Source organism: Anser brachyrhynchus, assembly GCF_964034855.1.
Source record: "Anser brachyrhynchus genome assembly, chromosome: 11".
Taxonomy (NCBI): Eukaryota; Metazoa; Chordata; class Aves; order Anseriformes; family Anatidae; genus Anser; species Anser brachyrhynchus.
The window spans coordinates 22,067,034-22,288,546 of NC_137706.1; the positions used below are offsets into that span (position 1 = coordinate 22,067,034).

At 64.9% G+C, this 221,513-nt stretch overlaps 21 protein-coding genes and 1 long non-coding RNA gene across 47 annotated transcripts; 9 read left to right on the top strand and 13 right to left on the bottom strand.

Moving 5' to 3' along the window:
• Positions 1-3,596: 3,596 nt before the first annotated feature.
• LOC308176208 lies at positions 3,597-50,895 on the bottom strand. Of its 2 annotated transcripts, XR_013938142.1 has the most exons (6): positions 50,329-50,895; positions 49,100-49,309; positions 22,251-48,711; positions 12,171-15,699; positions 8,913-9,050; positions 3,597-8,435 (listed from the first exon to the last, which is right to left on the bottom strand). It is a non-coding gene; the product is annotated as an uncharacterized lncRNA (long non-coding RNA). The 2 variants fall into 2 exon arrangements; XR_013938143.1 differs by having other exon boundaries at positions 3,597-9,050.
• On the top strand, positions 49,974-55,185 carry ANKRD34C (ankyrin repeat domain 34C). 3 transcript variants are annotated; one of them, XM_080551590.1, is made up of 2 exons: positions 49,974-50,376; positions 52,142-55,185. In XM_080551590.1, exon 2 carries the CDS (start codon positions 52,187-52,189, stop codon positions 53,765-53,767), a length of 1,581 nt encoding a protein of 526 aa, XP_080407716.1. In that variant the 5' UTR covers positions 49,974-50,376; positions 52,142-52,186; the 3' UTR covers positions 53,768-55,185. The 3 variants fall into 3 exon arrangements, with proteins under 3 accessions (XP_080407716.1, XP_080407714.1, XP_080407715.1); XM_080551588.1 differs by having other exon boundaries at positions 50,130-50,271; XM_080551589.1 differs by lacking the exon at positions 49,974-50,376 and adding an exon at positions 50,975-51,107.
• A 244-nt stretch (positions 55,186-55,429) lies between these two features.
• TMED3 (transmembrane p24 trafficking protein 3) lies at positions 55,430-58,204 on the top strand. Its single transcript, XM_080551615.1, has 4 exons — positions 55,430-55,457; positions 55,490-55,657; positions 56,161-56,409; positions 56,868-58,204. Exons 2-4 carry the CDS (start codon positions 55,517-55,519, stop codon positions 57,102-57,104), a joined length of 627 nt encoding a protein of 208 aa, XP_080407741.1. The 5' UTR covers positions 55,430-55,457; positions 55,490-55,516; the 3' UTR covers positions 57,105-58,204.
• Positions 58,205-59,384: 1,180 nt separating this feature from the next.
• On the bottom strand, positions 59,385-62,363 carry LOC308176197 (gonadotropin-releasing hormone II receptor-like). Its single transcript, XM_080551602.1, has 4 exons — positions 61,699-62,363; positions 60,745-61,298; positions 60,250-60,454; positions 59,385-60,080 (listed from the first exon to the last, which is right to left on the bottom strand). The coding sequence occupies exons 1-4, from the start codon at positions 61,730-61,732 to the stop codon at positions 59,644-59,646; spliced, it is 1,230 nt and encodes a 409-aa protein (XP_080407728.1). The 5' UTR covers positions 61,733-62,363; the 3' UTR covers positions 59,385-59,643.
• Positions 62,364-62,941: 578 nt separating this feature from the next.
• Positions 62,942-64,474, bottom strand: MESP1 (mesoderm posterior bHLH transcription factor 1). The gene is made up of 2 exons (XM_080551614.1): positions 63,568-64,474; positions 62,942-63,137 (listed from the first exon to the last, which is right to left on the bottom strand). Exons 1-2 carry the CDS (start codon positions 64,471-64,473, stop codon positions 63,075-63,077), a joined length of 969 nt encoding a protein of 322 aa, XP_080407740.1. The 5' UTR covers position 64,474; the 3' UTR covers positions 62,942-63,074.
• Positions 64,475-65,491: 1,017 nt separating this feature from the next.
• LOC308176198 (uncharacterized protein) lies at positions 65,492-70,117 on the top strand. Its single transcript, XM_080551603.1, has 3 exons — positions 65,492-65,625; positions 65,872-68,609; positions 68,980-70,117. Exons 2-3 carry the CDS (start codon positions 67,557-67,559, stop codon positions 69,079-69,081), a joined length of 1,155 nt encoding a protein of 384 aa, XP_080407729.1. The 5' UTR covers positions 65,492-65,625; positions 65,872-67,556; the 3' UTR covers positions 69,082-70,117.
• Positions 69,776-79,054, bottom strand: ANPEP (alanyl aminopeptidase, membrane). Of its 2 annotated transcripts, none has more exons than XM_080551574.1 (21): positions 78,722-79,054; positions 74,852-75,789; positions 74,512-74,654; positions 74,299-74,435; positions 74,095-74,221; positions 73,797-73,951; positions 73,610-73,723; positions 73,303-73,446; positions 73,117-73,182; positions 72,903-72,968; positions 72,525-72,697; positions 72,351-72,427; positions 72,099-72,232; positions 71,945-72,000; positions 71,702-71,849; positions 71,469-71,560; positions 71,176-71,286; positions 70,930-71,097; positions 70,715-70,855; positions 70,486-70,567; positions 69,776-70,223 (listed from the first exon to the last, which is right to left on the bottom strand). In XM_080551574.1, exons 2-21 carry the CDS (start codon positions 75,466-75,468, stop codon positions 70,071-70,073), a joined length of 2,904 nt encoding a protein of 967 aa, XP_080407700.1. In that variant the 5' UTR covers positions 75,469-75,789; positions 78,722-79,054; the 3' UTR covers positions 69,776-70,070. The 2 variants fall into 2 exon arrangements, with proteins under 2 accessions (XP_080407700.1, XP_080407699.1); XM_080551573.1 differs by having other exon boundaries at positions 77,520-79,054.
• Positions 79,055-79,740: 686 nt separating this feature from the next.
• Positions 79,741-86,984, bottom strand: LOC308176204 (AP-3 complex subunit sigma-2). Its single transcript, XM_080551616.1, has 6 exons — positions 86,570-86,984; positions 86,198-86,289; positions 85,999-86,110; positions 84,464-84,535; positions 81,210-81,317; positions 79,741-80,529 (listed from the first exon to the last, which is right to left on the bottom strand). Exons 1-6 carry the CDS (start codon positions 86,636-86,638, stop codon positions 80,401-80,403), a joined length of 582 nt encoding a protein of 193 aa, XP_080407742.1. The 5' UTR covers positions 86,639-86,984; the 3' UTR covers positions 79,741-80,400.
• A 2,129-nt stretch (positions 86,985-89,113) lies between these two features.
• On the top strand, positions 89,114-120,903 carry ZNF710 (zinc finger protein 710). 6 transcript variants are annotated; one of them, XM_080551582.1, is made up of 5 exons: positions 89,114-90,960; positions 116,186-117,640; positions 118,582-118,773; positions 119,296-119,470; positions 119,690-120,903. In XM_080551582.1, exons 2-5 carry the CDS (start codon positions 116,213-116,215, stop codon positions 119,860-119,862), a joined length of 1,968 nt encoding a protein of 655 aa, XP_080407708.1. In that variant the 5' UTR covers positions 89,114-90,960; positions 116,186-116,212; the 3' UTR covers positions 119,863-120,903. The 6 variants fall into 6 exon arrangements, with proteins under 6 accessions (XP_080407708.1, XP_080407710.1, XP_080407705.1 ...); XM_080551584.1 differs by lacking the exon at positions 89,114-90,960 and adding an exon at positions 90,994-91,412; XM_080551579.1 differs by lacking the exon at positions 89,114-90,960 and adding an exon at positions 93,021-93,445.
• A 1,134-nt stretch (positions 120,904-122,037) lies between these two features.
• Positions 122,038-125,791, bottom strand: IDH2 (isocitrate dehydrogenase (NADP(+)) 2). Its single transcript, XM_080551599.1, has 11 exons — positions 125,604-125,791; positions 124,969-125,060; positions 124,483-124,648; positions 124,120-124,280; positions 123,889-124,032; positions 123,600-123,736; positions 123,315-123,466; positions 123,105-123,217; positions 122,933-123,030; positions 122,702-122,794; positions 122,038-122,399 (listed from the first exon to the last, which is right to left on the bottom strand). The coding sequence occupies exons 1-11, from the start codon at positions 125,716-125,718 to the stop codon at positions 122,312-122,314; spliced, it is 1,359 nt and encodes a 452-aa protein (XP_080407725.1). The 5' UTR covers positions 125,719-125,791; the 3' UTR covers positions 122,038-122,311.
• A 2,651-nt stretch (positions 125,792-128,442) lies between these two features.
• SEMA4B (semaphorin 4B) lies at positions 128,443-140,281 on the top strand. The gene is made up of 15 exons (XM_080551619.1): positions 128,443-128,546; positions 132,365-132,539; positions 135,205-135,365; positions 135,688-135,750; positions 135,843-135,941; positions 136,040-136,151; positions 136,270-136,386; positions 136,485-136,642; positions 137,133-137,314; positions 137,440-137,590; positions 137,728-137,938; positions 138,027-138,142; positions 138,376-138,539; positions 138,620-138,714; positions 138,851-140,281. Exons 2-15 carry the CDS (start codon positions 132,437-132,439, stop codon positions 139,624-139,626), a joined length of 2,508 nt encoding a protein of 835 aa, XP_080407745.1. The 5' UTR covers positions 128,443-128,546; positions 132,365-132,436; the 3' UTR covers positions 139,627-140,281.
• A 1,205-nt stretch (positions 140,282-141,486) lies between these two features.
• CIB1 (calcium and integrin binding 1) lies at positions 141,487-144,451 on the bottom strand. Its single transcript, XM_080551635.1, has 7 exons — positions 144,329-144,451; positions 144,018-144,052; positions 143,563-143,665; positions 143,061-143,214; positions 142,672-142,790; positions 142,505-142,593; positions 141,487-142,224 (listed from the first exon to the last, which is right to left on the bottom strand). Exons 1-7 carry the CDS (start codon positions 144,422-144,424, stop codon positions 142,203-142,205), a joined length of 618 nt encoding a protein of 205 aa, XP_080407761.1. The 5' UTR covers positions 144,425-144,451; the 3' UTR covers positions 141,487-142,202.
• On the top strand, positions 144,426-145,825 carry GDPGP1 (GDP-D-glucose phosphorylase 1). Its single transcript, XM_080551630.1, has 2 exons — positions 144,426-144,478; positions 144,626-145,825. The coding sequence occupies exon 2, from the start codon at positions 144,644-144,646 to the stop codon at positions 145,751-145,753; it is 1,110 nt and encodes a 369-aa protein (XP_080407756.1). The 5' UTR covers positions 144,426-144,478; positions 144,626-144,643; the 3' UTR covers positions 145,754-145,825.
• A 2-nt stretch (positions 145,826-145,827) lies between these two features.
• Positions 145,828-158,171, top strand: TTLL13 (tubulin tyrosine ligase like 13). Of its 4 annotated transcripts, none has more exons than XM_080551620.1 (15): positions 145,829-146,046; positions 146,601-146,641; positions 147,782-147,900; positions 148,432-148,562; positions 150,058-150,214; positions 150,495-150,645; positions 151,753-151,840; positions 151,982-152,207; positions 152,821-153,005; positions 153,956-154,144; positions 154,620-154,803; positions 155,155-155,352; positions 157,040-157,409; positions 157,847-157,957; positions 158,025-158,171. In XM_080551620.1, exons 1-14 carry the CDS (start codon positions 145,880-145,882, stop codon positions 157,930-157,932), a joined length of 2,292 nt encoding a protein of 763 aa, XP_080407746.1. In that variant the 5' UTR covers positions 145,829-145,879; the 3' UTR covers positions 157,933-157,957; positions 158,025-158,171. The 4 variants fall into 4 exon arrangements, with proteins under 4 accessions (XP_080407749.1, XP_080407746.1, XP_080407747.1 ...); XM_080551621.1 differs by having other exon boundaries at positions 150,495-150,638; positions 151,755-151,840; XM_080551623.1 differs by lacking the exon at positions 153,956-154,144 and having other exon boundaries at positions 145,828-146,046.
• Positions 158,172-158,382: 211 nt separating this feature from the next.
• Positions 158,383-164,897, top strand: VPS33B (VPS33B late endosome and lysosome associated). 2 transcript variants are annotated; one of them, XM_080551624.1, is made up of 23 exons: positions 158,383-158,855; positions 159,178-159,258; positions 159,332-159,393; positions 159,580-159,629; positions 160,021-160,088; positions 160,275-160,320; positions 160,695-160,789; positions 161,193-161,297; positions 161,456-161,552; positions 161,667-161,744; positions 161,838-161,911; positions 162,067-162,153; positions 162,236-162,326; positions 162,533-162,607; positions 162,918-162,982; positions 163,065-163,119; positions 163,199-163,245; positions 163,517-163,649; positions 163,848-163,921; positions 164,196-164,297; positions 164,420-164,495; positions 164,572-164,685; positions 164,770-164,897. In XM_080551624.1, the coding sequence occupies exons 1-23, from the start codon at positions 158,760-158,762 to the stop codon at positions 164,847-164,849; spliced, it is 1,851 nt and encodes a 616-aa protein (XP_080407750.1). In that variant the 5' UTR covers positions 158,383-158,759; the 3' UTR covers positions 164,850-164,897. The 2 variants fall into 2 exon arrangements, with proteins under 2 accessions (XP_080407750.1, XP_080407751.1); XM_080551625.1 differs by having other exon boundaries at positions 158,608-158,855; positions 159,335-159,393.
• Positions 164,898-164,965: 68 nt separating this feature from the next.
• Positions 164,966-172,305, top strand: PRC1 (protein regulator of cytokinesis 1). Of its 4 annotated transcripts, none has more exons than XM_080551629.1 (14): positions 164,966-165,266; positions 165,467-165,599; positions 165,710-165,832; positions 166,185-166,418; positions 166,499-166,669; positions 166,922-167,071; positions 167,325-167,472; positions 167,606-167,742; positions 167,992-168,087; positions 168,232-168,378; positions 168,819-168,929; positions 169,255-169,365; positions 169,778-169,963; positions 171,221-172,305. In XM_080551629.1, the coding sequence occupies exons 1-14, from the start codon at positions 165,256-165,258 to the stop codon at positions 171,296-171,298; spliced, it is 1,836 nt and encodes a 611-aa protein (XP_080407755.1). In that variant the 5' UTR covers positions 164,966-165,255; the 3' UTR covers positions 171,299-172,305. The 4 variants fall into 4 exon arrangements, with proteins under 4 accessions (XP_080407755.1, XP_080407753.1, XP_080407752.1 ...); XM_080551627.1 differs by having other exon boundaries at positions 164,988-165,266; positions 169,778-169,886; XM_080551626.1 differs by having other exon boundaries at positions 164,988-165,266; positions 168,819-168,920.
• A 192-nt stretch (positions 172,306-172,497) lies between these two features.
• RCCD1 (RCC1 domain containing 1) lies at positions 172,498-176,036 on the bottom strand. 4 transcript variants are annotated; one of them, XM_080551632.1, is made up of 7 exons: positions 175,739-176,036; positions 175,246-175,600; positions 173,687-173,808; positions 173,414-173,518; positions 173,189-173,332; positions 173,078-173,107; positions 172,498-172,901 (listed from the first exon to the last, which is right to left on the bottom strand). In XM_080551632.1, exons 1-7 carry the CDS (start codon positions 175,893-175,895, stop codon positions 172,759-172,761), a joined length of 1,056 nt encoding a protein of 351 aa, XP_080407758.1. In that variant the 5' UTR covers positions 175,896-176,036; the 3' UTR covers positions 172,498-172,758. The 4 variants fall into 4 exon arrangements, with proteins under 4 accessions (XP_080407758.1, XP_080407757.1, XP_080407759.1 ...); XM_080551631.1 differs by having other exon boundaries at positions 172,498-172,937; XM_080551633.1 differs by having other exon boundaries at positions 172,758-172,937; positions 173,189-173,273.
• A 2-nt stretch (positions 176,037-176,038) lies between these two features.
• UNC45A (unc-45 myosin chaperone A) lies at positions 176,039-183,752 on the bottom strand. Its single transcript, XM_080551618.1, has 20 exons — positions 183,648-183,752; positions 182,759-182,917; positions 181,742-181,778; positions 181,465-181,640; positions 181,266-181,358; positions 180,837-181,004; positions 180,396-180,564; positions 179,997-180,167; positions 179,682-179,853; positions 179,134-179,434; positions 178,892-178,986; positions 178,677-178,818; positions 178,384-178,524; positions 178,041-178,168; positions 177,779-177,845; positions 177,568-177,681; positions 177,061-177,176; positions 176,804-176,921; positions 176,572-176,727; positions 176,039-176,440 (listed from the first exon to the last, which is right to left on the bottom strand). Exons 1-20 carry the CDS (start codon positions 183,657-183,659, stop codon positions 176,180-176,182), a joined length of 2,796 nt encoding a protein of 931 aa, XP_080407744.1. The 5' UTR covers positions 183,660-183,752; the 3' UTR covers positions 176,039-176,179.
• Positions 183,753-183,977: 225 nt separating this feature from the next.
• LOC308200951 (uncharacterized protein) lies at positions 183,978-185,746 on the bottom strand (the record flags this gene model as incomplete). The annotated part of the gene is made up of 3 exons (XM_080607569.1): positions 184,911-185,746; positions 184,346-184,559; positions 183,978-184,209 (listed from the first exon to the last, which is right to left on the bottom strand). The coding sequence occupies exons 1-3, from the start codon at positions 185,608-185,610 to the stop codon at positions 183,978-183,980; spliced, it is 1,146 nt and encodes a 381-aa protein (XP_080463695.1). The 5' UTR covers positions 185,611-185,746.
• Positions 185,747-186,378: 632 nt separating this feature from the next.
• Positions 186,379-194,870, bottom strand: MAN2A2 (mannosidase alpha class 2A member 2). Of its 5 annotated transcripts, XM_080607903.1 has the most exons (23): positions 194,594-194,870; positions 194,175-194,429; positions 193,867-194,011; positions 193,602-193,773; positions 193,171-193,298; positions 192,905-193,078; positions 192,427-192,613; positions 192,162-192,339; positions 191,816-192,018; positions 191,092-191,274; positions 190,788-190,902; positions 190,541-190,608; positions 190,160-190,325; positions 189,658-189,894; positions 189,431-189,553; positions 189,217-189,331; positions 188,989-189,122; positions 188,760-188,901; positions 188,533-188,666; positions 188,112-188,189; positions 187,601-187,795; positions 187,385-187,495; positions 186,381-187,024 (listed from the first exon to the last, which is right to left on the bottom strand). In XM_080607903.1, the coding sequence occupies exons 1-23, from the start codon at positions 194,723-194,725 to the stop codon at positions 186,872-186,874; spliced, it is 3,528 nt and encodes a 1,175-aa protein (XP_080464029.1). In that variant the 5' UTR covers positions 194,726-194,870; the 3' UTR covers positions 186,381-186,871. The 5 variants fall into 5 exon arrangements, with proteins under 5 accessions (XP_080464027.1, XP_080464026.1, XP_080464025.1 ...); XM_080607901.1 differs by lacking the exon at positions 188,112-188,189 and having other exon boundaries at positions 186,379-187,024; XM_080607900.1 differs by lacking the exon at positions 188,112-188,189 and having other exon boundaries at positions 186,379-187,024; positions 192,860-193,078.
• Positions 194,871-195,448: 578 nt separating this feature from the next.
• On the bottom strand, positions 195,449-202,144 carry FES (FES proto-oncogene, tyrosine kinase). Its single transcript, XM_080551636.1, has 19 exons — positions 201,479-202,144; positions 200,504-200,754; positions 200,234-200,407; positions 200,055-200,151; positions 199,639-199,822; positions 199,182-199,319; positions 198,960-199,079; positions 198,755-198,877; positions 198,496-198,682; positions 198,312-198,389; positions 197,891-198,100; positions 197,429-197,551; positions 197,206-197,259; positions 196,994-197,112; positions 196,686-196,780; positions 196,444-196,567; positions 196,183-196,340; positions 195,844-195,966; positions 195,449-195,734 (listed from the first exon to the last, which is right to left on the bottom strand). Exons 1-19 carry the CDS (start codon positions 201,603-201,605, stop codon positions 195,592-195,594), a joined length of 2,628 nt encoding a protein of 875 aa, XP_080407762.1. The 5' UTR covers positions 201,606-202,144; the 3' UTR covers positions 195,449-195,591.
• Positions 202,145-203,708: 1,564 nt separating this feature from the next.
• FURIN (furin, paired basic amino acid cleaving enzyme) lies at positions 203,709-220,053 on the bottom strand. Of its 3 annotated transcripts, none has more exons than XM_080551639.1 (16): positions 219,171-220,053; positions 215,737-216,094; positions 211,584-211,682; positions 211,093-211,188; positions 210,461-210,589; positions 210,133-210,209; positions 209,698-209,786; positions 209,317-209,489; positions 208,171-208,383; positions 207,977-208,077; positions 207,772-207,875; positions 207,563-207,680; positions 206,367-206,546; positions 206,164-206,288; positions 205,651-205,767; positions 203,709-205,575 (listed from the first exon to the last, which is right to left on the bottom strand). In XM_080551639.1, exons 2-16 carry the CDS (start codon positions 215,914-215,916, stop codon positions 205,007-205,009), a joined length of 2,370 nt encoding a protein of 789 aa, XP_080407765.1. In that variant the 5' UTR covers positions 215,917-216,094; positions 219,171-220,053; the 3' UTR covers positions 203,709-205,006. The 3 variants fall into 3 exon arrangements, with proteins under 3 accessions (XP_080407765.1, XP_080407764.1, XP_080407763.1); XM_080551638.1 differs by lacking the exon at positions 219,171-220,053 and adding an exon at positions 218,683-219,103; XM_080551637.1 differs by lacking the exon at positions 219,171-220,053 and adding an exon at positions 217,747-217,902.
• Positions 220,054-221,513: the final 1,460 nt, after the last annotated feature.

The window sequence follows — 221,513 nt, forward strand, 5'->3', positions numbered from 1 at the left end:
CCAGGCGTGCAGCAGGGACGCTGGCTTTCAAAGTGCTCGTGTGCGGGTCGGGGAGGTCTGAGCTGCTCCTGCACGGCCGGGCTCGGGGAGCCGATCTGCGGGTGCAAGGGCACGGCGCTTTGGTAGCAGGGAGGCACAGCAAAGCAGCTGGTAGTGTAAAGGCAAGCAAGGCTTTTCTGTTCTTAGCTCAGCCGAAAACTTTGAAGGATAGGAATAGTAACTTCGCATTTACTTCCAAGGCGCCCTGGTAGAGCTGACGGTGTACCGGGGCTTCTGGGGACAGGACAAAGCAACCTGATTCGAAACGCGCCCTCAGCTACAGCTCCTCTCAAGTGTGCCCTTGATTTTTATCCGATTCCCCAGCAAAGCTCGAATGCTCTGTCCTTTGTGTTCTTAAAAATATTGCCAGGGCAATGGCAGGACAGAGAAGAGAGTTTCAAAGTGTCAGCAGATATCTGCTATGTCCAAGCAGAGTGCCAGTGCTGCGGGCTGGTGAGCAATGCCCTCTCTGACACACCGGCATCAGCACGTTATTGCAGACAGTTCTCTGCTAATTGGCCCCATCCAGCGTTTCATTTTGGCAGAGCGGGTGCATGTCGCTGGCATCATGCATTTAACCTTGCCCGACAGAGGTGGCCCCAGGGCAGAGATAAAGCCTGGCTCGTGGGGACGCTGGGGGGGGGGGGGGGGTTCTCCATGCAGCTCCCCCAGGCTGCAGACGAAGCCGTTGCTCCCCAATGGCATTGATCTGCAGGCACGGGCAGACTCCTCGCAAAGAGGCTGGAAGCAAATGCTTGTGGAAATGCCAAAGAGCTGCTTCACGTGTGCCGCCGTTCTGTAAGCCACCCCTCCTCGTTGTACACGTTTTCCTCCTGCTTAGCCACTGTGCTTGCCGTAACCTACTGCGCCTCCAGCTCGCTCCTTCGGGCGGCGGCTGATGGACAGGCTACAGGACAGGGCACCTCCAGTCGCCGTGAAATATCGACTTTCAATCTGTAATACTCCCCACGCCTGGAAATAAACAATAGGAGGAACACAGATTTGCCAAGTGATTTACGTGGGAAAAGCATCTTCTCCTCCGTGTTATAAATCCCTCAGTAGCAACTGGGTTCAAAAGCAAAGGCTTCTGGAAACCTCCCAGGCACTTCATCTGTTTTGAATGGCCAGTGAAACCAGAGAATAAGCGCTGTGGGGAGAGGTTCTCCACAAGCACAATGGAGCTAGTATCAACCTCCTACCTTTCCTGCAAGGCAACTCATAATATTATGTAAAAATGCAAATAATGTCCACGCAAAGCTGTAGAGCCATAAGTGCCCAGAACAGAGCTCCAGTGAGGAATAACCCGTAGCTTCTGGACGTGTGAATCACGGATACAAACAGTTTGGTTTACAAGCATTTACAATGCAATGTGTGTTCAGTGGCCGTAAAGGGCCCTTTACGCCCTGTCTGTGCTGTGCTGTGTTAACAAGCATTTTGCCAGGAGGGCAATCAAGACGAACCTTGGCAATTTCACTCGCTATTTGCGAACATTTAAAGGGTTTGCAAATCTGAGACGTGGGTTAGAGATGCCCGTGGACTCCTTGGCTGAAGAACGCCAGGAGGTATTGGGAAACCATTGCCCTCCTGGGGCACAGGAGGGGCGTGAACTCGGGTACGGCGGTGGAGCGTGTGTTAGTGCTTTGTGTGTGCCGAGGGACGGGGACAGGGACTGGGACGGGGACAGGGACTGGGACAGGGACAGAAAGGTGCTGGGGCAGCAGCACAGAGCCTGGAGCTGGGGACAGCCCTGGCCTGGGCACAGGGCTGGTGCCACGCAGGGCTCCCCAGCTGCACCCCAGTGGTCCCAGTTGCCTGATGGAGTGGGGAGAGGAGGGCAATTTGCCCCAGAAAGCCGTCATCCCGCACCTTCATCAACACCCCTTCCTCATCTTCCCAGGTTCTGCCTTTCTCCTTCCTTCTGCCAGCACCCTGAGCTCAGCCAGCAGAGCTGCAGCCTCCCTGGCCAAATCCTGCCCCCCGCCAGCCTCTCACACCAAAGGAAAGCACAGCTCATGGCCTGCCCGGCACCCGGGGCCGTGCGTGCCTTGGGGACACTCTGCTGTCACCCTGGGAGCGTGCAGGGCTCCCGGGGGACGAGGCAGCAGCACACCCCGCAGCAGCAGCAGCGTGTGCGCAGAGCAGCCCCTGCCCTTTCCCGCTGCACGCCCGCTGCTCCCACGTCCCTGTGATCCGCAGACTTCCCTCTGCCCACACACCAGATCGTTCCCGGTGCCAAGGACCTGCGTGCAGCCGGTGCCTTGGGTGGCATCATTGTCTTGGAAACAGCTCGGCGACACGCACAGCACAGGCTTGGTGTGCACATGGCTCCGAGCGAGCGGCTCTCGGCAGCGAGGAGTCTGAAATAACTCGGTAGAGGAGGAAACGCGAGATGCTCCAAGAGGTGCCGCGGCGTGCCAGGCTGGAACGGTTTCATCACCAAGTGCTCTCCCATCTAGTGGCTAAAATAGAAATTGTTGGTGCAGCCCGGGGCTGGGGTGAGCTGCCTCCCCTCCGGCCGCCCCGACACGCCGCCTCCTGGTCCCGCAGCGCGGGGGCTCGGGTCCTGCCCCCCCCCCCCCGGCACCCACCACCAGCACCCGGCCGAGCAGACGGCAGAGAGACATTTGCGAGAAGTGCTGAGGGGGAGAGGGATGGATAAATCGGGGCTGCTCCCCGCACAAGGATGCTGTGAGTTCATTAGGCTAATTTGTCACTTAGAACTAACCCACGTGCACCGGGTGTCAAAAAGGGGCTGGCTGCACGTGACCCATGGGTGCCAGGGAGTCAGCCACGCTGTGGAAATCATGTGTTTGTTGACGTTTTTTAAATGGAAAGCTTAAGAACTGTTATTATGCTGTGCAAAATTATTTCAGCAGCCCTTTGAACTGCTAAGCTATTCTCTGGGAATCTCAGCGCCGGGGATGACAATGTGGTAATTTATGCCAGCATCTCTCGCTCACTTTCAGAGCACGCAGAGAGGGCTGCTGGCACAGCTCCTCGCTCCTCTTTATGCAGTGCTTGGATGCCAGCTTCTTCACCTGAAATACGGGGGAGAAAAGAGCTGCCTTCCGTATTGCACGGAGTAAAGACCCGCTTGGGGCCCTTCCCCTGCTGAAAGGGAGCGGGGGGCCGAGCAGCAGGGGGCACGGTGTGGGTTTTTGCATCGGGGACCTGCATTTGCAGGGAGCCACCGAGCCCCGCGGGGCCCTGCCAGCACCAAAGCAGATGAAGCAGGCAGCGAGTATAATTACAGAGCCTGGAAAAGACACGGCAGCTTCCCGCGCTGATGGAGCCTTCCCAGCGCCGGCAGGAGCTCCAGGAATTACAGCTCTGCACTAGAAATTGCTGCAGGGTGGGGGCTGGCAGGGCCCAGAGCTCCCCCCGACCACCAGCCCTGCTCGGGCCCTGCTCTCCGCAGGGTGCTGGTGGCAGCTCAGCCCCGCGCCGCCCCGAGCCTCCCAGCAGGGCACGGCAAGGGCAGCGCCAACCAGACCGCGGGGCTGCTTGCCTCCTCTCCTGGCTCAAGCACTCTGGCAGGGATTTGCTGTCTCCACAGATCTTTTTGCTGACCCGGGAAGCTACAGTCTTTTTCGGATAGCTGAGAACCCCCAGCACAGTCCCAGCCGAAGCGTGGCCGGGCAGCACAGCGCCCGCTGTGCCACCATGCCACTGCGATTGTCCCTGCCCCTCTAGTGCTCCGAGGGCTGCAGCACATCGCCCTGCACTGAGTGCTCTGGCCATGACCATCAGCTCGGGGACCCACAGGGCAGTTACTTCCCTGGCGTGCTTTGGGGAGGTCGGTGCGGCCCGTGGCCACTGGCACCCCGGGGACACAGCCTGGGGGGCATCCGGTGCTGTGGAGCTGCTCTGTTCACCCCCCTCCACCCAGCCGTGGACGTCCCCCTGCCACGCTGCACCGCTGGGACGATGGCACAGCACCTACACAGCCCGGCACAGGCACCCGAGGTACGCAGTGCTGGAAACTGGCACCGCCTGCCTGGCAGATGCTCCGAGATGCTGATCGTCAGCCCCTGGCTGTTGCACGCACCAGCGGCTGCTCCTCGCACAGGAGGGTTCACATCGCCCATGGCCCAGGGAATAAATCCCTGGTTTGCAATCAGATAACGCGAACCATCGCTACTCACGGTGAGCCCCCGGGGGAGCAGCAGCCGCAGCCGGGGGGCCGTGTCCCTGGGGGGGCCAGGGCTGGCACTGCCAGCACCACGCCGGCGGGGGCACAAACCCTGCTGCTGCCGAGCTCCCCCAGCTGCCTGGCACGGCTCGCTGCTGCACATACAGCAGTGGTTTGGTAACCGAATGTTATTTTTAGGCATTTCTGAGACAAACCGCAGTGTTTTACAAGCATCTCCGAATGTACCACAGCTAAAATGCATTTTGTATTTTCGTGTGATCCTGTACTTCACCGGCCATGTGGCAATATTCGCCACACGACAGACGCAAGGACACTGAAACCTCCCCTGAAAATCACAGCTGCAGACGTTTAAAGCCACCTCCAGTCCCCACAGGTACGGGGTGTTCTCAGGTGCACCCCCACCCGCCCCGTGTCCGAGTTCAGGACTCGACCCTGGACGGGCACCCTGCGCCCTGCAGCGCTCCCGGCCGCCGTGCCAGCAGAGCAGGAGCCGGGCTGTGCCGCGGTCACCCAGCCCCGCACGGGTCCGTCCCCTGGGCACCCCCAGGGGAGCGCCCGCATGCCTCGGGGAGCCCCTAGGCAGGGCCACGACCCCCCCGGTTTTGGCCGGGGAGGGGGAGGCCTCGTGGCAGACGTTATCCTCCCCCCGGCCCATCCTGGCACAGACGCATTGAGCTGCTGTTGGCAGCGCTGAGCCTCTGTCAAACCTCCCACGGGCACAGGATTGCATTTTACGGAGTTGCCTCATCTGCGGGAGTCTACGGGCTCCGTCGTGTATCAGAGCCCATGAGGACCTGCAGGAGAGGGACGGCTGAGAGGAAAATAGCCAAAACTGTGGGCTGAACCAGGGCGTTTTCCCCATTTGGAGAACAGGCAGAAGAAGTAGAAGTACTTAATAATATTTACTGCTGATTTCCCGGTCCGTTTACTCCCTGCACACTGCACAGACACGGTCAGTACTGGGGGACCGCTGGGCATGTCTGACACTTCCCTGCCTGGGGGGAGGCCTCGGCACCCAACAACCCCGCGGTGGTAAAACCTCTACCGGCCACCCTCGGGTGCGCCGCCAGAGCCAGGCTTCAGCAGGCAGCTTCCCCCCCAGCGCTGCTTGCAAGGCACTGCACCCTGCTAGGGCCGGGTGGAAACAGCCCCACTGACCACGCGCTGGCGATGGCGCGAGCTGCTGATGGCAGCTCTGGGAGCAAACGCGGCTGCGCAGCTCCAGCACCCCGCCGCGTCCCGCCAGGGGCAGCAGCAGCAGCACGAGGGGCATCTTCCCCGGCGCCCAGCACCAGCACTGGGCTCCCCAGCAGCAACGGGATGGGAGCAAGCAGAAATCCCCGTTTCTGCTTCTGTGGGAAGTCTCAGACAGTCTGCAGGAAAACCCGTGGATACTCCCAACGCAGCCGGTGAAGCTTTAGTAACTCTTGGGTACGCGCAGCGAGCAGCGCCACGAAAATCGTGCTTTTGTGGTTCAGCTCTGTCAGTAATAGGATGGAGCGTTCTAGACACTTAGATATTTGCTGCATGAGGAGACAGCTCCAGCAAACAAGCACATAACACTCAGGTTATATCAGTCTCCTGCAGAAACCCGGAGCTTGTCCTCCTTCAAGGCCCCTTCACGCCTCCTTCGTGCCTGCCTGGCTGCCACGGATCTGGCAGCGTGGGAGGCCGTTTCCAGGATTCCCCATCGCCCCCCAGTGCACGCACGGCAGCTCTTCCCATCCTGCAGAACGAGGCTAGAGCTGCCCCTCTGCCTCCTGAGCGCACGGCGCGGTGACATTTGCAGAAGGAATAGCTCCGCGTGTTTTCCTTCATTAGGTTTCAGAGTCAACAGTGCGTGGGGGTGAAGCCACCTATCACAGGGGAAAGAAAATTAAGGCTGAAATGTAAGGTGGACCCGAGCTCCCCCGTTCCCTGACCCTCACACCAGGCCAGTATCAGCACTGGGGCCCGCCGGGTGCCCGGGCCCCCCCGGGGTCTGGGTGCCACGGGAGCGCTGGGCGAGGCGGGAGCACAGCCGAGAAGCGCAGCTTCAAATCCTCCCCTGAACTTTGGTCTCCCAAGAAGGAGTGCGCTACTTTCTGTTCTCTAATTAAACTAATATTGCATCTTACTAGCAAAGGAGTAAACAAACAATTAAAGACTTGATGAGGTGTTAAATGTGGCACTTGCAGGAGCAGGGAAGGAGCTGAACGAGGCAGCACGGCCCCGGCTGCGGCAGGGAGCTCGCTGAGCGCGGGGAGCCCCCGGGAAGTGCCTGGGCAAGGGGCGAGCCCTGGGCAGGGTGCGGGCTGGGGGCTCCCCAGGCCCTGCTTTGGGGGTCCTGCCCCCTCCTCCCGTGGGACTGCTGTGCAGGCACCCAGCACTCTGCCAAAACTGCAGCGCTTGTGCCTGCAGGGCCGTGGTCCTGGGCCCTGCGCTCTGCGGTGGCGTGCTGCAGGTCCCAGAGCTGCTCCCAGCGAAAGCCAGTAAATCAGTGCTCATTTCAGTGGCTAGCAATCCCCAAAATAAGATACATATATATAAGGGCTTTTTTTTTTTTTTCCTTCTTTTTTCCAATTTGCTGCTTTCACGGAAGGATAAAGAGGGCTCCAATCCTTCCATGCTCTGAAGAGCACGCCAGACCTTTATTCAGCAATACTAAAAGCGGATCTGGCAAAGTCTATTTTTGACATCCCCCTGGATGCTTTGGAAAACCAAGCTCTGCTCTCACAGCTGGGAGGAAAGAAAACAGCAAAGCTCTGCCCGGATCTCACCAGGCAGTCCTGGCCTGGAGGGCTCGGGGTGCTCTGGGGCATCGCCTGCCCCCTGCTCGGCCCCCAGACCCAGGACAGGCATTTCTCGAGGCTGCTGCAAAACCTCCGATGCGACCCACTCGCGGGGCAGCCCTGCACGCTCAGCAGGGCAGAACTGCTCTCATGCAGGTATCTGAAAATTAAGACCAGGGTGATTCAGCCCCTGACAAGACGGGGTAACAAGCTGCGCTAGTGCCACAAGAGGTTTTGGCAGCCAGGCACCAAGGAGAGGCCCCGAGGCCAGCAGCTGCTGAGCTCAGGCGCGTTTGCTGGTGGCGGCGCAGGAAGGTGCTGGGCAGCGTCTCTGGATCACCTTGGACAGTCTGTGCCGGGGCTGGACACACCGTGCCTGGGCACATAATCCCCAGGGCCACCAGGATTAGCCCAAGAAGCAAGGACAGCATGCTGCTGCTGCAGGTGCTCCCAGGGACAGAGCTGCCAGCTGGGAGCTTGAGGCCAATGTTACCACACATTGTAGCCCATCTCTAATTAAGAATTTAATAACTGAATCCCAGGAAGCAACTAATTACTTATCATTGTGGAGAAACTGTTTCTCCCTGTCTCTCTACCAGCAGACTTACAAGACGATGAAGCGCTCCTGTACCCGCTAAGAAGTGATGGTGCAAGGTGCAGGAGCCACACGTCTGGGTCTGGGTGGGTGAAACAAGCCCTGTAGCAGGCAAAGCTACGGGCCAGACAGCATGGGCAGCTGTGGGCAGGGCACCGGTGTCGTTCGTTAAACTGGTCAGTCCCCCCCCGGGAGCGCTGGCACCCCCGTCACCGAGCGCTCAGCTCTGCGTGAGCTGCTTACGCAGCGGGGGGATTAGCTGCACCAAGGGCACCCAGGGATGCCCACAGCTGCTGGGCAGCCCTCCTGCATCCTTCAAACACCGCTGCAGCCGGAGTGCTCCACAAACAAAGCCAAAGAGCCCAGATGAAGCCAATTGTCTGCAGACATCTGTTTACCGAGAGGAGAGCCCCACTCCCAGAAGCACAGCTCCGTTGCTTCGCACAAACAGCGCCTGCCAGGACGCTGCTGCACCATCCGTGCTGCACGAGGCTTGTGCACAGCACCCTGCTGTGCCCAGGGCAGGGAGCTGGCCAGCTGAAGGACACCCAGCCGCTGAGGCAGGATGCTGGTGCAGGGCCGAGTGGCCCCGAGAAGGAGACATCCAGCAGCTGGGGCCAGATTCCTGCCAGGAGCCTTGTGCACCCCTGGAGAGCAGCAGCACGTGCTGAGCAGAGCAGCCAGTGGCAGGGGGCAGATCCCGAGGTGAGGATCAATTCCCCGTCCCTTCAGGGCAGCCAGGGAGTGCCCCAGGGTCAGGCAAAGTTGCCCCATCACTGCAGCAAACCAGCGTCCCAGAGCAAACACGTCTCCATCAGCAGGGGGTTGATTAGCTGAGAGGGAGGGCAGAGACCTCCTTGCACCCTCATTCTCCTTCCTGGGAAGGCAGCGCTGCGTCAGCCTCAGCCTCATGAACCACCTCTTGCTATAAAAACGACTTTGGAGCTGCAGCACCTGGCGAGGCCCTGCTGTCCCCAGCTCTTGTCTCCTGCCCGAGGGGTCCCACGCAGCCACCGGCACCGAGAGCCGCGCACAGCGCCCGGCAGGGGCCTGTCCCAGGAGCGTGCCCGCGGCCGTGTGCCTGCACACCCGTGTGCACCCCCAGTGCCCTGCTGACCTGCAGCATCCCCCTCGTGCCGAGCCCAACTCCTGCCGTCCCTTGGTTTAGCAGGGGACAAGTCCCACTTCTCACGGCCCCCAGCAGCTTCGCTGAGGCTGTGCCTGCTCGCCTGTGGGCGCAGTGCAGACACTGCTCCTTTCTGCCTCGTTCTCCATGCAGCGTGTCTTTGCAGGCACACACATCGCCCTCACCGCCCCGGGAAGGTGCACAGGAGCGATCTGCCCAAGGTCACACCTGCAGAGAGAGGCCCCCGGTCTCCTTGTCCTCGCTGGGTGTTATTTTAGCTGTGTCTATAAATGGGCACTAACGAGCGCAGACACATGAGCCACGGAGCTCCTCCTGGGACTTGTGGTGAGCCGGATCAAATCTTGCCTGGAGTTCAACAGGGAGAAAATGCAGAGATTCAGCACACATTGCTCACTTCTATTCTACAATAGGATTTGCTGTAACAGGCTCCCATCAGTCACAGAAGAGTGACAGGTTTATTTTTAATCAGATTAAGCATCTGCTGCTGACAGAGCACATCTTGGGCGCAGCCTGGGCACTTTCCAGCCAGCAGTGCCCACGGGGGGATGCGGCAGGAAAACACCAGGGGAGGCAGCGGCTGAACTCAGCTGGCTCCTGAATGCATTTTGAGATCATTTTAGGTCAGAAGCGAGAGCAACGCAGCAGCAGAGGCCGGCTTTGCCCGCACCCTGCCGCGCTCCAGGCCGGCTGGCACCCGCGCCGATGCAGATGCCGGGCTCTGTAGGATGTTTTCACGTTGGTTGCAGAAACAAATAAAACAAAACATTTGCTAATGCAGGGAGATTCTTCTGGATATGGCAAATTCATCAGATGTGATTCATTCCCGTGCTTTCTCTGCAGGACAGGCTGGGATTCGGGGATCATTGGGCTGGAAGGGAACACCGCTCACGGGGACGGGAGCGGCCCAGCGCTGCCCAAACCCTCGCCTGCTTCGGCTCCAGCAGGAGCGGCTGGGCTGCGGCGTCGGGGTCATCCCGAGCACCACTACCAGCAGAGGATCTCTTACAGCCTCGTTAAGTTGTCCTAATGAATCCGGAATAAAACAGGAAACAATTACTAGCCCATTTGTTACATTTCGGTTTCCAGGCACCGGCCTTCCTATGTCATGCTCCTTAGTCCAAGAGGTGTCTGCTGCCAGCGTTTCCCCTCTGACCGACCTCCAGCCGTCCCTGCGAAGGCAAATGGACCCAAGCCTCTGTCTGCAGGTCTCTGGCTCCTCGCCCACCCGCGCCCTTCTGTGCCCAGCACAAAGACGGGCTACCCGGGGGGAGCCCAGTGACCAAACGCCTGGATCTGTCACGTGCAGATTTGGGTAGGAAAAGAGAAATTTTCCTCTATTACAGCTGTATCCATAGCTCACTAAAAATAAGGATTGCTTTTTTTTTTTTTTTTTTTTTTTTGCAGCGGGCGAAAGCTGATGATAAAAATCTCCATGAATACCTCATCAGGCTGCCTACTTTCCCATAGATTTTCTGTCGCAAAGGAAGTGTTTCCAGCAGCCGGCTGGTGCATTGAAACCAGGACTGTGGGGGAACCCAAATCAATTTCATTTGAAAGAGGGATTTTTCTACTAAATCCTATTATTCCCGATAGCATCATAGAGCCACGAGCCCCACTGGCGGTGGGAGTGATGCTTTTCCCCCAAGACACAGAGCAGGGACGCAGGACCAGGGCAGGATGCGTGCCGGGCATCCCAGCGGGGTCAGAGCACTGCAGCTGGGCAGAAATACAGCAATGAAGGCTCGGCTCCAAAGGTACGGAAAGCAACTGCAAGGATGCCAGAGGCTTCGCGAGCTGGGGCATTGCCGGTGGGACCGGAGAGGGCCCCCTGCCACGAGCTCTTCTCTGATCTGCTGGCTCTGGTGCCATCAGGGGCCACCTCCACCTGCCCAGGGCCAGTTGCTGCCCGGGGCTCTGTAGGGGCAGCCTTGGCACATCCCAGCCCCACGTCCCCGCTGCGGGTCACGGCTCTGCAGCAGCTCCTGATAGAGGGGACCCACCAAGGGGGAAGGAAGAGGTTTTGTTCCTGGAATAAGCCCTGAAGAATGGCATCGTTACTGCCTTGCGTCTGCCTGTGCAGACATTGAATCATAAAGCGAGCTGGCATTTAGAGCAGCTGGGTTCTTCTAAGCCAAAATATTGTTCAGCCCTAGCAGGAGAAGCCCAAAGCTGATTTACGACCCCACGGGAGGGTGTGAAGGAGGCTCTTCCAGAGGCACAGCGGCCACACCAGCACCCCCCATCAGTGAGGCAGAAGCTCTGCGGTGGGGTTGGGGGGGGGGTGGCCCTGGGGGTGCCTCCTTGCCCCGTGTGGCCTGATGGGGGCTGGAGGTGGGTGCAGCCCGGCTGGTGCCCTGCATTAAGAGGGGACCAAGGTGACAACCCTGGCGGTGGCTCCTGGGGGGGCTGTTCTCCTGCCCCACGGTCACACCAGACACCATTTAACATGGGGTGACGCCCCCCCAGCAGTAAGAGCACAGGAGGCCCCTGCCCACAAGAGCTGCGTGGCAGGAGCAGGGACAGAGACGGCACCTCCGGCACGACGGCTCGCACAGGGAACGACCCCATCGCCCCAGCCCAGGGCTGGCAAACCACACTGCCTTCCCCACGTGGGATACGGGTTTCCAGCCCCACTGTTAGGTGCTTTCTGCCTTTCAGTGACCCGCAGAGCTGCCTCCTGCCCTAAGCCCTGTCCCCAGGCTGTCCCTGTGGGCAGGGATACAGCCGCTGCTTCTCCAGCTCCCAGTTGTTCTGCCCAGGCTGAGGCCCTGCTCCGGGGTTTTCTAACTTCAAGAGGTTTTTGTGGGTCTTTCCCAAACCACTTCCCAATCATGGGTATCCTTCCTGAAGCAGAGACGCACAAAATTAGACCTGCTTTCCAATAATAGACTCAACGCCATACCCTCCTCCAGCCTTTTTCATAACACCACTGCTTGCACACGCGGGGCTGCATCAGCTCTTATCAGCGGCGTTACGCAGAGCAACAGAGTTCGCTGCTCCCCACAGCCTCGGGAAGCCTTTAAATGACTGCTTTCCAGAGCGCAGCCCACTATCAGGTCTTCTTTGTTTCCAGGTGCCTGGCTTTATACTCCTCCAAATCAAAACATATGTTCGAGCAGCCCAGCTATTGTGCAACCCAGATCACCCCACCAGCATTTACATAACCTGCAAGCTTCAGTAGCAGTGATTTGTTTCCCTCTAAATTGCTCATAAAAAAAAAATAATAATGAAACATACTGATTGCTGCAAGCAGACACTTCCCCCAGGGCATTGATTCGTCGCTTGCAATTGCTTTAGCAGGTAGCAAATTTTAGCTTGCCCTAATGCAGAAACCTTATGAACCATTAGCATCGCATGCAGACGTAAGAAATGCTGTGATCGCTCAGGTCTGGTGAGGCTATATTGGGATACAGAGAGCAGAAATCACCTCAGACAGAAACCCACTGTTTTTCCTGTTTGCCTTACATATAAAGAGGAACTCCAGGCGACAGATAGGTATCCCCACAGGAAGCACCAGCACTCAGCATCGGCAGTCGCTGAGCAGCCCCACAGACAACACGCAGAGCCCATGAAGACCTGCCCAGCACAAGCCAAGCAGCACTTCTCCCCCTCCTATATTTTTACTTCAGAAAATGACCCAGAAACACCCACACCAGGGCTGCCTGCACTTCCCATTTATGTAGCTCAGTGCACCTGGTAGCTGCTAATGAGGGATAATTAGCCTTCAGCTCCCTCCTGCCGCTTCCCAAGGAGCAGTTCTGCTCCCCCGGCCCCCAGGCTGGCTTTTTCCCTGCCCTGGCCGCTGCTGGGAGCAGGAGCAGTGCTGTGCAGGGTGCCCAGCCGCAGCTGCGCGGGCCGAGGGGCCGTTTGCGGGGCTCCCAGCTGGAAGGGGCAGCCGCGGGCTGTGCTCCTCCAGCACAGCGCTCCTGGCCTCGGGCCTCTCCCCCAGCACCTCCTACCCCTGTCGCAGGGTTTGCTGCCTGCTCCCAGCCCTTGTGAGGGGACGGCCAGGCTGGGACTGGCGTGGGAGCGTCCGTGCCAGCGGTGCCACGCACCCAAACCGGCCTCGTCCCCCTGTGCCAGCACCTCTGCCAGTGTGGGACGAGGGGCTGGGGGCCTGTGCAAGCCCCACTGCTGCACGTCCTGTCTGGGACCGTCCCATCCCTGCAGGACAAGGCTGGGCGCTGGGTGGGAGCAGAGCCCAGCCGGGGGGGTTTGTTGCCAAGCCTTGTCCCCCAGGCTGCTCAGCTTCAGGTGCGAGGGAAGGAAAAATAAAGCCCAGTCCCATTAAATGGAGGGTTTCAAACGTCCCAGCACAACAGGGACCGAAGGGCTGGAGGGGAAGGGACCGAGGGCTGACGAGGGGGTTTGGATAGCAGCAGCACAGCAGCCCGGGAGCATTTGAAGTGCAGCTTCTCCTCGCTCCAGGGGAAATGTTTTACACGGATGCATATTGCAGCACATCAGAGATTATTATTTAGTACATGAATTAATTCTAAAGAAGCTAAACATCAAGCAATCTTTGAAAATTTCACATTTCATGTGTTTTAGGTGTTCAGAATAGTGATATAATGACTGCAAACCCTCCCATTGCTTATGACTATAGGCAAGGAACAAAGCTAACATGTGGGTATCCAAGAGCTCCCTCTGTGCCTGGAACCACACGGACAATCCAGATTTCCGCTATTTCAAAGCCAATTTTGTTATTACAGCATAGATTTTTTTTTAAGCTGGTCTGCTCATAATGGTATGAAACCAGAAAAAGTAGGAATTCCTGCACTGAGAAACAGCAGGAAAAATACAGTATAAAGGCATAAGGTTTTGCCTGGCAGTGAAATAAGTGAGTTTCAAATGTCAAGCCTGCTGAGTTCTGCTGCATACGAAAGAGCCCTTCCAAGCTGTCTGAGATGTCACAAATGTTGGATTTTGTCTCTCTGTTCCAACTGACTTCAGTAAATGGCAAAAATGCCTCTAAAATACAGCAATTGGCAGTATTGGCTGCACAAATAAATAAGCTTGTCATCATTTTATTTTTTTTCCATTTTCTAAGTTAAAAATCTTCTTGCTGCCAAATGCTACCCGTTGGACTGATCTGTGTGTATGCACAATTAGCAGGAACAACGGGACTGGAACAGAACCGGGGGAGGTGTAAATATGACCTCTGCATTTCTGCACCTTGGCTAATTAAAATGCATTAAAAAAAATAACCAAGACATGAGCAAAGCAAATATCTAGAGAGAAACTGGGTCTGGGACAGGGCCCCGCTGCCCATCAGAGTGCATTACCAGCAAGCAGGGGGTGCAGGGACCTCTGGCTGCCCAAATGCCCTGAACTTGCAGGCGCAGCACCAGGCGCGCATGTCCCTGCGTGGAGAGGACAGGTCCCCCAGGGGACACCTCCGCCAGCAGCTCCTCCTCCCGGCTGCGTGCTGGAGGCACTGGCACCCGGGCTGGGGTCCCCACTCATCCCAGGCCACAACTTTCCTTGTGGTCCTGGAAGCGGCCGGACAGACCCAGGGGCTGCGTGGGGCAGGGAGGGGGCTCCGTCACCCGACGGGGTCTGCTCAGCCTTCAGCCCAGCTGCTTCGGAGCCGGGAGCGTGGCAGGGCTGGGGACGGGGGCTGCCAGGGCTGCACGGCCACGCAGGGGCCATGCCAGTGGCTCCCCTGACGGAACAAGAAGAGCAGACAGGGACAAGAGCAACTGCGGGTCATCGTTGTGCTGGGGTCAGGTACGTGGTTGGTTGTAGAGCACCAAAACGGTGCAAATACGCCGTGCAGCTTGCAAAGGCAATAATATATTTAGCTTGTCTCTGCCACAAAAAGACTACCATGGATTCAGGACAGCGTTTTGGATCGCATTTACATTTGCTAATTTAGCAAGGGCCTGTCAAAGCCATTTATCTCAATGTTGACTGTTGTCGTAGAAGCTTGTTAGCAAGTTGTCAGAGCAGATATTGCTGTTGAATCTGAATAACAGATCAGGTGTCAATTGCTGCAGAGCTGTTTGTTTAGGGGCTGGATTTAGAAATTCAGCCGAAAGAGAAGGAGCTGTGTCTGTAATAAGAACGTTATGATGTCCGTACTCCACGAGGTTTTGCAATTACAGCACATAATTTTACAAAGCTGCTGCTTCAGAAGTTACGTGCAACGCTTGCACCAGGACAACGTTACTCCGCAACAGGGGGTTACTCCCAAGTCTGGGGGGGGTGCTCACAGTCAGAAAACAACTGGAAAAGCGTGGGGTGAGAGCCCGTACCCCTGCTCGGTGTGGGCTGCCCAGGACCTGGCAAGGGATGGGGCCAGCACCAGCCGTTGCTGCCAGCACCTGGGGTCCTCTGCCCTCCACAGGGAGCAAGCCAAGCTCCAATGCTCAGCGAAATGCCTCATTTTGCTGCTGGCCCACCCTGAGGGATATTTCTTCCACAGGTACAGCATGGGCTGCATCAGCAGCAGGGCCGGAGCTGGGCAAAACCAGCCAGCGCTTCAGGAACCAACCCAGCGAGGACAGGGGACATGGGGGTGACCAAGGGGAGAGCTGGCTGCAGTACGTACAGCAGGGGCGCACGGGGAAGGGGCTGTCTGGGGGCTCGGAGGGGCGTCCCACCCGCCTGCAGTGCGAGGGCAGGGCACGGTGATGGACAGGGAACACGCAGAAGCGATACGAGGAGAGGCTTCGCCCGCAGGAGGTAAAAATAAAACTGCCCAGCACGGGCACGGAGGAAGGTGAGGGCTGTACGACCAAGGGGACTGGTGTCCCCCAGGCACCCAGCACACCCAGGAGCTCCCCAGCGGGGGTCTGCAGCCTCCCACAGCCCCAGAGCGGATCCAACCCAGCCCCGCTCTCCGCGAGGAGCGGCGCAGCGTCGCAGGGCTTGGCTCCCAGTCAGACGTGATTCAGCGCGGTAACATTTCCCAGGGCCTCGCCGAGATGGGCACGTGGGCGAGGGGCAGCTGGCACCGCCGGCGCTGGGGGAGGCGGGCAGGGAGGACGTGCTGGTGGGAAAAAAGGGACGAGCCTGGCGCAGGTGGCTCCGGCCAGACCAGGAGCCCAGCGGGCTGCAACACCCAGCACGGCTCAGCCCTGCCAGGGCACCAATGCTGCCGGGACGGGCCCTGGCACCCCCTGCTGTTTGGAGGTAGCTGCAGCCATAAAAGAAAAACCCGTAGCAGAAATCCCTGCTGAGACCAGACCGGGCACACGGCCGTCCGTGCCCACCCCTGCACGCTCAGGGCAGCAGCGGCGCAGGGCGCAGAGCGATGCACAGCGCTGGTTCCACCCGCACTGCTGCGGCACTGAGCACACCTGCGTGTGTCCAACAAACCGGGGGCGTTCACTTGGGTCCCAAGCATCAAGAACAGGAACAAGAAATAATGAGGGCTGGAAGTCAGCAATGTGAACATTGAACATGGAACAGCCACTGCACCACTGCCCAGCCCTCACTGTCAGGAGGAGTTTTACATTTAAACCTGTAAAAACGTGGGGCTCTTCTAGGGTTTGTTTCCATTCCATTCTCCCAGGTTTTCTTTAGCCACAGCCCCTCAGCCCCTGGCACTCCCTCTCGCCGGGCTGGGGATGCCCTGTGGCACCCTTCGTCTTCATGTACGTGGGGCCAGGCCCCCTCCCAGGCAGCCGGAGCACGAGCCCAGTGCCCGGCCCTCGGGAAAAGCCCTGGTGAGGCACTGACCCTGAGCCCTGGCCCCACAGGAGGCACTGCCCTGGCCCCCACCGCCCGCGCTCCTCCTTTTTTCCCCTTTTGCAGCTTTGTAATATAAGTGGTGAATGTAAAACAAAAAAAAAATCATGATCTAATTAGCAGCCTTCAGCTACAGCATTGAATTAGCAAAAAATAGTGAAAGTGGGTTTAATTAAAACTGTTGCTGGAAGAGAATTTTGATTAACTGATGTAATGCATTAAAATTGCAAATCCCAGAAGCTTAAGTGACAGATAAAATAGCGCAAATGGTTTACAAATTAATTTACTTTTTTTGAAAACAAGCATGCTGCATATTATTAAAAATTAATTAGTCCTAGAGTGAAGATCTCACAAAGGTTGGAGTAGCAGGGGCTGTGGAGATGATGCACGCGTCCGTTGGGGGTGCTGGGGCCGTAAGCCCCAGGTGGGAGCTGGCGCTGCCGGTGATGCCTGGGTGTGGGAGGAAGAGGAGCAGCGGGCAGGGAGCGCCCCGTGCCCAGCGCCCTGCCCAAGGCTTGCACCCGGACACCGCTGGCCCTTCTGTGTCCCCAGCCCACGTGGCACCACAGGGGGACCTGAAGCTCTCTGTGCCCTCAGCACCACGACCAGCATGGAGGAGACAACCGGGGCTGACCCACTCCACCACCACGGGAGCACCAACACTAAGAAATTGGGAGTTTTAGGGCACTTCTGTCTGCCCTGGGACAGGAGGGGTGCGGGGTGGCCCTGCTGCAGGACCCTAGCACAAAATTCCTGCTCAGGGATTCACAGCAGGTGACAAGGATGTGACTGAGACGCCAAGAGCAGCAACATTAAACTGAAATATTTACTGACACCGTTCTGCGTCTATACCCGTATATTCTTAATTCCCCCCGCTCGACACACTGATGATGCTGCCGTACCCAGTTGCCACTGGGACTCACACTGCCCTCAGTGCTGTCCCAGGGCTTTTCTGCCCGGGTGGGCTCGGGGCAGCCCCAGCAGGGTCTGGCCACACACAGCCCAGCTCGCACCGCGGCTGCTGGCCCCGGCACCAGGAACACCGGCACCAGGAACCATCAGCACAGCTCTGCAGCAGTGCCCCCGGGCCACCTGCACTCACAGGAGCGGTGCTGCCAGCCGCTCTCCCTGCAGCGTTCAGTTTGAGTGACCGTGGCCCCGACCTGCAGCCTTGTTGGGCAGCCAGACAGTTCCTTCGCCCCGGTGACACGGGCTGCAGGCCGAACGCCAGATTCTGCTTCTAGATGCTCACTGTTTTCCACGGTACTTTAAGATTCTAGTGCACAGTTACACCAAAAGCACAGGACCAGCCTGTTTCAGGTGTACCTTACGTGCTGCTTTTTGCCTGGCTCATCACTGGGCTCATGCATGTCCTTGAGGACTTCAAGGAGGCACTGTTTCTGCTGACCAAATTAGCACCAACGAGTAGGACATAAAACAGCATCTAAAGTAAATCCAGTACCTTCCTGTGCTGCAGGAGCCGCAGCTCAGACAGGAATTTAATCGTACCCTTTAGGCTTCTGATAAAGTTTTTAAAAGATACGGCAAAATATAAAGCAATGCAAATTTGCAAAAAGCATTGCATTTCTCATTGAACACGGTGGGGGGTGTGTAGTTAGAAAATGGAATATCCTTAAAGAAATGTGTTAACCCTTCACGGACGGCTGTGCTGCCAAGCTGCAGGCAGCTCTGCCTCCGGCACGGTGGCACCCGCAGCCCCTGGGGACAGCGCGGGTCCCTCCTCAGGCTGCGGGGGCTGGCGGCCGCTCCAGCAATCCCGTGCCCAGCCCCACTTCCCACAGCACCCCGCAGCGCTGCGCCTTCTGTCCCCCGCAGGGAGACGGGCAGATGGACTGCCATTACGCATGCCTCCTTTCCCTAGGAAACCTGGCTAAAAACCCCACAGAACACAAAAATAGGAAAGCGCTCTTCAAGGAAACAGGATCTAGAGCAAAAAACACAGAATGCGTCCAGGTCATCCCCAACCACTTGTCCTACCAAAAACATCCTTACAGCCTGTGTGTTGGCTTTCTATCCAGCTGAGACGGTCCCTTCTTCAAAAAAAATAAAAATTAAATAAAAAACACACAAACCCCACTGACTACAGCCAGAATATGACCAAGTCAGCTGGGACGAAGCCCAGGCCTCAGCGCCAGGTTGAGCCCCGACAAGGCAGCCCCGGTGGAGCCCAGAGGATGCTGGTGGCTGGGGAGCGCAGCCCTGCGGGCAGAGCTGGCCCAAAGCTGGCCCCAGCTGGGACCCCGCAGGCAGCCCCATCTCTGCGCCTCCCTCCCCACCACACAGAAAGCCCCTCCAGTGGGCAGGGCCCCCCGCAACACCTCCGGGTCTCGCCTCTGCAGCAGGGGTAGCCAGACACTTGTGCAGTGCCAGCACGACCCTGCACCTTTCGGCACTACCCACCCGCTTTTGCAGGTCAAAACGAACCAGGAGAAAGGCAGCCTGTAACCCCAGACACACTCGAGGCACATCACTGCGCACTGAGCTCAGGGGCAGAGAGCTCTGCTGCCCGCATCGAGCAGGGAACGCGGGCAGCCCGTTGCTCCTGGTTTAGGAGGGCCAGCTCGGGGCCCTGCATGGGCACGCGGGGCGGCAGCAGCCACAGAGCGCGGCGCGTTCACGCGGGGAGCTGGGGAGGCTCGGCCAGCGTGAGAAATGCGTTCTGATTTAGTGGTAGCTGAGTGGCGATTCCAGCTGGCTGATCTCATTTTATTACAGATTACATAGATGTTCCCAGGAAGATGGGTTGTCAAATCTAATCTCATTATGCATTCCCGGTATGTTTGCCGCACGCCCTGCTGTAGCGGCACACAGAGTGCCAGCGCAACCCAGCCGACAGCCCAGCCCTCGGTGCTAAGGGCAACAACGCCTGTCGTGAAGTGGTCAATATACCCCAGGTGGGGAACGCAGCCCCTGGAAGCCCCCCTGCCCCCTCGGGGTCATACCACCGGCTACCTGGCGGGAGCAGCTACCGCAGACACCTTCTGCCAGGAAGCGCAGACATCGCGGTCATCTGCAGCATCTCGAAGTGACACTGAGCTGCTGCCTCAGCCTGCAGTCAGCTGCAATAAAAGCCTCTGTTTGCAAACCGCCAAGCACTTCTTCCTCCCAGACGCCTGAGCGGGTGTCCCAGCGCCCCGCAGCCAGCACAGCACAGCAAGCAGCGCCGTGCCGCGGGCCGGGGCCGCCCGCTCACAGCCCCACAGGTACCTGGAGAGGGGTCGGCGGCCACGGCTCCTGCTTTGAAGCCCGCCGAGCTCAGCAGCATTATTTCACAAAAAAAAATGGGTCTTAAAAGGAGAGGGAGAAAACATAGCTCGCATATTACATAGACAAGAGGCAGAACATGTCATCTGTCCGGTTGCCACCGCACCCCCAGAGCAGACCAGGCACCTCAGCAGGGATGAACAACCTTTATTAACAGGCATTTGGGAAGTGACAGGGGCACCTAGGACAAAGCTCATGCAGTGCTTTTAAGGCGGCTGGCTAGGAACAGGTCAACATTGCAGCACTGCTTACCCTCCCAAGGGACATCTCTGTGCAAGCCCTTGGATGTGACAGGTATTGCACGAGTGCCCCCGTTCAGGTGTTCAGGCTCGGAGCAGATGGCAGCAGCAGCCCTGCTCTTCCTGGGCACTGCTCAAGGAACCGCATTTGGAAACCCAGCTTATGGTGGGCTCACAAACTGCCCAGCTTCCACCCACCCTCACCTCTCCAGCCTGCCCACACCGTGCTCCATGTGCCCTCCCATGCCATCTCTTTCTACACAAGGAAGGTGTTCTGCTGGTGATCACCATTCTGATGCCCTAGGATGGGACGCTGTGCATAGGGCTGCTTCTGGCCTCCCACACGTGGCTTCCCCACCCTTCACAGCCATGAAGGAGCTCAAACCACGCCACCGGAGCAGCTAAACGTGGGCATCCACCACCCACAAGGCAGCCAGCCCCAACACAGTCAGGCAGCCCCATGCTGCGGCCACAAACTGGTGTCCCCAGGATGCTCCCTGCAGTAGCAGGAGGTGATGCACAGGGAGCAGCTTCTGACAGCCAGCCTCTGAGACAGCCTTCAGGTCTCAGCAGCAGCAAAAAGTGCTCCCAAGGCAGAAGAAAGTGACTATGAAGCCAGGGGAGGCAGCACAGGGCTCTGCTCGGCACAGAACCTGGCCATGAAGAGCCCGCTTGCCTCTCCCCAAACTCCTCGCCCAGCTATTAATAGCTTCTCTATTTGGGGAACATTTTGGCTGGTACACTGCAGCTCCTGCCTGCAGCTCATGAGCAAGCATCGTGCACCAGCTGACAACTGCTGTGGGCACTGGCTCCCTCCGCAGAGCTGGCGGGGCAGGAGGGGCCCACGCTGACCCAGCACCACCAGCGGTGCCCAGCAGCACCTGCACGCCCCCACCTCCACCGCCCGGCCCCAGTGCTCATAGCCAGCCTCTTCGAGGTATTTGTTCTTTGAAATTCAAGCTGTGATCTGGCTTTGGTGGCATCTCATTCCTGCCTAGAAGAGTTTAGTCCTCAGGCTGCAGCGAGGCTGTTTGTCACTCCTGCTCACGTGTGGCTGGAAAGCAGCTGCCGGACACGGGCCTGAGCCCCCCCCCCACGCACCGCCACACTCGCTGCTCACACGCAGAGAAGCCCACGCTCCCCCTGAAGAGGCACAAGGCCGGCTGCTGTTTGCATGGTGGGAGGTTGTCTTGTTTTGCTGTACAGCTGACTCCCATCGGCAGCTTAAAGGCTAAGCAGTTATAATTAACGGAGGCACTGGCATGCACACACAGACGGGGCTCAGACAGAGGTCCCCAGAGGAGCCATCTCAGAGCAGCCCTGCCCTGGGTTGTGCCCATGAGAGCCCCCAGGCAAGGGCTGCATCCTCCCAGCACATCCTCAGTCAGTTGCTGACCATGGGGAACGCTTCTGCCCTTCCCAGCAGAGGGGGAACTGTCAACAACCCCTGCAGGCAGAGCCCAGCCCTGCCCCGGATCCTGCAGCCCCATCCTGCCCCGTCCCAGAGCCCAGACCCTGCCAGGCCCCCCCAGCCCACCCCAGGCACGCACTGTGCCAGCCCCGCGCAGCAGGGAGCGGTGCCACCATCCTGGCCGTGGGGATTTCGGAGGGGCTGTTCTGGCAACACGAGCAGCAGGATGTATTTTAACGCCATTAAAGTTTTGCTAATTGCTGACGCCTATTTTTTGTGCGCCCCAGTCACCCTTCCTTGCTCACTGCATCCATGCTGCAGCAACAGGCTGCGTTTGGGTGGCACTTCCCCAACAGGCTCCGCTCAGCACACCTGCAGCTGGGGCTGGCCTCCACAGCAACCAGGTTAGGGGACAGCTCGCTGGGCACCTGGGCTGGGTCACACCACGCGGGGACACGTGTGTGCACCGGGGCACTTCGGAGGGGAGGGCACCAGAAGCACAGCACGGCGCTTGCTGCTTCGCACAGGCAGCGGGGCAGCACACCGGTGCCGGTCGCACTGGAGACGAGCGCCTGACCCACTTTCCGAGCCTGCCTCAATCCAGCACTGCTCTGCAAGGAGAGCATGTGAGAGTTTAGGAGTGAGAACCAGCTCCTTCTCCTCCAAGCACCTTCTCACTAAGGCTGCGCATTTCACTGCAGAGCAGCAAAGGAGAGCTGCCGGCACCTTGGCACCAGCCCAGCAGGTCTCAGCCTCTCGCCTGCAGGACCGGCACAGAGGGGCACGTGGCAGTAACAGAGCAGCCTGTACCCAGAGCAGGGAACAAACCCACAGGAAAACACCCCAGAGGAAATAACCAGCGACACTTCGCATCCTCCAGGCTGTGCGTTTCACCGACAGCACCCATGGGCTCACCTGGCAAGCACCGACGTGCAGCGCTGGCTCGGGGCGGTGGGAAGCGGAGGGGCACAAGCAGCCGAGCACTGGAGGCCCCCAACAATCAGCTCTGATCAGGAGGATAACTTGGAGAGCCCAAGCCAAATCACTGACTGCTTGGGTGCTGCAGGCAGCGTGCCCTCAGGGAGGCACAGCTCACACCCCTGCCGTACACCGGGGGCTGTGCAGCACCTTATCTCTGCCCCCCAAAAAGCAGGGGGTACTTGGCTGCCTGCAGAGGAGACTCCTCAAGCCCTGGGAACACGGTGCAGCCCCCAGGCTGGTCAACCCCCCAGTGCCATCTGATATATGAAGGCTCTGGGTCGTTAGTGCTGGGCAGCAGCAAGTGTGGGGCCTGCCCAGCTGGTCCCCGTGTGGTGTGAGTGCTGGAGCCGGGGGCCCTGCTCTGCCCCTTCCCTCTGGCACCCTCAGCAGGTTTCTGGGCACCCCTCTGCCTGAGGCTCTGCTGGTGCTGGGCCCGTGGCACCATGGAGGTGGGCGCAGGCAGCACGGGGAAGCAGCCCAACTCCTTCTGTCACCAGCACCACCTGCCCTCGCTTTGGGAACCAGCCCAAAACACCACAAAGGGCCCAAGCTTTCAGGACGAGGTACAGCAGGTACCTCGCCGTATTTCCTACGCCATACGGAAATACCCTGCGTAGTGTGAGAAACTGCCTTGACGCTGCTGGGGCCACGTTTTCCTCGTTACCTGGCTCTGACCACGCGTGGATTTCTGCTACAGCTGGCTCCAGCTCGCACATCTCCAGCACGCCAAGGGAATCTTTTCATCTCTCCTGACTTTGTGGGAAGGGATTCCTTTCCTCCCAAGCAGAGGAGAGATTCAGCACAAGCAAAGTGGAGGCAAACGGGCGGAAAAGCCCTGTGCTCTGCTCCCAGGGTGTTTGCAAAGCGCAATTGTTCTGTGGCCAGTTGTGCTCATGAATAAACACAACCACTAACAGCGTGTTTTGCGTTTGCCCATGGGGAAGCATTTTTGCAATTTCTTGCTCAAAACCCTCTAAATGCATCACTTCCCCGATTCCCCGTGGAGATGTTTCCACAAACAGAAACTGCGATGCTGCTACATGTGAATATAACCTACTGATTTTTTTAAAAATCCCATCTCGCTCACCTTTTCAAGGAGAGTCGCAGTGGGGAGCACTCGGCTCCTTTCACTGAGGCTTCAGCTTTGCCGAAGCCTACGAACCGTTTTGTCTGCTCGCCCTGTCCTGGGAGCACATCGTTGCCTCACACCACAAAGGGAACAGGAGCTGCAGAAACAGCATGAGGGGACCGGCGGCATCGCTTCAGGGCGCACAGGGCAGGAGCCGGCCCCCAGAAGCCACCCCAGGGGGGCAGTGGGACGGGGGCACCGCGGGGCTGGGGTGGGCAGGAGCCATGTGCCCGTCGTGGCCCTCCCGGTTCCGCTGTGCTTCTCCGGCGTTGGCTCCTTAAACAGGCTGCTTCTGAGCTTGGCTCCGGTGCATTAAACAAGCAGCCTGAATTTGAAAATAACCAATCTGTCAGCCTCATTCCTGAGCGTTTTTTGGAAAACCCTGCAGGCAGGTGCAGGTGCCACATCAATATGTCAGCGCTCTAATGACGAGTTCATAATATTTTCTGCTTGCATTCCGCTGTCTCCATGTATTAGCAAACAGGCTACTCCCAAACGCTGCTCTCTGGAGCCAGGGGTTGCAGATTTAATAACAAAATCATCGTTGTAAATCATTAGTTGGTGATTCAGCATGGAAATACCTCATTATCACTTAAGCATGTGCAGTATGTGACTTATGCAAACCTCTGAATTATGACTAATTAAGCGCGGGCCGAAAAATATCCCAGATCAGAACTATAGTCGCCCACTGTGGGGAATTAAATATTTGAGGCCAACAGAACTCCTGGACATCGGGAGGTAAATATACGCATGAGAGTTTTTAATTGAAAATATGTGGAGAGCAGAAGTGTGCTCAGAAAGCTTCTTCCATTCCGAAGCGTTGGGATACTTAGCAACATCAACCTCTAATTAACAGAATTTTTTAAATCTGCAACATGCTAATTAATTTCTGTATTAATCACAAGAACTTTGAAAACTGGCAGATCCCAAACCTCTTTGAAATAAATCCGTTTTGCTTTGCAGCAGCCGCCCCCCGAGCCGTGGGCGCTGCGGTGCAGAGCGGACGGGCGGGAGCCGCGGGGTGGCACGTCACAGCGCGGGGCTGCAGGGCCTGGGGCCGTGCCCACCTCGGCCACGCTCAAACTTTGGGTTTTCAGCAACAAAAAAAAATTCAGTGTGTTGCCAGAGCAGAACCGAGGAGGTTTCCCGGACGTTGCCTGCGTCTCGTGCAGCAGTGCCGCCAGCACGTGCAGGTGGCTCCCCACCTGCGCAGCTCGCCCCCTGCGCACAGCTCACCGGCCGGGGGCTCCTGCGGGCAGTGCCCGGCCCCTCCACCGTGGTGTGGGGCTGTGGGGTGCAGGGCACGGTGGGGAGGTGAAGGGCGAGGCGGGGTCGCAGGGCTGTGAGCAGGGTGGGCCCCGGCCCCTGCGGCTCCTGGTTGCATCCCCAGGTCCGTCTCACGCAGCCAGCAGGAAGCAGGGGGGCCGAGCTGCCTCTGAGTGAGCCTCTCACACTAAGAATGGGCCTAAAAATAAGCTTTTAATACACTCTTGCATCCTGTCAAGGCTTTAAATAGCTGTTTGGAGCTCAAATTTTAAAAACTGTTGAGCTCAAATCATTTATGACAACTTGGGAGCTAAAAATAAATGGGGACGAGGGAAGAGGAGGAGCCGGTCCCCCACCGTAGCTGCAGAGGAGCGTGTGCCGTGGCTCCGCCACCAGCTGCCTCCGGCTGCAGCCGTGCCGTGGGTGGGCACGGGGTGCTGAGGGCGGGCACGGGGTGCTGTGGGTGGGCACGGGGTGCCACAGGACCCCCGGGTGAGCTGCACCGCTGCAACAGGAGCTGCAGCCTCGCCAGCCTGAGCGCGCTCCTTACAAGAGCTGCTCAACACCCCCCCATTGCCTCGCACCGCTTTTGCTCCGTCCAGGAGCCGTGCCACACGAGGTTTATCTGATGCTCCTGCAGACTGAAGGCAGGCAGAGCCCCCCATGGGAAATCACACATGGAGCTGGCGGCGGGCAGCGGTGCCGCCCGGCGCTGCGCACAGCGAGGGGCCGCAGCCTGGGAGATCAGCCGTGTTTACCCTGCAGGGCAGAGGGTGGCAGGAATGCTCCTGACTAGTAAATTAAGTCAAAATGACACGCGAGGCAAGGAAGAAGTATATCCCTGAAATGCTAAGTCACCAGAGGGACAACAAGATTGCGTTGGGCTCTCATAATTGTGATCTATTGCAAAGATGCTCCTCTACCCCATAAAATGTTATCCCCCGCTCTAAAACAGTTTGTAATAAGAAAAGCGCAGGGAACGCTTTCTCGTCTCATTCTCCAAAGAAATAGATCTGTAGAACATCTTATGCATTTCCTATCCTTGTTAAAAATAGGATGAGCTCTCTTGTAAAGAGACAAAAACGAACAGCCCACTATATCCCATTTAAAATAAATTATTGTCTAACATGCTAAGAAGCAGCTTTGACCCAGCGTGCTCGCTGGAAAAAATGTACTGTCTGCCAACCGAGCTGTGGACCGCAGGGAAGATGCGCTTGGGACAGGGGAGGAGAGAGCAGCTGCTGCTGTGCTGCTGCTACAGGGCAAGGGAATTTCCAAATCAGTGCCTCAGGATGGCTGGAGAACGCTGGTTATGAACCAGCCACCCCCGTGCTGGAGCTCAGTGTGCAGGGCCCTCTTCGCCCCGGTGCCGGCACCTGCTCACCTCGCCACAGGGGCTGGGGGGCTCCGGGAGCAGTGCCACCGGTGCGTGCCCACGGTGCCGGGCTGTGCTGCCTGGCTGAGAGGTGAGCACCAGGAACACAGCATCACACAGCCCTGCTTTCATCCCTGTGCCCCTTGCTGGCTGCGGCGCTCCCAGCGCGGGTCCCTGCCTGTACCAGCGAGGGGTCCTGAGTGTGCCACAGCTGCCCCCGCCTCACCCTCTGCTCCCCAGCATCTGCTGGGAGGTGGCTGTGCTTTTAAGGAGATGGATTTTGCCCAGTTCTCGCAGCAATTTCAGGCTCGGTGGTCTCTGGGGAAGCAGCTCAGGCCTGGAGAAATGTCTCTGAGCGAGCTATTTTAAACCAAACTGCAGCTTCCTAGGGCACAGACACATGGGCACCCTGGCTCTGCAGCTCCTGGGGCAAGACCCAGGTGCATCCCCAGTGTTGAGAACACATCCCTGCGTGCCGCTGGACATTCGGGTGCATGAGCCACCCCAGCAGCCCCTTACGGGCATCCACAGCCAGCACAGCCGCCAGAGCCACCTCTGGGGAAAAGGGGAGTCGGGGCCGGGAGCTCATGCCTGGTGGAAAACTCTCTCTGCTGCATTGTGATACCCAGATCGCTCATCGCATCTTGTTTTCTAAAAGATCACCCAGGGGCAGCGATGATTCCTCCGTTACATGACGCAGACCTTCCCCAGCGAGCGTGGTGCCGGTCAGGTTAGGGCCCCGGTTTCCGCAGGGGGCAGGCTGACATCTCCCCTCCCGCCGCCTGCGCCGCCCAGCTGCGCCAGCACCGTGCCGTCGCCCGCGATGCGCGCCGGGCTGGAAGCAATCACTGCTTGCGGGCTTTCCAGAAATATTCTGCTCTCTTGTTCACTGAACTTTGATCTTTTATTCAATTTTCATTCCTCTGGAAAACTTGGAGACAAAAAGGATGCCCCGATGCTTTCAGCCAGGGAGGAGGGCTGCGAACGATGACGGTGCTGGCTGCCTGTAAAAAATCACAAACAAGGCTGAGCAGGGAGGTGTTCCAAGAGCACAAGGCCAATTATTTCATTTTTTTCTGAACTTTGCAGGAACTGACATCTCTGCAGCCGCTGCTCTCTAGATAACAAGGGAAGCGAAATATTTCCCCTCACCCTCTCCCCGCGCTGACGGAGGGCAGCCCTCCTCTCCTGCTCGCTGTCATTAGCGGGAGGAAGCAGCGAGCTGCAGCTCCGCGCTCTCCTCCTAAAACAGCTGAGTAGGAGGTGATGGAAAAAACATGTTTTCCCAAATCCCTGGCACTTTCCGCTGCAGCACTTGGCTCTGGCTCCACCTGCATCTTGCCGCGTGCTTAGTGCGCTCCCTGGCAGCGCGGGGCCAGCCCAGCTCCGTTTTCCATCTCGCGCACGCTCCCCGAGGTTGAATGCAGCCGATGTGCAGGCTCCTGCACTGTTCCTTTGCACCAAGAGCAGGGATTTAAATAACACTGGAAAACCTATTTTTTGTGGGTTTCTCTGTAAAGAGCCCTTGCAAGGGGCTCAGCTGCTCGGCTGTGCAGTGTCCTGCACTGGGGCTGCCAGCTCACCGAAACCTCGGGCTCGCGCCACGCCACAGAAAATCCCCAGCTGCATTTAATCAGCATTTTCCTTGGTCGTACTGGAAACCTTTCAGAAGCACAGCTTTGTTCCTGCTTATTTGTGTTGAATTGCTTTTAGGGGGCTAATTCCCAAACAGATGCCTACGCAGGTGCATGCCAGCAGAGTGTGGGCTTTATGGGAAAAGGCTGGATTTGCAGTCAGGGGAAGGATGCGGTTTGCTGCCTGCTGCAGGAGAGGGCAGTAAGGGAGCTGATGCTGAGAGGGGCACAAGTGGCTTGAGCAACCCAGTCACTCGTAAAAGCCAAGGAGAAGCAGTGGGGTTTGCATCCACTGTCGGGACATGCGATTCTCTGCTCCAGGGAGCGGGCTGGCAGCGGGGGGGCTGCGAGGTGCTGCTGGGCCCCAGGGGAACTCAGTGCACGCAGCAGGGCCAGCACGGGGCAGGGCGCAGCTCGTCTGCCCCCGCCGCAAGAGGGGTCTCTCCCAGCCCTGGGCAGCCCCAGGAGCACACTCGGAGGCTGGGGCAGCCCTGGCAGCATCTGCCCAGCACCCGCAGCGGGTCCTCTCCCTGGGTGCTGCTGCCACTGCGCTGCACCCACAGGTGTGGGTGACCTGCAGGAGCACCAGGGCACAGCAGGGGCCATCCCCATCAGACCCACACCGGGGCGCGCCGGGCTGAATCGTGCTCCAGCACAGAGGAAACGAGCAGCGCAGCTGTGGTCTGGCTGGGCCCTGCACAACTGCCTGCAAAGTTTCACTGCTTCAGGCGAGGTTTATGAGTTACAGAAAGAAGAAGCTGCAGCCCCCAGGAAGGTTTCCCCAGGCGGCACCATGGCACCGGCACGTCTCCTGTGCCGCACAGCCGGTGGCGGGCGCACAGCGGGGTACGCGCAACCGGCGGCCCACGTGCCCTGCACCGACCAGAGGTGCCTTGTGGGCAGCAGCAGGGGGACACGGGAGGGAAGAGCTGTGGGCAGAGGGGCTGCAGGTGTGGGGCTGCGGCAGCGCCTTTCCTGAGAGGCGTCTGCTGAGCACCAGTGCAGTGCCACGTGCCCGGTGCCCCAGCACCTCCCGGCTCCGCGGCGTGGCGCTGGGGGCGAGGATGCATGAGGCTGCTGGGCAGCAGGCCTGCGGACAGCCCTGCTCACGGACCTGCCGTGTGTGAGCTGAGTGCTCCGGGGAAACAACTTCTTAGAAAGCGAAGTGCAAAATCAGCTGTGACTCTGCACCCTCCTCTTCCACTGCTGCCGGGCAGGGGGGGACACTCAGCTCCCCAGAGGATCCGGCCCTTCAGCAGCAGCGGAGCCATGAGCTGCGCTCTGCCACCCAGCCTCTGATTTTGGGTGCTTTACAAAAGCGCCTCCGTGCAGAAGCTACACTGAAAACAATTTTGCATACAGCCCTTTCAATTACTAATCTCAAATATTAAAAGGATGTATCCCACAACAGCAGAACAATGTGGATGTGAAAATGAAACTTAATAATGAATAATTTGCTCTCTAGGGGAAAAAAATGCCAAATGGAAGTACATTGTACTTGCAGTCATGTCATTACAGATGTAGTAATTTTGTAGTTCTTACCAACCTCTCATGAAAACAGCACTCCTGAAGCACCTCAAAGCGAACTCCCGGGAAGGCTTCCCGAGCCCTCCCAGCGCAGCGCCCGCGGTGCCGCAATCGCCTGCTCAGAGTGCTGCCAGAACGGGATCAGGAATCCAGAATGGCAAATCGAATGTAAACGTGTCAACAGGAGCAGAGAGGAAACAATGATCTGGGAGCAGCAGACACAGAGCCAGACCTCGGGAAGGCGAATGTGGAGGTGTCAACGGCAGCTGAAAGGAGGCAGCAACCTGGGAGCAGCACAGCAGAGCAGGCTTTGTGGACTGGTAAGAACTGAACAAATTCTTGTCTTTTGCCTGTTTTTTGTGTGTGTTTTTTTTTCCTTTTCTTTCCTTTTTTTTTTTTTCTTTTTCTTCCCTGCACAGCGGTACTGCGACTCCCTGCACATCCAGCGGGGGAGCAGAGGCAGACCCAGGGGAGCATCCGCAGGGCCCGGGTCCCACGGAGGAGTTCTGGGGGGGGCGCGGCGGTGCTGCGGCGGGGCGGGCGGCAGCCCCCTGGCAGCAGGCGCGGTGCGTGCCAGCCCTGCCTGCGTGCTGCCGCACGGCAGGTGAGCAGGGCGGGTGTTTGCCGTGCCGGGGAACTCCTCCAGGTGGTTTGCACACTGAAAGGAGCACCCAGAGAGCTGGGACACCCACACAGGGACCGAGCATGGGCCTGAGCCAGGAAACCTGTTTTCTTGGGTTATTTTTTTTTTTTAAGGAGAAACGCTGGAACATTTGCGTCCACCCTCAAGGGCCCAGCACCCTCCTGCCCCAGAGGCAAGACGCGGCCTTGTCCCTGCTCATCCTGGTGCAGGAGGCACGGCGAGCCCTGGAGATGCTGTGCAGCCCAGGAGATGCTGTGCAGCCATGGGCTCCAGCCCTGGGCTCCAGCCCTTTCTCGCCCCGTCCGTGGCTCGGCTGTTTGCAGCCCTCTGAACACCACGTCCCAGGGTGGGCACGGGGCAGAGCCACAGCGCTGGGGCCTGGGCTCCCCATTTTGGAGGCCCCCCATTAGCCCAGCCTGGCTCACTCTGCCCGTACCCTCTGGAGGGGGGGGGGGGTGCAGCAGGGGGAACCCCAGGTCCCCGTGTGCCAGGGCTGCGTGCGGGCGGGCCCTGGTGAGCAGCTCCTTGTGCACAGAGTCCTTCTGCCCCCTCAGCATCCCTGCCCTGGCGGCTCAAAGGAGAAGCTGTGTCTGGACGCCAGCCTGCAGCTCCTCCAGCTCCCTGCTGGAGCAGCCCAAGTGCTCTTTGCCCTCCCCGTGGCTGGGACACGCGTGGGCAGCCCGGCGGGCGCTGTGCTGTGCGCTGCAGGACGCAGGGGATGGGGCTGGCGGGGCCCACACCAGCGTGTTTAAATACCGCTGCGATTTTCCTGGTGAATAACCAGCACACACCCTGCTGGCAGCAAGCTGGGCGCAGGCGCTGGGATCCTGGCCGTGGTCGCCTTGGCATGGCTTGCCTGGGCTGCCAGCACCCGCGGCGGTGCCACACCGAGACCCCTGGGTGCCCCCCGCCGGGGGCTGCAGGCACGGAGCTGTGGAGGCGGCACAAGGGGGGTTGCCAGCTGGGCTCCTCGGCGCACACAGGAGCCCTGTCAAACCCGTCAACATCCCGCAGGGGCTGGGGCCGGTGTCCCCCGGGGCAGAGCCGAGGGTCGCGCCCCATCCCGCTGCACATGGAGCCGGCCACAGCTGCTGCTGCAGGTGACATCCAGCGGCCACGGGCTGCTGGTGCAGCTGTTGGTGCAGCCTTCGGTGCAGCCGTCGGTGCAGCCTTCGGTGCAGCCGTCGGTGCAGCCATCGGTGCAGCCGTCGGTGCAGCCGTCAGTACAGCCGTCGGTGCAGCCATCAGTACAGCCGTCGGTGCAGCCGCCGGTGCAGCCGCCGCAGCCCCACACCCCCAGCCCCAGCGCCTTGCAGAGCTCCACGGCTCCCAGCCCTCTGCCACCGGCCCCACTCGGGGTGGAGGACGGCACGGCCGTGGGGCGGGAGGAGCCTCGCAGCACGGAGCTGCCGGGCTCCCAGCATCACTGCGCTGCCCCACAGCTCCGGGGCCTCCATGCTCGCCGCACACGGCCGAGCCCTGAGCCCTGCACGGGGCAGGACGGGGGCTGACGTGTACCAAAGCCGTGGCAGAGCCCAGGCTGCCCCCCAGCCAGCTGCCCCCTGCCTGCTGGCGCCCCGCACACCCCTCCAGCAGGGCCACAGCAGCCACCGGCAGAGCCCGTCCTCCTCCCCTTGGCACCCAGGCAGGACAGGGGGGCTGCTGCTGGGGGGGGGCACAGGGCAAGAGCCCCTGTGTGGCCCCAGCCTCATAGGGTCCCGGGCTGGACGCCCGTCTGTACCTTCGCTCTCCTGGGCCCTGCTCCTTGGACAGGGCCTGGGATCCCCTGCGCGTACAAGTGCCAGCGGGTGCCTTCGATCCAGGGAAAAGTGGGAGGTCCACACCAGGTCAGGCCCAGTGAAAACCAGCTGGGAGGCTGCCCTAAACTGGAGCCTTGGGAAATTGAGTCTGCTGCCAGAGCTGAGTGATGACACATCACCACGAGGTGCCCGCTGGGCACGAGCCTGAAGCAGTCTCCAGAGCGGGCTGCCCATGCGAGGCACCCCCGGGAGCCCAGAGCACACGGCTGTGTTGGAGAAGGGGCACAGCTGGGCTCTGGAGGCACTGGGAGGTATTTGCAATTTCCTCCCCGTCCCAGGGGGATTTTGTCTCCCCTCTCCAGACGGGAGCAGGAGAAAGCTCGCTTTTCTTCTTCCCTCTAAGAGCTACTTTAATAACTGAAGTATGTGGGGAAGGAGGCCAGTAAAACAAATAAATCAGCAAAGTGGAGCGGCTGTGCTGGGGGCCTGCCTTGCACCCAGGACCTTGCCCGGGAGCTCTGCCCCAGCCCCTGCAGCTCCCAGCACCTTGGTCCCACAGCATCTGGGGACACGGCGGGGGCCAGTGGCTCCCTGCTGCCACCTCCCCGGTGCTGCTGGGTGCTGGGGGGCACTTTGTGCCCCTGTATTTGGGGCATCAAACCCACTGCGATCACGTCGGCATTATGAATGAGCAGCTTCTGCAGAGAAGCTCGTTTTGGGAGAGCGCCCTGTTTACTCTGAAACAAATGTTCACATCCCTGGAAGCTACTCAACGAAATAATCACCAAAACCAACACGGGACCCAGGGCTGTTCTTTCTTTTTGTCCTTGCCCACTGGCCGCTCACAGACATGAAAGGCCCGGCTCTGGCCGGCAGCGCCGGTCACGCAGCCTTTGTCTGTCTGAGCCCGTGGAGCTTTCCCACCGCTCCCTGGCAGCGGCGCGCAGCCGGACACCGAGCCCGGGGGCGTGGGGACGCGGGGGGACGTCGGTGTCCTGGCGGCCAGCAGTGCTGCAGGGCTCGGGCACCACTGGAGTGGGGCGTGAGCCTCCTGCTAGCAGGAAAAGCAGCCCACAGGGCGATTGCAAAACTTCTTGAAACCCCTCACAGTTTGGAGGAAAAAGTCCACCGGTGGTTTTCTGCAGTGGGCCAGCCCCAAAGCAGAGACGTGGCCGCACACGGCCCTGAGCCCACAGCCAGGCTCGGCCGTTTTGGGGGAAGGGCTGGCATGGGGACAGACCCGTCTGCCCAATATCTCCCAGAGATTTCCCCAGAGGTGCTGAGAGCTGGGGCCACCAGCCCAGCAGTCGGCGCTCTCAGAAGCCCTCACACTGGCGCACCTGCAGAGCTTCTGCCGACCCAGTTTAACCTGGTCCAGCTTCCCTGGCCCCCAGTCCTGTCCTCCACCGAAACTGCTGAGTGCCGAGCTCCTCAGTCTTTCTACGAAGCATGGGCCTCTTGTGTCAGCAGGCAGGACACGAGCATCGTGCGGGCACGTGCTCGGCCAGAGCTGGGGAGCGCAGAGAGCGCGCCCCCACCCCTGTGCCTCCAGCGGCCACGTGCTGCACCACGACACCGGCTCATTGCAATGCAGGGGAACATCTGTCTGCTTTCCCTCTGCCTTTCCTCCCAGATGTTTCACATGAGGCTGTTTGTCCCTTCCAGCGAATCCAAGGTCAAACACGGCCCCGGTACCGCAGCCCCAGCCAAGGTCCCCGCTGCCTGCCCAGCGCCCCGTGGCACCGCGCTCCCGGCGCAGTGAGGGGCTCCCCGGCGGGCACCGCGTGGCACCGGGCCCCAGCTGGCATTTGGCAGCCCTGGTCGGTGGAAACGTTCCCGACCTGCGCTTGAAATGCAGAGGGAGGTTATAAAGCCGTGGCAGGCTACTGAGTCAGCTGGATGTGCCGTGTTTACTGAGCTGGGCGCTGCTGCAATGGACACCGGGAGCCTGGGGCAAGCTGCAGATGGAGCAGGGCTTAACGAAGCACCGGGCACTTCAGCAGGCGGCATTCCTCAGCAGGAGCTGGGGATGGACAGCACGGCACGGCACAGCACGGCACGGCACAGCACGGCACAGCTGCTGTGGCACACAGAGAGAAAGGGGGGCCACAAGGTGCGGCCCCACCTAGGCGTTACGGGGGTGAATAAGCCTGGATGGAGAAAACAATGAATCAGAGCCGCAGCTGCCCTGCGTTAGCTGTCGCGGAGGCTTGGCGAGCGGCGCTGCAGGGGTGTGCCAAAACTCACACAGCTCCGCGTGCTCCAGCAGGGGAACTGGGGGAAAGTTTTGGGGTTTGGAAAAAAGGCTGTTTGCTCCTAAAAAGTCACACACACACAAACACACGGGGGGGCACGGCGCATCAGTGTCACGGCTGCTGTATTGACTCCACCCTTATCTGCGAGATTTCCTGCTCTCTGCTTTAAAATTCAGCTTGCATTAAAACTGCAAACAACCAGATGTGCTCCGCCAGGGAGGGCAAGGCTACCGTTAACCCTGGGCTGTGCTGTACGGGTTCAGCTTGTTGTTAACGAGCATCCCTCGTTAACCTGATGGATCCTGAGGTGCCAGGCCACCTGGGGAGGGGTAAAATGTCCACATTACCCTGACATGAGACCCCTTCCCTTCCTTTCCCTCCCTTCCCTTCCCTCCATTCCCTTCCCTTGACTGTGCCTGAGGGGCCAGGACCTTTCTAGCTGCAGACCTTGTCACCGACACGGGACAGGTTTTGTGGAGCCTGTGGAGCTTTCCCTGGGACACGGTTCGGTCCCCAGGGCCCCCTACGCAGGAGTCATTAGCAGGATCACGCCGGTCCTTCCACAAGGACGGGTCAGCTGCCGCAGATGCAGTTGTGATGGATTTATGCAGTTCTCCCGGTTCCCAGAGCCCTGGGCCATGCCTGGGTCCGGTGTCAGCAGCGGAGCTGAGGACAGCCGGCTCTGCTCACAGCGGGCCGGAGCTGCCATGCAGGACGAGGTGGCAGCTGCATGACTGCGCTGGGGCCACCGCTGCAAAGCACCTCGCCGTGTGCCAGCCCTGGGCGCTGCTCTCGCCCCGAGCCACCCCGTCACCTCCCCAGCCCAAACCCCGAGGCCCCGCTGATGGTGGCACACAGCGCAGCAGGTCACAGCGGCAGGGCTCCTGCACCTGCAGCTCTGCAGCTCGCGGAGGGAGAGCCCGGCTCCAGAGAGCAGAGCTGAGGCCTTTGGAGCCGGACGGGACACGGTCGGTGTTGCTCCAGCCTCAGCTCAGACAAAAAATACCGTGCTGCGTCCCCGACACCAAGCCCAGCACCGGCTGTGGCCTCGCACTCTGGTGGAAAACCCTCACCGGTTCTCCACCGCCGCTGAACGCCGCTGAGTCCCAGGGCCTGACCCGTGGGGAGCGGGCACCAGCACAGCATCCCCCCACGTCGGGCGCCCTGAGGGCAAGAGGAGCCCTGGGTCGTTCAGCAAAGAGCTGGGCGCTGACCCACCAGAGGCCCCCGAGCCGTTGCCGGGGCTCATTTTGCCAGCACAGCCCAAGCATCACCCAATGCGCGCCGTGCAGGACCGTGCCCGTGAGCTCGCCGATCCCTGCACGCATCGCCCGGCAGCTCGGTGTCAAGCCAGCACAAGCCCAAGCTGGGGAGTGGTGATGGGATTCCTCGGCTCCAGCCTCTGCTGTGAGCAGGGTGCTTGGGGCACGCCAGGGCTGCCCACAAACGTGGCCAAGGCAGCCGGAGGCCAGCGCTCACCTTCCCAGCCCTGGGGGCATGCTGGGGTCTGCTTGCACGTTTTGGGGAGCCGCCCTGGAGCGTGCTGAGGGGCTGGCTGCTGCCTGGGTGGGGAAGTGGGGACCAGGGCAGGGACATGGCGCACAGGAGGAGCTGCCCTGGGGCTCGGGATGGGGCTGGCACCGCGGAGCAGGGCTTGGCTCCGGGGCCTGCAGCTCAAACGGGAGCAACGGCACGCCAGCACGGGCAGGGGAAAAATCGACCCTTCCCAGCCACCGCCATGGGGTTCCTCGCCCTCTGCAAGCGGGGGCTCCCCGAGCCCCAGCCCCAAGCTGGGGGCAGCAGCAGCGGGACGCGGGTGCAGGGCCAGGGCTGCCAGCACCTTTCTGCAGCGTCAGACGAATCCGCCCGTCCGCAGCCCCACAATTTGTACAGCTTAATCCGACGGGCCGGGGCGCCGGCTCAGCCCCGCGGAGCGCACCGAGGGGGGGGAGCGGGGCGTCCAATCCCACCCGCAGGGAGGGGACTGGAGGTTATGAAATTTGTGAATGGGGAGTGTCTGCGGCTGGAGCAGAGCAGCCGCGGCGCGGGCACTGCCGGGGCAGCGGAGCCACGGGCTGCTGGGCTCCCGCACAGCATCGCCCCGCCGGCACAGCCCTGCCTCGCCGCCAGCCTCTGGAAGACGATGCAGACGAGGGCTGGAGAGAGGAGGCAACCGGTGATGTCTTACGATTTATTTCACTTGTTACCAGCTTAGCTTTTTCTTTTTTTTTTTTTTCCTTCATTCTAAAGTTTCAGGGGGGAAGCGTCTTCTGAGGCCATTCTCATCCCCTTATCACTTTTCCAGCCCAGCTTCTCCACTGTAACTGTTGGACGGAGAACTGATAAGGGTATGCGAGTGACACGAGCGACCTCGCCCAGCACCGGCCCCGCACGGCAGCAGCTGGGATGCGCCGGCAGGCGTGCCGTGCCGCGTCTGCCGCAGATGTTGGCTTTAAGTGGAACCGACTGCAAAGCAAACTCGGCGGTTAAAGAAACATTTGGTTTGTGCTGAGAGCCAGCAGGTTGTATTGCTCCCCGCTTTTTATCTTTCAGCATCGACAACAGGTGTCCTGCAGGGAAGTGCATTTTTTTAACGAGGTCTTGAGATACTTTTTGTGCGAGGGGTCACGAAATGCTGATTTAGCAAATTGCAGTTTGTTCGTGTGTTGGTGAAGTTAGCTTGCCATTGAGATTCTTTGGAATCGGTATAAAGAGCAATTACAAAAGTAAGACGTAAGACTTGCACAAGTGTGAAACGCCTGTGTTTTATTTCTGTTTGGAATTGTTTACATTAAAAGTTATTTTTTTCAAATGTGCACATGATTTTAAAGGTGAGTGGTGGCAACACGGCTCTGCCTGCAGCTGATGAAAGGAATGACGGTAACAGAAAGGCAAACATCCCAGTGAGTCATGAGAACAAAACCAGCCAGTTAGGAAAGCAAAATGAAAGCATTAGGTAACGGGGGATATTTGTTTAATGCAAAGGTGTGCCTGCAGCCAGCCTCCCACAGCTGCGCACCCCAGTGCCCGCACCCCGGCGGGACCGCAGCCCGCTGCCGGCCGGGTGCACCCGGTGCCGCTCGCTGAGCCTGGCACCCCGGGGGGCCGGCACCCCCACACCCCGGGGAGATCCCCAGCCCGGCCCCGGGGAGGAAACCTGGCGGGTGGGGGCTCAGGGAGCGTGCCCTGCGTCCTGTTTGGCCACCCTGCTGTTTTCTGAGAACAGACTAGGCTCCGACCCACCTGCTTGGCACCAGCTTCGCAAACATAGATCTCACGATCTAGCAGAAATAGGTCTCACTATTTAGCAAAAATGGGTCTCCTGGTGCCGGGGTGCTGTACCAGGTGCTCTGTCTCCTTCCCAGCACTTGGGGTTGGGGCCCATTCCTGCTTGTATGGGCACAGGCAGCAGCACCACGAGCCCCATCCTGTGCCGCCAGCCCTGGCCCCGCGTGTGCTGCCACGGGCCGGACGGTGCCGGCACGCTCAGCCCCCTGGCTCACAGGCTGCTGGCCCAAGCACCAGGGATCTGCTGCAGATTTCCAGCCTGCAGCTCCCTGCTGCCCTGGGATGGAGGGGAGCCCAAATCCTCCACCTCCTGGGAACCAGGGCCAGGAGCGGCGTGGACGAGGCAGCTCACGGCCAGGCCCCACACTCATCGATCACCCCACACGGGGAGCCCCCACCACAGGGGGATGGGGCATTGCCACGACCGGCTGTGCAGGTGAGATTGCGGTGGCCTCTGGGAGCAGAGGGAAATGTCAATATTTGCAGCAGGCTCCGTCGCTGCCAGCCTGAGTCAGGAGATGAAATCCTTGCTGTGCAAATGCCCTGCTGACTCAGAGTGCTGAGCACAGGCAAAAAGGGGAAGGGTTGGGCCCTCAGAGCAGCAGGGCTTTGAAGAACAGGGGCTGGGTATGCAGGGGGCAGACATCCCAAACAGGCTGGCACCCGGGGGCCCAGGACATCCCCCCAGCTCAGCGGGGAGCAGGAGGAGCGGAGTCCAGCTCCTCTACAAAACACCTCTCTGGCTTTACGCTCGGTACTTCCACGTCTTGGAGGACCACAATTTGCCCCTGGGTATTGCTGCTTGAACGTCTGCCGGGCGCAGCGCCCAGCTGCCAGCAGCCCCCTCGTGCAGCCCATAGGTGCCCCAGGCCAGCCGTGGCAGCAGTGACCAGGCTGTGCCCTGCCCTGCAGCACCTCGCTCACCCCGTGGCTCCCCAGGACTCCTGGGGGCTGCCGGGCAGAGGCTGGGCAGCATCACGGGCAGGGGGTGAGATGAGCCCTGAAAGCCAAGCAGGGGCGAGGAGGTTCCTCCTCCTTTGTGCTCCCCCATGGCCAGGGGACCGGACCGAGGTTGCTCCAGGTGCTCCTTGGTGCGGTGGCGGTGCAGCAGGGCAGCAGAGCGCAGCTCTCACAGCCGGCATCTGCGCGAGGGGTTCAGCCCTGGGACGGGACCTTGCCTGATCCCTCCCCAGATGGGCCCGCCAGCAGACTGTCGGCGTGCATTTAGCCTTCACTCATCGCAGGCGGCGTGATTAAGCCATGAAAAGCGGGCTTAGCGCAAGCTGGAAAACTACTGAGGCAGCCGAATTCCCCGCAGCAGCCCCGGTTCCAGCGCTGGCACAGGGCAGCTGAGCCACGGGGCCGTAGGTGCCCAGCGGAGGCGAAGCCGGGCTGAGCCCCTTCCCTCCCCGAGCACGTAGCCCTTAGATTAAATCCATAAATAGGAAATTCCACTTCTTCAGAAAAAAAACAGAATCCGGATATTTCATAAGTGTCCCAAGGGACATGAAAGCTGAATCAGGAAATTTCACTCGGCAGAGATATTAAAACCACCGCAGCCCTTCAGACAGCCACGGAAAAGCACCTGCGGCCACGCGCCCCAGGCAGGCGCAGCGCGAGGGGACACGCACCATGCGCTGGGTCTGGCCTGCCACCGCCTCCCTGCCAGCACACAGACAGCATTTTGTCTGCAAGAGGCGACCGCCAGGCTCAGGGAGCCAGGCTGCAGCGTGCCGAGCTCCCGCCAGAAAGCAGAGGATTCGGCAGGCAGCTGGAGGGCCAAACGGAGCTGCCAGCGCACGCGTCCCGCACGGCAGCTCGGGTCCCCTGTTGGCCTGGCAGCGGGGGTCCCTGGGGACAGGCAGCGCGCCCAGCCTGCGGAGAGGGGAGCGGGGCAGAAGCGGGTACAGAGGAGGGGGAAGGAAACAGCTCTGAGCCCACCACTGACACCCCCTGGTGCCAGCATCAGGTGCTGGGGCTCAGCTGCAGCCTCACCACCCGGCCCCGGGCATCTGCAGCTGCAACTCCCAGGCCCAGCCCTTTGCAGCCACAGCCCTGGCAGGGCTGGTGCTGCGGGCTGCCTGCACCAGCCATGGCGTGGGCAGCAGGACCCTGCCTGCACACCCCACACATCACTGCCCCCCCCACAGCCCCCCTACCAGAGGAGCAGACCGCGAGTGCGGTGGCCAAAAAATTGGCCAGGAGGCTTTTCCAGGGGCTGCCAACAGCTGCAGAGAAGCAAGCAGAAACGCTGCGTGTTGTTGTGGCACAGGACAGCAGGGCAAGCAGGGGGGAGACCAGGCGTAAGCGGGGTTTTTTCCCCAGAGAACACACTGCTGGCAGAGCACTGCATGCCCGGGGGGGGGAGAGCCGTGCCCCCACAGCCCCCCCGCACAGCCCGCACCCACCCCGCATCGCCAGCTCCACGGCACGGCGCCGTGCTGAGGCGTGCAGAAGTGCCTTCCCTTGCGTGGCTGGACCAAAGCCAGCCTGCAAGCGCACAGATACCCTCGTCTTCCTCCTCTGCTTACACATCACAAGCTTTTCAAAGCAAAGCCAGCCTGCATAATTCGCTTTCTCGCCAGAGAGGCGTTGCAGCATTTTCCCAGCGCTGCGCAGGCAGAGGAGGAGGGACAGATAATCACGCTAAGCTCTCGCACTTCCCGACGTGGCGGCACGTCGGCAGGCAGCCGTGGGAGCCGGGACGCCGCAGCTCTGGGTGAGAGGCTCAGAGCCTGGGGGACCAGACGTGGCAGTAGCAGCAGAGCAGCCCCCCCGCCGCCGCATGTGCCAGGATGGGGCTCTGGCATCAGCCTGGGCCGTGGGGAGCTGCTGCCTCGGGGACCGGTGACGTGGCTGGCAGGAGGTCGGGCTGCTCTGCAAACCGCTCTGTGCTGGTGCCTTTGTGCCCCTCTCCCCCTGCAAGCAGCAGCCGGGTGAGGGAGGGCACCCCCCGAGCACCCCCGAGCCCCCACCGCGCTGTCGGCAGCGCAGCGAAGGGAAGGGAAGGGAAGTGCCAACCTCCCCCGAGCCTCTGCCAGCAAAGAGCCACCCCCATAGGCTGTGCTCGGAGGTAATTGCAGGTTATTACAGCACCGCTGTTGTTAAATACAGATCACTTCTCTTCCGACAAGCATTCTGTGTAATGCAAACTCAAATCATCTCCCTCCTCCACCCGGGCACCTCTCCTCACCTGCCGGCAGCTGTGGCGTGTCACCGCGCTGGCAGAGGACACAGCATGCATCGGACGTAGCACGGGCACCTCCAGCCGCGTGGTTATTTTCCATGCTCAGTGTGTGTTTGTCCACTGGATCAGTTTACGGGTGGCTCTCAGGCAAGCAAAGGACGAGCTATGAACCTCACACCGTGCATTTCTAGCGCATAACTCAGAGAGCAGTTTTAACAAAACTCCCTGCTGCATCACCCCAGCTAAGTGAATAAATTGTTATTTTATCGCGTTCTTGCAGAGTCCCTGCTGCTTTCCACCCGAAGCTGACTCTGAAACGCGATGGCAGCACACACGCAGGGCTCAGCGGAGCCGCCGGGGCCCCGCTTGCAGCCAGGCGAGGCGAGCAGCATCGGCACAGTCTGCTTGCGGGAGCAGGGAGGAGAAATTCCTGCTGACACCTCTCTTGTGTAAGGACCTCAGAACCTGCCGAAATAATTAACTCTGGCTTGCAAGACACCCACAGCCCAGGCACAGACGTGATTGATCTCTTTTGGTGGCTGGGGAGGTGCAGAGGCCCCGGCTCGACAAGTCACAAACTTGAGACAGGAGCACGTGGGTGCCTGTTGCGTGCCCTCCTGCAGCACCGCACCGCTAATAAAATAAGGCTTCAGTCCCATCCTCCCGGCTGCTGCCAGGTTCCCTTGTTCAAACAGTAACGAAAATGAATGTTTCATCGTGCAGAATTTATATGAGGTCAACATAGAATTACTTTCTATATAAACAAGCTTAAATCGAGATGATTTTTAGATGAAGGTCTGTTTGCTGTGCTGGCCTCAGTGCTGCACGCACCAGGCAGGAGCGCCAGCGCAGCTCAGGCGCTATTTACCTAACCTACCTGGAGCACAAAAAAATGCTCGGAATGGGAACCGGGCAGAGGACACAGGCAGATGCAATGCGGGTGCCAGCTCGTGACCTCGGTCACCTTTAGTGCAGAGAGCACGAGCAGGGCGACATCGGGTCGGATCAAACGCGGGTGCTTCGCTCCAAGCAGGGCGCGTGCAGCGCTTGCAGCAGCACCACCATCGCCGCCTGCGGTGTGGGAAAGTCAGAGAGCGGCTGGGGGCAAGGGGCCCTGCTGCATCCTGCTGGGGGCTCCGCACCACTGGTGCTTCATGCGGCCGGGCACGAGCCGTGCAGCAGCAGGAACCCGACCCCTGTGCTCACCCAGCTCCTAGTGCGTGGGGGCTTCAGCCCCCGGGGGCCACAGACCGCGGGCAGCGCCTGCTGCTCAGTCCTGCTGCTGCTGCCCTGCCGCAGGGCCGTGTCTCCGGGGAGAGCCACCCCAGCCCGCTAGAAACGCTTGCTAGGAAGCGTTTTCCTGCGCACTGCAACGGATCAGCCTCTGTCCTGGAGCCCTGCCTCCCTGCCAGCCCCGAGGACGAGGCGCTGACATTCTGCTTTTGTTGTTTCATGCACTATTACATCTGAGGATCCTTGCAGGGTTAGGAGTGAGACGCAACCCAAAAAGCATTGTAATGACTTCTCAGTAGAGAGCTCAAGAGAAAATGAGTTTCTAAAATTAAACTGCCAAAATGAGAGAATGGAATATTTTTGCATTGATTTCATTTCCATGAATATTTATAAAACTTAGTTTAATAATATTAAATTAAAAAAAAAAAGAAGAGTATTGGGTGGGAACTACTGCCTGCCTCTCCCTTTCCCCATCAAATTGTAACGCAAACACGAGAAAACACTTTAACAGCCAGCTCTGAGCTTCAGGGCTTACATGCTCCCTGCAGGAATCAGGGACTCAGCACCCGGCCAGGAGGCAGCGGGGCAGGTAACGCCCCACAGAGGCTCACCAAAACCCCCGGAGGCCCTCGCCCACGGTGCCAACTCCCACCTGACATCGTGGGTGCAGGCAGCGGTGCTGGCCCCGAGCAGGGAGCTGCGAGGCCGGGGTCCCCCAGGTCCCTCCTGCCTCAGAGGCCACCAGCACCCCAGTGTCCCTGCCTAACGCAGGTGGCAGGGGACAGAGCAGGGACCTGAGCTCAGGGCATCGTTACGGACACGCAGGACACCAGAGCCACCAGTCCTTGTGGGCACAGCACGCGCCATCCCTGGGGCACCCAGCATGACCCAGCGCCCCCCGTCCCAGGGCTGCCGGAGGCGATGCTCAGCACCCACATTCACCTACTGCTGGCTCTGCCACCTCCTCGCCTCCCCATCACGGCCCCCACAGCAGCGATCCCCGTGGGACGCGGCTGCCGGCACCGTCCCCATACAGCTCCCCGGGAGCGGTGGCCTCTGACCCGACACCTCCCGCAGCCCCCCGGGGCAGCTCCAGGCGGGCACGGCTGCGGCGCTCCCCGCCTGCGCCCCAGCTTCGCCCCCTGTCTTGCAGCCCCTTCCCTCAGGCCAAGCAGCTTTTTCCGCCCATTCCAGACATTTGCCTGTGCTAATCTTAATTGGCAAATAATCACTACAAATTGAATTGCCATTCAGCTCCTCCTACGCCTGCCTATTAACTACTGGAGTCAGCAGGCTCAAAGAACCCGTGGAAAGCTGCTCTGTTCAAGGTGCTCAGCCTGCCTCCAGGTTCCAGCATTTGGCCCCTTGCACCGGGCTGGCCACGTACGTAAATCGTGTGGCAGGGACCCGCCGGGTGCCCAGCCCCAGGAGGACTCGGGTACTCCCCATCTCTTGGGGCACACAGCGCGGCCCCGGCTGGGACAGCCCAGCCCGAGGGACCCAGGCCCTTGCCGGGAGCACCTAGGCTGCAGCTTGCCGTGCTCAGACAGAGCAGTGCAGCTTCACAGGCTGGGAAACAAAGGTCCTCCTCCTCCTCTGCCAGCTGTAAAAATTCCCTCCTGCTTGGGTCCAAGGTTTTCCAGCCTAGCACTGACTGTATTTCCAGGCCTTTCAATCCAGAGGGCTTCTCTACAGATCCTCTGGAGTACAGCCGAGATTTAAAAAAAAAAAACTGGAGGTGCAAGAATTTATAGATTACAAAGGAAAAAGGACGAAAAAGTGCAAGGAGACAGATACGTTGCCAAGGCAACCACCAACTGCAGGAGTGACAGAGACCAAGGAGAAGAAATGAGAAATAAGGAGAGAGAAAGAAATGATCACAGTTGTGGCATTTGCACACCAACATGCCCAGAAAAGCCGGGCAAGCCGCTGCACCATTAGCCCAGACTCCGAGACAAGGCAGCCCTGCAGTGCTCAGCTCCACAGGGACAGCGGTGGGGTCACAAACGCTTTCGCAGCAGCTTCTAAAACACCCGTGCTAGGAAGGAGAAGGCACGGCCAGGGGTGAGGGTGAGGACCCTGGGCAGCCCCGTGCCCCCCGAGCAGGGACATCGCTGGGGGCCTGGCACCGACCGCAGCATCCCGGCGCCGTGCAGGACACGACCCCCGTGCACCGCGAAGGCAAGGGGCAGAGACTGCAGGGCAGGAAGGTGCAGTCATCTGGGGGGCAGCACACTGGTGTTATTTGTGCAAAATGTCACACAGTAATTAGAAAATGAGCAGCACTCACTGCTCGGTGACACATAGCAGTGCCATTTCTATTTTCAGACCTTAACACGGCTTATTAGAGTCAAAGTCTAATTAACGCACAACACTGTCAAGCCAGCGATGGAGGATGACCCAGATTTCACCCATCCCTAAACGCTACTCACTTTCAGGAAGGTTTTAAACTTTGTTCACGCCTCAGACGTGGATCAGAAGGAGCTGGCTGCTGAGCTCCCTGGAGCAGGGTGCTGGCGCTGCGCGGAGTCACTCGCAGGTCCCACCAGGCCCCACGGGCTGCCCCTCCTGGCTTCGCTTCCAAGTGGAGATGAGAGTAGCGAGGGGCTCAGCCCAGCGGGGTGGAGCTGGCAGAGGGAAGAGCTGCAAAGGCGGGCACGTACATTCCCATGTGGGGCTCAGCCCCTCGGACCCAGGACCCGTACGGACGGATGCTGCACCCATCGGGCACGTGGCACGGGAAGGGGCAGGGCCATGACCCCCAGCCCGTGAGAGCAGCACTCCCAGCCTTCCCCCGTTTCCTGAAGCAACACCACTTGGGTGCCAGCAGAACAACACTGCTCCTCGAATTGGTTTCCTGGCAGGGAAAAGAGCTCAGCGCAGCACGGTCTGTGCCCCAGGGCACCCCACACCAGGTCCCAGCGGTGCAGCCCGAGCCCCAGCCACGCACCCAGCGCAGGAGCAGCGGGGGCTTTGCACAGCCCCGGGGCAGCTCCCTGCACAGGGCAGGACGGAGCCGGGACGGAGCCCCCCAAGAGCGAGCGTCCCACCACAGCAGGGACACGAAGGGGTCGCCGCGGGGAGCAGCCCAGGCTCCGCTCCGCAGGGCTCCCACCCAGGGGCAGGAGGCAGGTCCCGGCCCCAGCGCAGCCCCGTGGGGACGGCGGCTCCCCAGGGACGGGGGACGGAGCGGCGGGGCCCCGGGCACAGGCAGCAGCTCCCCGGAGCACGGCGCAGGCTCGGCCGCCGGCCCCGCTCCGCAGAGCGCCGAGCGAGGAGCTCTCCCTGCCAGGCCCGGCAGCTCCCAAACGCTCCGACACTATTTTTACCCCGCGGTTGCCATGGAAACCCCGGACCCGCTTGCGATGATGCAGCCTCTTTGGGAAGCGCCGTATCACCAGCTGCCTCCTGCCTCCGACTGCTCACCGGGCAGGGGGCCGCTATTCTTGTGCCTCGGCAGAGCCCCCCCAGCGGGAGGTAACGAGCCCTGGGGGTCTGCCCGGCTCGGAAGCAGAGGTGGGGATGGATGGAGGGGGCATTTCAGGGCCCATCCCCTGCCCCCCAGCTGCTGCTCCCCAGCCCGGGGCCACCCGAGGGGACAGCAGCAGCCGCCCTCTGCCCTGTCCTCCCCCCGGCTGCCCCAGGAGCTGCCTCCTCGTTTCTGTGCATCCCTGAGCACCAGCAAGCCCCGGCCCCACCAGGTCTGCAAGGAGAGGAGGCTCGGGCTTCTCCCTGCGCCTGCAGCGGGAGGATTTCTCCAGCAAGTCGCGCTCTGGGCAGACGGACCTGCCAAAGCAGCAGCTGTCAGGGGTTCCCTTCCCCTGGGCAGGAGAGGCTCAGAGCTGGGCTGCTTTGAAGCCACGAAAGGAGATGGCACGGGTTGTCCAGCACAGGACATCCCAGGAGGGCTGGGGCCTAGGAGCTCACAGAGCTGGAGATGAGGAAGCAGCCGAGCGGGATTTGTCCCTTCTGCCAGGCTGTGGCCAGCCGTGCAGTACGCACAGCACTCAGACTCAGAAATTAGCAGGCAGCATTTTTAAAGACAGGAGAGGGCTGCTGGTCCTCGTGAGCACCTCCTCCTGCCCTGGCAATGCTGTGGGATGTGGAAAGGCCCTTAAGGAGCAAACAGCCACCTACCTGCTGCACCATTTCTGGTGCCCCTGGGCTAAGGGCGAGCTGCTGCCCTCCCGAGCCAGGACCAACCGGGCAGTGACCGTGCAATGTCCCCATGGTCCCTGCACCAGAACAGCTCCCCAGAGCCCCCAGACCCCCACATGCCCAAGGCAGCTCCGGGCTCTGTGCCCCACTGAGCCCTGTGGGTCAGGGGACGCATCCTGCGCTGCGGCCATGCCCCAGCAGGGCAGGAGCAGCATTCGGGGCGGAGGTGGTGCTCTGCGAAATGCCAGCACCAAACGCTCCCTCCAGCACCTGCGTCCGTCCCTCCAGGGTGAGCGTGTTTATAAAAAGCTGCCGTGCGTGGATGAGCTGGCAGAAATAGCTGTGCGCAGCCATCTCCGCACGGTGTAAGGGATGATCACCAGCTGTTCTGCAAGAGCACCCAAAATAGAGCCAGCGCCTGCCATCCCCAGGGAGACGGTCTGCATTTAGCCAAGCCTGCCGGCAGAGGCGAGGCTGCTCACCGTGTCCCCACGTCCCCCGGCAGCCCCCACACCCGGGGTGGGCTGCACAGGGCCGGGGAGCTGCTGTGCCAGGAGGAGCCCCTGCAACAGGAGATGGCCCGGGCTCTGACAAGCCACGGGCTGCATTCACTGCAGCTCCTCCCGTGGCCCCAGAAGCACTTGGAGCTGCGGCCACCCCTTGCCACTCACAGCTTTGGCCTCCTGGAGCAGCACTGCAGCCCCTGCACAAACGCACCACAGACCACAGCAGCACCAGACACGCCAGATGTCCCGTCACAGGCCCTAAGCAGCTGACAGCAGGTCCCTCCTCCCAGGCCAGGCTCTAATTATAACTTCCAAAAGCTGTAATAAACTGACCAGAGCTGCTTGTCTGCAGCGAGGTCTCTGGAGCGGCCCAGCGAGCGCTCAGCAGCTCTGCTGTCCTCTGCTGCAGCACAGCGCGTCCCCTGCCGTGCTCCCGGTGACTGCACAGGGTGCCGGTGCCCATCGCAGCAGCATGGGCCAGCCCAGCCCCTCGCCAGAGCATCTTCATGGGCAGCGCTCCGGGCACTGCTGGAGTGCCTGGGGGCAGGATCCTGCTGGGCTTGGCCCTCCCCTCTGCCACCCCCAGCCCAGGCCCCACACCTCCCCCCAGCACTTCCAGCCGAGCCCCCTGCCCCACGCAGCCTGTCCCGGGGCCACATCCAGCCCCTGCACCAGAGTTTCAGCTTCTCCCCCTGCAACCATCACTGACTGCCCCATTGCCATGGCACCCCCAGGATGCTGAAGCCAGGATCCGGCCTCAATCCCCTGTCTGGGAGGACCCAGCCCACCCCCCAGATGGCCACTGGCAGCAGTTCCTGGACAGCCCCGTGCTCGCTGCCAGCAGCACGAAGCTGCAGGATGAGCTGGCCCTGGCAGCACAGGCACAGCTCTGCCCTCACTCCCCTGTCCAGCCCCCTGGGGGCTCTCGGACAGCACTGCCTGCATCTGTGCTAGCAGAGAACCAAGAGCGAGCCACACTGATGCTCCTGCAGCAGAGGTGACTTCAAAATGTTCAGTCCAGAAGGACAGGGAGGGTTAAAGCTGAGATGACAGAGCACTTTCCAGGCATCTCTACGCACCCCTTGGTTCAGCCAAACCCCCTCACATTCATGATAAACCAAGGAAGGAGCAGGAATATTCAGCCCAAATCTGCTTCATAACCAATCACCCGTTTAACCCAAATCTCCTGCTGTAGGCACTTCTGTCTGTATGTTCAAGCAACTGGGCCTCACACTCCCAGCCCGGCGAACTGGCACTGGGCACGCAGTGCTGCTCACCTGGCCGAGGAGCAGAAGCTGGCCCCGAGCCGGGTGGGTGCAGCCGGGAGCCTGCTGCGCCCCTCGCCCCATCACCGGGGAGAGCACTGCAGCCTGAGGAGCTCGGGCATTACTCAGCAAATCGTTATGAATAACTAATAGTGCTGAAAAAATGCAACCTGTGATAATGTGTGAATAGGGAAGGGGTGGCACATCTCCATTAATCACTCATTATGAATTATTCAACAAAACAGGAAGCAGGAGGCAAATGTTTGGTGTGGAAGTGGAGTGGGCTACAACGGACACTCCAGCCCCATCCACGGGGCATCCCCGGTGTGATCTGAGTTGTCCAGCCCATGCAGACAGCCCCGCCAGCGCTACCCACACCCAGCCCCAACCCAAAACGCCCCATGGGCAGCCCTCCAGCAGCTCCTCGGGGCTGGAAACCAACGGGCAGAGGGAGCCGGCATCACCACGCACCGGGGCAGGGCTGGGCAAGGGTCCCGTGCAGGCAGGGGGTGCTGGCTCCTCAGCTCTTGCTGCTGACACTGTCCCCAGCATAGAGGAGCGCTACCAGGAGGAATAATTAGAGCCTGGGGGACGTCACACGTGACTCACCGTGTCTCGGCAGCCCCCTGTACAGCACGGCCAGCTCTCCATGCAGCAGCTGATGCTACATGCTGGAAACGCAGCAGCCCCCTCACTTTAAAGCAGCCCCACCAAACCTCTCAATGGAACCACTGCAGGATGCGACCAGCCCGGGGCACGCCACGCGCCAGGAGCTGGATGAGGCCACCTCCAGCCCAGGCCCCTCCGCAGGGGCACCTTGCCCCAGGGGACAGCCTTGTGCTGTCCTGCGTGGTCCGTCACATTGCCCTGCCCTCGCACAGGCACCCACTCCCATCGCATCTGAGGTCCCAGAACCTCTTTCCCCTGTTGTGGCTGTACCTCGCTGCCCTTAGCTCTGAAATCACCGGGGCAGGTGGGCGCGTTTCCTCTTGATCCAGCCCAAGAACGCCCGCTCCACGCCGGGAGCTGCAGGGCTGCCATCGGGAGCAGAAGGGAGAACAAGCCCACACTCCCGGGGAGGGAGTTCTCATCCTGCCAAGGCAACTTCTGTGATTCTAAATCTGTTCTGCATGTAGAGCTTTGCTACAAATAATCTGCTGTGCATGCATCTGTGAAAATGAATGGACAAACAGTTACATTTTCAGAGCTTATATGGCCAATTTAGCAAGTTAGTGAGAAGTCTTTGCTTTACTTGATTTAATAAAGAAGCTGCCATAAAGTTTTCCTAAATGCTTGCTAACGTAATAAGACCTACTTCATTTTTCTGCTGGCTCTGATTATTATTGTTATTATCATCTTTTACCAAAGAAGGCTACAATTTTAGATTATATTTTAGTAATCACAAGAGAATTTCCCTTAATGTTAATCTAGTTTCAGAGAGAATACTATAATAAGTACCACTACAGGCAGCAGTAGCCTGCTAAATTATAGAATCGTGTGCAACATTGTGTTTATCACACATTTATGACCATTTTTCCCCACCTTGTAGCCAATTACCTGTTTCTGCTGGGACTACTCCTGAAGAACCAATCTTCGCAGCAGAGCAAGACGGGCTGGAGGCTGCAGGAAAGCGGTTCTCTGCCTGGATGGGAGATCCAAGGGCCGGAGACTTCTGCCCCTGTGACAGCAGAAGGTCGTGGTAGCTCCTCGCCGGACACCAAGGGGAGGCTCTGCCCTAGGAAGCAGCACATGGCCTCTGGCTTCCCCCTGCAACAGAGCACTTCTGCAACCCCCGTGTGCACACGCAGAGCTCAGGGTCACATTTTTGTCAGGTGGAGCCCGGGGGTCCCAGCCCAACCCTGCCCCAGGCAGGTCCAGCCGCGGGCTCAGCCCAGTTTGCTCGCGACAGCCCCCAGGGATGGGGGCACCACAGCCCCCCCCCGCCCCGGGGAGCCCGCTCCCTGCTGGGCTGCCCTCAGTGGCACCGTGGCACACGCGGGGCACGGCACAGACCGGGCAGAGCCGCGCACCCCGCACACGGAGCCACGCGGCCACGGGCAGCCGCACGCAGCCCCCCCGTGCCTGCGCACACGCGTGGCGGGACAGAGCCGTGCCCGGGGCACGCGGAGACCCCCGGGGCACCCGCTCACGGCGCTGCCTGCATCGCCCCCCCGGGACGGGGGCACCCGGCGTGCACACGGACACACACACACACGGACACACACGCGGACCTCCGGGGCTCCGCACCCGGCCCCGAGCTCGCACGCTGCACAGCCGGGGGCACGCGGGCACGCGCCCCGCACACGGCCACGCGCGGAGGCGGCCGGCAGGACGCCCGCCCGCTCCCCCCCCCCCCGGCCCCGCCGCTCCCCGCAGCCAGCCGGGGGCGGACGCGCCGCCCCCCGCCTCCTCCCCGCGCAGCCCCGGTGCGGCCGGGCACGGCCGGGAGCAGCGGGCACGGCGGCGGTGCCGCAGCCGCCCGGGGCGCACGGAGCGGGCGGGGGGCACCGGGCGGCGGGGCCGGCCCGTCCCGGGGGCTCTGCCCGGTGCCCGCGGCGCCGAGGGAGCCCCCGCCGCGAGGGGAGGGAGGGGAAGGACCCCCCCCCAAAGCCCCGGTCCGTCCTGCTGGCCCCCGGGACGGCGGGAGGGGCCGAGGCACCGCCACGACCCGGCGCAGGACCGGCACGGGACCCGCCGGCGGCCCCGCGGCCGGGACGAGGGGGATGGAGGTGAGAGCTGCGGGCACCCGGGGAGGGCTGGGGGCGCGGGGGGGGGGCGCCACTTACCGGGCCGGGGCCGCGCGTCCTCCGCTGGGGAGGCTCCGGGGACAGCCGGTGAGCTGCGGGGCGCTGCGGGCTGGCGCTGCCCCCTCGGGGGGGCACGGCGGGAGGGCTGGAAGCTGCTGCCGGCTGCACGGCCGGGGGGGGCAGCGGGAGCGGGGGACGAGCAGGCGGCAGGGTCGCCGTGCCTCCAGCGTGCCCGCGGGGCCGGGCGTTCGCTGCCGCTTCCAGCGGAGCTCCGAGCCGCTGCTTCTGCCTCGTGCACGGAGCCCGGCGGCTCTCAGAGCTGCGGGTGCTGCTCCTCGAGGAGGCAGGCACGGGGCCGGGAGGCGCTCGGATCCTGGGCGGTGGCACTGGGGCAGCACGCGGGAGCCTTGCCCAGCTGGATTTCCTGGAGCCAGCCCGTGGCAGGCAGTCAGGGAGCACTTTCCAGAAGAGACCGTGCCCGTTGAGCCTCTTGAGCCAGTCCTGCCGCGAGTGGAAGCTGCTCTCCGACAGTACTCTCCCGCACAAGCAGCTCACACCACCACGAAGCAGCACAGGGTTACAGACAGCATTTCCCTCAACAGTGAGGAAGCAAAGATCACGGCCTCAGCTCAAGAAGCCGCAGGAGATGCTCACAGGCTCCAGCGGGCTCTGCCTTACAGCCTGAGGGACCTCCGAGACACGGCAGAAACCACACCAGCATCGGGGCCATTCTGATTTCTCTGGCACTCAAGGAAATCAGCTGCATCCAGGCAAACACCAGCATGGCTACTGGAGAAGTAGAGCTGGAAAAGAGTGAGGCAAGATGAGCTGAGAGTTGTATTGCCAGGGGGCAGCAAGAGCAGAGCTGCTCCGCAAGGGGAGGCCGGCCGTAAGCAGCAGGCGACCATCACGCAGGCAGGTGGTGGGACCGCATCAGCAGGGACAAGGTGGTGACAGGTCCCATCCGCAGAGAGCATCCAGCCAAGGCACGGTGACAAATCAGACCACGAGGGAAGTCCAATGAACAACTCCAGTCTGACAGGGCCAGATGCAGCCTTGGGCACCCACACACTCAAACCAGGTCCAGGCCTCTGGGCCTGCATTTAAATAGAGCTCCCAGCCTGGGCAGAGTGGGTGGGGTCCCAGGTGAGGCTGGTCAGGGCAATTGAGGCTGATTGGGGCACTGAGGGCACATGCCTAAAGCAGAGTGAGGCCAGAGACCCTGTGCCTGATGGGGCTTCTTGGAAAAATAAAATACATCCTAAAATTAGATTACTGAGAGTGGACCGATGTCATAAAGTAAAAGCGTTGTAGGGGTGTGAGAAGGCTGGGCCAACGCATCTCCCAGCTGCCACAAAGCTGCTCTTTTGCTCCAGGAGGTCCCAGAAGAGAACAGGCTTTTCCTCCTGCTGCAGTTCCTCTTGCACCCCAGCAACCCCAGCAGGCAGCAGGAGATGCTGTGCATAAGGCCAGAGAATCACAGCACTGGTTGGGTTGGAAGGGACCTTAAAGATCACCCAGTTCCAGCCCCCTGCCATGGGCAGGGACACCTCCCCCCAGCCCAGGCTGCCCAAAGCCCCATCCAGCCTGGCCCCGAACACCTCCAGGGATGGGGTACCCACAGCTCCTCTGGGCAGCCTGTGCCAGTGCCTCAGCGCCCTTGTGGGACAAAATTCCTTTCTCATATCTAACCTAAATCTCTTTTGATCTGGGAAAATGCATGGGGGGGGGGGGCACCCACGGGAGGCAGAGCAGCGCTGGGAGCGCGGCACCCCGGGGAGGGAGGCGGGGACGGGGTGAGGACCGGGGCAGAGGCGCCAGCCTCACCTCTCCATTCCGGTTGCTTTCCCAGCTGCCGGCTGACGCTGCCGTTCCCTGCCAGTGAGCAGCGGGTGCCATGGACGAGGTGACGGTGCTGCAGATGGGGGAGAACTCCCTCCTGAAGGCGGTGTGGCTTGGCCGGCTCCGGCTGACCAGGCTCCTGCTGGAAGGGGGGGCTTACATCAATGAGAGCAACGAGAAAGGGGAGACCGCCCTCATGGTGGCCTGCATCACCAAGCACGTTGACCAGCAGAGCATTAGCAAGGCCAAGATGGTGAAGTACCTGCTGGACAACAGAGCCGACCCCAACATCCAGGACAAGTCTGGGAAAACGGCCCTCATGCACGCCTGCATCCGAGGCGCCGGGGGAGAGGTGGTGTCCCTGCTGCTGGAGAACGGGGCTGACCCCAGCCTGGAGGATCACTCCGGGGCCTCCGCGCTGGTCCATGCCATCAACGCGGACGACAAGGCCGTGCTGCAGCACCTCCTGAACGCCTGCAGAGCGAAGGGGAAGGAGGTGATCATCATCACCATGGACAAGTCAGCCACCGGCACCAAGGCCACCAAGCAGTACCTGAACGTGCCCCCCTCGCTAGACTTCAAGGAGAGAGCCGCCCCCGAGGCGTGCACGGCAGCCCCCAGCCTCAGCCTGACGGCAGCCGTCCCGTCCCCCCCGCCCGCTGAGAAGGAGGACGGTGCCTTTGGGCCGCACGCGGCCCAGCCCGGGGACAGCCCCCCTGCCAGGGCCACCACCGAGCCGCCCTCCCCGGGGTGGAAAAGCGGCGCTGCCAGGAGAACGCGGCTGCCCCAGCTGAAGCGGCTGCAGTCCGAGCCCTGGGGGCTGGTCGCGCCCTCGGTGCTGGCCGCCTCCGCGCACCACGAGGACCAGCGGGTGCGCACGGACGACGAAGTCATCATGGGCATCGGTGAGCTCTCCTTTTCCAAAAAGGCTCCCCTCACCCGGAGCAACAGCAGCAAGAGCAAAGACCCGTCTCTCTTCCCCCTGGTGGACGAGCAGGCTCTGAGGACGCCGTCAGCCTCGGGGCCGGTCTCCAGGAAGGCGGCCTACGAGAAGAGCCCGGCCGGCCCCCAGCGCCTGCCCCGCAGGAGCACGGTGCCCGAGCAGCCGGAGAGCGGCGGCCCCGGCTCCGCGGGCCCGGCGGCGATGGAGGCGCTGCACTGGCGGAGGCTGGGCGCTGAGCACCACGACTGCGACGACGGCACGGGCCTGGCCGAGGTGGGGAAGGTGGCCTCGGAGAGGAGGAAGCTGAACGGGTCCCACCTGGCCCTGCTCAACGGCTCGCGGGAGGCCCTGGACAGCCTCGCCAGCACGTCGCCCGGGGCTGTCCGGCGCCGGCCGCCCAACCTCCTGGAGCGGCGAGGGTCCGGGACCCTGCTGCTAGACCACATCTCTCATACCCGGCCGGGGTACCTGCCCCCTCTGAATGTGAACCCCAACCCCCCCATCCCTGACATTGGCTCCAGCAACAAATCTTCCTCCCTGCTTGCTGCTGGCTTGAAGTCCCTGGTGCCCATCGCTCCCAGCTCACCCAAGCGGGGTGACTTGAGAACCAAAAAGAAGCTTCTCCGGAGACACTCCATGCAGGTGGAGCAGATGAGGCAGCTCTCTGATTTTGAGGAAATAGTGGCCCAGTAGCCGAGTCACAGTCGATTTCCCAGAAGATTTACCAAATACGTGCTCTCTGTAGAAACATAAATGATGGTTCCTGAACAGAGCGGTCGCTGGCTCCGGGCAAGTGCTGGCAGCCCTGGGTGTTCAGCCCCGTGCCCAGGGGCTGAGCGAGGAGGGTCTCGTGCTGCTTCCCAGAGCTGGGGAGAGCCAGGAGTCGCAGGCGGTAAGGAATCGAGCCCATGCATCTGTCATGTACTGATAACTCATTTCTGGACTTTCCCCCAAGAGTAACTATCTGAGAAATCCGATCCCAGAACATCTCAGATACAGAGTCAGGCTTCACACAAAGGCTCCTGGCTGCAGTTTATTTATTCCTAATTATTTACGATCCGTTTTTCTTCCATCCCACTCATTCTAATACAGAAACCGGTCTGGGAGCCCCACGCCAGGGAGCCGGGGGCTGGTGGATTTGTGAAGTGCCTACCAGGAAGGAGCTTACTGCTGCAAGAGGTTGGAAGAGCAGAAATAACCCTCCTTAGCAATTGAATGTATTTATACCCTCACTGTGCTGGAGAAGGGAGAGGATTCCTGCCTCAGAGATTTCCAAGCACTTTGAAACGCCAGAGGCTGAGCTAAATCTCTTGCTGGTGCAACCCAGTGTCTTCAGCGGGCCTGCCACCAGGACGGATTTGCCTCAGCGTCTCGAGAGCCACCAAGGCGCAGGGGCAGTTCCCACCACACTGAGCAACTCCAAGCACTGACGTCCCAGCTTGTCCCTGCGGGAAGCTTCCCCCAGGGGAGCGAGGGTGCCGAGGATGGCACGTGGCGAGCACCGGGGCTTCGTGCCAGCCGCAGGCAGCCGCAGCCAGGACGCTTCCCTCCTGCTGACCCCGCTGCCACCACGGTCCTTTGGGGCGAAGCGGGCGCAGGGACACGGCTGGGGCACGATTGTGTCGCCACCTCCACCCCTCGGCCGTCCCGAACCCGCCCGCGATGAGCTGGTTCCTTACCCAGGGCATTAGTGGTCTTTCTCCGGCTGTTGCAAAACTTTGCACGGGTCCTGCACACAGCAGCGTCGTGTTCTGGTTTTATCTGCACAAGAATGTTCCCTGAAAGTGCATTTTAGATTTAAATATGCTATTTAGAGCAAAGGTGGGCTTACATTTTTACAGCCTTAAAGTTTACACTTCCCGTCTGTCAAACGTCTTATAGATTGAATTTCAGGTGTATTTTACCTCTATCAATGAAGTTTGTCTCATATTTAAGGCTGTGGAATTTTAAATCCCATAGCTCTCGTTTCTAAATGTCCTGATATTTCGTGGTGTGTTTGGGTGTTCTTCAAGTCGTATTTAATGTCATCTGCCAGCGGTCTGAGAAAACCAGGGTGCCTGCAAACCGCAGCTCGCCCGTTACGAGCGCCCTGAGCGCTGGTGCCGGGCGCGTGCCGGGCGCTTCCCCGCGGGCCGCCCCGCACCCCTGCCGTGCCTTTGTCCAGCCGCCTGCGGGCTCGGGGTGTCCGTACCGCGCCCCGCGGCCTCTCCTCGCCCTTCCCCTTCTCTCCCCCCGGGCCCCCCCCCGGGCCCCCCCAGCCCCGCGGAGCCGCCGCCTCCCGCCCGGAAGAGCGGCGGGGCCGGGAGCGGGCCGGGGCCGCTGCCACGTCAGGGCTGGGCGGCCCGCGGGCGGAGCGGGGCCGAGCGGGGCCGGGAGCGGGGCCGGAGCGGTGCGGAGCGGGGCCGAGCGGGGCCGGGAGCGGCGCGGTGCGGAGCGGGCAGGATGCGGGGCTGGGCGCTGGCCCTGCTGCTGGGCGCGCTGCGGGCGGGCGGCACCGAGCTCACCTTCGAGCTGCCCGACAGCGACAAGCAGTGCTTCCACCAGGAGATGGAGCGGGGCCTCAAGTTCACGCTGGACTACCAGGTACTGCCCGGGACCCTGCCCCGGGACCCTGCCCCGGGACCCTGCCCCTTGCCATGTCCCTTCCCGTCTCCCCCCGTCCCTGCCCATGCCCCTGCCCGCATCCCGCCGAGCCCCAGCCAGGGCTGCCCCCGCACCTCTCCCGTGCACTCCCCGCTCCCCCTGCGCTGCTCTGGGGGCCATTCCCTGCCCCGAGCCCTGCCCAGCACTGCCCGCCCTGGAGCTGTTTGGCAGAGCCAGGATGGACCCGCGGGGGCTGCAGCAGCCCCCAGAGCAGCGGCAGGGGCTGTCCCCCTGCCCGAGTGCCCCACCTGAGCCCTGGGCACCATGGGGCAGAACCTCCCCAGGCCTGGGCCCCCTGCCTGCGGTGGGCAGCCATGGGCACGGTGCCCGTGCTGCTGAGAGCATGGCCGTGCTATGGGCACGTGGCAGGACAGCGCCGCTCCGTGCGGGGCGCAGGGATCCTCCGGAGGCTCGGCAGGTGCCACCAGCATCTCCTTGCGCAGGTGATCACCGGAGGGCACTACGATGTAGACTGCTACGTGGAGGACCCCAATGGCAGGACGATCTACAGGGAGACCAAGAAGCAGTATGACAGTTTCCCGCACCACACCGAAGTCAAGGGCATCTACACCTTCTGCTTCAGCAACGAGTTCTCCACCTTCTCCCACAAGACCGTCTACTTCAACCTGCAGGTGGGCGACGAGCCGCCCATCCTGCCCGACATGAGCAGCCGCGTCACCGCCTTGACACAGGTGCGTTGCGCAACGTGGCCGCTTCCCGCGGCAGGAGGACGGTGCTGCTGCAACTCCTGCTGGCGGCCAAACGGCACAGCCCCGCAGGACCAGGCTCGCCCCCTTCCCCTTCGCCAAATGCAGAAGTGCCAACCGCCGGCCAACCGCCCCTGCGGCGTGCCAGCCACGTCCTCCTCCTGCTGGCACGAGCACAGCCGCCGTGCCAGCTGAGCAGGCTGGGACCGAGAGCCCTTCCCTGAGCCCAGACACCTGGGCAGGGCTCTCTGTTGTGCCCTGCAGCTCCAAGCAGGCCCCCTGCTGCTGGAGGCTGCTCTGCCTCGAGCACCACTGCGCTCGGGCAGGGGCTGGCAGAGACCCAGCCGCGCAGGGAACCGCTGCCTGTCCCCGCTGCCTGAGCACGGTCCTCGGGCTGGGCTGTGTGGGGCCCCGCGAGCAACAGCGTGTGCTTGTCCCCCCAGATGGAGTCTGCCTGCGTCACCATCCACGAGGCTCTGAACGCGGTGATAGACTCCCAGACCCACTACCGGCTGCGGGAAGCGCAGGACCGGAGCAGAGCCGAAGACCTCAACGGCCGGGTCTCGTACTGGTCGGTGGGGGAAACCATCATCCTCTTTGTGGTCAGCATTGGGCAAGTGATGCTGCTCAAAAGCTTCTTCACCGAGAAGAGACCAGGCAGCGGCGGAGCTGGCACCTAATGCCGAAGCTGTGCCCACGCCCAAACTGCAGGAGGGGAGGCAGGAGGGAGCGGGCAGACAGCGTTCCCCTGGGTCACACTCGACCTCTGCTTTTCGCAGGGTGCTGCCGTGGGGACATGGCTGGGGACGGAGCAGAGGGTGGCGTGACTGCTGAGCCGGATGGAGGACGGTCACCCGAGCACCAGCCCCCCCACACGAACCCCACCAGCAGCACCTCCCGCTTTGCTGCCACCCCCCCCGCCTGCTGCCCCTCCGTGCCCTGCCCCGCTCCCCGGCTCTCCCAGGGGTTTGGGCTCGCGGGGGCTCAGCACCAACGCTCTGCTCCCGTGTCCGTGCCAGGTGCGACTGCAGGGTGCAGTCACAAGGCCACGGGCACCCAGCAGAGCGCAGGGCAGGGGGCTGTGCCCCCAGCAGAGCCCCCGGCGCCCCCCTCCTGGGTGCTCCCGCAGCCTGCCGTGCTGCCCTGGGGGCTGCAGCATCCATGCGTCCCTGGCCGTGCGAGGCAGGCGGAGCGGCTGTGTGCGCACAGCTCCCCTCTGTGTCCGCAGCGGGCAGGTTGTTCCCTGTTCCCCTGGAGCATGCTGCAGCACCGGCCGAGGCTGGGAGCAGGGTCCCAGGAGGCCCTGGCTGGCTCAAAACACGGAGGTGAGGTTTCAGCAGGGGCTTTTTGCTTGGTTATTTCATGTGCTTTCACACTTCTCATGATGCAGCATTTCCCAGGCCCTTTCCTGCCACAAGCGCGGGCGGTGTGCGCCACAGAAAACATTTTCATCCTTACATGAGTCCATGCCAGGGACTTGTGCTGAGACCCAGACCCCTTCCCTGAGTCCCAGCCACCTCAGCAGAGGCTCTCGGGGGGCAAGTTGGGTGGGTTCATTGCACCGTGTGAGGCAGCAGGGGCGGGCACAGCTCTGCTTTGTCCCAGCCAAGGAAGCCCCCAGGAGCCCCGCTCCCTGCAGTCCCTCGGGACAGAGCCCCCTGCAGCAACGGCTGCAGCACCCAGCCGTCCCCAACCCCTCCAGCAGCTCCTGCCAGACCCATGGGAGGTCAGCACCACTGTCGTTCCCCTTTGCCACTTCATAATAAACCATGCGACTGTGCTTCCTGCTGCTGTTTCTGGGCACCGCTCCCATGTCCTGGTACTCAGGGCCACCGTCGCTGCCTGCAGCGGGTGCTGCCAGCTCCTGCCTCACCGGGCTCGCCCCCAGAGCTCCCCCAATGCCATCAGCACCTGCACACGGCCCCTGCCCCTCCTGGTGGCCCGGTGTGCCCCTGGCCCTGTACGTGGCAGCGCTGCCCTGCGGGGCCGTGCCATGCCGGGCTGTGCCGTGGTGTGGGCATGGGGTTATGTGCTGTCCTTGAGCCCTCACCAGCACCAGGCTGTGGAGATGTGGGGGCTGCAGCTCTGCCCCCGGCTCCCTCCCAGCTCCCTGCAGCGAGTGCGGGGCTCTCCCGGTGCCCCCCAGAGCCCAGCCCACTCTGAGGCTGCGTCCAGCCCTGCAGCAGAAGCCTAGGGCTCGGGGAAGGGTGCCCATGGCTCACTGGGCCCATCCCACCCATCGATGGAGCAGAGACAGGCTCAGCACCTGCTGGAGCGGTGCCAGGCTCCCTGCTGGCCCATGGCAGACCTCTGTACAAGGGGTTCGGTTTTGGCAGGGCCAAAGCCTTCCCCGGCCCCTGCTGCCTGCTTGCAGCCCATGCCAAGCACAGGCAGGCCCAGCAATGGCTCCAGGAACTGGCAAATGTGCTCCCAGCACAGGTCCGGGTGCCAGACCCCGGGGGACCTGCCAGCAGCCCCCCACCCTCGCAGAGGCCCCAGGCACAGCTCGCACCGGGGGCTGTAGCTGCAGCCCCCACCCCACAGGAGCAGGGCGGCACAGCCACACCTCCAGGCATCCGTGGCCCCGGCGGCCGTGCTGGCCTTGGAGCAGCCGCCGCAGAGCCGGGAGCTGCTGGGCTCCCGTGCCTCGCAACGACCTTGGGCAGGAGCCCAGCTCCCGTTCCCAGCAGCGGGCACAAGGCTGGGGCTGTGCCTGGGGCGAGCAGCCCCCAGCAGCTGCTGCAGGGGGAGCAGCACCAGCCCCGTCCCACCCGCGGACATCCCTGAAGCTGCCCCCCTGCAGCAGGGGTGTCCCCAGGGAGTCCCCGCTGTGGGGACAGGAGCAGCTCCAGGCCGGGTGCCCTCGGGGACAGCAGCGGGGGTCCCTGCACAGCCCAGCCCCAGCCCCGTGAGCCGGCAGCCCCAGCACAGCCCAAGCTGGGGATGGATGCAGGCAGCACAGGAGTTGGCCACGGGGTGCTTTATTGCTGCGTCCTGCCCCAGCACAAGGCTTAACGGGCACAGAGAGGGAAGAGGAGACCCGGGGGCACTCGTGCCCACCCGACCACAGGACCAGCTCTGCCCCACTGCTTGCAGAGGTGCTTTGTGGCACGGGAGCAGCGCCGCAGAGCCCCCATCACTTGTGCTCGCTGTTGTGCCATCACGGGTCCCCTGTCCAGAGCCCCCTGGGGATCTGTGCCACGTCGGGCCAGCCCCGGCTCACAGGGTGCTGCTTTGGCAGGAGCCAGCCCCAGCGGGCAGCCCCGGCCCCCCCGCACCCCCAGCACCCCGCCTGGCCCGCAGGGACGAGGCCGAGCAGTGGAAGGAGCCCGTGGCCGGGGAGGGCGGCTCGGGCTCAGGGCCGTGCCCACAGGGGCAGCCGCAGCCCCTCCGGAAGGGGATGGTGAAGAGCCCGTAGGTGATGGGGTCCAGGCAGGCGTTGAAGAGGCCGAAGATGAAGAGGATGTGGGTAAGGGACGGCGAGACCCTCTTCTGCATGGCCCGCGGGCAGAACCAGTACCACAGCCCCAGCAGGTAGTAGGGGGTCCAGCAGAGGATGAAGGAAGAGACGATGACCAGGCTCATCTTCAGCATGCGCAGCCGTGCCCGTGGGATGTTGTTCCCGGAGCACCGCAACGGCACGTCCCTGGAGGAGACTGAAACGCAGCAGGGGACCCCTGAGCGGGGGGCTCAGCCTCCTGGCCAGGGCCAGGGACCTGCACACTGAGCGGGGCCTGGAGGGCCCCACACAGCCCTGGCCTGGGCTTCACCCCTGGGATGCTGCTCGCTGCTCCCCCAGGCAGGGCCCTGCCAGCCCCCACTCACAGAGGCCAGAGCCCATGCGCCGGGAGATCTCCAGGAGGATGCGAGCGTAGCAGCAGACCATGATGAGCAGCGGCAGCAGGAAGAGGCAGGTGAAGCTGAGCATGTTGTAGAGGGTCTCGTGCCAGCGCTGGGGGAAGCTGCCCCGCGTGGTGCACTGGGTGAAGTTGTGCGGGGGCTGGAGGGTGACGGTGTGGAAGAGGAAGAGCTGGAGGCAGAGCAGAGGCGGGATGGTGCCAGCCCCCGTGGGCTGCAGAGGGCACAGAGACCCTGCACCTCCCCGAGGCAGCGCGCGGCGATTCTGGCTGCAGAGCACCAGAGCGGCAGGGTCAGATCCTGCCCGTGCGAGTGGGAGCTGTGCCCGCACCCCTCTGGCCCTTCCCATCTGCCGTGCCAGGGGCTCACGGCATCGCCACCCTGGCACGGCCCCTGGGACCCCCCCGGGAGCCCCAGGAGCGGGGGGTGCATGGGACCGGAGCAGAGCTCCGTGGCGGGCACCTGTGGCAGGGAGAGCGCGGCGCTGAGCAGCCAGGCGGCGCGGAGCATGGCGCGGTTCCTCCTGCGCGCGCGGGCGATGGCCAGCGGGTGCAGGATGGCCGCCTGCCGGTCCAGGCTGATGACGACGGTGACGAAGGCGGAGGCGTACATGGCCAGCAGCCGGAGGTACATGAGGAGGCGGCAGGCCAGGTCGCCCGCCCGCCACTGCAGCGTGATGTTCCAGACGGCGTCCAGCGGCATCACCGCCACTGTCACCAGCAGGTCGGCCGCGGCCAGGTGCCGCAGCAGCAGGCGGATGTGGGAGCGCCGCGCACCCCGCCGGCCCCCCGCCGCCCGCAGCACCGCCAGGTTGCAGCCAGCGGAGAGGGCGAAGAGGGCGAAGGTGACGGCCACGCGGGCCTGGGCAGCCGGGGAGAAGGTGGGCAGCCGCAGGGGCTCCTCGCCGCCCTCGGGGCGGAGGCTCCAGGCGCAGCCCTGCTCCGGGAGGGTCGGGCTGCCGGGGGGCTCCGCGCTGCCGTTCCCCACCGCGGGGCCTGCGTCTGGCCGGTCCCCTCCTGCCACGACAGGCAGACAGGCGGCGGGGCCTGGGGTGGGGGCTCCCGGAGGAGGCAGGTTGCTCTCAGCGCAGGAGGGCCCCGTCCCCTCCAGGACCCCCAGCCCAGCTCAGGGCACTCCTGTCTTCAGCTGCTCCCTGCGGCTGGGGACTCTGGGAAGCCTCCAGAGACCCCCCCGCACCCTGTAGACATCTGGGACCCCCGGCATCAGCAGGCAGGGCAGGAGGAGGCACTCTCAGCTGGCCCCAGTCCCCTGCCCACCCCAAGGCACTCCTGCCACCCCATGCCTCCCCACCCCGCAGCATCCCTCGCGGTCCTGCCCGCAGATGGAGACCTCCCGGCGCAGGCAGCCCAGCGCAGGACCCCCCGGGTGCAGCACCCCGCTCCCCCCGCCCCTCACCTGCAGCCGCAGCGCCCGGCCCCTGCCCGGCCATGTCGGGGCTGCTGCTCACACGCCGCCGGCTCCCTGCTCCACGGGCTCCCGCATGGGCGCTCGGCTCAGCCGCAGCCGGCGGAGAGAAGGGCGCAGGGCAGGCACCGCGGCGCTCCAGCACCCACAGCCACCTCCGCTCCTGCCCCACGCAGCCGGTCGGCGGGACGCCCTTGGCAGCTCGGGTTGCTCCTTGACGTAGCCAGCCCAGGTGGGACGTCTCGGTCCTTCACCCTGAGCCACCCACACAGGCACGGGCGTGCGCAGCCTTCATGCACACACACACACACACAGGGGCTCAAGCGCACACTCACGGAGATGCACGTGCACAGACGTGGCTGTCTGTCCCCACGGCCAGAGCGTGTCCCTGTGGCCACAAAGCCCCCCCGGGGGCTGCAGCCTGGGGGAGGGGAACGTGGCCATTTTGCATCTCAAAGGCTTTGTGCCCCCGGCAGAGGGAATTAGGGTTATTAGCAAGTCATTTCACAGATAAGTGGGGCTCATTATCCCTGCAGACCCCCTGCCCCACAGACCCCGGAGCGCGTTAGCATCTGCCTGCCAGTCCCGGGCAGGGCCCCAACGCCTGCTCCAGACACCCCTGAGCCCGCGTCCCGCCAGGGCTGGGAGGGGGCCAAGCCCCCTGCACCCCCCGGACCCCCCTGCGCCCACCCATGGCCGTGGGGGCCCCCCACCCATGGGGTCTCCTGCCCAATGGTGTGCAGCCCCCCCCCCCCCGCAGCACCCCAGCCCTTTCCTTGCTCCTGCCCCCAGGCACCCACATCTAACCCTGCGGTGTGGGGGCCCCACAAGCTCCAGGCGCGGGGGGTGAGCGATGCTCAGCCCTCACTGAGCCCCGGGGCCGGATCCGGGGGTGCTGGTGCCACCACGCGTGCAGCAGGAGGTGTCTCTCCTGATGCCTCCCAGCAATTGCTTTCCCAGATGCTGCCCGCAGCTGCGTGTCGTGGTCCCCCGGCCCCATGGCGGTGCTCAGAGGTCCTGCCCATGCCCCGAGGCTTGCCCCAGCGCGGAGCAGCAGTTTCACCACGTCAGCCCTTCTCTCCTGGCCCCAAACTCAGCACAGTGGCCCAGGCACATCGCACCCCATCCCTTGCCCAGCAGCTGCTGCAGGAATGGCCTCATGGCGACACACAGGGTGGGCAAAAGGGTTTATTTATGTACAGTCACAGCCAGCCTGGCACAGCCAGCATGGATCCAGGCTCATGAGGCACCTCGTCCTCCCCACCTCCCAGCTGTCCGAGGGGGGGCACGCGTCCCCTGAGCCCTCCAAGTCACAGGCGTCCGGGCGCTGCGTGGCTCCGGCTCCGAGGAGCTGGGGTTTGCCCCGGTCAGTCCTGGGGCTGCGGCGGCAGCAGAGCCTCCAGGAGAGAGACGAGATCTGTGGAGAGGTCCTGCGGGGGAGAGAGTGTGGGTGAGATGGTGACCAGCCAGGGCAGGGCTGCAGGGCAGGGCTGGGATGTCAGGGCAGCAGGGATAGGGGCTGGCAGAGCCCACCCGCCAGGAGGGCACCCGCTCGGGGACCTGCAGGAGCCTGGCCTCAGGTCTCTGGCAGCTGGTGGGAGTCCGACAGACACAAAGGAGGGTGGCACTGGGGAGGACAGGAACAGGGGAAGGCACCGAGCACCCCACATGCACCCACTGCAAGGGAAAGGGGATGAGGTCTCCGTTCCCAATCCCAGACCATGCTGCTGCGACCCCAACACCAGTCCCACACTGCCTCAGGGGTGCTCCAAGCCCAGCAGAGAGGCTGTGCCCTGTCCCGTGCCAGCCCCCTGCCAGGGGCCATCCGGGCTTACCCCAGCCCCGCGACCGGGCACGTACCTGGGTGACTGTCCCTGCATCCGCGACCTCCGGCAGCATCAGCCCTGCGTCCAGGATGGGGTCGCTGGGGGGGTCCGGCGGGGTCCCTGCCCCTGCGCAGTGAGGAAGGGACAGCCAGGAGGACACGCCGGAGACGAGAGCCCCGTGCAGCTCCGGTGGGGTCCACACAGGGGGGCTGTAGGGGGGTGACGGCCAGGCCCCCATCCCCATGTCAGGAACCCCGTGCAGCGCCGGGGGGGTCTCCAATGCCGGGCCATAGGAGGGTGGCCCCCAGGCCCCCGTCCCCATGTCGGGAGCCTCCTGCAGCGCCAGGGGGGTCTCCATCACGGGGGGTGACCCCCAGACCCCCGTGCCGGGGGGCAAAGCGTCCTGCGGGGCCGGTGCCGGGGGGGGCGGCCGAGGGCGCGGGGGCTGGCAGCAGCCCAGGCCCTGGGGGCAGAGGGGGCAGTGCCGGGGGGCCGCCCCCCGCCGCCGGGCCAGCGCCTCCTCGCTGAGCCCCAGCAGGGCCGAGAGGTGGGCGATGTAGCGGATGGCGAGGCGCAGGGTCTCGATCTTGGTGAGGCTCTGCCCGGCGGGCGCCAGCGCGGGCGGCAGGTAGTGCCGCAGCCGGTGCAGCGCCTGCGCCAGCCGCCTCATCCGCAGCTTCTCCCGCTCGCTGGCGCTCTGCCGTGGGCCCCCGGGACCCCCGGCACCCTTCCTGCCCACGGGGCCGCCCCGCGGGCGGGTGGCAGCGGGGCCGCGGCGAAGTCCCCGGGCGGCGGCAGGAGGCGAGAGGCCGCAGGAGTCGGGCGAGGGTGCGGGCGAGCTGCTGCTGTAGCCCTCGGGCTCCGGGGCTGCCGAGCGGCCCCAGTGCTGCAGAGAGGCCGCGGTGGGCACCAGGAGGCCAGGGGCTGCGGGGCGGGCCATGGCTGCGGGGCCGTGTGCCGGCGGCCCCCGGTGCCTCGGCTTTATGCCGAGCCGGAGGTGTGAAGTGGCACCTCCATGGCCGGCGTCGGCAGCACTTCAAAGGCCGGGGGGGGGGGGGGGGGGGGGCAAGCGTAGCCAGCCTTTGAACACAGGGGTGACGAATTTTACCCCAGCGGTGTGAGGCTGCTCTGTGCCGCCCACCCCCCTGACATCCCTCACCCCAGCACCGGCACCAGCACCGGCACCGGCTGGAGGAGTCCTTGTGAGCTTGGGACCCGCACGGGCCCGGCAGCAGGGTCAGCAGCGGTGCTGGCAGCAGCAGAATGTGCGTAGGGGGGTCTGCAGGGGGGGGTCTGCAGGGGGGTGCAGGCTGCAGTCGCACCAGGGCCAGCCCATACCCATGTCCCCAGCACGTCCCTGGGTGGGCAGCATGGTGCGCAGCACAGCACCCCCAGGCGCCGTCCCACCCGCACCCTGCTCCCCTGTGACCGGCCAGGCTGGGGGCCAGGGCCCTGCTCCCCCCCCATGGCCAGCCACGGCAGTGGGCTTTGGCCAGGTCCCCCGCAGCCCTGGCTAATGGCATTTCACATGCTCACACTAATGAGCCCTGACGCCTACAGAGCCGCCCAGCTCCTGCCAGGGCCTGGTGCCCGGCAGTCCCCGGTGCTGTGACTGACAGCGCGGGGCCCCTGTGCTGCCCCCCGCACCCCTCCCTGCTCCCCCAGACTCTGCAGCAGCTCTGAGCCCAGTCTCAGACCGCAATCTCCAGGTGCTGCTCCCCACCTGCCGGGAGCAGCACCCAGGGGTAGCAGCAGTGAGCGCAGCCCCACGGGTCCCTGGCCCTTCCCGGCACATGCAGCCCCATCCGGGCCACTGGCGGGGGCTCCGGGGGCTGGGAGGGGGCCCCCCGCCGCGTTCCCAGGCCCTGTGCAGGGGTCGCTCCCTGCGGGTGTAAAGGTTTCCAGGGAAACCCGGCACTGCCGCGGGAAGGAAAACAGATCAGGGAGAGAGCCCGGGGAAGACAGGGGGGAGAGCTGCATCCCGACGTGGGCTGCAAGCCCCCCGCCACACTGCCCCCGAAGCACAGGCTGCACAGCCAGGCCGTGCACTGGGATGCACAGCACGGGGTACAGCCGTGTGCACAGCCCCCAGGCACCGGGGGTGCACAGCCCCCAGGCACCGGGGGTGCACAACCCCCCCAAACACCTGGGGTGCACAGCCCCCAGACACCGGGGGTGCACAGCCCCCAGGCACCGGGGGTGCACAGCCCCCCCAAACACCCGGGGTGCACAGCCCCCAGACACCGGGGGTGCACAGCCCCCAGGCACCGGGGGTGCACAGCCCCCCCAAACACCCGGGGTGCACAGCCCCCAGACACCGGGGGTGCACAGCCCCCAGACACCGGGGGTGCCAGGCCCCTCTGCAACACCAGGCAGGGGGCACAGTGCCGGGCACAGGGCATGGAGCCAGCAGCGGGGCACGGGGCCGACCCCTCCCCAGGGCAGTGCTGGCGATGGGGCCGGGTGAGGCAGCGCTCTGTCACCAACAGGCTTCTGGTTCCCAACGGTCACATGAAAGTCATGAAATTTTCCTTGGAAAAGCAGCGGCATGGAGGCAATGACAGAAGTCCTGCTTAGTGGTCACCGCTGGCCCCCGCATTTCCTCACTCCTCACCACGATGGCCAGGGCCAGGCCCATGGCTCAGCCCCACGGCAGCTGCAGGGTCTGGGCAGGGGCATCTCCATCCTACACCAGCCACGCCGTGCGGGTCCCACCATGCCCAGGCGCTCGGCGGTGCCAGCAGTGCCAGGACAGGCGCTCCCCCGCCTCCAGCCCCGCTGCACCAAGCTCGCCTCGTGCCCAGCCCCGGTGCCGCTCGGAGCCACGTGCACCCCGGGGCACCCCCGGCAGCCCAGCACCGCAGGGGCACCTCGCTGCAGGGCACCCCGGCACCTGCTGCACCCCGAGCCCCCTCCAGGTGACCACCTCCCATCGCCTGCACCACCCCAGCTTGGCAGCGCCGGCATTAAAAGCGCAGTTATCTCCCTGCAGACACCGCAGGCATAGAAGATAATTGCGGAGGAGTTAATTGTCATTAACCCCTCTGCCCTCGCTGAAGGAAACGCCCTTTTGCTGCCCCGTCCGAGGTCCAAGCATGCCGGGGCACAGCCGACCCGGATGCACGGCACCTCTCCGTGCTCAGCCACCCAGCGCCGCGAAGAGCCTGTCCGCAGGGCTGGGGCTGCGGTGGGGTCTGTGGCATTTGGGGGAGCCAGGGGATCCAGCCCAAGGAGCGCAGAGGGGTGCTCAGTGGAGGGCTCTGCACCCATGGGCACAGCCTGGGGCACGGCCCCTTCCCTGCGCGTCCCTCTGCGCGCCTCTCGCCCCGCTCCCTGCTCCCCTCCCATTCCCAGACCCCCTCCTGTTTCTCATTAGCTGATGAGCTCCTGGGTAATGAGTTCTGCGGCCCCGCTGGGCAGTCACTTCCCACTTCCCTCCGTGTTTAGACAAGTGCTGAAGCGCGGCTGTGCCACGGCAGCGCTGGGCGTGGGGTCAGAGCCCCCCCATGGGGCAGCGCCCACGACCCCTCCCTGGGGGAGCTGGGGTCACCCCCCCAGCCCGTGCTGATGGAGCGCAGCAGGGCAGCCGTGGCGAGGGCACAGGGATGGAGCTTGGCCAGGGCTGGGGGCCAGGAGCCTCGACCAGGAAGGGGGCACAGGGGACTGCCAGACACACCAGCCTGGCTGGGCACCCGCCTAGCTGAGCACCCCTGCGTCCTCCTGCCCATCACGGCAGTCATTCGGGGGTGGAAGCGCACCCAGGACACGCAGACCTCAGAGCTGGGAGCTGTGCAGAGGGGCAGGGGCAGCACCGGGGGTGTCCTGCGGTAGAAGTTCAAGTCCCCGCTGCCCCTTGCAGCACAGCTGGCCGGGCAGAGCTGACACACGGGGCGGTGCGGGCGCTGGCAGGGCTGGTCGGCACGTTAGCATCTCTCACGACCGTGTGAATTGGTCCCTGCACACTTCCCAGCACCGGGCAGTGCCAATTAAGGGCCAGAGGAGTCAGAACTGACACCTCCACAAATGGGTCTGGCTTTCCCAGGCTCCTGGTCCGGCCCCAGCCTGCACTCTGTAGGTTTTGACACCTCCGGGTGGCCACAAAGGTGTCACTTCGCACCCCGGACCCACATAAAGCCGGGGCTGCCGGGGTGCCCCCAGACGCGGGCGACAGAGAGGACCCCAGCCATGGCCGGGTCCCCAGCCCCACTCCTGCCCCAGGGCCTGCAGCCCCCGGCGGGACGTGCCCTGCTCCGGCACCGCCTCGGCGGCCTCGCCACCGCCGCCTCCCCAGCCCTGTCTGCGGAGCCCCCCAGCGCGTCCCCGTGCCCCCTGCGGGGCCAGAGACCGTGCAGCGGGGCCGAGCTGGGGCGGTGGGGGGGCCGCGTGGGCAGGAAGGGTGCCGGGGGTCCCGGGGGCCCACGGCAGAGCGCCAGCGAGCGGGAGAAGCTGCGGATGAGGCGGCTGGCGCAGGCGCTGCACCGGCTGCGGCACTACCTGCCGCCCGCGCTGGCGCCCGCCGGGCAGAGCCTCACCAAGATCGAGACCCTGCGCCTCGCCATCCGCTACATCGCCCACCTCTCGGCCCTGCTGGGGCTCAGCGAGGAGGCGCTGGCCCGGCGGCGGGGGGCGGCCCCCCGGCACTGCCCCCTCTGCCCCCAGGGCCTGGGCTGCTGCCAGCCCCCGCGCCCTCGGCCGCCCCCCCCAGCACCGGCCCCGCAGGACGCTTCGCCCCCCGGCACGGGGGTCTGGGGGTCACCCCCCGTGATGGAGACCCCCCTGGCGCTGCAGGAGGCTCCCGACATGGGGACGGGGGCCTGGTGGCCACCCTCCTATGGCCCGGCGTTGGAGACCCCCCTTCAGCTGCACGGGACCCCTGGCTCAGTCTCAGGGTCCTGGTCATCACCGCTGTGCAGCCTCGGAGCAGTGACCCCGCTGGAGCCACCCTGGAGCTGTGCAGCAGCCACAGGCACCGGGACAGTCCCCTCCTGCTGCTTGGAACCCTCAGCCCCTGCCCAGCCTCCCAGGGCAGAATCGACGGCCACAGAGGTCCCTGCCCCCCCCCCACTTGGCTCCCAGGTACGTATGACTCCCTCCCCACCCGCAGGCTGAGCACCAGCACAGCCCTGCTCCCGCACCACGCCACACGGGGCCAGCAGGCTGGCAGCAGAGCCCAGGATGGGGTGGGGTGGGGTGGAGATGGGATGGGTTGGGATGGGACAGGACAGGACGGGATGGGATGAGGCTCCTGCAGAGTGCAGGCAGAGGTGCACCAGCAATGGTACGTGTGCCATGACTGGGGAGACTGCGTGGGGTGACTGATTTAGGGGGTGGGGGGCAGAAAGAAGTAGAGCCCACTGGAGAGGCAGCCCAGGACGCATGGCACAGGGCATGGGCATGGGGCACAGTGGTGTCGCACACAGCTCCCCTGACAGCTCTTTCTGCACAGCTCGGCAGCCCAGCCCCAGACTTGCTCCTCTCCTCCGACACTCCTGGAGCCCCCATCCTGACTGGCTACGCCCCAGCACGGTGCTGGGGGTGGTGGAGCTGATCCGGTGCCCACGGCTGGCGAGGAAGCGCGGGGGGGACATGGCGCAGCGGTGCCACAGAGCGCCGTGGGGTGCTTGGGAAGGGCTCCTCATTAAAGCTGCTGTTTCTCATTAAAGCTGCTGTGCACCACGGTGCCTTGCCTCGTTACTGTGGGGATCCCACGTGCTGTGCCCCAGCATGGGAAGGAGCTTGGGGCACCCCAGGGTGGGCTGTGGAGGGGCAAAGCTCAGCCATCGCCCTCCCCACACACACTCATGCCCAGTCCCAGCCCACCCCAGAGATGCCCTGGGGTGACGGAGGGGCCCCCCACCCCGGGCTTCCCCAGCCCACCGCCTCCCCCAGCCCCGCTGCCCCCTGTGAGGGCAGTGCCCCCCTGCCCACCACGTCCCACCTCTTCTCTGTGCCTAAGACCCAAGGGAGGGTTTGGGGCTGAGGCTCGCAGGCTGCTGTGTCTGTGCTGCTCCCCCCGGGAGCGCAGCAGGAGAGCTCACACACAGCCGTCAGACGGAGGGGCCGGGCGCTGGCGTCGCAAAGCCCCCAGAGCCACTTAGCACCGGGCTCCTAATGCCCAGGGGCTCTGCCCCCCCACTCCCTCACGCTCTGCAGGGTCCCGGACGTTTCCTGCCTCACCCCCCCTCAGCCCCCCGGGCCAGCCCGTGCCCCCCACGCCCCGCTGCCACAGCCTCTGCCAAAGCTCCCGTGCATCCCTTTATTTACAAGAGCTAAGGCTTGGCACAAGCGCCCGCCCTCACCCGTCCCTGCCCATCATTCAGGTGCTGGGCGCTGCTGGGGCCCATTCCCATCATGAGCAGCAGAGGACGCGGACGGGCTGGCCCCGGGGGCGTGGGCAGAAGCGCTTTGGGGTGGCCGCAGGAGGGGGCCGGAGTGGGCGAGTGTCCAGTGTGGCCGCCGAGAGCAGCGGGTGCAGGAGCGCCGTGCCGAGCCCCCACGCCTGTCCCATGGCAGGAAGGTGTGCGGGGCCAGGTGTGGCTATCTGGAGTTTTCCGTGAACCAGGCCAGCACAGACTCTTTGTTCTCATTCACCCAGTTGATGTTGGTCCTTGTCCTCTCCAGCGCCTGCTCCAGGGCGCGAGTACCCGACCCGAAGCCGACGTCCTGGTTGTCTGCCTTGAACTGCTCCAGCTGCAGGGGGACAGAGGGGCTGGAACTGGTGCAGGGACCCCCGCAGCGAGTGCTCCCCCCCCCGATGGGGCCAGGCAGCTCAGGGCAGGGCAGCAGCTGCCCGGACCCCCAGCCACACGAGGGGCAGGGGCAGCCGTCCCCTCCCTGGGGCTGCCGGCAACGGGCGGGCTGCAAGGTGCGGCAGGATGGAGAGGGACCTAGCCGTGGGGAGCCTGGGTGCCAGCCGCCCACGCCCACAGACCCTGCCAGGGCCCAGCCTCACCTGCTGCAGCTCAAACTCCGTGGAGAACCGCTGGGTCACGGATAGGATCAGACGGGAGAAGGAGAAGGAGCCGCCCCCGTACCTGGGAGAGCAGAGAGGGACGGCTCAGCCGGGGGCTGCCGGCTGCACAAGCAGGGGGAAGGGACGGAGCCCCCACCCCCGGGGGCACAGGCAGCCCACCGATGCTCCCAGCTCCTCTGCCCCCCCCCGGCCCCCATGTGGTGCTCACTGGCCAAAAAGAAGCTTCCAGTTGCTGCGGATGAAGTCCCAGGCCAGGGGCTGCCCCACCACGTTGCTGGCGATGCTGTTGATGGTGGAGGTGGCATCCTGCTTGCGGATCTTGGTGGGGTCGATGGTGTACTGCAGGTACCTGGGGGGGGGGAGCCGCCGGGTGAGGGGCTGTGCAAGCAGGGCCCTGGCCCTCGCCCTGGCCTCTGCACCCACCGCTGGAGGATCCAGGTCTCAGTGCTGCAGGCGAGAGCCGTGCGGATCTTGTCGGCCTCGGACACGATGGTGGCCTCGCGGAACCTGTCCCACATGAAGTCCCAGGCCTCCTGACCGCCCGTGGCCACCGCGCTGCAGTAGATGGCGGAGCGCAGGTTCGGGGTGATGCTGCAGGGGAAAGAGCCGTCTCAGACGGGGAGCCCTCGCCATGCCCAGCCCAGCCGTGGGGGCACCCCAGGGACTCACGGGTTGTTGGTGGAGTTATTCTGCCACTCCTTGAAGAGACTGGTGGCCAGCTCCTGGCACTCAGGGACGCCGTAGGAGCAGGCTGTGCTGATGGCAATGATCTCATTGTACCTGGAAGGAGAGGAGCCCATGGGGCTGGGGACGGGCACGTGGAAGCCAGACACCAACCAGCCAGTGCCAGGCCACGGGCAGGACCCTGCGCCTCCTCCCTGCACACGCTGGGGGTGAGCACCCTGGTGCGCCTGGGGAGATCCCAGGGGCCTGGCCAGGCAGCGGAGCCGTGTGACACTCACTGGTCCATCAGGCCATCGGGGATCTTGGTCCAGTTGCCGGTGACGTTCTTGTAGTATTCGAAGAGGGGCTTCACCTGCTTCTGGATGTATTTCTGCAGGGCAGGCAGGAGGTCAGTGCGGGGCAGCACCAGCAGCATCCCGCACCCCAGCCCCGGGTGCAGACCCAGCCCTCAGTCCCCGTCCCACAGCGCGGGGTCTGCCCTGCGCCCCCCCCGGCGGGCGGCACAGCTCACCTTCATCACCCCGAACACCTCGCTGCGGTCGAACATCAGCTGGAAGTACTGCAGGTTGTTGAGCGCCGCCTGCCAGGGCATGTACGCCGTCTCCTGCCCCAGGAACTGCGTGGTGTTCAAGGCCAGCGTCACGTCGATGTACTTGGCCCTGCAGCAGGGACAGGGCAGCGTGAAGATCCCCAGCCCTGCGCCACGCGGCCCCGCTGCCCGTGCCTCTCATCCCTGCCCTGCCGTGCCGCTCACCTGGCCAGGTTAAAAGCATCGTCGATGATCTGCGCCCGGTTGATCACAGGGATGACCTAGGGGAGAACAGAGCCGGTGTTGCCGGGTAGCCCTGGAACGGGGTGCGTGGAGTGGGCGCCCACCCCCGGCCCATGGCCCAGCCAGTGCCGTGTACCAGGTGGTCACTGGAGAGCTGCAGGAGGAGCTGGTCCCAGTTCTCCTGGTTGTAGTTGACGCGGAAATAGCCGCTGACGTTGAGGTTCAGCAGGAGCCAGTTGGAGCCGTCCACCTTGAAGCTGGAGTTGGTGTCTGGAGGGGGAGAGGAGGGAGGTCAGCTCTCCCCTGTGACCTGGGGAGGCCCCGAAACCCACCAGGGCAGGGGAGGTGGCAGCAAGATCCCCACAGCCAGACCCCACCAGCACCGTACCTGAGACGTCCACCAGCCAGTACCTGCTGCCGCTCGTTGTGGATGTCATCCAGGTGATGGGGACAATCCAGGTGTAGCTGTGCCAGGGAGCAGGAAGACAGCGGGAAATTTCTCACCCTCTGCACCCCCCGGTCCCTCTGTGCCCCCCAGCACTATTGCCGCAGCCCCACTCACTTGAACTCGGAGGGTCTCTCCACCTTGGAGGTGGGGTCCAGAAGGAAGTGGCTCTGCTGGATGCTGCCACTGAGCGTGTTGACAGTCACCACAGGGAAGCCCATCTGCAGAGTCCAGCGGTCCATGATGGTGCTGATATTGCCGGGCAACAAGACGTTGTTCTTATCGACAGCCTGCGGGGAAAAGTTGGCTGTGGGTCCCTGCTGCCACGGGGTCTGGCCCCACACAGGGGCTGGTGGCATGGGGCTCAGCAGGTGCTGCTTCCCTTGCCGAGGGCACAGCAGCTGCGTGCCCAGCACCCCATCCTGCCCAGCCCCGGCAGGGAAGGGGCTGGGGGAGTTTGAGGCGGCAGCTGAGAGCAGCCCACCTCCCTCATACCTGTTGCAAGTGCTCCCACAGGTCTGTGTAGACGGTGTTTCCATAGGAGTAGGTGTGGAGGTAGGACTGCGGGAGAGCACCAGGAGAGACTTGTGGGCAGGGGCAGATGCCGGGTGGAGGCGCCCAGGGAGGCACCAGCTTCCATGAGGCTGCCTGCCAAGCCGCCCACCCCGCACAGGGGCCCGGTGTCCAGCCGGCACCGGCAGATCCTCACCTGCAGCCCCTCCTTGAACACGTCCTCGGTGAGGAAGTCGGAGAGCATCCGCAGCACCGACGCTCCCTGCAGACATGGTGCGTGAGAGCCGGGCGCGCAGCCCTGTGCCTCCTCGCAGCCACTGCCCCGAGCCCCCCCGCTCCCAGCCCCCTGCACCCAGGGCTCGCGCGTGTGCTGAGCACCCACCTTGCTGTAGGCGATGGTGTCGAAGACCTCGCTGATCTGGGCCGGGGTGTTGATCTCATCCTCGCGGAAGGAGAGCGGGTGGGATGTGGTCAGGGCGTCGGTCGCCATCACCGTGTAGACTTCGTTCAGCACCATCAGGTCTTTCTGCAGGGGTCAGCGCCAGCGCCCACATCAGCCCTGCTCAGCCCCAGCAGCCCTCTTGCAGCAGGGCAGCCCCTGGGGCGCTGGGCAGCAAGAGGTGCCCGTGCCTGAGCCCCACGCCCCATACCCGTGTCCCACGCCCGTGCCCGCTGGCCCCAGCACTCACAATGTTCCAGGTGGGCTCCGCTGAGTCGGCACCCAGGTATTCCACGTAGGAGGCAAAGCCCTCGTTCAGCCACAGGTCGTTCCACCACCGCAGCGTCACCAGGTTCCCAAACCACTGCCGGGGAGCAGAGCACTGTGTTGGCCGGGCACCGCCGGCAGTGGGGGCGGACAGGGGGACCGGCGGGTACCTGGTGAGCCAGTTCATGGGCGATGACGGTCACCACCCGCTCCTTGTTGCTAATGGAGGAGTAGGCGTCGTCAAAGAGCAGCGAGTTCTCCCGGTAGGTCACCAGCCCCCAGTTCTCCATTGCGCCCGCGTTGAAGTCGGGGAGGCCGACCTGGTCTGGGGGATGGAGAGGTGCTGTCAGCGCGCTGCTCCAGCAGCACCGGCCACCTGCCCCGCAGCCAGCAGCAGGACCCGGCCGCCCGCACACTGCTGCAGCCCCGCCAGCCTGGTCCCAATGCCCCGGCTGCCCCAGCACCCACCGGACTTGGGCAGCGGGTACGGCGTGTTGTAGTGCTGCTCGAAGAAGCTGAGGATAGGCCCAGTCACCTGGAGCGCGTAGGCACCCTGGTTCTCCTTAATGGCTTCGGGGCGGCCCCAGATGCGGATCTGAGAGGAGAGACGGTGCCGGGCTCAGGCGCTGCCCGGGCTCTGCCCTGGGTGCAGGGTGTCCGTGCCCAGCTTACCAGCACTTTCCCCGAGTCGTTGTACACATAGTCAAACTGGCTGACGATGAAGGCCAGCAGGTAGGTGGACATTTTAGGAGTGGTCAAGAATTTAGTGACGTTCCAGCTCTCGCCTCCTATCTGCACCTGCTGGGTGCCTGCGAGGAGCAGAGGGACGCGTGTCAGCCCGCCCGCCTGCCCGCCCCGGCACCAGGCTCCCCCTGCCCCACTCACTCTCGGTGGGCATGTTGGAAATCGCCTTGTGGTCGGAGGGGTGGATCAGCGTGACTGTGAAGTTGGCTTTCATGGCCGGCTCATCAAAGCAGGGGAAGGCTTTCCGCGCATCGGGTGCCTGCATCTGTGTGGTGGCCACAACCCTGCGAGAAAATCGTGTCAGCACCGCAGCGCCTGGGGTCTCTGGCCCCTCTGCACCCTGCAGGGAGATGGGGTCCCTCCGCTCACCCCACACCCTGCCCGCTCAGGGTGGCGTGCAGAAGCACCCTGCGCCCATGGTGCATGCAGGCATGGGCTCCCCAGCACCCACAGCCACCCCCCTGCCATGCCCCCCACCTACTTGGTGACATTTCCTTCCACATATTCGCTGCGGTAGAAGCCCGCCAGGTCGTCAGCCAGCTCCCCCGTGAAGATGCTGAAGAGCCTGTAGCTCTGGCCCTTCTGCAGTGGGGCGGCCAACTGCACCACCAGGTACTGGGTGGTGGTCTCCAGCCAGGTCTGGGTGATGGCGGGTGCGTTAGAGCCGTTCACCGCCTGCAGCGAGGTGTGGAAATTCCCCTGCAGGGTGTAGTTCAGCTTGTTGCTGTGGATGATGATGAGGTCGGTGGCTTCCTCGCAGAGAAAGGTCACGCTGCTGTTGCCCTTGAAGATGTACATGTTGTTGTTATCGGGCTTCAGGAAGGGCTGCAGGGTCACCTCGTAGAGCTCAGGCTTCAGCGTTGTTGGCAGCCGCCACCGGTTCCAGGGGTTGTTGGGGGCAGCGGTGGTGTTAGGAGCCAAGGAGGTGATGGTGGCAGTGGTGGTGGTGGTGGTGGTGGTGTCACCGCCAGAGCCTGATGTCTTGTTCTTCTCCTGGGCGTACACCACCGACAGCGCGATGATGGTGGCCACAGCCCCCAGGGCCAGCACGATGCCCGCGATGCCCACGGCCTTGCTGATGAAGAAGCCGGCCGCCATGGCGGGGCTGCAGGAGCTGTGCTCACAGAGGAAGCTTTGCCCAGCTGGCACGGCTTTTAGCCTCTCGCTCCCCCGGGGTTTATTAGTCCAAGTTAATGGGTGAAGGATTAAACAACCATGAGGCTCGGGGTGGTGACAAGCCCCTGGGATGAGCTTTCTGCCCGCCCACCTCCCAGCCCTGCAGGAGCGCTAATCCCAAGTGCTGCTGCAGCTGGGGTGAAACGGGGAGCTCAGGATTGCATCAGCAGGGATGGGCAGCACGGGAGGGGGCACAGCTGCAGGCCAGGGCTCCTGGCGTCCCTCCCGGGCACTGGCCTGGCCCTGCAAAAGGAGGACAGAGCTGGGTCACAGCCGGTGGCCACGTCCCCGCCTTGCCACAGGGCAGGGAGCCCCAGTACCAAGCCCAGGCCCTTGCTCAGCATCGCACCGTTCACCCTCAAGTGGCAGGGTCTGCAAGCACAGAGGGGTGGGAGCCGGCATCGGCCCCCCGGCACGGGCACAGCCAGCTGGGGCTCCCCACACCGGCAGGGAGAAGCAGGAGGGCGCAGCGCTGCAGACCGGGGGTCCGCAGTGGTGCGGGACTGGAAGCCCAGGACCGTGCTCAGGAGGAACCCGCCCTGCCTACAGCCCTCTCAAAGTCCAGGTTTGCATTAACTGGTGTGCACTGGGAGTTCAAACTCCAGCACCATGAACCCAGCAGAGGTTGGCACGTGCCCACTGCGGCCGGCTGCAGGGCGCCCAGCATCCTGCGTGCTCTGCGAGCTGGGGGTCCCAACACAGCACACAGCTGGGGGTCCTGGGGGCTCAGCCTCCCCTGCACTCCCCAGCAGGGGCCCTGGCTGGGAGCCAAGCAAAGGCGCCAGGGCTGGACGTGCTGGTGCATGGGGCAGGGGCACACACTTCTCCTGTGCACTGTCCCCCAGGCTCTGCCCTCACAGGGGAGAGCAGCCCCAGGCCCCCAGGCCGTACCCCACTGCCTTCTGCCAGAGGTTTCTGTGGGCACAGCAGAAAGCAAAGGAGTAAAGTCCCCATGTGGGGTGGGGTGGGGAGAGGAAACGCTGTGCTTCTCACGCTGGGAACAGAAACTTCCCAGGGTCTGACTCCTCCAGCGGTGTTGACCTGGGCTGGTTCTGCTGGCAGCAGGCACAACGGGGCAAGGGGCAGACTGGGGAAGAGGGTGAGAGGTGTCCTTGGGGAACTGCGCCCTGTCCCCATCAGCACCCAGATGCACCCAGCATCGCTGCAGCTGGCAGAGCAGCCCTGGGAGGCTGCAGCGTCCCCGGCCATTCCCTGCCCCGCACAGCCCCACTGGCCCCGCAGTCTGGGCAGCCTCCACTGCCTGTAGCACAGCCAGGCCCCTGACCTTGCTTTGGGAACTGGGTTTGGGAGACAACATACCCCAAGCCATGGCTGGGATGGCACCCTGGAGACTGGGGGGGGCCCCGCACGCCCACCGCTGTTCTGTGCCCTTGCAGAGCCGGCTCCCCCACGCAGACCCCAGCGCCCAACCCCACGTACTTCTCACCCACCGACAGCAGCCCCCCCGACACACCGCTCCCAGCCCGGCACAGCCGCCTGCACCGCCCCACACCACCCCCTGCTCCATCTCCCCCACCCCAGCACACGCAGGCTCGCAGCCCCCAGCCTCCCCGCAGAGCCCCCACCTCCACAGGGGTCCCCGCAGACAGCGCACGCCCTCGTCCCGTGCCCGGAGTCCCACCGGCGGGCACCGGCGTCGGGTGCTCCCTGCCCACCACCTCCAGCCCCACGGTGCACACGCAGCTCCCTGCTCCCCGTAGCTCTCCTGAGCCGCACGCTCACTCCATAACCCCTCACACCCCCGGAGCCCCTCCATCACATATGTGCTCCGCAGCCCCCACGCACATGAGCGCCACAGCCCCGAGCACGCCGCCAGACCCCGTCCCACACGCCACGGTCCCGCTGTTGCCCCTGCGTGTGCACAGCCCCTCGTCCCCCAGCACAGCCCACAGATGCCCCAGGCAGGCCCCCAGCCCCAGGAGCAGTGGCTGCGGGGTCTGCCCAGCACCCACCTTCCTGCGCTCAGCCGTGGGGTGCAGCAGGCGCCGGGGCTCCCGCCTGCCCCGTTGCCATCGAGGCGCCCAGCGCTCGGCTCTCTGCTCCGCTAGTTCAGGCGCCAGTAGGAAGGAAAGTTTCCTCCTCATTCTCCAAGGGAAGTAACCTGAACCATTCCTCGGCACCTTAACCCCTGGGCTGCTGGCCGCCCCTACCCGGAGGGCTGGGGGGCCACGGCATGGTGCAGGGGGGCTGCGGCACAGAGCCCAGCCGGGGAGCCAGGGCTGTCCGGCACAGCACCGGCACGGGGACAGGGCGAGGCACCGCTGTCTGGGGAAGGCGCTGCCGGGCCTGGGCAGACCGAGGCCCCCCAGGGCAGACGGGGATGCCACCAAGCTGCAGGCCCCACCTCGGCCACCACTGCCCCATCAGGAAGGCACTGCTTGGAGGAGGCTGCCCACCAGCGGTGCACAGCCTGGGCACCCCAGTGCCCCGCTGCCAGGGACAAAACGCCCCTGTCTGCCCAGCCCCCAGAGCCCCCAGCACCCTGCCGAGTGTCCCCTCCCTCACACCGGCCTTTGCCAGCACACTCGTCCCTGGGGGTAACAAGGAAGGGGACAAGCCACCAGGGGACAAGCCACCACCTGCCAGCAGCGACAGCCTGGCTGTGCACCCCTCGGCACGCAGTGCACCTGGGCACCCCGGGAACATCGTCCCTGCAGGATGGGGGCAGAAGTCTCACCCTGTCCGTGGCAGGGAGAGGTTAAACACTCCTGTCGAGGGTGTGCAGGTGCCTGCGGAAGGGCTGGGCACGTGCCAGGCTCCATCCTGCTGCCCCCCATCGCACTGCCAGGGAGGGAGGCCAGGGCAGGGGGACGTGCTCCCAACAGCAAGCCCCGGCTGAGTTCAGGGGAACCCAGAAACTCGTCAGTGCCAAAGCCTGGCCGGGGACGGGCCAGCCCCCAGCAGCCTCCCAGGGCCAAGGGGCTGGGGGCCAGCCCCGGCTCTCGCCTCGCACTGTGCTGCAGCCCTGCCCCAGGCAGCGGGAGTGAGGTCTCTCCTCTCGCAGGGCCACCCCTGCCCCAACCCAGCCGGGGCTGTCCCCACGCTGCTGGGCTCAGGGCTGCAGCCCTCCTGGGAGGGGGCCGGGGGCTTGGCCCACCCCGTTCTCCCTGCCCAGCCCTGCACGCAACAGGGACAAGGGAGCAGCCGGACTCACCCAGCCGCAGCACCCTCCACGGCCCTCGGCGTCGTGCAGCCCCACGGGGCTGATGCTCTGGTGGGACACAGGAAAGGGTGGCGAGGACGGAGCTGTTACCGGAGGTGCCCGAACGTCTCACCGTCACGTGTGGCCAGGCACGCGCTGCTGACCACCACGGCACCGGGCTGGGGCGCGGGCACGGCCCAGTGCAGCCGGGGCTGCCTGCCCATCGCCCCCTTCCCCCCCTGCCCGGGCTGCCTGGAGCACGGCGGCACCACGCTGAGCCCCTCGCTGCCCTGTCCCAGCCCGCAACACGTCCCACCCCGACACGTCCCGCCGCACCGCTCGTGGCTGCAGCAGCTGCTGGGAGGAGAAGGAGGAGGAGGAGGGCTGGCAGCAGTGAAGAAACAGCTGCCCAGCTCGGTGACCTCGCGAGCTGCTGGGGCGTACGCTGGCCAGCTGGGGAAGGGTTAAGTCGCAGAGAGGGGAGACAGCAGGAAAATTCCTTCCAAGCAGAGTCACCGTTTCCCTGCCAGGGGAAGTGGAGGCAGAGCCCGCAGGAGCGCAGCTGGCCCAGGGCAGGCAGGAGGGAAACAGGACAGGAAGGGGCCCCCGCGCCAGCCCGGATCTTGGTGGCTGGTGGGCCGGGGGGGAGCCGGGGGCACGGGGTACCGCCGAGCAGAGATGTGGCTGCCACCTTCCCTTCCTCGCCAGCACCCAGCCACAGCTGTGGGGTTTGGGGATGGGGATGCTCCGCGGCAAAGAAGGCAGGGAGGCCGGCAGGAGGGCAGCGGGCAGGGCACGGGCTGGGGGCCCAGCTGCCCAAGGCCCCGAGCAGGGGACACCACTGTCCCGGCCCCACGGCGTGGCCATCCCACACCCCCACCTGCTGCGGGGACGCAGCACTCCAGCGGGCAGCACCCCAGGCCCCCATCACGCCGCCAGCAGCCTCTGCCAGCCAGGAGCCCCCCGGGCAGAGCTGCACGGAGCCCCCGGCCCCGCATCCCTGTCCAGCCAGGCCAGCAGCACCCACCAGACACGGGTTCTCACAGTGGTTTATTAGGAGGAAGGACATGCTCTCAGCGCACGCGTGCACGTGTCCTGGGCGCGGCAGGGGCATGCGGACAGGTTCCACCCGGCCCCCCACAGCGTTCGGCAGGGGCCCCGGAGGCAGCGTGCAGCTCCCCAACGCCCTCCGCTCCCGACGCCGTGCCCCTGCCCAGCGGGTGCCTCCGTGCTGCCCCGACCAGGCCACTTGGGGCCTGATCCCACTGAGCTGGCCCAGAGTGGGCACGGAGCCACCAGGCACGGCACGGAGCCATCCAGCCCAGGGAGGGCAGAGAAGCAGGACAACCTACGGCTCCTCCTGGAGCCATCAGCTACAGGGGTGCTTTGGCAAGGAACGATCCCAAGAAGCGCTCGGAGCGGCAGGACTCGGCTCTGCCCAGCACAGAGCGAGGAGAGGCTGCACATCCACCGTGGAGGGGGGACACGGAAGAAGAGCCACCCTTGTTGGGTGACCAGAGGGCACGGCTCAGCTCAGTGCCCAGGGTGACAGACACCGCTCTGCTCTTGTTGGGCCCCAACGCTGCTCTCTGCGCTCTGCCAGCCGCGGGCAGGCACGGGGAGCCCAGCAGACACCGGCTCCCCCCTGCCAGAGCGAGCCCAGGCCGTGGTCCCTCCTCGCCTCGCGCCTCTCACATGAACTGGGACAGGCTGGGCACTTTGATGTTGATGTCTCCGATGTTGATGTTGCGAGGGATCTCTGGCAGGTTGATGTTCTTCACGGCCGAGACGGCACGGGACGGAGCGGCCGAGAGGCCTCCCTGCAGGCGAGAGGGGAGCGGTGAGCGCTCAGCCCCGCTGCCCCCGCAGCGCAGCACACCCAGCCCAGCACACGCAGCCCAACGCCTGCAGCACGGCGCACGCAGCACACGCAGCACACGCAGCCCAACGCCCGCAGCCCTGCCCCGAGCCTGCCGGGAAGGGCTCACGCCCAAGCTGCAGCCCCCCCCGAGGCTCGGACGCCGCTGACAGCAGGCTATCTGCGGAGGCAGGGGCCGCGCAGCTTCTCACTTCCTGCTATCACATCACGGCCACGTCTTCACAATGACAGTGCAAACAGGGGCCATAAACTTTTCACTGCCTCACGTTATTAACCTTGACAGGAGCGGTGATAGCCGTGCTCGGGCTGCTCCCTGCGCTCCCAAACACGGAGCACAGCTCGGGAAGCGGTGCCCGAGCCCTCTCCCCGGGGACGTGCACAGGCAGAGGCTGGGTTCACTGGGGGCACCCCACTCGCGCCAGCCCCTCTCGCCCCACAGAGGCAGCCCCCGCACGCCGCCCACCCACATCGCGGCCTGGAGGACACCAGCCCCTTGCACGGGCACACGTTTTGCCCTCCTGCCACCCCACGCCGACACCGGAGCACATCTCCCCGCGCCCCCAAAGCCCCGGGCTGTCCCTGCCGCAGGCCCCACCAGAGAGCTGCGGCATCGCCACTCACCTCCGCCTTCTCCAGCTTGCTCTGGGCCTCTACCTGCGCCACGATCTCGTTCATGTTGGTCTCCAGGACCATGCCGCCTATCACCACCTCCTGCAGGACGTAGTGAACCTGGAACACAAGAGCAGGCTGCAAACCCAGCCCGTGACTGTGCCAGAGGGGCACAGGGGCAGGCTGGCGTGGAAGCCACGCTGGGGACGACATCGACCTGAGGCAAACCCAGCTCCTTCCTCCTCTCAGCCAGAAAGCACGGGCCTGACAGCCCCGTACACAGAGCTCCGAGGGCAAGAGGGCAGCCCCGTCCTCACAAAGGGGCAGCCTCATCCACCGACAGGCGCCCAGGGCCTCCCCGCAGCCTCCAAGCACACCGCTTCTTCCCAGGACCAGGTCCTTCTACACAGAAAGCCAGGCCAGAGGCAGAGCCCAGCTTCATTGCTTTCTCTTAGAAAAGATGGGGCTGTGGCACGCACACACAAGGCACAAAACTGTTAAGAGAGTCCCCTTCCTTCCCCTGGGTCACCCAGGCCCAAGGACAAGACGGAGCAGTCCCCGAGCTGTGAGCTGCTGCCTCCCGCCAGCCCCAGGACGCCAGCAATGCCCCACAAACACAGCCCTGGACAGGGCCCATCTTGGTTCGCAACCCGAGAAAAAGAAGAAAAAAGGGCCGCAGGTGGGCTGGGACGTGCTGTGCTGCTGCAACACACCTTCGGTTACACCAACCCGCACAGCACCAGCTTTCCTGCTAAGTCAGCAGCTTCCAGCGCCATCCAGCACAGATAACGAGTTTATGGCTCTCTGGTTACTTCCGCAAAATATGCTATTCCTGGAAGATGGTTAAGTTATTACATTGTTTTATGGCTGCACGAGGGCTGATTGCACTTGCGAATATTGTGCGACAAACACTGCCAGAGCAATGCACTGAAAAACAAAACAGTACTGAGAACCCTTCCCCAAGGAGGGGAAAATCCAGCGTTGTGCGAGCCACGGGCCCAGTGCCCCCACAGCCCCTCTGCCGGCTCTGTTGGATCCGACAGCGCCAGGAGCAGCACGGCGAGGGGACCAGGCTGGCAGCAGCACGGTGAGGGCCCGGCACAGCCCAGCCTGCCCGGGACACCCCGGCAGCCCAGCTGCCTCCGTGCACCCCCCTCAGCACCGTCCCGGTTTGTGCCCACCCCCTGCACACACCGACCCGCACGGCGCTGGCAGCTCCCCGCAACCCGAGAGCATCTGGGATGCAGGAAATGTTGTTCCTTCAAGATCTGGCTTCAGTCCAAATTGGAACAAAACCAGCAGGGCAGAAATCCCAACAACCTTTTGTTTTCCAAACTGAACACAGGGCTTCCTGAACAAACCGCGTCCCCCCCGGGAGCTCGCAGCTGCTGGGCGCTGCTCACGTTCTCCTCTGATGCACGAGGCGCAGGGGCTGGGCAGTGAGACCCCCCCATCCCGCAGCCTCCTCGGGGCCTCCCCACGACTTCTGTGCCCGCAGCCTCCCCTTGTGCAGGGCCGGGGGCCACGAACACAGCTCCAACGGCCCAGACCCCGCGCTGCTGCCCCGGGGCATCCGCACCCCAGTCCCAGCCAGAACCCGCTGCATTCAGCACGTTCTCAGCCAAAGTCTCCGCTCAGCAAACCAGCGTTTTCCAGTTGGTGTCAGCCTAATTCCTCACCCCTTCTAGTCAGGGACTCACAAAATTTGTGCTGCATTTGTGCAGCGTGGTGCCCGGCCGCTCCTGCGCAGCCCCTGCCAGGGCAAAGCCCCGGCAGCGGGGGGAACCCGGCCGCACGCAGCCCTGCCCGGGCGTGCGAGGGGCAGCGGGGAGAGCAGCGGGCACGGCCGTGGGCCCCACGTCCCAGCGCTGCGCCGCCACCAGCACTTGGACAGCAGGTGCCCGACCTCCCAGAAACAAACAAATGCCAAACACAGAAAGACAGCAGGGCCAAACAGGAGGGCAGGCCGATAGCGGCCAAGGACCAAAGTCAAGGCTGGGAAACAAAGGGAGCACAGCACCGGATATAAACAGGCCAAACAGGCGAGCCTGGGGAAAGCTGAGCCCAGGACTGTCCCTATCAGAAACCCTCCCTGACTTCTCTCTCCTTTGAACTCTCAGCTTGGCAAAAGGGTTCGGAGGAAGGGCAGTTCGTGCTACTGCTAAGCGCATGAGCAACGGGGCAACCTCTTCTGCCTGCAGGTTGCTGATTCAGTGTAAAGCTGCCAGGTCTCAGCCATGCCACAAAACAAGTCAATGAAAGTGCACCCTACCCAAGATGTGGCCTTAGATTTCAGAGGCTGTCATCACTTCTTCCCTGAATTCCTCTTACAATCTTCCTTACTATCCCTCTTCTTTTGCTTGCTTTGATAAGAGCACTTTTGCTGACAAAATAATCAACCTTGTAACATCTCTAAAAGTTTACAGCCAGTCAAATAAAAAAGTCAAAGTCTTACTTAACCAGTTGCTAGAACATTCAGCTGCTTTAGGTCACCTAAGAACATTTGCTAGTTCTGTTTCTCTGCCAGACAGTTCCTAAGTTAGAATCACCAACAGGAAGGGAACATTTTACAGCCTTATCGATTTTTCACTCCTTTTTTTTTGTTGGCATGTTTTGTCTTCAAGAAAGTAGGAACAGCCTTATCAACAGCAGCACAAGTCCAGCACACGTCAACTAACCCTCCTTCCCCTAAGGACAGACCCTGCTATCTGCAGCTCCATCTAGGAGACGATCAAAGAGAAGACATTTCCGCCCAGAGGCTCTGTCCAGCTAAAGAGGAAACATTAGAGGTTGTGGCTCAAATGAAAGTTTACCAAACACTTTGTATTCCAAATACTTCCATTGTTTCTCCTTTTTTTTCCCCTGCAACTCCCCCGAAACATTAACGAGGCCCCAGATGGCGTCCTGCAGCACAGCAGACAAGGCGAAACGCCCGCACACAGCCAGAGCCGCGCGCAGCTCCGCCAGCGCCGGTCCCTGTGGAAGGTGAGGAGCAAAGCCGCAGCACGGAGCCTGCTGCCCAGGGGCAGCCCCCAGGAGCAGCCCTCAGGCACAAGGCCCTGGCACGCTGCAGCAGAGCACGCGGCCCCAGCAGGGTTTCACTCCGGGCACAGCAGCCCCGAGCTCGCGGCAGCCCCTGCACAGCCCCCGGGCCTGGAGCCAGGCGCTGCACTCGGGGCCGCGGGCACTGCAGCGGGCAGGGCTGCGGAGCAGCGAGGGGCTGGCAAGGGACGCGCTGGTGGAGCAGGCAGAAGCCAGGAACCCACCTTGTCCATGTGGAAGATGAGGTCCAGCTCGCAGACGTTCTCAAAGCACTTGTCCAGCGTCTCCACAAACACCTGAGGGGGGAGGAAAGGGAAGGTCAGCGCAGAGCAGGACCCACAAAGAGCCACGGCCCTGACCAGAATGCATCAGATCGCTCTTGGCAGCCTAACCAGGGCCAAGGCCTGGCAATCCCACCCGCCCCCAACAATCCCACCCGCCCCCAACAATCCCACCCGCCCCCAACAATCCCACCTGCCCAGACCAAGGCTCCCCAGGAGCCGTGCCCCAGGAAAGCTGAAGCACCAGGGACAGCTGTAGGACAGGGGTGGCACAGAGCAGGCTGGGCAGACCTGCGTGGGGTGCAGCCAGACAAGGAAAACGCCTTTTACAGGGGCACTGCCTGATGGTGCTGGGACAACAAAAGGCAGTCTTCCCCCGAAGAGATTTTTGTACCCGGCTGCTATTGTCTTCTGCTGTTCCTGGTACTGCCCCTGGCACCCAGAACATCCAGGTGCAGGGATCTGACCCAGGGCCAAGCTCAAAGGGCCTGGCACAAGGACAACTGCACCGAAATGCAGAACTTGGCCTTTCTGGGGGAGAAACCCAGGTGTTGGTGCCTGGATCCACTGCAGCCACGGGCACCAGCTGGGACAAGGGCTGGTCACCGTGCCCGGGGCAGGCCTGCAGCCGGCTGGAACTGCCTGAAAGGGGCTGAGCTCTGGGAACTGCGCAGCCACAACAGCTGATCCGGGCACGGCACGCATCCTCCCACAGCCTGCTGCGCCAGCACTCTCAGTGTGCCTCTGCTGGATTTAGCAAAGGTCACATTGGAAGTCTACGCAGGTTTTGAACACGATTTAAAAAAAGGAATAATACGTTCATTGAGGTGCACTTCCCCAGTGTTTCCCCACAGGCGAGTTCCAAGCCGTGTGTCAGCCAACACGTGCAGCACCTGGCTGCGTTCACAGAGCAGCTTCTGTCACTTCCATGCACAGACGTGTTTCAGACGTGTAAGTGCCACGGGGATGCTGAGGAGGCCGGGCCGGCCAGCAGGGACTGCACACGGGGGAAGGCACCCCCCTCCGGGCCCAGCAGAGTGCTGGTGCTGCTACAGAGGCACAGGCCGAGGGCACAGACACCCGGTGCTGGTGTCACTGCGCTGGCACCGGGCTCCCTGTGGACCTGGGCACCGCTGTGCTGCCAGCACCAGCACCCCAACTCAGGGTCCAGGGGTGTCCCCAGCACTGCCACAGCTGCACCCCGTGCGGGCACAGCACTGCCCTGGGACGCAGCCTTTGTGCACAGCATCCAGCCCCATCACGCCTGCAGCACCCAGCCCAGGAGGAAGGGTCTGGGCACGACTCATGGCAGGGAACACCATCCCACGCTGTCCCCGCTGCTGGCAGCACCCGCTGCCCATCACAGCATCTCCAGCTGCTCCGGGCGAGGGTCTCTGCCCAGGCACCCGGGGGCTGAGCAGCCGCACCCGCGCTCACGGCGGCCACCCCCTGGCAGCGGGGTCCCCCCGCAGACGGACCTGGATGAGGTCCAGGATGCCCAGCTCGCTCTCGGAGGAGTCCACGCAGAACACGAAGTACAGCGTGGCGTAGTGCCGGTAGATCAACTTGTAGTCGGCGCCGCCGAACAGGCTGCGGAGACACGGGCAAGGGGCTGCAGGTGCGGGGCCGGGGCTGAGCCCCCCAGGGCCGCCCCCTCGCCACGGGGCAGGCGGTTACCTGCCGCACTCGAGGAAGTTGCAGATGTGCTCATCCCGCTTGAGCACGAGGTGGAAGGTCTCCCGGATGAGCTGCTGCTGGACCTCCTCCGCCTGCGGGGAGCCGAGGGCAGGCGGCCATGGAACGGCGGCCCGGGGAGAGGCGGAGCGCCCGCGCTGCTCGGGGCCGGCGGGGCCGGGAGGGCCGGGAGGGCCGGGAGGGCACGGAGCCCGGAGCTCGGAGCCCGGAGCCCGGAGCCCCGCCGCCGCCCGGACCCCCTGCGGGCCCGGGCCCTGCCGTGGGGCTGCGCACCCAGCGCTCCCCGCCCGCCCCCGCTGCCCCGGGCCCCCAGCCCCAGCCGAGCCCCGCTGCCCCCCGCCCCCGGCCCCGCACCAGGTGCTGGTAGAAGCGGACGAGCCGCGGCTTGCCGTGGTTGTTGAACACCAGGACGGCGTTGATCATCCCGGCGGCTGCCCCGGGACGCGCCGGAAGCAGAACGGGGCCGGCGGCGGCCGCGGCCCCCCCGCAGGAAGCCCCCGGAAACGCGGCGGCGGGGCGGCTCCGGGCCCGGCGGTCAGAGCCCCGGGGTCCCCGCGCCCCCGCCCCGGGGGGGCTCAGCGGGAACCCGCGGACCCCCCCGCGGCACGGGCCGCGAGCGCAGCCGCTCCCCCTGGCCGCGAGCTGGGCCCCTGCGGCCGGCCCAGGGCTGGCGCGGCGCGGCCCGGCACGGTCCCACACGGCCCGGCACGAGCCGGTCCGGTACGGCCCGGTACGGCCCGGTACGGCCGCGGGCCCCGCAGCTGCTCCCGTCCGCGCCACCAGGGGGCGCCACCGCCACGGGGCTGCGGCGACCGGGCGGGGCGGGGGCGCCTGGGCGGGGCCGTGCGGCTGGCCACGCCCTTCGGGGGGGGGTCGTGGGCGGGGCCCCGGCTCGCCCCGGCACCCAGGTGCGCGGGAAGGCGGCCGCCGGCTGCGACCCCCCCGTGCTGAGCGACTTTGAGACCGGTGAAGGAACACGGCCCGTCGGGTCACGGGGAGGAACCAGCCCCCGGCAGTGCCAGCTGCCCGAGCGCCTTCCCCACCAGAAAATCAGAGGGAGACAAAGGGCACGGGGCCGGGATTAACAGACAGGGATGGCACGGCGGTCACGGCTGGAGGGACATCAAGGGCTGCGAGAAGGATTCAGTGCACTGTGCGATGGAAGAAAGAGGGAACGTAAAGATCATTGCTTGGTGGGAAAAGGGGAATAAAATAACCTTGGGTACAGAGAAGCCATCTTTGCTACAGCCTTCATACAAAAACCTCGTTTGTGACCAGGATTTAACGCTGCTGATTTGAAGAGGGGCAAGATGGCAAAGATCCAGGAGAAAGGACACCAGGCTCTGCAGGAGGGGCCACCTGCACCCATGGGTGCAGACCTGCCCCAGCACTGTGCCTGTCACCAGGGTGACACCAGAGTGAAACACCGAAACCGCGGCATGCATGCCCCATAGGGCATGGTGGTGAAAGGAACAACCCATGCCCATTTCACCAGAGAAAACCACATCAACGGCCACTGGCTTGTAATGGCTTCAAACTAAAAGAGAGGAGATTTACATTAGATATAGGGAAGAAATTCTTCACTCAGAGGGCGGTGAGGCACAGGCACAGGCTGCCCAGAGGAGCTGTGGGGGCCCCATCCCTGGCAGTGCCCAAGGCCAGACTGGATGGTGCTGGGGGCAGCCTGGGCTGGGGGCAGGGGGCCCTACCCATGGCAGGGGGGTGGAATTAGATATTTTTTTAGGTCCTTTCCAACCCAAACCATTCTGTGATTCCACGATTCTAACACCTTCCTACAAGGATCACATCGGTGAGTGTTGATTGGCTGAGGCTGCTATCGGCAGCCTCACGGGTGGGAGGATACGCGCTGTGATTGGTTGAGGCACAGAGGCTGCCGCAAGCACCGTGTCTGTGAGCTTGGACTGGCTGGTGCGTCAAATGTGATGCAAGGATCATGGCCCTGAGTTGTGACTGCCTGAACCTGCAACACTGCTGAAGAATCAGGTCTGCAAGACACCGCTGGCTGAGGCTGTGAGGCTGCTGCAAGGATCATGTCCACCGGTTTTGATTGGCTGAGGCTTCAAGGCTGCTGAAGAATCGTGTCTGCAGATTTTGAGTGGCTGGGGCTGTGAGGCTGCTGTAAGGATCATGTTCGCACGTTCTGATGGGTTGATGCGGTGGCGGTGCTGTAAGTACCATGTCCATAAGGTGCCATGGTCTGAGGCTGTGAAGAAGCTGCAAGAATCATGTCCACCAGTTCTGACGGCTGCGGCTGTGAGCCTGCTGAAGAACCGTGTCTGTGCTTTTTGACTGGCTGAGCCTGCCAGGCTGCCACAAGCTTCATGTCCACAGGTGTTGGTTGGCCGAGGCTACCAGGCTGCTGCAAGGATCGTGAGCGTGTATTGTGATGATCTGAGGTTAGCATCTTCCTACAAGGATCATATCCGCGGCTTCTGATTGGATGAGGCTGCTATTCCCTACACACGTTGTGTCCTTGAGTTACGATGGGCTGAGGCTGCAGGCCTGCTGAACAACCATACCCACACTTTTTCATCGGCTCGGGCTTTGAGACCGCTGCAGGGATCATGTCTACACAGTTTGGTTGATGTGGAGAGGCTGCTGCAAGCACCATGTCTGCAAGACTACGTTGTCTGAGCATGAGGAGCTGCCGCAGGAATCATGTCCTCAAGTTGTGATTGGCTGAGGCTGCAAGGCTACAGCGAGCATCAGGACTGCAAGTGTTGATTGGCTGAACCTGCAAGGCAGATGACAAGTCGCGTGTGCACATTCGGATTGGCTGAGGCTGCGAGGCTGCTGACAGGATCACGGTAGTGCGTTGTGATTGGCTGAGGCTGCTATCCTCCTTACACAGTTCAAGTCCCTGAGTTCTGATTGGCTGGGGCTGCAAGCCTGCTGAGGAATGTAGCCGTACTTTTTTATTGGCTTAGGTCGCAAGGCCACTGCGTGGATTGTGTCTGCAGATTTTGGTTGGTTGATGCAGGGAGGTCTCTGTAAGCACCATGTCTGCAAGTTTTGACTGACTGAGGCTGTGAAGGTGCTGCAAGCATCATGTCCACTGCTTTTGAATGGATGAAGCTGCTAGGCTGCTGCAAGGATCGTATCTGGGAGTTTTGATCAGCTGAGGCTGTGAGCCTGCAGAAGAATTGTGTCCGCACTTTTCGATTGTCTGAGCCTGTGAGGCTGCTGCAAGCATCATGTGCACCAATTCTTACTGACTGATGCAGTGAACCTGAAACAAGAATCATATCCATGAGTTTTGATTGGCTGAGCTTCCGAGGCTGCTGAAGAATCATGCCCACAAAACACCATGGGCTGAGGCTGTAAGGCTGCTGCAAGGATCATGTCCGCTCGTTGTGATTGGCTGAGGCTGTGAGCCTGCAGAAGAATCACGTTCACGCTTTTTCATTGGCTGAGGCTTCAAGGCTGCTGGAGAATCCCATCTGCACGTTGTGGTCGGCGCAGAATGTCAGGCTGCGGCAAGGATCGTGTCTGCACGTTCTGATTGGTTGAGGCTGCAAGCCTGCTGAAGAGCCGAGTTCGTGCTGTTTGATTGGCTGAGCCTGCCGGGCTGCCGCGAGCATCATGTCCGCAAGCTGTGATTGGCTGAGGCTGCTCTCCTCACCCCCTGGTCATGCCCCCGAGTTCTGATTGGCTGAGCCTGAGAGGCTGCTGAAGAATTGTGTCTGCGGATTTGGATTGGCTGAGGCTGCAAGGGCACTGCAAGCAGCGTGTCCACGCGTTGTGGTTACCTGGGGCTGTGGGTCTGCTGACATCATCGTTTTGTTCGAGACGCCATTATCTGAGGCTGCGGAGGTGCTGCAAGCATCATGTCTGCGGGTTTTGATTGGCTGAGGCTGGGAGGGTTGTGGCTGCTTTCTTCCTCCAGGGGCCATGGCCTTGAGCCGTGGCTGGCTGAGGTGTGAGCCTGCTGGAGAGCCATGTCGACACGTTTGGACTGGCTGAGCCTGGGAGCAAGGCAAGGCTCACGTCTGCACAAGGTGATTGGCTGAGGCTGCTCAGCCACCCCAGGCATTGTGGCAGCCAGCTGTGATTGGCTGACAGCACGAGCCTCCTGTGAGCTTCGTGTCCGCATGCTTTGACTGGCTGTGGCTGCGAGGCTGCCACACGGATAATGGCTGCTAGTTTTGATTGGCTGAGGCTTCTGGGCTGCCCGAAGGATCGTGTCTGCATGTTTTGATTGGCTGAGGCTGCAAAGCTAGTGCAAAGGTCACATCTGCCCGATTTGATTGGCTGAGATGGGCAGGTTGCTGCAAGGATCATAACCGCAAGATTTGATTGGCTGATGCAGAGAGGCTGATACGGGATCATATCCGCACGTTTTGATTGGCTGTGGCTACGGGCCTGATGACGAATCATATCTGCGCGTTTTGATTGGCTGAGGCTGCGAGGCTCCTGCAAGGCTCATGGCTGCGGTTTGCCATTGGCTGAGGCATCGCCGCCGTGCGCTGGGGTGCCAAGGCCAGAGTGCTATGTCCGAGGGACAGCAGGAGTGCCTCCCGCCAGCAGAGCCCAGCAGCTGCCCCCCATGAGGTCAGAGCCAGCTCCAGACAGCTCCAAAGGGGACCCGCTCCTGGCTAGACCTCAGCCAACGAGCGATGCTGCTTGGGCCTCTGTGAGAGTGTGGTTAAGACATGGAGGAGAAGAAAATGCCACACAAGAGCAGCTGGGAGGCAGAAGTGAGAAACAATCCCGCAGACATGAAGGTCAGTGAAAGAGGGCAGGAGGTGCTCCAGGCACCAGAGCAGAAGTTCTCCTGTAGTGGAGGAGCCCCCGGTGGAGTAGGTGGATGTGGCCTGGAGGAGGCTGCAGCCCATGGAGAGCCCCTGCAGGAGCAGGCCCCAGGCCAGAGCTGCAGCCCGTGGAGAGGAGCCCACGCAGGAGCAGGGGGTCTGGGGGGAGCTACTGCCCATGGGGGACCTGTGCTGGAGCAGTTTGCTCCTGACGGATGAATCCTGTGGTACGGAGCCATGTGGGAGTAGTTCTTGAAGAGCTGCTGCCTGTGGGCAGTCCCTGCAGGCTCAGTGTGGGAAGGACGGCATCCTGTGGGAGGGACTCCACATGGAGCAGGGGCAGTGAGGGACCGTGAAGGAGCGGCAGATGAAGTGTTACGGGCTGGCTGTAATCCCCGTTCCCCTGCACTACTCGGGGAGAGGAGGTAGGATGGATGGATGGGGGGGAGTACTTTGCTTTTAGTTTCTCACCACACTCGTCTGTTAGTAATAGGCAATAAATTACAGTAATCTCCCTATGCTGAGTTTGGTTTGCCCGTGACAGTAATTGGTGAGCAATCTCCCTGTCCTTATCTCAACCCTGAAGCCCTTTTCCATCGTACCTTCTCCCCGTTCCTTTGAGGAGGGGCAGTGAGCGAGCGGCTGCGGTGACACCACCGCGGGCCCTACGGCTGCATCGGGGCTGCCAGGGCGCTGGCGGATCGTGTCCGCAAGGCGCCATTGGCTGCCGCTGCCCAGGGGCCCCTGTCCGCGCACGCTGATTGGCCGAGGGGCTGCTCCCCAGCAGGCCGCCTGGCTCCCCAGCCGCTGCCCCTCCTGCCCCAGCGCCCTTCCTGCTCCGCGCCCACCCTTGCCATGTCTGTGCAGCTCGTGCGAGCGTCCCCATCCTTCCCCAGCCACTTCTGCGCCCCCTGTACTGCGCAGGGGGACACCAGTCTGCTTCAGCCCTACTGATGATCTTTTAATATTTGTAAATATTGGCACAGGCAAACTCCATCCTTAACAAAGCCCACGCAGTGAGCAAGGATTGCAGGCACAAGGAGACGAGTGTCAGTGCCATGAATATTAGCATCAGATAGGTCTGGTTTCCTGCAGAGCTTTGAACCAGGCCAGTCAGAGAGCAGATATAACGTTCCAGGGTTGCTGGACCAGCACTCCATATGCACTGTAGATATGTGAAGTGATACCCATGACTGCTGAGAGTTTATACATATTGGCAACATCAGTTTTCACCTAAGAACACAAAAAAAAATAGTGAAAATGAAAAGTCTGTCTGTGAGACAAAGGACTGCATTTTCAAACAAACTCTTCGCTGTGATTAGTCTGTCCGGCTCCCCCTGCTTCCATGGAGATGAGTCTCTGCCTTCACATGCATCAGCTGAATCCCCGCTGCCTTCGCTCCCTCTTCCACCGCTCCCTGCAGGAGAAGACCCTCACCACCTCCTCCTCTCCCATTGCAGCCCCTGTCCCCTGGCAGCAGCCACAAGGGGCCTGGCAGCCATCACCACTCCTTGCCACAACCCTGTGCCCCCTTCGTGCCACCGCAGCCCCCTCCCGCTCCCCAGAGCCCCTCCACCCACCCCTGGAACCTCCAAGGGGCCTGAACAGCAACCCCCAACCACGGCATAGTTTGGGGAACAGGGAAACTTCTGCCCACCGAGGGGCGGCCGGCCTTGCCTTCTGGGGACAGCCGAGCCCCCCGCGGTACACCCCGGCCCGAGGGCCCCACCGTGTGGACGGGACGGCGATGCCCAGCTGCCGCCTGGCGCCAGGGCAGGGCTCCGGGGACGCGCGCCGGGGGCGAGCCCCACGGGCAGCCACGTGCTGTGCTGTGCCCCCCCCGGCCGGTGACCCCGGGAGCGGCCCCCGGAGCGCCGCCGGGCGGGAGGCCCCGCACACGGGGGACGCGTCCCCACGCGGGGCCGGGGCCGGGGCCGCCGCCGGCCGCTCGCTCTCCCGCTGCGCCCCGCGGGCCGGGGCCGCTCCGCCACAGGTGGTCGCGGCCAGCGCCAGCCCGGGCTCGGCGGGGGGGTCCCGGTGGTCGGCGGCCGCCCCCGCTACCGGCAGCGTTGCGGTAGCCCCGGCGGGCGAGCCGCGCCCCGCAGCTTTGTTCCCCGCGGCCGGTGCCGGGGGCGGGCCCGGCTCCGGGCAGAGCCGGCGGCCGGAGCGGGCCGGGCGGGGGGCGCGGGGCCGCTCGGAGCCGCTCGGAGCCCGGGAAACTTGTCCGGGCGCGGCGGGGGGGACGCGGGGGCACGGCGGCGAGATAAAGGGCCCCGCCGCCGCCGCCGCGCTCCTCGCTCCCGGCCGAGTTAGGAGGAGCTGTTTTGCATCCCTTCACGTCAGCCTGCCTCATTCCCTCCTTCCTTCCTTCCTGCGCGCCCAGCGCCGGGCCCACGGGCCCGCAGCCGCCGCCGCCGCCGCCGCCCCGCGCCCTGCGGAGCCGCCGCGGGAGCGCACGGTGAGTCCCCGCCGCCCCGCGCCCCCGGGGCCGCAGGCCCGCGGCCGGGGCCGCCAACATGTCGCCCGCTCGCCCGCTTCCACCTTCCCCGCGCCGAGCCGGGAGCGATGGCGGCGGGAGGGAGGGACCGGGGCGCCGGCGGTGCCCGGTCCGCACGTGGGTCCGCCCGCCCCGCTCCTCGCCCACAAGTTTCCCCGCCGCCGCTCGCAAACTTTCTCCGCGGCCGCGGGGCCGCCAAACTTGCGGCGGGGCGGGGAGCGGGGCCGGGGGCGGCCCGGCACGGCTCGGCCCGGCACGGTGCGGGGCCGCTCACGTACCTGTTGAGGAGGGAGCGGCGCGGGCCGGGCGGGGGGCGGCGGCCCCGCACCGGGACCCCGCACCGGGACCCCGCACCGGGACCCCGCACCGGGACCGGGCGCGGCGGCCGGGGGGGAGCCGGGGGGGAGCCGGGGGGGTGGGGGTGCGGGAGCGGGGGGAGGGGGGGGCGTGCCGGGAACGCGCGTGGCCGGGGCCGCGCGGCGGGGGGGGGAGGCGCTGCCGGGACCCCCCCGCGCCCCGGGGCCGGTCGCGGCTGGCAGCGCGCGCGGCGCTGTCGCGAGTGTCGTCGTCGTCGTCCCCCGGCCCCCCGCCTGTCACCCGCTCGTCCCGCGCCGGTGTCCGGGGGGAGCCGCGGGGCTGCGGCTGCACCGCGCGGCCCCGAGGGGCGAGGAGAGCCGGCAGGTAGGCGCTGCGCGGGGCCGGCCCGGGGCGCCGGGGGGGGGACACGGAGCCGCCTGCCCCCGGCGCGGCCGCCCCGAGTTTGGGAGCGGTCGCGGGGCTGCTGGAGGTGGCGGCCGAGCCGCCGCCGCTGCCCGGGTGGGGACCTGCGGAGCGCCCACCGGCACCTCCGGCGAGAAGGGACGGGCCCCGGGGCCGGGAGGGGCGGCAATAACCGGGGATCCCCGGGGAGCCGTGCCCGGGAGGGAGAGGCCGCCCCCGGGCCGGGCAGACCCCGGGGCTTCGCTCCTTTTGTCCCCCGGCGCCCCGGGGGCTCCGGAGCCGCGGGAGGGGCCGGGCCCGGGGCCCCGGCTCTGTCCGGGCAGCGCCTGCTCGGTCGCGCTTCGGGCCAGGGAAGGCGGCTCTGGGAACTTTGTGCGGCCCCCGATAGCTCCCGAGAATCAGCAGGATGCGGCGGTTGAATTAGTTACAATTAATTAATTAGTCAATCATTAGTAGCTCCTTTGTCAGCACTCCGTGTGGGAAGGGAGGGTGGGATGATGCAAGGGGAAGATGGCATCCGAGGAGCCGAACTTCTCACCGCGCCCAGGGCCCGGCGCAGCGGCCGCACAAACCGTCCCGGGGCTGCAGGCGGGAGGACGCTGCCCCGCGCAGCAGGGACGAGTTCAGCTTGTTCGCTCCTGGGTGGCACTGATGTGGACCAGCCTGAAGAGCTCGTGCGCTCAGCGGTTCCAGTAAGCGCGGTTCCAGTCTGGGTTGTGCGGGCCGTCTGGCCCGGCCATCGCCTGGCTATGAATGAGCCTTAGGTTAGTGGGAGACCCTAAAAGCATGGCGCTCCTAGGGAAGCCTCAGGGAAGTCGCGAGCAGGGGCACTGGTTTCACCGCCTCTGTGCAGCCCTTCGGGGTAACGGCCTTCGGGCGGTAAATTGAGGAACAGCAGCTGTGGCACCGCGTGTCCCTGCCAGCAGAGGAATGGGAGCGCGTTTCCCCACTCGCAGGGAGCAGTCATGGGAGTCTGGCAAGTTCTTGTAACTGAGAGCCACCAGAGATAGGGGCTAAATAAATATGGTGCTGAGGCTGCTTGTCCTGCCAGCAGGCTTAAATGAATGCCCTCTGTGAACACTGGTCACCTTATCTCCCTATAAAGTGGTGCGTTAGATTATAGTAACTTGGGCTCAGATACACACCGAGACGTTCCCAGCCTGAACTTAGGAGGGAACTCAGGGGATCAGAAGTAGATGCCTGTGGTGGATAGAGGGAGAGCCTTCTTCCACGGTGCCCAGGTAATGTGTCTGCTTGTTTCTTCTGACATCACCAGGGTTGGGTTAATCTTTGAGAACGTATTTTTAGTTGGTTTTATTGGACTAAAATGCAAAGAAGGCTTTTTGTTTATAAATTAGCTTAGGAAACAGTGCGGGGAGGGATGAGCACAAATGTTGTCCTGTACTGAACAGCTAGAAATGTTAATGAACAGGCAATACAATGGGTTTGTACCGCAAGGAGCATGCCAGCATACGATCCCAAAGTGAGCGTTACAGGCAAACGTGCCGTGCTGATAAAGGCCGTGTCTCTGTGTGCTTACTGGTGCTGTGAGGTAGGCTCCAATTCAACATCTGCTGAAGCAGTCTTAATTTCAGCCAAAGCAGTCGTGTACTTGGATATTTTGCCAAATCAGGGCCAAAACAGAGAGAAGGGAGGCAGAGTAAGCAGAGCTGTGCATGCTGTTGCTGCCTGGCTGGATCAGTGGGCTTCCTACGGTTTTATGACCATTGCTCCCCTTTCCCTCCACTACCTGCCGTGGGTTTTTGTTTTTCCTTGACCTTTTACATCTCGTCCTGCAAACTGTTAAGCACAGGTAGACAGGAACCACAGCTTTTGTCCTGTGCCCACAGAACCCACCCAGCCTGAGACATGGGTGCTGTGGCCACATGAACACTGATGGCAGCAAATAAAATGTCCCAAAATACCTGCACAGGGCTGGCTTGCCATGGAGACAGCCACAGCTTTGGCTGGAAGAAAGTCGCTGGGTGGCTCAGATGTGCTCAAGGAGCTGCAGTCATCTCCTTTCTGCCTTGCCCGGGGTGGCCGGCAGCCCCCGTCCCCGTGGGACTTTTCCCTTCCAGTGCAGCTGGACCTCGAGACATGGGGCTGGGATCGAGTTGTGAGGGGCTTTTCCCTGTCCTGCCGTTCCGCATTTCCCTCTTCCATCCCTGCGCACTGCTCTCACACACCCCCGGGTCCTTCTCACAACCACGCCGTGCTACCACACGGTGACTTTGGTGCTCGGAGAGGCAGGGCCAACTCAGCCTGCCTGCCTCTAGCTGCGGTTTCCCTACAAAAATAACCTCTTTCAAATGTATACGGCAGTGGAGTGAAATACATGGTGGTGCTCAGTACTCTCTCTGGAGTGAATCGCGGAGGACTTTTTATTTGAGAAATTAAGCGGCCATCACTCTTCTTCCCCTTGATTTTGGTGGAGGCCTGCTTAGAGAGTGAGCAAGTAATGCATTTTCTTTCTCAAACTTTAAATTGAAGGGGACAGAGGGTGATTTTAAATTTTCCCCATGGTGGTCTTTGCTCTCAGCTGTCTGACAGTCATTTGAATGACAATAGAGCATTTTAACAACAGAAATAGAAACAACGTGTAAGCAGCCTGCCTAAAAATTTCTTTGGAAAGTACACAGCTTCCTCGTAGCGCTTGTGATAACGCCGTCCTCCCATTTCCCTCCCCACTTCTGTAATGTTCTTCACAAGATATCAGTCTTTTTAGTAAAGGAGAAGTGAGCGGGAGGGAAGCTTCTCTTTTTTAAACATCAGGTCTTCTGAGTTTCTGTGAATGTTCTCAAGTGGGAAGAAGAAACGTAACTTCCCACTCTCCCTTCCCTCCCAGGCCACCTCTAGTTTCACAGCGGAGAAACTGAGGTAGAAGGGCAGTGTCTGAATTACTCCTCTGTGTGGGGAGAGGAAAAAGCTCGTAGGAAGTTCATCTGAAATTTCGTAAGTCTTGCTTAGTTTGGGAGTAAAACATGAGATAGTTCAGTAACTGGGGGAGCGCAAGAGGCACTGCAGAGGCAAGATGCGAAATTAAACCAAGGTAAATGGAGGTAAAAAAACGAGGTAAATTAAACCAGTGCGGCGAGGGCACGGGCACCGTGGGGCTGCACCGGTCCTGGCACCACTCGGCAGCGTCTGGCTGGTGCGGGCAGGGGATGGCTGGCACATCAGAGAAGCCCTTTCTGCAGTTAAAATCGTTAGTTATGTTCCAGAAGTTACTCGGAACTAGGGAATCCACACCGCATGACGTGGAGTGCAGTGGCAGAAGAAATTCCAAGTCAGTAGCTGAGAAGTAATGTACAAAGGAAGAAAATTTGTAACAATTCGTCACCTTCTGAGGTTAAAAATTAACTAAATTAAACCACAAAACCAGACCTGAGCATTGCTGCTGACAGCTCAGGCAAAGGGCTTCGGCGTGCAGCCACGGCTGGAAGCGCGGGCGGGATGGCAGGAGGGCTGGCAGCGCGGACGGCACCGCGCGGCTGCCGGGCCCCCGTGCCCGGGGCTGCTGCCCCCGGAGAGCCCGAGAGGGCTCCTGCGCAGCGGTGGTTTCGTCTCGGAAATGAGGAGCGCAGGAGGGCAGGACGCCAGCGGTCTGTGAAGTAGGGTCGTGCAGAGCAGGGGATGCGCAGCGCTGCCCCGCTCCTCCTCGCCGTGCAGTGCTGGGGAAGGCAGACGTACAAGGAGACGAGTTTTGGTGGAGAACACTTGCTAACAGGAGTTCCTACAGCTTTGGCACGGCGGTGGTTGAGCAGACGGGCGGGTGGTAGAGGTGAGCAGTGAGCGGAGCAGGCTTGGTCTGCGCTGTCGGGCCAGGAGCCTGGTGCGAGGCGAGGCTGATGAAGAGGAGCTGGGGGCCGGGGCCGGAGGCTGGGGCCATGGCGTAGGGACGGCAGGGAGTGGGGTGGCTGGGGCAGCAGCGGCAGCTCCAAAACCCAGGCTGGTAGGAGTGCCCAGCAGCCAGCACCGTGCTGGCCTGAAAACGGCTTAAAAATGGAACGGCTGGATGTGCTTTGAGGCTTCAGTACTGCAGCAAGAAAAGTGAGTTGCAGGGCAACTGTATTTTAAATTAATTCTGTGACACGGAGCAACTGAAATGAGTAAATTCAGTTAAAATCAAAACTCTATTCTTCATCTTTTTCCGGTGGCTCTTCAGCACGCACCGTGTGCCCCCATGCCACCGCAACCTGCGCACTTCCATGCTGCTTGCGGCCAGGAACAGGGCAGGCACTGGGAGCTTTGACCTAGGGAACGCCAGTACGTGCTCTACAGGTTTTATCTCAGCACGCCAGTTTTGGGGAGGGACGTACATTGACTAGGAAGCAGCGCATGGACATGTTCAGGGCTTTCCTTCCATGGCTTGTCCGTATGAAAGCCTGGTTCCACACCCGCACCGTGCCCCGGACGGTCCCGCTGCGGTACGCGGGGCGGTCTCGGGGCTCCCGGGATGAGGCCGGGAGCAGCTGATGCAAAAGCCAGCAGCTGGCAGGGGCTGAGTGCTGGAGCCCCAGGGTTTGTCCATCCCTGGGGTGCATCCGTCCCCTGGGTTTGGCCGTCCTGTTTGACAGCAGCAGCACTTCCCGGTGCGCCTGCGCCACGGGGCCAGGTCGCTTCTCCCCTGTCTGCCCCTTCTCTCAGCACTGCATCGCTCACCGGTGCTTCCCTGGCATTTATCAAGGTCCCTCCTTTCCCCGCTCTTTTCTCTCCTATGTTCATTTCTCCAGGGGCTCCCCATTTCTTTCCCCTCCTCCTGCCCTCGCTCCCCCCAGCAGAGGGTTGGGGTGCGCGGGGTCCCCGTTGCAGAGCCCCGGCTCCGTCCAGCTGCGGGTTTCGTTCTTGAGCGGTGCCCTCAGCTTGTGTGAGCTCGGCACGAGCAGGGCTGGAAATAAAAGAGAGCTGGAGGACGGTGTTTGGAGGTTTTCCCATGGGGAGGCCTTTGTTTAAAATTTAATATGCTGTTCTCTTTCTCTCAATGAGTAAGAGAAGGATGCCGGCTCTCTGACGTGCTGCCGTTCAGCGCTCCACCCGTTCCTCTCCTTCGCCTCGTCTTCCTGGCACAGTCGCACCGCGGCTCTGTCTCGGCTCTCCCGCTGCTTCCCGCTCGCGGGTGCTGGCCAGGGCTCAGATGTTAGTGCTGGGGACAGAGTCAAATGGAAATTTAGGCCATGGCTTGCTGATAAGAGCCGGGCCCACGCAGGAGGCAGGCAGGTGCCGGCCCTGCCGGTCCGTGGCCTCCTCAGGGTCTGGGTGGGAAGGTGCTGAGCTTTGCCGGGTGTGTCCCAGGCCCGATCCAGGCGGCTGCTGTTGGGAAACACAAATTGTTATTTAAGAATGGATATTGTGGGGAGCTGGCTCCCTTTTCCAGGTAGAACCCAAACAAAGACGGTGAGACTCGTGCTGGTCCCCGACGGAAGCCTTGCCGCCCTCCAGCGCTCGCCCTCCGGCCATCTGCAAAGGGGTCAGCATAAGACTTGAACTTTAATAGCTCCATACGTGGCTGATTGCAATCTCATTTCTCTGCACCACCTGAGAGTTATAATTTTCAGGAATTGATTGACCTGTCCTTCTTTGTTTGCCTCTTGTCAGTCCCCTGTAGGTGTCGGTAACACGTTCCCGTTGGCCGTTGTGCGTTTACGGACAGCCTCGGCCTGCAGCCCGTGCCCGTGCGTAGCCTCCGCGCAGCCCTCCGGCTGCTTCCCCAAGGGCTGAGGGCCTGAACTCGTAGGCACTGCTGCGCTCCAGGGGAAAATTACTGTCCAGAAGACAGAACTGTGGAGCCTTTTTGTCAGTGGTGCCAAGCCGCTTTGTTGAATTTCTTCTTCTTCTCCGTTTTATGCTTTGGCCATTCAGCGTGTGCTTCAGAAGCCCATCAGCGTAATTGCAGAACTCATCTGCAGAGAGTAAGCCTTGATTTATGGGGGGTTTTGAGTGGTTTGGTTTCATTTTATGATTATCAACAAGGGACACATATAAGCAAATTATTTCAACAGTTGAATATTCTGTATATTTATAGGACTTTCTTGCTGTAAGAAGAAAGAGTGCAAAATATAGCAATTATGCATATTGTTTTGATAATGCGGACTGGAGGTAGTTCAAGCAGGCCCTTGCAGTTGCCAAAGCAAGGGGAAAAAGTGTTAGACAAAAGCAGCTTTGTGGCCATGGTATAAAAGGTATAAAATATTTATAAAGACTAGTAAAAAGTACAAACATTTCCAGCCTCCCCCCAGCACGGCCAGCAGCTTATCCGCTGCGTTTTCCATGCCGTTAGCCAGCGAGCTCTGCCTGTGCGGTGCGGGGCTGGCGCTGCCACCCGCTCCCAGCTCAGCTCCCTCTGCTTTGGGCAGTGTGGGGCCGGGCGGGGGGCAACGGGGAGCCGCCAGGGGCACCACCAGCCCCTCGGTGTGGGTGCTGTGGGGCGCAAGTGGCCCCGGAATCGTTAAGGCTGGAAAAGGCCTCCAAGCTCATCTCGTGCAGCCACTCCCTACCACCACTATCATGTCCCCAGGCACCACGTCCAACCTTTCCTTGAACACCCCCAGGGACGGTGACTCCACCACCTCCCTGGGCAACCGGTCCCAATGCCTGACCGCTCTTGCTGAGAAGAAATTTCTCCTAATTTCCAACCTGAACCTCTCCTGGTGCAACCTGAGGCCATTCCCTCTTGTCCTAAATATTCGTTTCACTGTGGACAGATTTTTCTGGGCCTTCCATCCTTTAAGTGCATGGAGCACACAGCTTCGTGCGAGCACAGCGGGTGGCCCTGGTGGCACCCTGAGGCCGTGCCGAGCACCCCCAGCACCCCGTCCCCCTGGCTTGGGCACTGCCAGGCCCGGTGCCGGCGCGGTGCAGCAGGAGCAGCGCGCAGCCGTGGGTGCTGCAGGAGGGGACCCGCACGGGAGCCGTGCGCAGCGCTGCCTCTGGATCCGTGCAAACGCGTAGATAAATGTGCAGCTCTGGTGTGAAATTTCAGCCAACGCGGCAGCTAGGAGGGCTGGTAAGCCCGCAACGTGTCAGCACGCAGAGGAACACAAGGGCAATAGTGCCTGAAAGCGCGTGGGAGCTTCTTTCCGAGCCGGCAGCGAAAGCCCCGCAGAAGGGCGCCGCTAGCAGGAGAACCAGGCCTGGCCCCCCCGCCACGCGCCACAGGGACGGTGTCTGTGCAGGAGGGGCGGCGGGGCACGGGCTGGGGTCTGGCATCGGCGGGTGGCCGGGGCACTGCACCGGGGGGGCTGCAGCGGGGGGTGTCTGGGGCACACGTGGGGAGCTGAGTGCGTGCAGAGCTCCACCAGAGCAGAGATGCAGCTCAGGACAGCTCTCCCCCTCCGCTGTCGGATATTTAAATCTGAGAATCCAATACATTGCAGGAGTCGTGTTTCTGAATCTAAATTCCTGCTCCCCTGAAGTCATCAGAAATGTGAAAGAAGTCAGATGTGGAGCCCTTTATGCCAGTGAGTCTTTATGCAGAGATAACCCGAAAGGTTCCTCACTGATGTATCTGAAGTAGAGGAAAAAGTAGCTCAGCTTAAAAAAAAAAATCCCCCAACTTCATTCCCTCATAGACTCTCAAATAGTCTTAAATTAGATATACAGCCTTTATTTTCTGAAGCATCCTCCATCTGTGTCTGCCATACGTTTATTATCCTTCATTAGGGCAGAAACAATGCCTTCCAGCTTGGGAGAGGTGTTTTCCATATCAGTCACTTTGACTTCAGTGGCTTGAATTTTACCTGTCACTGTTTCGAACTTTTTATCTGTGTTAGGTTAGGCTCCATGCTGGAGGTTTTCTTCTTCCTTTAATGACAAAGTTCAGTATTTTGAAACACACTTGCTTTGTGCTCCCACAGTGCTGCTTCTCTGGGCTAAGAGATTCGAGAAAGAAACCCCAATCTCTGGCCCTGGGCAGAGGCTTAGAGAGGATTTTTTAAAAAGAGGCCCATGTGAGTGCACACACAGGTGCTTGCGAATGTTTGCTGAACTTTGATAAAATAAAAGCAAAACAGTGCATTAGCCACATTCCTTACTGGAACCCCCAACATACACAAACGCAGTTAGGAGGAGCGATCACCCTGCTCGGACCCGGAGTGCCCGTGCAGTTGTGCTCTCGGAGATAACAGCAGGCAGAGCGCTGTTGGCTCTGAGATCCCGTATTTGCCAGGGCAAGGCTTGGTTAACAAAACACTCGCCGTTTGCTGTCGGTGAGCGGGCTCCGTGTCTGGGGCGTCCCTTGGAGCTGCGGAGCAGGGCCTCGTGCTCACCGCTCCGGCAGTCCCTGGGAAGGGCTCTCCAAGCATTGAACGCTCACGTTTCCAAACTGCTCCCCTACTCAGAAAAGGATCTGAAACATTTTTCACCTTGCGGATCTGAAAATAATGTGGCATTTGCAGCTGAGCAATCAGTTTTGCTCCTAAAATGGTGCAACATGTCCAACAACGTTGCTATTAGAGGAATCAGAACCGGGACTTTCCCACAGGGCTGACGCCTTGTGTGAATAGGAAGAAGTCAAGCTGCTCTCGTGTTCCTGCACGCTTGCTGCGAGAAAGCTCTGTGATTTTCCCTCCTCCTTTTATCTATGGGTTACAGAAAAATACACTTGATGTGTTTGTTATTTAACATCTCCAGCCCACGTGACTGGTGGCACCTGTGAGTTCTGTAGGGGAAGATTTTGTGTGCTCGAGATAATTCTTCGAGAAAATGCGCTGGGAAGCCCTGCTTTCCACTGCTGTCGTGGCCACGCTTTGCCTAGCCACGGCTGCCGCGGGATCTGTCTGCCTTGCTGCGATGAACCCCTGGCAGCTGGTGCTGTGCTCGGGGACCCCACGAGGCCACTGCTCCTCTGCGGCCTCCGAGGAGGCACGGGGTGCCGTTCCCTCTCACCTGGGCAGCTCCATTCCCCTGCTCAGGGATGTAGCGCAGGCTCTGGATGAGCCTCCATGCAAGAAAATGAGGGGGCTCCCTTTCTGAACAAGAGTGAATTTCAGAAGTTCTACTTGTGAAGGAACATCCAGGCTGGTATTAACTAGCACCCTCAAATTGAAACCCCCCAGATACTTTACATGTCGTGCAGGCCCCAGCTGTGCTGCGCCTCCCTGCTGCTGCGTGTCCCAGAAACAGACACGAGGTCCCTTGGGATGGAGCCCGTCCATGTTGTCAGCACGGGCAGCTGGGGGCTTCCCAGTCACAATCTGGGCAGGGCTGGCATCCCTGGGGACGGGTGGCATCCCTGGGGACAGGTGGCATCCCTGGGGACGGGTGGCATGGCATCCCCACAGGGACCAGCCGGCCGTGCTCCTGCCGAGGGCCGCCCGTGGCTCTGTAGCCACTGAGAGGAACGTCCCGGCCCCTCGGGGCTTGGGCAGACCCCAGCACCCAAAGCAGTGTCCTGAACACCCAAAGCAGTGGTTTGAAAAGCAGAAGAAAGTTTTACATGGCTGTATTGAATGCTGTGCTGAAGTTCTCGTCCCTCTTCAGTCCTGGGGTCACAGATGGCTCTGGTTCCTTCCCTTAGCAGAAGTAAGAGCAAAAATACCTGGTACTTGCAGCTCGGGGGGATATTTCCTGGCCAGCCATTGTTCGGTGTATGGAAAGACTGGAGTTGTCAGCAAAACCATCTGCGTTCAGTAGCTATCACCTTCCTTCTGGCCCTTGACTACCTGTTTACAACTTCTCCCCTGCTGCTAACGGGTCTGGGCAGCCCCTGTGTCCCCACTGGGCTCGGCTGGGTGCAGGATGCAGCCTGGGGTGGGAGGGGAGCGGCTGGATCCAGCCCCGGCAGCCCCGGCACCGCCGTCCGTGCCTGGGCAAGCTCCACGCGCAGGATACAAAGGCCAAAATTGTTTGCAGGGAAAATGGCAGCAACAGTCTTGAGAGTGACGTCTTCGTGCTGCAGTTGTCTTGTTCGGTCCTCTTCCTCAGTGGGGCTGTGATATCACATCAGGCCCCCGCTGCACTTTTTGCATGGTACACATCCCACATTATAACATTTGGGCTGGTTTTCCCTTTTACAGCCACTTGCCAGACTGTCAGTTCCTTGAACCCAGCGCTCCATCGCCCCTCACCGAGGTCCCTGCCGTCAGTGGGTGCCCTCCCGGAGCCCCAGCACCCTGGTGGGTGCCAGCGGGACGGCTCCGTGCTGCCCCAGAGCTGAGCTCGGCGTGCGCTGCCTATGGCATCGCTGCTGCACCCCGCCTGGCTGCTGTCCCTCCCCATAACGCAGGCATGCTGCTGCTGCTGCTGCTGCTGCTGCTGCTGCTGCTGCTGGGCTTCTCGCCTTCGCTGTGGGGCCGTGCTGCAGGTCCTGCTCCAGCAGACCCGCAGTTTTCTCCTTGCTGACTCCACTTCCATTATTGTCTCCTCACTGCGTTTTTATTCTCCCTTTGTCCTGGCTTACAATGCCTCGCTCCGTACTACGCTTTTCAGTCTGGGAACGTCTCTGCACCCAACAGTCTGTGAGCCCCCCGCCACTGCTGGTGACATCGAACAAAGTGGGACCCAAAGGGGGACCCAAAACGGGACCTGCTGGTGCTGGCAGACGCGCAGCACCAGTCTGCACCTGGCCCGGTGCCGCCAGCCCTTGCCGCGCACTCCACTCCCAGCTGGCCGGGCACCACGGCCGCTCCCCAGCTCCTGCGGACGCGGGGAGCACCAGCCCTGTGCACCCCCCAGCCCCGCAGGGCTGCCCCCACAGAGCAGGGCTCAGGATCAGGCCCCTGGGTTCTGCCTGTCCAGAACATCCCCTCTTGTTCCTTTGCTTCTTGACCCAGATCGGTAATGCTGATTGCCTTCATGGAAGAGTTTGGTTTTGCAGATTTGTCTTCTCTGTTTGCTGTTATTTTCACCAGGGACTGCACGAGTGAGAGTCTTCCTTGCAGAAACTCAGTGCGCAGAATTTCATTTACTGTTTTTTACATATCTGCATGTGTGATTACTAGGAGAAGTATTTTTAAAAGTAGCTCAGCGTTTCTTTCAGGGAGTTAGAAAAGACCAGATTTATTTTCTGCTGTGCTGAGAATTAACTCTCCTTTCTTCCTTTTCCCTCTGCCCCCACTGGAAAGAGAGAGAATGTAAAAAAAGAAGAAAGGATTTACATTGTCGTCGTGATTGGCACAGTCTGTGAATGAGAGGTCATTTCATGTGGCTGTTTCTTTTCAAGCGCTCTTTTTTTCATGCACACTGTATTCAGGCTAGAAGCATTCTTTCTTTTCAAAGCTTCTCTGTCTGTCTCTCTCTTCCCCCTCCTTTATTTTTCATCCCTTTTCTTTACTTTTGCTGTCTTTTCATTCTGTTTTTCTCCTCCCCCTTGGGGCTCCATTTTTTCTTTCCTCTTTCCTCTATTCAGTTCCTTTTTTCTTTTCGCATCTTTTTTGAATAGCTCTTCTATTTTCAGAGAGGAAAGAGTATGTAGAAGAGAAGTCGTTACAGCAAGGAGGAACTTGAAAGTCTCTCTTTCCCTGTTTATTTCACTTAAAAGCAAAAACTGTTTTCCAAAGAACGGGGTGATTTCCATCAGGAGCCTGCTGCAGACAGCCCGGTGCAGCGTGCTGCTGGTGGTCGGGTCGCAGGCACCTCTCTGGTGCTGCGGCACCGGCACGCACCCAGCGCCCAGCGACACTGGGCACTGCGGGCTGCATGGCTGTGCCATCTCCCCGTGCCATCTCCCCGTGCCATCTCCCCATGCCGTCTCCCCGTGCCGTCTCCCCGTGCCGTCTCCCCGTGCCGTCTCCCCGTGCCGTCTCTCCGTGCCGTCTCCCCGTGCCATCTCCCCGTGCCGTCTCCCCGTGCCGTCTCCCCGTGCCGTCTCCCCGTGCCGTCTCCCCGTGCCGTCTCCCCGTGCCGTCTCCCCGTGCCGTCTCCCCGTGCCGTCTCCCCGTGCCGTCTCTCCGTGCCGTCTCCCCGTGCCATCTCCCCGTGCCGTCTCCCCGTGCCGTCTCCCCGTGCCGTCTCCCCGTGCCGTCTCCCCGTGCCGTCTCCCCGTGCCGTCTCCCCGTGCCATCTCCCCGTGCCGTCTCCCCGTGCCGTCTCCCCGTGCCGTCTCCCCGCCCCGCATGCGGGCAGCAAGGCCAGGCTGGACAGGGAGTGGTGCTGCTCCCTTGCCCCGGTGGCACTGCCCTCGCCTCTGCAGCTCCCGGCAGCAGCTCGGTACAATTTGACTGCTGCTGCTGTCGCCGGTGCTGCTGTGCGGGTGAGCGGCAACCGTTTAAAGCATGGCACGGCAATAAGCTCTTGGGATCCCAGGAGAGTTCTGCCTGTTCAGATGGGGGAAGAGACGTATGGGTGGGGATGGGGAGAACGCCTCAGCTTCGTGTGGAAGGGGAGCGTTGGGCGGCCAAAACGCAGTCCTTGGGAACAGCTGGGCTGTGCGGCAGAGCCAGGTCACTGCCGAGGGGCCGTGCCTGGTCCGTGTTTGCCATGGAAAGGCGCCACGCTCAAACCCCGTGGAGATGGGGCTGGTGAGCGTCATGGTGGGGTCCTTTCGGTCTCCTAAGCAAGAGACCAGACCTTGTTCTGCTGGGCAGCGAAACGCCAGAAGTTCATCCAGCAGGTGAACTGCAAAGAGCAAGGAAAATCCCAGCTCTCCCTGTGCGCTACCATTTTCCCCATTAATTATTGTCTCCCTAGTTGCTCTAAAATAAAGCAGAAGTTGAGGAACAATCTAGTGTAGGAGCACAGGTTGGACCGGAGCGGCCAGCTCTCGTTTTGTGCTGGAGGATGGAACTTGAGATGGGCACAGCAGCCGGGCAGCGTGGTCCTGCTGCAGAGAGCAGGGCAAAACCGCAGGGTGTGCGAGCGGCCGTGCTTTTCTCTAGCAAAGCAGAGGTTCTGAGTGAAAAGCGTGTGCAGTGAAAATAAAGCAAAGTGGGGGCTCTTCAAACTGCAGCACTGCAGCAAAACATGGGCAAGTGAACCCTGCAGGCAGTTTGCAAGTTGGCTCTAATTGCCCAATCCTGAACATCTTGTAGCACAAGATTGAAATTCTGCTTTCCCTTTGTTTGAAGGGTTTTGAGGAAGGGCCTTGCCTGCGAGCATGGCACCTCCATGGTTGTTTCCACCGGGCGGGGAGTGCGTTCGGGGACCCGGCCAGGAGCCTCTGGTAGGGGCAGGGGTCCTGAGCAGCGCAGCCGGGCTGCCAGAGGAGCCGGGGCTGGCTGGTGCCACAGCGGTTAATGGAGTGGATTTTTTTTTTTTTTTTGAGTGAGATTCAAATAATTGTAACCCAGAGATAAAGAAGACATTGGAGGAGATGAAAAGCGCGAGAGAAAGCAAGCAAGCAAAGGACAGAGGTTTGGAATACAGAGGGAGATTAGGAGATAGATGAAAGAAAAAGGAGAGAGATAAGAGGGAGGCAGAGGACAGATCCACAGCGCCCAGATAGGGGTTGCCAGGGAAACGGGAAGAATGAGGGAGCGATGGAGGAGTGGGGATGGAGGGTGCTGGGGGCGGGGCGCAGGGGTGGGGGGCTCGGCGATGGGGGCGGGGGGGCCTGGCGGGGGTCCTGCCCTGCTGGCCAGGGCGGTGCGGGAGCGGTCTGGGTCGTGGCCCTGCTCCCCACGGCAAGCTGACGCGGCTCCCAGTGCTCCCAGTGCTGCTGCCGCGGCTCCCAGTGCTGCCCCGGCGCTGCGCCCCCAGCTCCCGGTGCTGGCCCTGCACCAGGTCCTGGCTCCTCAGCCTCATGGGGCGAGAGCCGGCAGCTCTGGGCTGTGCGCGCCTCCCCAGTTCTGTGCAGTTATTTAAAAAACCCTCCTTCTCCCCCTCCAGCCAGAGTGTGCCAGTAATCGGGTGGCTGCGAGCCCGTTAATGTTTACTCTCACCTTTGAGTGTAACCATCGCGGTAAGGATCACCAGCAGAATTACCAAAAGATCGATTAGCGGTGGTTTTTAACGTGATCTGGCAAAGAGATCCACTTCCTTCCTGACGCACTGTCTGTCACGCAGACATACAATCATCTTTTTCCCCAACTTGTTTTTTTCACCTCCTCTTACCAAAAAAGGTGCCTTTGTCATAGTGCGAGTGGTAGGTTGTGTCCTTGTTTCTGAAATGAAAGCCCCCAAAGAGGATAATTCTTCCACGCAGAACGCTCCACATGCTGTCACGTCGGGCTGTCCTCGTCAGAAAGTGTGTCTGCGTGCAGGGAGCGGTTCTGCTTTCTGATCAACGCGCAGTAAGTGGGTGTTATCTCTTTTTCTAGAGAACTGGTTAATGGAAGTTTTCCGTAAAAAACTGAGTTCGGTGATACCTAACTTGGAGACACTGATTGAATGACTTTAGAAATCGTTTTGATTTCTTTAAAAGTGACGAGTTTACTTGGTAGGCAGCAATCCAGCAAAACGCGTCCTCCTTCCCGTTGCTCAGAACTTTGGCTCGTTATTCAGATTAAAGTCTGGTTTATTTGCATTGGATGTCAGTCGTGGGAAGAGGAGCGGTATTTTTAGTTCTGACCCAGATGCAGACAGGAGGGAGGCTCTGGGGCACAGCACTGCAGGGTTTGCCTCCGTGCTCCCGCAGACCGGGCTGCAGGGCCGGGTGCGGGCGGTGGGGAGCTCAGCCCCGGGGGGGCCTGGAGCCGCCCGGCCCCGTGTCGAGCAGCTCGTCCTCTGTGCGCCGGGCTCCGTGTTCGGGAGCTGCCCCCGCCCTGCCACTTTGCTCCGTGCAAACGGCAAGCCCCACGTACACCTTCTCTGGTTCCGTCCGGGATGGTCACGGAAGCTTTAGAAACGAGGTGGACGTTTTGGCTTTGATTTACACCAGGATTTAAGCATGGAAGCAACTTCGCCTTGCCGCGGTGTTAGATTGATTATCCTGCATGGGAACGCTTTTGTGGGCTGGGCAGAGAATAGGAGACCCCAGTCATTCTTTTGTCGCTCAGCCCTCGCTCAGCATGCGGCTGAAACCAAGGTGACCTCATAAATCCCCAGGCCTGGTACAGAACAAGTGTTCTGGGTCAGTTTTATGAATCATTTCAGTCGTTCGTTGTGATTTTCAGGGAAAAAATATGTTTTTCAGCTTAAAATTTTTGTGGGTGCTTTAAGCAGCTTTATGGGAAAACCACACACAGAAAACAAGAAAAGATGAAAGACTGATTTTTCCTTTATCAAACTTGACTGAAAGCTTCTTTTAAAAGACAAAGAAAATAAACTCGGAGCTATTCTCACAGATACTCAAGATCTGCCAATTAGCCATTTGCCGTTAACGATTGCACAGAGCCCTGACGCCCCGGCACGCACAGGGGATGGGGTTTCGGCCGCGGGCAGCCCCAGCAGTGCCGGGGGGTCCCTTCCAGGAGGGGACAGGCCCGCGAGGTGCCCTCGCGCTGGGCACGGGCAGGCGGGCGAGCTGCAGGAGATGTGCTGCTGCTGGGACCGGCCCGCTCCGGTGCCTGCGCTTAGCAGGAGGGGTAACGGGGAGGGCCTGGGGCTCCTCGGCTGCCCAGGGGCCACGAGGTCAACCACGGAGCCTCTGCTCCCCCTGCTCCGCTTGTTGTGTTGGGGAGGCCAGGGGCAGACCGCGTGCGTGTGCCGGTGGGGTTTACACGGGCTGCCCAGGGCTGCTCCACGCAGGATCGCGGGGCGTTTCGGAGCCCCTGAGCTGCCGCCAAGCCCTGGTGCCGGAGCTGCGCGGGACTGCCCAAGGCGCTGGAACAGCTCAGGAGAGGCCGGGGGAAACCAAGCAGGTTAGAGCAGAGAAAGGAAAGCAAAAGAAAAGCGTTCAGCAACAAATGACTCAGTCTGGTGCAGCTCCTGGAAGAGCTGGAATCCAGCAAGAAGTGTACCAGAGGCAAGGAAGGGGCCGTGGTGCAAAGCGCTGCGGGAGGGGAACCGTCAGGTGTAAGGGTCTGCAGGTAAGAGCTAGGTGCTTGAGTGGTTAAACACAAAGGAACAGGGGTAAATAGAAGATAGATGACACAAGGAAGTGGCAGCTCTCTAAAAAACAGTTTTAATCACCTGAGGAGCAGGCAGTCAGTAAGAAATGGCAAGGATCTGAGGAGGATGGGCAGGGGCTGGGGCGAGAGGAGCAGCGAAATGCAGGGGGCAGCTGGATTCCTCCAGCCCGTGCTGATACTGGAGGAGAACAGATCACACCCAGACAAAGCCTCCCAGGAGAGGGAAGAGAGCGCTGAAAGAAAATCTCACAAAACCCAGAAGAACAGGAGTAGGAACTGCTGCCGGCCCCAGGTGCGTCCTTCCCCAGTCCGCCATGGGAAAGAAGAAGCATGACCGTCGGTGGAGGCACGGACGAGAGGGAACAGGGGAACACCAACACTTGTGGTTTTCAGAGGAGACTTCACAAGTGCATTTGTGTAACTTCGGGTGTGGGAAAAGTACAGGCAGGCGAGTGTCTCAATCAGCAAATGAGCTGGAGAGCACGTAAACCCTAACTCGGGGCTTTGATGCAAGCCCAGGCGAGCATTTGGTTCCCAGCTCAGCACGCGGGCAGGAACTGCTGCAGCTGGGCGAGGGCCGGGCCTGCCGGTACCTCCGCGGGAGGGATTTGGAGACTGGAGCCGGGGCTGCGGAGAAGTTGCTCTCGTGTTGCTACTGGGATCAATATTCAGGCACATTTAATCCATTTCCTGTTTTTCTGATCTGGGGGAAGTGGGACAGACGGATGAGCTGAATTCAAGAAGCAATCATCAGGAACGGGGTTAGGGAAGTCAGCGTGGAGACGTGCAGAGGTAGCGGGTGGTAACGCGTTGCACAGCGTCCGTCGGGAGGACCTGCACCCCCCCGGCACAGGCAGCCCCCGCCGCGCTCAGCCCCTACGGGCAGGGGACGAGCTGGTCCCGCTGCCGAGCTCCTACCCACCCGTTAGGGGTGGCACCGAGGCGTGGGGCCCTGTGCGAGGCTCACCTTTTGCACCGACTGGTGGAGTTAAATCGCCCTGCACCAGCCTGGTGCCGTGGCACTGGGTCAGCGCTGGGACTTGTGCCGGCACCGCAAGGCAAGCACCGTCCCCTGCCCTGCCCTGCCGCCTGCGCGTCTCCCCGGCTGCAAGCGGCTCCTGCGCGCCCAGCTGGGGCTCGGCAGCAGCCCAGCTGCTGCTGTGCCGTCGCAGCTGGCAGGGACAACCTATTTCTGCTGATTTTCCTTCCCCTGCCGCCTTCAGTGCAGCTGTGCGGCGGGGGCCGAGCAGTGCGCTGCGGGACGGGGCCCTGGGGCCAGGGCCGGCAGCGGCTCCCCGGGGAGGAGAGGGTCCGGCTGCACCCACGGGGAGCGTCCGAGCATCTCTGGGAGGAGCTGGGAATGCCTGGCCCAGCCTTGCTTGCCAGTATGCCGGGAAACAGCATTTCCAGCCTGCTCTGCAAGGCCTTCGAGAAGGCTCAACAGGGAAGTGAGAGCAAGGAAGTGAAACAAAAGCATTTGTCTGATTCCCCACTTCCCTCTCGGCGCGGTGTGTTTGTGCAGCTGCTTCGGCAGCTCTGCTAACTGTTGCGGCCTTGCTCTCTTTTGAATAGCAAAGCTCACTGTCATATGCACAAGGGCTTGAACGTTTGACAGAGAAAAGTGCAAAGGCTGGCTTGCGTACCACGCAGCTTTTGTTTTTGCCCTGGAACCCCAGAGGAGCAGCGCTCGTCCCCTTCCTCGGAGTGCTGCAGATAGGAATCTATAATTTACTTTCTTCTAAAGGCCTCTGTCTTAGGGTTGTTGTTTTGTTATTTTTTTGGTTTTGGTTTTGCTTTTCAAACACGTGAGTGCTGGTCTCAGGAGCGCGTGCGTGTGCGTCAGCCGCTCAGCCTCTGTGCCTCGTGGTGCTGTACTCGGAGGCAGAGCCGTCCCGGCGCCCGGCGCTGTCCCGGCCCTGTGCCACGCCAGCACGGTGCCTGCACGCCGGCACTGCCGGGGCACCGGGAACCCCCGGTTCCTGCCCTGAGCCGGGCGGCGTGACCACAGCAAGGCTGCAGAACACAGCCAGAGATGTGTGGGCATTCATTGTCCTGAATGATAAATGGCTACAGAGAAATTGCCCCCTGGAGAAAGCAGGATCCTAAGTGGACTGGAAGAGACGTCCAGTCCATGTGGGAAATAGAAATTGCTGCACTGGGCCCCAAAATGAGGAAAAAAACAAAATGGAAAAACAAATCAGAACAGCTTTTCCTGCTTTCCGGTCTCCCTGGCTCCTCTTGCCAGCACTGAGGGAAGGGACCCTGGCTTTCCTGCCCGGTCCAGGGCCCCAGGGAGCTGCCTCTTGTTTTTAGCTTCCTTACTTGGAGCAGGAATTACATTAGCAGGTCTTGAAGCCGGCAGCACTGCGCCCATGTTCCTTCCGGGAAGCCGCTGTCATTCCAAGCCGCGGCTTCGTGCTTCCTGCCGCGGCGCCCTCCGGCCAGCCCTCTGGCCCCGCTCGGCCGCGGCTCGGCAGGGGGCTGGTGAGCACGGTCGTGATCAGGGGAATTGGAGCAGGGAGCGCGGAAGTGAGAGTCCCTCCCGTCCTCGCAAAAATGGCAGGGGACGTTTTTGCAGGGGTGAGTTCTGTTGTGCTGCTTTCTCCGGTAGCCGTGCACCCCACGGAGGCGCTCGCTGTAAGCGAAGCATCCAGCTGAGCTCGGCGGAGGGAGCGTGCGCGTGGGAGACGGGAGCGGCGGGGTGATGAAGGGTTTGGAGACCACTGCACGTCTACAAAAACTCCACCCACGCTGGAGAGTGGAGGCTCATCCGCGCTGCGCATCCTCCAGAGCTGCACTGCAGGCTGGCGCTGAGGGGAGCGCAGGAGGTTTCTGCTGCGATTTCCCCCCACCCCACCCCCTGCTCAGCAGCACAGCCAGCTCCCCGCGCTCCCCCCACGCTGTCTGGGGGGTCGGGGGGCTCCGGGGGCTGGAGAAGCCCGGCCGGTGCTGGGGGCACTGCAGGCAGACGGACGACAGGGAAGGGGTCGAGCTCCCAGCAGAGCTCCCGCGTGCCCACAGGGGAGTCCTGGGGGTGCCGGGGGGGTTCTGGACAGGGCCGCAGTGTCTGCTTCCCGAGCAGCACCGGCCTGTCCTGCTCAATGCTGCGGGGGGGCTCCCACACCCACGCCGTGGGCACTGGCCGAGGGGTGCCTGCTCCCATCCCCGGGCCCAGCAGCACCCGTGCCGAGCACACGGCGAGGCCGTGGCCGTGGTTGGGCCCAGCGAGGCCTCATCTCTCCCCCGGGCTTCCTCTTCCTGCTCTCCAGCCGGTTGTTTTGCCTCCCCCGTCACTTCTCCCTCCCCAGGAGGATGTGTGCTGCGGGCGCAGTGCAGACATGGGGGGACACATGGAGCAGGCAGCTGGTGCCCGGCCCTGCGCCCCAACCAGCCGGCCGGGACAGCGGCCGTGCCGGCTGCCGCAGCGAGGATGATAACCTGATGAAGTGGGGCTTCTCCGTTCCGGGAAGGAGAGCGGTTAGTTAGCCCACAATTGCCGCTTTCAAGTCTTGCAGGTGCTCCTGGGACTGCGACATAATCTGGTTTAGAGTTTATTCCTGTTTTACCTCCCCTGTAGGATTCCTCTTTGTTGTAGCTGCAGAAATAATTATATTTTAGAAGGACATTCTTCACTGCAGGAGGAAGCTGCGGCCTCCTCTGCTTCTCTCAGGGGCAGCTCCCCCAGCGCTGCCCTGCCCGGCCGTACCAGGCACCAAGGGCTGCTCCGGGGGGGCCGCTCCGGGGGGGCCGCTCTGGGCCGTGCCCACAGGGAAGCCCAGCCCAGGGGCGCTGCACGGCTCCCCCCGGCTCTGCTGGGGACGCCGGAGCTGCAGCGGCAGCGTGGCCATGCCCAGCTCTCTCCAAGGCCAGGCACGGGGAGCAGGACTCGAGTGGGCTGCGTGCGCGCGGGCACCTCTCAGGCTTGTTTCAGTCCTCACAAAGCAGAGCGCCCAGGATGCCCCCACGCTAGCGCAGGATGCCCCCAAGCTAAGCGCGTTCGGCAGCTGGCACTTCTGCTTTCCCCGCCCGCTGGCGGGCTGCTCCTGTTCCCAGACCTGCCTGCCTCTTTAAGTGTCTCTCCCACTTCTCTCTCCCACTTTCTCTTTTGCTTTGTCTGAGATCCTCCCTTAGCTGCTTTCCAGCCGCTGCTTCTCCCAGCCGGCATTGCCGACCGACCCGGGGCGCAGCGGGCTGAGCTCTGGGGTCTGAGCGTCCCGCAGGCGATGCCCCGCGCTCCTCCCCTGCCGCCGCTCCCCGGTGCTTTGCTGTCCCAGCCCCGCGGGTGGTTCGTGGCAGCCTGAAACCCCTGCCTGGCTGCCTCCTTAAATCCTGAGGACGAGCAGGTGCTGCCCGCTGCTGGGTGCAGGTTTCTCCTGGTTTTCACCGGGAAGTGCGCACGGTAAGGAGCGGGGGCTCCCCGAGAGGCTCTCTTCCCCCTGCGGGGTGACTCAGCCCTGGCTCGCGCGGTGGAGGTGCGAACGCGCCCCGCTGCTGCGGGCCCCCTGGGACCCGCCGGGCGTGGGGCTGCGTGGGGCCGCGGGTTTGTCCGTGTGGGACCAGGGCTGCACCCCGCAGGCTCTGGGGCCGGGCCCCCGCGGTGGCAGCGCTGCGTGGATGGGGGCTCGCGTGGCCCCGCAGCCCCCCGGTTGGTGGCTACGTCACCTTTTCAGCCTGCGTGTCCCGAACTGGCCAGCGCCGTGTGTGGCACCAGTGCGAACGCCACCGTCTGCCTTTCCTTCCCCTTCGCTCGTCACCAGAATGGTCCGGTGGAGCAAGCAGGAGACTTGAAACCGCTCCTTTGCGTGCTGACCCTGCCCTGTGGCTGCGCGCCTCGTGCAGAGGACAGGCTGCTGCCTGCAGCCTCGACTGCACCGTTTGTCCCTTGCCTTGTGGCCGTGTGTTATTTCTCTCAAAACGACTTGCTCGGAAGGGCTTGTGTTGCCAACAAACCCGAGCAGGCTGTTCCACCAGCAGGTCCCACCGCGGTACACTCCTCCCCGTGTAAGTGAGCAATGCTTTGTGCCATTTGTAAGCGATTATTTGACTTTCTTCCTGGAAATAGATGGAATTATTAATAGCGCTAGAATCCCGCAGGATCCTGTTGCAGGCCCTCCCAGAGGGCAGAGGGGACGGTTCTCTGGACCCAGGTGCATTCACACCAAAGCCCTGGAGATCCATGTTTTCTGCCATGATTTTAACCAACTCTGTAGCCCTCGCTCTGTAAGTGATCTCATAAATCTGCCCTGTAAGCAGGCTCGATAGGCCCAGTGCTACTGCAGGGGGGAGGAAGGCAGGGAAAATGGAAACACATAAAATCTGAGGGAAAGCTGCTGGAACCTGGCGTGCTTACTGCTGGGACAGAACTGCTGGGGAAGGGCATTAATAGAAATGAAAGAAAAGGGGCGAGGAGGTGCTCGAATGGCAACGAAAGGAGGATGGAAGGTTCTTGGGGTGGTGGGGGCACGGCAGAGCTGGGGCAGCCTGTGCCAGGCGAGTGCACCACAAGCACCAGCCCCACGCCGACCTGGAGCCTCTGCCGTGCGTTTCACTCGGGCTCGTGGGCCTGGCAGTTGTCAGCTCGAAATGTTCCCAGGGAGGAGGATTGGGGCCCTGTCTCCCCATGCCCTTCGCTGCCGCATCTTTCCTGCAAAGAACCCAGGAAAGAGGGGCACCTTTGGCTTTCCTGGCCTGTCCCTGAATGGCACAGGAGCCTGTCCATGCGAAATTCTGCTCTGGGGGGCACAGGGAGCCAAGACCTCAAACCACAGGGTTTGTGACCTAGCCAGCAGGGCCAACAGCGGGTCCTGGGCTGCGCTTCCCTGCTGCAGCCTGGTCCCCCGGCCCCTGCTGCAGGTGTTGCAGGTGGGACCCCCGGAGCTGCGCAGTCCCACACGTCCCAGGGCGCACGGAGCCCGGGGACCAGCTCTGGAAATGCCCGTGTTCGGTCTGGGGGGGTTGCTGGGAACGGTGATCAGCAAACAGGTCTGTCCGTGCTGAAACGAGCCTTTTCCAGAGCAGCGTGGCTGTCGGGCCGCGCAGGGTGGGAGGGAGCCACGAGGAAGGCTAACTAACGTCCGTCCCTCTCCTTCCCCAGCCATGACAGCATAGGCAGCGGTGAGAAATGGATCGCTTCACCGAGTGTGGGACCCAGACGGACGCCGTGGTGGTGCTCTCCCTGGCACAGGCGGCGGTGCTGGGCTTGGTGTCCGAGAATGAGCTGCTTGGGGCCACCGTCAGCCCCGCCGGCTTCTTCCCGGGGCTGGGAGGAGAACTGCCGGAGACAGCAGGAGTGGAGCCCGAGGAGCCGGAGGGCGAGTACCGGCTGGAGGGCGACGGGCAGGCACCGGGGGACGGGCAGGAGGAGGAAGCCCTGGAGGCGGAGTCCTCCTTGGAGAAGCATGCCCGGAGGAGGAAGCGGCCTCCCGTGAGGCTGGTGCCCAAGGTCAAGCGCGAGAAGGCCGAGGTGGAGGAAGAGGTGGTGTACGAAGTGTCCGTCCCCGGGGAAGACAAAGGCGAGCTGCAGCACAAGCTCCCGCCCGCCTTCCCGGACCCCAGCCAGGAGAAGACGGTGCAGAGCAGCGCCGTGAAGATGATCGACCTCAGCTCCTTCAGCAGGAAGCCCCGCCGCCTGCGGCACCTGCGCCGGCACACGCGCCAGTCCTCGGAGAGCTACGAGCCGCGCCACAGCGAGCCCGACCCGGCGGGCACGGCAGAGGGCAGCACCGCAGGCACCCCGCAGACCGAGTGCGCCTTCGAGGCGGGCGCCCCATCCCCGGGCGAGGCGGAGGCGCCTGCATCCCCCGAGCAGGTGAAGAACGAGCAGGGCTTCGCGTGGCAGGAGCCCGGGGAGCTCGAGGCGGACGCGGCGGGCGCCAACAGCGAGCGCAACAAGAAGGCGCAGCTGGACCGGCTGGACATCAACGTGCAGATCGACGACTCCTACCTGGTGGAGGCGGGGGACCGCCAGAAGCGCTGGCAGTGCCGCATGTGCGAGAAGTCCTACACCTCCAAGTACAACCTGGTGACCCACATCCTGGGCCACAACGGCATCAAGCCCCACTCCTGCCCGCACTGCAACAAGCTCTTCAAGCAGCCCAGCCACCTGCAGACCCACCTGCTGACCCACCAGGGCACGCGGCCGCACAAGTGTGAGGTGTGCAGCAAGGCGTTCACGCAGACCAGCCACCTGAAGCGGCACATGCTGCTGCACACCGACATCAAGCCCTACAGCTGCCGCTTCTGCGGGAGGGGCTTCGCCTACCCCAGCGAGCTGAAGGCGCACGAGGTGAAGCACGAGAGTGGCCGCTGCCACGTCTGCGTGGAGTGCGGGCTGGACTTCTCCACGCTCACCCAGCTGAAGCGACACCTCGCCACGCACCAGGGCCCCACGCTCTACCAGTGCCTGGAGTGCAGCAAGTCCTTCCACTACCGCAGCCAGCTGCAGAACCACATGCTGAAGCACCAGAACGTCCGGCCCTTCGTCTGCACCGAGTGCGGCATGGAGTTCAGCCAGATCCACCACCTCAAGCAGCACTCGCTCACCCACAAGGTAGGTGCCGGGGCCGGGCGTGCGGCACATCGAGCGCCCCAGGGCTGCTGCTTTTGCTGTGCCCCGGGGAGAGGCGTTGGCCCCGGGGGTGGGTGCTGGTGGGCCAGTTAGCATTCACTACAGCTCCTTAAATAGGAGAGAAATTGCAGTCGTGTAGGCAGGGTGTCCGGGGGGTTCCCATCCCCAGGGAATGGGGCTTTCAAACCTGCTGCAGGGGGGCTGTGCTGGATGCTGGCCAGTGCGCTGAGCCCACAGCGGGTCTGACTGAGGGCTCTGCTCTTTCGCAGGGGCTCTTTCAAGGGGGAGCGATTGCCCGGTCAGCCAGAGGGCAGAGCCGGGCCTGGCAGCTGGGTCTCCTTGCGCCCAGCTCCCCGCAGCCCACCTCCCGCATGCTGGGGGCTCGGGCAGGGCTCTCCGAGGTGCTGCACCGCAGCGTGGGCTGCAGCAGGGCCGTGCTCTCCCAATGGCTCCTTTCTGCCCCTTGGCCGAGCTGCTCTCGGCGTCGCCCCAGCGGCACTTAGTGCCGGGTTTTCCGAGTGCCGCGAATGCTTTCCCAGCGTGGCCAAGAGGTGCTGTGTGGGGCGAGGAGGGGTGCGGGCCGCCCGCTGCACGGCACAGCTGAGCTCCCAGGCAGCGGGAGGGGACGGCCCCAGGCTCCCGGCAGCACCAGCGCTGCTCGCAGAACAGGCAGGGAGAAGGAGGCGGGAAACACTTTGGGAAGGTGCAGGAGGGCTGGCTAGGGAAAATCTCCCATCGCAGCTGGCTCCAGCCAGCAGTCACTGAAGCGCAGCTCCCGTCCCTGTGCCTCAGGAGGCTCTGCTCTGGTTCCCCCCGTGCGCCCCGGCCGGCAGTGTGCAGCCGGAGCTGCCGCAGCAGAGCCCTGCCCGCGCCGCCTCGCCCCGCGCTCGCCCCGCGCTCACCCCGTGCTGCAACCCCTCCAGGGCGTGAAGGAGTTCAAGTGCGAGGTGTGCGGGCGGGAGTTCACCCTGCAGGCCAACATGAAGCGCCACATGCTCATACACACCAGCGTCCGTCCGTACCAGTGCCACATCTGCTTCAAGACGTTTGTGCAGAAGCAGACGCTCAAGACCCACATGATTGTGCACTCACCGGTGAAGCCATTCAAATGCAAGGTACCGCGGGGGGGGCGACATCCGCCCGGGGACGGCGCGGGCCCTGGCGCGCTGCTCTCTGCTCCTGGAGAGGTGCCAGCGGGGACTGGGCTGAGCCCTCAGCCTAACGAATGCAGTTTTGTGATGCCTCCCTCTGTTCGCACGGGCAAACAGCTCGTCCTGCGCTGCCTCTGCTCGAGCTGCGGCGGCAGGCAGCGGCTCCGGACGAGGGCGTGGGCACAGCTGCCGGAGGAGGTCAATTCCTGCCTGGCTCTAAGCGGTGCTAGACGTGCGGGGTTTCACAGAAATACCAGCAGATCGTCCTCGAGGCCTCCCATGAAAGGCAGGGGGAGGGGGGGGGCAGCCCCGTTAGTCTTGGACATCCGTGGAGTCAGTCGGGGACCTGGGAGCAAGGTCAGGTCTGCGAAGCCCACGTCCCCGAGGCAGTGCTGCCCGGCAAGGGCAAGTGCCTGCTGCTCAGCCCTTGCTGGGGGCCGGGGGGCAGCAGGAGAGCCCTCGCTAACCCCGGGCACCTTGTTGTAGGTTTGCGGGAAGTCCTTTAACCGCATGTACAACCTGCTGGGCCACATGCACCTGCACGCTGGGAGCAAGCCCTTCAAGTGTCCCTATTGCTCCAGCAAGTTCAACCTGAAAGGCAACCTGAGCCGGCACATGAAGGTCAAGCACGGGGTGATGGACATCAGCCTGGACAGCCAAGGTAGGTGCAGGCGGTGCTGGAGGCTGTGGCCGGTGGCTGGCCCTGCCCACCGCAGCCAGGCACTGTGGTGTCCCTCGGCTTGCTGCGGGAGCTGGGCTGTGCCACAGCACCTCTGGTGGGCGCCCGTTGGGTGCTGCGGTGGGGAGGGTGCCGCAGGGCCGCGCGTGGAGCACCAGCACCACGGGGCAGGGCTGACACCGTGTGGGTGCTGTCCCCTAGACCCCATGATGGACCTGGCCGGGGCTGAGCACGCCGAGCTGGACGGCCAGCAGGAGATGGAAGACTTCGAGGAGGAGAACTCTTACGGCTACGGAGGGGTCGGCAACCCCCCGGACGAGAGTGCACTGACGGAGCAGGCCATGAAGGAGATGGCGTACTACAACATGTTGTAGCCAAGCGGGAGGGCGGCCGGCCCGCAGCAGGCTGGAGGAGGGCGGCCGCCGGCCTGCGTGGACCTTGCGTGGTAAGAGGAGCTGCTGCTGCCCGCGGGCTCGGCGCCCTGGCAGACCCGCTGGAGAGGGGCAGGCTGCAGCCGGGCGGGCGAAGGAGGAGACGGGGATGTCCTGCGAGCTGTGCTGGGTGGAGGCTGGAGGCGGCGCGGGGCAGCGCTCGCTGCCTGCCTCGGGCACTCGGAGCAGGTATGCCAAGCCAGCGAGGCTCCAGCGCGCTTTGAGAGCTGCAGAAGCCTGGGCAAGCTTTTGCCACCAACGGGGGCTGTTCCTGCTCGGGGCCCCGTCTCCCCCAGCCGCCCCAGAGAAGGAGCACCCGAGCGGCACACAGCTCCCCTGCCCAGCGCCGTCCTGCCCGACCTCCTGCCCTCCCACCTGCCCCGCTGCTGGGTGGGAAGCCAGGACCTCGCCCCAGCCTTCCCCTTGCCTGTAGCCCAGCATCCAGCGTACTCCAAGCTGCGGGCAGGGGAGGGCACATCCCAGAAGACGACGAGCATTATTTGTGATTCTACCTCCTGGGTCCTCCCCGCTCGGCTGGGCTGCAGGCCAGCTGCACCGCCAGCCCAGCGCCCCCACCGCGCGGCCAGCAGCGCAGGAGCCCCTCTGCCTGCAGGAGGCCAAGCAGGAAGGAGGCTGTGCCGCAGCTCCCGCTCAGTCCCCGTCTCCTCGGCGGGCGAGAGCAGTTCTGGTTGCTCTGGCATCAGCTGCGAGCTGGTACAGGCAAAGCTGTGGCAAGCCAAGAGAGGCCACAGGGCACATACAAAACAGAATATTTTCTTACAAACTAATTGCAAAGCTCAGTGGAAGCAGCAGCTCTGAGTATAGAGCAGCTTTAGTGAGCGATGTATTTAAAGGAAGGCAGACCCTGTTCAACTTGAGCAAATGATGGTATTTTGAAAGTAATTTATTTTTTTCAGATGTGCCGCGTGGTTGGATTTATCTTTTCACTGAGTTCAGTTTCCTTCAACCAATGTTCTTTGTAAACCTGTGTAACGTGTGTGATCTGTGAAGCTGCGAGCAGCGCAGGCGGCGGTGGGGCACAGGGCTGCAGGGAGGGCAGAGCACCCAGAGGGGGTCCTGCTGCCCGCGGGAGCCGCCGTGCCGGCCTGCACTAACGCACCGAAGCTGCTGTACACACTGCTGGCGCTCCTCGCCCCTGTGAGCTTCTCCAGACCAGGGCTCAGGAAGGTTTTTGCTCTGGGAGCACAGCCCCGGGATGCTGGTGTGCCTGTCTGGCGCCCAGGTGCTGTGAGGGGGGAACCGAGCCCCAGGCGTGACGGAGGCAGAGGTGGCAGCGGCTGGGATGGGGACGGGGACCCTGCTGCCCGGGGAGGGAGCAGGCAGGGAACAGCTCGCTCCCCAGTGCGTGGCACGGCTCCAGCCAGCCCAGGGAGGCTGCAGCAGCCCCGGGGCACGCAGCGATCGCAACCTCCCCATGGCCACGCTTACCGGTGCGGGGCCAGCGGCTTTCCCTGTGGCTGGGGGGGGAGGTGTGTGTTCCTCCTGCTGCACTAGCGCGGAGGCGCTGCCATCCGCCTGTCTCCAGCAACCTGGTGCCACCACCCAGCCCTGTGCCCCAGCCCCAGCATCACCCCCCAGCCGCAGCCCCCGCCAGATGTGGCGCAGGGTGGAGGTGGCAGCAGCCTCCCCCCAGCCCAGAGCCCCCCACGGCGCAGCCCCCTCCCCACGCCCGCCCCTTGCTCCCGGACAGCGCAGCGCATCCCCCACAAGCTACCTCTGTCCCGGTACCAAAAAGCGCTGGTGCCAGCGGGAGCGGTGCGAGGAGCACCCCCAGGAGCACCCCCAGCCGTGCCGGAGGGGGCGGCGGGGCCGCACGGGGGCTGCACTGCCCGGGCCGTGCCGGTGCCGCTCCGCACAGCCCTGGCGCGCCCGCCTTGTGTCCGCAGAGTGGTTCACCTGCCCCTCGTGCAAAGCCCTACTGTGTTTATTTTTGTTGATCTCTTTGGTTTGAAGAGTTGTTTAGCAATAATTCTAAATAAATGAATATTCTTTAGCTGCTGGCTGCCTCCTGCGCCCGGGCAGGGAGGACGTGGCCGGGCGGCGAGCCCCCGGCGTGCCCGTGCCCCCCCGCGAGCCGTGCCACCACCACGCGCGCCCTGGGCCGGTGACGTGTTTAATAGCTGTTTGGCACCATGAGGTCAGAGGTTACAGAAATTACAGTACGGTGAAGGGCAGCCCCCCCACACACCCCCTTTCTACAAACCCCTGCTAGAAAGGCTTTAAAAACACTCGTAGGAAAACTGCTTATAAAAATTATTCAAATGTTCCTGAGCCGTGTCAGTGAGCTAGAGGCGGCGCTGGCTCGCTATCCTGTTAAAAATGAGGTAAAGGCTGGGCAGCACACGCGGACCCCCGCCCGGGGGAGCCTCTTCTACTTCTTGCCCAGGGCCTTGTCCAAGTTGTTCTTGATGGCGTCCAGGAAGTCGGTGGTGTTCACAAAGTGCTCGTTCAGCTTCACGCTGGGAGAGAAGGGTGCAGGGAAGGGCTGGGGGGGTCCCGCGGGGCGAGGGCCCTGCCCGTCCCTGCCCACGCAGCGAGCAGCGCCAGCTGGCCGCGCTTGGGAAGCAGAGCCCCCGCAGCGGGACGTGGCTCCCTGCCCAGCCACAGCCACCGCCCGACCAGGGCGAGCCGTAAATAGATGCCCGCTGTCCCCAGAGGCCGTCCAGCCCCCAGTGCCCGTCCTGTGGCCGCCCCAGAGGGCGAGCTTGCCTTCGTGGCACACGCTCCCTGTACACCCCTCCGCCCCGTAAGCCACACTTACTTGGCAAGCCCGTGAATGCAGCCGGCCAGATCCTTCGTCATCGTCCCACTCTCCACGGTCTCAACGCAGACCTTCTCCAGCGTCTGAGCAAACCTGGGGGGCAGCGGGGTCACCGGCAGCCACGGCACAGCGTGGGTCCCCGTGTCCCACAGTGTCTGGCACCAGCCGGGCTCAGAGGGGACGGGGCCACCCTGGGAGCACCCCCAAACCACCCCACCCCACCCCGCTCACTTGATCAGCTCTGGATTACTGTCCAACTTGCCCCTGTGCTCCAGCCCACGCGTCCAGGCGAAGATGCTGGCGATGGGGTTGGTGCTGGTGGGTCGTCCCTGCACGCAGAGAGCCCCCGTCAGCGGCCGGGCTGGGACAGCTCGCCCCGGGGCGGCGGGGGCCGCACACCCACCTTCTGGTGCTCCCGGTAGTGGCGCGTGACGGTGCCGTGGGCCGCCTCTGCCTCGATGGTCTTCCCGTCCGGACACACCAGGACGGAGGTCATCAGCCCCAGGGAGCCGAAGCCTGCGGCAGGACAGGGTCAGGGCGGCCCCGGGCGGGTGGCAGCGCCCCCCCAGCCACCCCCTCCCACCGCCCCCCCCCCCAGCAGCCCCGGTGCTACCTTGGGCCAGGATATCCGACTGGACATCCCCGTCGTAGTTCTTGCACGCCCAGACAAAACCGCCGGTGGACTTTAGCACCTGGGCCACCATGTCGTCGATAAGCCGGTGCTCGTACCAGATCTTCAGCTTGTCGAACTCCGTCTTGTAGTGCCTGGGAGCCAGAGCAGCTGTCAGCAGTGCTGCAGTGGGCGTGAGTGCTGCAGGGCACGGGGCCCCCACCCCAGCCCCCGGAGCCCCCCTCAGCTCCACGCAGACCAGCCCCAGCAGCCCGGCCAGGTCCGTACTTATCGAAGATCTCCTGGAAGAGGTCTTTGAAGCGCCCGTCGTAGGCTTTGAGGATGGTGTTCTTTGTGCTCATGTAGAGAGGCCACTTCTTCTGGATGGCGTACTGGAAGCAGCTGTGAGCGAAGCCCGAGATGGACTGCAACGAACGGGTGCAGACGCTGCGGTCAGCAGGGACCCGGGCTCCTCGGCTGCCCCGCAGCGCTGCGGGACCCCCGCCCCGCCGGCCTGGCCATGAACCCACAGCAGGGCCGTGCCAGCCCACGGGACCCCAATGCCCCCCGCCAGTACCTCGTCTGTGTTATACATGCCCATGCCCACGCCGCCGCCGGGGAAGTTGTACACCTCCCACTCCTTCACCCCACTGCCGTCCTTCGGCGTGAAGACCATCTTGAACGTCCCGGACTTGTTCACCACGAAGTCGGTGGCTTTGTACTGCAGGGGCGGCACGGGGTGTCACTGCAGGGCTGGGGGGGACGGCCGGCACCCCTGGGCGCTGCGCTGGCCACCCCGCGGGCTCACCTGGTCGCCGTGGGCATGCCTGCCGATGGTGATGGGCTTGGTCCAGCCGGGCACCAGGCGGGGGATGTTCTTGCAGATGATGGGCTCCCGGAACACCGTCCCGCCCAGGATGTTCCGGATGGTCCCGTTGGGGCTCTTCCACATCTTCTTCAGCTTGAACTCTGGGACGCAAAGAGGTGAGGCGTGGGACACGAGGCACAGCCCGGCACAGCGCACAGCCCCCCAGCGCCACGGGTTCTGCCAGACCCCACCGCCAGCCGGACGGAGGCAGGAGCTGGCGACCCGGGGGGCTCAGCTCCCCGCCGTGCTGCTGCCCCCCCCTCACAGCAGGCGCTCAGCCCCATTCCCTTGCCCCCTGCCCACCTTCCACCCTGGCTTCGTCCGGAGTGATGGTGGCACACTTGACGGCCACGCTGTACTTCTGGGTGGCCAGCGCCGAGTCGATGGTGACCTGGTCGTCCGTCTTGTCCCGGTGCGGCAGGCCCAGGTCGAAATACTTCAGCTGGACGTCCACGTTGGGCAGGATCAGCTGGGGGGGCAGCAGTGTGTCAGAGCCGGGGGAGGCACAGGGGTGCCCGGGAGCAGCAGCAGGCACTGCGGTGTGGCCAGCCCCAGCCCCCTGCCCTGACTGGGCCCCCTCCCCGGGGCCCTCCCCACCCGCCGGAAGGCACACGGGTTGCACCAGCTGCTTCCTGCAGACAGACAGACACACAGACAGACGGAGGGCAGAGGGCAGGGACCACCTGTTCCCTGCACAGCACCCGCCAGCTCCGCGCGTGCAGCGCCCGCCCGTTTCCCGTACAGCAGGGAGGGGCCCGGCCCCGCGCCCCCCCGCCGGGACCCCGCTACCTTCTCCTTGATGAAGGCCCAGATGATCCGCGTCATCTCGTCTCCGTCCATCTCCACCACCGGGTCGGCCACCTTGATCCGCTTGTCGGCATCTGGGCAGCGGGGGCACGGCTCAGGGGCGCACGCCCGGCCCCGGGTGCAGGTCGGGGCACAGAGCCCCGCGTGGGACCGGGGCCGGACAGGATCCGGGTGCAAACCCCACTCAGGGCGGGACCCGGGTGCAACCGAGGGTGCAAAACCCCGCGTGGGACCGGGGCTGGCCCCGTGCAATCCCCCGGGGCCGGCCGCAGTTCCGGGCTCAATCCCCCCCAGCTCCCCTCCCTGAAATCCGGGCCGCAGGGGCGCGGGTCGAACCGTGCTGGGGGTGGGGCCGGCTGCGCACGGCGCCGGGGCCGAGCCGTGCCGTGCCGTGCCGTGCCGAGCCAGCCCGCCTCGAGCCGTGCCAAACCGCGCCGCGTCCCCGGAGCCGAGCCGAGCCGTGGCCCCGCGCCGTGCCCCCGCGCCGAGCCCCCCGCGCCGAGCCCCCCGCGCCGCGCCCCCCGTCCCGGCCGCCCTCTCCGCCCCCAAGGACACCGCCGCGCCCCCCACGCGCGCCCCCCCCGGGCGCCCCCCGGGCCAAGGTCACGCGCACTCACAGTGTCGCCGCGGCCCCGAGGGTCCCAGCGCGGCGGCGGCGGCGGCGGGGGGGCAGCGGGGCAGGCCGGCGGCGCGGCTCAGCGCCGGGACGGCTCGGAGGTAGCGGGCGGCCATGGCGGGGCGCGACGGGGCGGACGCGGCGGGGCGGCGGAGCGGGGCCGGCGGAGCGGGGACGCGGCTCGCCCCGCCCCGGGGAGGTGCGAGAGCGCCTGCGCCCGGCCCCCCCCCCCGGCCGGGCCCGGAGGGGCCCGTGCGGGGTCCGGCGGGGGTCGGGGCGAGCCAGCGGCGCCCCCCAGCCCGCGGCCCCCCCGCACCCACCCGACGGCCCTGTAGGGGTGCGCAGAGAGGAGCCCCCCGGGGAGGCACCGTGGGGACGGGAGGGGGCGCTGGGGGGGGGGGGCTGTTCCCCCCACGCCAGGCGCAACCGGTGCCAAAGCACAAGGTGACCGGCGGGCGGGGATCGGCTTTCACCGGGCAAGGGCTGGCGGGCGGTGCTGGCACGGCCCCCCTCGGCCGGGGCACCCCCCCGGCACACAGCTAGCCCCTCGGCTCCGTGCGTTTCTGGCGGCGCTCGGAGGGGCGCGGCGGAGGTGCCCGTGCTCCCCGCGGGCAGGGGCCGTGGCTCCCGCACGGCCGGGCCAGCAGGGGCCCCGCTGCCGGCTCGGCCCGGGGCTCGGCGCTCCGGCTTTCCCTACATAGCTAGAAGCGAGCGACCCTGCGCGTGCCAGCGCGTGACGCAGGGCGGACGGGCCGAGCGGGACGCGCAGCCGCCGCCACCTCCACCAGCCTGGCCTGGCCTGACCCCGGCACCGGGGGGAGACGCGCCTCGGGGCACCCCCAGAGCGTGCACGGGGGCCGGGAGGGGTGCAGGGGCCCGGAGCGCTGCCGTCCCTCTGCACGGGCCAGGCCGGCGGCTTTTTTTAGCTGCGGGGGCCGGGCAGGTCCCGCTCCGGGAAGGAAGGCAGAACAACAGCCACCAGCCCCGAGCAGAGGGGCTGCGGAGAGGAGGCAGGGCCCGGCGCTGACGTCTGTTGGCTTTAACATTAACCAGAGCCGCAGCCCACGGGGCTGCCGGCTGCGGGGGGCCGCTGCTCCGGGGCAGCGTGTGGGAGCTGGGTCCCACCACCCTCCCACAGCACCCTCCCACAGCACCCTGCCCCGCGCACAGCCCTGCAGCCGCAGGGACAGCGCCGTGGGGCTGCCCCACAGCAGGGGGCCAGCGGCGTCACCCCAGCACAGGGCCTGGGGCTGCCCCACGGCACCGGCTGCAGCCCTGCCAAGCCTGCGGTCGCAGCCTCCCAGTGACCAGGCTCTCGCAGGGACGAGGTCAGGACAGCGCGGCCCTGGGCGTGCAGGCTCCGGCCGTGCTGACGGAGCAGCCATGTGGCACCGGCCCAGGGAAGGGCTGCCTTTGAACAAAGGAGGCATCCCTGGCCGGAGCCCAGCCCACACGCCCCAGGCTGCTGCCAGAGCAGCTCCCCCCGCAGCTGGGTGGCCCCAGGAGGGTCCGTGCGGGCTGGCCGGGCTCGCTGTGGGGGCCGGGGCCATGCTCCAGCCAGCCCTGCGTGGGGAGCAGCGCGTGCAGGCAGGCTGACTCCAGCTTTTTGGGGCACTGAGAGCCCAGCCAGAGGAACAGCAAGGATCCGGGGAGGGAAGGGGGGCTGTCTTTGCCCCCATACAGCAACCCCACACCTCACCCCCGCACCCTAGGGCCCATGGGCTGCACAGAGGCAGCAGCTGCAGGGACCCCATCCCCACTGGGTAGGGGCAGCCAGGGCCACGCGGAGCAGGGCAGCACGGCCACCCCAGGGACGCAGCGTGACATCAGGCAGAGCAGATGGCAGCGCCTGGGGACATGGCGCAGCTGAAAACACAAGTGGAACCTCCACAAAGGAGGACGGGGAGCCTGGAGGTGTAGGGCTGAGGCTGACTGGCCCCGTGTCCCTGCCTGGCCCAGCGCTGGGCAGCAGCTTGGTGCTCGCTCACAGCACCTACTCCCTGCAGGGCTGGTGCTGCTGCCACAGCTCTGCTCGCAGGCTGGGGGGACTCAGCCCACTGGACCCCCGTGCTGGGGCACAGCCACGTGCCCGGCTCCCCTCACCCCTGCGGCTCAGCCCCCTGCCCCGTTCCTCCCTCTGTGCCCAGTGCCCGGCCGCCCCCACCCTGCCTACCCCCGGGCTGGCCAGGGGCCCCCCTCCGGCTGCCTCAAGCACCAGCTCAGGCCCACGAAACCCCATCGGCTCTGCTCACCGATGGCACCCGGCCAGCAGCCTCCAGCCCTGTACCACCGAGCAGACACCTGCAGCCATGTGCTGCTGCAGAACGCCCGGAGCTGCACATCACCGCCGGGGCCTCACGGCAACGCCTGCAGCCACACGCGCTCGTACCTGGTGTCCCTGCACCCACCTCGCAGCACCAACACCCCTGCTGCTGGGGCAGCACTCCCCTCCCCGTACTGGGGACCCCAGGCTCTCGCCCCGGGCAGGGCCCCCCGCAGCAGCCGTGCTGCAGGACCCCGCAGGGCCCCGCTCCCCACCGGCCCCGTGCTCCGCTGGCCGCCGTGCAGCCGGCGCTGCTGGGGCGAGCGGCATCGTGCCAGGGACCCCCCACCCCGGGACCCCCCGCCGCCCCCGAGCAGAGGCGGAGCCCCCCGCTCCCGCCGCCCAGGGCCGGGGCTGCCCCGGCTTCAGCCCCCCGAGGCAGGAACAACGCCCGCCCCCTCCCCGGCCCCCCGCCCCCGAGCCCCGGCGGGGCGGGACGGCGGCAGCGCCGCCGGTGGCGGAGCCGCGGGCGGGGGCGGCCGGGCGGGGCGGCCCTTTGTTGCGAGCGGCGGGCGGAGCAGCCGGAGCCGCCCCGGAGCCGCCCCGCGCCCCGCCGCGGGCGGGGAGCCCCGGAGCCGCCCCGCGCTGCAGGCGGGTCCCGCCGCGCCGCGCCCGGAGCCGGTAAGCGGCGGGGCGCGGGGGGGGGGAGTGTGTGTGAGCGCGTGTGTGTGCGTGTGTGTGCGTGTGTGAGCGCGTGTGTGTGTGAGCGTGCAAGGGGGGGTGCACGGGAGGGGTGTGCGGGGGGAGGTGTGCGCTGCTGGGCGAGCACTTGTGTGCGGGGGGAGCCGTGTGCGTGCACAGGGCGTGCAAGGCGATGTGCGGGCGCTTGCACGGGGCTCCCCACGCGATGTGTGTGTGCAGGGGCGGCCACTGCCCTGGGTTTGCCGGGGCGCGGGGGTGGCAGAGGGCCTGTGTGTGTGCAGCGTGCGTGCAACGTGCGTGGATAGCTGTGCAGCGTGCGTGTGGCTGCGCGTGCAGGGTGCAGGAGCACTCGGGGCTACGTGTGTGGATGGCTGCCCGCCCCAGAGCGTGGGGCTGTGCTCACCGGGGGCGTTCCCAGGTGTGTGTGTTTGCAGGGTGGGGTGTGTGCCTCCCGTAAGCCACCGTGCGTGTGTTTACATGTGTGTCGGGCGCGCGGTACGCGCGGTGCTTGCCCGAGGAAGTGTTCTGGACGGACGTCTGGGTTTCTTGTAAGGAGGCGTGTGCGCTCACTCGGTGTCAGGTATGGGGCACGCGTGTGTGCTGCGTGTGCCACGTGTGTGGATGTGTGCACAGCGCCGGGATGCCTGCAGGCTGCACACGTGCTGCGTGTCCCAGGTGTGCCGGCTGCGCCCGATGGTGTTAGGTACCTCAGCAGCCTCTGGGCTTGGGGGCACAGGTAAAGCGGGGGCCACAGAGGTCATGGAGTCAGGGACCCCCTCTTCCTGCAGGCAGCACCGCAGTGAAGGGTGCTGCTGTGGGGTGGGGGGAGCAGGGCCAAAGAACACCAGCACTGGCCTAAACTCTGTGGGGCCAGGGCTGGCTGGGAAGGGGTCACGTATCCCTGAGCCAGGGCCCCCTGTTTCCTGCACCCTGGGAGCAGAAGTACCTGGGCTCGGAGACCACCACATCCCAGCGCTCCAAGGGGTGCTCGGTGTCTCAGTTTTGCCCTGTGCCAGTGGTGCCCAACAAGCAGCTGGGGCTGAGGGTAGTGTCCCACGTGTCCTGCAGCCTCGCAGGCCAGCAGCATGCACCGGCAGGCACACAGATTGTACAGGAGAATGGGGCAAGGGAGGGGGGATGGCTGCGTTTTGTAGGGTCCAGAGGGCCCCTGCCACAGGGCCAAAGGGGACTCTGCAGGGCAGCGTGGGGCCAGCACCTGGACAAAGAGAAGGGACGTCCAGGTGGTGGGGCCAGAGCTGGCTGGGGAGGTGTGGGGCACAGGGACAGGCAGGTGGGAGCAGGGCTGCAGCCCCTTGGGAGGCCCCCGGCTCGGCAGGGGGCATGGCCGGTGCCTGCAGAACCGGTAAGATGCCCAGGGGCCCTGGGCCTCAGGGTGCCCCTCCTGCACCGCGGCTGGAAGCTGCCGCAGCCCCTGGTCCCGAGCGGGGCCTCTTCCCCGCTGCCTGCCGGCGTGCAGCGAAGCAGAGCAGGCGTGCGTGCTCCGCGCTCCCCCCGCCGCGCTGACCGCGGCTGTGCCTCCCGAGGCAGCCCCGCTCCAGCGGGACACGCGTCCTTCTCTGAGCTGCTGGCACTGAGCAGCTGGGGCTGGGAGCATCTGTGCGTGAATCAGCAGGGCCCGGCAGCGCGCGCGGCTGCAGGTGTGCGTGCGAGCGCGCTCCCGCTCTGCCTGTGTGCGCGGCTGGGGGGAGGAGGGGGTCTTGCGAGGACGGCCTGGTGCTGTCTGGCAGCCTCCAGGAGGGAGCCGAGCTGGGGGCGTGCGCGCCGTCCCCGGGAGATGTGGGTCAGGAGGAAAAGCCTGTGTGTGTAGGCTGTGTGTAAGCGCGGCTGGAGTCTCCAAGCAGGGGATGTGCCTGTGCCGTGCCCGTGCCGGGGCAGGTTGATGAGCAGGGCTTGAGCACGCAGGCGGCAGCAGCGGGGCGGCTCTGGCCCCAGCTCCTCGCAGGCAGCAGCATGGCTCTGCGCTGCCTTCCCAGCCACCTGCAGGAGCAGGGCGGAGGGCTTCAGCGTGGGAATTTGGTTCAAAAACCACCAGCGCGCCTGCCAGTTGACCCTAGGCCACAGGTTTTGGTGCTGCCCGGGCCCGACACCCCGAGCAATTTCCCCATCCCTAACCGCTGTTGCAGGTGGAGGGGCGGGAGGGCTGGCACGGCGGCCGCACATGTGCGTGCAGGTACGGGCAGAGCTGCGCAGGGCACGCAGGCACGCACATGCCCGCCTGGGTGCTGCGCCTGCGCGCCGAGCGAGGGGCACGGTGCTGCAGGGTGCCCCTCGCGCTGCCCCGCGCTGGCAGCCTGCGTGGGCAGGCGGAGGAGATAAATGGGAGTTTGTCGTAAACAGGCCGGGCTGCCAGCAGCGGGCTGGGGAGCTGTTCCAGACGCGCTGCCGGCAGGCGCTTAAAGGCGCAGGCTCCGGACTCGCCCCGCTGCCCTGCTCCTGCCCGGCCAGGCAGCCTGGGCCGGGGCACCCTGCCCGGCCTGTCCTGCCCACCCTGCCCTGCCTGTCCTGCCCGCCTGGCCTGAGAGCGGCCGTCCTCCCCCTGGGGGTTCCCACTGCTGCGTGCCGTCACACCAGGGGGTTGGCACTGCGCTCCCGTGGCCACGCGCAGGCGATGCTCAGGTCCTCAGGGCCCCTGCGGGAACCCCCGGGGTTGCAGCAGGCAGGGGGGGCATCGCTGCAGGGGCGAGCGTCCACTCTCCCACCCCACGCAGGGTGATGCTGCCCAGCCCTGTGACGCAGAGTCACGGCCCTGTCTGTGGCGCTTCCCGGGCAAAGGGTGCTGATAAGGCAGGTGGGGTAGAGCCCCGGCCCGTGCCCAGGAAGGGATGGCGGCCGCAGCGGGAGCGGGGATGGAGCCGAGCCAAGGAGGGAGGCAGGGGCCCCGCTGGTAGCCCCAGTCACTGGGCGCCAGGTTTGGCCCCGGAGCGGGCACCGTCTGGTCGTGTCCCACTGGCAGAGCGGGGAAGCGGGGCACAGCCCTGCCAGGAGTGTGGGGGCGCCTCCCGGGCGGGGGGCTCACCCAAGGGGCCCTGCTGCTGGGGGGGCGATGGCCCAGGGGCGCAGGGCCGGGGCTGGCCCAGCAGGCAGCCAGGGGCTCTGCCCCAGGCATAGCAGCGAAGTGGCTGGGCGGGCCTCGGCCCCGGGAGGGCTGCCGAGGAGAGACCCTTTCCCTTTCCCCCCTGTTGCCATGGCAAAATAAGCAGCTGTCATTAATAACACATTTCCATGGCAACCGCTGGACGAGCGCGGCGGTTCTCTGGGGGTCTGCGTGTGCTTTTGTGAGGGGGCGGCGAGCCCCCCGCGGCCCGGCCCCGCGCCCCCGGGGACAGCCCGTCGGGGCTGGCAGCGCCCCTGCCCTGCGCCGCGGGGTGCCGCCCGCCGCGGACACCGGCGGCAGCGAGCCTTGCCCCGGGGATGCTGCGGCCCAGGCTGCGTCCCCCCGGCAGGGCGGCGGGCGCTGGGCTGTGCCGGGAGCGCGGGCGGGCGGCTCGGGGCGCAGCCGGAGCGGAGGCGCTCGGGCACCGCCGGGGAAGCCCGCGGCACGGTGCCCCCTCCCCGGGGGGCTGCGGTGCCCAGCAGCGGGTCCCGGCGGGGCGGGGAGGAGGCCGCGGGGCTGGGCTCGGCGGGGCTGGGCTGGGCGCTGCGCCCCGTGCCGGTGCCCGAGCGGGCGGGCGGGGAGCCCCGCGGGCCGGGGCGGGCCGGGGCGGGCCGGGGCCGGGGGGCGGGGGGCGGTGCCGAGCCGAGCCGAGCCGCGCCGCTCAGCCCCTCTCTCCCCACAGGTCTGCAGCGCCCGGGGCGGCTTCGCGGGACGCCGCGGAGGCCCGGCCCGGCCCGGCCCGGCTCGGCTCGCCATGGCGCCGCGGCCGGCGCTGCCCGTCCTGGCGCACTCGGTGCTGGCGGCGCTGCTGCTCTCGGCGGCGCAGGAGCCGGTGCCGCGGGTCAGCCTGCCCTACGGTGAGTGCCTGCGGGGCTGCGCGGGGGGACGGACGGGGCGGGCCCGGGGGCTGGCCGGGCACCCCGCCGCCGGCACCCGTGGGACCCCGTCCGGGGGCGCGGGGGGGAGCCCCGGCGGCGGGGCTGCCCCGAGCATCTCGCCGTGCCCGACGGCCGCCCCTGGGGGGCGCGGGCTGCCCCCGCCCGCTCGGCCGGGACCGGGACCGGGACCGGGGTTGGCCTCCCCCGGCCGTGGGACGGAGCCGGCCCCGCCGCCCCGGCGTGGAAACGCCTTGTGACAGCCCGCGGGGTGCTGAGCCTGCACAGCTCCCTCCCAGCCAGCCCGGCAAGCCGGGGCTCGCTGCGCTCCGGGGGCTGCCGGCAGCGCGGACACGCGGGGAGCGGCGGGGGCTGCGTGGTGGGCATGGGGCAGAGCCCCCGGGCTGCAGGCGCGGCGGTCGGGGAGCACGGAGCTGGGGCAGGGTGCTCGGAGCTGGGGCAGGGTGCTCGTGTCCCCCGCGCACGGGGTGCGTGAGCGTGGGAGGGGGCGAGCCGGCCACAGGGGCTCTGCCCGTTGGCACTCCACGCGGCTCCGGCCCCGCCACGGCAGCCAGGGTGCCTGCGGGACCCCCTCACGGCTGGGGGTCTGCGCAGCCCCTCGCCGTGCCCGGCCCCAGGAGCTCTGGGACCCCCTGGCCCTGGACTGGGCTGGGGAAGGGGCTGGGGAGGGGCGGCCCAGGGCAAGTGGGGTCCTGGCAGGCAGAGCCCCCCCTCGCCCTGCAGAGCCCCTCCTGGCTGCTGCCTGGGGCTACGTGCCACCGGTTGACGTTGGGGGGGGGTCAGCGTCAGGACACTCCTGGGGGCAGCTCGGGTTGGCACTGGCAGCCACGGGCCCGGCTCCATTGGCCGGCACTGAGGCTGTGGCGTGGGCAGCCCACAAGTGTTGAGGCTCGCTGGGCTCCCAGAGGTGGCTAAATCCAGCTGCCGTTGGCGAGCGGTGCCTGTCCCTCGCTGGCTCCTGGCTGGGGACAGCTGGGGAGGGCGCGGTGGCTTTGGGTCAGGACAGTTCTGGCACGGGAGTGCTCTCTGGCTCCGTGTGCTGTGGTTCATCGGCGTGGACGTGGCCCTGCCACGTGCTCCCGTGACCGCCGGCCACAGTTGTGGTGGCACCAGCAGATCTGGGACCTGCTGAGTGGGTTGGGATGGATGGGAGCCCCCGGAGCCAGCGGGACAGCCCAGCTCGGCACCGTGCCTTGCCACACCGTGCCGTGCCACACCGTGCGTGCACAGACCGGTTCTGGCCCAGCTCTGCCCGCCTGCAGAGGCTGTTTTGGCAGCGGCTGCAGCCTGGGCTCATGGCTGTGGGGGGAACCTGGGGGTCCCGACCTAGATCCCCCCAGTGCCACTGCAGGAGCGGGCAGGGGGTGCCGGCAGCAGCGTGCATCCAAAAGTGGCTCCTGTGTGGGGCTTGCGGTTGGCAGGGGGGAGGAGCAGGCAAGCTGCTCCCCTTGAGCGGCTGGATGTGCCTCCAGCAGGTTTGTCTGGAAGAAGCAGGTCTTGTCCTAACAGGTCCCCCTGGCAGCCAGCACAGGCTCCAGAGCTCCCAGGCTGGGAGAGCTCTGCGGGGTGCAGGGGCTGCTGCTGCCACTCTGCTGGCCGCGCTGCACCTGCCACGGGTGGCGTAGCCCTGACACCTGGGCACGGGACCCCTTGGCAGGATGCGGCTCCCTGGGGCATCCTTCCCTCTGTGCTGCCCCAAGGGAGGTGGCGTCAGAGGGCAGGCACTGGGCCAGGTGCCCTGGACTGTGCCCAGGCTGCCGGGATCGGGGAAGGGCTGTGCCGTGCCTTCTGGGGAGGGAGCCCAGGGTGCTTGTCAGGCACAGCAGGTGGGGATCGGGGTTGGGAGTGCTGTGTCCCTGCGGGGCTGTGTTGTGCCCCCCCATGCTCGCCCTGGCTGCAGTGGTGCCAGCAGGAGAGCAGGGAGAGGAGCAGGGTCCTGCCCCGGCAGCGCTGCCAGCACCCGAGCGCACCGGACAGAGTCCGTGCAGCAGCTGGCACTGAGCAGGGGCCGGGCAGGTCGGGGCATCCCCGGGGAGCTGTGGGTCAGGGGTGAGGGAGTTGGCAGCGTGAGTCAGCCCGACGTGTCCCACTGACACAGCGAGGCCGTCTGAATCAGAGGGCTGCTGGCGGGAGAGGAAGGGCTTCCGGGGCAAGGCCACCCACGCGGGACAGGCGCTCGCCTGACTCAGCCGCTGCCCAGGGCTGGTGCGGGCAGCTGCTGGGGCAGTGCCGGGGGGCTCTGCGGGAGGGGGTCCCCCCAGGGCTGGCTGCAGGGCTGAGCCCCGAGGGGCCGCGCTGCCCTGTGCTGGGCAGAGTGCCTGCAGTGCTGTGCGCCCCGGGGCCATCCCCGGGGGCCAGGATGCTGCAGCCCGTGCTCACAGCAGTGCAGACGTCGCCCTCGGGTGTTATTGCAGCTGTTTGTGGTTCGCTGCGGTGCCGGGGGTGCAGCCGGCTGTGGCGCAGCCAGCCCGGCCCAAGCTGCCAGGTCCCTCAGCGAAGGGCGAGGGGAGCTGCCCCATCTCAGTCTGCTGCCTTCTGCCTCGTGTCACGGCCGCTGCGGAGGTCGGTGTGGTGCGCGCAGCCCAGAGCAGCGTGCGCGGTGCTGATCCCTCGCTCTCCCCCGCAGACTCTGCCGAGCGGGTCGTGCACCGCTTCAAGGTGCCCGGCGTGTCCAACTACACGGCGCTGCTGCTGAGCCCGGATGGCGGCACCCTCTACCTGGGGGCGCGCGAGGTGCTCTTCGCCGTCAACACCAGCCACTTCCAGCCCGGCGCGCCGGCCCGCAGGGTGAGCCCGTGTGGAGGGGCCGAGCCCCGCAGGACCACGGAGCCCCGGGGAGGGCTGGGGACACCGAGCCCAAGTTCGGCGCGGGTTCCCTTCCGTGCAAGACCTGGCGCTTTTTGCAGCCGGTTGGGACAGCGAGGAGGCTGCTGCCCCAGCTGTGCTGGCAGCGGGTGCTCAGCCCCAGGCGGCAGCTGCCTCGCCGGCCCCGTGTGGGATGGAGCCAAGGGAGGACACCGGTGCTGGGGCCAAGCTCTGCCAGCCCCAGGAGGGGTGTCAGGGAGCCAGCCGGTGACGGGGGCTCCCAGTGACTGTCCCCTCTCTGCAGCTGCCGTGGGGTGCGGATGAGGAGAAGAAGAGGCAGTGTGTGTTCAAGGGCAAGGACCCCCAGGTGAGCCCAGCGGGATGTGCTGCCTGGGGCCGGCAGTGCCCCGTGCGCTGCACCTGCAGGCGCGGTGGCTGAGCCCTGTCCTCCCCCTGCAGAGGGACTGTCACAACTACATCAAGATGCTGCTGCAGCTGAACAGCACCCACCTCTACACCTGCGGGACCTGCGCCTTCAGCCCCGCCTGCGCCTACATTGTGAGCATGGGGAGGGTGCCGGGGGGCCCTGTGGGGCCGCGAGTCCCCAGGGTGGGAGGCGGGCGCCGTGCCGTGCTCACAGCCCCGTCCCCCCGCAGAACGTGCAGCACTTCAGCCTGGAGCGAGATGCGTCAGGAAGGGTGCTGCTGGAAGACGGGAAGGGACGCTGCCCCTTCGACCCTGAGTACCGGTCCACCGCCGTCATGGTCGGTAAGGCACGCGCACCCTCGTCCTCTGCGGCGGGCCGAACCAGGGCCAGGCACGGGCAGCCCTGGTGGGAGCGGGTCTGTGTCCGTGCTGGGTCCCAGCAGGAGCTTCTCTCTGTCAGACGGCGAGCTCTATGCCGGGACTGTCAGCAACTTCCAGGGCAACGAGCCCACCATCTACCGCAGCCAGGAGAGCCGCATCGCCCTCAAGACGGAGAACTCCCTCAACTGGCTGCAGGGTGAGGGGGGCTGGGACGGCAGGTCGGGTCGTCGGCCCTGGGCCAGGGGAGGTGCAGGGACGGGGACGGGGTGGTGCTGAAGGCGCCTGTGCCCCCAGACCCAGTCTTCGTGGGCTCAGCCTACCTGCGGGAGAGCCTGCCTGCCGGCAACCCCGAGGGTGACGACGACAAGGTCTACTTCTTCTTCAGCGAGACTGGCAAGGAGTTTGACTACTTCGAGAACACCATTGTCTCACGCATCGCACGCGTGTGCAAGGTGGGCGCGGGGCAGCGGGGGCACACGTGGGGAGGATGTGCCCGGCATGTCGCTGATGCGGGGCAGGGGGTAGGGATGTGGGACCACCCTGCACATGTCTGTCCCTGGGAAGGGACCAGCACCTGCGGGGGAGCCCTCCGGGGCAGTTACAGCTCCACGGTGCCCAGCCCAGCTCAAGCTTGTTGCCCCTGCTTGCCCCACTGGTAGCAGCAGCCCTTCCCTGCCTCCTGTGCCCCCCGTTGTAGGGGACACAAACCCGTCCTCCTCCGGGATTGCATTTCCCTTCTCCTGTGCACGCTGCTTTGCTTGTGCCTCCCTAGCCCTGGGGCTGCTCTGGCCAGGGCCTCAGCGCTGCCGCGTGGACAGACGGAGCCCCTGTCCCCTCAGCCAGCCCGGGGGGCTCCGCAGCATGGGGGCATCCCCGTGGGGCTTCCCCGTGGGGCAGCAGAGCCATCGTGCCCCATGCCCTGACCCCCCGGTGCCTGCACAGGGGGACCAGGGCGGGGAGCGGGTGCTGCAGAGGCGGTGGACGACCTTCCTGAAGGCACAGCTGCTCTGCTCGCACCCCGAGGACGGCTTCCCCTTCAACGTGCTGCAGGACGTCTTCGTGCTCACGCCGGGGGAGCTGCGCTGGAAGGAGACGGTCTTCTACGGGGTCTTCACCTCGCAGTGGTGAGCGGCGCGGGGGGCGCAGGGGGCAGCGGGGTCGGCTCCAGCCACCCCTGGGTTCCCAGAGGCGTGTGAGGCTCAGCGGAGCCGCGGTGCCTGACCCTGCCGTGGGCTTCACCTCTCCCCAGGAACAAGGGTGGCCTGGGCAGCTCGGCGGTGTGCGCCTTCCCCATCCGCAGCGTGCAGAGGGCCTTCAGCGGGCTCTACAAGGAGGTGAACCGCGAGACACAGCAGTGGTATACGGACACCAGCCCCGTGCCGGAGCCCCGTCCAGGCACGGTACGTGCCCCTGGGCACAACTGCAGGACGGGGGCAGCCCCTGCGCCCGCCGCCACCTCCATCCCTCTGGGTCCTGGCAGTGGCGGCAGGGCCACCCGCTGCCCCACACCCCGGCTGACCCCCTCCTCTCTCCCCAGTGCATCACCAGCCACACGCGGCACCTGAAGATCAACTCGTCCCTCCAGATGCCGGACCGGGTGCTGAACTTCATCAAGGACCATTTCCTGATGGACAGCCCCGTCCGGAGCCAGCCACTGCTGCTGCAGAGCCGCCTGCGCTACCAGCAGATCGGCGTCCACCGCGCACAGGGCCTCCACGGCACCTACGACGTCCTCTTCCTGGGCACGGGTGGGTGCAGCCCGGGGGCTGGACGGGGCGGGATGGGACAGGCACCGCGTGCCCTCAGCCCCACTCAGCACGGGCCTTGTGTTTGCAGACGACGGCCGCTTGCACAAGGCTGTGCATGTGAACCACAGGGTGCACATCATCGAGGAGATCCACCTCTTCCCCGCCGGGCAGCCCGTTCTGCAGCTGCTGCTGGACCACGACCAGGCAGGGGCCGGGCACGGGCGCTGTGGGGTTGGAGCAAGGGGAGGTGTTGCGAGGGGCAGGGATCTGCTCGTGGTTTGGGGATCACTTTCTCCCTCCTTGCCAGGCCCCCGCTGTGCTGGGAGCTGTGACTCCGAGCCCAAGGCTGGAGAGCCCCGGAGGGCTGGGATCCGGCCCTGCCGCAGGTGTTGGGGCCGGGGCTGTGACACTGACCCCCTCCTGCCTCCCCACTGCAGGGCCTGGTCTACGCAGCCTCCTACGCGGCGGTGGCTCAGGTGCCCTTTGCCAACTGCAGCCTGTACCGCAGCTGTGGCGAGTGCGTGCTGGCGCGGGACCCCTTCTGCGCCTGGAGCCGGGGCGCCTGCCGCAGCACCGCCCTGCACCCTTCGGCGCACCCCCAGTAAGTGCCGCACCCCGGGAAGTGCTGCACCCAGCCCCCTGCAGCCCCCAGCACCCTGACCCCCCCTTCCTCTGCCCCAGGCTCTGGGCCCAGGACATCGAAGGCGCTGACACGGAGCGGCTCTGCCAGTCGGCCAACGTGTCCCAGCCCCGTCCCCGCATCCTTCTGACCCCAGGTGAGATGCTGCCAGGGCGCTGCCCTGCGGCAGGGGCTGCTGCCGGCCCCTGCTTGGCCCCCCTCAGCTCCCCCAGCACCCACAGCAGCAGGGTCCCGCAGCCTTGCTGACGTCCCCGCGGGTTGTCTCCCCGCAGCCTCGGGCACCCCGTGCCAGCAGATCCAGCTGCCGCCTAACGCGGTGCGCCCGCTGCCGTGCCGCCTGCTCTCCAACCTGGCCTCGCGGCGCTGGCTGCACAACGGCGCCCCTGTCAACGCCTCCTACCTGGTGCTGCCCGAGGGGGCCCTCATCCTGGTGGGCAGCCCCGAGCGGGCGGGCACCTACGAGTGCTGGTCGCTGGAGGAAGGCTTCCGCAAGCTGATGGCCAGCTACTGCGTGGGCGTGCAGGAGCTGGCCCACGGGCCGCTGGAGGCCGGCAGCAAGGTGTCCGCCGGCCGGGATGCCCTGGAGGCCGTCAGCACCTCGCGGAGCACCTCGGCAGTGGGCAGTGCCGCAGCCCGGCTGGACGGCAAGACCTACTGGACTGAGTTCCTGGTGATGTGCGTGCTCTTCGCCACGGCCGTGCTCGTGCTGGCCCTCTTCCTCCTGCACCGGCACCGCGACGGCATGAAAGCCTTGCTGGAGCCCGCAGACCCCGGCCGGCACCAGAAGCCGCCCCGCAAGCCCGTGGAGAGCCTGCCCCTGAACGGCAGCAGCCTGCCCAGCGCGGTGCCCGAGCACAAGGGCTACCAGGCCCTGCAGGACAACTACATCGTCAGCACCCCCGTGCACGAGCCCCCGGGCACCACGCGCGCCTTCTCCGAGTCGGAGAAGAGGCCCCTCCACGTCCGGGACAGCTTCGTGGAGGTGTCTCCAGCCTGCCAAAGACCCCGGGTGCGCCTGGGCTCTGAGATCCAGGACTCGGTGGTGTGACGGGGGATGAGCCCAGCCCCCTTGCGCATGACTGCCTCTGCTCTGCTGAGCCTCGCCGGCCCGCGGTGCCGCGGCTGGGATCGGTGTTCGTCTGTGTGTGCATGCCCGGAGCCCGCGCCCACCACGCCACGTGCTCAACTGCCGGAGGTCCTGGGGCGCTGCCTGGGCACCACCTCAGCTCCAGCCCCACGCCTTGGGATGGGGCCGGCGGCTCCTGGCGCGGAGGGGCATCGCGTGCCTTCCAGGGACGGGTGGGATTCCTCCCGCAGCCCTGCATCCCTGCCACGGGATGGACACGGTGCCCGGCAAGGGCTGCCGGCGCAGCCCCGGACCCGTCTATGCAGAGGGCAGGGGGGGGTCGGCCGCAGCCCCCCTAAACCCTGACTCACTGTGACGTCCCGCTGCGGGACTCAGAGCCACGCATGCGGCCGGGTGGTGCCAGAGCGCAGCGGCCCCGCGGCATGTGCTGTGTGTCTGTGCTTGGTTCGGTTTTAATATGTTGAAAATGTGAATCGTGTCCTGGGGAGAGGGGGGAGCAGGCAGCAGAGCTCACCCCGTGAAGAGCTGGCAGGGCTCATGCCCCTCGCCCATGCGCTCCCCGATGTGCGTGTGCAGAAACGTCTGTGGTTTTTACATAAAGTTCTGGTGTCTCCTTTGTACGCGTGTGTGCTGCTGCGGCTGGCGGGGCCGGGGACCGTGCCCAGAGCCGGGACTGTCCCCGTGGCCCTGCAGCGGGGAGCCGCAGCCAGCTCTTGCCAGGTCTGGGGGAAAACAACAGGGGGCTGCTCGGCCCCCTGTGGGGGGCTGCACGGCGTGGCCGCGAAGCAGTGGGACACGGCCATCCCAGCACCACGAGCAGCTGAGGAAGGCATTGGGGAAGGGAAGGAGAAAGAGGGGGAGGCAGAGGCTGGGCCAGCCTCTGGCAGGACAGGGGCTGTGGCAATCCCAGGACCCCACTGTTCCCGTCCCTGCCCTGCCTGGCTGCAGGCAGACCCCCCCCATCGCTTTCCCAGCGGGACCCGGCTGTGGCACAGGGAACCAGCGCTGGAGCAAGGACCTGGCAGCACGGCACAGCGCCGCTCACCAGCCCTCGCGCCTGGGAAGCAGCGAGCTCTGCACCAAGCCGGCGTGCTGGGGCAGGATCCCCCCCCCGGGACCAGCGCTGCCTCGCTCCCGGCCGGACCAGCGCACCCAGCTTCCTGCCCAGCCTGTTCTGGGACATCAGAAAAGCCACCGGAGGCGTCGGCTGGTGCCGTGCCAGCAGACACAGCCCCTGGGGCCGCGGGCCGCGGCTGGCAGATACCATCAGCGCTGCGGGGCACTGAGCTGGAAGGGCCGGCACCGCCGGGAGCTGGGACGTGAGAAACGTCTGAGAGCCGGGGCCACGGCTCCGGCACCGCCGGGGCGCAGCCGTGGCAGCGCTGGGGGAGGCCGGGCGCCGCGGGCTCCCTGCGTGGGGCCGTTGCAGCGGCTGGCGGCCGGCCAGGGCGAAGCCCGCTGGATGAACAGACACAAAGCCCCGGCGCCGCTCGCCGCAAAGGTAGCTGCTCGCCTGCCCTGGATTTCCTTTTGTGCCTCCTGCTTGAGAGCCGAGCTCTTTGTGCAGCGCCCGCTGAGCGCGCTGGGAAACAGCCCCCGGTTCTCCCAAGGAGGGAGGTGTCCCCCCGAGGAGGGAGCTGTCCCCCGGCAGCGCCGGGCCCCCCGCAGGCCCCGTCCCTGGGAGCTGCAGCTGGCGCAGGCAGAGGGGCCTGGCAGGAGGCCGCGTCCCCAGCACCCCTCATGGCACCGGTCCTGCAGCGCTGGGGGCAGTCCCCCCCTCCTCCGTCCCCCGGAGTGAGACAAAAGCAGCAGGGCCAGGCAGAGGGTGAAACCAGAGCCCTTTATTTGTCCTCTCCAAAGCACAGAGAGGAAGAGCATGCAGAGCCACAGCTGAATGCAAGCCCGAGGAGGGGCAGAGAGGAAAAGAAAAGGAAAACCAGACCCTGAGTGCACTGATGCTGAGGCAGAGTGCGGCTGCGGCTCCTGCTGCCCCGGGGCCAGCCCTGCAAGCAGGGAGGCGCAGCTCCGGAGTGGCAAGAGGACAGCATCACTGCTGGGACATTGCATCCGAGGTGGATTATTTCTCAGAAGAATCCCTGTTGTGCAGGAAGGCCCCGAGGAAGAGCAGTGGAAGGCACAAATTGGTACTGTGAGCGGTGAGAGGGGCTGTGCTCGGTGCAGCGTGGCCCCAGCCAGGAGCACCCCTGTGCCAGCCCCGACCCACCGCAGAGCTGCGCTCATGAAGGGTTAAAATCTGATCCTGAGGCAGCAGAGCTGCTGCCTCCTGGTCTGGTGGATGTGTCCAGGACCGTGGCAAGGCAGCGTCCCAGGACCACTCATCGGCTGCAGAGCCCTGCAGACGCCTGCTGTGCATCAGAAGGGAGCAGGAGCAGAGTCCTGCCTAAGGCACTGCGGTACCGCCAGGCTGGTGAGGCGCAGGGCCCTCTGCCGCCCTGCTCACTGGAAGAGGAAATGTCTGAGACCATGAAGAGCTGTGGTAGCCAGAGAAGCAGTTCTGCTGGAGAGCTGCAGGGCTCTCACAGGACGATCTTGAAGGAGCTGCAAGAGACACGACAAGTTCTGCATCTCCTCACTGCGTTGGAAGCAAGCAGTGTGCGAGCAACCAGTGCTCTGGGGACACATTGTCACCCCGTGCCAGAGGGGCCTCTACAGATTTATCATGGGGTGAAGTTCCCTTTGCTGTTACAGGAGACCTCGTAAGGGATAGGCTTGCCTTACTGCTCCCATGAGAGCTCTGCCCCAAAGCCAGCGCAGCAATCGGGGTGGGCTAGCCCCTCGACAGAGCCCCCTGGGACTGCACCACTGCAGGCCACAGTACCTGGCAAAGTCCGGGGAGCGGGAGACAACGTGCTGGAACTCGGAGAGGTTGATGGTGCCGTCCTTGTCAATGTCTGACTCCTCCAGGATCTGCAGGGGAGAGAAAAGCAGTGAGCTCTGTGTGGCCAGGACCATGCAGCGACCCCTGCCCAGCCTGATGGTCCTCACGTTCTGGATGAGCTGCTCCATCTCCGCGTTGCTCAGAGAGGCCTCCTCACCTTGCCCTGTCAAGCAGTTGACCAGCTTCTCCAGGTCCTTTCTGTCCAGAGTCCCATCATCGTCAAAGTCTTTGGGGAGAGGAAAGTTACATCTCGGCAGGGCCCCCGTGCCTCGAGTCAGAAGCACTCATGCTTAGGGAAGAGGGGGCCTGGATGACCTGCAGGCACGGCAACTCGGCACCGCACATCTTACGCACGCCCTGCCGAATGCATGGTCCCCGCAGGGAGTCCCTAAAGCTGCCACTGCTGTGGGCACCGTGAGGGCCCTGCCAGCCCTTGCAGGCTGTCCCCAACCACAGGGGGAGGATCCCAGAACACTGCGTCTGCCCCCAGAGTTACCAAAGATGCGGAAAGCGTAGTGGGATTTGATATCCGAGGTGGCGGAGTCGCTGAAGACACTCAGCATGTCGAGGAAGTCTTCAAAGGACATGCTGTCGTCCCCCTCCTCTGAGGTGGAGAAGACCCTGCAGATCCGGTGCTGGAAGGGGTTTGCCTGCCGAGATGGGAGGGCTCAGGGCAGGCTCCCACGGGTGCCAGGCCCTGTGGAGCACTGCCCCGCACACACGGGGTGCCCCGCTCTGCCACCAGGCCCTCGTGCGCAGTGCAGCTGTGCCACCCTGGGCAGCATCGCCCTCGGCCCAGCAGCACGGAGGGGACAAGGGATCCAATTGTAGGCACAGCTGACATGGGGCGGGCGAGACGCTGCCCAAGTGTCGGTCAGAGCAGCACGGCAAGGTCCGAGCGTGGGCACCACGGGGCCCTCGAGGGGTGAGCGGTGCCCTGCCCAGACGCACCCCACCCCGGGAGCAGCGCGGGGTCCCGCTGCCGCCAGGCACCGTACCCGCAGCTCGGGCAGCGTCAGGATCCGGCTCTTGGGAACGCGCAGGGAGCAGGCATTCTCCCTCTGCTCCTTTGGCAGCAGCTCACTGAACCTCTTGTAGGCACTTGAAGAGGCAAGAACAAGAGAGGCTCTGTGCGCGAGCGGCGTGGGGCGCCCCTCGGGCCGGGGGGAAGCGCCAGCTCCCGGGACCGGCACCGGGGGGCGAGGACCCGGCCCCGTCGCCCGTCCCCTCCGTGCCACGGGCGGCCCCGCTCCGCAGCCGGTGACGCTCCCGCAGGGCAGCAGCCGGGCGCCCTGCCCGGGGCGGCCGCACCCAGCGACCTTCGCACCCTGCCGCCGGCGGCCCCGCGGGCAGGGAAAAGGCTCGGCCCGGCCCCGGGCCGCCCTCCCGGCCCTCCCGGCCCCGGGGCAGCCCCCTCCCGGAGCGGAGCCCCCCGCGCGGCCCGGGCACTCACAGCAGGATCTCCTGCTTGCTCAGGAAGGTCAGCTCCTGCGGGGACAGCGCGCGTCAGCGCCCAGCCGGGCGGCCCCGGGCCCTCGGCGGGGAGCTGCTCCCCGCGGGACCCCGAGCCCGGCCCCGGCCCCCTCCCCTGTGCCCCCCGGTCCCTGTGCGTCCCGGTCCCGGTCCCCCTCCCGAGCCCGGCCCCATCCCCTGTGCTCCCCGGCCCCGACCCCGGAGCCCCCCCGGCCCCGGCCCCCGCAGCCCCCCGGTCCCGCAGCCCCCCGGTGCCGGTGCCGGTCCCGGTGCCGGTGCCGCCCCCCGCACCTGGTACTCGCGCAGCGCCTCCCGCGGCAGCAGGCTGCCCGCGCCCCCCATGCCGCCCGGGGCCGCTTCCGCCTCGCACGTCACTGCCGCTGCCATGGCAACGCCCCCCCCGCCCCGCCCCGCCTCCGGTGCCGCGCGGCACGTGGGCAGGTGCGGGGGGGCCGGGACCGGGAGCGGGACCGGGAGCACCGGGAGCGGGACCGCGGCGGGAGGGCGCGGGGCAGCGCGGCGGGGGCAGCGCGGGGCCGGGGGCCGGCCCCAGCACCGCGGCGCTCACCCGGCCGCCCCCCCCGGCAGGTCCCGGTGGCACCGAGCATGGCGGCGGCGAGCAGCGGGGAGCAGCCGGGGCCGCCGGACGCCCCCGAGCCCGAGGACTTCGTGTACGGGGAGGACGAGTTCGTGCTGCAGGGGGTCGCCTGGCCCGGCGCCGCGCCGTCCCGCTTCGACCGGGCCCTGCTGGGCGCGTGGCAGGACCGCATGGCGCGGGGCCTGTTCCGGTACCGCCTCGGGGAGCTGCCCACGCGCGTCCTGCCCGGCGCCATGGGCCTGGTGGCGCAGCTCAACCCGCAGCGCGCCACCGAGCGCCGGCCGCCGCAGGCCATCCGCAGCCTGACGCAGCCCTTCGACCCGCGGCAGTTCAACTTCACGCGGATCCGGCCCGGGGAGGTGCTGCTGCGCCTGCGCCGCCGCACGGGGGGCGACCCGCCGCCCCTCGACCGCGTGCTGGTGGCCATCAACGTCAGCCCGCTGGAGCGCGGCCACGTCCTGCTGCTGCCCGAGCCGGCGCTGGGGCTGCCGCAGGCGCTCACCCCGCAGCTGCTGCGCTTCGGGCTGGAGGCCGTGCTGCTCAGCGCCCAGCCCGGCTTCCGCGTGGGCTTCAACAGCCTGGGCGCCTCGGCCTCCGTCAACCACCTGCACCTGCACGCCTTCTACCTGGCCCACCCGCTGCGCGTCGAGTCGGCGCCCGCCGAGCCGCTGCTGCCCGAGCGGGGCCTGGCCCTGCTGCGGGACGTCCCGGCGCCCGCCCTGCTCTTCTACGCGGCGGGCGCGGACCTGCGGGGCCTGGCGGAGGCCGTGTGCGGCCTGGCGGGCGGCCTGGCGGCGCGGGGCCTGGCCTACAACGCGTTCGCCACGCGGGGCGCGCCGCCGGCGGGCGGGGCAGCGGCGCCGGGGCTGCGGGTGCTGCTGTGGCCGCGCCGGCCGAGCTTCGAGCCCGAGCCCGAGGCGGGGGCGGTGCCGGCCGCGGCGCTGTGCGAGCTGGCCGGGTACCTGCCGCTGCCGGCCGCCGCCGCCTTCCGGGCGCTGTCGGAGGCCGAGGCGCTGCGCGCCCTGCGCCGCCCGCTGCTGCCCGAGCCCGAGCTGCGCCGCCTGGCGGCCGAGCTGCTGCCGCCGCCCGGCACGGCGGGCCGCCGCCCGGACACGTGACCGCCCCGGCACGTGACCGCCCGCCCGGCCGCTCCGCCCGCCGGCGTCTCGGTGGCCCGGGGGGGGGGGGGGGAGCGGGGGGGGGGGGCGTCGCCATGGAGACGGCGGCGGCCCCGGAGCGGCGCCATGGAGGCGGGCGGCGGGGGGGGGGCGGCGGCCTCGGCACCGGGCGGGAGCCCTGCCCCCGGCGGGACCCCTGCCCCCGGCGGGACCCCTGCCCACGGGAACGGGAACGGGGCCGCCGGGACCCCCGCCCACGGCCTGGCGCCGCGGGGGAAGCGGAAGAAGCGCAGGCGAGTGCGGCGGGCGGGGGCCGCGCGGGGAGCCCGTCGGTCGGTCGGTCGGTCTGTCTGTCTGTCTGTCCGTCGGTCTGTCTGTCTGTCCGTCGGTCCGTCCGTCGCTCTGTCCGTCCTGCCCGCGGCCGCGCACATAAAGCCCGTCCGTGCACGCTCCGTGTCCTGGTGTCTGTCCCGGGGCGCGGTGCCCGTGTGCCCTCAGCGGCGGGACGGGGCCGGTGCCCCCCGCGGGACGCGAGGCCGCGGTAACGGCCGGCCGGGCCCCTGCCCCGGGGAGGCCTCTGGGGCCTTTCTGAAGCGTAGGAGGAACACCGCGTCCCGTAAATCGTCCCCAGCACGACGTGCCCGCGGCAGCCCCGGGGTCAGGACCGCATCGCCTCACGGCTCACCGGGGCCGTGTCGGCACCGGGCGCGCTCTGCCCGTGGGCTGTGTGGGGCACGGCTGACAACACGGCTGCAGCAAGGCAGCCGTCCCCGTCCTGCCCACACACCCTCAAATGGGCTCTGGTCGCCGCACTGAGCAGCTCTTGTTTGGTCTCTTTCAATTCCAGCGTCCCGTCCATCAACCTGACCAGCTGCAAGTATGAGAGCGGTAAGGCCGGGGCGCTGCGGTAAGGCCGGGGCGCTGCGGTAAGGCCGGGGCGCTGCGGTAAGGCCGGGGCGCTGCGGTAAGGCCGGGGCGCTGCCGCGTGCCCCTCGGGATGAAGGCCGCCCGCAGCGAGCTCTTTGCGTGCCCGGTCGGCCAGCGAGGAGTGCTGGTGTTCAATTTCCGCTGCGCGGTTGCTTTCTTTTCACGTGTTTATTGTTTGTAAGGGACTTGACTCCTGTGAAAATTCTGCTCTTTGGGCCGAGGTGCTCTCTGCTTAAAGAGGCACAAAACGTGCAGCAGCACTGCAAGCTCTCACCACCCAGCACATCTGCATTTGCCGTGCCTCTGCTTAGATCGGAGGGAAAGGTTCGGCTGGGGGCAGTTATAAAGCAGGACTGGTACCCGTGCCTGGGGAAACGAAGTGAGCTCTATAAACAGCTTACCTTGAAGCGGGGGGTGGAACAGGCTGGATCAGTACCTGCAACATCTCTTTGCCATTCATCTCCAGTGACGTGCTCTGGGTAACTGGTTCCTGCTCCTTGTCTTGCTCTTCTTGGCTGCCACAAGCTGTATCTTAAAGGAACGATTTGACAGATGTTATTAGTCAATTTGCTAATGACTACTCTAGCACTGCAACCACATATGCATTGCTAAAAGTCACAGCCTTTAGTTGTGGTCAGCTAAAGGTCAGCTGTGCAAGGAGCACTGTTTTAACACAGAGCGACAAGCCGTGCGTGTTCCACCTAGGGCTACGCTTGGTTTGGTGACAGGAGGTGGATGAGCATCCCCACCGGAGATGGTGTGGCAGTCTTCAGAAGCCTTGTATCTGCCTGTGCGGTATCAAGCACGTGGCGGATGCAAGCCTGCTGTAATTCAGAGGGTGCTCAGGGACCCCACAGCAAGAGGACTTACAGGGACGTTGTTCCCCAGTGTACTTGCAGTCAGAGTCTGTAGTGAGTTAGCGTGGTAAAGCTTGTGGTTGTGATGCCTCCTGAAGGGTCCCACCGAGACCTCGTCACGTTTGAGAGTGGCAGTGCAGTCTGGAGAGCTTTGTTCCACGTTCCTGTTTATTTGGGGGATTTAACAGTCCCTGGCATTTATATCCTCTGCCTGGCCCCTTGTCATGTGCTTTCTTTGGTACAGTGCGACGTGCTGCACAGTGCTGCGGGCTGAAAGAAGTGGGAGAAAACGAGGAGTGGACGGTGTACTGGACTGACTACTCGGTCTCTCTGGAGCGTGTCATGGAAATGAAACGGTTCCAGGTAAATACCCCCATGTAAAGGGTGCCCAGCAGGAAGAGCTCAGGAAAGGAGGATGAGACAGGGTTAGCGGAACAAAGCGTTGCAGAACAAAACAGAAGTGTCTAAACGAGCACCCGTGCGCCCTCCTTATCTGTGTTGGTCCCAGAGTGCACAGGTTCACCAGCCACTGCTTCTGTTGTGTCCCTGATACGGCGCCCTCAGCAACAGTTCAGCAGTCAGTAGCACGAACTGGAAAGTTGCCAGCCTCTAATGTAGAGTGAAATAAATGGTTCTTTCGGACAAACTGCTCCCTTCCATAAGCTGCAATATTTTGGGAAGGGAGAGCTTCAGGGCTGAGGTGGAACGAGCAGATAAATCACGCTGGTGAAGTTCAGATAAAGCAATTCTAGTGTAATCTTATCCTTGAGCAGACGTTCAAGGCAACTGCTCGCCTGGCTTCCCGTTCTGCTGCTTATTTCTTCATACACTGGCTTTCCCTGGGTCTCAAGGACTATCAGTGATGATTCTGTTTTTCTTCTGCACCTCTTTCAGAAAATCAACCATTTTCCCGGCATGATAGAGATCTGCCGTAAGAACTTGTTGGCTCGCAACCTTAACCGCATGCTCAGACTCTTCCCCAAGGAGTACAATATTTTTCCCCGTACTTGGTGCCTGCCAGCTGAGTGAGTGATACACATTACTGCAGCAGAGAATAGGGGTGTGAAATAGGAAGTGGGAGCTTCTATGCTTGACAGCTAGGGCTTGGACGTGGGGGGCCTCTCTGAGATTTCGTGTCTTGGCCTGGGCCTTCATAACCTTCCCTGGATCTGAACAGGGTGCCGAGACCCATTTCTAGTTTCACGCATCTTTAATCCTCGTTAGATTGAATTAGGCTGTGGAATGGCACCTGCTACAACACACCTTGCTGTTTGGCAGGTTGCAGGCCAAAGGGCTAAATCTCAGAAGAGGGACCCACCCTGAAAGACAAAGGGCACTGGGCTAGATGGGAAGCGTAATATCTGCGTTTCTGAGGGTCATGAGCTCACTGGGAACAGGAGAGGTAACAGAGAAGCATGCTGTGTCATGGCAGAGGATACTGAGAGTGCAGGTCATCATGCTAAACAAAATACTTGTGCAGTTATATGTAAACTATCATCATATTATTCAAAGTTTGGGGCAGAAGGCCTGGCTTCTCTGATAATACACAGGCAAACAATCACAGAAGTGTAGCTGAAAGATTAGCATTTCCTGCAAACCGTAAAGTAGGGCTTCCGTGATACGTTCTGTAGCTGAACTCACCTCATGTTTACGATGGTTTTCTTAATATCTGACCTAAAGCATCTTTGCTGAAATATCAGCACTTTAGTACTTCACCTGGAGGCACTGGTCCTGGAGAGCAGTGGTTTGCTGGGTTTTGCTAATAATACCAGGCACAGGAAGGCTATTGGTACAGGCCCTCTCAGTCCTCTCCTTTCTGGAAAAGACTAACCTAGTTCTCTCAGTCTGTCTTTCCAGGTTGCGTTTCCTGGACTCAGATCGTTCTTGGCACTGTTTTCTGGGATTTGTCCTGTTTGCCTCCCCATTTCCCTTAAATGTGGTGCCCAGTATAGAGACTGTGTTCCTCCCTCAACAGCAAAATACTGAACTGGCACGTGGGCTTGACTCTTCAAGGCATCGTACTCCCAATGGAGCTGCTCTTGAAGATCAGCCATGTAGCATCATACGTGAGCTCAGCTTGAGAGCCCCTGCACCCTGCGTAGAACATCCTGGCTGTTGCATCCTGACTGTTTGCTGATGGGCTGGAAAAGGGGATGTAAGGACTTGAGACCTCCTCCTCCTCCTTTGTAGCCAGGGCTTGTTTATTTTCCCCTGATCCTTCTGCAGCAGTGGAGCCAAAACCTTAACTGGCTTCTGTATAAGCAACGGTGACCATTTCCTGTGAACCCCCTGGTAGAGGGGGAGATGTGTGCAGGCAAAAGTTGGAACCAGAAGAGCTTTGCCAGGTTGCACAAGGACTAAGTGATAACTGATGTCAGTCAGGATAGTCGTACTATTTCTGTGCTGCAGAAGATTGGTCTGTACTGGCCCACAGCACCATAGTGTGAATATCTAAATGTTATCAGAGAGGTGAGGGGCTCTTTTTCTGCAGCGTGTAACAGTCAACCCTTTGTTGTACAGCTATGGAGATTTCCAGGCCTACAGGCGCAGGAGGAAAAACAGAACATTCATCTGCAAGCCAGACAGCGGCTGCCAAGGGAGAGGCATCTTCATAACACGTAATCCGGAGGAGATCAAACACGGAGAGCATATGATCTGTCAGCAGTATATCTCTAAGGTAATGGAGATAGTCTTGAAATACAGGTGGAGGATTGCAACTCCTTAGCTCTTCCAGCACCCTGCCTCCTCCCTATGTCCTTTGCCCCACGTCTCCTGAATCTGCCAGGGGCACCGGTGTGGCTGCAGTGCAGCATAGCAAAAGCTTGCCTTTCTCCTCACTGCTGAGCTGCCAGGAAGTGGCAGCAGCAGTGCACGCAGAGCAGCTGACCTCCAGGAATCAGCGGCACGCCTAGCAATGTTCCTTTATCTCATGCTTGCTCCTGCCTTTTTTCTCACAGCCTCTCCTTATTGATGGCTTTAAATTTGACATGCGTATCTATGTGCTGGTCACATCTTGTGACCCACTGAGGATTTTTGTCTACAAGGAGGGTCTGGCCCGGTTTGCGACCATGAGGTACATCGATCCCAGCAGGAGAAACCTGGTAAAAAAGGGAGGTTTACAAAAAAACTCACATAGTATCTATAGTTTTTAGACCCTAGTTTGTCCTAGGGGCATTCCAGAATGCAAAAAGGCGGGTACTGGTGCGTTTTACGGGACCTAAGTTTCTTTCTTTCTTCTTCTCCCCTCCCTCTGCATCTCCTCCCCACAGCAGTTATTTCGGGACTGTCTGAAGTAGATCTACTCCCAGGTCCCACGTCTGGGCTGTTTACTGGCATTATCACAGAATCTTAGAGGCGTTCAGATTTGGAGGAATGCTGGAAGGTCTTGAGTCCCACATTCTGCTCTAAACCAGGCCAACAGTAAATTCAGATCTGGTTTCTCTGAGTTTCACACAGTTAGGTGTTGAAAACTCGCACAGATGGAGACTCCACGACGTCTCTGGGCAACACTGCTACTGCTTCTTGCCTCTGTGAGCATTCTCAGGTCTGCACCTTTCTTTATCTGCCTGTACTTCAGGTAGAAGAGGGACCTGAGAATTACCTGGTGGTAGTGGAACAGCCTAGGAAAGACAGGAAGGAGAACAGGGAAAGAAAGGTGTAGACCATGCCCATCTCTAGGTAGGGGTCCATATCCTATAAAATCCCAAAGGAAGATGGACTCTAGTGTTGGATTGCTGCGTTCTGGTCACAGGCTGGCATGAGATACCCTGGATTTCTGACTGTGTGCCCACTTGTCCCAGAGCTGCGTATTTGTATGCCCTCCCTCACTCCAATACGTTTATATATTGGAGTGCTCTTTTGCTTTGGATGAATAAAAGAGGAGGAAGAATCTGCAAAAACGTGCTGCAGCTGCTGCCCTGGGGAGTCCCTTGTTTTCTGGTGAGGCCACAACTGGAATGGCATCTGTGGAGCTTACGCCCATGCTCTCCCCCAAGAGATAGGACAGTGGTAGGGAGCAGGTAGAGCTCTGTTTGCTCTAACTTCTGGCTAGAGAATGAATCACCAGCGTAATTAACTCCTTGCTGCAAGCCACTGCCACAGAGAGGAGGCAGGGGTGGGTGAAGCTGGTGGCTAGGTTGGTACTAATGGGGCTGTTGTTTCTGTCTACACTCTGCAGCTGAGAGTTAATGAAAGGTTTCTCGCGGTTCCTCTCTCAGGGTGATATCTGCATGCATTTGACCAATTATGCTATCAACAAACGTCATGCAAACTTCATCCAGGATGACACGATGGGCAGTAAGAGGTATTGTCTCGTTCAGGTACCACAAAGCCTGGTGCACATCCTGCAGGAAAGCTGCGTTGGGGACATTGGTTTACTTCCATCGTTCTTGGGGGAAACATGGTATCACAGGTGAGCTCTTAACTTCTCCTGTCCTCCACACAGGAAACTCTCTACCCTGAATGCTTGGATGACGGATAACAGCTACAACACAACAAAACTCTGGGAAGATATTGAAGATATTATTATAAAGACTCTTATTTCAGCTCACCCTGTGGTGAAACACAATTACCAAAGCTGCTTTCCTAACCACGCTACTGGCTGCGCCTGCTTTGAGATACTGGGTTTTGATATTTTGCTAGACAGAAAGCTGAAACCTTGGCTGCTGGAGGTGAGGAAAAGTCTCCTGCTGTGCTGAAGCAGCAGATAGCTGAGAGCTTGCTTGTCTGGGGAAAGCTCCAGAACAAGGGGTGGTGGGATGAACAGAACTTACTTGACTAAACTGGACCACCTCGCTCACAAAATTAAACAGTCTATGAAGACAAGTGGCCAAGCAACCTGCTGCAGGCTAAGCAACCTCAATTCACCAGATCTAAGAACCTGTTCCCTGTACACCCTCTCTAACAACAGGGAGTTTCCTGAATCTTAGAGCTCCTTGATCTGCAACAGCATCCTGAATTTACGATAGCTGCCCTACTCTTGGAGTCCTGTGGGGTGTAGGAGCTGAATGGCCTGCATTGGGTTGAGCATCACACTGCAGAAGGGGCAGAGGGACAGAACCAGACACTGCGTGCAGCCTCCTGCTTTCTGTCGCTGTTACAGGGGAGAGCATCAATTGGACTCGATCCTTGTGGGTCCCTTCCAACTCAAGATATTCTGTGATTGATGGAAAGTGTACAGTGGGGCAGGTTGGGGCCAGCAAGCCTGCAGCTGGCAGCACAGTCTGGGAGTTGGTCTCCTGGGGCTGGGAGTCGCCAGGTTCGATCAGCTGCTTGTTTTGGCAGGTGAACCACTCTCCCAGTTTCACCACGGACTCTCGCCTGGACCATGAGGTGAAGGATGCTCTTCTCTGTGACACCATCAACTTAATAAACGTGCATGCCTGTAACAAAAGGAAAGTGCTGGAAGAAGACAAGCAGCGGGCAAAGGAACGACTCCTCCAGAGCCATCAGGCTCCCCGTGTATCCAGGTATTGCTCTTCTGCATAGTGCTGCAGGTCCCTGGTGAGGAGAGCCGGGATGCGACACAAAAGCTTCTAGGGGCTGTGGCACTGTAGGGCCTCTGAGGAGAGATCGCCCAAGCCATCCGCACCATGGACAGGAAGAGCCAGGTCTGGTCCCTGGGTGCGAGGAGATCTGAGACTGCCCGTGCTCTGGCCTCTGGCCTGTACAATCTTCCCCATCGAGCTGTGCCTGCTCGTCACGTCCTTTTATTGCCGTCAGGCCGTGCCAGCATCCCTGGGCTTACAGTGACGCTCACAGGACAGACCGCAGCACTGCTGCAGGGGCTGGGAGCACCCCGGGGCACAGGGCCCTTCTCCAGGGCAGGGTTCCTTTCTCAGGGCTGAGGGTTTTCCCACCCTTCTTTGTCTGCGTGTCCTTTCATGGTTAATTAATCCACATGGCCTCCTGAGGCCATTTTAGATGAGCCTGCTGCCCGGGCTTTTCCTGCCGCACAGGGCAAGGCAGGAACTCCCTCCAGCTCCCATTTCAGTGAGGAGACCCGAGATAACAGGCTGGAGAAGCTGAGCGTGTCAGCCTTGTACGCTGCATGTCCCTCAGCTGCCCCAAGGTCCCTGCTGGCGTGAAGATCTCCCAGCTGAACGCGGAGTGGCAGATATTTCTTGTACAGGCACACTGTGACTAAGCTTTTCTGTTAACTGGGTTAAAAAGGCTGAGGGGGCAGGTTGTGAGCCTGGAGCAGGGGAGACACCTGAAAACACTTCACCAGCATTCTACATGTAGAGGCTGAAGAAGTGTGGGTTGTGCTGGTTCCCTGCAGTGACCCTGTGTGAAACGGGCTCCCAAACGGGGAAAGATGGGGAAAAAGCTAGCTAGGCCCTTTGTCTCTCAGGCAGTAAAAAAAATGGAGTCTCCCATCGCAGCTCCCTGCCTGCCTGTGCTTTCTCCTGGTTTGCAGACGCGAGGAGTTAGAGAGCAACCAGGCAGCCTGGCTGTCCCAGGCAGAGGAGTATGAGAACTCGCACCTGGGCAGCTACCGGCGCATTTATCCAGCGTGTGGAACAGACAAGTACGAGCCATTTTTCAAGCAGAGCAGCTCTCTCTTCCAGGAAACGGTATCATCCAAAGCACGAGAGGAGTGTGCCAGGTACATTGCTCCTGCAGAAAACCCACCCCTCACAGGGGCGGAACAGAGACCGCTTGCTTCTGATCCCTTCCTGGGAGTGACTCTTTCTGTTGTTTAACAGATGTAAGTAAGCTGGAGAGAGCTGGAAGGAGGAGAGTCTGCATGTGCTATGTTGCCATGGCAAAGCAGCTTCTTTAGTGTGTACCTTTGAGAGGCAAATGCAATATTCCACTGACTTTTAGACTCTGGAGATACATATTGAAAGCGTCCTCCACCCTTCCCACCCTGCTGGCAGTCCCAGCCTAATTCATGGACATTTCTTATAGCAGTGGAGTACAGTAGTCTCTCTTAAAAGCACTCCTAGCCCACTTAGCAAATTTCCATTATGATCTATTCACTACAGAACTTCTGACTGCAGTAAAATGTCCTCAGGTTGAAGTCTTTGCAGTGTTTTGCTATTATGGAACCAGTGACCAAGGCAGTTCTTCCACGGCAGGCAGCAACTGGAGGAAATTCGCACGAAGAAAGACAAGTTAGAAGCTGTTACCAGGAAGAAGAAAAAAGAGAGGAAAGAAGAGCTGCAGGGAGAGTCAGCCGTGGACAAACCCCAGATCCCTAGCAAAACCACAGCTTCTATAACCCACCTCACCTCCAGAAGCACCAAGATGCAGGATAAAAAGGTCCTTTGCTCTAGTCAGTGCTCATCCATGGGTCTCTCAAAGGCACTAACAGGGCTCTCAAAGGCAGTAACATGGCTCTTGGAACAGAGCCGTGGGTGGGTGTCTCCTAAGGAACAGAAGTACGAGGCTGGAACTGCCCTCCATGAAGTCCAGAGGGTTGAGAACTTGTGTTGGGAGGCGCTTGTAAGCACCAATGTCGCCCTTCCCTGCTGTGCCTCCCACTGGGATCTTCATCCCACCCCACCCCGAAGTCTGTAACTCTTTTAGGGCTCAGAGCAGTCTGTGGCTTTGTCTCTCTTGCCCATTACTATGGCTTCAGCTTTGCTGTAACTTGTGTGTTTCTTTCCTTAGATACAGCAAGTGCAGTATGACTCCATGCAACCCCAGGATATTGTGGAGGATGAAGAGAAGAAAAGAGTGAATGCTCTTCTGAAGCGTAAGAACCTAATCCGAGGCCTGGGCATCATAGATCAGCTCTCCCGGCTGCTCCCCACAACTGATAGATCAACTGACACCCAGAGATCCTCTCCTGTTACATCCAAGATCCAGGTAACTGAAGATTGCCCAGGTCCGTCCTGCAAGGCCAACGTAAGAGACAAGTCATTTGCGGGAGGATCGTGAGGAGTGAATCATGGGCATTGGGCGTCTTTGGTGTGGCTCAGTTAAATGAGATCCAACGTAGTGTCTGGGTCCTTGGGTTTTCCTATAGTTCTGTGACTTTGTCTCTTTCCAAGTGGGTGCACGGGAGGCATGCCGATCACCTGCACAGAGCCCCCGGACACCTTTCCCCAGAAGATATTGCTCATTGCTATTCCAAAGAACAGGCTACGATAATACTGCCTTTTGGACACTGCTCTCCCCAACGTGCAGCACAGTGTGGTCTGCTCCTTCAGTGCCATAATATGAACCTCCTGACTAAATAAGATGAATTCCTAGGAAGGAGTTCTTACAAGCTAGGGACACTAACATGCTAGGAGCATTAAACCACTAGGAGCACGATAAAGTAGACAGAACAAAGAGGGACTGAAGGGAAGCATGGAAACGTCTAAAAAAAAAAGTCTTTCAGTGTATTCTGCACTGCAGACAATGCCTCTCCCTAAATTATTTGCCCTCCACATTACACGAGCCCCCTCCTAGGGAAGGTGATGAGTCCATTACACGTGTTCTGATGCTGTTAGTGCCCGTGCTGGAAACACCACAGAGCTCGGCCCTCGGTGCAGGGCTCCCCCTTCACAGTCATCCTCACTCTGCAAGAGCATGCTACAGTGTAAACCCTTGGCCTTGCTGCTGTCATGTGCTGGATTATCTCAGGGTGCACAGCTGAAGGAAGCTGGGCTGCACTGAGGATTGCACCAGGGGAACCTGGGGATGGACCTAGCCTTAAAGCAGATCTGTTTGATTGTCTCAAACTGAGTCCTGGCTACCCAGCCAATTCCCAAACCAGGCTACTGGTGCTAGCTGTCTAAAACCAGATGAGGAGGAAGCCAGCAGTCCATTATGCGTGGAGTCCAGCAGGCTATAAGGGCTGTAACGGAGCACTGATGGTGGCTGATGTGTTGGGGAAGTGCTAATTCTGGACCAGCAATTAATGAAAAACCTTGCGAGGGCCATAGCCTCTTCCAGTGGAACCATCTGCTTCCAGAAAGGCCTTCCACTCCCAGCTGGAAGGGTAACGCACCTCAGAAGGATGCTGACAAAGTCCAGATACCAGAGTTGCAGTAATTATTCAGGACGTAGGAGTCTTCTAGTACCTTATAACAAATCGGAAACGGTCCCTTTAACATAACAGAAGTTTAAGATACGATTTGATCCGTAAGAAGTGATGATAGCTGCCTTTTACTCTGTGAGACAAAGCAGAACAGAACCACAAACTCTGCCTTAACTCTGGACATACTTTTTCAGCAGCAAAGGATTATTTGGGGCTGGGTCAGATCCTTCATCACTGAAGTCTCCCCAGCCAGCTCTGGCATTTCTTTTCACAAACCCTACTCCAGCTCAGAGCAATGTTATGGGCAGAGCCTGGGAGTCTCTGAGCACTGCTGCAGGCAGATCAGACGGGCAGCTGCACTGCCCCCTTAGATGGTTTCAATCTAAGACTGCGAGCATGCTGTGCTTGGAGAGAAAATGCAACAGAGATGCTTTAGTGAGCACCTGTAGGTGACTAGGGAAGATTTTTCCTTCCTTCCTCTTGCTGAGGCCTCCAGAGCTAAGCCGCGGCTGCTTTCTTTCCTTCCAGCCGCAGTTTCTCTGGGACGCACTCCAGGGACAGAAGGCCCGCAGCCTGATGACGCTCACCCCCCTCTCGCTCCTGGGAGGTGCCGTCCGGCCTTTGGGGCACTCGTTCACCCCCAAGCCCAGCACCAGGGCCCAGCCGCCAGCCGGCCAGGGCTCTGCCCCTGCCGCCGTGGGCACGCTCTCAGTTCGAGGCCAGAGCATCCCTTGCCGTGAGCAGTGCAAGGCGCAGCACGGCCTCCAGCCACGGGACAGGGGCTGCCCGCAGAGCCAGGCTGCGCAGACACCAGGGGTCACCCAGCCCTGCACCAAAACCAGGGGACTGCCGCTGAGCGCCCAGCAGCTCCCTGGAGCCAGAAACAAGGCTGAAGGATGTGAGTACGCATTACCCTACTTCGGTTCTGCCTTTGCACACCGGAGGCTCACATCAGTGACCGATGAGGGGCGGAGGTGATGCCCTCGGCCTTCCTGCTCCCTCCGAGCTCCGCAGCAGCCGGGCGAGGATGCCCGGCCCGGCTCCCGCTGCCCGCCCCGCACGGCACTGATCCGGGCAGGCCCAGCACCGGGCCCCCGGCCCCGCCGCCCCCCCCCCCCGGGGCCGCCCCTCCCGGCTCCGGCCATGGCGGCGCTGCTGCGGCGCGGGCTGCGGGCGGCCGCGCTCCTGGCCGGGGCCCCGCGGCGGGCGGCGGCGGCGTGGCCCGGGGACCCGGAGCCGCCGGACGCGGCGCTGGAGGAGGCCGAGAGGTGCGGGGCGCCGGCGCCGGGGCCGGGGCCGGGGCCGGGGCCGGGCCGCTCACGTCTCTCCCCGCAGGGCGCGGAGGCGGCGGGCGGCGGCGCGGCTGCAGCGGCTGCGGCGGGAGCTGGGCGAGGAGCGCGGCGCCCCCGAGCGCACGCTGAGCTGGCAGGCCATGGAGCAGATGCGGTGAGCGCCGGGGCCGGGCGGGCCGGGCCGGGGGGGCGGCCGCCGGTGACCGTGCCCCTGCCCGCAGGTTCCTGCGGCGGGAGCTGCCCGAGGAGTGGCCGCTGGAGCGCCTGGCCGAGGGCTTCGGCGTCAGCCCCGACGTGGCGCGCCGGGTGCTGCGGGGCCGGGGCTGCCCCCCGCCGCGCCGCCGCCTGCGCCAGGACGCCCGGGTGCTGCGGGAGCTGCGCGCCGCCGCCCCGCCGCCCCCGGGCCCGGCTCCGCAGGGCGGCCTGGAGGTGCGCGCCCCCGACGGCACGCTGCTGTACCGGCTGCCCCGGGGCTGGGGCCCCGGCTCGCAATAAACGGTTGAACCGGGCCCGGCTCCGCCCGCTCTCTCTGTGCGCGTAACTTCCCGGCGCCGCCCGGCGCAGCGGCCGCGGGCTCCGAGGCGGCCCCACGGAGGAGGACGCGGCCACGGCGCTGCCCGAGCCGGAGGCGCGGTGCGGGGGCAGGAGCCGGCTCGGTACCCGGGGTCGGGGCCGGGGTCGGGGCCGGGCCGGGGCGGCGGAAGCGGCGGATCCGGTGCCGGGTCGGAGCAGCGCGCGGCGCTGCTGCCGGGGCCCTGCCCGCCGCTGGGGGCGGCGCTGCGGCGGCTGCGGGGGGAGCGCGGCGGCGATAAAAGGCTCGGGCCCGCCCCGCCTCCGCCTCCCTGCGCCGTGCCGAGAGCCGCTTCCGCCGCGGCGGGTCCGGGCGGGGGGCACCGGAGGGGTCTGGGGGGGCCGCGGCCCGGCGGTGCCGTTCCGGGGCTGGCGCCGGCCCCGCCATGGCCTCGACCGCCCGCCGCGACGTGCCCGAGCCGCCCGACTTCGGCATCCTGAAGCGCCTGGCGCGGGACCAGCTCATCTACCTGCTGGAGCAGGTCCGCCGGGGGGGAGGGACCGGCACCGGCACCGGCACCGGGACCGGGGGCGGCAAAAACAGGCACCGGGACCAGGAGGCACCGGGACTGGGGCAAAGACCGGGGGTCGGCAGGGACAGGACCGGGACCGGGAGGCAGTGGGGCTGGCACTGGCACCAGGAGCAGGGGGCGGTGGGACCAGGACCGGGACCGGGACCAGGACAGAGACCGGGGGCAGCGGGACCAGGACCGGGGGCACGGTGCCAACCCGGGCAGGCAGGGCCGAGGCTGGGGCCCGGTGCGGCCCCAGGCAGCGCCCACCCTGTGCCCCGCCGTCACGCAGCTCCCTGGGAGGAAGGACCTGTTCATCGAGGCCGACCTGATGAGCCCCCTGGACCGCATCGCCAACGTCTCCATCCTGAAGGTACCACGGGGCGGGCGGCCGGGCCCGGCGGTGGTGGCAGTGCCCGCTGACAGCCCCGCGCCTCGCCCCGCAGCAGCACGAGGTGGACAAGCTGTACAAGGTGGAGAGCCGGCCCGCCCTCAGCACCAGCGACCAGTGAGTCCGGCCCCAGGCGCGGCCCCTGTGAGGCGGAGGGGGGCCGGGTGCCTCATCCGCTCGCCAGCTCGGGATTTGCCTCCCCGGGCCCGGACGGGCCTCAGCGCGGAGCTGCCGCGGGAACGGAGCCGGGGCGGGCAGGGCTGTGCACCCGCAGCTCTCACGCCCCTGTCGCTCTGCTCGCAGGCTCTGCTTCCTCGTCCGGCCGCGGGTGAAGACGATGAAGTACATCGCCGGTGAGTGCGGGCAGCCCGGCGGGCAGCTGTCGGTCACCTGCTGGCAGCGGTGACGCCCCCGCTCCGTGCTGAGGCTGGGGGCTGCCGCGGGGCCTCCCCAGGAAGGTCAGCAGCGATGACGAGGGGCGTGCGGCGCGTCCCACGCTGCGCGGGCTGCAGTCGGTGCCGTGCACCGCCAGTACCAAGCGAGCTCCCGCAGGTCCTTCCAGCCCCCGCAGGCTGGCCTTCCTGGGCCGTCAGCTGGCCCCGCTCTCGGGGTTTTGCTTTCTGCCTGAGGTATTCTGGGTCCAGTGGGGAGCAGGACCCCAGAGCTTATCCTACAAGGGGATTGTGCCCGTTTGGGGCGGTGGGCAGTCCTTGTCCATGGGGGCTGCAAGCGTTCTGTCTGCAGATATCGTCAATGCTGACAAGATGTCAGGCCGGAGCCGCAAGTACAAGATCATCTTCAGCCCCCAGAAGGTCAGTGGCTGCTGCTTCCACCAGCGCCCCGCCGCGCTGTGCCTGTCCGGCCCTTTGCTTTCCCCCCAGAAACATTTAACTAAAGCAAATGGGGGGTGTCTGGGAAGGAGAGCGTCCCGTCCGCTGCTGGGAGCTCGCTGCCTGCCTCGGTGGGAGCCGGGCTGAGGGCCTCCTCCTGTCTTGCAGTTCTATGCCTGTGAGATGGTGCTGGAGGAAGAGGGAGTCTTCGGCGGTGAGTGGGACCGTGGTGCCTGCTGCCCTCTGCCCCGAGGGCTGGTCTGTGGCGGCTCTGACACCGCAGCACCCCAAGGGAACCCCGGTGTGGGCATCCCAGGCTGGCGGGGCCTGGAGCCGGGGCAGCAGCCGCAGGCCCATGCGAGGCTGCCTGCTGCAGGCAGGGGCGTGCACGCCACAGCATCGGCGCCTCTGCCTTGACTTCTGGGAGGGGCGATGGCCTTGCCACTGCCTCGGTGGAAGAAGGGAATGAGTCCCCTCGGGAGGCCCCGTCTCTCTGTTCTCCCCCTCTGTGCGCGGGGCTGCCAGGATTCCTGGGGCTGTTCCTGCTGGGGGCTGGGTAACTGTTGCCTTTCCCTGTCCCACGCTCAGATGTCACCTGCGATGAGTGGTCCTTCTACCTGCTCCCCCTGGACGAAGACATCATCAGCATGGAGCTGCCTGAGTTCTTCCGCGACTACTTCTTGGTCAGTAGGACACTCCTGCCGGGATGCTGCCCTGCACGATGGCAGCCTTCCCCGCGCTCACCTGCTGGGCCCAGGACAAAAGAGCTTTGTTCGGGGAGTCGATGCGTGGTGTCCTGCTCAGTCCTCTCAGCCCCTCGCTGCAGGACTCTGCTGTCCTGGGGTGGATTTTGCCTGGAGGGCTGCTCGGATGGGCTGTGGTGCCTCCACTTCTCCACACACAGCTCCCCTGCCCGGGCCCCTCCAGTCCTCCCTGGGTGGCTCTGGGCACCTGGTGCGTTCCCGTGCGTCTGGAGTGGGACCGAGCCCACGGCTCCCCCAGCCCCAGTCCAGCTCCTGATGCACGCAGTCATTTCCAAGCCGGCCTGCCCAGAGCCGCTCCCTGATGCTCCCGTGCTCCCTGCAGGAGGGAGATCACCGCTGGATCAACTCGGTTGCTCGAGCCCTGCAGTTACTGAACTCCCTGTACGGGCCGTTCAGCAGGGCCTACGGGATCGGGAGGTGCGCCAAGGTGGGTGCAGCCGCAGGGCTCACGCCGCCCCGGCCGGAGGCACCCGCTGCGTGCCCCAGGGAGGCTGCGTTGGCACCAGCCCCTGCTGCCCGCTGCGGCCCTCAGCAGGAGCAGGGAGCAGCTCTGCCACAGGCGCTGGCGTGCTTTTCCCCTTGCAGATGTGCTATGAGCTGTGGCGGGAGCTGGAGGAGGAGAGTGAGGGCGACAGCCAGGGCAGGAAGCCAGAGATCGGGAACATCTTCCTCATGGACAGAGGTTGGGGCTGGATCAGGCTGGAGCAAGGGGCGGTGGGGCCAGGGCCTGGCAGGGGGAGCAGTTTGGGACACGCGGGGCAGCAGGCAGCCTGGCAGCGGCCGGTTCTCGTTGCAGACACAGACTATGTCACAGCACTGTGCTCCCAGATGGTGTATGAGGGGCTGGTGGACGACACCTTCCGCATCAAGTGCGGTAGGTCGCAGGGCAGCAGTGGGGTGACGTGGGGCCATTCAATTGTTCTGTGATCCAGCCTGTGATTCCATTACTCTTCATCCTTCCCTGCAGGCAGTGTGGATTTTGGGCCAGAAGTCACCTCCTCTGACAAGAGCATTAAGGTGCTGCTCAATGCCCAGGATAAAGTGAGTCCTGCCCACGTGCCGTGGCGGTAGTGGGTCACACCAGCGCTCCGCGGGGCACCGGGAGGGGGCTGAGCAGGGAACGGCCGGGAGTCGCTGGGCCTGGGGGCGCAGGTTGTGATGGGTCGGGTGTGCAGAAGCTGCGGTGCTCTCTGCAGGTCTTCAGCCAGATACGGAACGAGCACTTCTCCAGTGTGTTTGGCTTCCTGAGCCAAAAGTCGCGCAACTTGCAGGCACAGTACGATGTGAGTACCGCCCGGTCGTGCGGGCACCCACAGTGCCTCCCTCTGCAGCCGCCTCACTGCCCCCATGCTCTTCCTTCTGCAGCGGCGCCGTGGCATGGACATCAAGCAGATGAAGAACTTTGTCTCCCAGGAACTGAAGGGACTAAAACAAGAGCATCGTCTGCTGAGCCTGCGTAGGTGTCGGGGCTGGGACAGCGGGTCCCCAGGGAAGCAGGGGGTGTTGCAGGATGCTGACAGCCCACGGGAGGGGCAGAGGGTCTGAGCAGTGGGCAGGCAGCAGGGGCCGTTGGTACATGCAGAAGTCTATGGTGGGGCTTGGGGGACGAGCTGTATGCGGAGCCCGTTACACCTCCAAAGTGGAAAACTCTTGGCTGTGCAGATATTGGTGCCTGCGAGTCCATCATGAAAAAGAAAACCAAGCAGGATTTCCAGGAGATGATCAAGGCTGAGCACTGTGAGCATGGTTCTGTGTCTGTCGTCACCCCCTGCCCCCCCCAGCCTCATTGCCCCACATCTGAGCACATCTGTCTCACAGCCTGGCTGCCCCTTACAGACTGTTCGTGTTGGGGTGGGTTTTGAGCTCTTAAGCAGGGTCAAGCCACATCCTTGCAGGGCTGACACGTGGCCGGGCAGGCGGCCCAGCATCACCAGCCTTCCCCTTCCCGTGGGGTTCAGGCAGGGAGGCTGAGCTGAGACCCTACCTCAGCTAGCTGGTGAGAGCCCCGGGAATGGGTGAAGTGACTCTGCCTCTCCCCCTGCCGCAGCTCTGCTGGAGGGTTTCGACATCCGAGAGAGCACCAGCTTCATCGAGGAGCACATCGACCGGCAGGTGAGAGCCGTGCTGTGGGGCAGGCCGTGCCTGGGGACACGCAGGGGCTGGCAGCCCTCTCACACCGCCTGCTCCCGCGTAGGTGTCCCCCATCGAGAGCCTGCGCCTCATGTGCCTGCTGTCCATCACGGAGAACGGTGAGGGGGCTGGCAGCGCCGGGCGGGGGCAGCGCCGTGGGCCTCGGGCTCAGCTCACGGCAGCATCCTGTCCCCCCAGGTCTCAACCCCAAAGACTACCGCTCCCTGAAGACCCAGTACCTGCAGGTGAGCCTGCCTGGGGGCCCGCCGCAGGGTGAGCTTGGATGGGGCGTCCCTGCCTGCCTGCTGCTCGCTGTGGGGCACCACGCTGCAGCGCTCCCCGGGGATGTGCCAGCTGGCTGCAGGGGTTGGCACAAGCCACGGGCTCTGCCTGCCCTAAAGGGGTGCCCTAAGCAGCCTCCCAGGGCTCCTGCCCGTCCCCGTGGACGTGGCACATTGCTTCTTTGCATGTGCTGGCAGCCGGGGCTCCGTGCTGATCCAGTCGACCCCTCCCCAGAGCTATGGGCCCGAGCACTTGCTGACCTTCCACAACCTCAAGCGCATCGGGCTGCTGACTGAGCAGGCGGCTGGGGAGACCCTGACGGCTGTGGAGAGCAGAGTCAGCAAGCTGGTGACAGACCGAGCGGCTGGTGAGAGCCAGAGCCATGGGGAGCCGCGGGGCAGGGCAGCCCACCGCAGGGAGCTGCCGGGCTGGGGGCAGCCCCAGAGCTGGTGCCGGTTCTGCTGCCCCTTCTCCGCCGGAGCCTGGTGCCTGCACAGCTGCTGGGCCCCAGCTGGCAGCTGCTGTGACACATCCTGGGGCTCTGAGCTGTATTTGTCTTTTCCAGGAAAGATCACAGACGCGTTTAATTCCTTGGCCAGGAAGAGCAATTTTCGAGCCATAAGCAAGAAGCTGGGCTTGGTACGTCCTCGGGGGGCTGCTGGGCTGCTGCTCTGCCCGCTGCTGGCCGGAGAGCTGTGCCCTGGCCTGCCCCCAGAGCTCCGCAGCCCCTGGCTGCCGGCTCGGCACGCTCGCTGCGTGGCAGCGGGGCTGCCGCTGGGTGCCCGGCTCGCCTCGCCTGCTGCAGGTGCTGCAGCCCCACCACAAGTGCAGGGCCCCCCTGGCGGGGGGTGTGATGCAGGGACCACCCCGTCCGTGTCTCTGCCGTCGCACACCGAGCACCGTGTCCCCGCAGATCCCCCGACTGGACGGCGAGTACGACCTGAAAATGCCTCGGGACATGGCCTACGTCTTCAGCGGGGCCTACACCCCGCTGAGCTGCAAGATCATCGAGCAGGTGGGCCCGGGGCTGGGGGGGAAGGCGCTGCGCCCCCCGAGGGCGCCCCCACCGCCCCTCGGGGCTGCTCCCCGGGGCCGGGGCCGCCCGCAGCGCCCCCTGAGCCCGCTGCCCGGCGGCAGGTGCTGGAGCGGCGGGGCTGGCAGGGCCTGGAGGAGGTGCTGCGGCTGCTCAACGGCACCGAGTTCTCGGAGGCAGGTAGTGCGGGCCGGGGGCGGCGGGCCGGGGCCGGGGGGGCGGGGGTCCGGCACCGCGCTCCCTCCGTGCCTTGCAGGCGCCGCCGAGGCCAGCCCGGGCCGGGACTCGCAGCGCACCGTGCTGGCCGTGTTCCTGGGCGGCTGCACCTGCTCCGAGATGGCGGCGCTGCGCTTCCTGGGCCGGGAGAGAGGTGCGGGGGCACGGGGCGGGGGGGGACGGCGGGGGCGCGGGGCCGAGCCGCGGGGCTGAGCCCGGTGCCGCCGTGTCCCCGCAGGGTGCCGCTTCATCTTCCTCACCACGGCCGTGACCAGCAGCGGCCGCCTCATGGAGGCCATGGCGGAGACCCGCGCCTGAGGCCGCCCCCCCCATCCCCCCCCAATAAACGGAGCCCGCCCCGCCCCGCCCCGCCTCCTGCTGTCTGCGCGCGGGCGCGTGCGCGGTGACGCCCGGGCACCGCCCGGAGCCGGGAGGGCCGAGCTGCGCGTGCGCGCTGGGCGCCGCCGGTTGGGGTCACGTGGTTGCCGGGGAGCCCCCGGGGAGCGGCGTCCGGCGAGAGCCGCCGGAGCCGATCTCGCTCGCGATTGGGCGGGAGCCGCGGCCGCCTCTCGCCGCCATTGGCCGGCGGCTGGCTTGGGGCGGGGCCCGGCGGCGGTTGAGGGCGGGGCCCGGCGTGACGCGGCCGCGGCGCGGCAGCCAATCAGCGCCGCCGGGACGGCAGTTTGAATCCGGGCACCGGCGGGCGGCGGCGCGGGGAGCGGCCATGAGGAAGAGGTGCGGCGGGCACCGGGACCGGGGGACCGGGGGGTGTCGGCGGGACCGGGACCGGGACCGGGGATGGGGGCACCGGGACCGCGACCGGGGGGCGGCAGGGGGGGACCGGGACCAGGATGGGACCGAGGGGTGCGGCGGGGCCGTGGTGCCGGGGCCCTCGTGCCGGGGCCCTCCCGCTGACGCCGGGCGCGGTGCCGCAGCGAGGTGCTGGCGGCCGAGGCCGTGTCGTGCCTGAACCGCGCGCTGGCGGCGCTGCGGGACATCTGGGAGGAGATCGGCATCCCCGAGGAGCAGCGCCTCGAGCGCACCGACGTCGTCAAGAAGCACATCAAGGTGAGCGCCCGCGGTGCTGCCCGCTGCTGCCCGCCCCGGCGGGGCCGTGCCCGGTGCCCCCCCGGTGCCCCCCCGGTGCCCGCCTCTCACGGCGCCTGTGCCGCGCGCAGAGCCTCCTGGACATGATGGTGGCGGAGGAGGAGAGCCTGAAGGAGCGGCTCCTGAAGAGCATCGCCCTGTGCCGCAAGGAGCTCGACTCCCTCTGCCGGGAGCTGCACCTGGACCCCTTCGAGGTAGGCACGGCGCTGCGCCGCCCGCGGGCTGCTCTGGGCGAGAGGCTTCTGCTGCCTGGCCTCTGCCTGGGATCCTAAAGGGGCCTGAGCTTACGAGGCAAACGCCTCCCCAGAACCTCCCAAAAAGCTCGGCGGAGCCAAAGGCTGGGCGGCTCCCTGTAGCTCCGGGGCTGGGAGGAGGCCAGGCGTCTCGTAGCGTCTTGTTTTGAGTGCTGCTGCTGCGTTTGCACCTCTCTGGGGAACTTTGCTCAGAACTAGGGTCTGTGTCCCTTGCCTATACACTTAAGGAGCCCTGTGTATGAGTCAGGTCTACAAGAGCTGTGGAGGAGAGTCGTTTTCTGGTCTCTTCTAGGCAGAGGAGGAAAGCACCATCCTGCAGATGGAGAAGGATTTACGCACCCGTGTGGAAGTGATGTTAAAGCAGAAGAGGGACAGGAAGCAGGAGCTGAAAGCTCTGCAAGAACAAGACCGAGACCTGTGCGACATCCTCTGCACGTCCCCGTTTGGCATCGACAGCAATGCCGTGCCCAGCCTGGAGGAGCTGGACCGCTACAGGCGCCACTTGGCCTCCCTGAGCGCCGAGAAGGTGAGCGGAGGGCGGGCGAGGTCTCCCTGAGGGGCTGGGGACGGTGCCCACGGGCTTCTCACGGGGCTTGTCACCTCCAGGAGCGAAGGCGAGAGGAGTTTGTCAGCATCAAGCGGCAAGTCATCCTCTGCATGGAGGAGCTGGACCACACTCCGGACACGAGCTTTGAGCGGGACGTGGTGTGCGAGGATGAGGAAGCCTTCTGCTTGTCCACAGACAACATTGCTGCCCTCCAGAATCTGCTGCAGCAGGTATGTTGGCACGCTGAGGCAGCGTTGCTGTGATGCATGGCGCTGTGGAGGCTGCCTGGCAGCAGCTGGCAACGTGCTGTAAAGCGTGGCTGCTCTGTTTTTAGTAACCGTGTTGTGTTAGAACATCCTGTCATCTCTTGCATGGAGATGTAGGAGGATGACCGAGCGGCTCTGCTAGCTGCGGCAGAGCAAACAGCCTGCTTGTGTTAGCATCAGGCCGTTCTGGTGCTGACCCCGCTTTCCCTGCTGCAGCTGGAAGCCCGGCGGTCCCTGAACGAGGCTGTGTGCGTGGAGCTGCGATCCAGAATCGCTGCGCTTTGGGAAAGGCTGCAGGTGCCTGTGGAGGAGAGAGAGTCCTTCGCAGTGCACATGACTGGATCCAGAGCCAGAACTAGGAAAGCTGTAAGGACCATCCTACAGTCTTTGGAGGGGGGAGGGCAGGGGAGCAGCAGCTCTGGGTCGCACACTTGTTTGCTCAGCCAGAGTGCAGGAGCAGCTTCCAGCAGTGAGTGTGCTGTGAGCAGGCCAAAGCCTGCCCTCGCAGGTGGAGGAGCTGGGAGCTGGTGACCGGCTCGTTAGAAGTCTGCTTACACAGAACGCAAATCCCATTCTGCTCTTGCTGCCTTCTGAGTCTGTGCTCTGATCTCGTTGGCAGCTGCAGTTAGAAGTGGACCGTCTGGAGGAGCTGAAGCTGCAGAACATGAAGTCTGTGATCCAGGCAATCCGGGTAGAGCTGGCTGAGTACTGGGATAAATGCTTCTACAGCCAGGAGCAGAGAGAAGCTTTCAGCCCCTATTACGATGGTGGGTGCTGGCCCTCTGACTCCCCTGGGGGAGCTGCAGGCTGCCTGCCAGCAGACCAGCTGCAGAGAAGCGCTGCTGGATGCGGTGCCAGGGATCCTGGCTGCCTCCTGAACACGCTGTTGTATCTCTCCAGAGGACTATACAGAGACCCTGCTCCAGCTCCACGATGCTGAGGTGGGGAAGGTGAAGAACTACTACGAAACACACAAGGAGCTGTTTGAGGCTGTCCAGAAATGGGAGGAGAACTGGAAGCTGTTCCTAGAGCTAGAGGTATTGCTCAGGCAGCGCTGGGTCTCTGGGCCCTGTAGGCCTCCGCTCCGGTGTGCAGTGTCCTTGAGAGACCAGGGAGGCAGAGGGGGAACCCTAGCAGGTTGGTGAGGGGATGGGGTGCTGTGTCTAGGGCACCAGCGTGACTTGTGGTGAAGAGCTTGCTGTGCAGGGCTGCGCTGCAGGGAGTGCTGGGCAGTGAGACTGGGCTCTGTGCCTGCTTCTCTCCTGACCTCCTTTTTTCTATGCTAGAGGAAAACGACCGACCCCAACCGCTTTGCCAACCGTGGGGGGAGCCTGCTGAAAGAAGAGAAGCAGCGAGCAAAGCTGCAGAAGATGCTTTCCAAGGTAAGTTCAGACCTGGAGAAGGAGCAAAAGCTGTAGTTCTGGATAGACACGTGTAGCAGTGGCCAAGGAGAAGTGGAGCACTTAGAGCCAGCAAGGAGTATCTCGGAGGGCAGCCTCCCTACACTGCCCTTGTGTCCTGATCAGCTGCAGGAGGAGCTGGAGAGCAGGGTCCAGGCCTGGGAGCAGGAGCATGAGGACGCTTTCCTGGTGAAGGGGCAGCAATTCATGGAGTACGTGACAGAGCAGTGGCAGCTGTACCGCATGGAGAAAGAGAAGGAGAAACAGGAGCGGGTGAGTGCGGAGCCGAATGTGCTCTCCTGGCCTTGAGGAGCCTCTTCTGGCACCAGGCTGTTGGTGGCCCAGCCCTGCTCAGGGGGGAGAACTGCCCCGGCCCCGGGCTCCCATCTGCTGCTGGCAGCTCCCTAGGGAGACGGGGTTCTTCCCTTTCTGCTGGCTCTGTACGTGGTCACCTTCCTTACCGAGACTGGTGTCTGCCGCTGGTGGTGTCTGCGTGTTGAGCCCCTTTCTCGGCCCCAGCTGCGCCAGGACTGTGGCTTGGCTCTGGCTACCTGTAAATCTCCACCAAAGTACCTGCTTCCTGGCTGCAGGGCTGCTGCCCACCAGCAGAAGCCTGCCTTTCCCCGGGCACCGGGCCAGAGCTTCACAGAGCGGAGCAGCCAGCTCCCTGCTGCTCCTCTGCTCGGGTTGGTGAGCGCAGATCTCTCACACAGCACCTGAAGAAAAGCCGCCAGATCGAGGCAGAGATGATGTACGGGAGCACCCCACGGACACCCATCAAGCGTCGCGTGCTCACCCCCCACACGCCTGGCAAAGTAAGGAAGGTAAACTGTCCATGCTGGGCAGAGTGCTTGGCTGGGACGCTGCCAGGACTCGAGTGCTGGCACTATGTAGTGCTTGGAGCTCTTGGTGCTTAGAGCCCCACCTCTGGGTTCAGTCTCACAAAGGGCTCAGGGATATTGCAGCAGTGTAAGGGAACCAGGAATGGGGGCCGAGCTGCGGTCACCTCTGTCCTCCTTGGGGACAGTGGGACTTGTTGGGGTGCCCTGGAGCTGGAGGGCCCCGTGCAGCTGGTGCTTCCACGGTGATTTTCCTGGTGTGGCACAGCCCCAGCTTCCTCCCCATGCACCTTGTGCTGTTTTCCCCCAGCTCAACGGCACTTCCATCTCCAGCGCCACGCCCAACAGCACTGTTCGTTCGGCCTTCGGGGCAACTCTCTACCACTCACCGACGTCTCGGCTGCCACCCTCAGGAGGGAAGGTGAGGGGTCTTCTGGGGTGTCCCTGCCCGCGGCGGGGCTTGGGAGCCCTGCCTCCCCTGCCAAGCTCCGGGGGCATAAAGGCTGCTCTTTGGTCCTGGCCTGCTCTGCTGGGCAGCTGCACGGCTGGTGGGATGTCTGTGGGACCAGCACAGCCTGGGGGAAAAGAGGGTGGGCAGCATTCAGGAACACTCCCTCCAGCCCAGATTTCTGGTGGGTGTCTGGGCCGAGCCTGAAGCTTGTGGGGGGTCTTCATTACCTGACCTATGTGTCCTGGGTCAGAATTGGGCCCCAGACCACAAAGGGTTTCTGGAGGGTGAAGTTCCTCTGGTACTGCAGAGCAGCAAGGCTAGCACAGGCTTCCTAGCTCCCCTCGGTTCATGCCTCCTGTCTACCTGTCGCCCGTTCCTGCAGCTTGGTCAGGCTCGGACCCCCAGCCGCGTGGCTGTGAAGCCCCCCCGGCCAGGACACAGGGAGCGGAACAAGGAGAACATGTCGCAGCTGAACGGAACCACCCTGAGCGGTGGGTGCACCCCCACAGCCCCTGCCCAGCGTAACTACAGCGTTAATTCTGTTGCCAGCACCTATTCTGAGTTTGCGGTAATTCACCTCTTCTAAACCCGCCTTCCCCCGGGCCGCGCGGGGGGCCTGCGCCCCCTCCCAGAGCACCCCCAGGCCCCCGCTGCGCGCAGCCCTGCGGGCGCCCTGCGCAGAGCGCCTGCTCCTGCCAGCGCCCCCGGCACCGAGCGGTGGCTGCACGGCAGGAACTGAACGCGAGGTTTGGTGGCTGAGGCCAAGCACCGCTCGCATCTTGCGTGGCCCCGAGCAGCCCTGTGGGGACCAGATGGAAACACGAGAGGAGTTCTGCTGCCCAGGGCAGCCCCTGACCCCGTGCAGGAGCCAAGCCCTGCCTGCGGTGTGTCCCTGTGCCAGGTCTCCTGGCACAGCCCTGCTACAGTGCCGTAGCTGCTCTCTGGAGCTGGGCCTGTTCCCAGCTGCTTGAGCAAAGTACCAAGCCCTGGGGTTTGATGCAGTGTTTCCTAGGCAGCACAGGGCCCGGGCAGCTGGCAGCAGCAGCGCTCTGTCGCTGTCCTAACCTGGTCCCTGGGAGAAAGGAGGGAGGGTCCTGCTTGCCCCCGGGGTCCTTTTCCCGCTGCCTGCACGGCCTCAGCCCCTGCATGCTCACGCTGGACTCGGCTTGCTGTGCCCCCTGAGCTCAGCCTCCCGAGGGACCCTGCCTGTGCGCCACCTCCTGCTGGCCTGAGGTGTGCTGGGGGAGCGGAGTCGGGGGGGCTCCCCGGGGGGAATTGGGTGCGGGGGGGTTGGTCTCTGCTGCTGGCCAGAGCTTTGGGGGCTGGAGGCCTCTGCCCTTCCGTTAGACCTCACTGAGCCCAGGCTTTAGCCTCTCCTGATGCTGCAGCCAGGCCCTTGCGCACGGCTGCTCCCGTGCTTGCACCCTGCCTGTGCTCCTTCCCTGCCCTGTAGCCCGTGGGCCAGCCTGCTCGCTCGCTCTCCTGCTGATCTGGAAGCGCTTCCCAGGACAGGCAGCGAGCTGCCAGCTGCAGGAGGGAGGGATGGGGTGCCCGGCCGAGGGCTGTTGGGGCAGCAGGTCTCTTGCTCCTGGGAGCCTCAGGGATCTTTCCCAGCTACTCAGAGCAAATGCTTTCCTGCCCTCTCCTGAATCAAGGGGGGGGTGTCGGGTATTGTGTCTGCCCAACAACCAGCAGGGGCGCAGCGTGGCCTGCCCTCCTTGCTGGCCTAAAGCCCCTGCCCCAGAGCACCAGCACCACCTGCGGCCCCCGGCACAGCCTCTTCTGCAGCCCCTCACCCCCCATCTCCTGCTTCTTGTGTCCACAGCGCGAACTTTCAAAGGCTTCCAGGTGTGACACCAGCTCCCGCGTCCTCAACTCCACCACCACCAACGCCTACTGCTGAGGCGCTGCCCCAGGCTCTGGCCCTCTGCAGTCGTAGTGAGTTCCTGTTCTGGGGGAGCGCTTCCGCAGCGCCCGCTGCGCCCAGGCCCGGAGCAGCCCGTGCCCGAGGTTTGGCTTTTAGCTAGGTCCCAGCATTAGTCTGGCCAACCTGCCTCTCTGCGGGGCGGGGGGCGTTCCTGCCTGCGAGGGCAGGGGAAGGAAAAGGACACTTTTAACATTTTTTGCTTTTATTTAGGGGATTTGTGTGACTATTTGTGATTAAAGATTGAGAACAAACTTGGGGTAGCATAGCAGTGGGTGGTGGCTTCTGCGGGAGCCTGGCTGGGCGGTGGTGTGAGGTGGCAGGGCTCTGCCGTGCCGAGTGTGCGCTGGGACAGACAGGACCTAGTGCAGAGCGCTGGCCTTGGTGCCTCTTACCAAAGGCTTTTTTTTTTATTATTATTATTATTTTTTTAAACCTTCCATATTGCTGTAGGTATTATCTACCAGGCTCTTCCTTAACAGCACAGCAGGCGTGCTTTAGCTAGGGCTTGCTTTAGCTGAGGTTCCTCTGAGCAGCCTCCCTGGGCCCCAGAGGGCTGGGCTCGTGCTGCTGCTGCAGCCTGGGCTTGTGGCCGAGGGTCTCAGCTCCCCCAGGCCGGGGGCTGCAGCTGCCCCCTGGAGAAGAGCTCAGGTGGTCGATTCCCCTGTCCTCTGCCCACCCCTGAGCCTCCAGGGAGGGGACTGCCTGTCTCCCCCGTGCACCCCAGCGCCTGCCTGCCCTTTCTTGCCCGCTGCTCCTGGGGAGAACAGCGCATGCTTTGGCGGTACGACGTGCTGGGGGGGGCCCGTTTGCACCTTTGTTAATGAAGCTCTGTATGTGTGTCTGTCCCTGATCAGAACTAATTTGCACCTTGTTATCACTACAGTGCCCCACTTACTTACTGTTATTTATTCCCCAGGTTCTGTTCCCTTGCTCTGTAACTCTGTATATACTGTTCATGGGAATAATGCATATACATGTATATAGCCACTGCTGTTCGTGTGTTTGTTGGGGTGACCAAAGGCTCCTCCACTGTGACCCTGGAGGCCGGGAGGGGGAGAAGGTTGGGCCTGGCTCTTCAGCCCCTGCCTTCTTTCTTTAAACCTCACCTGTGCCCCTAGGGGCTGGAGCAGCTGGGAACCTGTATCTGTGTGCAACATGAAGCACTACCACACCTGTTACAAAAAGAGGAGATTTAATAAATCCATGTACTCTTGCCCTGTCTTTATCACTAGCGCAACCCCAGCCCTGGCTGCCTGAGGCAGCAGCACAGCTCCTCTGCCTGAGCTGGGGTCCCGCTGGGGGGAACCCACCCAGGGTGTCTGCCCAGACTCTGCCTTGACTGCTGAGGGCTGCTTGGGGGGGGCAGGAGCGGAGCTTTCCTGTGTCTCCCTTTGCTCCATGCCCCCAGCGAGGGTTGTGGGACGGCCTTGGGCCCCTCACTGCTCCAGGACGCACACGTAGGTGTTCCAGGGCCCGCACACCACCTCCTGGGCCTGCAGCCCCTCTGCCACCAGGTGCTCCACGCGCCGGGGCCGGTCGGAGCTGGTGCTGTCCCCATGGCCCAGCTGCCCGTATTTACCTGCAGACACAGCAGCTGCGTGACGAGGCTCCGGCCCTGCCCGCAGGAAGGATTTCATCCCGTAGGCAGGCATGAAAGGGGGAGCACTCCAAATAAAGCATTAACAGCCAGCAAACAAAGCAGCAAAGCAACCACCAGGACGGGCCGTGCCAGCACGGAGCAAAAGCCTCGCTTACCCCAGCCCCAGGTGTAGAGCTCCCCGTCTCCTGCAACAGGACAGTGCCCATCAGCCGGCATCGCCCCCAGCACAGGGGCTGCCGGCCCCCCACCGCCCGCCGGGCACTCACGTGTGACTGCGGCCGTGTGCCGGGACCCGCAGCTGACGGCACCAACCTCCACGTCCTGGGGCAGGTCCAGCAGGGCCGGGAACGCCTGGATGGAAATGAACGCGGCACCCGGCTGCTCCCGGGGGGGCGGCAGCTCCGCAGCCCCTGAGAACAGCGGCGCTCAGCCCTGGCCGCGCCATCCCACGGGCCGGGCACGGCATCGCTGCAGCCCAGCAGCATCCTCACCTGCGCCTGCGTCCTCGTCCTGCACCTGCTCTTCCGCCACCGCTTTGGAGGGCAGCGCCAGCTGGCCAGACTCGTTCCAGCCCCACATGTAGAGGTCCCCCCCCTCTGCAGAGGACGCACGGGGCGGCCCCGGTCAGGGCACAGCTCGGACCCCGTCCCCCTGCGGCAGCGGCCGAGTGCTCGAGGGCACCAGCACCGGCCTTGCCCGGGATGACACGGGGCAGCCGGCCCTGCGGTGCCGGCACCGCCACCCCCTGCCCCCCGGCCCCTCACCGCTGACACTGGCCGAGTGCCACCCGCCCGCCGCCACCGCCCGCATGGGCACGCCAGCCAGGGCCTCCACCAGCCGCGGCTGCTGCTCCGACTCCAGGCCCCCGTGGCCGAGCTGCCCGTGCCTGTGGGGAGATGCACATGGGCAGAGGGACAGAAGGCCCACTGACTTAACAACTCTGGCATTAATCTGCATAGCTGTAACGCTGAAGGAATAGGCACAAAGAAGCACGAGAGGCTTCTCATACTTTTCTGGTAACCAAAGCTTAACCATGGCACTCAGTTTCTACAAAAAAGTTAATCCTAAAATACACGACAGTAAGAGAGGTGTATAAACTTTTCCTTTAAAGGTAAAGAAGGAAAGAACGATGGTAATATCCGTAAACGTAACAACAGCTGATTTAATTCTATGTTTGCTATGACAACCTGCTGTCCATGACAACAGCCCCCAAACACCAACGACCTGAGGACGGGAAACAAAGTGCACCCGAGCAGATCAGCAATACCGAGGGAGGAAGACACTCCAGTTTGCACAGCTCTGCTATTAAAAATAATCTTTGTTGGCTTTGTTTCACATACGCAGCAAGGAGATCACTAACTTATCCCTTCAACCCTGTAACTCTTGGTAATTGGCAATTAACATGGTCAGGGCAGATCACCAACCAACACTCAGACCCCGCAGCTGTGCTGGTAACGTCTGCTCAGGGCTGGGGGCGCACAGCCGTACCCAGACGCATTTACCAAGCACAGGGCTGGCAGCGTGACCCCGGGGCCACCCGTGTGGTCAGACTCAGCTCGGGGACAGACCCAGGCGCTGCCTGTGGTAAACCCCGCACCATCAGGGGGAGACCAGTGCCCGCAGGGACTTTCAGGGGGAGTCCTGTAAGGCTGGTGGCACCAGGCTGATGTTACAGCATCAGCAACGACACACCAGGCTGAGACTGCCCAGGTAATAGTATGGGACACGCCAAATTTGGGTACAAGTAGCAAAACCAGTACAACAGGAAAAGTATTGAGGAGGACCCGCTGGCCCCCACTGCACCCGAGGCCTGAAGGCACGGTGTGGGAACGCCGAGCAGAGAGGGCCAGGCCGGCACCCGAGTGCCTCTGTCCCAGCCGCACCCCCAGGCGCTTCCCCACTGCCAGCCCCGACACGGGGCAGCGAGGAAAGGTAACGGGGCAGCCTCTGCCCCGACCCCGAGCAGCACAGGAGGGCAGGGGGCAGCTCGCAGGGCTGTCGCTCAGTGTCAGAAGCAAGTAATCAAGAACCAAGACTCGGGAGTTAATTGTAGCACAGTATTTATGTGCAGCAGCATGAAGAACAGGCCTTGAAGCGCTGACGGGTGCGCGTGCTGGCCGCTCGGCTCGCTGACCACGCAGTGCTTTCCCGTTTTAGCGTGCTGGGGCACCGCCAGAGCCCTGAACCGGCTCTGCCTCAACCCTGCGTGCTAGCAGCTGGGGGCACCCCCCCGCCCCCACCCCGGCATCCTCCCACCTGCATCCCGGCCGCCGGCGCCCCCCCCGCACCCCGCCGAGCCCGGTGCCGCCCCCCCGCCGCTCACCTGCCGCCGCCCCAGCCGTAGACCTCGCCGGCGGCCCCGAGCGCCAGGACGTGCTCGTGGCCCAGGGCCAGGGCCCGGAGCGGCGGCGCCGCGGGCAGCTCGGTGAAGAAGGGCGGCCGGGGCGCCGCGAAGCCGCCGGGCAGCAGCGGCAGCGGGGGGCGGCCGGGCCCCGGCGGCAGGGCCCGGCGCCAGGCGGGGGCTCCCCGCAGCTCCCCCCGCAGCGCCGCCGCCCGGGGCCAGGCCTCGGCCGCCGCCCCCCGCCGCAGCAGCACGTGCGTCTCGGACGGCAGCGCCTCCGCGCACCCCGCCGGCAGCCGCCGCCGCGGCCCCGCGCCGCGCACCTCCAGCCCCGCGCCTGCAGGAGCAGCGGCTCAGCGCCCGGCGGGGCTGCGGGGCGGGAGCGGGGGCCCGGGCGGCCGGGGGCCCGGGGGGGCCGCGGGGAGCCGAGCGCCCGGCAGCACGCCCGGGCCGGGCGCCCCGGGGGGCCGCTCACCGGTCTCCAGCACGGCGTAGCTCCAGGCGGGCCACACGCGGCGGATCCCCTCGGGGCCCGACTCCAGGCGGCGCGGCCCCGGCCCCGGCGACGGCTCCCCCGCCGCCTCCTCGGCGCTGAAGCCGAACACGAGCCAGGCGCGGCGCGGGGCCGCCATGGCGCGGCGGGGGGGCGGCACCGGGTCCGCCCCGTCGGGCGGGCGCAGGGAGACGCGGAGGCGGGGCCGTCGGTCAGGAGCAGCTTTAGTGCGGTGGCGCCGGGCGCCCGCGGTGCCGCCCCCCCATTAAGGCAGTGGCAGAGGCGGCGGTGGGCCCTGTCCCGTCCCCCCCACCCCCACCCCGGGGCGCGGCGGCAGCCCGCGGGCGGCCCCCGGTCGGGACGGGGCAGCGCGGTGAGCACAAGCCCGGAGCAGCGTGTGCAGGGCAGGCCCCGGGCCCGGCCTCACTCCTGGCCGGGGCCGGGCTTGATGAGGCCGTAAGCCACGGCCTGCGCCAGGGCCTCCTGCGCCGCCTGCGCCACGCGCGGCTTGTCCGGGTCCTTGGCCAGCACCGAGAGGATCTCCAGCATCTCGCTGGCGATGAGCTGCTCCGCCACGCCGCGCTCGGCCGCCATCATGTTCATCACCACCACGGCCCCGCGGTGCTGCAGCTCCGCGCTGGGGCTGAGCAGCAGGGCCTGCAGGATCTCCAGCCAGTGCACCGTCTGCGGGCAGAGCGGGGCGCGCTCAGCACCGCCGGCAGCCGCAGCGCCGCGTCCCCGGGTGCCGTACGGCAGCGGGCCCCCAGCGCGCGGGGTGGGGGGCACGCGGGGCTGCCCCCGCCCTGGGCACTCACCACCTGCGGGATCCTCTTGCAGATGGGGGGATGCAGCGCGGTCAGCATGGCCAGGGTCCCCGAGGCCGCCCGCCGCAGCTTCTCATCCTCCTCCCCGCTGTACAGGACCATCAGCTTCAGCCGGTCGCTGCCCTCGGCCAGGAACAGCTCCTGCACCTGCAGGCCAGCAGGGAAGGAGGTGGCCAGCAGCCCAGGGCAAACAGCCGACGGCTCGGCGCGGCACGGCCCTCACCTCCTTGCTCATGGCCATGTTGCACATGCACTCTGTGGCAGCCAGCCGGATCAGCTCGTGCTCCTCAAACATGTAGCCCTCGATCATGGGCACAGCCTTCTCCTTCAGGATCTTCTGCCTGCAGCAGGGCAGGGCTGAGCACTCCTTGCCCAGAGGTGCCACCCCCACACCACTTCTGGCCAGGGCAGCACCCATCCAGGCCTGGGTCACCCTCTCCCCCCGCCTGGAACAGCTCAGCCGTGGCCCCACTGCCCTACCGCAGCCTCTCGCTGATGCCAGCCAGGTTGGTTAACGCCATCAGCCCCTCAAAGTTCTCCAGGCCTGTGCGCTGGAGGTGCAGAAGGCTGACCAGGGGCCGCACCACCTCGTAGATCTGTGGAAAGAGCAGTGCAGGGCTCGAACCAGGGGCAGGGACTCTGCCCCTGCATGGAGTATGGCCAGACCTAGCAGAAAGGCAGAAGTGCTCCTTACGGCCAGGCCTAGACAATCAGGCCGCTGGGAAACCACCAGGGTCTTTTGCCTCCTTCCCGAGGAAGGGCAAACTCAGATTGCCACCCCTCTGACCTCCACCTCCTGGGCTGCCAAGCCCTGTCTCAGGGGGAAAAGAGGAGCCAAAGCCTGCTCTGCTGCGGGTGCGGCTCACAGCAACCATGGCAGCCCCTGCCCCACAGCCGTCCTTGTGCTGCTCCCCTGCAACCCCCCCCGGCTGTCCCCTCCACGCCCTGCGCAGCATGGCAGGTCTGCCCCTCGGTGGTGACACTGACCCGCTCCCCAGGAAACGCCATCTCTGGGTTAGAGGTGATGGTGATCTTCGCCAGGGCCTGAGCCGCCTTGGTCTGTCCCACCTCCGTGCCCTCCAGGGACAGCGGGATGAGAGCCTGCGGATGGAGATGCATCAGCCTGTCCTACAGCTGGTCACAGCCCCAGCCCTCCCCAGGGAACGGGCCGGGGGCACCATAGCACCCACCACCTCACCTTGCCTCCTCCCTGCGCAACCACACCGCCTCGGTCCTCTGCCTCCGCCACGAGGGCCAGGAACACCCTGCAGACAGGGCAGGAGCAGACGGAGTCTGGAACCTGCTGTGGTGGGTGCCAGTGCCACCCGGATACCAGCAGCGGGCCCAGGCTGTGCCCCTTCTGCTCCTAGAAGCCTGGGTTCACCACAGGCACTAAGTTTGCAGGAGGGCGCCAGCAGCCTCAGGAGGCAGCTCCCAGCCCCTGCCCCTGCTCCCTGTACCTGGAGATCAGCTCCCGGCAGGAGTTGGTCAGTGCCGGGTTCTCGCTCTTCACCATGCAGGCCAGGGCTGACACCACGCCAGCCGTCAGCAGTTTCCGCACCCGCCGCTTCACGAAGTCCGGCTTGTCCTGTCCCAGGGGCAGGGGCACCGCTCATTTCAGAGCTGGCACCCAACCTGCCACCACCTCCTGATGCCCGGCCCTGCTGCCATCACCCCACAGGCACCAAAATGGTATCTCCGGAGGCCCTGTCCCTGCTCAGGAGGCCAGGCCCTGTCCCACCCACCTGCTGTCCTGCGGGGCCAAGGCTCCCCACAGCTCCCGAGATGATTCCCCCCCCTCACCTTGGGGTGCTGCTCTGGAATGTGCTGCTTGGCGTACTTGGCCAGCTCCAGCATCTGGGGGTCTGGCTCCTCGTGGTCGTAGCTGTTGGTGCAGTTCACTAGCGTGGAGGCAACTGCATAGAGCACGCTCCTGTCCTCTGACTGCAGGGGCAACGGGACACTGGTCGCACCCGTGACGCAGGACAGAGCAGGGCTTGAGCCCACTCAGCACCACCAGGCCCCTGTGCACACCCCAGCCCCACAACCCTCTCCATCGGGGGGGCACTTGGGCACATTCCCCCCACGGCGCTCACCTTGGCCAGCTGGAACATGGCCTGCATTGCTGCCTTGTCCTCCACGAACTCCTCCTTGACATCCGCATCAAAAGTGAGGTAGGCCAGGCCCTCCACAGCCCAGCGCCGCGTGCCCGCGTCGATCGCCTCATTGCACAGCCACCTGCGAGATGGCCCCGTGAGCCCACCCTGCAGGGCTCCCACCCCCAACGCACCCCGCAGTCCTCAACACTCACTTGCGGCACTGCTTGGCTAATTTCATCGTGGAGCCCTCAGCAAACTGCTTCATGCTGAAGTCAGTGCCTCCGGCAGATCCCAGCTTGCAGAGCCCCTGTGAGGAGCAGAGCGTCAGGGCCGGAGAGGCCGCGATGCCCCCGTGGCAGCCCCCCACCAGGGACAAGACCCACGGGCCACCACGGCCCCCCCAGCCCCATCCAGCAGCTCGGCACTGCTGCTCCTCCCGCCCTGCCGCACTCACCACCAGCGCCCGGATGCGGATGCTGTCCCTCTCGCTGTGCTTGTAGATCTCCTTGAGCAGGCTGACGCCGTTGGCAGTGATGAAGGATGCGCGCTTGGCCTTGTCAGCAGCGTGGATCAGCGCCTCCACTGCTACCAGCTGGTGGGCCTCGCAGACGGAGGCGCAGAGGGACAGCACGCTGTCCATGATCCCCTCCAGCTCCAGCACCCTGTTCCCGGCGTCTGAGGGGCCCTGCAGCAGGCACGACACCGTCTGTATGGCCCGCAGCTTCCCAGCCAGCTCGCGCCCCTCAAACCAGCTCCTGCAGGGGAAGAACGCCAGGAGGGATAAGGCTGATCCCACCCAACACCTCCAGCCTCACGCAGTGCTGCCCTGCCGGAGCACCAGCATGGCAGGTCTCTGGTGGTCTGCACTCTGCTTTTACCACTAAAAGCAAGAAGTCTGGGAACAGGGGTGCCGCCACTTCCAGCGGGGGCAGGGACAGCAGCAGAATGCTCCTGGCTGCACAAGACAGAGCCCTCCTCTGCCCCAGGGAAGCCCGGGCTCACCTCACGTAGTCCTCGCACAAGTGGTGGAAGTTCTCCCTCTCAGCATCGCACTTCAGGTCCTCGTAAAGCTTGCTCAGTAGGACTGAGGCGCTCATCCGGGTGTTCTCTGTCACGGGCAGACTGCCCGGGGCTCCGCACACTGTGCTGCCTACCTCCAGAATCTTCTTCAGGCCTAGGAGGACACAGAGCTCAGGCACCCAGCGAGGAGCAAATTGGGATGCGCAGGCACCTCGCTCCTGCAGAGCCAAAGCACGCGCCGCCCCAGGGCAGAGGGGTGTGACGGCCCAGCGGGGTGCTGCAGGCTGTTTCACTCACCCTGGTCGATCACCCAGAGGCTCATGCTGTTGTTGGTCTCCTTCGGTGACTTCCTGGGCACCACCTTGATGAGCAGGTTGAGGGCGTTGTCACGGCCGTGCGCAGAGGCCCCTTCCAGAGGTAGCAGCTCCAGGAGGTCCTTGATCAGCAGTTTCAGGTCCTTGGAGGAATCTTCCAAGAGAGACAGGGCCAGCGGTCAGTGCCCTGCACACAGGCCTCACCCCGTCACGGTAAGGCCAGCAGGAGCTGCTGCGATCGGGGGATCCTGACCCCCAGCTCAAGCCCGTGTTAATCCAGGCCCAGAGGCAGGGAGCTGTGGCAGGGCAGGCAGCAGCAGAACCCACTGCAGCTCAGCGCCTCCCCACGCCACGCCAGCCAGCTGGGGCAGCAGCCACTCACCCAGCACCACCGCATCCTCCTTGCCACGGAAGTCCTTCTGCAGTCCCTCCTTCAGGGAATCGAACATGACGTGCAGAAGGTTGCAGGCAGCCAGGGAAACCTGCTCGTGCTCCACACCCAGCACTGCCGAGAGACGCGGGGCCCCCAGCTCCGCCAGGATGGCCATGGTCTGTAGGTACAAGCACAGGCACCTGCTGGGGACTTTGGGGGAAAAACCTGGCGCTCCCCAGCATCTTATGAGAACGGTTCCCCTCCACAAGGCTCTCACAACTCAGGCCTGGCAGCTGACAGCTTAGAGCTCCACCGTTCAGCAGAAGGGCTACAGCACAACACAGGCAAAGGCCATCAGAGCTCCCCAGCCCGACGTACTTCGGAGCCTCCCCAGCACGGACGTCCCCATGGTCCCCACACACAGGAGGGCTGAGCTCCAGTGGCACCTACCCGGGAGCGGTGCCCGGAGCACAGCCCCACCAGGGTGCGCAGGGCGGCCAGCATCAAGTCAGCCTTGGCCGTGTCAAGCAGCCGCGTCAGCAGCCGCACGCCATCGCTTTGGAAGATTTTCTCTGCTCCGGCCTCCTCTCGCGCCAGCACAATCAGGTTCTGCGCCGCCTGGGAAAAGAGAGGCGCGTTTGGGTCACCTGCCCTCCAGAACAGGCTCCCCTGCACACAGGGAACCTCATGTGGGAGCCCACGGGGCAGCCACAAGCTCCCGCCCCCACTCCCAGTCTCCTTGGAGCGTGTTCTGCTGGCAGGAAGCCTGGGCTCCCGGGACAGCACAGTGCAGCCAGCAGTGCCGACCTAGGCATACGATACCTCCACTCCTTGCCCTCCACCCAAGTCATGTTGCCCCCTGTTCCCTGGAGTTCAGACCTTTTGCTTCTTGTCTGCATCTTTTTCTTCAGGATCCAGCAAGATCTGGAACATCTGCTCCACCTTTGAGTCCGTGCAGGACATGGTCTTCATCTGAGACAGGCCAGAAAGAGCAGCTCAGCCGTTGCCGCCCCCTTCACCCATCGCACCCGCAGGGATGCACAGCGGCAGCCGCCGCACGCAGCATCTTCCCCCTCACCTTCTCGTGCATGCTGCTCCCCAGGGCGCGCAAGGCCTCCTGGAAGGCCTTGTTCTTGGGCTCCAGGCTCACGCACCTCTGCAGGTCGCTGATAGCCTGGTCCAAGCGGCCCAGCTTCTGCAGCGCCTGGCTTCGGCGGAACAGCGCCTTCATGTCCCGGCCGTCGGCTTCAATGGCTGCAGAAGAGCGAGGGAGCTATCGCAAAGCCCCTGACCGCTCCAGTCTGCCTTGGCTGGCAGCACAGAGGCCGGTCCCTGCTGGCGACACCCGGCAGTACCTTTAGATGCATCAGCCTCCGCCTTGGCATAGTCCTCCTGCAGGGAGAGAGCGGGTGAGGAGGCGCCTGGCACACCGCCCGTGCAGGCTGCATTCACCCCGCCTGCTGCACCCCCCACTGAGAGAAGAGCAGGGAAACAGCTGGGGGGGGGAAACACTGTCACTGAGAGCTGGGGAGCAGAAGTCGGGTGCCCTGCCCTTCCCAGAGCACAGCCCTCGTGGGGTCCCCAAGGAGCCCTAAGGCCTGATGCTTTCCGAGTGCCCGCTGTGGCGGTGCTCCCTGCCCCTCCGAGCCCCTGAGGCTCTCTGTGCTCCCCCCCTGCTCCAGACACGGTTCCTGACAGGAAATCAAAGACGCTGCGACCGTCTGGGGGGCAGACCCGGGGCGTCTGCGCACCCCGGCTGGGGACAGCGGCCCGCTGGGGAGGTGGGGCAGCGACAGCCAGGGGCTGGGGGCAGGGGAAAGGGCGAGCGGAGGGATCAGCGCCCGGCCCGGGGGCTGGCGTCGCTGTGCGGGCACCCAGCCGGCAGCTCGGGGAGCCCGGCCCTGCCCGGCCCCGCCGGCAGCACAGGACGGCCCGGCCCGGCCCCGCCCCGGCCCCGCCCGGCCCGCCCCGCCCGGCCCCGCCCCGCCCGGCCCCGCCCCGGCCCCGCCCCGCCCCGCCCGGCCCCGCCCGCCCCGCCCGGCTCCGCCCCGTCCCGCCCGGCCCCGCCCCGGCCCCGCCCCGCCCCGCCCGGCCCGGCCCCGCCCCGCCCGGCCCAGCCCCGCCCCGCCCCGGCCCCGCCCCGCCCGCCCCGCCCGGCCCCGCCCCGCCCCGCCCCGCCCCGCCCCGCCCCGCCCCGCCCCGCCCGGCCCTGCCCGGCCCCGCCGGCAGCACAGGACGGCCCCGCCCCTCCCGTCCCGTCCCGCCCGCCCCGCCCCGCCCCGCCCGGCCCCGCCCCGCCCCGCCCCGCCCGCCCCGCCCGGCCCCGCCCCGCCCCGCCCCGCCCCGCCCCGCCCGCCCCGCCGCCCACGCACCAGCTTGAGGTAGCAGGCGGCGCGGTTGCGGTGCAGCACGGCGCGCTCGGGCTCGGCGCAGCTGAGGCTCAGCGCCCGCGTGTAGGCGGCCAGGGCGGCGGCGTGCTGCCCGGCCTGGAACAGCGCGTTGCCCCGCTCCCGCAGCTGCCCCGCCGACACCTGCGACGGCACCGGCTGGCACCACGGCGGGGCGGCACGGGGCCGGGCAGCCCCGCGGGGACGGCACCGGCACCGGCACCGGGCCCCGGCCCCCGCCGCGAGCCCCGGCCCGTTCCCGAGCCCCGCGCGGCGCCGCCCGGTCCCGTCCTGTTCCCGAGCCCCGGGCTCGGCCCGGCCCGGCCCGGCCCGGCCCCGAATCCAGTCCGGTCCCGTCCCGCCCGTCCCGTTCCCGAGCCCCGTCCCCGGTCCCGTCCCGAATCCAGTCCGGTCCCGTCTTGTCCCCCGCCACGAGCCCCGTCCTGCCCCGTCCCATTCCCGAGCCCCGGTCCCGGCCCGTCCCGCCCCTCCCCAGCCCTGTCCCGGCCCGTTCCCGAGCCCCGGTCCCGGTCCCTTCCCGTCCCGAATCCAGTCCGGTCCCGTCCCGTCCCCGGTCCCGTCCCGTCCGGTGCCGCCCCGAATCCAGTCCGGTCCCGTCTTGTCCCCCGCCACAAGCCCCGTCCCGTCCCGTCCCGTCCCATTCCCGAGCCCCGTCCCCGTCCCTGTCCCTGTCCCGGCCCGTTCCCGAGCCCCGGTCCCGATCCCGTCCCGTCCGGAGCCGCCCCGAATCCAGTCCGGTCCAGTCCCGTCCCATCCCCCGAGCCTCGTCCCGTCCCGTCCCGTCCCGTCCCGTCCCGTCCCGCCCTGAATCCAGTCCGGTCCCGGTCCCGTCCCGGTGCCGCCCGCCCCTCACCGCCTCCTCCATGGCCGCTCCGGCCGGGCTCTGACGTCACCGCCGATCGCCCGGGGAACCCGGACGCCGCCGCCCGCGTCACGTGACGGGAGGGCGCTGCCGGGGCCGGGCCGGGCGCAGCCTCCGGCGCCCCCCCGCGGCCCGGCGGTGTCAGCGCAGGGCGGGGCCCCCCCGCCGCCCCCGGTGACCCCGCGCGACCCCCGGTGCCCCCCGTACTGTCCCCGTGCCCCCCCCCGCGTGACCCCGCTGCCCCCCCGCTGCCCCCCGCCCCCTAGTGCTGCCCCCCCGTCCTCACCCCCGTCCCCCCATCGGCAGCAGCCACCGGGACCCCTACGCCGCCCCCCCGGGAGCGCGGGGAGCCGGGGCTGCGGGGCCGGGGGTGCCGCGGGGGGGCGGCGGGAGCCCCCCGAGGGCCGGGGAGCCCCGGGGCGGGCAGCGGCCGCAGGGCAGGAGGCGGCCGAGGCTGCAGCGCTTGGTGCGGTAGAAGTGGACGAGGTCGAGGGCCATGAGGACGAGGACGAGGAGCCCGTAGAGCCCCACGAAGGGCAGGGCCAGCGGGTTCCTGCGGGGCAGGGGCGCCTCAGCACCAGGGAGGGGCACCGGGGGCGCCTCAGCACCGGGCACCCCCCAGTGCTGCCAGCCCCGGGGCCGTGCTGCCAGCGCCGCAGCCCCTCGCCGCCCCTCCCGGCCCCGCTCACCGGAGGAGGCCAGGCACGGGGAGGCTGGAGAGGTTCACCCCGGTGAGGGCCTCCACGGCCCCCTGGGAGCAGCAGGACTTGAGGGCGTGGGGGCCGGGCCGGCAGCAGTACCGGTGCGCGGCCGGGTCCGTCAGGCGCGGGCAGTAGAAGCCGGGGTGGTAGCGGCCGTCGGGGCCCGCGTAGCCCTCGCAGAGGTGCAGGTTCTGCACCGAGGCTGGGGCAGAGCCAGTGGGCACGGGGCTGCGGCACCAGCACGCTCCCGGGAAGGGCAAAAGCAGGAGGGGAGGGCAAAGCCCCAGCCTGGCAGCCCAGCTCTGGTCTCCCTGTTTCCCCCCTGCCCCACGGGGGCAGCGCCTCTCACCCCACAGGTGTGCTGCAGCGGGACCAGCTCCTGGGACCACGCCTGGCCCCTGGCCCCAGCACGGACCACCGCCTCCCCAGCCCTGACCGCACAGCCTCCAGCTGGGGATGGCGGGGAGCAGCCCAGGGGACGCGGCCCCAGCAGAGAGGGGAGGAGGGGCAGTGCCTGCCCCTACCTCAGGGAGCAGGGGCAAAGGGGCCGTACCTGTCCCGAGGATGCCGGGGTACAGAGCAGCGGCGAGGAGCAGCTGGAGCAGGAGCCCACCCGGCATCTTCCCTGCCATCCCTGGGCAGAGGCAGCTCCGGCGCTGTCTGAGGCAGAAACCACAGCCCCTCCTGCTCCCGCCTCCATTGCGGCCCATCAGGAGCCTCTTGGAGCCATTAGAGCCTCCTGCACTTACTGCCCCGCTCCGCAGGGACCGCGGGCGGGAGGCGGGAGCATCGCTAATGAGCTTCTCCAGGGCCAAGCGGCGGGACCGGAGGCACCATCCCCACCTTGCAGCAGGTCCGTCAGCCCTGACCGGGCACCTCAGCCCTCCTCGGGCTCCTGGCATGGAGGCTGAGGGCTGCAGGCCAGAATGGCACAGGGCGAGCGCGCCACAGCTCCGGGGCAGTGGGCAGGCTGTGCCACAGCCCCTCGGGCCGCAGGACAGCCCCGGCGGGCAGCAGCCTGGCCCCCCGCCAGCTGTGCCATGAGCCAGGCTCTGACAGAGCCACCGCGGGCACACACGTGCCCTGCAGAGGGGCAGGACCTGGCCAGCTCCCGCCAGTCCCCGGCCCCAAGTGCCCCACAGCCGGGGACCCTGAGCCAGACCCTGAGCAGCGGTGGTGCAAGGGGCGTAGTGCCCTGTGCCTGCGGCACGCTGCACGCTGCCTCCAGCTGCTCTGCCCCTTGTCCGTGCCATGGCTGCGTGCAGCTGAGCCTGGGGGTGCAGCTGAGCCTGGGGGTGCAGCTGAGCCTGGGGGATGCAGCTGAGCCTGGGGGATGCAGCTGAGCCTGGGGGATGCAGCTGAGCCTGGGGGATGCAGCTGAGCCTGGGCTGTGCAAGGTAAGCGAGACGGAGCTCAGACGGCACCACCTCCTTCCCCAGCCCTCCCCAGGGGTGCCACAGCCCAGCCCACTAGTGCCCCAGCAGTAATAATTAGCCCCGGGGGGGCCAGGGGAGTGCAGCATCCACAGTAACCGGGACGCAATGCGGCTTCCCACAGCCTCTGAGCCACCACAGACCCGAGGCGCTTTGGCATTGCCACCAGCTCGTTCGCACGAGTGGTCTGGGTGACCCCCAGCAGCAGCAGGCATTGTAGCACCGTTGGGAGAGGCCGTCCCCACGCTCACCCCACGCGTTGCTGCCAGCACAGGGAGCTGCCCACCTTCGGTCTGCACCCCAGAGCCTTTGCTCCCACCAGAGCCAGGCACTGCCTTGTCTTTGCACGTGGCTGACCCGGCCGTGCCACCAGGGAATGAGCGCCCAGCGCCCCGCACCCTGCTCAGCCCCGGGGAGCAGGGCCAGGACAGGGGCCCTGCGGTGCAGAGCAGGGACAGCGTCGGCCACCCGCAGCCCTCCCAGCCTGCCCGGGCGCAGGGCACAGCTCAGAGCCTCTCCCCGCAGAGCACCCCTCCCGCTGCCCAGCACCACCAGTGCGAGAACCACAAAGCAGACACACGCCGGGGCTCCTGGAAACAGCCTCATATTTCCTATAAGCTCCAGGCGAGCTCGGTCTCCAGTCCATAGCGCCTGCCCGGCCAGGCCGCTGGCAGCCCACATGCTGCCCTGCCGCTCTGTGAGAGCCCAGGCGCCAGCAGGGCCCCTGCCCCAGGGCTGCACGGCGGGCACCTCCCAGGCAGCCGTGCTTACACAGCAGCAGCCTGTCCCGCTGCCTCACCAGCCCTGCTCCGCTCAGGGCAGCGCCCAGCCCGCGCCCTCTGCACCAGGCAGCATTCAGCAGCCTCCACACAGCCCTGCCGCAGCAGTTCACTGTCCGAAATCTATCTGAGAACACAGGACTAATAAATAAGAAAGCAGCAGCCTTTGCAGGTCCGGCACCTCCTGCCCAGTGCCGCCTGCCTGCCGCGGGCCTGCTGGCCCAGTCTCTCCCGGGCTGTGCTGGCGCCGCGGGGCTTGGTGGCTGCACAGCCAGTCTGCTCCTCTCCCGCCCTGGGAGGCGCTACCCCAGGCGGACGCGGAAAGTGGCGATTTCCATGGGGTCCAGGCGGATGGTGGTGCTGTTGGAGGCCGTGCCCAGCGGGTACATCAGGGTCAGCGAGGTGGGCTGCAGGGAGCCCAGCTCCAGCCCCTGGAACAGGCTGCCCAGCGCCAGCTAGGGAGAGAGCAGGGAGGAGGGCGGGTGGCGCGGGCACCTGGGTTCCTGCACTGACCCAGCCCAGGCTTTCCCCTCCCTCATCGGGGGGTGCAGGGCTCATGCCAGACTCCAGTCCCCCTTCCTGCAAAACCAGCGTCCTCCAGCTTTGCCTGCAAAAGGGGCAGAGCGGGACTGCCTGCTTCGTTGTGGGACCCTTGGACAGCCACTGGTTCTGGGGTTCGGGGGCCCCTCCCTCCCTCCCACCCGAATCCTGGCTTGGCAGGAGCCCAGGGATGCTCGAGGCAGGCCTGGTGCCAGATGTGCCCGGGTGCCACAGCACAGCTCTGACCCCACGTGGGTGCAGGCGGCAGCTCCTACCTTGCCCTGGCTGGTGGTGCAGTTAAACCCCAGGTTCCTGGCCTCCAGGCTGCAGTCAAAGCCTTTGCGGTGCAGGATCAGGGCTGCCTCGGCCGAGGGTAGCGAGTCGTCCTGCTGGGCAGCGGGGCCGTGAGGCACGGTGCTGGGGACGGTGACTGCGAGCCCCCTGTCACCAGGCTGTGCCACCCGCCCACGCAGCACAGGGCCACGGCTCACCTCTGCCTGCAGCGTCCGCAGGTTGAGGATGTGAAAGTCACAGGGGACGGTGGCAGCAAGGGGCGCAAAGGAGCGCAGGGCCGGCGGGGCTGGCTTCTCCTGGGCCACAGGCAGGACCAGGGCCTCGGCGTTCAGGTGCATGGAGGTGATGTGGCTCAGCAGGGAGGGGAAGCTGACCGGGCGACTGTCCTGCACCTGACAAAGAGCAAGCAGTCAGCGCAGGCGAGGCGGCTGCGGGGCCAGGCAGAGCCTGCCAGGGCCTGCGGGGCCTCCCGCTCCTTTTGGCCTCTCCGGCGGCACCCAGAGGTCAGGCACCCGCCAGCACCGGGCACCCAGAGCCTCCAGGCACGGCCCCTCCTTCCCCAGCACCCAAACAGCAGCCGCGCCGCACAGCCTGCACGGCTCCGGCTGGGCTACGGGCAGGCTACGAGCCCGCTAGGGGCCTGGCTAGGCTAGTCGCTAGCAGCTAGTGCACGAGACAGGGAGACAGCAGGGCCGGGCCGGCCATTACCTCTGGGCTGCCAGTCCTGGCGCCAGGGAAGCCCAAAGCTTTAAACACGGAGGCCAGTTTGGAAAAGAAGCTGGAGCTCTGAATGGGTGAAATGGTGCATGGATCGAGGGCAACGAGGCGATGGGATGAGAACACCGTGATTACAAGGGCTCCGTGCCCCCGGGCGCAGGGCAGACCCCGCTGCGCAGTCCTGCCCTCCCCGCGCACCCCACACTCTGGGCATGGCCCCATCCCTCTGCAGTGCCAGCGTGGTGGCCGGGAGGGCCATAAGGTGGCAGGGGAGGGCACCCCGCACCCAGCTGGACTCGTGTCTGCCTGCAGATGCCACCGTCCCACACCGTGCCGAGGCAGGGCTGGGCTCTGCACCAGAGCAGCACTGCTCCTGACCCCCAAACTCCTGCGGCGTCCCCGGCCCATGCACCTTGTTGGCAGTGGCGCGGCGCTCCAGGAGGAGGCGGAAGCGGTTGCAGGTCCGCTTGTTGTCCTTCAGCCCTTGGCCCAGGCCCCGGTTGTCATCCTGCATGAGGCGCCGGTCCAGAATCACCTCCAGCTGGCCTGCGGAGAGCGGGCCCCCGAGCCCCGGGCGTTAGCAGCCGCCAGCTGCCCCCCACGGCCCCCCGGCAGCACAGCCCCACGGCCCCGGCTCACCGCTGCCAAGACTGGAGACCCCGAGGGCCTGGGCTGTGTGCAGCGTCAGGCGGCTCTGCGCGTCCTGGATGTAGGCCATGGCGGGCATGGGGTAGAAATTGGCCTGCAGCGGCAGCTTCTGCTGGTACCTGCGGGGCTGGATCTGTCGAGGGACGGGGGTCAGGGGCTGGGGGTGGCAAAGCACTGCCCCTGCGGGCAGCTGCCATCCCTCCCCGGGCTGCTGGCACACCTGGAAGCCGTTGAGGTCTGTGAAGAAGGTGTCATCGCTCTCGATGTCCGTGCTGAAGCGCAAGGCCAGCTCCTTGTTGACGTGGTCACGGATGTCCACCAGGCAAGACACGTCCAGGGACAGGCCCTCCACCCCTGTGGGCCAGCAGTGAGTGGCTGGGCCCCGCAGGGAGCATCGGCCAGTGGCCCCAGGCTGGGGACCTCCCGGGCACAGCCCCACTTGTCCCACCTGGCACGTTGTAAAGCCGCACCACGGTCTGGACGTGCTGATAGTAGCTGGCAACCTCTGAGAAGAAGGGTCCCTCCGTCACTCGCACAACTGGGGGCTCCTTGGGCGTGTAAGGCTATGGGGGGAGGAGGCTGCAGTGAGGCTGCTGCCTCCAGGACTGTCCCATGGCTCTTGGCACAGCCGCCAGCCAGGCTCTCAGAGGAGGCCCCCATACCTTGGCCTCGCCATCAGGCAGGAAGAGATAGGCTCCACTTTTGTCCTTGGAGGTCCTGGTGCCATAGACAAGGAACTCGCTGCTCACCCTCTGCTCCCGCTCCTCCCCAGCTCGGCGGAGGCTCTGCAGGGCGCAGGCCGGCAGGACAGTGAGCGCACCCTGCACGAGGCAGCGCTGCGCGCCCTGCCCTCCTTCACCGCCGTGCCACCCCCAGGCCCTGCGCTTGCCTGCAGCAGGCCTGAGCGCCCCGAGAAGCAGGCCCGCAGGTGCTGGTTCTCCAGGCAGAAGTCGTCAGGAGCGGTCGGGAAGACGTGCACAGGTACAGTCTCCTGCTTGCGCACGGGCAAGTCCCGGCCGTGCAGGTACAGGCGCACAGAGGACTTCAGCACGGCTTGGCCGTCGAAGGACTTCTGCAGCTGCAGCACACGCAGCCCCAGCGCAGGCAGGCGGGCCAGGACAGAGACCTGCAGGCGGCAGGGAGATGTGATCGAGGGCTTCCATGGGGGGCAGCCAACCTGCCGGCTGCCAGCAGGACACAGGCCCCGCTTTTGGGGTCTCTGTGGAGGGAGACGTGCGTGGGAGCCTGGGGTCTTGTGTGCCGTGGGAGCTCCCATTGTGGTGCAGAAACACTTGTTTGGTGGCGTGTCAGCGTGTGAGGGTGGGAGGTTGGCACACACGGGCTGTGCAGGGCGAGGACGGGGCGGCAGTGGGCGGCGGGGCGCCCCATACCTGGTAGACATCAGGCACCACGTTGGTGGCAGAGCCCCACTGCGCAGTGAGCTGGGCAGGCAGGGGCTGCCCCTCCTCAGACAGCACGCGCACATGCGGGGAGTCCACCAGCACCGGCACGACGCTCAGGCGCTCCTGCTCCAGTGGGTTGAACACAACCAGGAATCTGCAGGGCAGAGTTGCACCGGGACGGCCACCCCCAGCCCCACGGCGTCCCACGTGCCCTGCGCTCCACACCACCCCCCGGAGCTGCACACACACACGCTGTTTCACAGAGCCCCAGGTACCCCCGCACGTGGTCCCCCCATCGCCTCCCGCTGCCCCACGAGACCCCGCTGCTGGACAGGAGGACGCAGCCCACCGCCCAGCGTGCAGCCCTACCGTGGCGAGGCGCTCAGCTTGATGACTGTTCTCTCTGGGAGCGAGTCCTGGCTGAGGCGCGTGTCGTCCTAGGGAAAGCAGAGGGTCAGCCACGGCGTCCCCACCGCCCCCAGCCCGCCTGGCCCAGCTTCCCCAGGCCCCCAGCCAGCGGCGGGTGGGCAGGCAGGGCTGTGCCGCACGGGGAAGGGCACGGTGCCCCCAGCACGAGGCCGGGGCGCGGGGAGGCGCGGGGCAGGGAGCTGCTCACCGTGCTGAGGAAGGGTGCGGCGGGGTCGTAGCGGTAGGCGTCCTTGTCCCCCAGCACCAGGTAGTGCGCAGCGTTGGTGATGACGCGTTTGAGGCTCGAGAGGGAGTGGAGCAGCCTGGAGCACCGGGCAGAGTGAGACACCCAGGACCGTCCCCTCTGCCCCCTCCCAGCATCCCCCTACACCGCCCCCACACCCCGCTGGGGCCTGTAGGCCCCTAGGCCCAGCCAGGACGCCCAGCCCCGCACCCACCAGCCCCCAGCTGACACTGCCCCCCCCGGCTGTGCCCCAGCCACCCGCACGCACCGGACTCCATAGTCGACCACCACGGCCTCCTTGGCGGTGCCCGTGATGGCGTCGTGGTGCTGGAAGAGCCCCAGGTTGCGGCGGGCGTTGCTCAGCAGGGCGTAGTCGGACAGCGGGTACCGGCTGTCGGCGCCGGCACGGCGGGCGTGGGCGAGCGCCAGGCTGTACAGGATCTCTGCCCCCCTGCGCAGGGACAGAGTCACCCAGGACCCGCCAGCACCCCGGGCCCCACGGGGCCAGGACGGAGAGGAGAGGAGAGGAGAGGAGAGGAGAGGAGAGGAGAGGAGAGGAGAGGAGAGGAGAGGAGAGGAGAGGAGAGGAGAGGAGAGGAGAGGAGAGGAGAGGAGAGGAGAGGAGAGGAGAGGAGAGGAGAGGAGAGGAGAGGAGAGGAGAGGAGAGGAGAGGAGAGGAGAGGAGAGGAGAGGAGAGGAGAGGAGAGGAGAGGAGAGGAGAGGAGCAGCCGGCGCAGGCAGCCTTAGCGCCAGCAGGGCCCAAGCACAGGGCAGACAGCCTCGGGGAGGGCAGAGTGGTGCACGGGCTGCCGCGGGCTTGGTGAAGGTTTATCACCCCTTGAGCCATGCCTGGGCCATCCCCAGCGCACCGGTGTCTGGGCACAGGCCGGGGGGAGGGCTGGGGCTGTGGGGTACCACCCGGCCAGCACCATCCTGTGCCCCGTGCCCCATGCACCGCCCCTGCCCCAGGGCCCCAGCCTGCTTCCCCTCACCGGAGGTGGGCCTCCAGCACGCGGTCCAGGCTCTTGTAGAACGGCCGGGAGGTGAAGTAGCCTGTCCAGTAGTGGTCCTCCCGGTCCGCGTAGGAGAAGAAATCGCCACTCAGCACTGGGAACCCAGGCGGCTTCATGCCCGGCACAATGCCCACCTTCTTGTAGAGGGCATCGAAGTAGTCGGACAGCGTCCCGAACTGCGCCTGCGGGACAGCACACGCAGCTCTGAGTGCTGCAGGGAGCCCCACGCCCCTCCCCGCACTGCGCACCCCTGCCCAGGCTCCCCGCCGCTGGCTCCCCCGGCCACACGGGGCCTTTTGGCAGCCCCAAAGCTCCCTGCACCTACCTGCACGTGGAGGTGGGGCTGGGAGTTGAGGAAGTCAAAGATGCGCTGGTAGTTGAGGAACTGAGCGTCCCACTCCTGTGGCTTGTCGTAGCGGAAATCGTCTCCCAGGGGCACCAGCAGCACCTTGCTGCGGTACAGCTTGGACTTCTTGCGGTACTGGTCCAGCAGGAGCTGGGCTCTGCCACGGGGCCAGGGCGTGAGGCTGGCTGCCGGAGGCCGGGCTGCGGGGCTCAGAGCCGCTCGCCCCTGCCCTTGCAGCACTCACCGCTCTGCCACGTTGGCCTCGGTGATGGCGCGGGGCGGCACCTTCCACGGGCAATTGATCCGGCCACCTGGCAGGCGCTTGAAGTCGAACTGGCAGCAGATCTTGGGATCGGGCCCGCAGGTATGGGGCACGTCATAGCTGTAGAAGGGCATCATGTGGCAGAAGATGTCAGTGCTGGAGTCTGGGTCTGCAGGACCAAGGACAGATGAGCATCAGCAGAGGCTCTCCCTCACCTGGCCCCTAGCAGAGGGCACAGGGCACACCGAGCGGGGGCAGAGCAGACCCAGCACACAAGTTCGCCGGGCACCAGGCACCGGCACATTTGGGGGTCCCCCTGGGGCTGCCCACTGCAGGGCAGAGGCAACGCCTCCCGGCACTCAGCTCACTGGCCACGCAGGGAAGTGGTCAGCAGCTTTCCTCTGCTGCCACCCACCCCGGGCAGGTCCGCTGCTGCGGTCACCTCCCAGCAGCCCCTCACCCCACGTCTGTCTCCACATGAACTCCAGGTTCTGGGTGGCAGCAAAGTGCTTCTTGATGGCGTAGTGCACACGCTGGATGAGCATGCCCGTCAGGTTGGAGCGCTTCAGCAGGTAGGGCATGGTGGAGCTGTACCCAAAGGGGTCAACGGCCCACCCCGACCGCGGCGTCACGCCTGGGGGCACAGAGACCTGTCAGCACCTCTTGTGAGCAGCGTCCCCCAGCCAGCACCCCTGCAGCCCACCCTGCAGCCCACGCAGCTCTCACCGATGTTCTTCTCCAGCCACTGGTGCCCCTCAATCAGCTGGTCGATCATGGCGAAGTAGTGGGAATTGGCCTCGTCGGGCATCACCCAGCCACCCGTCACCATCTCCAGCTGCCCGTTCCCAACCAGCCTGCAAGAAACACACACCAGAGACGTGGTCAGCTCAGGGCAGAGCCCTGCGGTCAGCCTCGTATCCATGGCCTCCCCCTCTCCTGGAGCCACCTGGCTCTCGGCAGCAGCCTCTGTGATCACCAGCTGTGGTGCGATGCCCACACTCTCCCCACGCTCCTGTGGGGAGCTCCGTGGAGCCCACGGACACCACAGTGCAGCCAGAGCCGAGTCCGGGGGGCAAAGGGCCCTTCCCTCACGCCCCCCTCGCTCATGTCCAGCACCTCCTCGGGGCGGCAGGGCCCGGCAGACGGGGCAGCCCTACCTCCGCACCGCAGCCCGCTTCTGGGCACTGATGTTGTCCCACCACTTGGAAAAGAAGGAGATCTCAGACCAGATGAAGCGCCGGCGGGGGTCCTCCTGCATCTTCAGCACCATGCTGTTGAGGATGTGCTGCGTCTGGTCATAGTAGTACTTGTCAAATGTCTTGATCCAGCCTGCCAGCACAGGTGGGGGGGTCACTGAGCGGGGCCCAGCCCTCCCCAGCCGGCAGGGCAGGGGCTGGGGGAGCACGCGCTGTCTCTGCTCACCGGGGTCATTGTGGGAGTGCGGCACCACAAACACCTGCAGGGGCTCAGCGTCCCACTCATTGGGCTCATAGGTGATATCGAAGCCTTGCTTCCACACACCGCCATCCTGGTTGTCAAAGGGCAGCAGGGAGTACACGGCCAGCATCTGCCAGCGGGAGAGCGAGCTCAGGAGGGCAGGCACCGGACTGGGAGACCCCAGCAGAGCAGAGGCAGTACCCCAGGTGCCCTGCTGCGCATTCCCTCTCCTTCACAGGGCTGGGCCCCTCGCCCCCTGTGCTCACTGCTGCACCGAGACCCCAGCCCTTCACCTGCAGGTCTGGGCTCTGGCCCTTGCCCCCCAGGGCAAACTGGCAGTCCTGTGGGGACACGGAGAGGAAGCTCGGCCGACTCTCAGGGGGCAGCGCCCAGGAGCCGTTGGGTGGGTGGCGGGGCAGCGCCGGCTGTCCCTCCGCGTGGGCCGTCAGCTCCAGCACCGAGTCCTTGATGTGGCTGATGATCTCGTGGTTCTCTTCCAGCAGCTGCTCCAGCTGCTCGATGCGGTTCTGCAGCACCGAGATCTGGCTCTGGGGACACGGGCACTGCGGTGAGCGCGCTGCCCTGGCTCGGGGCTTCCTCGCACAGGTCCGGCCCTGCTTGCGCGCTCGCAGCAGCGGGGAACGAGCCCTGCCCCGAGCACCAGACCGGAGCCAGCCCGGCCCTCGGCCGCCCCGCGCCCGCTGCCGCTCACCCTGGGGAAGTTGCCCCCGCTCTGGTGGCGCGCGGGGTCGTGCTGCACCCGGTCCAGCATCAGGTAGAGGGAGAAGACAGCCACGCAGAAGATGGCAGCTCCACACACCGTCACCTGCTTCTTCAGCTTCATCCCGGCGGGCCGCGGGGACGGGCCTGCGGGGGGCACACCGGGCACCGCCTCCCCGGTGCCCTCGGCGCCCCGCCGGGCGCGATGCGGGGTATCGACAGCGCGGGCTGGGGCAGCGCCGGCGGCGGCGGCACGGCCCCGCGGGGCTGCTCGGGCCCGGCCCCGCGCCGGGCGGCCGCGGGGGGGGACGGGGCGCCCGGGGAGCCGGGGGGGCCGGGGGAGGCCCGGGGCAGGCCGGAGCAGGCCGGGGGCTGCGATGGGGAAGGCGGCGCCGAGCGGGCCGGAGCAGGCGGGGACGGGCAGGCCGCGGAGCCGGGCGGCCGGGGGGGGCTCGGCGCGGCCCGGGGGCGGAGGGAGGCGGAGGGGGGGCGGAGGCTCCCGGCGGGGCTCCCGGCGGCGGGGCCGGCCCGGAGCTGTCCGGCGCGGCCCCCCCCGCGGCGCGGCCCCCCCGCTCTTACCCTGGGCGGCTCCGCGGCCCGGCCCCGCTGCTCACATCGCCCGCCCGGGCCCCGCCGGCTGCCGCGGCCGGGATGGGCCAGGCCCCGCCCGCCGCCCCGCCCGCCCGGGCCCGGCCCCGGCCCCCGGCCCGCCCCGCCGGGACGCGGCGCTGCGGCCCCGGGCGGCCCCGGGGCCGGGCCGAGCGAACGCCTCCCGCAGGGCCCCGGGCCGGGGTCCCGGTGTCCCGCGCGGCCGGCGCGCGCCCCGCGCCCACGACAGACGCAGCGCTGCAGAGCCCACGTTTATTGCCCGGGAGCCTCCCGGTGCACGCCCGCCGCCGCCCGGCCGCCCCCGGCACCCGCTTCCCAGGCGGGCCCCGCCCGCGGGACGGGCGCTGCCGGCGGGACGGCCCCGGGGCGCGGGGCTGCCCCTCACCGGTGCCGCTTGCGGATGCCGATGAGGTCCTGGTGGACGGCGCCGAAGCTGGGCCGCCGCCGGGGGTCGTACTCCCAGCAGCGCTGCATCAGGCGGTACACCTCCTCGGGGCACTGCTCGGGGGGCTCCAGCCGCACGCCTGGGGGCGGCAGCGCTGGGGACGGGCCGGCCGCGACACCGGCCCTCGCCCCCGCGGCCCCGGCGGGCACGGCCGGGCAGGGGACCCGCGGCCCCGCCGCCGCCCTCACCCTGCTCGATGGCCTCGCGCGTCTGCTGGTTGCTGAGGTTGGCGTAGGGGACGGCGCCCAGGCTGAAGGCCTCCCACAGCAGGATCCCGAAGCTCCAGACGTCGCTCTCCGAGCTGTATCGGCCTGGGGACACGGCGTGGGCCGGGCGGCGAGCGGCGGGGGACGCCCGTGTCACCGCCGCCCCGACGGGTGCCCCGGCTCTCCCTGCCTCCCGCCCCGGCACCACGCGCGGGGTGCCGGGCGGTGCCCCCTGGACTCCTGGGTCCCCCGGCACAGCCTCCCCCCTTCCCTCCCCGTATGCTGCGTAGGTCCCGGGCCATGCCCGGTGCCACCCCGTACCGTAATTCAGTGCCTCGGGGGCAGTCCACTTCACAGGGATCTGCTTCATGCCTCCCGTGGAGGCGTAGATGCCATCCTCCTCCTCCCGCGACATCCCAAAGTCGCTGATTTTCAGGATGTTCTTCTCCGTCACCAGGCAGTTGCGGGCAGCCAGGTCCCTGGGGCGGCTCAGAGCCGTCAGCCTTGCGCCCAGCTGTCCCCGGGACAGGGGGGGCCCAGCTGCCCCTGCCCTGCCCGGCCCCCGCTGCCCCCCCAGCTCACCTGTGGATGCAGCGCTTGCTCTCCAGGTACTCCATGCCTGCTGCAGCGTTCTCTGTCATCTTGATCAGCTCTTTCACCTTCAGGTGGGGCCCCTCGCTGCGCAGGAAGCTCAGGAAGTCCCCCCCTGCACCGAGGAGCACAGCTGGCGGGCGGCCATCCCAGCCCCGTGCAGCGAGCTCACACTCTTGCACCGGGGTGAGCTCACACACATGCACCACGGGCGGCAGGATGGGGCTGCTCACCCTGCACCAGCTCCATGACGATGTAAATGGGCTGCTTCTGGGTGCAGACGCCGATGAGCCGGACTATGTTGGGGTGGTTATACTGTTTGAGGATCCTGCGGGGACAGTGAACAGCACCGTGAGCACATGGGGACCCAGCTGCCCCCAGCACACACCACCTCCATCACCACCTGCATCCCAAGGATGCTGTGCCCGGCCGGTGCAGGGACGCAGCCCCCAGCCAGAGGGCTGCTGTATCCCAGTGGGGTTTGGGCAGCCCCGAGACCTCAGGACAGATGGGCCGGGACAAGCATGACGGTCACACAGACCTGGCTTCCTGCAGGAACTTGGCCTTGAGCTCAGGTGGCAGGGTTTCCCGGCAGGATTTCACAGCCACGGGGGTGTTGTCAGCACGCAGGCGGCCACTGAAGACTTCCCCAAAGTTACCCTGCCGAGAGACACGGGTGCACCGGCCGAGCCTGCCACAGCGCACCCGCGGCCAGCCCTGCCCTCCTGCTGGGACCCTCGCACCCCAACTCACCCGGCCGATGCGCTCCCCCAGCAGCACATCCTCGTGGTTGAGCACCCACTTGTCCTGCAGGCAGCAGACACTGCGGTCAGCGAGCCGCCCCCAGCGCGCCCCAGCCCACATCCCCTCCTGCTCCTGCAGCTCCCTCATGCACAGATGAGTCACGGCGGCTGGAAGGGGCCAGGGCTGCGCCCCCGCACAGGGCTCTCGCCTGCCTCCCGCTGCCCACCCTCACCTTGGGCACGGCCCTGGCCAGGATGATCCCGCTCTTGCGGGTGATGGGCTGCTGGCTGTGCAGGAGGTGGTCGACGAGCAGCGGGATGGTGGGGAAGCCGTCCCCCTCCAGCCGGTACAAGTTCTGCAGGGAGGGGAGGCTGCGGGGTCGTGCCTGCGTGCACGCATGGGGTGCACACCTGGGGGAGTGCATGCATGGGGGGGTGCGTGCACACACACACACACACACACACACACACACAGCAAAAGCGTGCATTCACACACGATGCAGGCTCACGGCTCGTGCTCCATGCTTGGTCTGTGCAAGGACACATGCACACAGCTCGCAGCTGTACGCACACATCCTGTGCATTAACACCAGCGTCCCTGTGGCTGCACAGCCAGGGCAGGGCCTGGGTAGGGCCCCAACATCTGCCCACTGCAGGGGCCGCTCCCAGTGCCACCCCCGCCTGCGGTCACTCACGTCGGCAGCCTGGATGATGAAGTGCCGGGGCTGCCCGTCCCACAGCACGCTGAGCACATACTCCTGCTTCCCCTGGCTCTCCCGCACCAGGAAGTCCCCACTGCAGCTCAGCAGTTCCTGCACCTCTGAGCGTGGGATGGCCCCATGGTACCAGACCTGCTGGCACAGCGGCTTCTGCACCTCCGGGATGAGGGGCACTGGGGGTGGCAGCTGGATGGGGACAGAGCAAGACCAGTCATTCCCCCAGGGGCAGGGACAGCAGGGTCCAGAGGGGCTTGTGCAGGGTGCGGAGAGGGGCTGGAGAGCAGCATGGAGCGGGGCTGTGGGGCAAGACAGGAGAGGACAGGGGGTGCCGAGGGGCTGGGAGGTTTGACAAGGTGGCTGGGCAGGGCAGGGTGGCTGGAGGTGCCCAGGGTCTCACCGAGAACTTGGGGCTGAAGATGCCCGAGATGTGGTTCTTGAGGGTCTCCAGCGCAGTGGCCCCGCTGCGTTCCTGCTCCTGGGGAAAAGTGTGAGCTGTTCCCCCACAGGCATCCTGCGTGGGGCCACCAGAACCCGGTGTAACCCAGCCCCGTGTCTCCCGGAGCACTGTGGGGAGGACTCACCACAGAGGAGACTGAGTGCCGGTCCTCCTGCAGAGGCAGGGCAGGCAGGGGATCTCCGGAGCCCAGCTCTGCCAGCTTGTTGGCCAGCACATCCCGCTGTGCCTGCAGCTTGGCCTGGGTGCAGAGGCAGCCCTGGAGCTGCTGCTGGGCTTCTTGCAGCCCCTGGCGCTTGCTCAGCAGGTGCACCCTGGGGACGGGATGCAGCGGGGTCAGCCCCTGCCACCTCAGCCCCAGCCCCATCGCCCCCCCTGCACCTCACCGCTCCCCGGGTCTCAGCCCCTGCTCCTCGCCCTGGATCTCAGCCTGCAGCTCCCGCACCCGCTGCTCCTTGCTGCTCACAGTCTCTGTGGTGGCCGCCAGCTCCTCCTCGAGGGACGTCAGGCTGCAAGAGACACGGGTGTTGGGTGGGCGCTGAGCCATGAGCCCGCCAGCCTGCCCCCCGCCTGCGGCCCGGCCCCGCTCACGAGTGCTGGACGCTCTCGACAGTCAGCTCGTTCAGCTGCAGCTCCCCTGGCGCCAGGCTCTCCGTCTCCTCCAGCAAGTTCTCATCAAAGGTGACGGCTGGCGGCACCTCGCAGCCATACCTGCGGGCACCCGGCACAGAGCTGCCCTCTGCTCCGCTGTGCCCATGCCCACCCCCTGCAGGGCCGTACCCGGTGCGGTGCCCGCGGCCACGCCATCTCTACCTGTGGCACTGGACAAAGCTGCTGTACTCAGTGGCAGGGTTGATCGCTTCAATAGCACGGGCAATTTCCTGGTGTACGGCCAGCACGTCCTCCTGCACCAGGCTGCTGATGCTGTAGTACTCCCCGAGTATCTCCTTCCTGCAGGGACATGGGTGCTGGGGGCTGCCCGGCCTTCCGTACCCCCCGCAGCCCAGGCTTGGCCCCGCACTGCCCAAGCCGCCTGGTCCCGGTGTCCCCTCAGCCCCTGCCCCGCATGAGGTGCTGGGGAAGGGCCCCGAGCTGCCCCATCCGTGATGGCTGTGGTGCCAGAGGAAGGGGGTGCGTGGCACAGGCAGCAGGGCAAGGACAGTGCCTGTGTGGCTGGGGGCTCCAGCAGGGGGAGGGAGCATCGCTGGTTCTCAAGGGGAACAGGGGTGCAGAAGCAAGGGGGTGCCAGGAGGGGTGGCAGGGCTCTTACAGAGTGAGGACCATCTCCTGCTGCAGGCTGTAGAGGGACTCGTGGAGGCTGGGCAGCGCCCGCTGGTAGTGGTGGTGGTGGTGCAGCGCGGCCGCCTGCACAGCCAGCACGTACTGGTTGTGCAGGGCGTAGAGTTTCCAGAGGCTGCGCACGTACTTCTCCTTCGCCTTTTCCCTCTCCCTGTCTGCGAGGAGAGGCCATGGGGGCACCCGCTGCCCTGGCACCACAGTTCCCAGTGCATCCCCCCAAGCTCCCAGGCCCACCGAGGTTGTGCCCATGGGTCCCATGGGGCTGCCGTGGCTCCAGGCATCCCTGATCCCGCGGTGGGGCCCGAGGAGAACCGGGGATCAGGGAGAAGAGGGCACAGCAGGACGAGGCTGGGGGATGTGTCAGGACAGTACGGGGCTGCCACCCACCTTTGCTGGCCTCCTGGTACTTGCGCTTGGCCTGGGTGCTGTCACGCACCAGGCTGCGGTACTGCGCCTTCAGCTTCTCCATCTCCTGCTGGGTGGTCTGCAGGACGAGGCACCCTCAGCGGAGCGGGGCCGGGGCGAGGGCCCAAGCCCCCCAGCTGCCCGCACAGGGTCCTGCCTACCCGGGCGTACTCCTGGCTGAGCTGCTGCCACTGCTCGCTGAAGGCCTTGCGGAGCTGCTGCTTGTCGCGGATGAGCAGGCTCAGCTTGGCCAGCGGCCCCGCTGCCAGCTCCTCTGCGTGCCGCCGCAGGGTCTGGCTCAGCGTCTCCGTCTGGCTCACCAGCACCCACCACGACTGGGGGGACAGGGTATCAGGGATGGAGCAGGGACGGCCACCCTCTGGCAACGTGCCGGGTCTGTGGGGTGTGCTCCCACACCCTAACGTCCCTACCTCCCCAATCTGGCCTCCGTGGTCACCAGCACGGAGCTGCCCAGAGCCCTCCTGCTTCTCCAGCTGGGACAACATGTGGTGCAACATCCCCGCGTACTCCCGATCACTCTTGGCCCGCTGCGACATCCACTTCTTCATCAGCTCCAGGAGGCGCAGCTCACTGTCCTGCAGCCGCAGCAGCGCGCTGTGCCCCTGCGGGCTCCACAGCTCCGGCCCGAAGCCCATGGCACCGTGGTCCTGGTGGGACGAGGCTGCAGAGCAGTAGGGCAGCCTGAGACGTGGCTGCTACCCTGCACTCTGCGTTGAGCTCGCCTGTGGGCAGGGCCCTTTGCCTCCGATGCCCCCTCACCCATCTCCCCACGGCAGGCATGCGGTGCCCAGGGCAGCCCCACAGCGGGGGGCAGAGTCACCAGCACCCTCCACAATCTGCCTCGCAAAAGGCATTAGAAGCAGCTGGGAGGGCTGAGTGTGCCCAACGCGCCGCAGCAGCGGGGGCCCACGGCGGGGCAATGCCAGGGAGGAGGAAGCGTGGGGTCAAAATCCAGCGCCGCCTTGCCGCGTGCCGCAAGGCCGGGAGCACCGGCCCCATGGGGCTCCGGCAGCTCTGGCCCTATCCTGCCCCACTCCCTGTGCCCGTGCCGGGGGCAGCTGGGCACACTGGGGCAGGAGAGCACCCAGGGGCCAGGGCACGGGCAGGAGGCCAGCAAGAGGGGGACAGGGCACTGAGCCGCGGGGGACAGTGCCAAGCCTGGACGTGTCCCTGCGCACAGAACTCTGGCATGGCCAGCAGGAGCTGAATTCAGCCCAGGCGTGGTCCCAGGGTGCACAGCCCAGCAGCGAGGGCACAGCCAGCAGCAGGAGGGTGCTGGAGCCTGGCTCCATGCAGGGCAGGATGTCCCCACGCAGACTACAACCCCGCACAAGAACAGGGCCATGACCCCCCCAGCCCCACAAAGGGGTCCCCTTCCCTCCAACCTGTGTGTGCCGCGAGGTCCCGGCCACGGAGCTGGCGCTGGTGTGCTCCCGGGGCTGGGGCCGGTGCAATCTGGACCTGGCGCAGCTCCGGCTCCCAGAGAGGAACAGGAAACCCTGTGCTGACCATACAGCCATTGCGAGATTTCCTGCGCTTCCTCCCCTCCCTGCCGGTCCCCCGTGTTCGAGGCTGACTCCAGCACACAGCCCCGAAGCTGCTGGGCAGCCCCCAGCTCCAGCGCCCCTTCCAGCGGCCAGGCACCAGGGCCTTGCACCATCAGGATTTGTCCCTGCAGGAGCCCGGGCCCCTTCCTTGCCTCAGCTGTGCCGTGGTGCCACCGCACAGTCTCCAGCTGCAGCTCAGCCCAGGTTGGCTCAGCTGCCTCGTGGGGCTCCTCCTGCAGCCAGGCAGGGGTCCCCCGGCCCCAAAGTGGTGTCACAGTCACCTGCAAGACGCATTCGAGCCGATTCCACTTCTTGAGGAAGTTGTGGGAAAAAGCACATAGAAAGGTTTTCCTGACTTGCCTTCCCGCAGCTGAGCGATGCCCGGGTGGTCACTTCGAGGAACACCGCGACGCCACAGCAGGGCTCTGCACTAAGTGCTGCTGCGGCCCCTGGGCACGGTCAGTGCCAGTCTCCCTGGAAACAGTGTTTTTTCACAGCACGTTTCAGGGGCAGAGCAGCTCTACCAGCAGCAGCACTGCAGCTGCTCTGTCCTGCAGCACACGCTCACCTCCTTCCAGCCCCCTCTGCCCCGGTCCCAAACCCTGCCCAGGAATCTGTTTGTTTTCTGCGTGAGCTGCACCAGCAGTACCCCCTGCACCACCTGCTCCAGAGGCACTCAGCGCTTCCACAAGATCAGCCAGTGTTCTGCCAGCTGGGCTGAGGGGCTGCTTCTCCCCGCCCCAGCACCCCTCCAGCATCCCCTGGCTTCTCCCAGACAGCGCAGGCTTTCCCCACGTGCATGGGGCTGGCACGGGGGACACCGGGTACCCCGAGCCAGGGGCTGGGGCCTGACCCCACCACACCTGGCTAGTCAGGGCAGCCAGGCTGTGAGGCTCCGTGAGCGACCGTGATTGCAGAAGCCAGCAGAAGCCCTCGCTCCCCAGCAGCCCTGACCACTGCCTGCAGCAGGAATGTTGCTGCGGGCTGCGCTGCAGCTCACCCAGTTTCACATCCTCCATCCACTGTCCCACAGCCTGCAGGGCCCAGCGCTGCGCTGCCCCGTGGGGCTGGCCCCCGTCTGACCCCCCCACGGCACCGTCACTGCGGCTGTTGGCTCTGCCCAGCGCAGCCCTCGGCCGAGGGGCAGCCGGGACGTGTCCCCTGCCCAGCCTGGCAGGGGAGCGAGAAAGGGAAAGCTCCCGCAGCTGCGTGCACGCAGCAGGGAACTCGCTCCTGACCACAGGAAGACGCCACGGCTGGGACGGCACGAGGGGATCTGCAGAGAGGAGCAGCCTCTGAGCAAGCACCCAAAGAAGACCGCTCAGGGCTGTCCCCCTGCCTCCGACAGCCCCCACGGCGGGCTCTGCCCGTCCCACGCAGCTCAGCCCCAGGTGGAGAAGGGCTGGGTCCAGCCCGGGCTGGCGGCAGGCAACACACTGTGGCTGCAGGGGCTGCGCTGGGCACGGGGGCTGCAGCACGCGAGCTGAGCTGTCCCCAGGGCTGCAGTAGAGGGACGCAGCCCACATGCTGCAGGAAAGCAACGCGAGCTCCCCGGCCTGTTGCCCCCCTCTGCTCACTAGAGCCGGTTCCAAAATTAGCTCCTCTGCGGGTTTGCGATAAGCAGCTGCTTCCCGTCACTCAGGTGAGGGTGACGGTCACCGCCTGGGTGCCACGTCCTCACCGCAGCCCCAGACAGCGGCCCCGTGCAGCGCAGCTCCTGCCACAGCCCGCAGCTCTGCAGGGCTCCTCGCCTCCGGGGGGGCTTCTCCGTCCTGGACCGAGCCCACGCGGGGACCCAGAGCCGCAGGGCCCCATCCAGCAGCGCCGCTACCGTGGGCAGCGAGCAGCCGGGCTCCGCAGCGCTCTGAGCCGGGGGACCCCGGCAAGGCCCCCCCGCACCCCCGGCTCAGCCCAGCGCTCCCTGCCCGGCACCTGCCCGGGGCCCCCTCTTGCGGCTGCGGACCACAGCACGGGGCTGCCGGGGGCCCCCGGCCCCGCGCCTCCATGGGCCCCAGGGTGCCTGCCCGAGGCCCCCCCGCTGCAGGACACAGAGCTCGGGCAGCGGGGCTGGTTTGCATAGTTCTGAACATTTAATAACTCAGTCTCTCTAGCGTTATATCCACATCCATTAAATTAAAAACAGGCTCAGGAGGCAGCTCCCGGCTGATTAAATTACAAGAAAAAATTACTGTGCACCAAAAAGTTATTATAGAAAAATAGTCCTGTGGCCCCCCTGCCGGCAGCTCCGTCTGTGAGGAGCTGGGACTGGCGCGGGCACGGGGCAGGCAGGAGCCCGTGCCGCAGCCCCGGTGCGCGGCGGTGGCGGCGGGCGGCGAAGGGGCTGGCGGCACCGGCCCCCACCCCGCAGGGCATGGGCTGAGGGCAGGCAGTGCCGGGGGCTCTGGCGGGGAGCAGAACGGATTGTCACCAAGTGGGGGCAAGGCACGTCGGGGGGCAGGAGCAGGGGGGCCGGGGCTGCCGGGCTCTGCCCGGTACAGGCAGCGCGCAGGCAGAGCCAGGGCACAGGCAGGCACCAGCGCTGCCTGACCGAGCCGGCCGGCAGCACACAGGGCCCTGCCCAGGGGCAAAACGGGGGGGCTGGGGCTGCCCCCCAGGGCAGGGGGTCCCTCCCCTCGCTGGGTGCCCAGCCTCGGGCACAAGGGGAGGCGCTGCCCAGCCTGCTTTCTGGCACAGGGGGCTCCATCCGCGCTGCAGGCGGCCGTGGCTGTGGTGGGACGGGCAGGCAGCGGGCAAGCGGGCAGCAGAGGCTGAGGCCTGGCCATTATTGCTGTTGACGGGCACGGGTGGAGGCAGACAGGCCCTGGGTAGGTGGCGGGGAGCCAGGGAGCAACAGGGGACAGGGGTGGCAGGCAGAGCCCCAGGGTGTGCTCAGGGCGGCCGCGCAGAGGGCGCCATGCCCCAGGCTTGGCTCAGCCCGCAGGGACAGAGCCGCCCCTGCGCCACCGGCCCCACTGCAGCAACAACGGGGGGGAGCCCGGGCACTGCCCCCCCGCACACACGCACGGTCCCCAGCAGCAGCCGCCTGCCCGGGACAAGGAACGTGGCTGCCAGCACAGGGCCAGCAAGCGCCAGGGTCCCGCTGTCACCCAACCCACGGGCCTGGGGTGCGGGGTGGACACGGGGCCGTGAGAGATGGTGCAAGGCAGGGACGGCGCCAAGCTGAGGACGGTGCCGGCAGGGCCGTGCCTGCCCCCCCAGGCCAGGGCTGAGGGACGGTGCTGGCGGCGGGGAGCCCCAGGCCGCCACGGCGCGGAGGGGGACGGGGGCAGAGTCCGGGGCCCCTCGGCCTCGCCTGCCCCTGCCCCGCGGCGCTGGGCAGGGAGGAGGGAGGGGCGGGAGGGCTCATCAAAGGGCACTTTGGTCTCTGATGAAGGCAGTCCTCTCGTTGTGGGCCTCGTACTCCTCACCGTCCGACTCGGAGGGGCCCTCCTCCTGCCAGATGTCAGAGGGCAGCCCCTTGTAGGAGATGATCCCGCTGTCCAGGGCGTAGACCTTCACGCCCCGCAGGCTGAAGCCCGAGCGCGCCTGCAGCACCAGGAAGACGGTGACAAAGATGATGACGATGAAGACGCAGCTGAGGCTGGCGATGAGGATGGGCAAGTTGGCTGCAGGGGGGGCCTCGGCCAGCCCCTCGCCCTCTGCCAGGGCGGGGGACGCGCGGCTGCTCTGCGTCTGGTGGGAGCAGGAGAGGTCTAGGCTGCTGAAGTGTGAGTGTGCGGGGCAGGTCAGGCACTGGTTGGGGCCAGGCCCCGCGCAGGTGGCGCAGGAGGGGTGGCAGGGCAGGCAGAGGTGGGGCGCGATGGGCTCCACGCTGTTCTCCAGGCTGTAGTGCGTGCTCTGGACGCCGGGTGCGAAGCCAGGGGGGCAGCGCTTCAGGCAGCTCTTCTGGTGCAGGTAGTACCCCTCCTCACAGACTGCGGGAGAGGCAGGGTCAGCACACCGGAGGGCCACCCGTGCGCCTGCCCCCCCCCCCAGCGCCTGGCACTCACCCACGCACGTCTGGCTGGGGGTCAGGGTCTTGCAGCCGCTGCTCTCCAGCTGGTTGGAGAGGCTGGGGGAGTCGGTGGCCGTCCCATACAGCACCAGCGTGAACTTGGTCAGCGTGCCTGAAATGAGGCGGAGTGAGGCCCACCAACGTGCCGACAGGATGGGTGCAGGGGGAGGGCTTGCACCGGCCCCCACTGCGGGCTGTGCGGAGACGGCAGTGCTGTGCCTCTGCCTGGCAGACCCCCGCACCAGGGGAGCCTGCAGGGGCCCCTCCCCAAAGCACAGACAGGGAGCGCCCAAGCGCAGGGACGGACCACCTCAGACCCACCCTCACCACCCCAGAGCAGCCGTGTCCCCTCCCCGTGCGCCCAGCCACACCACTGCCCACCCAGGTCGCCGCAGAGCGTCAGGAGCCAGCAGCCCGCCCTGCTCAGGGGCACGAGGTGTACACCAGGCACAGGAGTTGCTCCCACTCCCACAGTAGGCTCGGGGCGAAGCAGCGAGCCCACCCCTACCATAGTTGTTGGCGTCACTGGTGTTCTCGATCTCCAGCAACCAGTCCCCGGAGGGGTCCTCATCCCACGAGTGCGTCGTCATGAAGGCCCAGTCATTGAAGCCATCAGCTGAGTAGTCATGGGGCCTGGGGAGAGAGGTACACGATGGCATCCTGGGGACCACCTGTGCCAGCTCTGGAGCATCCCGCGGCCCCGGCGACTACCTGGAGGCCAGCAGGGTGGAGCGGGTGCCCATGGGACTGACGAGGTGGATGGCGAGGTCCCCCCGACGGTTATAGGACAGCGTCAGCCTGGCCTGCGCGTGCTCCAGCCGGCTGATATAGTTGGCCTTCCCCAGGCAGGCATCTACTTTCCGCCGTACCTCCAGGCGCTTCCCGATGTCCCTGCCAAGGAATGGCAAGAGTGAACCCAACCCCACCTCATGGAGGCTGTACCAGGGCGCCCCTGACCTACTCCCCGCTGCAGGGCTTTGCACGTACTCCAGGGGTGTTCAGCTGCTCTCCGGCCCTGCACTGAGCGGTGCCGCGAGCAGGCGGTGGAGCTGGAGACAGTGACGGAGCAGCTGACGGCAGCTCCCCGCCGCCAGCACGGGGCGCAGGAAGCAGACGGCCCCGAGCGGTGCAGCCTTGCTGCCGCACGCGGCTCACCCCAGGTCCCGGGGAACCAGGAGCGCGGAGGGCTTTGCTCTGCTGAGTGCGTGCTGAATCACCGCTCTGTGCCAGCCATGAATGGGGCCTTTCTTCACCAGCCAGGGGCCAGCTCCACCCCTGCACAGCGCAGCCAGGGCTGGATGGGCACGGCCATCCCCGTCCTGCCGCTCGTGTGCGGCTGCCCGGGCACAGCCCCGGCGCTGGCACAGGACTCCGGTCACAAGGGGCTGCCTGCTCGGGACGTGCAGGACCTGGGCCGGCGCCTGCTCACTGGGGCCGGGTCCCAGGGGAAGGGGGCAGGGCAGCAGGCGCAGACGGGGCCCAGCCCCCCCATGCCCAAGGGCTGCCCCCCCAGGGCCTGGGACTGCCCCAGCTGCACACGAGACCAGGCAGACACTGCTGAGGTGGCAGCAGCCAAGTGGGAATAAAAGGAGCTTCTGTCTGACCCCTGAAAGCCCCTCTGTCTGATGATGGCTTGTGCTGGCTGCTCCCAAAACCACAGCGCGGCCGCCTCCCGGCTGTGCCCGGCCCAGCCCAGCAGCGGTCAGCATCCAGAGCCGGGCGGCCACGAGCTGTGCTCCCTGGCCCTGCCCCAGCCCCCACAGGAGGGTGGCCCAGGGGACGCAGGGCTCGGGGCGCGGCTCAGCCCCAAGCACCCCCACACACTCCCCACCTGGGGCCGAGCATCCCCCCAGCCCCTGCCGTTGCTGGCTGCTGGGCAGCGCCTGCCTGGGCTCACCAGCCCTTACTTGGGCTCTGTGAGGACGTCGATGACACATTTCCTCTGCGGTCCCACCGTGGTCCAGTTCCTGGCCAGGCTCACCATGGCCCCGGCATCCAGCAGCCCGTAGCCGTAGGAGTGGCTGACTGCGGGAAGAGCAGGGTCAGCGCCGCCCCCGGGGCCCCCCTGCCTCCCGCGCCCCGGGGCTGCCGCGGCCCCCTCCCAGCACCCCGGTACCTTTGCGGCCGACCCCGTTGGTGACCCAGTCGTTGGCGTTGAGGTGGGCTGGCTTTGAGGTCTGCACCACCAGGTGCTGCATGTCCCGCCACGTCAGGTTCTTGCTGCGGGGAGAGGCGAGGCTCAGGTGCCAGCGCCCGGCCGGCCCCAGCCCCACGGGCTCGTGCAGGGCTCCCCAGCCCGGCCCCACTGTGCTCAGCCTTACTTTGCTTCCAGGGCAAGGGCGATGATGCCGGCAGCGAGGGGTGCCGAGGCTGACGTCCCTGTGTGCGACTCGGTGCACTTCTGCCTCAGGTCAGTCGTCACCTGCAAGGAAGGGCCCCGGGTAGGGGTTGCTGTGCCCCCGCCGCCGGCTCAGCTCCCACACGCTCAGCCCCGCAGACCCCGCGGCGCACTCACAATCTGCTTCTCGTTCTGGTTGCCACTGCTGTAGGTGGTGGCGAGGGTGGAGGAGCAGGCCTCGCTGTACCAGGGCACGTTACCGTACTGCGTGGTGCTGCTGATGGACAGCGTGTAGATGCTGTTGGTGTAACCGTCACAGTTGCAGCTGTCGTGCTCGCGGCCCCCGTTCCCGGACGCCCAGACGAAGATGGAGCCCAGCCCCCCTCGGCCCTAACAACAGAGGCACAGTGAGGACCGGTGCCCACACGTCGCCCGCGTCACGGCAGAGCGGAAGGCGCCACGTGGGAGCCAGGGCACAAGCAGACAGCCCTGGCCCCGCAGAGCTTGGGTCTGAGTCGGCAACACCGAGCAGACGCAGACGGGGCCCCAGGGATGTTCCCGGCCGGCTGCTGGCCTGGGCCCCGGCACAGCCATGCCCTGCTGCTGCCGAGTTACAGGAAGAGGTGGACAAAGCAGCTCTGCAGAGGCAACACAAGCAGAGGACTTTGCAAGAACCGGTGCCTTTCTCTGCTTGGCTGGCTACGAGGGGTTTGTGTACGTGGGACTTGCAGCTGCCCGGCAGCCCCGTGGGAGCTCCACAGAGCGTTCCCAGCCGGCTGCTGAACCCCTGAACGCCACGGCTCCATTCACAGCGTGTGCAGCAGAGCTGGCACAGCACAGCAGGGGGATTCGCCAGCACACCCCACACAGCACGCCAGCATTTCCGTGCAGGGAATCCCAGGCAGAACACAGCACAGCTGAGCCACGTGGGCTGCGCCGCAGCCACACCACGACAGAGCTGACAGCAGCTGAGGACAGCGAGGGGAAGGACAGGCGGAGGAGAGGGCGAGCAGCTGGCACAGAACAAGGCAGAACCAGAACGGGACTCTGGGGAGGAAGGAGGGATGGTCCCCGCACCAGGCTTCCTGGGAGCTTCCTGAGCAGGGAGCACGGGTGGCAGGGGGAGCACCCTGCGCAGGAGGAGCCCTGACTCAGAGCCATCGCACAGGAAGAACCGGAAAAACCAACAGAGCCTGATCCCAGGGCCGGGCTGAAAGACGACTCACGGCGGGACGGCCGGGACAGCCGGGGCTGCCCGGCCACCCAGAGCCACCGGGGCAGGCGCAGGAGCTCAGCTGGGCCCCAGCAAATTCTGCTGCTCACCTGGCTGACTCCTCGGAAGAAAGCCTCCTCCGCCAGCCGGGCTGGGCCATCCACGGTCTTGCCGTCGTCCTCTGGGCCCCAGCTGGCACTGTAGATGTGGATGTGGTTGGGATTGAGGCCCAGGGAATGGGCCTCCACTGCATCAGTCACCTCCCCATCCAGCATGCGCACGCCTAGGGCCAGAGAGCAGATGTCACAGGCGACGGGACTGGGCTGGGCGGCCGCGCTCCGCAGGGCAGCGGTGCCACTGGGGACGGCTCTCCGCCTGCTGCCGGCCGGTGCCGCGGGCTGTCCGCTGCCTTGGCAGCAGCGCCGAGGTCGCAGGCACCCGCGGAGCCGAGCACGGGCTCTGCACTCGATGCAGGACAGGGTGGCACCCACCTCCGATCCGCGCGTTGTAAGCCACGCCGACACCGCAGATCCCATTGTTGGCCACGGCAGCGACTTCCCCGGCGCAGCGCGTGCCGTGCCTGCAGGTAGAACAGCACCAAGGGCACTCGGCGGGGAGCGAGGAACACGGCGCTGGGTACCAGCTGCAGCCGGGGGCAGCGTCCAGGCCGCCTCCACCCCCACCCCTCCCCAAACCAGGCTGCCAACAAAGGCCTGCTGAGCCCACCCCGCAGAGCTCTGGGGCAGGGGGCACTCAGCGGTCTGCTCTGGTTCCAGGCAGCCCCAAGGGATGCAGCTCGTGTCAGAAAGGGAGGCAGGGGGGTCTCCATGGGGCAGAAGTGCCATCACCCCGGCACCCTCCCAAAATCTGTCAGGGCTGATGCTGCCTGCTGAGTCCCTGCCGCATCTGGGCTCTGCCAGCCTCACCTGTTGTCATTCATCTGAGTGTAACGGGGCTGCGGGTCTGGGTCCTGGTCATTGACATCAAAGCTTGCCCCTGGATCCTGGAAGGCAGACCTGGCAGTCAGAGGCTGTGCCCTGGCCAGCAAGCCCTACCGCCCTGGGGCCATGCCTGCACCGTGTGCCCCAGCACGGAGCTGAGCAGGGTGCAGGCTCCAGGCCCACCACCGCTGCTGCCCCCCACACCCCCACAGCAGGCACAAGCCCTGTGCCATGCAGCTCTGGGGATGCACTGAGCAGACACCAGCCCCTGCGCAGGCTCCTGTGCACCGCCCAGGGATTGCCCCACACTTACATAGTTGGCTTCTAAGTCAGGGTGGTTCTTCTCGATGCCATCATCCAGGATGGAAACCACAATGCCCTTGCCCGTGTAGCCCTGCTCCCAGGCCTGACGCACATTCAGGTCCCGCTGGTTGGTGTTGTACTGCCAAAAGAAGCCCTGACGTTGTCAGCTATGTCCAACTGCTGGCGCTGGGAGCGGGGTGTGCAGGCCCCTCCAGACCCATCTGTAAAGGCAGCCTTTGCCCTGCTCTCTGCTGTGCCGTGGGGGTGAGGAAATCCCACGGGAGTTTTGCACAGAGCACGGGGCTGGCTGAGGAGGGCGCTCAGAAATGGGGCTGAGTCCCAGAGGGTGCCTGCGTCCCACAGACACAGCTCCCTGTGCTGAGGCAGGCTTGTGCCAGCACCCGGGCTCGGTGCAGGGGCAGGCAGTGCAGGCACAGACCCAGCTTCTGAGACAGGCAAGGGGCAGCTGCCCCGACTGCCAGCGCCCCAGCAGGGCACATGCATCCTCTTCCCCAGTGACACGATGTAGGGCTGCGGCCTCAGCCCTTCCTCTTCCTCCTCCTCCTCCCCAGCCTGGCTGGCAGCAGCGGCCTGGCAGCCCTCCCTCGGGTGCCACCTCCCCCCCCCCCCCCCAGCACTCACCAGGTACCACTGCTGGGGGAACTTGGGGTCAGTGGGCTCCATGAAAACGTCTCTCTTGGTCCTGCGCTTTGCCACCTGCTGCTCCAGCCAGTGCACCTAGGGCAGAAAGCGCGTGGGGCTCCCGCTGCTCCTGCCTGCCCTCCTCCCACCCGTGCCCTCCAGGGAGCCGCCAGCACCTCCCCGCATCGCCGCCACGGCATCCCAGGGGCCCGCCAGCCCCGGGTCCTCCCGGCCTCCCCGCCCGCTGCGCCAGCCCCGCTGACACAGGCTCTGCTCCAGCGGAGCAGGCAGGGCAGGGCACCGAGCTCCGCTGAGCAGCAAGAGCCTGGCAGCCGCCGGGCCGCACGCCCATTGTGCAGGGCTCAGGACGCCTGGCGAGCGCGCCCGGCCCCTGGGCCGCAGCCAGGGCACGGCGATCGCTGCCATCCTGCCACGCCGCTGGCTGTGAGGGCCCCACGAGCACAGCCGGCCGCCCGCCACGCTGCACCCACCTGCGGCTCCCGCGCCAAACGGCTGTGCCAGGGCTGGTGGGGAGAGAGGGAGCGCTTCACCACGCCGCTGTGCCGAAAGTGGTAGTAGTCGCCAAAAATCTGGAGCAGAGAGGAGCAGGATGGATGCAAGAGCACAGCCTCCCCGGTTCCCTGTCCCTCACCAGCAACCTGCACCCCAGGGCTGCCCGTGGAACCCCTACCCGCAGTGGCAGTAAGTCCCACACGGTCCAACAAAGCTGCTGCCCTGGTAGGGAGAGCACTGGTTTCTGACCTGTGTGTCAGTCCTGGGTCACAACGGCTTTTCTGCCCACCACCACCCCCCCGGGAGGAGGCAGCATCAGCCAAGGAGCTGGGCAGCACTGGTCCCAGCTCTGCCCCCACGCACGAGGGGGTGGCTCTGGGGAGGGACAGGACGTCAGCACAGCCCCAGCTGGCCCAGGAGGCTGCACAGCCTCCCTGCGGGTTATTTTTAAACCCTGAAGCCCTCTCCAGTCCTGCCATTTCCTCATCCCCTCCTGCACGTCCCGGAGGCTGGCCTGGCTGCAGCAGCCCAGCCCTCCCAGCCCAGCCGCCTGCTCGGGATGGGAGAGGGGCTGCGTGCCCCCCGGCCCCCTGGGCAGCAGCTGCGGGCAGGACCCCCCCACCCGGGCTGGCGAGGGCTGCGGGAGCACGGGGAGGGGACATCCCTCCCTCTGCCCACCCCAGACCCTCAGGCTGAGGCACAACAACTTGGTTACCTTTAAGGAAAGCCCAAAAGCTTATCAGAGCCCTGCAGATGTGACATGGTCCTGGCCACCGCGCAGCCAGCCCGCGCTAAGCAGGGGGAGGAGGGGAGCCCTGCCCAGCCATGAGGCACCCGCAGCCCCAGGGCAGCAGTCCCGAAGTCCCGCACTTCGCCCGGAGGCTCCGCAGGGTGAGGGAACACACCCCCGACCTGCAGCAGGACCAGTGCACCCCTGCTCCTGCCCAGGGGCCGAGTGCCGGCAGGACAAGCCCCTGCCCAGAGGAGCAACCACCTCCCCCCGTGCACCAGCCCACGGGCAGGACTGGGAACGGACTCAGCTCGTGGCAGCCCAGCGCTGGTGGCACAGGACAGCAGGAGCGGGACACCAGGGGCACAGCTTGTGTCCACGGCTCCATTGCCAGGGCAGGCTGCTGCGGGCAGGCGATGCCTCTGGCTGCCAGCACGGGGCCCCGCTCCCTTCCGTGTGCCTGCCCCTGGAGCAGGCTCTGTGGCAGGGAGGGAGCTCGTGGCAGGGACAACGCAGTGGGCAAGTGAGCCCACGCTGTGCCGGCCGGCGCTATCCGGGGAAGCCACAGATCACACCGGCACCCCGAGGCATGGTGCCTGTGACGTGGGGCCTCGCTCCCTGTCACCGGCCGGCAGCTGGGTGCTGCTGCTGCCGTGAGGGGAGGCTGAGACACGACCGCTCTGCAGCCTTCCCTGCAGGGCACAGGCAGGTGGAGCCCCGTGCAGCCAGCAGCCCGCCTGCCAGGGTGGCACCGCACCCCCAGCGCCCCCAGGGTCACGGGGGAGCACATCCCCACAGGACGCTGTGCCCCCTAGTCCAGCCCGGGATGCCCAACTGCTCGTAGCACTTGGGGCTGTGCTGGGGCAAAAAGCTTCCACGCCAGGCTGGCTCCCCCAGCACCCTCACCCCTCCAGGGGCACGAACAGAGCCCCGATTGTTCTGCCAGCAGATCTCGGCTCTGCCCGGTGACTGGGCTGGATTAGGTCTGCACACATGCTGCGGTAGCAGCCAGGAGCCGGCCAGCCCACATGCTGACACCCTAATCCCCCGCAGTCCCTGTCCTCAGCAAGGGCAGAGCCGCCCCCGGCCCCGCGCGTCCCCATGACGCCCACGAGCTGGGTGGCAGCGCCGACCCCATGGGGAACGGTGCCAGCTCACCCGAGATCAGCCCCAGCAGCGGTGCCTCCCCCCGTTACTGCCCATCTCCTGCTCAGACCTGTGCCTCCTGTGTCCCCCTCCTCTGCACCAGCCCTGGCGGCACAAACAACCGCGCTCCCACCTCACCAGGGCATCTGAGCCTCGCCTCTGACCCACACCCCCCAGACACTGTCCTCTTGGTCAGCTGCAAGGCCACTGGCACTGGGCAAGCGGCCACGAGTTACAGACCAGGTCCCAGCACCTCCAGGCAGCTGCCGAAGCCCGCTGGCCCAGGGGACTCCAGTGCTGCAGCCACTGCCCACCCAGGCTCTGCGGGCAGGGAGGACGCCAGGCCGATGTGCTTCTGAGGACAGCATCCAGGCACCACGCGGGGGCTGGGATCCTCCCAGATATGGACCCCGGGGGCCTCTCCCTGGGGCACGGCCAGAAGCGCCCGCTCCTCCCCGCCTCCTCCGGGCTGCCTGCCGCATCCTGTCCCAGCCGCGCCAGCTCCCCAGGCCCCGCTCAGACACCCCCACTGGGGAGCCGGCTCCCCAGGCCAGCCTGGCCTCGTGCCTCAGCGCAGGCACCGGGACAGGCTCCAGGACGGGAGAAACGTGCTCGGGCCCACACCCCCTGCTGCAGCCTGAGCTGACGGCTCACTACAAGGGTCGTGCTCCTGCTCCGCCAGAGCTCGGCAGCTGGCAGGGCCAAGGAAAGGTGCCGGCCTCTGGCTGCGGGGCAGGTGGCACGTGCTGCCCAGCCAGACCTTGTGCTGAGCCTCCCAACACAGCCCCAGGCTCTGCACCACACCGTGGGGCATCCGCAGGCAGGCAGAGACGTGGCCGCAGAGCTTGGTGCCCCCTCGGCCCTGGCCCAGATCCCGGGGCCCCATGGCAGCAGACAGGACGGGTGCAGAGGCAGCACGGCAGAAAATGCCGTAGTGGAGAGCAGCTGAGCCCTGTGCCCCACTCCCAGCAGACTTGGCAGAGACCTGGCCCAGCTGGACATGCCCAAATCTCCTCTTATAGAGCAGGACACACATCTGTCCTCCAACACACACCCTGGAGGGCTTGGGGCTCTCCTAACCAGAGCCCTGCTGCTCCCCACAGCTGTGCCAGGGCTGCTCTTGGGCAGCAGGATGAGGCACCCGCTGGCTCCCGCAGCGGCCACCCTCCCCACGCTCCCAGCAGCTGGCTCACAGCGAGGTCCTGACACCGCAGCCATGAGTTGTGCAACTTCCTCTGGGATTTCACCCCTTGCTTCCTTCCTGCCAGAGCCAGCATGGCCCAGCGCAGTGCCTGGCTCACAGGGCTCTGGGACAGCGGGGTCCCTGTGCCGGGGGCAGTCACGGCGCCACAGCCCCTCGCAGCCCCAGCATCCCCACCGCACAGCAGGGTGCCGGCAGAACCGCGAAGGCTCTGCTTTGCTAGGCAAAGGAGAGCAGAGCTGCTCCCGCCTGTGGGGGCTGTCCCAGAGCCAGCCCCCTGCTCCACAGACCCATCAGGCCCCCGGGGCGGCAGGCAGGGCCTGGGTCGCACCCCAGGCTCCACGCGCTGGGCACCCAGCTGCCACCAGCCCAGGGCCCCACGCTGCCCACAGTGCGGTGCCCAGGACAGCACTGCAGGGCCCTGGGCAGCGGGAACAGTGCTGTGACAGCAGCTCAAGAGGTGCTGGTCAGCCAGCAGAGACAGAACACAACAGGGCCACACGTCCTGCCCACGGCACTGCAGAGCACAGCACCATCACTGCACTGACTGAGGGCAGAGAAAGCCGAGAGCGGTGGGGACCTGCTGACACAGGGCTTGTGAAGGGCAGCTCTAGGGCCAAGGACACATGGCTGCTGTCAAAAACCCTCAGGCTCCACTGAAGCAGGAGGCTGCACCACGCTCAGGCACCGCTCGCCATGGGGAGCATGGGCAGGAACTGGGAGATGCACCTGGAGCCCTTCCCTCCTCCATCAACGCGCAGCTCTCCCAGCTGCCTCGCCCCGAGATGGGCTTTTCCTCCTTCCACCTCCAGCAGGCAGAGCCTGCCGTGCCGTGCCACCAGGCTGTGTCGCTGATGGGGAGGCTGCGGCCCCAGCCAGCCACCACCACCACCGTGGGTGCCAGACGGCTGCAGTGAACCAGCACAAACACAGGGGCCCGGCCTCCCAGGCAGAGCCACCCGCCGGCAGTGGGGCTGAGCCCAGCCCCTGCCCATACAGCAGCAGAGCCAGCGGGGACACTGCTTCTGTGGGGAGGGGGAAGCGAGGGACTTACCGGGCCCAGGTTGAGGAATCCATGCTTCCTGGCCAGCCTGTCAGCCTCCTGGGGCCCTGCAGGGACGAGCACGGCCCAGGTGTTGGTGTAAATACGCTGGGCCAACACCTCTTGGGCCAGGAGAACAAGGGCAACCAGCAGAGTCCAGAGCAGGAGCAGCGAGCAGGGCCTCAGATCCATCAGAGTATCGGGGTTCCTCTACCGGGAGCACAAGGGTCCAGGCAGCGGCAGATCCGGCGTCCGCCCCGTGTCAGTGCCCTGCGGCCCCGCTCTGCCCCGCCGGCCCCCGCTCAGCCCGACAGACCATGGGGACGGAGCTGCGGCAGCGGGCGTGGGGCGGCCGGGACAGCAGCACAACCTGCAGGGAGATGGAGAGCGGTCAGAGCCGGCCGGGACGCGGCCCTCCTCGCCCCGTGGGCCGGGCTGGGGGCTCCGCTGGCTGCACGCGACGCAGGGCCCTGCTGGCCCCAGGGCTGCCCGCGGAGCTCCGCAGCGGCCGGCCCCAGCGCGGAGCTGCTGTTTACCTCTCCTGTTGCCCAATGTGTACTTATGCTTTGCGCTCACAAACACGGGAGGCAGACCGGGAGGGGAGCCGGGCGCGGAAGGAGGCGAGGAAATGGAGGCTGTGCCTCCTGCTGCTGGAGCCTGCTGCAGACAGGAGCCCCTTCTCCAACCCAGAGGGGTGGGTCTGGGCACGGAGCTCTGAGCAACCGGGAGGGGAGCCCTGCCTGCCCGGTGCCATGGGGGGCACGAGGAGATGCCCCAGGCTGCGGCTCCTGCCCCTGGGAGGGAAGTGCCGGCAGCGAGCTGCACCCTGCCGTGCCTGGGGCTGAGCTGTGGGCTGTGAGCAGGGACCAGGCCCGGACGGGCTGAACATGGGGAACTCTGGGCACAGTGGGGTGCTTCCGGGGCTATGGGGACACATGGGACGCCGGGACAGAACCACACCAGCTGCAGCAGGGGAAAACGAGAGGTGGGAAGGAGCAAAGCCAGCAAGAGCCTTTGCTCCCTGGTCGGCAGAGCCCCAGACCCCAGCACCTCATCTGCCAGCCATGGACCCAGCCGCGCCTGGCAGCAGTCACAAGCAGCGCGCTGCCTGTCACCATCCGCAGCTCAGCTCTGCCCTTCCCCAGGAGCACAACGTGCTGACACCGGTGTGACTCATCCCCAAAAAGAAAGGAAACAGGGAAAGGGGTCCGCCGTCACCGTCACCTCCGGCAGGCACACCGCAGCCGGGAGATACCTGGTGGCGAGAGGCCAGAGGTGGCCCTGCCAAGGCACCCAGAGCGGCCAGCACCCGCCGGAGGCCGCCGAGGAGCCCCAGTCCCCGGGTCGTGCCACGGCCCGAATCGCAGCGGGAAAGACTCCGTGAGTCCCGGGGAAGGGAAATAACGGGCGGCGAGGACACACGGCGCGGCTCCGCGCCAGCCCCCCGGCCCCTCCCGAGGGTCCCCGGTACCCGCGGTCCCCCCCACGCTCCCGGCGGGGCCGCTCCCCGTGCGGACGAAGCCGCGGCGCCGCACGGCGCTTGGAGCCCGGCCGCCCGCAGCCCCGTGCCCGCGCCCGCCGGGGCAGGGCTGCCTTCCCCGCGCTGCCCGGTGCCCGCGGGCAGGAGCGGGGAGAGCCGCGGGCACGGACGGACGGGGGCCGGGCTCTGCCCCGCACCCGCAGCCCCGGAGCGATCGCGCCCGGCCCCGTCCCGGGGCTGCCGGAGCCCGGCGGCTCGCTGCGGGCCGAGCCCCGCTGCCGCAGGCCGCGACACGGCGAGCCCGGGGCGGCTGCACGGCTCCCCGCGGCCCGGCCCCGCCGCGGTCCGGCCCCGGCCGAGCGCAGCCCCGGGTGCGGCGCGGAGCGCTCCGGCCGCGCTCCGGGACGAGGGGCACCGGGCGGCGGCGGCACCCCCCCGCCCCCCGCCCCCCGCTCCCGGCCGGGCGGCGGCCCCGCGCGTCCCGCCCCAGCTGTCAAAGCCCGGCCCCGGCCCCGGCCCCGGCCCCGGCCCCGCGCCCTTACCGCGGCGGCGCCGCCCGCTCCCGTCCCGCCGGCGGCCCGGCCCTTCTGGCGGCGGCGCAGCGTCACGGCGCGGGGCAGCCCCGAGCGCCCGCCCCGGAGCCGGGCCCGGCCCAGGCAGGGGCGGCGGGGCGGCCGCGGGGCCGCTTGTTTACAGCTGTCAGCGCCGCCGCCCCGCCCCGCTCGGCCCCGCTCGGCGCGGGCTGCGCGCCCCGCTCGGCCCCGCTCCGCTCGGCTCGGCTCGGCCCGGCCCGGCCCGGCCCGCCACGGCCCGGCGCGGCGCAGCCCGGCCCGGCCGCCGCTCCGCCGGGCGCCGCCGGATGCCGTCACCGCCGCCCGCCCCGCCCGCACCGGCGCCGCCGCCGGCCGCGGCCCCCGCCGGGCCCCGGGACGCCGCGAGAGCCGGGGCTCGGGCCGCAACCCCCCGCGCGGCCCCCGCCGCCGCCGCCGGCCGGGGGCTCCCGGGGCCCGGCCCCGCCGCGGAGGGCGCCCGGCAGGCGGCTGCTCCGCGCCCCCGGGCGCACGGGCGGGCCGCGGGCCCGCACGCAGGGAGCGGCTCGGCCCGGCCCGGGGAGCGGGGAGCGGGGAGCGGGGAGCGGGGAGCGGGGGGGGCCCGGCGGCAGCGCGGCCTCGGGCCCGGCTGGGAGCGCCGCGGTGCGGCCCCGGGCTGGCGCGGAGCAGCCCGGCGGAGAAAGCGTCCGGGAGGCACCCGCGGAAGCCCAGGAGCGTTCGGGCTGGAAACCACGGGTCCGGCCGTCGGAAAAAGCCTCCGCGGCCGATCCAGGTGCCGGGAGGAAAGGCGAGAAGTGAACGCCGGTCGTCCCGGCCTCGCTGCTTCCCAGACACCGACCCGCCGCAGTCCCCCCACACGGGGTCTGCGTGTCCAAGAGCGATGCGAAAGGCAGTGCGAGAAAAAAAAGCAGCAGAACCCCAACTGACCTGAATCCTGCACGCTTCAGAAGGGGCTTGGAGAAGCCCAGGATAGGAGCAGGTCGCACATCTCACAGAGAAAAGGAAGTCACCGAGATATCATGATCGAGATATGAAGCATTAGCAATCGCACAGGAAACAGTCACCTTGGTAACTGAGATGCCGAGAACAGCCCAGAAAATCTGGCACAGGGCAGTTTTCTTTGCTAAACTAGGTTAATTCTGCAGGGCAGCGCCCGGTTACAGCCCGGTGCCCGGAGCAGGGGCTGCAGGCCGCCCGGTGCCCCCCACGACTGCCCCAGAGGGTCCCGGCCGGCCGCGCGAGCTGCGGGGCTGGGGCAGCCTGGGGCCCTCGCGCCCTGCAGCGCTCGCTCCCGGCCTCCGCCGCGCTGCACAGCCTCCTGCTGCCCCGGGCCCTCCGTGTGCGACCCAGATATATGGGTCTGGCACGTCCCACGTCTGCCACTGCCCCCGCCCCTGCCCCTGCCCGGGCCTTACCTCAGGTGCCTCCTCCAGGAGCCGCGGGCTGCGCCCAGGCAGGGGACAAAGCTGCTCCACCTGGCCCTGCGGCACCTCGGGCTGTGGGGAGAGGAGCTGACAAAGGACCCCTTGTCACTTTATCTCGGTGCTCCAGGGCAGGAGAGCAGGAAGCACATCTCTCTTGCACAAACTGTTAGCCTTGGACAGGCACAGCCGATCGCCCCTCCTGCCAAAGACAACACCGCTCAGCTGGGAGCAGCCGGAGCGCAGAGCGGGACCTGCTGCCAGCAGCCCCCCGGGATCGGAGCGGCTGCTGACCCTCTGAAAGCTGGGGAGCTGCTCAGAGCTTCCTCCTCAGCTGCTGCCTGCAGGGGACAGTGGAGGGGTGCAGTAGTTGCCGTGGCAGGGTGTGCAAGGACCGCAAACCCTCCTCTCAAACGTCTCACTGAGTTTGGTGGCCTTTACTTGGTAGCATCAGCACACTCCAGGAGTTGCCGGGAGCTCTGTGTGTGACTCCCAGTGCACGGCACCCGCCAGCTGCCCAGCAGCTGCCCATGAGGCATCCTGTGCCACACGATGTCCCGTGCCACACAGTGTCCCATGGCTTGCCCTGCTGAGCCACACACCACAATCAATAGAAACCTACTTTCACAGAAAAATCAGGTCAATTTTTGGCTTTCTGTTGCAGAGATTGCACAAGCTCCAATGGTGACACCGCCCGTGGGCCAGTGCTTTGCGGTGGGCAGGGCGGTGGTGGGGCAGCACCCCTCCCTGCTCGCAGGCACCTCCAGCCTGAAGGTGGGCTCGGGGGCGCAGCAGGACCACCACAGTGCTGGGAGACAACCGGCAGCAGAGCGGAGAAGCTGGGGAGGTAGGGCTGGGACCCTCACAAACAGCTGAGAAAACCAAACAGAAGGCAGCGATGGCAGACGGACACCGAGAGGCACCCAATCGATCAGGCAGTGTTTACTCGCAGCACGGCAGCCCCGCGCCAGGCAGGCTCCGGGCCCCGGCGCGCGGGGCTGGGACAGCCGCGGGGGCTGCGCGCTGCGAGGCTCAGGAGGCTCCGCTCGCAGCCGCGCTCCCAGACACAACATCTGGCCGTGCTCACACGTGGGGGGCTGGGGATCCAGCCCAGACACCCTGACCTTGCCCCGCGGTGCAGCCTGCAGACAAACAGCGGCGGCACAGCATGGCTCTGTGACTTTATCTGCCTTCTGCCCTTATCATCAACAGCAGCGAGGCTGCCAAGGCATCACAACTGCAGCCCGCCGTGCTGCTGCCCCTGCTCTGGGCTGCGAGTCACAGCCACCACCTCCTGCCCCTGTTCGCTCTGTAACTGTCCAAGCAAAGAGATGCTCTCACCCGCCCTCAGCACGCTCAGCACGCTGCGGCGCCCACAGGAACACCCGTGCTGAGAGCCCACACACAGCCCGCAGCGAGGCCGCCCTCACCCTGCGTGCCTCAGAGAGCCGGGAGGGCTCGCTCGGCACTGCTGCCAGCCCGCGTCCCCTGTCCCCGGAGGGGCGACGAGGACGGCTGCAGAGCTGCGGCACCTGGTGCAGCTGGCACAGTGCGGGCTCACTCTCCGGGCCCAGGACGGCACCACAGGACCCCCCCAGGGGGGAGCCCACAGCCTGCGCCTGCGGGGTCAGTCCCAGCCCGCTGTGGCTCCTGCCATGCCAGCATGCGGCTCCTTCAGGTGCCTGCGGCTCTCTGGGGACACGGGGAGAGAGGCACGTCACAGGATTAGGGCTGGTGCTTGCCACGGCTTCAACCCCCTGCGGTCACAGCACTGAACCAGCCAGTGAACGCACTTCCCCGTTTGCCGAGGCCTCGAGCTTAGCTTCACCTGATCAGGACGTTACGTGCTTTGTGCACGGGTCCCAAGCCTTCCTTTAACTGCTGTGCCCGATTGTTTCACCCACTGAGTCACGTGTTGAAGCTCGCTCCTTGCCATGGTGACACAGGATTCATTAGGAGGGAACACACCGTGATAACCACACACGAATATCTCATCTGATCATCAAATGCAGCGCAGGGAGCTGGCCCGGAGCTCTGATTGTCATCCAGACAAAAAGGCCAGGAACACCAGAAAGAGCTCTCACTTACCCCGGGTACTGGCTGCTGCAGGAGCACAAAGCTTCCCGCGCCGGGGCACCAGGGCACAGCACAAGCTGCAGGGCACGGGGGACGCCGCAGCGCTGGGGCCAGGCCGCGCACCGCAGCTCCTCCAGCGGCTACACGTGCAGCAGAAGCACCGGGGCCCTGGGGAGAGCCAACGGCTCCCTCCTGCTCAGCGGGAGCAGGTGTCGGAGGTGCCAGACCGCAGGCAGCGCCCTCACACCGCGCCACGGCAAG

Excerpts from the sequence above, each read along its gene's own strand:
- ANPEP (XM_080551574.1), bottom strand. The coding sequence starts at position 75,468 with ATGGCGGCCGGCTTCTTCATCAGCAAGGCCGTGGGCATCGCGGGCATC. Across the intron at positions 73,952-74,094 it reads GTACCCGCTGCCCAAGTCCG|ACCAGGTCGGCCTCCCCGAC; the intron begins GTGGGTGCTGGG and ends TCCATCCCCCAG. Across the intron at positions 72,001-72,098 it reads AGCTCTCCAGTGACCACCTG|GTCATCCCTGTGATCAACCG; the intron begins GTACACGGCACT and ends GTTCTCCCCTAG.
- MAN2A2 (XM_080607899.1), bottom strand. The coding sequence starts at position 194,725 with ATGAAGCTGAAGAAGCAGGTGACGGTGTGTGGAGCTGCCATCTTCTGC. Across the intron at positions 192,340-192,426 it reads GAGGCCAACGTGGCAGAGCG|AGCCCAGCTCCTGCTGGACC; the intron begins GTGAGTGCTGCA and ends GCCCCGTGGCAG. Across the intron at positions 189,332-189,430 it reads TGCCTGATGGCGAGGCCAAG|CCTTACACGCCCAAGGAGCC; the intron begins GTATGGGGGCCT and ends CTCCCCCCATAG.
- FURIN (XM_080551639.1), bottom strand. The coding sequence starts at position 215,916 with ATGGATCTGAGGCCCTGCTCGCTGCTCCTGCTCTGGACTCTGCTGGTT. Across the intron at positions 206,547-207,562 it reads GACGTCCTCACAGAGCCCAA|GGACATCGGGAAGCGCCTGG; the intron begins GTAAGGGCTGGT and ends ATTCCTTGGCAG. Across the intron at positions 206,289-206,366 it reads TCCACCCTGCTGGCCTCCAG|GCCCCATGACTACTCAGCTG; the intron begins GTAGTCGCCGGG and ends CTCTCTCCCCAG.
- ANKRD34C (XM_080551590.1), top strand. The coding sequence starts at position 52,187 with ATGGACGAGGTGACGGTGCTGCAGATGGGGGAGAACTCCCTCCTGAAG.
- FES (XM_080551636.1), bottom strand. The coding sequence starts at position 201,605 with ATGGTCAGCACAGGGTTTCCTGTTCCTCTCTGGGAGCCGGAGCTGCGC. Across the intron at positions 200,755-201,478 it reads GGACCTCGCGGCACACACAG|CCTCGTCCCACCAGGACCAC; the intron begins GTTGGAGGGAAG and ends ACTGCTCTGCAG. Across the intron at positions 199,823-200,054 it reads GTACCAGGAGGCCAGCAAAG|ACAGGGAGAGGGAAAAGGCG; the intron begins GTGGGTGGCAGC and ends CTCTCCTCGCAG.
- CIB1 (XM_080551635.1), bottom strand. The coding sequence starts at position 144,424 with ATGGCAGCGGCAGTGACGTGCGAGGCGGAAGCGGCCCCGGGCGGCATG. Across the intron at positions 143,215-143,562 it reads TGACGCTGCCCGAGCTGCGG|GCAAACCCCTTCCAGCACCG; the intron begins GTACGGTGCCTG and ends CCATCTCGGCAG. Across the intron at positions 142,791-143,060 it reads CTACGCTTTCCGCATCTTTG|ACTTTGACGATGATGGGACT; the intron begins GTAACTCTGGGG and ends CTCTCCCCAAAG.
- LOC308176204 (XM_080551616.1), bottom strand. The coding sequence starts at position 86,638 with ATGATCAACGCCGTCCTGGTGTTCAACAACCACGGCAAGCCGCGGCTC. Across the intron at positions 86,290-86,569 it reads TCCGCTTCTACCAGCACCTG|GCGGAGGAGGTCCAGCAGCA; the intron begins GTGCGGGGCCGG and ends GGCTCCCCGCAG. Across the intron at positions 84,536-85,998 it reads GCATCCTGGACCTCATCCAG|GTGTTTGTGGAGACGCTGGA; the intron begins GTCCGTCTGCGG and ends CTCCCCCCTCAG.
- VPS33B (XM_080551624.1), top strand. The coding sequence starts at position 158,760 with ATGGCCTCGACCGCCCGCCGCGACGTGCCCGAGCCGCCCGACTTCGGC. Across the intron at positions 159,259-159,331 it reads CCAACGTCTCCATCCTGAAG|CAGCACGAGGTGGACAAGCT; the intron begins GTACCACGGGGC and ends CTCGCCCCGCAG. Across the intron at positions 161,298-161,455 it reads GGATCGGGAGGTGCGCCAAG|ATGTGCTATGAGCTGTGGCG; the intron begins GTGGGTGCAGCC and ends TTCCCCTTGCAG.
- TMED3 (XM_080551615.1), top strand. The coding sequence starts at position 55,517 with ATGCGGGGCTGGGCGCTGGCCCTGCTGCTGGGCGCGCTGCGGGCGGGC. Across the intron at positions 55,658-56,160 it reads AGTTCACGCTGGACTACCAG|GTGATCACCGGAGGGCACTA; the intron begins GTACTGCCCGGG and ends CTCCTTGCGCAG. Across the intron at positions 56,410-56,867 it reads GCGTCACCGCCTTGACACAG|ATGGAGTCTGCCTGCGTCAC; the intron begins GTGCGTTGCGCA and ends TTGTCCCCCCAG.
- LOC308176198 (XM_080551603.1), top strand. The coding sequence starts at position 67,557 with ATGGGTCTGGCTTTCCCAGGCTCCTGGTCCGGCCCCAGCCTGCACTCT. Across the intron at positions 68,610-68,979 it reads CCCCCCCACTTGGCTCCCAG|CTCGGCAGCCCAGCCCCAGA; the intron begins GTACGTATGACT and ends CTTTCTGCACAG.
- TTLL13 (XM_080551620.1), top strand. The coding sequence starts at position 145,880 with ATGGAGGCGGGCGGCGGGGGGGGGGCGGCGGCCTCGGCACCGGGCGGG. Across the intron at positions 150,646-151,752 it reads CAGGAGAAACCTGGTAAAAA|AGGGTGATATCTGCATGCAT; the intron begins AGGGAGGTTTAC and ends GGTTCCTCTCTC. Across the intron at positions 152,208-152,820 it reads TGAAACCTTGGCTGCTGGAG|GTGAACCACTCTCCCAGTTT; the intron begins GTGAGGAAAAGT and ends TTGTTTTGGCAG.
- RCCD1 (XM_080551631.1), bottom strand. The coding sequence starts at position 175,895 with ATGGCGGCCCCGCGCCGCGCCTGGCTCGTGTTCGGCTTCAGCGCCGAG. Across the intron at positions 173,519-173,686 it reads GCACTCGGCCAGTGTCAGCG|AGGGGGGGGACCTCTACATG; the intron begins GTGAGGGGCCGG and ends CGTCCTCTGCAG. Across the intron at positions 173,333-173,413 it reads GGACGAGGACGCAGGCGCAG|GGGCTGCGGAGCTGCCGCCC; the intron begins GTGAGGATGCTG and ends CGCTGTTCTCAG.
- MESP1 (XM_080551614.1), bottom strand. The coding sequence starts at position 64,473 with ATGGCCCGCCCCGCAGCCCCTGGCCTCCTGGTGCCCACCGCGGCCTCT. Across the intron at positions 63,138-63,567 it reads ATGCAGGGACAGTCACCCAG|GACCTCTCCACAGATCTCGT; the intron begins GTACGTGCCCGG and ends TCTCCCCCGCAG.
- PRC1 (XM_080551629.1), top strand. Across the intron at positions 165,833-166,184 it reads TGCACCTGGACCCCTTCGAG|GCAGAGGAGGAAAGCACCAT; the intron begins GTAGGCACGGCG and ends GGTCTCTTCTAG. Across the intron at positions 168,930-169,254 it reads CGCCTGGCAAAGTAAGGAAG|CTCAACGGCACTTCCATCTC; the intron begins GTAAACTGTCCA and ends GTTTTCCCCCAG.
- UNC45A (XM_080551618.1), bottom strand. Across the intron at positions 181,359-181,464 it reads GGAGCAGCATGCACGAGAAG|ATGAAGACCATGTCCTGCAC; the intron begins GTGAGGGGGAAG and ends GGCCTGTCTCAG. Across the intron at positions 176,922-177,060 it reads GGCATCAGCGAGAGGCTGCG|GCAGAAGATCCTGAAGGAGA; the intron begins GTAGGGCAGTGG and ends GCCCTGCTGCAG.
- IDH2 (XM_080551599.1), bottom strand. The coding sequence starts at position 125,718 with ATGGCCGCCCGCTACCTCCGAGCCGTCCCGGCGCTGAGCCGCGCCGCC. Across the intron at positions 124,033-124,119 it reads GGCATGCCCACGGCGACCAG|TACAAAGCCACCGACTTCGT; the intron begins GTGAGCCCGCGG and ends CCGCCCCTGCAG. Across the intron at positions 123,467-123,599 it reads TTCCAGGAGATCTTCGATAA|GCACTACAAGACGGAGTTCG; the intron begins GTACGGACCTGG and ends TCTGGCTCCCAG.
- ZNF710 (XM_080551582.1), top strand. The coding sequence starts at position 116,213 with ATGGATCGCTTCACCGAGTGTGGGACCCAGACGGACGCCGTGGTGGTG. Across the intron at positions 117,641-118,581 it reads AGCACTCGCTCACCCACAAG|GGCGTGAAGGAGTTCAAGTG; the intron begins GTAGGTGCCGGG and ends CAACCCCTCCAG. Across the intron at positions 119,471-119,689 it reads CATCAGCCTGGACAGCCAAG|ACCCCATGATGGACCTGGCC; the intron begins GTAGGTGCAGGC and ends GCTGTCCCCTAG.
- LOC308176197 (XM_080551602.1), bottom strand. The coding sequence starts at position 61,732 with ATGGCCGGGCAGGGGCCGGGCGCTGCGGCTGCAG. Across the intron at positions 61,299-61,698 it reads GCCGGGCGCTGCGGCTGCAG|GAGGGGACCGGCCAGACGCA; the intron begins GTGAGGGGCGGG and ends CTGTCGTGGCAG. Across the intron at positions 60,455-60,744 it reads CCGCGCTCTCCCTGCCACAG|CTCTTCCTCTTCCACACCGT; the intron begins GTGCCCGCCACG and ends CTCTGCCTCCAG.
- GDPGP1 (XM_080551630.1), top strand. The coding sequence starts at position 144,644 with ATGGCGGCGGCGAGCAGCGGGGAGCAGCCGGGGCCGCCGGACGCCCCC.
- SEMA4B (XM_080551619.1), top strand. The coding sequence starts at position 132,437 with ATGGCGCCGCGGCCGGCGCTGCCCGTCCTGGCGCACTCGGTGCTGGCG. Across the intron at positions 135,366-135,687 it reads CCGGCGCGCCGGCCCGCAGG|CTGCCGTGGGGTGCGGATGA; the intron begins GTGAGCCCGTGT and ends CCCTCTCTGCAG. Across the intron at positions 138,715-138,850 it reads CCGCATCCTTCTGACCCCAG|CCTCGGGCACCCCGTGCCAG; the intron begins GTGAGATGCTGC and ends GTCTCCCCGCAG.